The sequence below is a fragment of the Chaetodon auriga genome, chromosome 20 (assembly GCF_051107435.1).
Source record: "Chaetodon auriga isolate fChaAug3 chromosome 20, fChaAug3.hap1, whole genome shotgun sequence".
In the NCBI taxonomy this organism is placed as follows: domain Eukaryota; kingdom Metazoa; phylum Chordata; class Actinopteri; order Chaetodontiformes; family Chaetodontidae; genus Chaetodon; species Chaetodon auriga.
This window is the reverse complement of record NC_135093.1, coordinates 15486087-15774444: the sequence shown is the minus strand read 5'-3', so window position 1 is coordinate 15774444 and position 288358 is coordinate 15486087. Positions and strand designations below refer to the sequence as shown.

Here is a 288358-nt window from a genome sequence, read left to right as displayed (position 1 = left end):
AAACAACTCTGTACATATTTCGCACACTGGGGTATGAAGTATCTTTGCTTCCGAGAGCTGCAAAACAGATGTTATTTCTGTGAACACTCCCTACAACTCTGATAACAGTTGAGTTGAAAGACAAGTGAGCCAGCAGTCAACCAAATCTGTCCAGGCAATGCAGGAATGATGACATTTCTCAGGGCAACCACAGTCACTAACTTTGAAATTATACTCTGCGTCCATTGAATAAAGCTATTTTTCAATCTGGCTTCACACTCAAGGGTATCCTTGTCTTGTACCTGCCATTAAAAAGCAGCAAAATGATAAGACAATTAGCAGGCTAATTTCAATTAGTGAGCCTTAATAAGCCATTACGAGCTGTCTGTTCCTAATGATCACTCGAGGCAAGCAAACTAACCGATGTAAAATGCCACTATAGAGTGCTATAATTTAAACGCAGGTATTACACACTCTCCCTTATAATTAATGACAGCTGAGGTGATTATATAACATGACATGAAATTGCAATGCTGAAGCGACCCAAAATGATTTGTTAATAGGGTACGGCCCCTGAATATGGTGTTTTTCTTCCTGCCTGGGAGTCCATTTCTTTAATGTTCTGCCAATGGTAATCTGGTAATCATCTATCTCTGCTGCAACTCCTTTAGCTCCTCTGTGGAATCCACAAATTCAACATTGACTTTAATTGAATATCGATTTGTTTGTCTCACTTTTTCTTTCTTACTCTACCTTCTCAAAAATGTAATTAGACATGTATGTTCAATTCAAGGCCAAATACCTCAGAGGCTTCATCAGATTCTGAAGCCCTTGAGGGCTGATTTGATTCTGAGGTGAGGGTGGGCTTCATAAACACAGCACATGCACATAAATCACACTTTACCTTATGTACTGGAGCATAACACCAAACATTTACTGGGCCCTGTTCACACTAATGCCATTTCTTTTCATATGCCAGTGAGTAATTGACAGAGGGAGAGTGTGGGAACAATTTAATAAAATGGTACTGTAATTAACTTGTGTTTTTTAACTGTTTGTCGTATGTTGATTAATGCCAAAATAATAAGGTAGCTGTAAAGAGTGCTACAGAAACACTTAACTTTAAGAAAATTAGATTGTGTGCAGTGGAAATGGAAATCCAGTGGAAGTTATTTCAGTCTAGCTTGATGTCAGAACGATATTTTTTGATTATGGTTGCTGTGGCACTGCCAAAAACCACAAAAATTCACAATATTTGCAATTAAAGCTACAATATTTCAATGTCATTTAACGTCTAATTGAAACTGTACCATATAGTAAACCTAATCAAAATGTTGCCAGGCAGCGCGGTCCAACTCAGGCGTGGGGTAATGATCTTTAGCCACAATCTAGAGTGCTATAGTGGCTCTATAGATGGCACTGTTAATCTGTTCATCACTTGGTCCAGATTGGACTGTCAAAGGAGTCTGATAATGCTTTTAGTTGATGCTGATGGTTTTAGTCTCCTGTTAGTATCCATGTCCACATTATGCTTTTTAATTTACCGCAACGCTACATGATACAAATGGAAGCGAGCTGATAGCATCCAAAAACAGAACTTTTCATGATGATGGAAATAATTGCTCACCACAAGTTTTAAATGGCTTTACGTGTAATGGAGCCAAATAGAATGCAGGGTGGATTGCTGCTGCGCTAACGTTGCCAAAGCCAGAGAGATTTATCGAACATGATTATCTGCACCGGGGCCTCAACCAAATGCTTTAAATCCACTCACTCACTTTTTTGCCCCCTTTGTAGTCATAACAAGTGGAAATATGAATTAGTCTTCATATTTTCTGCAACAAGAACTATAATGGGGTTAAGTGACAAACAGATATTGTAGAGACACAAAAACTGTTGCTTATAGGATGAGTCAGGTTTATTACTGATATCTGAGAACATGGAGACCCTGGTTAGTCAATGTATTAGGATGAGAAAATATGAGGTAAAATTATTAGAAGCTGTCTGTTATAAACATCCTCAGCAGTTTACAGACTGAGTCCCTGGTCTAACTTTGGCCTAACTTACTTGCCACACAGATGTCCTGTGCATTGCTATTACCAGCACTTTCAGTTTGACCTCCAAAGACATTTGTAAAATAATGTGCCTAAACCCAGCCAGAGGAGGTGTCTAATTTACATGCTGTCAATGGCATCGGCTGGAGAAGGACTTTAGCACTTGTGCTCTGTGGGCCTCAAAACACAGACGTTGCCAGTGGGCAGCTTTCATCAGAAAGAATGGGGCACCATCTTAGAATGTGGGGTCCAGTTTTGCTTAATATATCCATGCCTGGCACCAAGCTGTAGTCAGAGCACTTAAGTTTTTGCCTCAATGGACTTTACTGGAATGGTGTTGCTCTGTTTTAAGGTGCAATGTTATGTTAAAAGGAAAAGTGTTGGCTGAAGCTGACCTGGTAGTAAACCTGAATTATCCTTCAAGCCTGCATCAAGCCTGCCAGCAGAACAAGCTGGGAACATAACATCCAACATATCACCTTTTTAATCACTATATCGTGTTTGTATTGACTTGCCTATTCACACATTCGGGAGACACAGAAACATTAGCAATGATTTTGAGTGGTGTTTTGGGCCACCTGGCATATTTTAGCCTGGTATTCACCCTTCTTTGGCTGTGGTTGGTTCCCCAATCTCATGAGTTAGGTTCATCACTACGACCGACCAGTTATATTACAATAGTAATCTGATCTGTTGTTACACAAAAGTATTGATTAGTGCAGCTTTGAACTTATCAGGGCTTGGTAAGTAAATTTAGCTGCTGTATTTTGCACAGTGCACTGTGTTTGAACATATGCAAATTGAATTATCTGTGATGTGAGACTTTCCTATGACGAAAAGAAATCCATTCAGTGTGTCACAATCTAAATGCAAAGAATAAAATACATCTCGCGCCATCTTAAAAGAGTTATTCTAATTCACCTCAGAGCCTGCAGCTCCCTTGGGCGATGGCTGCGGCTGTCACACAATACATCTCAATTGTTCACCGTAACAAAAACTCACATACAGTAGATTGAATCATGCATGCAAAAAGTAAATACAGTTAGAGACTTGGCTTGAGAAGTGGCCTGGCGATGTTGCACTTGTCATTTACACTGATGTTTGAAGAAAAAGTATGGACGACAACAGAACTCCCTGTTTGAAGCAGTCACACCATACATGATTCAATAGTCTTATTTTGCATAAAGAAAATAAGAGCGCAACACAGTGTGTGTGTTCAATAAACTTTGTGAATAGAGAAGCTTTGTGAGAGGCCTTTTTTTATACTGTGACAAGTCAGACAAATGTAATATCCACAGCAGGAAATCAGACATCATAGGGGCAATCTGACCGCTGGAGGACTATAATCAACTAATAATGCCAATTGCAGGACACAATTAGATAGAAAATAATAATAACAAGAAAATAGAAAATACGTTCAGCTCTTATAAATGCTCCCAGCAAAAAATTACTGCTGTTGGTAAAAATTAGTTGTCTTCTTGTTAATTCCTTGCAAGGGAACATGGGTGAGAAATTGTCTTGACAGGGCAAATAGGGAAAAAAGCAATTACGGCAGATAGGTTGCTGAAAGGGTAAAGACGGCAGGTGGTTGTGCAAAAAGCAGGGCATCCACGTGTCTACAAAAGGCAACCAGGAGAACAGTGAGCTGACTTTGTCGTCTGGATAAATTTAGATGTGTTTTGGAGGCAGCAGGGCTTTGCGGAACATGCGAGCCGGTGTGACAGGCGCAAAATCTTTTCTGCCTTAATCTCCAAGCTGACACTACTGATATCTGCATGAAAGAAGCTGTTATACAAGCCTCGAAAGCTTCAGCCATACAAGCCGAGCACCGTGTTCTTTCCAGTAGTCTGTAAGTATTTGTGTAAGTGTATAATTTTGACCAAGTGCAAAGAAAATAGAAAAGCAAGAAGGGAATTTTGCTGAATATAACCACAGCAATCAGCATCATCCCTTAAAGGTTGACCACATTTTGAGCTGAAATATCTTGCTGAAAGAAAAAAGTCAGTGCTTAACTCAAAGTATGTTTGGCCCGCCAAAAATCCCCCTTTCTGCAAAGCAGCTCATTTCGTCTGGTTTCCTTCCAGGAAGTTAGTGTTGCACAAAATGTCTCTTGGCATTTTGGTTGAATTAGATTTCCTGATATCTGACTTGATTTAATTAATAAAAAGATTATTCTTTTTATAAAATCCTGAACAATTTGTAATCATTTTCTAGCACGACCATACTAGCAGCTCTGTGAAGCTGTACTTTGGTATAGTAGTGCTTTGAGCTAACGCCTGCTAATGCTAATGTCTAATATGGTCACCATCTTAGCTTAGCATCTTACCTTCCTTCCTCTTTTTTTTTTTAGCATCTTAAAAAATGTGCGATCACTTAGATGTTATCTTTTAAAGAAAATGTAAAAATGCAACAAAATCTGCATTTTACACATTTTCATACATTTTTCATTCATTGCTTCTCACTGGGAAGGGTTAGGCTAATTTAGATTTCTGTAGCAGTGAGGAACAACTACACATGGAATCAGTCACTAGCTTGTACCACTTACTGAATAACCCATGCCAAGCGCACACACAACTGAGATTTGTTCCCCGACACTCACAGTACAGTCATCAACGTATCTCATAAATTCATTACAAATTTTACCCTTCCAGTCACTAAATTGTAAAGTATTCATCTGAACATGGAGCATGTCAGAATGTTAACACGCGTGAAAGAAATGTAACATAACATGAATGCGCTCCCACATCCGTGCCCAGCCTAGAGCGGCAGACTGGGCTCAGGTTTCGGCCAATTAACACCAGCAGACAAAGTCCCGAGCAGTGAAGAGTTTCATGTTGTGATCGGGGCCATGAATTGTTAAACAGCCCCGGTGCTTTCACAATCTGAGAGAGCTGACAAATGCAACTACTGCATCTGCTAGACATGCACTAATTTGACCGTCTACAATCAGGGGAGCTCATATTATTGCCATATCGATCGGGGTGAGGAGAGAAATGAGCACTCGTGCCCTGCTCAGTTAGGCTTCTTTGGAGGAAGCATCATGGCAGCGGAGAAAATTGAGGAGGACACTGATGGGACTCATTTAGATGTTCATTCCCCATAACAGGTTAGTTTTGACTGTGGACTATAGGGGACAGATGTCAGCTAAATATGTTACCTTTTACAGATTTCAGATGTGGTATGTCGTAATTAATGTATTTTCAAGTCACACACGGTCCGCTGTGAAAGGATTTTAATGTCCACAATATCAAATGTCCACAGCAATTTCTTTACACGTGCGATCAAAGCAGTGTCAAAACACAATGGTGGTGGGCACAGCTGAGCATGCACACCCATGCAGGAAGTCCACACTTGTCTTTCCTTGTATTATTCTTATAAATACATAAACAAATGCACTTTACTGTTTACAATCAGAAACACTTTATTTTTTTTTACTTTGGTGTGGTAATATTTATTCACATCGCAAAGTACCTTTAATGTTCAAGAAAGTTTGCCTTGAAACCTGTTTTTCAGCTCAGGTATTTGATCAGTGCCAAACCTCTCAGTGCTGGAATGTTCATGAAAGAATCAGCAGCTGCAGTTAAGGCACAAATCAAACAGAAGTGCTACTTTGCCGAGAGAGTGTTTTTGTGTGACTACATAAGAAGAGACTGACACATCTCTTCACATGTAACAGACTGGTGCTCAGAATACAAGGTTGAATTATTTATGTCAAACAAATTGTGTGTGTTCCCTCAGTGGGCCTGTTTTACATGTTGGATCTCAAATCTTAGGATCGACTCCACTGAAGAGACAAACCAAGTTCTTATGGGTAATATCATTGTGAACTTTTGACCTGTAGGCTTAATACTTTTCTTTGCACATTGGGTGTAATTTAAATTAGCAGAAAATATTAAATAAAAACGGCAATTACGATAACGTGCAGAACGTTTGGCCTTGAAAAACCCTTCACTGCTACCATCAAATCGTGCTGTCCAGCCATAAGTATTCTAAAATCACATGCGCCATCGACCAGTTATTTGATGAAGAGCCAGACTGTGTAATAAGAGTTGCAGAGTCCGTCCAGTGAGGCTAGTGCTGGATTTTAAAAGGGGAACCTGAGCACTTTGCTGGTGGCTTGACATCAAATATTTTTTTAATCTTTTGTCCTTGTCCCTTATCAGTGTCAGAGCCAAAATAACCGCAGCTTCCCAAAAGACAAATTCTTAATCTAATGCTTAAAAAGCCATTTTATACACACAGTATACAATATCAAGAGGTGATAGCAGGCACTAAGTACATTGTAGAATAAACTATTGACTACTTCAAAAATACAATGACTTGTGTGTCAGTTACACATAATGCTTAACCATTTAACTACTGAAACACTAAAACGAAAGGCTGAATAGAGAAGTTCTCAGGATCTGTGGCTCCCTTCTTTTTTTGTCCAATCGTGTCTGGTATTTCCCCTCTTATATATACTCTAGAGCTGTTGTGCAACCATCCACATTTGTTTGTTTGACTATAGCTCCTCCATTCCCTTTGTGCATTGCATTGTGGGACAACAGTGTCCATCATCAGCACACTCAAAAATCTAACATGTTTTATAGGTTGTGGACTGACTTTTAGCATGTCAATAGAAACTCAAACTCTAACACAATGATAACACCGGCTAAGGTATCACAAGCAGTGGCAAAACTACCGTATCTGCAGCTAACGCAGCTCCATTTGTCACATTTCATAAATCTCAAGCATGAGTCTGCAGTACACGCGCAACTACTCAGCTTTAATTGTAAGCATAAAATATTCATAACACTCAAAGAGGCGAGTCATCTGCTCGATGATGCCTCATACTTGATGTAACTCACCTAATAAATAACAACACAATAACATCAAATAGTTTTACATATCCTATACAAGCATATAGATTCGTGACTTATAACTGCTACATTTCTAAATTCAGTTTAAATACGGATTAATGGGTAAGACATTGATTGGTGTGAGGAGAGCCGTGGACACATTCAAACATTCAGCCTCAAACACTGTGCACTCTAGCAGATGATGGACTTTTTCAGCAGGCGAGCAAATTTTAGCATATTTCCAAAGATGGAATAACCTCAACATTCCCAACGTCAGTCTGTTTTTGATCAACAGAAATTATGTCAAAAGTATAACGATCCAAGAGCGAGCCAAGATGTCGACTGCAGACCCTAACTGCATCACTGAAAACTTTGGGAAAGTCTGGACCACTTTACTGCTTTTCTTAACATTGCAGCGACTGTAGCATCTGCTCAACGATCCTTTTCCAGACTGGAGCTTTGTGTCAATGTGTTTTTGCGCCATCACCCATAATATTGTCACATGTGCCATCACCAATAGGCTAATGGTTTCATTTGTCAAGGTGCGCTGTCACCAATAATGTTTTCATCCGTCATTAACACTGCCATGTGTTTTGGTTTTCTAACATCGGGCTTTGTCGTGCTATAGAGGATGAGCAGTCATAAGCTAGCCAACCTGTCTGTTTTCCAAGTAATAAATTCAGTCATCAGCAGTGCATCGACTGGTCAGCGCAGTGCATTTAGCTGTTGTTGGTCATTTTAAAGCTGAGTGCTTTCACTTCTTCCATTCACTGCAGACATGTGATGGACTGGCACGCTTTGACCGTCTTGCCCAATGCTGCCAATTTATGCATTCATTACAAAGTTAAGGGAACGGAACATAAATGAGCTGTTACAAAACATGTCCTATCAATTATTAATCAATAGACATGTTGTTTAGATTGTGTGCATTATTGATAAACCTATGAAGCACTGGGTTAGTTCAGGCAGATCAATCAAGTTGCACTTATGTTGGCGGATTGGCATCAGCTGTTTAATGTGTTCTTCACAATGACTGGCTCATCCACAGCTGCATGGCTAGAAAAGTCCAATCATATTAATTATATTTGATTATAATCTGACACTACTGGCTGTTCCATCATGTGCACATCTTGCTCTGCTATTTTGGCAGGCTGTTTTTGTTGATGCCGTCCTGGAAACATGCAGCGCGGGACTGAATGGAACTTCAAAAACAACATGGAGGAAAGATTACACCAATTATCATGAGCAAAATGCACAGCTTGGTTTGCCTAGTTTCTCATAGATGGTGTGGTTGATGGTGGTCCAACAATAGCAAGTGTAAAGTATTTCTGTGATCATTTGCAGCAAACCCAGATTGAAAATTTCTTTATTTTCACATTTCCATCCTGGTCATGTGCATACCCCTCACCTAAAGCACTGCTGTACAAAGCTGGTACAGTATTTTGTAGAATATGCCAGATATGTTATCATCATAGCTCGAAACTCAAGACCAGCCTGGGATGTTTCTCCACATTGCCCTGAGCAAATGAACCATAATAATCCATAAAGTACAGCAGTAACTCACCTGCTCTAAATGCTCTTGGCCTGCTCTTCTCCACCAGCAGCAAGAATCATACTCCACCTGGCTTCTTGCCTGGTAATGAGAATCCAATACAACCAGTCAATACAGTGATAATGGTACTCACCGGCTCTCTAATTCTGCACGAACTGTACAGTATACAGAGGAGGCAGATTTGCTATTAAACAATTAGGAAGCAATGATAACGAGTGCGTGGGTGTGTGCGGGGAGGTATCCTTGTGCACATTGTTTTGTGTGAAATCCCTTTAGGGAATTAGAATTCTAAGAGCTTTATAAGCTGCACAGTGCTCATGTTTCATCCAGAGAGAGCAGCTCAGTTCTTTCTCACCCAGCTTTGTTAGAAAAAAAACAAAACAAAACAAATAAAAACTCTTTTAAACAGATAACATGCTCACTCCATTGACTTCACATCTCTAAGAGGCAGAGGAGCATCAATCTCCGAGCCCTCATTGATGATCTTTTAATTTGCTCCAGCCTTTGCTACCCACACCTAGTGCTTTGCCTCTCAGCACACAGAAATTAAACACTGGGCTTCTGCCATATGAATTCATTATCATGTCAAATCCCATCGTCTCCATGTTATTTCACTGTTTTTGAGCCGTGGAGCTGTCAAGTTGAGCCCTCATTGTGTAGGGCTTGAGAAAGAAGGCTTGCATAGTAAGAGTGAAACCACATGAGATCTGTGTTGCTTAGCATTATGCCAAAACACTGCCAAAACATTTCAACATCTTTTGTGTCACCCTAAAAAAGTAGAAAAAGAATCTTAGAGCTGCAGTCTTTCAGTATTATTTGGTCGGAAAGGAGTCTGGAGGATAACTGGGGCTTATTTTAACACAGCATGAAAGAGTAATCCTGTTTTTCCTTTGTTTTGACTCTGTTTTGAAGGGGAGTGGGCAGCCTTTTGTTTTATGTCTGTACAAAGTCAAGGCAAGGAGAGGAGACATATGAGGGAAGGCCAAAACATATGCTTGGGTAGCCTGTCCTGTGGCCAGCCAAGAGTGGTTTAATTATAACATTTCTGTATCATCCACGTTGATATCAAGGCAAAACCAACACTGTGGCAGGCAGGGTGGTGAATGAGGACTTGTTTGTGGGTGGAGGGAATGTTTCCCTTTATAAAAGGTGTTGAAACAGTACTGGCACTAGAAACTGGGACTGAAGCACATGATCACGCTGCCACGTCTGATGAGTCAGGAGCCTGAAAATTGCGGCAGTGCATGCTGGTTGGATTGTCTCTGAAAGCTTTGTTAAACATTGATGGTGTACATTTTTAGCTTTAGTTTGGACATTTTTTGGTGCAGGATAAAAGACGAGGCAGAATCTGACATGTCTCCGCTGGTTAAGACTGAAGGCAACCATAGCACTTATTTTAAACTCAAGCAAAGAAGGATTATATACAAAAAAGGCTCTTTGAAGCTTGTAACAGATTGTGCAACACATCTAATACGCGATGATTTTGGACTCTCCAGCTCTCAAACGTCAACATTGTCAAGACGGTCAACAAGTGAGTTTACCTCTAAGGTGGGATTTCCACCAGGTGCATATTCGCGACATTGCGTATGCTAATTGTATTTACGCCGTTCTCCATGCGTCTCCAATCCCCATCAGTTGCGTTTCAGAAGGAGAGCAGAGAATACGCTTCTGGGACACTTCTGATACGGAAAATTACCTGGAAAATTAAACAAAATTTCAAAAAATGAATACTTATGTTTGTAAAGACCCGTGTGTGGACTTTTACGTTATTCCTGTAAGAGGATCCACTGAAATAAATGTATTTTACTTTAAAGTTTTGTAACTGTGTGTTCTGACAGGCTGCACGAACTAACGTGACGACGAACCCAGCAAAATGCTCCAACATGGGCAAAGATTCATGTGATTGCCAGTAATTTATGAATCTGCTCCATAAATGTACAAAGACTGGAGGAAGAGAGAGAGCGGAGGGAAATAATGTAAAGAACTGGAGTCTCTGGTGAGTCAGAGGCTAAACAGAACAACAGGAGGTAAGGTGCAGTTAGTGCATTGACTGTTTGGGGAAGATTAGCAACCCTGTGGGCAAATTTGAACCAATGAACATTTCCTATGGCCACATGCATCAGAAAATTACATATCTCAGCTAACTCCCAGCACAGCGCCACCCAGTTTCAACCTGAAAAGATGTCTAACTGGGACAGGTAATTGAAAACATCTGTGACAGTGCAGAGCCTTTAACACCTGGTTGTCACCCTGTCAGTCTGCATCGCTACAACGATGCAAATGTTGTTGTTTTTTGTTTGCTTGTTTGTTTTGAACCATCAACCAGCTGGCTAGTAACTGAATGACAAGGATAATTTTGTGTAGTTTTCCCTTGAATAGGGGGGAATGACAGGGCTGGGTCCTCATCCATTGACGAATAAATAAACAAATCTGAGTATACATAAACATCCTTCAGAGCATGTTGTGAGATAAGCAAATCACCATAATTACCACAGCGTCTCATTTGCCGTGCTGTATGATTTTCCAGCGATGGCAGAGTCAGACAGTTGGTTGGAGCGTCTCAACCACTATTAGATGGATTTTTTGGGAGAAAAATTAAAGGCCCTGCACATCCACACATGTATCCGGATAATTAGATTTCTGCTCAGGTTGAAGTTGGGTGAAGCTCTGCAAGGGATTGTACAAGATCACAGAACTTCATGAGCCACTGAAAATGATAAAAATTTGCCTTATGGCCTTTCATTTGTTAGTTATCCAGAGCAATATACATTTTCTGGATGGGTCTGCTATTTGTGGTTTTGACTGAAACGGCTCAACCATTCAAATGGTAAATGGATTGACTTTGGTGATCCCCTGACCTTTTTAGCGATCATTTTCCAGGACGTTTTTAATGATGATCTAGCTGGTATGACAGACAGGGATGGTGCCATACACTAATGCTGTATGTTCCTCTCTGTGGAACTCTGATTTTATACTGTAAGTGGTCCAATCATGGGCATAACCTTTAGATGTGTCACCACTGCTGCATAATGTCTCTCTTTCCTGTTTTTTTTTTTTTAAAGCCCTTTGTGCTCTATGATTGGCATTTGACATGTGACTAAAATGTATCATTGTCATTATTATTAATTTCAAATCTGAATCCCTCTTATGAATTATATGAAGCATTGCTGCCTGAACAACAATAACAAAAACAGCAGCCAACAATTTGCTTAACGACAACTCTAGACAGAACTTTATACACCTATGCATGATTCGGAGTTCGAGTTGAGTTTGCCTGCATTATTAACTGACTCTTACCACTTTATCACACCATACTTAAGCCCCTTAACTGGTAACATTAAGTAGATTCTTAACAAGGCTAATCACACTGGTGTGAAAGTTAAACATGTCATGTCATGGTGTGCTCCATTTTATCTTAGCAATGCAGCAGTGTGTTTCAGACACGATGCTAGCAAAGTAAAAATGTACTGTTAGCCAGTATTTACTGTAGCTAGTATTTGACTCATATACAGTTGGGCTCCCATTCATTGGTTTGACTGGCTTCCCATTCATTATCATCCAACTCTCTCAAAAATGCCCAGCACACACTGGAAACCATTGTTCCTAGTTAGAGTTGAATCACACACCTTAAACCTCTGCTGTCCAATCATGCCAGCAATTATCTCAACCATATAAATCAAGCTTAATCTATAACCCTAATTAAAACTACCACAGTTACCAGCCAAGTGGTAGCTAATGTTAAGGATAATGTAACGGCATTATTCAGAGTTTCGACCACTGAAGTTGTTGCCTTATCCAATCTGCATGTGCTACCATGTGACATAACTTGGGTGTGTGTTCACAGCTGTTTTCCAGGTGTTCAAGGATGTGTGGGAACCCTGCACGAGAATTCAGCTCGTGCCATCACCAGGTCAAAATTCCCATCTTAGCTCAAAGCTGTACAGTTGTGCTTGTACCTTAATACAGCTTTTTGTCAAAACAGTTGTCAGCTCAATCTACATATCCTTTTTTGGAAGCTGTAAAACCACATCCCGTTATGTTGAACATACAGCACATATATTCAGAGTGTTAGGAGTCAGATGGCACATAAGTTTGCAAATTATTTTTGATGATGCATAAATACAAACAGATTCGGATCTCTCTCGAGGTTCCCTTCTAGTTAAGACAGTAGACATTGCTTTACAAGGTTTTTCAGTGTAGCAGAGTGCATAATTGTGTTCCTGAATTTCTGAAGCCATATCAGGTCAGGTATTCAGACAGCAGGTATAGCATTTCTTTTTATCTTCGAAGCTTCTTTCTGGAGTGCTTGAATGCCGCATTTTTCAAGTAAGTTATGCTATCATGACCATTAAAAGAACACAAATGGAGACCAACAATCTCCCCAATGCTTTTGAGAGAGCAGTGTAAAAGACATGATTGAATGCTGCTGGGGAAAAGTGCTGCGGAAAATTTCTTTATTCAGTTTGCTGATATCAAAGAAGGGAGTGTATATAGTTCCAAATTACAACACAAAAAAAGGACAAAATTTACAGCATTCTTCAGGCAGGAATACAGACGGATTTATAAAGGTAAACAGCAAATCCCTTGCTTTGTCACACTAATCCACCAGGAGTGATTTGGGACTATTCCCTTCCCTCGATGCTGAATGTTAAGGCTACCTTCTCTTTTTTATCTCAACCTCTCTGTCTCTGTAATTTCCCAAACATAATCATCATGTATTCTCCATGGTGCTAATGAGTGATGATCAAAGTGTTGTAATCATAGGCCACAGAGCTTGGGCGGGTGGGGCGAACAACAGGATTAATATGTACCAATTACACTGTCATGCAGGCCAACAGTCCATCCCTGTGTTAATTCATCATGTTCTGTAACAAGATGAGGGTCATGTGATGGAATTAGCATGGCGGGTGCAGGGCTGTGTTTTCATGTTTACTACAGTTCTCAGCAAGATGTGTAGTTTAGGGGCTTGCTTCAGGGAGGGTAGTCTGCCTTTACTGAAGAGCAAAATATGGAGATTTTAATTTATTCTTCCTTTCCTTTATTATATAAAAAAGTCCATATACTTACACAACACAACAAACCAAAAAGATGGGTTTTGTGTATGCTGCCTAAAGTTGTAGGGCTTCATTTTCAAGTCAGTTTGACGCAGTAACTCCTTAGTAGCCTGTACTATGATGATCAGCATTACATGTTGTTTATTCTGAAGTGCAAAACGTTGACTGTGGCTGTTAATTTGACAAGTTACTAATATCACCGCTTCTACATGCATGTTTTCTTCAGTCCACAGTGATCCAGAAACACACACTCTATCACCTATCTTTCCGCAATTAGCCGTCCTATAACCGAGACATTTAGAGCTTTGTTTACACACTTTGCAGGGCTGGTGCCTGTGCTCAGTTAACTCATTCAGTGGCTGCAGTAATAAGCATCCTTTGTTTGCCATAAACTTGGCAATTGCTAATTTCACAAGTATAATGTGAGTCTTGGTGGCGCACACAATGACTGTTAAGATATTGAGGGCCCTATTTGGAGGTGCATTAAAAGAATTGCTGCTCTGAACAGGCAAACTGGTATTTTCTGGAGTGCACTGAGCTTCTTTCCTCACCTAAACAGGTTTGGAATCTTTGTGACTTGCCACATGCTCTAGTGCAGGGGTCTTTGTGATCTTTGTGACCGTCTGACAGTAACTATGAATTACAGACTGTTTGGCTCATTTGTAGCAGGCGCCAAGCGAATTGGCGATCACTCTTGGGTCACGCTGGGCCTCCTCCAATGGTGAGTGATGTTACATGCAAGCATTTTCTGAATTCATTAATATTCTGCAGGCTGGATAAGAAGCTTTGCCATGCTGGATGTGATCACCACTCTAATGGGTGGAGAGGTGTGGTAGTGGATCTGCCATTGCCAATTAAGTAATATATTCACAACCTCAGAAATAACTTAGTGTGAAATATTACCAAAAGTGCAAAACAACCCAAAGTGTGTTCGCACACCTCTGAGACACTGGGCGTGACACACAAATGTGTGTAGTAGTTCACAAAAATGGAACCCTAAGTGTTTGGTGCATCACCTTAAACTCTGTAACTAGCAGTAGTAGCGGTGCCAGTTCAATACTGTTATTTTATTTTGAGATTTTGGGGGGGAGGCATTTTTTTTTAAAGTCAAGGGGAGATTTCAGAAAAACAATAATAATGCTGGAGTGTTGTTTGTTTAGACTCTAGGAGTGCAAAGAACTATTGCCATGGATCGGCTGAAATTTGGTACAGACATCATGGCTCTCAGAAGGTGAATCTGAGAAGAAGAATGAGTTTGTTGATTCCCTGACTTGAGGAGGACAAAATTTGGAGTGGAATAAGTGAAATATCTCAACATCTATTGGATGATAATTGTCAAATTAGACAGAGGCATGTTGCCCTTAGAATGAACTGTAATTCAATATATTTGAACATACATTTCCTCTGATGTCATCATCTTCAATTTGTCCAACACTTTGATTGATGACCAAAAAACCGCAAAACTAATGACATTCCCAGTGTCATTATAAACATTATACCTACTACACAACCCATGTTAGCATTGTAATTCTGAGCTAAGCATCATGTTTCCTGATTTTAGCCTGAGAGCCACTAGCATGGACTTACAACTCTTAGTCTTCTTCAAAAGAGGAACATATGGGCTCAGCCCCCTTCCCTACCCCATTTATTTTACAGTCCCTATTACCCTGCTACTCTAAGCATAATTCACATGTTTTCTCACAGCTAAGCTCTTGATTTGACATTATTATTGTACTTACAGCAACACTGTCAAGCTTTTCATGTTCTCCTCCTACTGGGATTTGGATGCACCCACAGAGAGATGTGCAGCAGCATTTTCATTAATCATGGCAGAGCACCAATGAAAATTCGAAACACCTTTCAGGGCAAAGTTGGTATAGTGAGAGTTGCGCTACCTTAATAGGCTTCTTAGACAGTCAAATGAAGAGCAGAGAAACTCTCTCTGAGTGGAGCTGATTTATGTGCATTACACAGTGGCCAAATTGTCTCGTGGTCTGAAAATAATGGCATGCAAGGTCTTACTGTAGATTTTAATGTAGTGTTTGTGCGACATTCCAGCTGCCAGTCATGTTTATTAATGGTGTTGTGTTCTCAAATAGTCATAAAGTGTTTCAGTGACAGCTGACTAAGGTCACTTCATTTCTGTGGAACAACTGTTGCCTACATTTCCACAGCATGGCAGGACCGACAACCAAAGCACCATCAACTCCTCTCCACAGCAGATGACCTTTCCTATCATCCAACCTGCTCTGAATTAGCAGTAAGTGGTCCAATCAGTGCTCGGCTGTCAGTTAATTGGAAGCATTTCCAAACTGATCTTCAACTGAAAACTATTTAGTGGTCTTTAAAGGCCAATTACCTGCTCAGATGCTTTGTTCAGAATGCAGGCAAAGCAGATTTATTTCTCAAATCAGTTCTTTAAGACACACTGTCTGCAGTGTTTTTTTGCAAGCGATTAGATCCCATTTTTGTGTGTCTAGTTATCACCAAGCTATCTGCACGGGCTGCTGTTGCATAAATGTTAAATGGAAGTCCATCATCTCGCCCTCCCAACAATCATGCTGTGAATGGAGAAGACTGTTGTTCTCTGTGCTGTCCTCAACACCACTCTGCTAGTAGCAGCATGGATTATGCTCAGCTGGTGAATGCACTCTGGATTTGACAGCGTTGTTGTGTCTCATGTGACAAAAGATACTTTGAAATCTGATTTGAGCTGCCAAAGCATTCTAAGATGTATCTGTAGAAATCTGACTGGAATCAGATTTCAGAGCACTGGTTCATGTACTGACTGGGGCACCTCCAACAAGCATAACCAGTTCAGGTGTCTGATTTGGACTATAGAGAGCGATTGCTGGAGATTGAGTTGAGATACTGAATGCAATGTTAGTATGAGTCAGCTTAACAGTTAATACTGGAACAGGAAAAGGAATAGGAATCGTTTTTTTGCCCTCTGTCTGGAAGGACAGAGTGAATCATGTCATGGTAGATTCGGAAAGGAACTCTGCAGTGACAGTCCCATTAACCGGCGATCTGCATATGACTAACATTTGGCGTTTCCGTGCGGGTGATCTTTTTGTCACACATGAGGGAATGATGAGGCTCATTTTTTAATCGCGCCAAGGAAGATTATTTAACATGACAAATGAATAATGCTGTTTCCCATCTGAGAGGCTGAGGTGTGGAAGCCAGAGTCTGATTAGCAACTTGGATGTAAACACTACTGAACATGAGGCAGGCTGCCACGAGGCATGGCAGCGATGAGGGACGCTGATGATATGGCAAGAGCAGAAGCATTTTCCAGGGACTGAAGGCATGCGTGGATGTCTTGGAGACTGTAGGGCGCTAATCAGTGTGTTGACTGCAGCGGACTGTCCAGGAATTGCCACAGGACTGAGTGAGAGCAGGAGAATGAGGGGAGAATAAACTTTGCTCCTCTTAGCCTCAGAAGTTGTACATCGGCTTGCGACTGACCAAGAATTAAAAGAAAAGGTCATATGAATGCTTGACGTTTGGACCGATTCACACTGAAATGACCGCAACATGAATGTTCACATAATGGCAATATGAAAGAACTGAGGCAGAGAGAGAGACAGAGAGACAGCAGACAGTCTTCCTGACTGAACTTTCGCGAGAGATTCATCTCATGTGGTTTCTTTGTAAAATCAACCTGGATACAATCTGAATACGCACACAAATGAAATTGTGCCGGCAATCTGAACAAGGCCAAAGTGACAGTGGAGCCCAGCAGAACGACAGGAAACTGTTTCAGCAGCAGAGGAGCACATGTTGTTTTAGCCTCAGTGGTATCTATGAGAGTGTGTGTTGAATTGCAATGCCCTGATAACATGACCAGGCAGAGTACCTCTTCCACATGACATGGGTAAAAGACACTCAGATCCTTGAGAGGATTTGTGGGAGTGGGATTCAGGAAATGAAAATATGATGTTCATTTGATACCAGCTCACACCTAATTAATGCCTAATACCTAATTATCTCAACAATATTGGAAGGATTACCATGAAATATGGCATATCCCCTGATTTCTCCAAGTGCCACCATGAGGCTGACATTTGTAGTTTTAAGTGAAATACCTCAACAGCTATTGCCCCTGGAATTTTGTGAAGATACTCATGTTTCAAACAGGATGAATTATCACTTTGGTGATCCCTTAACATTTCGCCCAGGTGCCATCATCAGGTCACCATCAGGTCAAAACATTTATTTGCCCAACACTGTTTTGACCAAACACCTGCAAAGGTTTTGAAGTGCTAATTAGCATATCCAGCATGCTAACATTCTAAATTATGTTATGCCATGGTGAACACTGAAACATACTTCTTCAACATCAGCATGGAAGCATTGTTAATTGTGAATATGTTACCATGCTAATGTTAGCTTTAAACACCACTATCCCTAAGCACAGCCCATTTTGTAGACTGTTTCGCAGTGTCTACACAGGAAGTGTAACATGAATAGCATGTTAGCAGGGCAGCAGCAGCCTCTGTGCTCCTTGTGTCTACATGTGATGCATTCAGGCACAGTACTGAGTGCAGGTCAGTAAATGTTACCAGGAATGCTTCTGCCCAATTTCAAGTTCACATTTGTGAAGTGCATGGACATGGGGTAATCAAAGAGCAGCATGACTGCTGTAGTGGACTGCAGTTGAGTAGAATGTCAATTTGTCTTCCTTAGATAAGATATTCCAACACACTCTATTAGGTAAAGAGGACTCCTTGTGTTAATCTGGCACATCTTTTATCTTGCAGTAGAGTAGCTGAGAAGTGATTCTCATGTCATTATTCCTTCTTCTTTCTTGCTCACTATTATGTCTTCTGTTTGGATCCTTTCAATTTACCAGCTCTGCATAAAAGCCAAGTGAAAAGCAATGCAGGCTAAGACACCAATCATATCAGGTTCGGGAGGTGGATGGGTGTTTGATATGTCTGGGTTTTATGCTGTAGACCAGAGATTGTGTCCTGTCACACATACTTAAACCTAGTTTATTTTCCTAACCAGTTTGTGCTATTGTGTGACTTTGGTGTTTTAAAGGGTCAGTTTAGATCCAAACAAAGATGTTAAAACACTAAATTCACAAAATAACACAAACAAACCAACTGATGGAGGCTGCAGTGAGCCACCAACTTCCATGTTCTATGAGGTAAAATTACTGTTTTTATAAGGAGTCTGGTGGCTTTGAACAGTGATATAATGGCTGTTCCAGGTTAAACAAAGCAAATTATTCTTTGACAAAAAGGTCTAACTCTACAGGGATCATTTCCATAATGCTGTCAGACACTTAGAATAACAACCTGAACGTGTCAGTAGCAAAAACACTTTCAGTGGACACACCTTGACAGGCGCATTTGCCCACAAGGATTACATTACAACCTGGCTGCAGTCTGAGGCCATCTACTGAACCAATTCCAAAAGTTTGTGTACCTCTTCATCATGTAGACAACAAAATATGTTTAAATAAATAAACAAATTAACAAACTAATTAATTAATTAATTAACAAACTAATTAATTAATTAATTAAAAAATGAAACAAAAGGGCTCAGGTTTAAAATACCAGAATAACCCTTTTGTTTATACTGTAGTTGCAATTAGGACCGTTTTGGACTATCTCATACACTGTGTGGGAAGTCCCAGGTGGTATCGATAGGAAACCATTAAGGAAGCAGCCATTTCCAGTATTTTTTGGTTTTACAAGAGAAATGACTTGAAGGACTAACACCTTGATTCCACAGGGCACGGGTCTATGATGTTCCGTCTCAGAGATAGTTTTATTCAAACCTCTACATGGCTTCATGCGCCATCAGGAGCTCTTCAGAAGCAGAACTATGAAACTTTGTCAGCCCGATTTTGTTGACTTACTCAGATTTTGTTGATTTGTTCATTCTTCCTTTGTACTTCTACCATAGATACATAGGCTACATAGTTAAACAGTTTCTTTGTTAAGTCTGTTTTTACAATGGGAAGTCTGCATTAGATGTTTTATTTTGAAAATTGACCATATTCTCTATCCTGTGTGTGACTTTCTGACCGACTCTTTGTGCACCTTGATGTGGCTTCCCTCAAAAATAGACAAGGCCAGTATTGTAAACTGTGCCCAGTGGAATCAAGCTTTAACTGGTTTGGTAGGCACATCCAGGTAAATGCATGTCTGGTTAACAAAAGAGTCAAACACTTTTACTTCCCTCATTTTTTCTATGGGAACGATGCAGCTGTCCACGTCCTTTATTTTGCTTGTGTATATGACATGCAGCTTACTTGATTGGAAAAACCCATGTGCACAATTAAAATACTCCTCTGGATAATAATTATGAGACAGAGAGCTGGTGTGAAAAGAGAACAGAGTGATTATTGTCCTCTTACTTGAGCTTGAGCTAAAAACTTAATTTCTGGCATTTGTTGGATATAAACACTGGCGGGAAATCTGTTCTGTCAACATGAAATAATCAATCAAGTCTGAAGAGCGGAAAACAAACAAAACTCATCAGGTTATTTGTCTTGTGCTTGATGAAAAAAATATTATTTGCAGAAATCCTTTACAAAATAGGAGCATAGAGTGTAAAGGACATGGACATTTAGTGGGTCTAACACAAGATGAAACTGAGTTGCATTATAGGAAATGAAGGATCCAGTGTCCAGAGTTTCACTTATACTTTAGAATAAAAGAGAGGTTCTGCAGCTTAGATTTTATGAATTAATGAGCAACAAAGCTTGCATATGACGGAAGGTGGTGTGGACGGATAGCCTTGTTGTACTGGCCTGTCACTGGTACTCTCCAATGGTGATATACTGTGAGTCGTTTTGGGGGTCATTGGCAGATCTCTTCAGTCCATTATGTATGACGATGTGTTCAACTGCCACACTGAACCTCGGTCATTGGATTTGGACCTCGTTTGCGTCTCGTTGGTAATCCACCTTGCAAAGTGGGACCAACATTTTCTTTTTTGCCTCTCATGCTGTTGGCATAAAGCACACACCAAACTCCTTCAATTAAAGACACCATTCAGTGTTTACTTCTGACTGCCATTTGGAATCAACAGTGTGTGAAGCTGCCAGGTGCAGCTTTAAAACCTGACTGTTGTTGCGGTGACTCAACTTCCTAAAGTGCTTCCCACACAGACAGGACACCAGAGGTTGGTTGGGATAACGTGGGAGTTTCCATGAATTAGCTTCCATAGCAGTGATTCCATGTAGCTTTTTCTTTACCATTTAATGAGATTAAGGAGGGTTTAATCACCTTTTAATCTGCCTGCTTTTTTTTTTTTTTCTCCAGCTGCTGGGTGGCACCACCACTCATCTCAGTATGATTCTAGTTCAAGTTTAACCAAAGCCCCCAACCTTAAAGGGCTTTCGTGATATGCCATGGGAAATCAGCTGCAGTGCACAATGTGTTTATCCAGTCAACTTGCATTCATCACAGAGCCCTTTAGCATGAGTCGTCGCTGTGCTGTTGGCTGGAATGAGATATGAGCATATTCAGATCTTGCACGGTTTGTGTCACATGTTAAATGACTGCAGCAGCAAGCAGTGAGAAATCAAGAGATCAAAGAAGTTGCACAGTCACCCTCTTAATAGACCTGTGTTTGTTATGTCTGAATAACTCCAGACATAAATAAAGCCATGTAGGCGGCACTGCCTGAAGAATTCCATCCTTTGGGCAAGGCATCCATACCCTGTGGCTAGGATTGAGTAACACAACCTAATTTCGCTTGAAGTGACTCTTGACGCAGAGTAAGTGTGTCCAAATAAAGGGCCGTATCTAACATTTTTTGACACTCACTGAATGATACATGCATTTTGAGCTGAATACATTTTCTTTTGCTGAAATGAATGTAATTAAAGACTGGTCATTTGTGAAATGATAATATTTGATTCTCTCAGCTTGTGCCGTTTTCATTAAAAGGAAATGGTGCAGCAGGTGTAATAAGTAGCAGAAGGTAAACGTGAAGTCATTAGGACCCCTTTTACGTGGCATGCATCTTGTGTGAACTAGATGTCAGGTATCACAAAAGTAAATGCATCCAAGAAATTCGAGACGCATTCCAATTGGTGGCTGACAAGGTGTGAATGCATCCATCTCTCCAATGCGCATATATAATCTTAACTCCCCCTCAAGTGCGTCAGTAAGCTGTCACTGGAAATAGCCACTCAGAGAGTCTGAACACTCTATCGTGGAGCTGATGTTACATTAGCCATCTCATTGCCGTCTCATTAAAACGAGAGGAAAGGAAATGCCTTCAATGATTTCAATACATGCGATTGTACAGAGAGCATAACGAGCCACTTGTAGCAAATATCTGACCCATGATCAGTGCACCCGCTGAGGGAGTGGTGTGAATGAAATCCCATGAAGATAATAAAACCTTTGTTTCACTCATAGTTCAGAAGTCCAATTCATCCATCTGTTTGTGCTTGTTTAAGGATATTTGGTAGCTCAGCTGTCATTGTTGTAACTCCTCTGGTGTTTGTGTCAGTTACCAAAAAGCTTCAGGTGCATTACCACCACCTTGTGTACTACAGCAGGGCCAACCCTGAATTAGTAGCCCTGGAAAAAAAAAAGAGGAAAAAAAACGCCAGTAGATCTGTGACCTGGCCAGTGGAGCCACATATAATGTAAATTTTTAAATAGTGCCCAGGGCCTTTAAACAGGACCTCATGTCTGGACGGTGGGGGCCCTAAGCAGCACCTTCAGCAGCAGACTGCTAAATCCACTCTGTCAGAAGGAACGCTCCCCCAGGTCCTTCATTCCAGCTGCGATCAGCCTGTTCAACACTAGCAATGTTTAATGTAGCACTGTGTTTACATATTTACGGTTTCACACGACTGTGATTTTTATGTTTCATCATTTTGCTATTACATCCATGCAATATCTGGTGCAATATTACATATTGTCTTCAATATTACATATTTATCTTTTTTGTATCAAGTCTATGCATATTTGTCTTTTTAAAAAACACTGTACTTAAAACATCACTTAAACCATTTTCAAGCCTATTTTTCAAAGCCCCCCCCCCCCCTTTTTTTTATAGAATGTAGTTAATTTTTCACTTTGTAATTTGTATTTTATTCCCTGCTATGTCTCCTTTTATATATTCCTGATACTATTGTTGCTGCCTGTAACACCCCAACTTTCCCTACGGGGGATTAGTTATCTTATCTTATCTTATCTGATCGTCTAATCCCCCCGTTCTCATACTCAAAACTTCCTTATTCATTTCCACAGCAATAATTCCATCAGTCCAGCAAGGGTCTAGTCATATCTGATGCGGCTTCAGGCGGTATTTTTCAATTTTACAAGCGTAAAGACTTCAAGGTTGGTTTGACAAATGTACATCTGCTTAAATTCCTTAACTCTGATGAAAAGCAATGAACAGCCACTACCTTATAGTTTTTTTTCTGGAAACTATCGGGGGCTGCTTCCCACGCAGTGGACGAGATGGGTTACAAGCATTTTGAAAATCAAAGTTTTGTATATACTCAAAGGTTTTCAGACTTTTATTCGTTTCGTTTTTTCCTCCTCTTCTTGGCAAACCCTGGGTGCATAAATTGACAGTCTGTCCTATCCAAGAAAGTTGACTTTGAGTTGTAATGAAGCAGATAGTGGAAAGTCTGAAGGTGAATTGTAAAACATATACAAACAAGAGTTCTGGCTGAACTAAAAGCTGCAGCTAATAAATAATACAGAAGGAATGAAGATGATTTCCAGCCGACCCTGCTACTGTTCTAGCACAGAAACAAAAAAAGATGATGCTGTTCCCGAAACAGAATAAAGATATGAGGTGGAGGGACTGCTGTTCTCTAACAACTGATGAAGAGTATGGATGAGGAGGGGAATGTGTGGCAACCAGTCTGGGTGACCAAAAAAATGCTCTTCCATTTATCCATCATGTTCAGAAAGCCAATCTGTCTCACTGAAAAAGCAATAAGTAGTTACAATTATCTCGATGTTGATTGTCTGACTGTATGAGAAATGTATCTTAAATGCTACATTTAAGTGTTTTCTGCAGTTTATATAGGGGTCATGATTCAGGCACAAACATAAAGGTATGACAATTAACTCACCTATGCTTCTAATACTCCTCAGTGAGTGAGCCAAGAGACTCACCTAATGTTCACAGAGCTTTAGCCAATTAGACTGTGAATGTCAATTTTCTGACTACAGACCCAGTATGGGGTGCTACCGTAAAATGCTTTAATCTGAGGTGTTCACTGGCTTTCCTCTGAGAGGGTCTGCTCTAACTGGAGCATAGTATTGATTATATTATTATAGTTTTAAGTATGTCTGGAGAGTCAGTTGTCTTTTTGTGTCAGACACTACATTGATATGAATACATCTTGCATTTGGACTGTGGTTGGTGCTGTGACTATATGGCTAAGGCTAGATGGTTATTATGTTTCTATAGCTATGCATATGTCTACAGCTGTAGCTGTTACTGTGGCTAGTCTTTAGTGCTCCCTATGCACAACCTTTGCTGATAAAGTATCATAAATCCAGACACACTCCTCTGTGGGCTTTTATCAGACATGGCAGATACAACATATGTTGCACCAAATGAGTTTAAAAACAGCGTCACCACAATGCTCAGCCGGCCCGAGCATCTCAGTTCAGTTCATACACAAATCCCCTGCATGTAGTTAGCATAACAGCCATTAAAATCTGAAGTTATAAAAGCCATAATTCTAACAACCAAAGCACAGGCAGCTGCACAGAGCACACTGTAGAGAAGTTATTGAGTGGTGTGAAAGAACTCTAAATTTAGTGCAATTCAACGCAGTAGTAGATAAGAAAAAACAATCCCACCATGACCTTTTGGGGGCTTAGTTCAAACAATGTTCCCATCACTTACATGCTGTTTGGGTCGAATTTGACCCCTTTTGACATTTGACAGCAGTGAAAACACCCTAAATATCATTCTTTTAGCCTGAAAGTTGACTTTTCCGACTCTAACCCAAAATTTTTGTACATTGAAGCTGTTCCGGGTCATATTTCACTCACACTCTGAAAAATCTATCATCTTGTCATCTTCAGCCGATTTTAATATGGAGGCATGAGAATGAAAGGCAACACAAAGTGTGTCACTTGCAAAGTACTGTTACACTTAAAGCTGCACAGCCACTTTCCTTCTTCATGTTGACACTGTAAGTTATGAATAAATGAAGCAAACATGCCTCAAAAATAAAATATTAAGTCTGGAGGAGGCTCTGCCTGCACCCTGAAGACAGCTGCTGGTGTCCCATCTCCCGAAGGGACGGACCAACATGCTTGGCACTACCGAATGTTGAGACAGGCTGGTGGATCACCATCTTATAATGAAATAACCAAGAGATACAAAGCACTCTTCTACAATAATACTAAACGCTGATGTAATAAATGTGGCCACACAAACTAGCCAGTATGATGCAGTCCCACGAATAGGACTGACACACCCACTTCGGTTCCCAGCATGGCCAACAAACTGACTTCCGGTTGTTTAATTATTTTCAACCCTGCAGCTGGAATCAGGTGCATTTGGCTTCAGAGCTCACTACAGAGGCAGAGGATTTACTGGGTGTGATGGGACCTGAGGTGTGATATAATACTACGACCATGTAACACTTTCCTTTTCCTGGAGAGAGATGTGTTTCATTTGCTCTGATTCATCCTCGCTAAAGATACTCTCATGGCTCATAACCATGGACGGATTATCATGACCATGGGCCCCGGGCTCAAACTCGCCACAGGGCCCCACCTACACACTCGCACAAGAGTTCGCCGTGCATGTGCTCTCCAAGCACACACAGATTGCTGGCACAATAGCACAGGGCCAAGACACCCCCACACGGCTCGTATTTCTTTGAAATGATATTTATTTTGATAGGTTACCTTTATTGGTCCATTTTGTTTTACACATGACCTGTACAGCACAGCATAAATCATTCTTCATTTTTAAGAGCCGAAACCAAACACACACCTGAATAATATTCAGAAAATAACCTACAACTAACAGTGAAAGAACACATACAGTACATGACAATCAAATGAAATATACAGCCACACGAGTGATACGTTAAAATCTGTGTGGCATATGTTACAAAAGGCATGATTTTGAGCAATATATGAGGAAACCTCCTCCCTTCAGGTGAGATACAGGCACAGACTTTTAGCTTTTTGGCAGGTTTTCCTTCCCTTGCATTGTCAATGTTTCTGTTCTCGTTCTTTTTACTGGTGGGTGCCATTTGATTGAATGTCTTTTAGCCAATAGATGTTACAGCTAATGTTCTACATACCGCCACCTGCTGTACCAGAGGGGGATGTCGTTAACCCATCAAACACACCGGTCCAGGGTTTTTCCTGCCTATGTAACTCAAAAGCGGGTTTCCTTTGTGTTACTGGCTGCACACCGTTTGTTTTAAATTCCCCCCAAAACCGCAAAGGTTTTTTAAATGCCCAAACTGTTGTGCCTTGTACCAGCAGCTGCTTTGATGCACTTATAAAGATAAAGATAAATCTTTGTTAATCCCACGCTGGGGAAATTAAATTGTTATAGACAGCAAAGAATAAAATAAAGACATAGAAAAATCAAAAAGACAATGAATGGGACAAGAATAAAGATAACGTAAGAATAGTTTGTCACAGATGCACCACAGTGAAATTATTTTTTGACAGTATATATTGCAGAAAAAAAAATATCGCAATGTCACTTTTTTCCAATATCGTGCCGTCCCAGTTTACACATTTTGCATCATCTTTTGCAGGACTCCCAATTATGTATTTCAGCCAAGTTCTGCAGCAGTATATTACTGCAATAATACAGGAACATTGCTCAACAGAATCAATTAAATACACAGCCTCTGTGCCTTGTTGTGACCATGGCTTTTCATATTTGACTACATATAATGTGTACGGTCTTATAGCACACTATAAATCTCATTTTGATGGAAACCTGAGAATCGAAGCAACGGTTTCTTGTTTTCACTCTTGCCTTCAGCTAAGCTAACTTTGAATTCTTAATGAGGCAGAACAGCTCACAGAATGAAACCTCCTGAAAAAAGTATTCATTTACTGACAGCCAGGGAACCTTGGAACCTTCTTTTATCATCACAGCAACTGATTTGGCCCTACAGGTCTGCAGGTAACAAGGCCGCTCTGTGTCAGCCTCTGATCGAGAGGTCACCGTTTATACAGCCAGGCCTGCCAGGCAAGTCGACCGACAGACACACAGCACGCTGTTTTGGTCTCAATAATTTAGATGGATTTTGCCCCAGAGTACATCTGCACTCCACACACACACACACACACACACACACACGCTAACACACACACGCTAACACCACCAGCCTCTCTCAAGGTTCCACTATATTTCCCTATGCTTTTCACCTCACATGCGATGCGGAATGATTCCAGCGGCTTTCTATATTCTATGAAATTGTGGTTTTGCATCGCAAGTACGAGTAAGATCTCATGTGACAAGTGTCTGTGCTCGGAGTGGCAGAGACTGAGCAATATATTTTCATCATGCTGAAGAGGGGGTTCAATTCACCCAGCTGAAAATCGCAAACCAGTTCCAAAACAATCCTGCTGAACTTTCTTTGGATTTTGTTGGAGCCTGCAAAACAAATGCAGGTGTTCCAATACATCTCACTATGGTTTGGATTAGAATTCTCACCTGTCCCCCTTTTTCAATTTACTACTGACATTTGATTATTAGTATTAAGGATGATATGAGGAGAGTGTCACTCCCCACTCTTTGCTGCGGTAAGTCTGGTGTTTCCTTCAGACGTTAAACATCAAGCTGTTCACGTTCATAAATATTCTCCCTCATAACCCATTCCACATCGGCTGATTGACTGAAATAAATATTTTGGAAGGACATTAACGGATAAATTGCTTCAGCTCGACTGAATTCTGGTACAGCCTGCTAATGTGCCTTGATTGCGTGCGGCCTAAAAATGGCAAAACCAACATAATTTGTCTAACATTCTAAAATGTTGCTAATAATCCTTCATTACAAAGGAAAACTGTGTGCACACAACTATGGTAAATGCAGTAGGTCAAAGTTGGCACAAGTTGGTCTGTAAACCATAAGGTATTTTTATAATGGACAGTCTGGATAATACTTTTATTGTTATCTGTTTTTGCTCCCAGTAAATTTGGTTTTCATCATTAGTGATAGGAAGGATGGCCGACAAAAACAAGACCCAAGTTGTCATAAAATGGAATTATCCTTCAACCAACACAGACCCACTTCCCTGAGATAATTCCTAAAACTCTACAAAACATAATAAACACATTTCCCTTCAGAGGGTCAATAAAACAGGCTTCCTTGAAAGCGGAGTGCAGGTCTGACTTTGGCATGTTCAATATTCATCATGTATTTGCAACAGAGACTCTGTTAGAAGTGGGTATGCCCTGAAGTAAAGCTGTAATGAGACACATATCTGATCTGTTGTCAGCATGAGAACCTCTGGGATGGAGCTCTGCAACGCACAACAGCCGACTTTTTTTTTTGCATCTCTTTAGTGTGTTTGTACTGTATGTATCGTGTTGTGAGTATGCTGAGTGGGTGCACATACAGTACTGTATTTACTCAATCCCATATAGGTCAGGTGTTGAATAAATCAGCTGAAGTCAGTACTGCAGATCAGAGGTTTCTGCGTGGGCTACTGCTTCCAAACTAAACACAATATAGATAACCTGATCAGGTAAACATACAGTGGACTCTAAAAGGAGATGAGCTCAGCTCTATTTTAGGTTTAGTGGCAGATGCTAAAGATACAGGAAACACACTGCCTGTGGCATTCGCTGAGACACTTGCAGCTTGGAGGTGTCTAGGAGACAACGACACGGTGGTTTTCACTGTTTCTCACCATCATTTCTTCATAGTCAAATGTTTTTTGGAGGTCTTGACAGCATGATGCTTATCTGTCAGTCATTCACACAGTTCACACATGGGGAAAGTATTTACCACCATTGTAGATGCATGTGAAGAAGGTGAGGGAGATTTAAAACCTTGAACTCCCACTTTCCCTTTCTTGTTTCCCAAGCAGCCAACAGTCACGCACAGCTGACTGACAACTGGGAGTAAAAAAAATCTCCAGCTCTACAAGTGACCTCAATTGGTCAGAAGCCAGAGCCAGAACATTTACACAGAGAGTAAACAGCAGAGCAAAGGCACAGTCAGCACTGTTGAGCCTGGAGAAGTTCTTACATTTTTATGTTCTACAAACACGGGGGTCACTTTTGCTGAATCCAACGAAATGTTAACTGATGACCTCAGCCTACAGGAGCTTGAGGCAGAGGGTCAGTGGGTTATCATGTGTCATACAGTCATTAGTGGGCTATAGATACATAGACTGCTCAGATAGTATGGTTCAGGTTAGGGAGAGATTGCGGTCATGGCTAGTAAGAAAGGCATCCATCCACCACCCCGACCTCCACATTTTCCACATTGATACACTGTAGGCGCACTTTGTTGATTGAAACTGATCATTTGCATTGGACATAAAGTGTGATGTGCAGAATTTTCCAATATCAATGTACTTCCAAGGAACACCAGGGTAAACCAATTTTTATTCTACATATTAAGTGAAATTTGCTGCTTTTTTCCTCTTCAGGTTGGTTCATTTGGGCTGGTGGAACTGTCAATCAAACTCCATTTTGGAACCTGAGAAATTGTCCAATACTAGGGACATACACAAGAGTGTCAGTGCCTGTTCACGAAAAGGGGATATCTGGCAATGATTTTATATAAATTACGACAAGGTTTTGGGATACCCTGCAACAGTTTTCATAGCAAGTATTTCATAGGGAGTACTTTTATCTAGAATGTAGTTTAAAGTAGTATTAAGATTATTATCAAATGGCCTGTGGTATTATCAAGTTTATCTGGAGACTAAGCAGTTGTGTTGGAGTTGTAGCTGAGATCTCAGACACCAATTTACTGTTTGTCCAAAAGAATGTGGGCGGCTTGTACCGTTCGGACTAAGCTTCTTAGTTCCAGTAAAGGGAAATCTTAATGCTTCACAATCTTAGACAGTGTTCTTCCAACTCTGTGGCAACACTGCTCAACATATCAATGTCCCTGTGCACAAGTCCAGCTCCATAAAGAAATGGTTCCCCCAGTTTGCTGTGGAGGAACACAACTGAACTGCAAAGAACCCATCCAGCACATTTGGCAGGAATTGCGAAGCTGACTGTGAGCCAGGCCTTATCATCCAGCATCAGTGTTGGACGTCACGAACGCTCTTGAGGCTGAATGGGAGCAAATCCCTGCAGCCAGGTTCAACATCTGCTGGAAGGACTGAAACTGAAAGAGTGGAGGCTGTTAGAGCACCAGATGATCACATGTGGATGTAGCTTTGTCTCTGTGTATCTGGGAATTTGTAATTTGAGTGAGTAGACCCTTTAAGGGCAGTAGCAAATATGCTTATATTTACTGCCTAAGTATAATACCTGAACTGAACATTACAGCGTTGTGCTATGTTCAAATGGTTTGAATGGTTATCACTCTGAGACCTTGCATAGGAGCCTCTGCCACCAGCATAGGAATGTGCACGCGAATGGATGAATATGTTGTGAAGCATGTTAAGTGGTCGGCAAGACTAGAAAATGCAATCCATTTAGCATTTACCATAATAATCCCACTGTGGACTTGTTCTCTCAGCCAATCAAATGACAGCGAACTTAAATGAAAAGAAGAAATCAAGAACATTCATATTCGAAGAGTAAACAGTACATACAGGATTATGGATGTGTGCAATTATATTTGTAGGGACAGGCAGGTATGTAATGTGTTCATGCAGTCTTTCAGCCATTCTCGTTTAAGCCTTTGGATTTATTTGCTCCACACAACTCTGGCACTATTCTGGTCATCTTGACGGAGAATATGCATTACACTGACAAAGGGACTTCCTGCTATTAATTCATCAGCTGCTCTTGATGCTGAAAATCCCATTAGTTTCCCAGATGCAAATGTCAACTCAATTTCTTCGACCGTAAATTCTCATAATAAAAATCCATGTTGTTTGTTTTTGTAATTCATAAATGCTAACACTTTCAAGGCGAAATCTCTGCTTGGCTGCATTATTTCAAACCAAAAAACATCTGCGCATTAAATAAATGTCATAACATATCCCTTTTCATTTCGCTGAATTTTATTAAATTGTTTTCCCAGATTTGCTTGCTTTTATCTGTCATTCTGAAAGCTGATTTGAATTTTAGCTCAGCCTTGCAGCGCATCCAGGCACTCACTGAAAAAAAGAGAGATTCAGCTCGTTTTGATACACAGGTCAAGGGCTTTTTAATTCCAACTTTATGAATAAATAATGAGCCCTGCAGTAATATCAAATTTGTCACTCTGCCATAGTGGGGCAAACACATTAAGTACTGGTCATGAATGATGGCCCACACACAAGTTTTCACTTGGCAATTATTTCTAAAAAAAAAAAAAAAAAGAAAAAGAAAAAGAAAAAGAAAGAAACAGTAACAGTGTGAACCTCAATCACTGGGCCCCGTGTTTCATCATGCTTTGGAATAAACAAATAGAGAGTGTAACATAGAAACGTGATAAATCTTAACTTAACAGGTTTGTCACAAAGCTATTATAGATGTCTTTGGCATTTAAGAAGGTCCCTCATTCTTTATTCTGTGCTTATTAGCAGAAGTTTGCATGCTAACAAGTTAGACTAGGATGCTGGAGATGGTAAACATTGCACCTGCTTCACATCTGCATGTCGGCATTGTCAGAGTGAGAGTGTTAGCATGCTGACATCAGCATTTAGGGCTGCAAAGTGTAAACTAACATTTTTTTTATATTTATTTATTTTTTGGTGGTGGTGGGTCTCAGACACTGTTTCTTCAGTAGAACATAGTCCTGTGAAAACTGATGACAGTCAATGGTGGTTATCTCTTCAGCTCCTCTATATTAGGCATCACAAATGAAATTCCATTCATCTCCAAACCTCTAAAGCTTGGACTGGAGTCCCAAACTGTCTAACGGATACCAGAAGAGGTTATTGAGAAAATAGAAATTTTAGGAGTAATTTGGGTGAGCTGACCTTTTAAATAGAGCGGCAGGAGAGAGGCCGCTTTGTATCTGAGGAGAAAAAAAAGTTCATCTTTGTGAAGCATGAAGTCGACAAACATAATAATAGCCCAATTAATTCATCAAAAATGTGCTGTGTGTGTTGTCGACAAACTCTTTTAATTGGTTTATTTTTTGATTATCTGAACACTGACAATGGTTTATCAAACTCCAGTTACATTTTCTTAAATGATTGGTGAGGCCTCGTCCTGTATAAGAGAATGCATCCGTGCACACAATAATGGCAGTACGACAGAAACCACGAGCCTCGAATCGAAGCAGCAACACCGAAAAATCTCCATAATGATAAACTTGACAGGACAGAAAAAATGTTTTGGACTTTCCCGAGCAGACAGATCAGACTTTTACTCGGAGTAAATTAAAATGTCCTGACAGTGCTGATGGAGCTCAGGACTCAACCTGAGGACAGCCGCCGTGTGACAAATGATTGGACTGTAGCCGGTAAAATTAGAATCTGTGCGTGACAGTTTACCTGTCTGAGGTGTAGCAAAGCACAGGAGCTCATTTGCGGCGAGATCCTGACCTCTCCTCTGTGCAGGATAGAGATAATTAATAATAAGCAATGATGACGTTACCATTGTTAACCACATGTTAGAAAGGCTGAACTTTAATCACATTTAAAATGTGATGTAAGCGTGGTTTTGTGAGTTATCTTGATGTACTACCTCGCTTTGTTTTAATCCTGAGATGTATTTATACATGGGCAAAATAATAGCAACACCGTACAATATAATACAGCCCTCTACTACCCATGAACAAATGACCAGAGTTCAGTGGTGTGACCGCAGAGCTGAGTCAGCACCTGTGTCAGAGTGGCCATGGGACATGTTTCTTTGATCTGATCAGCAGAGATTATCTGTGGAAGCTGCTGTAATTTATTTTCTGGGAGAGTTTGCCTTCAACGCTTCCCTTCCAGTGACGGCCCGTGCTAATCAGAATTATGTGAATTCAATAGCACCAGCAATGTCTGAGTAATGAAGCAATGACAAATTGAATTAGTACTACGTAGTGGAGTTTCACCAGTGTCCGCTTAATTCATTTTCATGGGGATGCTGAGCTTGCAGTATGATTTTAGATCAAAATTAGCTACTACAAATATTCAGTCTAGTTGGTCAAGTTGTAACAATTTCGCAGTTGCTAAGATAATGACGACCACAGGGATTGTGCTGAGAAATATCGAATGGAGCGTAGTGATAGGTCAGGGAGAACACTGAGGTAACACCTGCTGTAGCTTATTAGCATCAGCTGCTTCATACTTGCTTCTTATTTTATGTCTCACTGATCACTCACTACCTACCAGCTGACAAGTTTCATGCTCGTGTGCAGGTGTTGAGGTCATTTCATGTCTCTTTGTGGTCATTTTGTGTCCGACTGTAGTCGTTTGCGACCCCCTGGACCCCTGGTCATGCTCCCAGTAGCCCCCCTCTGTAATCCATTCATGAATGTGTGTTAAAGTCAGGGTGGTGGTGGATGGGTATGGGTCCAGTTTGCATTCCATCAAAGACCTTCACGATTTCATCTTGATTAAGTGAGGAATCGTCTGTGGTCACGATGCAAAGAAAATGTTGAACGTTAGTAGGAAACGAGATGCAAATTGCAGTCCTTGCTTTTGGGAGACATCAGCTGTTATTTTGCACTGCCAGAAGACACCACATATCAGGAAAACCTGAACTTAGCCTACATTGCTTGAAATGTTTAACCACAGTTCATGTCTGCAAAACCTCCACTAAGAGCTGAAACCAGCAGATACTCATGTAGGTCTTCATGAATACAGACTTCATGCTGATGCTAGGGTGAGCATCAGTCATCTGCTGTACAGCTTAAATGAAGTGAAGTCTGTCTTGATTGCAGTGTTGCAACAACAGAAGTGAAGTTCTATACAGCTGACACATAAACAGTGATTAAGTTGTGATATAATTACCGACCAATGTCATGCAATCTCACTGTGTGACAGAGTCTGTACAGTCTTCCATTCATTATCATGATACTAAATTAAAACATTGCAGTGCATGAGTCTCTACATAGCCACGAGGCTCAGTGGGTTGATGCTGCACACTCCATCCCCCCAGGCTCCAAAACAATCCCTGTTCTTTCTGGAGATCTGCCAACCTCTAATTAACACAGAAACTTTTTTCCCTCTGATTTTAACAAAGCAGCATGTGCAGCTCTTGTGCCCTCATGCAGAACCAATCAGCCAAACACAGCTTAATCAGTGAGAAAAATGGGCTAATATTACTGTACCTGTAGTGTTCTGCACAGAGCAGTGAGGTGGCCCCATCTGATTACTGCGCGCCCCGGTAGCTAATTTGGGATGGTTGGTTGAGGCAGGATCAAAACAGCCCAGAGCAGAGAAACGACACCGAGGTAGCTACGATCAAAGTGATCAGCAGTGTGGATCAAAACGTTTAATCCAACGATGCTTTCTTGATAAATTGTGCAAAAATCTTTTGTTCCTCCAGTCATGCTACAGTTGTTTGGCACCTGCGAACTGAAAAAGCCTATCAGAAAGAAAAAAAAAAAAACTACATGAAATATGATGTCAGATGCAAAAAAAAAAAGATTTAGAGTTCTTTTTTCTTTATCTCCATCGTTAACCAAGCAGTTTTTTTTTTTCCTCAGCACCATGGCAACAAGATTATGTCTTCAAGATGGAGCAGCAACTTTCAAGGACATGGCATCTTTCTGTTTGGCAAGCCCTGGGATATACCTTGGATTGAATTAAAGCAACTCCAAAGCATTGTTGATGCCAAGACGCCATGAGTCAGCGGACATCTAAAAGAAATTAATTTCATATTATTCTGATCTCAGAGTGGATTGAGAATGAACACGCAGACTCATTTTTACTCGCACTTTCACGTACATTCGGTGTACCCCACAGTGAGCCGTGCCAAGTGGTTTGCAGCTGTAGTCGTTGGCTCTGCTGTGCTGGAGGTAGGTGGGCAAGCTGTGACCTATAAACCTGCTTTAACAAGCAATTACTAATTCACGACTGTCAGCTCATTTTGCATTAAAAACAGTCATTTATGGCTCGATCCTTACGAACACTCTTGATATGTCTTCCAAGGTAAACTGTCTACTGTAACACTTTTTGAGGCTTTGATGGACTTGTAATTAGAGGGCTCTTTTGTCTTCAGTGACAGAAAGCCATTGTTTATCAAGTTTTTGCCCACCAATACATCATTGTGTTCAAGCCTGTGCTCCAGTATGAATAATTGGTGACTCAGCTAAGGTGGGCTTACCCTCTGCCGAATTCCTGCTTTGAAGCAATGAGAGCAAAGTACTTCATCTTAATAATTAAAGCCTCTCTGTGTGGCTCTGAAAGTTCCTCACTTTAGCAATTTGCAGGACGACTCCGCTGAACGCAGCCTGAGAGGAAGACCTGCAGACGCTAGTCAGGGTTCAAGGAACAGGTTTCACCATTTCTACCTGTTTTTCAGCAAAGATAATGACAAAGACACTCAGTCATCGATTAGGAAAATAAGGCAGTGAAAGATGATGTTCTCGGTGGTAAAGGTACAAATACATTATCCATCATAAAGTGTCAGGTCTCTATCAAGAAAGTAAATGTAATTTTAATTAGTATTTCAAAGGGTTTTCTTCATTAAGATAAGTAAAAATGCAGAGGTTTACACAGAATTTCTGTTTTTGCTCCTGCCCTTATCAGCTCATTGACCAATTTCATCCTAATTTGTGTGATTTTATTGTGCTGCCACTTCACTGGAATCCACCTGACACCTGTGCCCCCACTTGTCTGACACAGACATGTCTGACAGGGTCTCTCTTCGTAATATCCCTCCATATTTCTGTCCATTTCCCATGACTGCCAGTTTCTGACACCTCCTGTGATTTCAGATCAATTACAGTCCGTCCATCACCAGTGGTCAGTTTGTTCCCACCAGGTTCCAGTTGCCTGATCCTGACACCTGCCTCTGCTCCTCATTTATTCATTAGTTTTAGTGCTCTTTGACCATTTATTTCAACAGGTTGTCAGTGTAACCTGTCCTGCCACTCTATCCTTGCCATGATGAGGTCCACCTCCCTTTGACTGTTACCCTGGTGGCTCGCTTTTGGAAGATTGTGGGACAGTTCCTGTCAGCACAATCTATTCTTTTTTTCTAGCAGATGTATAGCACAATTAGTTCCCGGGCTTTTAAATGTGTTAAATGGCCTAAAGCTTGTCATGGAGCTGCAAATGGTTTGCTATAAATGCCATGTTAATGTTACAGACTATTAACAGTCCAATAAAAGTCTCCGGAAATGATTCTGCAGTTAAAGATAATTTTATGAATCAGTGCCACATTAGATAAATTAGAAACCATATTTTACATCACTGACACATTTTTTTTGTCCACATCAAAATGATTACACTGCATAAGTGAACAGTGTCATGATGACTGAAGAAATAATCATCTTATATCTAGAAGTATGATGCTAGCTGTTTCTGTTAATTAACAGCACACACTGAGGACATTTAAATGAACTATTTCAACTCACTAACCAAGCATCATTTATTTATTTAATGGCCTTTAAATAAGGAGCAGCGGCAACTCATATTGCTATCTTACTCTCTTAAACTCTCTCTGCTGGTCGTACTGTCTTCCCTACACGCACATAACCTCAATGGAAGAGCTCCCAGCAGGCTTCCTTCAAGTGATAATAGGCGGCGGGGAGGGCTGGCAGCGGGCTTTGAGTTGGATGACGTGGGAGGGCTACATGCGTCAGAAAAAGGATGAGGGAGTGAGTGAGGGAGAGGTAGTCGGATCCACACTATCTAACAGTGTCGATTCGACAATGTTCTCCTACGAGCTCCCTCTGATCAGGCAGCGATGGGTGACAGGCTCAGTGTGAGGCAGAGCCGCAAGCTGAGGAAGCTCAGCATTAAAACTCCACCGCTACACAAAGGAGCATGGGTGTAAGCTACTGTTCTCTGCAAACATCCCAGTGCACACACTCTCGCTGAGACAAAAGACGAGTCGGCGGGTTAGTGTGAAAGCCGGTTGGAAGAGTGAACTCATGCATCCATCGCTTAATCAGTTTCTGTGCTATGTTTTGCATTTGGTCATATCATACTCACATTAAATCAGCTTCTCTTTTATTAGCTTTTCCTTAGCTACTCCTTTACACTGTGTGATTTTGGAGCATCTGAGACTAAGGGTGGGTCATCAGTTGTAGATCTCCCTGTGAGACACATTCACCAATAGTAATTTGGAGCAGTGGCGACCAAAGACAGCCTGCAGGAAAATTATGACAGGATCAGAAACTTACAAAAAAAAAAAAAAGACAAGAAAGAAATGCAGAGATTTCTAAACAATAAATAAAGTGTCTCTGCTCTCATATTCTTTGTTTTATTTACATCACAGCACTATAATGCATCATACAATCTGACATGCCTCATATTGATATCACACAATCTGATGAAGATTGCAACTAAGACTTTGCCCTAAAGGTGCACGGTTGTTGTTGTCCTCAGGAAGTCCCCGAGGAAGCTTCGTCACTGCTTCCAAAACTGCAGGCTGTTCTTTGTCGCCCCTGGCTTACAACTACAAACGGCACATCATGAGCCAACACAATCAGTTCTGACCCCTCATATGCTGCCTGTGAGCCGCTGCTGTTGCTCCCTTCTGGGAAATGTTACCAATCCCTGACCGGCAAAGCCACCTAATGAAGTACACATCTGTAAGAACTAACACTACTCCAACACATCCTATGTATACATGTTATGTACATGTCAAATTAATATAGAAATCTGTCATTGTGTGCTGGTATGCTGCTTATATGGGAGAAAGATGATTGTTTTAGTCAGTTTTCTCACATTTAGTTTTAAAAGCCCTGCACACCCATCGTCTCCCAACGCAGGTTATTTCACCGGTTTGACCTCTCAGAGCTTTAGGGTGTCTGCAGACTGTGCTAAACTGACATCCCCTCCACTCTCCAATGGACAAAGTAAAACTGTGTGGAATAATTCACAGAGATGAAGGAGAATCTCGTGTGGCAACTCAGTGATAGCAAGTGTCTGTGTGATTTGACCTTTATGGTGGGCATTGCCACGTACCTCTCAGAGCTGAATCTCACCTGCTGCGACAGGTGCAACTGGAAAAAGGTAACACGGCGTATTGTCCTACTCTGCAAGAACCAAAGCCTGCTATGACATCAGAATATGTTGGTCAGTGTGAAAACCCCTTCAGGTATTTGGTGAGAGGCTTCAGGACATGAAAAATAAACAAAAGGAACTGAACATATTTGCTGTTTAATGTGGAACCAGCTGATGTGCCTGACCAAATCACTGAGCCGCAAAGCAACAACCTGCTACAGTGAGGAGCTCTTTTCAAAACTGACTCTTGGACCCAGACCTGAAAAACCAGCTGTGAATAGCATCATCATCATCACTATCATCTGACGTCAGATGCCTCACCAATGAGAAGCAGCTCCAGCCATTACAGAGGTTAGTGTGATAAATGCTGTCAATAATTTAGTATGGCCAGGGGCCTCCCTAAGTGAGCCCCCCCCCCCCCATCACATATGCATAATAAGCTTTGCAGGTGCTGCCTCCCCTGCTGTAAGACATTCATTTGTGGTCCTGAAGCATAAGTGAAAAGTTCACACATCAACAATATATTACGTAAACATCTTCTCTCATTTTCTTTTCAACTCTGCATCCCCCCCCCATGTTTCTCAGTGTTCCTTGTCACACTTTCCTTCAGATCATACTGTACCCTCATTTGCCAAAATCTGCATGCAGCTTCAGTGAAATTTGTTCCTCTCAGGGGCACTGCACCAGGGACTTGTGACTGTAATTTAATTTCAGCCACTGAGGGCCATTGCCTCAGTTAATCCCAGTGTACAGAAAGATCATTAGTGTTTGGAGGAAAGACAGGCAGAGGATGACTAAAAGCCAGAGCTGTAATTGTGAGGAGAGGGAAAAGGGGGGACAGACTGCTAATGAGACATGCTGAAAACAGAGCACTGGCTGATGTAACTTCTTATGGATTCCACACTTTGGGGGTTAAGGGTTTTAGGTAACGTGCTACAAAGGAGATGAGGTTGTACAGAGTTACCTGCATTAGAGAATCCTAAAGTTCACCCTGTTCCTTGAGGAACCATTTTGCGATGGAGCAAACTGCATTCCCGTTTAAGCACTTTAAGGCAGCAGGATGTACAATGATGTCTGTGGATGTAATTTCAGATCATTGCTGGTTTGAGCCGTGTGAAAACATTCAGTTTGTTGTATTTTTGTTTTGGTAACTGGGCCAGTTTTTTTTTTTTTTTTTTTTTTTTTTTATGAAACAGCTAAACGGGAAATTAAAAATAAAAGTCCAATCCTTTACCTGCCTTTCAGGTAAAAGCAGTATTTCACTATCATCCATTATTAGCTGCTCTCTGTCTCCTGGCAATTTCCCTTTCAATCTCTGTTCACCCTCCCATTAATGTCCACAGTAGAATATTAGAATTTCCTTCATAACCCTTAAAGAACAAGCTGATCTAAAGCACAAACCCACTGAAATTTCTCAAATCAAAGGTTTTCTTAACCCCCTTTCTTTAGCTCTTAGTCACAAGGGGTAACTATAATTTGATTTTACATGAAAACACCTCTAACAGGTCAGGAATACCAGATCTTCACATTTTTTGATGCACTCATAATCGGGACTCTTGCAATAAAGATTCAAAAAGGAAGATCTGCTGCTTTTTCTTGGTCCAGTATTGACCTTGTGCAGATCTGAGATATGTTATATTGTATTCCAGTGAGAGTTTCAATGGATACACTGCCAAGAAGACTGTCCTTTCATAGGAATAAGAAGTTGCTCTGGTCACATGGGAAAACAGTTCTGTTTCTGGCAAAACCATAAACCATAAATATGGTTCTCACTCCCTCACTTACCATTTCTGAGCCTCTGTTCCACACAGATTCCTCCCTCTGTCTCTTGGGAATATCTGTCTTGTACCTTTTCATTCTTTGACCTTTGTCAGTTGTAGCTCCAGGTTGTTGAAAATCAATCACCTCCGGCTGGAGGAAGTAATCAGATATTTTACTTGAGTAAAAGCAGCAATATCACAGAGTAAAAATGCTCAAGTAAAGGTCCTGCATCCAGAATCTTGAGTAATAGTATAAACAGTAAATCCTAAAATCTCCGATAAGGAACCACTTGCTTTAAAATATCCGAGCAGCAAAGATTGGGTTAACCAGTTTCTACATTAAGTGACTACACTAAGGCATCTGCCATTTTTATCCAAGAATTTAGAAAAAATTCTTCCATTCAATTGATTTCTTGCATGAACAGCAATTAAATTTCTGGAAAAATGGTGTTTCTTTTCTCTACACAGAACTAAGACTGCTCTGTTCAACGTCAGAAAGGGCTTACTGCTTGCTGCAGTTCCAGGCCTGGACTCTGTTTTAATTTCCCTTGACCTCAGCTCAGCCTTTGACACAGCGGACCAGAATGTCTTAATTAGAAAAACTGTTGCATCAGCATCTGAGATGACATGCAGCTGTATATCACTGTATAGCCTGGCACCACCAATGTATCCTGTATTTTGTCCTGCCATGATGAAATTTAGAATTGGAAGTTTAAAAAATGTCTTGCAGTTGAATGACTGCAAATTAGGATAAGACATAATTACTGCTTCTGGCCCCAGCATTAACAATCATTGATTTGGTCTGGATGGCTTATTGAATAGGTTTAATAAAGAGCCCTGTAAGTGTTATATTTGACTTTGTCGCTCAGGAGACTGCAGGGGTGAAGTCCAGCTTTGCTAAAATGAGACTTTTGACCAATATCAGGTCTTTACTTTTCTCTGCGGACCCTAAAAACTTCATCCATGCTCATATTTCCTCCAGACTTGACTATTGGTATGCACTTTATTCTGGTATCAGCATAAAACATCAAACATCAACAGACTGCAACTTAAATACAACATTGCTGCCAGGCTTTCAACACGTTGTAAGAGAAGTAACCGCATCACATCAGTCCTCGTAGCCCTTCAAAAGGCAGACAAAATGCATGGCAGGGCAGAGCTAGTAGGCTAAGTGATGTGAGGCCAATCTTACACCCCATACCGGTCCAGTAATCATTTGTCTAAAACACCTCTGCAAGCCATACCCAAAGTCAATTGAACTCTGTCCTTGAACCATTTGGAGTACATGCATGGTTTGGTCTCTTTTGAATGGTAACCCTTTTATCCCCATCAGTCAGAATTACTGTAAGTACTACTGGCACTGAAGTTTGAACACACTGAAATAAGTTTTTTTTTCCCCCATGAAATTTTTTTTTTTTTCAAATAGATGCTTGCAGATGATTAGATCTGGGACTCATTAGCTCAAAAACACAATGGGACCACAGCATAAAGCCTTACTCCAGTCCAAGTTCAATAAAAACTGATACGAATACAACAGAAACTGAACTTTTTCATGGTTTCTCTCTTATATTCTGGCATTATTTAGGCCAAAAAAAGGCAATTTACTTTAATTCTTATCTACAGAAATGTATATATCATCTACATCTATATTCATATTTAGGGCATCTATACCTAAATTTTGCCTATATGTCTTTATCTTGAGGCCATTACTATGTTTATCACTTCAAACTGTCTTTAATATCCCCATCAGCACTGAATTTTTTGAATTGAAGTGTTTGGAAAGTAAGCCACTGAAGTGGCATAATGACATTCTCAGAATTTCATTGGCTATTCAAAGCGTCAATCATCTGCAAACTCGGCTGAGATTGGTTTGGTCTTCCCACTGACAGAGCGAGGAGGCCCTTCCGTTTAACTCAGACTGTTATTGGCTTCTCTGGTTGCTGGTCTTCATATGGCAGATCGTGATTGGTCAAGGTGTAATTTCAAACCTGAGAGTCCACAGTAGCTGCAGATGTGGAAGTTGGAACAGGGAAAGCAAAGAAGACGAGCGAAAGACGAGCACATCAGCTGCTATTTTGAAAGGAGAAAAGCGTCTCTCTGTGGATTATTATCATGTTTCGCGTGTCATCAATCTGCAGATCACTGAGGGCCAAATCGGTGAGTTGCCTCAATTTGAAAAATGTTTGTCTGCTGTTGGTGTTTGTCATGCCTCCTGTTGTGATTGTATCTTGAAATGGTTTGCATTAATCGATTCATGAGAATCATAGCTTTTATAATTTTGTTCAATATGAGCATTGCCACGAAAGTAATGTTTGTGTCAATAGACGGGAAGAAAAATAAATAGCAGTAAATGTCCTGTGGGCCGAGGATTGCCTGTTTAGACTACACACCAGGGTTGTCATGAGTGTACTGTGGTCGCTGTGACACGGACTCAGAGTGAAGTGGAAACTGTCCCATGTGCACTCTGTCTGATAATGGTAGTATGAAGTGCTAGCTCTCAGATGATCAAAGTGTTTATTGTCACAGTGCTTTCGGCCTCTTACCTGCTGCCATTTTCTTGCCATCTGCTCACCTGCTCAGCCAGTACTTTTCCACTCTCACTCCCCTTTCTAGCCACACCCACCTGCCCACTCACCTGATTCTCATTACCAATCAGCTCAGTATTTAAGCCGCTCTCCCACACTCACTTGGACCCAGACTGTTCTTTGCTCTCATGCAAGACTCTCCAGCATTTACGTTTGGACTGATCTGTTGTTGCTGAACCTGCCTTTGACCACGTCTGTTCTGCTGTTCCCCGGTAAATACATCGGTCTTCTGTCCCTGACTAAGAGTTTTGCCCTGCACTTCCAGTTTTTGCCTGCCTGTTACTGTTTGGTGTTTGGTCGGTTTTTGTGGTCCTCCTTTAGACACATTTAGTCATGAAATCTGTACGTAAGCCGATGGAGTTTGCTCAGTTATCACGGTGATGGCTCAATTGTCAATATTATCACTTAAGCATGGAAATTCAGTGACCCCATACTTCAGTATCATTACATTATCCATATTATCAATTGTATTAAGGAAACATTATACTGAGTTGCCAGCTTTTTAGCTAAAGATACAGTTTGTTATATTTACACCCAGTGCAAACCAATCTACTAGCCCTGCAGTAAACATATACACTCTGTTGTATTCAGTTTTCGCTGACAGTGTGTGAGAGAAGTATTGATTCAACTCACTTTTGTACGGAAAAGTGTTTCCTCTATTGTATCCACCCCTATTGAAATACTGCAAATGGGTTATAAGTAATGAAAACTAATGACTGTGCGAACTACAAATGCAATAGAAGTTTCTGCTGAGGAGGTCAACCGACTACAAAGGCCTCATGAGGATATTGTTGCTCTCAGAGGAAATGCATTTGCATCAAATGCTTCAGATGTTCATAAACAACGGTGCAGATGACAAATCACGCACATCCCTTCTCTATTGTTGCAGTTTTTTTTTTTTGGCCAAACCGGCATACATAATACAGCTGATTTAAGACCAATCTGAGTCTGCATATCATTTTAAACCTCACAGTTGGTACATAATACAATAATCATACAGGTGTGCCTACATCTGGAGGCTTCTACAACGTAGCATGCATAGTTGTAAATGCCGTGTCATTGACCAAAAGCTCTGTAGCTGTCAAATATTATTGAACTAACTTGATAATTGTAATAGTGACATCATCCAAAGTGATTATTAATTCTCTTCCATTACTGATCCGCTGTTTTCATGAATCTAATGTGTCTTCAGCTGAACGTTTTAATGTAAATCCGCGGCAGTGGCAAATTGTTAGATTTGCATAAGCAGTAACTCAGTGCAGCTCTCGTCTAATGCGAATGCAGCTTCATCAATGAGATAAAATTGTGCTGCTTTACATGCTGCATCGTTTTCCCGTGACTCCCCCGTGCTTTGGGAGACAATCAGAATCCTGTGCAGGAACTGCAGACTCTGCCACCACCAATGAAAACAACTACATAGAAGTATCATTGTTGCTTACAGAATGTAAATGATGCATTAAACGGCTCTTGCAGAGTGTTGCCTTTAATACTTAATATACTGTATTTGCAAATGCAAATAAGTTAATAATTTAGAATTTTCCTCCATCACAGCACGTAAAGCCCCTTGAGATTCTCGGCTATATAAATAAAGCTGACTTGACTTGACTTGGACACAGAACAGGTGAATGGGACGGTCTTCAAACACTCATTGAGCGTGTGTCATTTATCAGATTGACAGGTATCTCGACCAACACTGATGTCTTTCTAAGCGCTGGAATTGCACTGATTTCGCAACCTGCAGAAAGCAAAATACACGCAATGTATGCAGACGAGTGCACCAAATGAAGCTGTCACAGTGAGACAGGCGCTCAGACTGTCCGTTCTAATGAACAATTAGACAGACTTTAACAAGATATCTCAGCCCTCAGTCAGGTCATCTTTAATGGGGTGGAACAGATGCCTCGCAGGTAAATGGATTCCTCTGGCCTTTCACATAATATGAATAGCTCTGATTGAGACGGACTTGTTTTTTTTTTTTTGTTTTTTTTTTGTCAGAATTACACCATGAAGTGTGTTCACTAAACTACTGAATGAAAAAAGAAACCACTTTTATTTTAAGGCTTCTCTGGCATGAACATGTTTGTGTATGTTTATCCAGTGTGGCTCTAAAGAACCCCTGACCTTGAAGCATACGGTACATTTAAAGCTTCTACTGTACTGTTCTTTCATAGATGACATGGATTAGAGTTTTTGGTCACGCTGGATTTGCTGTGGAGCCTTTTTGTATTGAGCCAAGGTGAGAACACAGCCACTCAAACTCGGGTTGCAACAAAACACTTGAACATGTATCAACACTTGAGGAACACTTCTGTGGTTCTTGCTTTATGAAGATGTAAATGTAACAGATTTATACATTTAATCTTCGCACCAATCCGTGACCATATCAGTTCACCATGAAAGGTTCCCTGCAATATTTAGACAAGCTTCTCTCTGCAATATTACAGCAGCATGTCAAAATGCTGGTCTGATTTGACATGGAATTGTCCTGATCAGGGTCAGTCCCATCAAGCATGTGCAGCGTCCACATTACTGTTTGCATTATCGCTTGAACAGGTCATGAAGTTTCATGATGAGGATGACCATAATGAGGAATTGTTGACATTTTGAATACATCCATGGGCATTGTCCTGGTATGGAATGTGGAAGCTGCACTTGCCTGGAAGTGTGGAATAATCTTTCCCATCTCTTCATCTCTATCAAACTGTTCATAAGTTTTATGTATTGCAGAAGAAGCGCTCTCTATTTGGGATAACTACAAGCCCACCTTGTACTTAAAGTACTCTTAGTAAGACTGGCGTTCATATGACGTGGGAGCGCTCCTGGGTTAAACCATCTTAAATGCATGTTGCAGGCAGGGATCGATATATCAAATACAATGCTGTTAAATGGGCAAACTAAAGAGGTTTTCACTGGTGAATTGAGTGTAAATTTTTTTAGGTCATTATTTTTGCTTGGTGTTTTTTCATTTGCGTTGTCATTTTGTAGATTCTTCCTTGTTGGTATTCTGCTTTACATATTTTTTTTTCTACTTTCGTTTTACCTAATTCTCTGTGATTTTTGATTATATGCGAGTGACACTTTTCACGTGATATATACAGTCATTTGATCTGCTATTAATATATAAAAATATAGATAATAGCCTAAGTATGGACTTTGTTGTTGAAGACAGTGATTATACCGAAACAATCAATGAAAAGTGTGAAGTTTGTTAAAGATCTCATCTCTGCACTTTTTATCCAGCTCAGTGTCGGGGTGCAATTACTTGACTGTCCCTGACCTGTTCAGTGACAATAAAGGATAGTCGGATATTGATGTCAGCTTTGACCACCTTTTTTTATCTGCCTGTATGTTTTTTTTTCCCATGATGCTTCAGCTTATACCTTCGATTCACACTATGGCAAGCCATAATCAGAGGTTTGAGTGGCAGCTGTGGGACTTCTCCTCGGCTCTAAGCTTGAAAAAAAAGAGAAAATAGAGTTTTTGATTGAGCCGTCCACTTAAATAACCATAAAATTTACTGACTTCATGTCTTAATTGACTTATATTAGCGTGTTTGTAAATAATTATGTTGCTTTTCAGTCTGTGTAAAGTCTGCAGTTGTCATACAGACACACAATAATGCAGCTATTATACAGTAATAGCCTCAGGTGGCCATACTGCAAACTGTCAATGATGGGCTTTCTAGATTGTTAATGTTTCCTGTTGTACACTCAGTTTTTCCATGAGGTACCCTCATGATGATAATGTCCAAGCAGCAGCTAAATGACAAACGTGCACGGTGAGCTAAACTGTGCATTTTAGGGATGACGTAACACTTCTGAATCCCATTAACACGTTAGGGAGAATCATTTGACTGCACCACTCCACCAATTTAGGTTTGCTCTTCCATAAAATCGGGGCACTCAGAAGACACATTAAAGAAAAAAACAGTCAAAGCAGCAGACGTTGAGATATCTTGATCCCGAGACCAATGTGTTGTTGTGATTGTGGCTTTTGTTAAATATTAATAAATGTGGCCTTTTTAAAACCAGACTATGATCTTTTCCTAACTTTAGTCACGTTCTGTGAGTGCTGAAACATTACCATGATGAGTGTGTTAATGCTGTAGTCAGTACAAGTAGATGTTATACAGCAACACCTGACGTTCTGGTAGAAAACCAAGGAAATGTTCCATTTTAGTCACATGTGTCAGGGCCCTGGCTGTATTTTGCGTCTACTTTTTTCCTGTGCTTTGTGTGGCCTGTTCCTGTGCGTATCAACCTGTATGTGCCTATTTCTGACTGGCTGGATTCGTGGGTTTGGTCAGGGGAGTGTCCTCTGCTCATTCATCCATCCGCGACACCCTGCCTTTTTAAAATGTTAAAAGGTTTTGCAGCAGTATGAGGACAGCAGCTTGGCAACGGCATCTCAGTTCTCTCTGTGTGATAAATCTGAGCTTTTGTTACTGCTCTAGTTAATTCTGTAAATTTCTGTCTAACTAGTGTTAATACAACAGCCCACTTTTGTTGTAAATAGCACTGAAGCTGTGGGAGTGAGGGACTCCCCAAAAGCTTGTCGCTCCTTCTGAAAAAAGTCAAAGAATTACGACGTTTTCGAAGAATTTCCATTTACAGACCAGATCCTTCACATAGCATCTCAGCCCCCTCAGGGAGCTCCTAAGGTGAAAAACTGTTTGGAGTAGGGAGGAGGACTTTTTAGAGACTTAACAGTTTCTTAAGCAGAGGAGAAAATTTCTGGGAGACAAAGAGGTTGGGGAAATATTCTCCAAGCACTGGATGACAGTGACTGAAGATTAGACGGTGCAGGGATAATGTTTGTGGTTGATCTCATTAAAGATGTGCTTACATCTCCCACCCAATGCAATAACTCTATAACACCAGTAATCACAGAAACTGATGAAAGCTAAGCCAGATTTCTCCCATTAACAGGCCTATCAAATAGATGGCACACTGAAATTACCACCATGGTAAACAAACATTAGCAAATAAATAGAACATCTATCAGCATGTGAACAGGTTGCTGCACAGGAAAGCCTGTGTTTCCAAGCATATTATAGGCTACTTTTAAAGTATTAAGCGCCAGTGAATATTTAAAGTATTTAAAGAACACCATTTCCCATAAGCCCTCCACCTTTGCAGGCTGAACAGCAGGTCCATGGAGGAGTATCTGTGGTTCAGACATGTCAGTAACAACAGCAGGACAGAAGGGACGGGAGAAGTTTTCAGACAGCAGAGATTAGAGCGAAATCAAATGGAAATGAGTGTTGGTGGGTTGTGTGTTTTGGGACAAAGCCAAGCTATGATGACCTAAATACACGCGGGTCTGCACCTGTACATTTTCATGGGAGCTGTAGTTTTTCTGCGCTCACTCAGTAAATGTTATTCGACTTTGTTAAAATCGTGAAGGCTAATAGCAACCGCCAGCGTCGGTGCACAGCGCCCCCCTCACTTCACTCACTGTGCCCCCTCACTTGAATGAGAGCATGTCAGGACCTTCTCATCAGTGGCGTCGAGCTCTGGTAAATAGAAATCTACTGTAAAGCTTCTAGAACGCACAGGACACAGTGAGACTGAACATTTTGTCTGCTTGTTGCATGTTAGCCTATGCTCGTTTTGAGCTGGGATGCTGGAAGTCGGGCACTTTTGCCAGTAATTTAGCCCCCCCCCCACTATAAGCCTTGCGCCCCATTTGGATATATGTATAACATGTGTTCACTGTATTGAACGTACATTCATCATGTGGCCAGAAACACTCCAAATGAATGCTAATACTGTGTTGTTGCTGTATGTGTAAATTGGCAACTATTACAATGTCATCAAGGCTTTTGCAGAAGACAAAGACATTATACAGTTCTTTCATGAGTGAGCTGAACTTAATTTGTAAAGTTGATGAAGTACCCCATTAAATGCCAAGAAGAAAGTACACGGCATTAAACTTCTGATGCAATTGCATGTGTTCAGCGGATTAAAATCCTTTAATTACATCTATAAACCATATGTCCCGTGTTTTTGAAACAATGGTTCCATACATTACCAACAACATATTTTACACAGTCTTTTAAATGGGGGAAAAAAATCATTATCTTAAAACATAAAACATATGTGAAAAACAACATTTCCAACATTGCCTACAGTACAGTTCACTATATTGCAGCCGTGCCACAAATCTATAAAATAAGAGCCTCAGTAATGCCCTTCCTGAACTCCCATTGTGGATTCAATTTCACTGTGAAGTATGGCAATACCATTAAAGAAGAAAAAGTCATGAAAATAAAACACACACTCCCACATCACACACACACACACACGTCACACACATGGGCATTGCATGGTGAACTCTCTTGGGAGGTGAGGCAGTTCCACCTCAGGGAGCTGTGAAGGCCAACGCTCGGCAGTGTCGACTGAAGCAGAGCCACAGAGGCTGGGTGCATACAGATGACTGGCTGCTTGTATAGGTGTGTGCTGGCGAGAGAGTGGGCTGCTGCATCCAGTATGTATGTTGGGGTAAAGGGCAGAACATGTTACTAGAGGGCCTCGGAAACAGATGGCGTGTTCAGTGGGGATTACGAGCAGGCGTGAGAAAAGGGACTGCGGGCTGCAGAGAAGGTTGTGAGATACAGAAAACAGCTGGGAGACTGATAAAACATGTTATCTCAAACCAGTGCACAATTTTAGCTCTGTTCAAGTTTTGGGATGGAGAGGTTAGGTTTTGATGCATGCTGTGCTGTTATGGATGTCCAGCAGCTGCATCCACTCAAACCTGTTTCTTTACCTGATGGAAAACTCCCTGACACTGCTGCTTTTTCACTACTCTCTGTCGTCGGGTGCAGCAATATGTTTATTTAAAATGTATGGTTTAAGCTCTATGCAGTATATAATGTATCAAAATGGTTGTATATTTATATACAATATAGTGACATACTATGTAAATACTCCAGTACTCTATACTTAGCTATAGTATAAGCATGAACCAAGCCAACATGCTAACTGAAAATATGTTGTTGTCAAATGATTTTCACAGGATGCAACCCTTTCTCCTAATATTCAAATAAACTGCGCTATCCAATGCTGTGCATGTATGAAATGGAAAGTCACCTGATCACATTTATATTCAGTCTATCTGCAAAATCATTATAGAAGCTATGGCCATAATTATTTGAATATTAAGTTTAAAGTTTTTGAAGTGTGGGTGCTTAAAGAGTCACAGCAGACTGAAAAGCAGTGTTTTAATGCCCTCTCTGGTTGAAGGTTGAAAGTCTGTTTCCTCTCTGGCCATGACCAGCATGACTGTTATGTGCCGTTGTTTGTGGTCAGAAGTGTGCGCTGTTGCACCTGTAAGCAGTGATTTCAGTATCCTGGAACACACCTGTACATCCCTGCAGCAAGGTGAGAGGATAAACCCCCTGCAGGTTAGCATAGAATATGTATCAAAATATACCGGAGGCTTTAGAAATTGCACAACTTGAAACTGACTAATTTCAGTTCAGACCGCGTGAATTCAGATGGTTTTTAAAGTCCAACATTTCAGTGCTATAAATTCAATGCTATTAAGCTTATTCCTAAATTAGTCTGTGTTCCATCAAATTGGCCTGTATACAATACAACAGATGCAATACTGAGACATCGTGTCCAACTCGGGTGGAGGGGGGGGGGGATCACAGAACTTCTCTTGCGAACGCTCAGTCATTCCCCTCTTAGCTTCATGCTCATTGCACTGATTTGGAAGGCAGTGCATGAGTCATCCTGGACCTTGCACTTAAGCACCCCACCAGTAGATGCTATTAGTCATATCACTGGCTGTCTGACACGTCATTTTCCTCTGTGGTGTTCAGCATTTTTTTTTTAAATTGACAAAAGATGTTTCATTTATCTCAGAACCTTTTTAACACTGAACTCACCTCAAGGCTTAACACATACATTTCCTGATAGCGGGGTTTGCAAACATTTGACAATGCCGCACTCTTAAAGTCAGCTTGGGAGTAAAGTTTCCCCCGCAGGGTGAACAATAGGTTTTAAATTGTAATTTGTTAATTGCTGTTGAGTTAGAAGAAACTAAATTATCCCCAGGGTTAATTTAATTAGTGCTTGGCCTGAGGAGAAGAAAGGAGAAGAGGCAGACACATTATCCTTTTAAAGTGCACTTAAGTGCTTTGGCATCATATGGTTGTCTTCAGTTCACCAGGTAGCACTCGCCAGCGCTATCTGTCAGCCTGTGAATGAATGTGAGGGCAATGGAGACTTTTTTCTCCCTCATACGTCACAGGGGGAAATTAGTATTAGGAAAAAAAAAACTACTCTGAGAATCACAATCAAAAATTGATTAAAAAAAATCAGATTCTGCTTTAAGATTTAATGATGAGTTATTTATTAATGAACACGCTTACAAAAGATTGGAAATTCATAAGAAAATTCTGAAGGGGAACCGCACTGCTCTGCATTTGCTTCTGTTCTATTCTGCACCAAACTCCTTTTGAAAATCTGTCTATTCTGTTGAAAATTAGTTTTCCTGCCCTATCTGTCATACATCTACACGCTAAAACGAAAGATGTGGATCAATACAATTATACTCTTCAGGTTCAGCAAGTCTAAACTTGCATAAAGCCTCAACTTTTACCACTGGACCATCGTGTTGCTGTCATTGTTATTAGGGGAAAAAGACAGAAAAGGATGGGAGAACCAGCTAAAAAGTGGTGCAGTGGTGGCACAATAATGCAGAGGACATTTCATACCTCAAACACGGAAAGTTTGGAAAATTTGCACTTGGTTCCTTCTGCTTTTCATCAGTGAAATTTGAGTCTAATTTTTCTTCTACATATTTTGAGGCTGCAGCTGTCGCCATCTTTGCTGTACACAGTTATATGGTTACATGTGTCCTTATTGTCTATAACGGGGTTCGTGGGAGAGGACACTGTGCTCTGCAGTAATACAAAAGGCAGACTCTCCTCAGGGAATCCATTTCTCATTACAAACTCTGAAGCGTTTCTGCTCACCCAGCATTAGCATTAGCAAAGCCACATTTCTCTGCACGGCAGAAAAGCGAGTCACTCACTCCACTAAAATACTGTTCAGTGAGAGGAGAAGCCGAAACGTCAGATAAAGTGGTGCTATTTCTTTGGCGAGCAGCTAGAAAGATTTAGATGGTCGACCGCTGACATTAATGCTGGAACATTTCGTCTGATCAGTGTTGGGCAACTTACTATCAAAATGAAATATGACATACTAATGGTTACTTTCTTTTTCTAGTTAATAAGTGACTTTACAATATTGTCAGTGCAGAAAAATGCATTACTGATTCATTACTTTTGCATTACTTTAACCAATATAACCACTAAGTATGACTAGCATTAAACTATGGTTTGTTATAACATTATTGCTACTATATCTTTGGCATTACCTGGTCTCTATGGCAACCTTGGCTTACCTTGTGATTAGTTTTGAAAGGAATTTTGCTGATAGGCTTCATCAGACACTTTTTTTTTTTTTTTTTTTTTTTTTACCATGCAGCAGATACACCCTCATTTTAATCTATGCAGCTGTCTGCAGCGGCTCTGTGCAGGCTCACGTTCCAGCTGTGTCTCATGAGCGTAACCGTGACCTGTCGTGTTTATTTCATGCTGAATAAAAGGGGACTGAATAAATAGATTCATCTATATTTTGTAACCTTTGTGGAGTAGACTGTGACACACACACAGACACACAGAGTGTCGTGCTTCCATCATCGTTGGAGATGTTACATAGACTTACAGTCATTTCCTGGAGACTTGCCCTAACCTTAAACCTAACCTTACCCGAACCTTAACCCCAGCCTTCACAATTAAAATGTAATGATTTACATTATGAGTAACACAATACATACACACACACACACACACACCTCTTTTGCACCAAGCTTACTGAAAAGTGGAGCCAACTTTTCCCATCATGCTGTGCTGTACTGGCTAATTTGTCAAGTTTGCTGTTTCATGTTCCAAAATGCAAATGTTCCTTTTCGATGGTGGTTGTAGAACGTGCTCTTTCATGTTGGTCTTTGTCATTTTTGTGCTGGTTTATAGTTTTTGCCGTTGGTGAGGTGGCTGTTACATTTCTTAAAGTTTGGAAAATTTTGATGGCACGAAGAGTTTTTGTGCTTTGTGCTGAGTACCTTTAAAGGGTTGACATTACTGAGAGTGGCTGAACACTGAAGTTCTTATTTTCAGGTAGTAACACATTACTTGATACTTGTTTAGATCGGGTAAAACTATTCTTGTTACTACCAGAAGTAATATCTTACTGTACGTGTTACTTTTGGTTACCCAAACACAAACAATAGTAATGTCAGTGCTGCATCCACATCCACAAACATCAGCCTGCTGCTGCATGTTTTTGGAGTTTGTCTCAGCTCATTTTCTGTTGCTTCTTGTGTAATTCTTAGTGGATTGTAGCAACAGATCTGTTACCGAATGACCGAACACATTATGACTATCCAGGTACAGTTTCTCTACAAACATGTTCCCAGATACCCATGCAGCACAGCACACCCACCGCTCTGACCTCAGAGTATATGTTACAGCCCGTGCTGCAGCTATAGAAAGTGTCGGTGTCAGTGTATTTGTAAACAGTAGTCTCCAAGTTAGCAGAGGTTAAGTGCACTCCACTGCCCATCCACTGCACAGCAGGGCCACTAAACACTCAATATGTGGACTGCACCGCAATAATGACCCCATGCTGGAGGATGAGAGAGAGGGTGTGAGCACGTGTTTGTGTGAGTGAGGAGCATGTCAATGGATGTTTGGAGATGGATGGATGTATAGCGGGTGACCGTGCGAGTCTTTTTGTTAGCTCCTGCATGCATTAAGCATTCCGCTCTGCTCGACACACTCTGGACCTCGCCATCAAAGGAGGGCCGGCTCCTGCCGTTGCATAAGTTCTTATTGATCCTGGGTTAAGAAGGATAAACACATTGATTCATGTCATGTACTGCGTGTAAGCTTGATTTGTGCTCAGCTTGTATTGCCTCTGACCTGAACATGCTGCATCATTTTGACTCATACAGATGAGGTTAGTCACTCCGGAGGACGACTGAAACTTATACATTGAGGTTGACATTTTCAAGATTGAACAGCCGTTATGAATTTTTCTCCTATCTACCTGTATGTTTTAAATGAAATGAATTTATTACAACTTGGATCCTACTACTGACTAGGAAAAGCAGCTGTCCAGGGACCCCAAACCCCCAGACGCCTGGTTTGTGCTTCATTAATTTGTTCTATAAACATGCCCCATTTTCACTACACTCGTGTCATTTTTTGGACAGTGATTGCGAACAGCCGAGTTACAAAAACTGCTCACATCATCCTCCGAGTTGTAATTCTAAGACGGAGATATTGGGGAATTCTGACAGACAATATTTAGTGAAAAGAACCACAAAAGTGTCACAAAACCTCTGGTAAGATAAGGTGAAAGGATGACACTGAATTCAGTTAAATGACGGTTAATACAGGCCCTCAGACTCCTTACTGGCAACGCTGTACTCCTCCTCCTCCTTGGTGGACTGGACAGTGACAGAAAACTCCCACGGGGTCTCATTCAGAGCATCGGCGGTTTAGTTTTCAGAGTTGGAGTCCATTCGCTTCTGTGCGAGGAAGTCTCTCAGTGTACTGACTGCCAGTTTCATTGTTTCTTTTGTGTGCGTGTTGATCTCATCTTTTTCGCCTCGTGTTGTAATTAGATGTTAGCTTGTTAACGTGTTGTAATAAATTGTAAATGGAGGCTTTGACTGCATCCCTGTTGCTATGGTTACTGGTTTTAGAGAGGCTTTTTAGATGGGCTGCGCATGGATTTAGAACATTGAACAGACAGTTTCACTGAATCTACTGAGTAGGTGTCCATTATCAAGTGTTAATGGACACCTGGCGCACATTCTTGCATTGAGCAGTTCTCAAATTTGTGTTTTCAGAGGTGAACATTGTCTTTGGTGAACGCTCCTTATCGCTCCATGTATTGTGTTCTGTGTTTTATTAAACATCCAACATGTAGCTGCTGGTTAAAGTGTTAATCCTAAAAATACAGACAGCTGCCGAGCGGCCTATGGGTCAGGTGTTGAAATATATATCCAAACATATATAATATAGTACGTACACACTGAAGATTTTGCCCTTTCACTGGCAGTTTTTGCTGTAACTAGGTCACTGTGTTCACAAAACTCCACAATTACTAGTGGGTACAGTGCTATTATAATTGGTATAAATACTGGACAAATCTAAGAAAAGAAGATCAGAACTGGAGTAAACAGGAAAGAACCTTTCAGATAAATACTCAGAAATAAACTGCAGCCTTTCATCTATCAGATCCCATCAGATTCATTCTCTCTGGCTCTCTCTGGCCCAGCTGCATATTAACTGCAAAGAAAAGGCCAAAGGACAACATGTGACAGTACGTGAAGTGTGAAAACTGCTCCTGTCACGCTGACATACAAACGCCTCTGACCCACGGTGACCTGCAGTAGCAGCTTGTCACAATTGTTACGCTCTTTTATCCCAGATTAGACCTTTAGTGTTGTGAGGTTATAAACAGGTAATCTGCTTGCACTCTTTAATCAGACAAAATGTGGGGTATTAGGCTAGATGTGACAGCTTTACCATTCAGGTCTGCACTGGTCAGTGTCAGTTTTTTCTGAGCGAAAGCTCTCTCTCAGCTTTGTCACACCAGTAAGAACAACTGAGAGCAAAATCGTGGCCATTCATGTACAGTCCACAGCTTGCCTTCGACTCCTAGCGTTCGAAGACTGTTCCACATAAACCTGTGAATGATCATTTTCAGCCACGAAGCGTGGTTTACAATCACCAAATGGTGAGTGGGTGGAGTTTTCAAATATGCGTTCACAGATATTCACCACCCCTGCAGAGCTGTCCTCAAGGAAAACACACGTCCTCCTCGGTCTCTGCAGAGCATCGCGACATGCAGCTCTTTCCGTGAGGCTGCAAGGTGCTTCTCTGATTCCCGTCTTTGTCAACCTTTATTTTCCCTGGTCTCACTCACCCACTTGATCTGTGAGTGCAACATCAGGAGAAGGCAATGTTTGGAAGATCTGGAGTTTAAATCATCCAAACAAATTTTAACATCTCTCTCCTTCAGCTTCAGGCTTAATTAATATTCCTTTGTTAAAAACACTCCTTCCTGCCATACGCATAGAGTGATATCAGAATCTGACAAAATGCTGCCTCTGCCATTAATAAATGGGAGCTACACTCATCCATCGCTCCTGATGCTGACACCTGGAGCTACAAAACATCTTCAAAAGCCAGCCTACGACTCATACGGTGTAACATACTCCACAAAGTTCACTTCAAAATTTGCTTAAAAGTGGACACAAATCTGTTCACATTGCACATACAATAGCCCAGCTAGCTGCACACCCACTAAACACTGTTGGAAAGAAATCACTGAGTCACTATCCCGATTCCTGGGCTGCCACATCCTATCATCTCCCTCCTTCTGACAGATCAACACTCAACCTGAACGAGAAAAACAGCAGATTACTCCTTGTGGCTCTAACTATGGCGCAGGAAACATTCCTCATGAGCTGTGATCAAGGACCACCACACACTACACACTGGAAAAGCTTACTTACAGATTGGACCACAATCTCCACGCAAAATGGATTCATCTCTTTGATTAATTTCCTGCAATCCCAACTATATTAGTCCTGTTGTTTTTATCGGCTGACTATCAATCTTTGAACACATGCATCTTTAGCGATATCCACGCCTGCATTTTCATCTGCACACACATAGAAAGGGAGGAAAAGGGAATGGAGAATGTGTGTGTGTGTGTGTGTGTGTGTGTGTGTGTGTATATCTATAGATAATATAGACACACACACACACATACACATGTACATGCAACATGACTATATAAGGTCTTATGGTCCCATTTTATTAGTAGTAGTAGTAATATCTCTATTCAATTTTCTGCCTTTACGCAGATAAAAGATGTGTGTAGATGAGTTATTGCACCATTACTGACTCCGTCATTGTCAGAATGCACCCACACACCGACGCCTACAGCACATCCATATATATCATTACCTACATCTACATGCATCCATCCACACACAAATACACATGCAAACACAGCTACAGCACAGTCACAGTTATTACTAATATCATTATTGATTCTTTATTTTTTGTGTGTGTCTCGTATCATTACGGGTTGGTCGCCACAGCCTGACCAGCCTGACAGCCTGACCCTGCTAACCTTTTCTGGAGCTCTCACATGGTGCCCCAATCCCTCTTCACTGCCAGGGGCCCAGGGACTGTGCTGCCACTTCCTCTGTGGGGGTCTCCAGGACTGCTTGGTCTGAAAATGCCCATATAAGCAAGTACATGTGAAAAATATGATGAGGTCAAGCAAATTAAGAATATTTAGGATGGATGTTTTTAATATTTGAGTGCTGTATATTCATATTTGGGGTGCTGTGTATTTCAGACACTTCATGTTTTCTGGCTCTTCTCCTCCTGGGACACAATCGTGATTCTCTTCCATGTACCCGCTTTTTCATTATAAATATGCCAGCATGCAATAGAGGAGAGTGCACTGCTTTTAAAGGGAATGAGAGGTGCTGATTTGTTTGGCTATGCCTGTTACCAGCCCTCCATACACCCTTTTCCACTTAATCCAGCCCATATGCGTAGGGGCTGGTGGGCATGGGTGGGCCTGTGCTGCCCAATTTTTTTGCAAGTGCCCCTCTATGCCAATTTATGAATAAAATAAAGTATTAACCCCCGAGGGAGGCAGTGGAGGGTGCACTCAACCAGAGGGTAAGCACAGGTTTCATCGAGTCAAACTTACAGAAGCTAACAAACTTGTATAAAAGCAACAGTCCACGAACTCCCCATGTGTACCCCCAATGTCCAAGCCTCTCCCCTGCCCCACTCACAGAGGGCTGAGGCCACCACCATCACTGCCTCTGAGGCTGGAGCTGGTCCAAGTGAAACACAGGTCAGCCAGCCTGTCAGCCAAAACTACAGTCACTCCATACGACACAATCAGTAATTAATTAGACAAAATTCCGACAAATTAATAAGCTATTGTACGTGAGTTAATGTAGCTGCCAGATGTTTGGTAAATGCAGTTTTGCAGTTTTCTGTTTTACTATGAAACTAGAATATTGTTTTAAATTCTAGCACTGAAAAATAAAATCTGGCATTTAAAAAAAAAAAACAGAAATGAAGGAAACTCTGGCATTGAAACAGTATTGGGGGGAAAGAGCACAGAAAAAAAAGTTTCACTGAAAAATAAAACACAGGCATTTTTTAATGCTGATGATTTAATTTTACTGATGTTTTTGGTAGTTTCTTGTTGTATTACGATGAAAATCCAAAACATTAATGTCTGTGTTTTATTCAGTGGAACTTGTATATTTATGAAGCACTTTGTGTTGAACTAATGTTACCTGCTACACTGTGTTGTAATATATACATCTCTTTTGCATTTGTGTAAATTAGACTCAGTGTAACAGGTATTCAGCATTTGCATAGAATACAACCATATGTTGTATCTTGCATATTGCGTTATTTTATGATTCAAAAGGACAAAAATGAGAGCTCTCCTCTTCCAATCTCATTTCAGACTTGTAGGTTTATGTTATCACTGTGTCCCACACCTATGAGCAAGGCCCAACCATCACACTATTTCTGGCTACGGTACTGATTCAGCCCACTTTCCAATAGCACCAATATGTTCAGCTCTGGTGCAAAGGCACCACTCGCAAAATTCACCAAAACTCAGTTGGTCACACATCGGGAAGCTTGAGCCATGTGCTTGCACCATCAAGTGTGTCTGTCCAATATTATTCCAGCTGCTAGAAGCAGAAGTCTATTTAGGACTCAGAATCTTTAATCTACCAGGACCAATTAGCAACCAGCACCACAGCCTCTTTTACCTGCAGCTCTTCCAGAGACAAACAGAATATTAACGTCGGTAGTTGGTGCCAAAGGAGCAACGCTGACAACTCAGCCTGAGTGTATTAACTCACTACTTGAGAATGAGGAGGGATGAGCTGAAGGGTGCTCAGTCTTTTGGCCCTCTGTCCTGTCCTCATCACCAGAATTCAGCCTGCTGTGATGCTCCAGGAGCTCCTCCATCCAAAACAGCCTGAAAAATCTGGGACTCAGTGTTCTCTTTGCTTTATCACAAGCTACTGTTTCTGAACTCAAATTTTTTTTTTAGTTGTTATTTTCTCCGCTTGCCACCCCTGAGACTCCCTAATAAACCAATGTTTATTGTTCGGCTGCTTGTCTTGGCCTCTTTGCTCATGAAAAGTAAAACATCAAAACATCATAAGAGACGAGATATGATTCAGCAGTGGAGTGGTAATCAGGAGGTTTATGGCTGAGTTCTGTGGGCTGGCTGATAAAACTGTTTGTCCTCATACAAACGTACAGGAAGTCCTCAACATCCAAATCAAGTCTAAAGTAGAGGGGTGGCTGATTGGTCCTTTCCACAACAGTACAGTCTTACTTTGACCTGAAATCACTTCTTCCAGAAATCACATTTATATACCACTCATTTGTTTAACCGGTCGATATCTTGGGGAAAACAAATTAAATGTGTTGCTCATGCTAATTGGTAGTATATAAACACAATTTATAAGAGCTGCTTGGGTTACATTTTCCATTATCACAGAGAGGAAATGTTAATTAATACATCTGGCAAGTCCCAGAATTGTTGATACACAGTACATCAAAAATATTCAATTACAAAGTATTTCATTTATTTCTCATTTAATAGAGGAAGAAGCCCACCATGACGTGAGCCACAAACGTGACTGTTAACATTGAACTAAAATCTTCCCTTTATGTATTTTGTTGCCAAAACTTGAGCAAACACAGGACTCAGGATGCAAACCCTGCTCTCTGGTGACACTGTCCTGCACCTTATAGGGTCGCTAGATAGATGCTGAATTTCAATCACTCAAAACAGTGTTGACTTTGAACCAACTACACACACCCATCCAACAATTTAGTACTATTTAAGTGTTATTTGTTGGAGGCAAGGTTGCAGATTGCAGCCCTAAGTTGCAATTTTATGTTGGGTGGCAAAGGCGGTTGCTGACCACCTTACATTACAGCCACGCCACTTCGTCTAACGCAGAGGGAAGCAAATCCCAGAATGAAGGATTTGTTCACTGATTACGTTGGGGAGGGGAGTGGGACTCACATGATGACAAAGTTATCATGGAAGAATGAAAAACCACTTCTAGTTGCTCAAGTTTGAATCCAAACATAACAACTTTGACTTGAAATAAAGGTTGAGACGAAGGGAGATTTTACTGATCTTTCAGCCGTCTTCTGGGAGAAATATGGAACCTGGTGAAGAATGATAATTCATCCAACCTCTGACCTCTTCTTCCACTGGAAATCTTAAACTGCAATCAAAAGCTTGAAATAATACAGACACAGTAAATGACTGCAGTGCATGTAGAAGCAGGGACCCTTCCTTAATATTAAAGTGGTAAAAACATGTCCCATTAAATACAGATTGGAAATTACAATTATATTTAATAGAAATGCACATTTCCATTTTAATTAGTGACAAGTGATAAAGTATTCACATCAAATGATGAAGCCATTTGCGTGCAGATGATGAAACAATTCCCATTAGTGGCACTAAGCTGATAAGTATTGCCGGCAAGGTGGTTATTTTTAAACTCCCATCATTTGCTGATGGATAGAGGTCAGAGGTCTTATGGTTATCAGGTAATCCCTTTCTAATGGACACTCTGATTTGCATGACTGAAGTTAGAGTGTGTTAACCATCACAAAGTGTTTAATTCAAGGGCTCAGTTTTAACTCGGTCAAAAGAATTGTTTTAATGAATAGCCAGCGGTCTGAGATTGTCTGTACTTGGGTTTGATGTTGTAGCCCATTCAAAATACCCACTTGGAAGTGGAATGCGACCTGATGACAGAGAGGGGAGCTGACGGAAAGCTCGATTTCTGTCTTTCTTCAATGTCATTTTCTTCTTTTGCAAGTAATTTATGAACAAATAAGTCTTCACAAAACACTTTTCAATCCAGTGAGCCACGTCTTCTAATTAGATATAATGATGAAACATTGAAAACTGAAAAGGAAATAAGAAAAATAAACGTTTATGCCATCAAATACTTGTCATTGGATTAGTCAGAGGATTCGGTCCATGAAGAGCTTTCATTTCATCATCCAGTGACTAGAGCTACCCACCATCCCTCAGAAGGTAGCATTTGTTTAAAGTTTGTGCTGTCAGTCAAATGGTAAGAATAGCTTTTTGGATTAAATTGAGACCTCATTATGAAACCAAAATGCAGATTTATGACAGCATACTGTGGCAGTGATTATTCCAGTCACATAAGAAACGATGCACTTTCTCATCGGGGATAGAAAACTGAATGAGAAGAATGAAACGAAGTAAAACGTGATTAAATAGCAATTGATGAAAGTAATTGGTGTAAATGCCGTGTTCATCTGCCACACAGGGGCGGCGCAGAGGGAAGAAATCTATTGGTTAGGTATTGCAGGTCTCCAGTGATTTGCTGGTCCACTGATTTTTTTTTTTTTTTTTTTTAATTTATTAATTTGTGTGTGTGTTTATCACAGAAATCAAAGAAAAGTAACCACAGGGGCCACAGTGGAGCAGCCAAACAAGCTGTGATCAATTCACAAAATGTTTATGGCGAATGCAAGCACACAATTACCACTTTAAACAGCACAAACAGAGCAGCATTAACATTCATTTCAGCCTGTGGGACATCAGGGGTGGTGAACCTTTAGCATCCGGGCTATGATCCACAGTGTCAGTTTATCTGGAATACTTCATAGAGACGAAGAAAACCTTACGTGGGAACTCAGCGATAGAGTCTGTGTGATTTGGCCTTCATGGTGGACATTACCAAGTGCCTCTCAGAGCTGAACAGAGCAGTCAAACACGGGCTTTGATTTGCCTTTCTGCCGTTCCTATGAGCAGCTCTCTGTGAAAGTTTTCTTGGTCTTCCAGAACTCGGCTTGACCTCCGCTGTTCCAGCTGACAGCTATTTCTGAATTACATTTCGAACTGAGGAAGCGGCTACCTGGAAATGCTCTGCTACGTTCCTCTCGTCTTTTCCTGCTACGTGGGCATCTATTATCTTAATTTTCAAGAGTGCGAGGCAGCTGCTTAGAGGAGTCCATGGCTGCTGACTGTTGGGACAAGGTTCGAGGAGTCAGGGTATTTATGAAGCTTTGAGATTTGCATCACCTGACCTTTTCCTGATGACGATCAGGCCAAAGTCCTGACAAGCTCATTTGGGGCTGCTTATCTGAGAGCTCAAGTCTCTTGAAATGTTCAGATGATCTTCCTTGGTTAACCCTTCACTACGACGTGTGCCACATGCAGACCATGAGGTCTTAATTCGGTGTGTGACGGACACTTTGAATCCTCCCGCGGCCAGTGAAAAGCCGTCTGTTTACAGCTGCAACATGACTGTCACCACGAGAGGAAAAACAAAACCCTGGCTGAATAATAATGAGACCTGGCCCTCTTTGAACAGATATATTCTGAATTAATCATAATTAGCCTAAATGAAATCCTTCAACATGTTGCGTTTTTTTTTTCCCCTCTCCCTTTCTCCATGCAGCTAATCTCTCTCTCTGCCTTCCATTCTCCATCTGTTTCTGAAAAGGCAAAGTCATTGAAGAAAAATAAAATCATTTGGCTGTCCTTAATGTGTTTTGATTTTCCCATTAGCAACCCAGTCATTCTTCCTCATGAGCATAATTAGTGTCTTTCATCTGCATAAATTTGGCCTCTGAACCACTAGAATATCGATCAGCCTTGCAAGCACAGTCTTACCTGCAAATTATGAAGCCTATGGTGGCGTCCTGCGTGCACAGCTCCCAGAATGCTTTTCCTTCCTTTTGTTCATCAGGAACATGCTAACAGTGTAAACTCTGAGCATTTGACTGTCACTATTTGCCCTCTGTCATTTCCACCACTTAATTCTATGATGCGTCTTCTTTGAGTGATACAATCAAACCGGTGATGTCACTTTACAGAAGCGCCACAATTAGCATTAAAAATTCAGTTTTCATTATCTTCCTCGTATTCGCGCTTCGCCGTGAGCCAGCATGGGATAATTGATCTCACCAAAAAATCTCTCTGCCATCTCCTCGCTCACTGAAGACATTTCAGATGCGAGGAAAAGAAACAACTCTTTCACAAAGCTGGTATCTGAACATTTGAGAGAGGGTTTAAAAAGGTTTAAACATCTGATATGCTGGATATCTAAGATAAGTCCTTCCACTGGAGGTGCGGTAAACACACAAATACACTGAGTGGCTGTATGGAAAAGGTTTCAAGCTGTTTAGAAGCTCCACTTAACTCAAACTAAGCCCACATGTATTTCAGGAAACCAATAATTCATTCATTATTGTTCAATTGTCGAATCATTAAGTGTCATATTGACTCTTTGCACATCCACAGCTCCTTTGTTTCTGAAGCTGTTTTAAATCTGGAACAATATGCTCACACCTCACAATCCTTGTTTGTTTCGAGATGCTTGTCATTCAAGATTTTTTTTTTACCTTTACACCTGTGTAAGTGTGATAGCTTGAAAGGCTGAAAAGATCATTTCAGCGTTTAAACATTGTTGAATTTTCAGAGGAGCTGAAGTTGGGAAGTGAAGCTGAAGCTCTGAAAGAGGCTGAATGGAAACACTGAGAGAAGGCTGACGTTGAAGCAAGTGAAGCAGTTTATATGCACTGAAAGGAGTTGAAGTGTAACAGTCATAGTTGTGGTTGAAGTGGAAGGGCTGGGCTATGATGGAACATTAGAGCACTGATTTCATATTGTGTGATGCATTTTCTTTTTTTTGCTATGGTACAAAATAAAACTAAAACAACATATAGAACAAGTGTTCCCACATCGATCATGAATGAGCCGCAAGCATGTTTTGAATATGCGAACAAAACCCAAAAGACATGCAACAGCTCCAAATAAAACTGGACATGTGTCTGAGGGACAGACTCCATAGTGGACACTGGAAAAACTGAAGCATCTGGCGGACATCAGGGGTAATACTCTGCAGAATCAATAGGATCTGAGTGCAATGTCTTAACCATAAGACAAACTGCATCTTAGGAACTCCTCTCCACGGCTCCAGTAGTTGCTGTAATGCTGTTTAACTGTGCAGCCTGGAAGGCATGACTACATGTTTCCAAGACTTTAAAGAGATCATAATATTAATTGCTTTATTTAGAGTGAGGATACACTCTTGATCATGTTGGAGTTGATCCTAACATCTGCCTGCCCCCTAGTATCTGGAATAAAGTCTACAAAAGGAATTAGGGAACTTCTCAAACTTTTAATTGCAAGTAGCAACGAGTGCCAACACATGTTTCACCGAATACTCAAATGATTCACTTACAATCTTTTCAAACATTATACATATCTGATATGTCTGCGTATATACATATATGTATATACATAAAGGGAGAGGGAGAGTTAGTTACTGCTAACACTTAGGGCCAATACCACTGGTAGCCTCAAAATAACCTTATGTTTATGCCACGTTTATTATATTACAGGCATTTTGGGCACCTCATAGACTGTATGAAGCAATGGATGTGGTCTCTTAGATGTCACCCATGACTTTCTGAAGCTCGGTCAAAGTGGCTCCTACCATCACTATCTTGGCAGTACCTGACTCCGCATGACTCCCAGCTAATCCAGACATGGACAAAGTGGTGGAATATGGATGGAGCTGAAAAGCCTGGTTGCTGGAGCAGTCACTCAAAGCTGCCATGCACATAATTCTGCACAACTTTAAGCCTTAATATGATTTAAATGAATGAGTTATATAAAAATGAATCTCTGTACATTTGTCAGAAACTGAGAAATTAGATAGAAAAATCAACCCTGTTTTTGTTTGTGAACATGTCGGGCATTTTAATATGGAGGTCTTTCGGAGCTTTTGGAGCCTGCCACATGTGGTTGTAGCAGGAAGTGTGAACTCTGACTCAACTTGGTAGTACAATGTTATTATTACAAGTAGGGGATCCAAAATTCTGGGTAAAGAACTGGGATCAGAATTTTCCAAGGTGGTGGTTGTGTTTTCTATTTTTTCATCATTATTAATACTCAACATTATTACCCAGGATTTTTCCTCAATACACCTTACCTATAATTATGGAAAACATATTATTCATTCCTCTGGTGACGGTAGAATCCAGCACACCTGCAGAGCAGCTGCCCCACGCTGAACTGTTATCATGTAGATATGAAATCCTTGCAGACCACGGAGCATCTCTCCTGCTGGGCCGCTGACAGAGCAGTCAGGCCGAAGCGTCCGTCACACCAGACAGCAGTAGAGCTGGTTGTGTCAGTGTCTGGTTAAGAAGTATTTTACCCCACGTCACGAACATTCAGCTGCAGATTTAACAGCGTCAGAGCAGAGAGCAAAAGCGAGCGGCGCTGTCTTCTGTTTCCATCGACCTTCTCCGCTTCCATAAGTTTTGCAGTTAGGTCATTTTGAAACAAGCCTGCCGTGCTGTTATCCTCTGCTGCTCCGTGTACGATGATGCAGCCGACAAAGAACGTGTAGCGATTCAACTGGCAACACGAGATACGACTCTGGGGGGCTTCTTGACTGATGATTCAAATCATTGATGTTTAGGGGCCAGTCCTCGCAAGAACATACATTGGCTTTTTTTGTCTTTCTTTTTCTTTTTTTTTTTTTAAAGCAGTAAGACATGAAAATAAAGCACGACTATCAAAAGACATGTCATCAGAGTGTCACATCCTTTCTTGTAAAGGCTTCCACAGAGGGAACCCCTTTCAAGAAGCATTGGTACTGGGCCGGAAATAGGAAGCTGTCTGTTCTAATGAATCCTCTTTCAAACTGCTATTTCATCCACAATAGGCTATTTTCTAGGCAGCACAGTACAACTGGGACCAAATTAGTTTAGCTAAACAAGGAATTTCTGAAGTTCTGAAAGTCTACAATTTAGGCCAATTTAAAGTTTGAAGGTAAGACATAATTGAACTGATATCTCCCTCCCTGGAAAACTTCCAAACTGCATTTGAATAACATGAGTCTGAATTGTCTGCTGTTCATTCACCAGATTCTCTCTTCACTTTTCTAAACATCATCCAGAACATTATTGTAATCCAGGGTCTTAATCCGACTGTATTTGAAAACACATCATCAAAACATCAATGAAAGAATGAATGAGAGTGAGTTGCTGGAGGAATCAGATTTGAAGTGAACCGACTTGTGAGAACAGCAATTTCCTTCCTCGCGCCCGCAGCACAGAGACCATTGTTAGCTGAATAACAATCATATCTGGAGTTGAAACAGAATGCCCTATTGTGTGCTTCCAGGGGAAAGCAACCTTTGAAAGTCCTCCTTAAAAGAAGCAGCTTTACACCATGCAGGCCCACATGGTGGGAAAGAGACACCGGGTGACACTTGACGGGTAAAAGCGTTTGGATCCAAAGGGACCGGGCAGTCTGCGAGGATGTACCTCTCTGATGTGGGAAAAGTGGCACTTGAGAAATCAGGCTGTGTATCGTATTGATTGCCCATCATTCTCTACCTCCTGCCCAGCCTTTGTTACTGGGAACATCACAGGGGCCACAAGCGAGAGGGGATAAATTGAGGAAAATCATAGCATTAAGTCCTCAGTGCCTTCAAACACCACAACACCTTCTGAAATTCAGGGTTTTTCCGAAACCTGTCGAAGAAAATACCTGCTGAAGTAAGCGGGTTGCTATTATCTTACGCAAAATGTGTTTTTTCCTGCTTGTGGCTGCAGAGCGTTTACAGTGAGCTGCAGCTGGATGCATATTATGCTTCACGGCTGCACTTGCCATTTAAATGCACAGAAAGGTCCTGCAGTAAGCTGTTATTGACAAGAAGGGATCAATGGTCAGCTGTATGTGATTGTAAGAATGTAAAATTACATATGTATGATCAGTAGGTGTATTCTCCAACACCAGATCTGTTGAGGGTGAGTCTTGATATCAGTGCCAGCATTTGTAATACTGAGCAAGGCTGGTGTTATTCTGTGTATTTCATATCGTCAACAAATCCCATAGAGAAGACTGTCTCTCAATATTTTCCGACTTCCCTAAAGCCACTTATGTCTATGGAAGACATAAATGTTTAAAAATGGGTCAAGGAGGTGCACTGTTGGCCTTGAGGTTAAGGACAGGTTTATTGTTTCTCAAGTCTATCTTAAAATAATATTCAAGTGCTCATATAAACCCTGAAAAAAGCTTTGCTTGCCGTCCATATCCTCGAATAAAAATGTGTTCAAAAGTTTATGAGTGCACTTATTTGTTCCCAAATTTGTGTTCCACACAAATATCAAGTTTCATTTCCAAAAAATGCTCAGTAGTTTCCTAAAATGGCTGATCACTGCAGTTTTTAAGGAGTTTTACTCATAGTGGAAACAGTGCATTTGCTTGGGGACTATTTTCAAAGGTGGATTAATCCACATTTGGTGCTTTAGTGTGTAATGGGGCAGTCGGAGTACCTGCGGTACAGCGTGTGTGTTCGTGGTAATGAAGGAACATGTCGGTCATTGCAGCAGTGTGACTCACTGATGCGTTCTTGATAGTTTTTGGACAACTGTGGAGCTCTTCATGGCACAGGGGGAGACTATATATCAGGTTTTGAAACATACAAGACTTGTTAATAGAATGCATTCATTTTTGATTTGGCTCAGCATTTGACCACAAGAGAAGGACTGAATATCAGCAGCCTTAACCTTCGACAGATAAGTGGTTCTGGTTACTGTATATTATGATAAAAAGCTTTAGCCTGAACTCAACTCATACCAGTTATCTGAGTGTTGTGTATGCTTCATTGTGGCATTACATTCACTGTAATTGGCTGCAGTATGCCTGGAAACACATTTTATTCAGTGCAGCCTATTTTCAGCTGCGGCCAGCAGCCCTATAGCTCACTCTGTTGGTTGGTTGGTCGGTCCACAAAAATATCTCCAACCTTTGGCAGCCACAGTTTTTGCCCTTAGATGGCAGGAATTTGGCATGGAGGTCACGTGTGTGTGTGTGTGTATGTGTGAAGGTGTGTGTTTGTGTTCGTGTCATTTGGCTGAAAGGGGGTGTGGCAGTGGTGGTGTAATTTAACAAAACTTTTAGATGCACACACACATATAGACATCAACACACACACACATACCATTTTACCACATCTCCGTTTATAATTCATGAACTAGTTGCCTCAGACACGTGTGTGAAGCATCATAGGATGAAGCAGAGTTCTTTTCTCATTGGTGATGGGCTGCCCCGCCTCCAAAATGTAACCACGCCCCCTCCATAGCTCATAAACTGTTTATCAACTAGCCTTCAGGAGGTTTCATTGGACCCAGGAGGTCCACAAAGATCTGTCTGTGCATTGGTCCACAAAATTGTGGACACTCAACAGCAACTGCTGCTTTCTATCTATGAAGCTGAAATTTGCCATTGAGGTCAAGTGTGAGTGAGGTTGAGTGTGTGAATGCATGGACGTGTAGAGTAATGCATGTACTCTCTGATACTATGGTGTGGTTTCAGCTGATGTTCTCTTCAGTCACGTGTCATTTTCATGGCATTACTGGGGCTTTTACCCGGTTTGTAGCAAATTCCTGCCGCGCCCGATCTGATCTCAGACCAGTGTTCCATTCAACACAAACAATGCTTCAACACCAAACATGACACATTTTTCTGCAGTGCGCGGTGTTCATCCACCTGTGCTCCCGCCTGCCTCTGCGCGCATTCGCCGCATGTGTCCGCGGCCGCGCGCATCGCTCCTAGTGAATCCTAATGGTGTGTGGAGCCGCAGAGCTGGGTGGCATCGCTGGGTGCCCGGTGCCAGATTGGAGCAGCAAATCCACTACGAGCCGTTTGAGAGGATACAACTGCCGCCTGCGTCGGGGTGCACCATTACTCGCGTTTGGACACGGAGTTTGACATTATTTGATCACTGTTGTTCATTATCATCAACGTTTCATTTGTTTGAGGATTCGGCCGATCAGTCCTGTTTGTTTTTGTTTTTGTTTTTTCTTTTTTTTGTCTTTTGCAGAGTTGGATTGCTTTGATATTTTCTTCTACTCTTTAGTTCGCAACACAGAGTTTCGTTTCAGGACAGATTTTCTCTGGTGCGTCAAAGCCGCGCGAATCGGAGTTTCCTAACGCTTTTTATTTGCAGGGAACTTGTCTCCAGGCGCTGTAAGTGTGTTTCATTTCCCTCTCATCAACACACTTCCCACACCCAGTCTTACATTTGCGCGGAATGCCTTTAAATTTTGCAGACTCCGTGTTTCGGTTGTGGCCAGGGTGTGTGGGATGGAGAGCGAGGTAACCCTGCGTCAAGCTCAACACAGTCAGCCAGAGCATGACCGGAAATTGTGTGTTTGTGTATGAAAATTAAAAGCACAGATTAAAGAACAGCTAACAGGACAGTTAAATCCAAATGAAAAAGTGCTCAGGGGGATAATGTTTATAATGGTGCCAAATAGGACAATATTGTACGATGTGACGCTCTAACTGGTAAAATAATGGAACTTAAGAAAATACTTGGCACCATTAACATCCATAACCATCAAATTAGCCCTTGGGTCTGGTAGGTCCTAATTTGACAAATTGATTCCCATTTAGCTGTCTCCTGTGTCGATTAAGTTTTATGTGCTCTGATTTGTATTTTCACTTTTTCGATATAAAAAAAATAATAGCAATTAAAAAAAAAATCTAAACTCTGCCAGCATGTACTTCTACATGCATACAGAAAAATACACCAGTCAACAAACCTAAGCTTTAATTTTGACAGCCGTAACAGGAAATGTTGCTTTTATTCTCTTGAGCTTGAGGCTGGTCCCTTGCAGTGACGGGGCGAAGTCTCGATCGGAGGCTCGCCACCTGGCGATGCGACTTTTTGAGTTGTGAGGCGTCTCCAGGTGTTAGTCTGATCCCACAGTTGTCCCACCGCAATAATCTACGCTTTCTGTTTCTCTCTTCCCTCACAGAGACTTTACCCAAACGATTATGTGTGACTTTGGTAAGAACGGGATGCCCGCTCAGTGAAACGGCGCTGGATGGATGGATGGATGGATGTGTACGTTCTAGGGCGCACTGGAATAACACAGTGAATTGACAGATGATCAGTGTTTTGCTCGGCTCTTTTCTCTGGAGTTCATCTTTTTTTTGCCATCCCTGGAATTGTTACATTTAGTGGTGGGAACGTGCAACATTTATTCCTCAAGCTTTGATCACCTGCTATGTTTCTGGTGTGGAAAATACCTGGTGGAAGGTGTACAGCGGGATCCGGTCTGGGAGGACAGGACATCTGCAACTGATACAGCTCCGTTCTTATATATATTTCCTTTTTTTTAACCTGTGCGTAATGTACGTGGAATGAAGACAGAGGATGGATATAATTTGGGAAATATTCATCATTCTTCAAGCTAATTTTATTGTCTGCATATCAGGTGAGTTATGGGCGTCATTGGTGTCTTTTGCATCAGAGAAATGTATGAGTGAATTATCTTTAACTTTTTCCTGACATTCTGAGCCAGAGGGTGGTTTTGGTTTGTGGGGGGGGGAAAATGATTCATTGACTATAAATGCTTTCCAGGGCGCACTGTGGCGGATTGTGAGAAAATTGCAAAATGTGCCTCAGTTTGTGAGCCTGGCATTAAATAATCATTTTATTTTAGTCCTCGACTACCTATAGATCTTTCAGCGTGTGTGTGTGTGACAGTGTGTGTGACTCAAGATAGTCACCGTATAGCCTCCAGGACTGGGTGCGAAGGCTTCTGACGCACGCATGACAAGGGTGGGCTTTTTTAATGCGAGCCACAGTGAACGTGGTGTATTATTTTTTGTGCGTTTTTGTGGCTCCACTGAGACGTCGCGTGTTAGCTAGAATCCCCCCTCCACTGTCCTCTCTGTCATTGTGAAGTCTCTGGGATCCAGAAGCAGTTCAGGCGGATTTGTTATCAAATAAAGCAGTTGTGCGCACCGGTGAGCGCACAGCACTCTGCGGTGCGGTGAGCGGATGCGGCGCTGTAGGTGATGCTGTCTAACTGCTCTGTGTGCGCTGTGCAGGCAGATGCATCCGAGCCACCAGCTATTATCGATGGAGGAACGCATTCCCTCACTTGACTGTGTTTCATCACCTACAAGACTTTGGAGCCGAATAGAGCGATTTTACGCTGTGCTCTTGTTAGAGTGTCTCAACTACTTATGAACCTAAAAACAGATATATTTTTAAGAATTTTTTTTGAAAACGTGCCAAAAAAAATCCCAATCTCATCTATTGGACTCTAAATTGTGCAAATGGGCTGAATGGTTTAAAATCAATGCAGATATTAGTGGATTAATCCTGTCTCCACTCGCGCATTTTGGATAAAAGTTGTAGATGGACTCTCTGAGTGTTTATCATTGATGTTGAATTAAATAAAAATGAATCAATGGATTTCAGTCAGTAAAAAATAAAAACAACTTTTTGCATCCGTGCTTGCAAGAGACATAAATCTGGGAATTCACTACAGTATAAAACTGGTGCGTCATCCACTGTGTTTACGCATTACGCATGCCAGGCTCTCCACTTTTCTCTGTGCCTCGGCCCTCAGGTTGTCAGCAAGGAGTAGAGGTGTATGTGACAGCCACGCTACGTCAGTTGCCTAGTCCCACCCTCCAGTTTTGATTGGTTTGTCCCTAAGAACGTGTTTTAATTGAGGTCAGCACGCCAACCAGTTAGAAAAGGGATTTACGTAAATTGGCTAACAATTGTGATGTTGCATTCACGTCTTCACAGGAAAGAGGGGGTACATTGTATGTTGTTTGTACTAATGATTTCAGTCGAAGGCAGCCCTACCTGCAGCTAGTACTGAGTTTACAGGTGGTAAATATAGCTTAAATATTTTTGATCATAATCTACAGTGATAATTAGACAATACTTTATAGTTTTCATGTCAGCTGCTGTTTCCCATAAACACCTTCAGACTCAGCATCTGTTGTAAGGGACATCAAATATTTATTGGTCTTAGCCAATAAAGCCCTTTTTTTTACTCTGACCTAGTAATTGCATAGATTTTGATTAACCAACAAATGTCAGGTCTAGACATCAATATTAAGGTGACAGAATGAGACGTGACACAAAACAAGTGGAGCAAGACGCTTTTCATTCTCATTTCATCTTCATTTATCACATTTACACACCAAGGTTAGAATGCCCATCATGTAGAGGACTACTCAGCCGGCTCAGTTATTACTTTAATGTCTCCTGTGCAGGGTTGGGAGTAATGCGTTACTGTAGTTCCACTGCTTTTGGCGGTAACTAGAAATGTAAGTAATTACGATTTCAAGTTAAATAACACAATTTCTGAAATTTAAATGGGCTCGTTCCTTGTTAGCTTTGTCTTACGTGAAACTAGTGCACAGCTGCAGAGGATAATGTTAGCAGACAAATGCAGTCTATCCCCTGCATTTTCCACTTTATGATCTAACATCACCCGAAATTACGAAGGCACAAAACGGATCAGGCAATGTGAGCTTGTGTTCCATCGTAGTGATTGTAATGTTTCTAATATCATCAACTATAATTATTTATTAATGACTGTAGCAAAGCTCAGTTAACATGTACATCCAGCATCATTTAGGTCTTCTTCTACCAAATCCTACTGGCTAACCAAGACACGTGTATGAACCCAAATCATTGTTGCCCTGTGGTGGTCAGGAGTATTAGTAACTACTATCACTATGGCGATAACAGGCACAATAACAGATCAGATTTAACCGTTGTCTTGTCCCACACTGTGTCACAGCAACACCAAAGTCATTTTCAGGAACTTGCACAACACTGCTCCCGTGGTTCTGGTGTGAATTATTCAAAGTCTGAGAAAACTATTTCAGTTTTTTCACACAAATTATACATTTCTGTGGCGCAGCAGTTTTAATATGGTCAAACAGCCATCAAGGAGTCAGATTCTGGTTTTAACTCAAGTTTGACCAAATATGTAGTTATTGCGTTTGTAGGGTATTGTAAATGTTGAAAAATTCATTTACTCTGAGCATTTTTTGAGGTCAAACGCCAACCCAGTTGTCAGAATAAATGTTAGCATTGTATGTTTCTACAAAATCATGAATATGTTAAAATTTTACTTCTCTTTACATTGAAAATCTCAATGTTATGTTGTGACAACACTGCAGCTAAAATCTTATTAGGTTTAGCAGTAAAAACCACTTTGTTAGGGTTGGGAAAAGATAAAATTTTGGCTTAAAATACCTAATTTTGTTGCTACAAACACAGCTTGAGCAGTGGTCTGCTGCCTGGCAGATGCCTCTCCATGCTGTCACTCCACCACCATCCCCTCCTCCTCCTGATGAACTCAGCTCATATGTAATGTTAATCTGAACTACATCACTTTGATAGCTATTGTAGAAATGTTGATATGGCACATATGAAACTTACAAACTTAAAGTAAACATGGTTTGCTGAAAATGTACAGGGCCAACATTTTATTGTGGTGCCGGGCTATGAAAGCTGGATGGTAGAATGCACCAGAATAAGTGGGTAAGTGCGCCTTGAGGGGATATTGTGCCTGAACTGCTGGTTCCAAAGCCAAGAATGGCTACCAACATTCAAAATCTTCCGGAGTTTCCTCTAAAACAGTTTAATTTATAACAAAACATACTTTGTAAACTCTTCATAACCAGTAACAGAGGCTGTCAAATAAATGTAGTGCAGTTAAAAGTACAGTATTTCCCTCTGAATTGTCGTGGAGTCCAAATAGAAAGTGGCACAAGAGGAAAATACTCAAGTAAGTACAAGTACCTCGAATACTGCACTTGAATCAATGTATTAAGTGACATTCCACCACTGGTCGATTCTTATCATGTAGCTTGTTGTCAGGTTACACTACATAAATCTACAGCAAGGATAATGCCGCTAAATCAGACTTCAAGGCAGGCTATTATCTTGCACGGTTGAGCCTGGATTGTGGACATGAAAGTCTTAGTGCCAAGGCTCTAATCTGTGATGTAATCAAGAGGCAAAGCTTGGCATCGCTCCAGTGAAAGTGAACAGGAGCCCGAGTCTGTGGGCACAGTTACAGCACCCTTAAGGGATTTTCTGAAGAGAGGGAGCTGCAGTCGTTATTCTAACGCTGGGGTTTTCAAAGGCTGACACCGAGGGCCTCCTGTCAGACGAAATCAAAACACCCGTGCCCACCATCACAGTTAGCATGATGCTGTGGGGGATGTAAGCAGAAATAGTATAATGTCACCCTGGATTCAGCGAGTTACACTGTGGGCTCACTGGATTAGTTTGATACTAAGAAAACTGAAAAACATGACTGTTCTCAGACGTGTGTAGTGATGGACAGCAGACATGATGACTTGTGCCTCGGAACGAGGTCAATGAGATCTGTGAGACTGAACCAAAGCAGTAAAGTTGCAGGCCATCAAACCAAAGCGACGAGCTAAGAGACGCTAAAGCGCTCTGTAGAGCTGAGGGGACCGTCGGAGTCAGGTGATTCTTTGAAGGATCTTTAGCACAAGCAGCCCATTTCACATCCACATCATCATTTGATCCGTTGTTAATATAGGTGTTGAATATAGCAGCTTTAATGAGCTGAAAAAGTGAAACAATGAGTGCGGATACATTGCTTGGGAATTTGCAGTTTTACAGCAAAATCACAACTTGAGAAAAAAAGGGGGGCCCAGTTGGAGCTGACTATGTGAATTACACACTCAGCATGCCCAAAACCTTCAGGGTCGTTAGCGACAAGAGAGCCTGCCTCTTTTTATCAGGGACTATTTCTTGTGTAATTTGTGGTTCTAATGAAAACTGCCCAGACTGAGATCTGTGGATTATCCAGAGTAATCAGGACATTATTTCAGGACAGATATGTTGCTGCAGAATTTAAAAGTGTCACTTTTCAATGCCAGCAGCCCCACAAACCAAATTCACCTCAATTGTAATGGGTTGGAGGCAGAAATCTGTACTCTCAGAGGGCCAGAGGCCATGCAGTGTGAGCTCGAGGTCTCATGGTCTCATGATTTTTCAGTCGGACCATTTCCTGTAACGCTGTGATCGTTTGCCCTGGCTGTAAATTAAAAACCTCTAGCAGTTTGGCCCCGCCAGACTGATGTTAATGTAAGGTCAATCTCATCTGGCGTCTCAAGTCCCAAGCCTCATGTTCAATTATGATTTGTCAACATCTTTTTTTTTTTCCTGCCAACCTTCTTTGGTTAAAAGTGAGTGGAGCAAAAACAGTCATCTGTTGTTTTCCCAAAAAGTGTTTGTCACTCATTTGAGTGAACAGTGGTTCCTCTGGTGACAGGAAGCACCCCCCCCCCCCCCCCCCCCCCCCCTTTTTTTTTATAGTAAATGTTTAAACAATGCTAACGGCAAGAGATAGAGGGAAGTAATCATCTTGACTATAGTGTCATTTCATTATGGATAGCCAATTATAAACCATGGTTTCATGGTTATCTGACAATGATCCTTTGATGTTACATGGGCTACATATAGAGCACTTGAAGTTGAACCTCCTCCTCACCCTCTATATTAAACCATAAAGTCTGTTTCATCTCGGTCATATTCATTTGATCATTGGACTGCGCTCAGCTGCATTACATGCATTATTCTACTGATAATTGCTACCTAAACATCAGCAAAGAATAGTAAATAAGAGCCACGGGCCTTCAGATTAAACACTCTGCCTTCTCTTTCACACAATCTTGAAATCCAATCTAATAATAGCCGTGATGGAAGAAGCCTTATATCTAACGCATGCTTTTGCTTTTCCATGTACGTATCTGTCTGCATGGTATTCCACAGAGGCAGAATGTAAAGCAGATGAAAAGCAGGGCCAGATTAACCCACTATGGACCCCGGGGCAAAAATAGGTTGTTGGGCCCCTATTACCTCCTCTGCTTTTTTTTTTTTTCTTCTCTTCTTCTTTCTACATATGGCTGGCTGATACCACGAAATCTGATTCTGATCAAGTGAGCTCTGATGAAGTAAAGCCCTGATTTATGAGCTAGATGCATCATTAACAGGCTCCCCCACAAATTTCTATTACCACTGATTGATTTTTTCAAACATTAGGCGTTTCTTGTTATTAGGTAATCACATCCATTTTCTTTACATGACAATTTTAACAGCAGATAACAAATCTTTATTGCTGTTATTGTTTATTATTCTCTGGTCTGGTGAGGTGATTGCTACATTCCTGTACACAGAAGCAGCAGAAGAGAACAGATTACATGCACTAAATAGAGTGTTATGTAGCATAGCTGTACACTGTGTATCCTGTATCCAGGGTTCATTGTATTGAAGTGCATTGGAGGCTTTTTAATGCATATGACAATATATTCTATGAACAGGAACTTGATGCAGTCAAAGGGCAAAGCCAAGTGAAAAGTCTGCTCTGTGTGACCACACAATGACAGTTATGTGATACACTACTTGAGCATGTTTCAAGAGTCTGGTGATTCATTCACACAAATGAATGGAAAACAACGGCTGCCTCGGACAGTAGAAAAAATGCGTAACTCTTCAACAGAGCGGCGTTAGTTGCGTTGCAAAGTATGTAAGATTTAAAGTAAATGGGCTAAAAGATGCAAAAATCACTGGTATGGTCCTTTATGGCCCAGAGCTTTTAATTATACCAAGTCATTTACAAGCCAGGCGACACACAATGGACCGAGGGCTGTTGGTGACCAGAGACTGGGGCCTGAGCAGTCGCTTGCTTTGTTCAGTTAGTAATTCAGCCATTATGTGAAGTAGTGCACCGAGTGTGTTTTTGTACGTCAAAGATCAATTGAGCACAATAATCAGCAACATTTACTGGCAGTGATTTAGTCTTACTTGCAGCTTCTTGATGATTAGAGCCGCGGTTCTTCAGGTTTGGAGTTTGTGGAGTTCACAGGAATTGACTTAGCTGTCTACCACCATAAAACTAATCTGGCTGCCTTTGAGCTGGATTGGTGCTCTAATGGCCAAATCAAAGATCAGAAATTCAGACTATCTAGATACACAGAAGAGTCTCGCTGTTTCAGATATTCCAGAGAAAAAAAGAGTATTGATTTTTTGTGGACTCCAGTTGTGACGAGATCTATAAAAGCTTGTTGTGTGTGCTTTCACACAGTTTATTTCTTTTATGGCAAAAGGCCAGAGCAGGAATATGTTGTCATAGTGCTGTGTTAGAGCACATATTCAGAGGTTTTTCACCTCTCCTCTATTACAGTATCTTTTCTCCTGCAGCATTTGTTTGCTTCCTCTGCCCGGAAGTGCTCAAAAAGCCAGTTCTAAACAAGATTTGACATTATGTGCGAGGTAAACAGTTTTGTCTGTTGTTCTCCATCTGTTCAGAAATGCCTATTTCACTCTTCAGCTTTGTCTTAACATGTTCTCAGCAGAAATCCTCCCATCCACACACTGTGACAGATTGGTATAAATGGTATAAAAGGACTGATCCTCTTTTTTTCTGTCCCTTGTTCCGTTAAATGCTTGTCTAAGAATAGGCGGAAAATACAGAGGTGGGAAAAGAAGATTTCTGTTTTGAAATGCATTTTTTTATGGAGTCTAAAATAAACACAATTTCAAGACTCTACACTAAATATGTGGAGACAGGCATGTCTTTGCAGTGCACGTCAGATTACTCTATAAAACTCATTCAAAGTTTTGACAAAACATTACTCATTCCAATATCAGATTCAGTTTTTCTCTTTTTCAAAGAAAATGGGATATTTAGAAGTAAATCATTGGTTTTAGACTTGACCGTCTGAAGGCTGGACTTCAGAATTGAAAGTAAAAGTTGTGTCATTCTAATGTTCAACATTTAGACAGAAAGATATTTGACCTGTGAAATACTGGACATTAACTTAGACTTCCAAAAGATTTTAAAGTAATGCTCCAACAACTGGTCGTTTGGCAACTATTTTGATAATCAGTTAATTCTTTAAGCCAAGCATGCAATGATGTGCTGGTTTTCTCTGCTTTGTATCATTGTAAACTGAGTGTCTTTCGGGCTGTTGATTGGACAAAATCAGACATTTGATGAAATCAGCAAGGACTCAAGGAAAATATGATGAGCACCAAATGATTAATCTGAACAAAGTCTGCACAGAAATCGATCATCATTAGTTGCACCCCTCTTTCTTTGTGTTGTTTAATATATTTTTTGCAGTGAAAAATCTCCAAGATCTGTCTCAGTGACATGTAAATACAACAAAATTGAGCCAAAAGCAACATCAAAATGCCCTCTATAAAGTCAGTTCTTTTGTCATCTGAAACTAAAGGTGATGGTACTCTGTATAACAGTGGCAGAGCTGTGGACCTGAGCCGTCAGCCATTGGCTCCAATTAGACTTGAGGGCCATAAATATGCAGACTAGAGAAACACTGCTGTTAGCCCGGAGCCTTGAAAGTAAAATATTCTGATGCTTTGTCATATGAACATTCTGAGAAACTGAAAAACATTTGCATGTTTCCACTGAAGACCTTTGACTTGACTTGGACTAGCCATTGTGAAACTAACACCTGACCTGTGACTTGTTTTGACTAAAATTAAGGTTTTGATTTTGTCATTATTGACTTGAAACCTGACTTGGAATTGCCCTCAGAGACTGAGGCTTGACTTGGACTTTGAATTGGATTAAACTTGAATGTCTAAAGCAGTAGAAACCAGTAGTTCTTAGTAGTTTTCGTCATGTGAAACTGAATGTGATGCAAGTCTAAAAACTGAGGACTCCAAGGTCTACTGACTCGCTTTCATAGTCTTCATTCAGTAGATGAAGAAGGCTCAGGTGACACATCACATTCCCAAAGTCACTAAATCAGGTCACGTGATAAGTCTCATACCAAGGGTTCCTCACATTGACCCCTACAGCTATCACGTGATGTCACACACCACTCCGATCTTCCTGTCTTTAAGATATATCACGAAAAATATTGGTTTGTGGTGCTCAATGGGCCTTCTGAAAATATGCTAATCAATAAACTGAGGTTCAAAATATCAACACATTACTTCAGACTTTTACTTCCTTTGCCCCCCTGACCCCAAATCTTTGAAGTAAGCCAAATTAACGCCTTTTATTATTTAAGAACTTAATTAGTAGATATTTATAAGTTATGAATGCAGTATGGCAAATGACTTCATTTTCTATGCAGTCCCGAGAGGAAAGCTTACTGCATACATTGCTCTTAAATAATGACTGTATGCCGAATGCTAATTTATGTGTCGTGCAGCTCTTAAACAGCATGCAGTTTTCTCCGTTAGCAGCCCTGGCATGCTAAATAGACTTTTGCGTTGTAAGATATAGTGCTCAGGGTTCATCAGTCATCTACCAGTGAGCCTTCTAACATGGTAACATCATGATTTATAAAAGAGGAGAGACAACAAGCTAATCATCGCACCTTTATATGAGTAGCCCACAAGACAGTTCCCCCCCGGCCCCACTGTGGACATCGTCATATGCTGATTTGTTCGACCTGTCTGTCTGTCTCCTGTGCCAATTTGACAACCTGTTGAGGTGCTGGGAGTGTTTTCAGTTCTTAAACTCGTCCTCTTTCTCCTTCCTCTTTTAACCAATCTGTGCATTTACTTTCAGCCCACTGGAGCCAAAGCTCAAATGGAATTTCAGCTTGCAGAACATGTTTGATGGAGTGCTGAAAGTGTATAAAATTCAATACTGAATTCTTCTGTAGAAGTAGCATTGAGATTGCGAGGCCAGTAATGAAGTCCCCACCTCACGTATTACTTGAAATTTTCAAAACAAGCTTCGCAGCCAAATATTGGCTCCAAGGCAAAGTAATATCAACACCTGATTGCTTCCAGGGACAGAGGCACATTAGCAGCTCTGCTTCCCCTGCTGAACCTCATTTTGTGAGAAACTGTGTCCACCACAGATAATCAAACGTTACCTTCAGAGAAAAATGTGGCCCCAGGGAGGCTTAGAAATTTAAATGGGATGATGAAATCACAGGGTAGGGGCTTTTTGTGTATTCGTGACAATAACATGTGTCTCCACCGGCCGGCCATATGCCACCAGGCAAACATCCGTGTTACTAAGGATGCCCTGCAATCACTCCCTCCTCTGCTCTGGATGTATCTCATGTTGCAAACCCCAGTGGCACATGGCGCCTGCAGTATGTTTCTGTTTGAATCTCTGCCCACCCACTTCTGCATGACTGTCTGGTCAGTGTCAGTGTGTGTGTGTGTGTGTGTGTGTATATGTATGAGTGTGCTGCCATTTTGCTACACTTGCGAGCACCAACGGTTTGAGTTATGAAAGTCATTTGGATTGGTCCTCAAGGTTACAATCGAAGAGAAAAAGAAGTTAAGAGTAATTGTATCTGCATCCGGTCTGGAGTACACAAGGCCTAGGACTTTTGTCCAACCATGTGTGAAGATAAAATTGTTGATGTCTGTTATTGATGGCCATAATTGTATGAGGCAAAAAGTGTGCCCTTGGCTGGCAAAGGTTCAAGAATTATTGCATGTGTGGAACACGGTTTCATACACTATTTCACGACACAATCACAGTATTGAAATTTGCATGTTTCGCCATGAGGAAAATGAAAAAGAATGTGTAATTACACAACCTGCAATAAATGTCTAAAGGGTGGAGAACCCCCCCCCCCCCCCCCCCCAGTCACTTTTTAGTCACGTTTGTTCTGTTCATTTGTGTCTGGTTGAACTCTTGAATAGGTTCTTGTTTCATCTCAACTTGTGTCTTTGCTGACATAAATACAATGTAGGTGGCTGCTGCTTGTGAAGATAGGTCTCAGCAATTTTCCCCACAAATGACAAACTGCTTGACATTTAGTCTGTGCACAGGAAATATGTCTGCAAGGCTGATATGTGACCTGCCCTTCACCTCCAGCGGTTTCGGCTTGTCTAATCGAAATAGACTGTCCTGACCAAAAAATTACAGCCCTGGCTGTTTGTTCAAATGCGTCGCTTTACCTATGTTTATATTTTCCTGACCTACCAACCTCTTCTGGTTGGGTTAATGACTGTTCCTGCTGAGAAGCACAGGTGGAGGTAATGCAGTGTTTTTATAGTGCAGCAGAGTGTCTAATAAGGCTTTTCCATTGGCACATTTGGCACCCAGTCAAACCATACCATGTTGGTGTGCGTTTCCATGACCATCTTAAACACATGAGTTGTGCCAAGTCACACCCCAGATGGACCATCTCCAGAGTCGGGTCAAAGCGCACCCGACCGCCTCCAGGCGGGTTGCAGCGACAGCAGATGGGCTTTGTCATCATTCAGGGATGATTCAACGACATGTTTAAATAGCCTCCGCTGCTATTGCCAGACATATCAGATCGACTTTCAGCTGCATCTCAGAAAAAGAAATAGAAAAAAGAATGGCAAGTGTTAAACAGCCTGAAAATCCATGATGAGAAGTAGCTGGATGCCAACAACCATTGCACAGTGCAATGGGAATGCGTGTTAAAGAGGGCGCTGCTTTCAAATGTCATCGACTCCAGACTAGTGCACATACCTTCATGTGAATAGCCCTGTTGTAACGGGGATGAAAGTCTCCATTTTGGCCATGTCAAACCCAATCAAGCCAAGCAAACACCTGTGTAAGGACAAGGCCTATTAGTGACGAAATTGACTTTGACACCTGAGGCAATGATATGCATCCTGGTTTATATATCTTTTAACCAAGACCTTGATCTCTCCCTAACCTTAGCCAAGTATTTGTAGTTGCTTAAACTGACTTTTGAGATGTTCAGTAGATCATTTGACTGTATGTACATGTTAAAGGTGTCAGTGGAGAGCCTAAACAGAGCTAAATGAGAGAGAGTGAAAATTGGATTTAAATTCAATGGTTGGCGGGAATCATGATTGCAATTGAAGAATAACTGGGGTTGTGTCTGCTCGATGTGGCACCTGTTTCCTAATATGTTCATCATGTAAACCTTTTAAGGAGATAATATGTTAATCGGTGGCTCTGCTGCTCCCAAGCACCACAGAAATCAACTCATACTGCTTTAACTAAATGTCAAACACAGAGGTGGCAGATCAGAAAATGTTCATATTATTTTTGGAAGTCATATTGACAAAGGACCTTTTTTGTAATTTAGCTGTCATATAAGGACTTACTTAGTAGAAAATATACAACCTGACTCTGAGATTAGGATTTGGATGTAGGGTTAATTTCTGGATTCCGGTTTGAATGATAGAAATAAGATGTCCTCACAGGTATATAAGTAGTGCAAATGTGTGTGTGTGGCCGTGTGTGTGTGTGTGTGTGTGTGAGAGAGAGAGTGACCACCTTGCCTGTCCCCCAAGCAGCCGTAGCTCATCACATCTGCTGCTCAGGAATCTGAAGTCTATCAGCAAGCTGGAGCGAGACGACCTCCACGCCAGCTGTAATTTACCACGGGGAGATGGGATGGGGAGTGTTTATACGTGTGCGTGTGGATGTGTGTATTGGAGTGTGTATTTGTGAAGGTCTGACGCAGCCAGAGAGCAAAATGAGTAAGTCGGTGGTGGGGACTGGCAGAGAAAGCGGGAACAGGAAGAGGGAAAGAAGAGAGTGGCTGTGGTGTCGGCAGTAGCATGGAAGCATCATGCTGCAGGTGGACGGGGAGCTTTCACGAGCACAAATCACAAAGCTGTCGTGCCTGCTCCATCCAACAGCACCATCCAAGTGCCCCAATTCACTCTCCACCACACACAGGCCCTGTCAGGGGAGCCAAATCACCAGCTGCTAATCTGATAATCCTGTGCAGATGTGTATCCTGCTGCAGGAATAGGAATGGTGTGCTTGTGCGAGGGAGATGGAGAGTAAGTGAGTGTGTTCTACAGTAAGTGGGTGGGTGACACAGAGACAGAGAGCTGGTGTTTATCCAGGCTTCATTTCCTCTTCTCTTATTGTGACAGTAGCACAGTAGCTGTTTGTTTTTCCATGTCACCAGTTCTCCCTGGAAAAATCTGCACCGGTGTTTACACAGTCTGCCGAGGTTTTAACACAGCGGGGATACTGTGTTTGGTCAGCTCTTAAATCTGAAGAAACTGGTAACACACATTTCTACTATATATGGTCCTGAGTGACAGTGAAGGTTTTTTTAACCCGAGTGGGTCAATTTGTGTCAATCTCAGATTTCTGTTGGGAATGATAATAACAATATGTATAATAATAATAATAACAATGATGATCATCTGCAAATTCTTCAACATCAAAATTAAGGCAGGTGAAAGGTGTCATTATTAACAGTATCAGCAGGGAGTGCTAAGAGCTAATGCAGCATGACTTTCCATTGTGCACATTCATTGAAATGTAATTGCTATTTGAAAAGAAAAGTAGGGAAAATGAGGCTAATGCTGCATTCATCTTCAATCTTGGCAGAAAGACAAAAAAAAGGAAAGCTCTTGTTATTCTGTCTTGCGATGGTTGAGGCATTGTTATAAAATGGTTACCCCATGCTAGCCATGTAGTGACACCAGATGAATAGCCTAAAACAGCCACTTTGATAGTGTTACATATCTGTAGCACTCATTACTACAGATTTATAGGCAGTTTAGCGGGAAAGTTTTCCCAGATGTAGATCCCATTGCAGTTTGCAACAGTGACCAATCTAAGGGGCTTATTTCTGTGGCTACTTTCGATCGGTCTTAGAGACAAGAGTTTGAAATCATATTGTGTATTTGGAAAGCTTTTCGAGGCTCATTCTTCTTGGCCTGATGTCCAGAGCTGGTATTTCCTGAATGTGACAATCTGTGCAAAGTTATCAATAGTCAGAGTGGCTCAAATTATAAGGACCCAGGCTGAAAAAGTTTTTTTTTTCCCAGTCAAACCAGATATAAACATTATGTGGCTCTTTTTTCTGCTGTTTGATTCCATTGTATTTGATTTAGATGTAAGTGCCAGCTATGGTGCTTTTGCAGGCATATTGCTATTGATTTGTCAACACTTCTATTTTTTTTGCCAAGTGAGAGATATTGCAACTGTCAGAAGTATAAGTACCCACATGAGCAGTTCACAGTTATGAACGTCATTAACGTGGCAATAAGTGTAGCCTACAGATAACTTACCCCTTAGACTAACTGAGTCCATGACAAAGTTACACTTTCTTTTTGAGAGTCCCAAAGGCTTGATAGAAACTCTATAGCCCAAACTAAAACTACACAATCAGTATTTCTTGATGTCATGTATGAAGTTAAGTCATTAGTTTTTATGTCTGGCCAGTCTCTCTTCTACACTGTGTCCTTTTCGTGTTAAATAATGCTTGAATATCTTCGTATGGTAAATAGTGAGGGCACTGCAGTAGACTTTATTCACCATAACTATTCTTGGCTCTCTGTACGTGTGCTGAGACAGAGCGGACTGTAGCCGAGCTGTTACACACTGTGGTAAGTACAGTGTCTAGTCACTGGTGCAGGTACACGGGGTTTTATGGCTTTCAGCTCAATAGGATCTGAGGCCACAGAGGACAAAGGTACTCACCTTCTTTAAACCCCCCTCAATTATTGATCACTCTCTGCTTCACCTCTCATTTCTCCAGCTCAACACAAACAAAATAATGCATTTCTTCTTTTTCCGGCACTCTGGAAGAAAAATACGGGCAAAGTTTTAGAGAGGAAGTGGGGCAGGGTGGAGGAAGTGTGCAAACGGAGAGTGTGTTCTTGGCTGAGGCAGATTCAGTGTGATCAGCCATCCATAAACACTTCTCTCTGGCTCTGCTGAATAAACGTCTGACACCTTCCTGTCCTGATATGTAAAATAACACCATTCTGTTGACCCAACTTTGCCTGATAGTGGTGATCTGCTGTGAGATTATGTGTTCGAAGAGTTCACTGACACAGTCTGGGCTGAGAAAGCCAATTTAATACAGTTATCGTGATATTAAAGCTGCAATATGCAACTTTTTAACAGTTAAATAATGATTCTCAGTCTACGTTCATGTCATAGGCTGTAGAAAACATGGACCTAGTCTCTGTGATGTCACCCGCAGGTTGAAGGGCCACTGTGAAGCTCAGTGACAGCGGCTCTGATTGTCACTACTTTGGCAGTGCCTGACTCCACCAAACTCCTGGCTATCCAAAAATGGGCAAAGAGGTGGAGTGTGGGTGCAGCTGAAGAGGGCCAAATGTACCCAGGTTGCTGAAACCTTGCAGCCAGCTGTCACTCAAAGCAGTCATGTCCATAATTATGCATAACTAAGCCTTATTGTAATTTAAATGAGTGAGTTAATGAAAAGTTCACCCTCTGTACAGTACATAAACAAGGAAATTAGCTCTTAGAGACGAAAACCGTGTTTTGTGTCAGGCTGAAAAAATGTTTATTCCTGCTAAGTTTGGGTATTTTAATATGGGGGTCTATGGGGATTGACTTGCTTTTGGAGCCAGCCTCAAGTGGCCATTTGAGAACTGTACTTTTTGGTACTTGTGCGTTGACTTCATTTTTCAGTCTGATGCACCCTCCCTGAGTTTTCATTGAGGTTAGGGCATGTGTGGGAAAGAAAAGGATGTGATGTCTGGAACATCATTTCCAGGTGTTTGAAGCGATGTGTTGAAGCCTGGATTTAGGTGTACACCTGCTGCCATCTTGTCAGTGTTTGTTTTGGAGCCAGGAATCTTGGGTAAAGAGAGACGGGAGCCCTCTCTTCATTTTAAAATCTGAGAGACCTGTCAATCAAAGCAAACACAAGCCCAAACATACCACTCTTTAAGGCCTCTTATCTGCAAAATATGTTTCAAATCTGTCTGCAAAATGCACATCAGAAGAAGTTAAATGAGCAGTTCAGACCCAACTTAAGGTGGAATAGAAAATGCATTGAGGTTGTCTTCCCAATCAAAGCGACAGGGAAGACAAAACAGCACAGATGGTATTATTTGAACTTCAATTTTAAGCACTAGATTTATCTCTCACTCATGATTTGCCACTTGAGATGTTTATAAGTAACCCATTCTTGTAAGCATATATGAGTGCAGTCAGGGGTCAGCTCTTTCAGTAAGGCTGAACTATATTAAAGCAAACAAAAGCAAAAAGGAAGTTTATTCTATACTCTGAACAATTGATTGCAAAAAAAGGCTAGATTGATAAAAAATAACTTTTAATTGCAGCCATAAACACAGTAAATCTCTCTCACGCCTTGCTTTTTAGCACAGTTTATTTTTGATGCTGCCAAAGGTGCCGAAGTCAGAAATGAAGAAGGTTATGATGTATGATGTAGCAGATCTTGTTCGTGACTCTGCCGAAGAGACGTACCATAAAATAATGACGACATCATGCCAGAGATAACACTTTCAGCTCCTTTGCAGCAATCAATGCAGTGTGCAAGCTGATACAAGCTGTTTACACTGATGTAATACACTGACAATCAATCAGGACTGTCCATCGCACACACAATTCATTTTCTGTTACTGTTACTGTGAGCTAACACCATCCATGTCAGTGAGATACACCAGCAACTACAGGTTACATCAAAGGGGAATAATGGTTGTGTCTGTGAGAGATCATAATGGTATCATTCACAAAGCAAAACATAAGTCCAAATCTACAGCACACAGCACCTACAGTAAGAAAAGTTACTACAAAACATAGCCAAAACGAGAGTACACACTGCACTCTGTCAAAAAGACGCAGATATGCAGTGAATGCTGACCTGGGAGATAGCCATGGGTAGCCTTGATCGAGCTCTCCCTGTTATAGATTTTATCTGTTATTGTCCAAAAGCAACAATCCTAAGAGGTAGTTATTCTACACGAACAAATCAGTGCCTAAATGCAGCGCTGATGGAGAATCAGTAGCTGACTAAGTAGCATAACAGAGTCATGTCACAGTAGCTGTGGCTGGAGTGGCTTTCATGCACTTCGGTATGGTGAAACTACCTGTAGCAGGTAGTTCAGCCGGGCCTTTATTAATAGCTTATGGACAAAAGAGTTAATTTGCAGATAATGCATTTAAGTATTTTGTTTTTTTAGGTTTGATTGAAGGTGGGTTTCCATCCACCTGTTTTTATCTGCACTTTCAATTTGCACATAAAAAGAAGTAGCACCACCAACTGTTAAGCTCAATGAACTACCTGATAATTGCGTAACAGCAGCGGATGGAAATGCATCATTTTGCATTTGTCTTGAAATTGGCTTCAATTTTGCGCTGCGCTTGGGTGGAAAGCTAGCCTGAGTGACTGGGGCGTCCTGAGCCATGAAGTCAGAGTAGCACTGGGGACAGCATAGTGCCTTCTACATTTTAGATAGGAAACCAATTGGTTTGGTTTGATTCAGTCTTCAGGGCCCAGATCTTTCACTTTGTGACACAGAGGCAAATATGCCCTGGCACACACACACACACACACACACACACACACACACACACACACACACACACACACACACACACACACACACAGCTGGGGCTATTAAAGAGAAGCACCAATAGGAGCTTGGTGAGAGATAATTGTCTCATAAGTCAGTAAGCACAGCTGTTGGCAAGGTCAACTTTCATTTATGAGCACACGTCGCCACTCAGTTTAGTTTCTGTGTCTTTTCCAATCTGTCTTTCTTCTTCTCTCGTTCTCCCCTTTTCTCTCTATCTGAGCCTGTCCTGTACCTGTCCTGCTCCCTGTCACTCCCCTCCGTCCCTCCATCCCTCTCTCTTTCTGCATGGTTGGGCTTCAGGATTGCTTGTGCCCTTCAATGAATATTAATGGAGGAGTTTGGATATTATATGAAAATGAACTGTTTATTTACAGAGTCACTCTCTTTTGGCTTTATGGGAGGTTAGCGGGGGCTGGCTGCCAGACTCCCAAGTATGAGGATGAAATAGGCTGGTTCTGTGCTAAATAGGATTCAGGTCAGTAAGAGGCTGTGGCCAACCAGATCCGTCATACGGCTTAAGAAGAGCCTTCTCGTTTCAAAACAACACAACGGCAAAGCGTTGCATTGTTTGGAACCGAGTGATGAGTGGAGGATGTCTGAAGTGGCTCTGGGTTTGACTCAGTGGTGCTTGTACTTTAAGTTTAGTTTGGCTGGTTCTGTGGAGTCATTTAACTGTCTATTTATTAGTCAGGAGGCAACAATATGGGAAATGTTGTGTTACAAGTATAAACCCTGCTTTAGTAAAAGGATTAGGAGTAAAACGTAATCCAAAGTTCCCAAAATAAAAGTGCTCGGAAGAGTAGAGTTTGGTGTCGCTGTCTGTTGAAAACCTGGAGTGTCTCTGACATTTAAGAGGTGTTCATGGTTTCAGGTCAGTTCAACGAGGAAAGTAAGGAAGAGAGTACAAAGGGGAGAAACAAAAGAAAGGCATAACGTAATAGGTGGAGTCAAGAAGGAGGAAATAAAACAGGACAAAGGTAAAAAAAAAAGAAGGAAGAAAATAATCAGGAAAGATGGAAGGAAGTAACTAAAGACAGATATAAGGAAACACAAAATGGCTGAAGAGGAAAAAGGAAGAAAGGAGAGAAGTAAAGGAAGTGATGGAAAAAATAATATTACTCATGTACTGCAACTAGGAAATAAAGAAAGATGTAATAAGGACGGACAGAGTGAAGGAAACCAATAAGGACATCTAAAGGAACGGTAAGACAGAAGGCAATAATGATGAAAGATACATCAAATGAAGCTCAAAAGGAAATAAGTTAGGGAAGTTAAAGGGAAAGAGTTAGGAGCATAAAGCAACCCTGTTTCCTAGAAATTACATTCATGTAGAAGAGGTTATATTCACACTAACATTGTGATGACAAATGTACTCTTTTGTGAAGGTTTGGGGAAGATCTTGATTGCTGCTGACTACCTCTGCATTAACATAGACCGTGGTCTTTCCTGACATTAACTAATGCCCTGTCAGGGCCTAAACATAACCATAAGAAAGTTGAATAATGCTGTAGTCAAAATGAGCAGAACTGTGCTTAACTATGATATCTGAGTCTCTACCTCTGCTCACTGTATGGCTGAAGGCATCACCACGAGTTGGACCCATTTGCAGTGCAAATCAGCTCATTCCCAGACTTTTCTTGAATTGACTGACGTTATCTTGTTACTGTTGTTCAAACTTTCGTTCATTTTCTGCCATTTTAATTAGGGTCAGCTGACAGTAGTGCTGACAGCAGGGACGGTATGAGTCTATATGAGGGCTGACATTGTGACAGGCTGACAGAAACACAAAGTACACATTTACATTGGGTCCAGTCACAGTCTTGAAATATGTCCTTTGGAAAGAATTGACAAGAAGAGCAGATTGTCATCTGCTGAGCCCGGCCTGCCTCAGTTTCTATACTTAGAGTCAAGACAGAGTTGACAGATGGCAATCTAAACCTGCAGTGGAGGCAGCTGCAGACCAATAACATCAGGTTTAACACTGGAATTTAAGTTTAGAATGGAGATAATTGATTTTTCCTCCTGACTCTCTGATTGATACTTGGCTGTTGTTCTGTGGGCAGTGAGCAATTGATCAGTTCACTTTACACTGCCTGCTGGGACGAGCTCACACAAATGTCTCATGGCATTAAGTGAGCATACCTGGTACCATTTCTACAGTTATAGACAGTGTGCTGTCATGGGCTCAGTGAGCACAGTTAGACCTCTGCAGGAGAAACTCGATTCCTTGCATACACTTAAATGGGTACACGGTATAACAGGGCTTTCAAGAATCCATATGCATGACAAAGACGTCTCAGGTATTTACTGTGGCAGCAGAGCAGTGGGATGCCATCACTCCAGCAGTGTATCCTACAAAAAGGATCCAAACTCAGATAACACAATAAGGTAAAGAATAGTAATAATAAAGTGAATAATAAAGTGTATTCTGCTTGTAACCTGACTTCTCCCAGCATCCTGGTTTCTTGTATGCGTGTAAGTGAAGTTATCCTTTATTGATCCCTGTGGAGAAATTCATTCTCTGCGTTTAACCCACCCGAAATATTAGGAGCACTGGGCGGCTCCCAGAAACCAGCGCCAGCTCAATAAGTCAGTGCCTTGGTCAACCCAACAAACAAGTTTTTGATGGCAGGGGTAACCGCAGCACCCGGAGGAAATGCAAACTCCACACACTCCACGAACCACTGGAACACCACCCAGTCAGAGTGACCAGCTCGCTTAACCCATACAAGCAATTTTTAGGTTCATTATTAACCTGTTTTTACTGAGACTGATGTCATTGTTGGTGTCAGTTGAGGCTGCTGATAGAAGCAAAACCTAAAGGCTACAAAGAAATTCCAAACTTAAAAAATGCTGGAGATTTAGGCTGGAAAAACATTCAGAAATAAGACAGAGCACTTCACAGTATCTGTATTATGTGGTTTCACTGCTGTCCTGTCCCTTAAGGAGAGTAGCAGCAGGTCTTGAGTCTGTGCAGCAGTACCTTAGTGTTAAAAATGCCCAAATGGGATGGGGGGGCACAGGCAACCACACCCACTTCAGAGACAGGAAGTGCATGCATTTCTTACCATTGGAGCAGTTTGTAATGCTGAGGGCATCTTTGATAAAAGGTGACCAACTGAGGGTGCACCAGATGATGACATGATTGATGAGAACAACAGAGAAGCCCTCAGCTCCATTTTGAAAATGGAACATTACATCCTGACAGTTCTGAGGTCTGTTCAGAGATGACTCAGAGCGAGGAACATCAGCACTTCTGTGTTTATACTGACTGAGTGCAGCTTTATGCACACAGCTCATCTTTTTTTTTTTTTTTTTTTTTTTTTTGAGAAGCGTTTTCCTGCACAAGGAGGAAAGCAGTGACTCGGCATTCTTGTTGTTGACGGTTGACTAAAGATTCTTTCATGCACTTTCAAAGTTTCCAAAATTGACAAGTTGCAGACTTGCATCCCTTTGACCTTGACAACTCAGTCTGTTTTCATCTGGTTTCTATTGCAAGAGGAAAGGTCATATTAACAAATATGGAAAATCATTAAAAAATACTTTGAGTCCCATATCAGTGGAAAGCATCCACTCACCTTTTACCTCACGTACTGCTTAATTGATGCTTTAAACATCATACTCTTGTTGTACTGTGCCTCTGCCGTCTATCCTAACAGCTCTGGGATCCAGTAAAATGGAAAATGGCGATCCATCAACCCCTCCTCCTGTTTACCACCTCCTGCAGTGTCTCGTCGGTATTTCCCTTTATAGATCAGAGGCATTTCCTTTCTGCTGATGTCAGGAAATGTGTTTTGGGGCCACAGCCAGACATTGTGAGAAATGGGACAGTGCTTGTTTTGCTGCTTCTTTCTCTCTTGTTCTCTTCTGATGAGCCACAGGAAGTGATGTGGCCTCATCTATCAGCTAACAGTTGCTATCACTTCCTATCCAGCAGTGACGAAAGCCTACACGATTATTTGGAATCACGATCGTGCCAGCGCAATTTGTCATGCTTAATGAAATTGATGTTGAATGCATAAAAACGTTTGAATGGAATAATCACATTGACATTTAAATGATGCATTCATGGACTCGGATCCCACACACGACTCCTTGCAAATACAAAACAATTAGCCAATCAGTGCTCCTGTTGCTGCCCTGTGGGTTGGACTTTATTTTTAGGTTGCACGTCGCCTACCCATCTTTAAATGACAGAAAGACTTGAAACATAGATTTTAAAGAAAATAAGTTGTGAAATAGAACATACATGTATGTTAAAAAAAAGAGAAAATTATGACTTTTATTGTGAATAGATCATTTAAAGACAGATTAAGGAAATGAATCACAGATTCTCCAAATCAAGGATCATTTTGTTGCCTTTTCATTCAAATATTTTTTAATAATCTTGATTTGGTATATACAGTTTTTTAATAATAGTTTATACAAACACACACACACACACACACACACACACACACATTTTTTTCTTATTTGCGACATTGTACATAAATGGTTAATTCATACATTTTCCCATTTTTCAATTTCATGTTCCTCATAATATATTTTGTTGCAATTAGCGCTCCTGTGCTGCTGCAGCACCAGCTCGGTTTTCCCCCGGGGATCACCAAAGGTTCAATTTACCTCACAGAATTTGTCATTGGAGTATCTCAGCAGCAATTTGTCTGAAACTGATGGTGATGAAATTGTTTCACCTTCCCTCTAATTAGACTGAAATAACGGGCAGAGTGGCCATGTCAATCCAAAATGGGTTTTTTATTCTGTTTTTTTTGTTGGTCACAGACAGAAGCTGGTGTTGTTATAGGCTGTACACAGTACACATGTGTGCGTAAGAGAGACAGCACTGTATCCGTATTGTTGTCAGTAGCTTGTAAGAGGATCATGTCCACAGGCCTCCAAATCTCCTTTATATTATTACTTACAGTAGCTAGAATCCCAAAGGCTCCCACTTACACACACTACCACCCAGCTACACACATACACAAACACCCAGTAACACTGCATACTGTTGGTCTCTCTGACCACTCTTTATATTTCTTACTGCGGAGCTTATATCTCATGAAACATGGTGAAAACACTCTGATAATAGTTAATAAACACAGTATATTTGCAATTCAGCATTAAGGTTAACTATATGTAAATAAACTGTACAGAATAGTAAAATGTCAGCCATAAAGTGTTTAGTTAGCTCCAACACTGTTTAATAAATTACCATGAAAAAGAACAGTGGCAGCCACTACCAGCCTGAAGTACCAAGTCTCCAGAAAAAAAAAGGGTCACAGCAGAATTAATGTGTGCATCCTGTAAGAAGCAGGTGGTGTTTGAAGCTTGGTGACTTAAAGACCAGCAGCAGCAGCAGCATTGAGCATTGTGGCGTTACTGTGTAGGTATCTGAGTCACGGTAACATGATGACGTTTATCTTTAAGTAGATGACAGTCTGAATCCAGTAATAACATGCTGTTACACAAGTGTGTAATGCTCTGTTGCTTCAACATTTTGGGTAGGGAGGCTTGTTCGCTGTCTCTCCAGGCGATGGATCGCAGGTTGATATTAATTTCAACTCTGTGCATAGTTGCAGTTTTGTGCTTTTCCCTTGTACACTGTAATGGATGAAATGCAAGTGTGCACTCCTGCCTCCAGCTCTTTTATATCTCTACCAGCCGCGACCAGCCAGTAGTACATGTACAACAGAATGATAGTAGGTCTCCCACAGCTAGCTTCAGTGGGAACAGCCTCCAAAAAAAAAAACAAAAAACAGAACAAAATTAAGAATTAAAGAATATTTAACTGCTGGATTATTCAGCAAGCTCTGCCAGACATTGTTTCCTGAGTCATGAAAATAATCAAGGTAGTGATAGTAGGTAGTGGTAGTGACAAATTTAAAGGAGCTCATCAAAGGTCAATCAACCATGGAAACAGGACACAGCAGACTGGTAAAAGTTATATAAACAGACTGCTCCCAGTGGGACAAGTAATATCATACATTTATACAGACAACAAGGGAAAAAAAGGAAAAATAACATGGTGGTAAAATACAGTACATAAATACAAAGTTCATCGACGGATGGAGGTTGGGGTCACACAGTTAGCGACGGTTTCCAATGTGAAACCACAGTTGATTGCTTTAAGGAAGCAGTTATTTTAAGAGGAACCATGACCTTTTCCAGACCTAACCAAACCTAACCAAACTGCATCCATCAACTGACGTGTTTCTGAGAAACCTTGGTTTTGAACTAGTAACCGGGCGTTGCATGTTTATTATTGTTTTCTTGACCACGGAATTTGAAGTTGTTGTTAGTACGCAAACCGGCGGATGAAATACAAATTGGCGCGATAACTAGGCTGCAATGGCTGGAGGTGTGAGGAGGTGGAGAGCGTCTACCAAGGAATATGCTTTCCAGTAAAGTAGATTTAGATTGTGTGTTAGCTGGCTAGCTAGCCACCCAGGGTTCGTTGAGAGTCAGAGGGTGTGTGAACCCTGCAGCTTGTCTGAGTTCTTCTTCTTGGAGTGCTGTGTGCAGTCTCTGGGGCTGAGCTAGCTGTTGATGTGAGGTGATTACCTTCAAACCGTAGACTGGCTGCTCATGAACGTCTCCTTTTCCATTCTAAACGTATTCAATACTCTGGAAGATGTTACGAAGGGATGTTGCAGCTTTGGAGTTGTTGAAAGGCACCTTTGATGGAGCTCATGAGTGACAGAAGGTGATGTAACGAGTAATGTGCCATGTTCATTTTTCCTGTTGAGTAATTAGTGAATTACTGTGCTTCCTGTTTTAAATTAGTACAGTTTTAATAGGTTATGAATAATTGATCCCATTTTTCATGAAACGTGCCAAACACTGTTCAGCAGACCAGAGTTAATATACAGCAGAAATGGATTTTGTTTGTTAAAAGGATGATTTGCTATTGGTCAACTGCACAAATCCATGTGTCAGAGCTCACCAAAGACCAACTCTTTGCCTCCTCGTGAATTCCCTGGTCGCAGCGAATCCATTTAAATGAACTGATTCTGGTCCAAATTTTTGCTGTGTGTGACTGAGCCATAACACTGCATTTCACAGCGTATTCCTCCAGGTTGGATTTAGTTAGAAATCCACTCCAGTGCTTTACAGAGCAAGAAAGATTTCTTTGTGACCCAAGAACAAGATGGAAGACGCTGCTTTCAGAGTACAGATGTAAAATAAAGGAGAAGTGTTTGGTCTGCACAGGAAGCAGAGTGGGTTTATGGGAGAAGTGTTTTTAATTTTGAGAAACGACTCCAATAATAATAATTCTACCAAGAGAGATAGAGATTCCAATCAACTCAGCCAGAGTCTTTTTTTACGATAATAACCACACCAAGGCATCACAATGAATTTTACAGTGCCATGGTGTCTAAATTTACACATAGCAATTACAACATGATATCAATCATATTCTGTTCGTTCAGTCGAAAGGAGGAAACAGATTGCTAGAAATGGAATGGTAATGGCAGAGAGTGATTTCAGATTTTGTTCGCTTTTCACTCTTTTGTGTAAAATTGACTTTGTGAATGATGTTGTGTGGAGTTTGTGAGAGTTTTGCAGGGGTCCAGCAGTGCCAGGCAGGGGGCCAGCTTCCCTCTAATGGTTTGGAAAGCCTGAGCAGTCAGTGCTGTTGCTTGTTTGGCCAATGTGCTGATTTAGGCGCACTCCAATCAAAGTTGGTGTTTACTTCCAGTTCATTTATCATCAAAAAGGGAAAAAACAATTTATCATTTTTTAAAAAAAATCAACAAACAGGATCCTTTTTTTTTTTTTTTTTCTTAGGATGCCAACTGCTGTTTTCCCCCCTTTTTCAGCATGTGGCAGCGGAGATTGCCCTCTGAGAAAATAACCTTTTCTGGACCGTGTCCAGTTGGCCCACCCCTCTGAAATTGAACCTGCTCTCCAGTGTTACTGCAGCAAGGCTGCTTGGAGGGGATAGCAGAGGGAGGAGAATTGTCTGGCCACCTCAACTTCCATTAAAGACAAGCAAGCAGGGCAACCTCTAGACCCTCAATTAAGCTCGCCTTTGCGCGTTCGGTGAATGAACGGGAAAGAAAACGTTGAGGTGTAAAAAGCAATATCCCAAAGGCTCGGTGGGTAATTCTCGGTCACAACTCTTTCTTTGTACTGAGACCTTTACTTAGTCACCTCAATTATACAGTACCACCCTGCTCTAATCTGGGGCTTTCTTCCACCGCTCACACAACATGACAGAATGCATTTCCATACTAACGCCTAGGGAGTCATCACCTCATGCTGGGGAGTTTGCTTATGTGTGTGCATGTGTGTGTATGCAGTTGGACCGAAACAAGAGGTTAGATTGGAAGCCTGTTTGCTCTGAGGCCATCTCCAGGGAGTCTATTTGCCAGGGCATCTTGCTGAGAAGGTTAGCGGGGCGTCTGGAAATGATGAGGGCGGTAAAAAAAAAAATTATATCGTTTCCGCTGGAGTGCATCTGAGACGTGGCCAGACCGTTGCTTTCTTGTTGGAATTTCAGATTGAAGTGATTGATGTCCCTGTTCCTGTGTTTCTTCTCCTTACCTCACAGCGCAGCCGAATCCACCGAAAATTCACGAAGGATGGTGGGCGTACAAGGAGGTGGTGCAGGGGAGCTTTGTTCCAGGTAAGCCTCAAAACTTTATGCAGCATTTTGATGCATGGAAGTTTCCCACAGAATACTGATTTTCCTGCATGCACTTTAACCACACAGCGTGCTTGATCCTGAACTCCGAGCTTATTACATATTTAAGATAACATCGGGCCACCTTGCCAGTGGCAATAGTTTTATTTTCTCATTCTAACAAGACCTCTTCGCCCTTCCTTTTTTCTCTAACTGATTGACGGCAGCTCACCGTTCCCTCCACCTTTTCCATCAAGTTGTGTATCTGCATGTCAGGCCAATTATTTTCCGTAGATTGTGTTTTTCTGCTGAGCTGAGGTGCTTTTGATAAAGCCTGCAGGTGGCTGTGTGTATGAGTGTGCTGACGCGAGGCAGTGTCTATGCTTGTGAGGACCAATTGTCTGTATACGAATGGAACAATTAGGAAAATTCAAAAAGAAGACATTTTGCTGGCGCTCGCTTCTGGAAGCATCAAGGTTAATTTTAAGGATAGAGGTGAGGAAGTGAATCTCCAGTTTCAAGTGATAATGAGAGGTAAAGATTAGGCTGAGAGTTGCCTTTTGAAGATTCAGACAATATTTGCAACTGTAAGGTCCACCATACCTTTAAAAGTGGAACTTAAACCCTGCTTTCACCCCAAATGAACGAGTTGCAAAATTACTCAAAGCAAACCGTTGCTTTCAATAAACTCTAGCTGCCTGAATCATAGCGGCACACACTGCCCTGATTTTGCACAAGGCTTTGAAGCTAGAGTGCCACTTTCACTACAGAGAAGAAAGGAGAAGTAAAATTGTGCATCTCTGAATTCCCTTGGTAATGCAACACCACACTCCCATCCTATCATGGGAAATGTATCAGCAAATATCACAGAAGGTGGAGCCAGGTTCAATTTGTTTAAATTCTGTTTTTTTCCAGTCCAATCTTATCACTGGCCAGTTTTCCATTCAAATGTGGCACATATTTTAACTGAATTTTCAAAAAGCCGGCAGAAGAAAATGAAAATTAATACCATCCACCACCAGTAATATTAGGAGTTGGTTTGAGATAAACAGGAGGTGGCTCTCAATTCTGCAGTCGTGTGCCTTTAAAGCACTGAGAGGGGTAACAAGAGGAGTACAACGAGATGACATCATCAAAAAAGCTCCAGAAACCTCAAAGGATGAAAAGAAATGTAGAAAACAGAATATCTGTCCCGTATTCATTTCAGCAAAGTCACAGTGTCCCTTCTATCATGATTTATTCAAGTCTGTTTTCATTGCACTTAGTTGCATTTCACTTTTATTGGTACACCTACTTTTCCACCGCGGCCAAGCATGCAATTTCTTTTAGCAATATTCGGAGTTTTGTTTGAATTGCCACCATTTTCAAATTGAAAATGTTTCTAAAAACCGGTGGATGTAAACTCACTTGACATTTTTGTTAGCTGTCTTTTGGGATTAGTAAACTTTAAGCAATGCTCTTCATCCAGTTTTATACTTTACTGCTTGCAAACCATGCATGCACTCGCATTTTGTGTGAAAGACCAGGTCTGCATCCCTTGGAATTACATCTGTATTGGACAAATCTGCACATTCAGTGCAAATGCAGGAAGCAGGGTGCACTTTAAGAAGTGAATCAGCAAGTAAGGACGTGCAGGTCAGGATGGTGGATGAACATGTGGCATGAGTTTGCACTCCGCCACAGCTGTTATTAACCGTAATGATGATCCTTCCCTAACGTTACAGTAGTTGTCCCATGCAGAGATTTCATTCAGCGATGGCATTGTGCTTAAAACAAACCCTTTGTCATTGCACGTTGTCCAGGGTTTTACAGAATTGTCAGATGACAGGCTTCAAAAGACAGAAGGCCATGAAAGGGTTCAGCCTTTACAGATAAATCAGGCTTTTTGTGCACAGAGTGCTCACCAACTGCTGTTTGGGAGTGCGTTGGATTTTGCTTTTAAGTTCTGATTTGACACTTGCTGACAGGGCCAAGGCAAACAAGGTGAATCTGCTTAGGACAGGATGCTTGCTTCTTTAGCTGCCATAAATCATGAAAAATGTGCATATAATGCCTTAGAAAAAAAAATGCCAACAGAGGCACACTTGTTCATGCTCAAATTTAAACAGGCACAAATATCTGGGCTAAAGCATTAGCTAAGGCACTGAATAAATGTATAACAAATGACAACTCTGTGAACTCATGAGTTCATAATGTGGGGTGAGAAATCAGAAGCCATCAGTGTGTTGACAGTGTTAACCTTTCAATTCAGGCCAATGCACCTCTCTTAAATCCTAATACCTTCTTAATGGAACTCTCATTTTCATAATCCCCACCAAGACACACATTAGAAGGATGAATTTAGCTGTTAGAGGTGTTAAACTTCTCTCAAAGACTAGTGTTTCCCCATTGACTTCAGTACAGCCTTTGTGGAGCCAGTCTTACGGTGCTTCCACGTTGTTTGGATATTCATCCACATGCAGTTTCGGCTGGGTTGTGTCCGGCTTTGTGAAGCAGGGCGGTGAAATTTGTTTTGACGTGAATGTTGAAATTTCCAATGAAGGCTGAGGATGAAACTTGGCATATTTTTTGTGAAGACTGAGTTAAGGGGAAGGGCTTCAGGGAATAAAAGCATAGATGCACTGTAGCACAGTGAGGTAGCGTGGTATTGTACACGGTGAATGCAGGCATCTGTTTCCCAAGGCAAACAGTAAGGCTTTCCCTGCATGTCCAGGCATACATAAATAAATGCCTGTTTGTCCTTCCCTCTGGCACCAACCACTTGGCGGTTTGCTGCCCCATTTATATCTCAACTATCTCTTCTAGCTGTTCTCCACGGCGCACTTGCTTTACTAACCGCCGTACAACAGCTGGAGCAGTTAAACACTATTCATGATCCTCCTGTGGCCGTGCAGAGAATCCTCAACCCTTGTTACCTTGTTCTGCAGCTGGCAGGATTTCATAGCAGGGACATAAAAGGCAAAGGAAGTCTTTTCACTGCAAATGAAGCCCACTTTAACGATGCACAGAGAAATAATGTTGATAGAACATAGTCTCATTGTACTCAGTGTACTCGGACAGTGAGAGAAGATTTCTTTGAAAATTGAACATTATATGATATGCACATAGGGGCACATCATTCACAAAAGTATTATAACTGTTGCTCATTTCGGAGCAATAATATACTCCCTTAGAGCAGTAATCCACTACAGTGAGTATTATACAACTTTTCCCCATCCACACTTCAGCTATTTCATATATTGCTTATTAGAAATGATCAGTGTAACAACTCAGGAGAGGGCTGCCGGGGCTAGTTTCTGAATATTTTATCATCTGCCAGTTATAGGGGTTCTTAACAAAAGTTGCAACTTGCGTATTTGACTGGCAGACAAAATAATATTGCAGAAATGGAAATGGAAACGATTCTTCTCCCTCTGTGGGAAAAGCAATAATCTCATTGGAAGGCTCCGCTCAGCCCTCGTATAGTCGTGCTATCAGAGCTCCGAGCCGTCTCCACTTCTTTTTTCCTGTTAATGGCCCATTTCTCTTCCCTGAAACATCTTGCGGCGGAGGTCAAACACTGCCGTCCAACATCTGAGAACATTTGCACCCCAAGGTTAGCAAATCAAATGTAATCATATTCTCAGGCCTGTGTCACCGTGGCTGACCTTTGGGATATTGCTTATCCTTTCTGAACTCTCTCATTCAGGTTTGAATTTGGTAAAGGTCAGATATAACTCGAAGTGCTGCGTCAGTTTCCCCTTTGCTCTCACCTCCTCTTCCTCAGCCGTGTCTTAACTTTCGCGGTCAGGGTTAAAAGGTATTCAATCTCTTCTCGGTTTCACTCACTGCAGGGCTTCTTTCTCCTGCACAAACACACTCATTCCAGCATTACGTCTTAGAATTGTGTATTTCTTCATTCATTTCACTGTAATTTATTGGGAGCACACAGCACGTGTGATTTATTTAATTTATGCACTCATTAGTTTGTGTCTGCTGTATGATTTTATAATTCGACTGAACTTTAATTAAGGTTGCAGTGCAAATACACAAAGAAATTATCTAATTTTCCCTAACTTACAACTGCCTGCTGTGTTGCAAAAGACTGTTTAAACCTATTAAAATGTCAAAGGATGGAAATGGAAAAGCAGAGCCTGCATTCAAGCTGGCAAGCAAGCTGCCACTGTGACGCCCCAAAGGTATTGGATGCAACAATATTACCAATACAGATAAAAGTATATATACTAAAGAAATTATTATCATTAATTGGTACAGTTAAGTCTGTATTTAATGACATCAGCCATGTGACATAAACAAGCCATCACAACTGTATCACAGAATGAATTAATATAAATACAAAATGAATCAACATACAGACAAAATAAGAAAAAGATGAATTATTATACTACACCCTTTGTGCAGAGCTAAACCTGTCTTCATTGCAAGTGCATGTTCTGCATGTTATACATTGAGACCCTGTGGACATTTCCAGGATCTGGATCAGTATGAGCCATATGAAGCCTCGTTCATTTACCGTCCCTCTGCATCTTTTTCAGCAGCGTTTTGCAGGTGTACTCTAAAATGCTACTGTTGTGGTTCAACACTGATTTGAATGTGCTGTTGATGTGCGTGCCAGGTTGAAGAGATGCTGTCAAAATGCTGTCCAAATCTCCCTGTCACAACTGATACATACCAACACTGTTTTAGTTAGGGTAATTATACAGAATATAGTTGAAAACTGTGATCAGAAAACATGAAAGAGAAGCCTCGATGAAGGTTGAGGGCTGATGAAGGTTGATGAAGCTTTGATTATATTCTTTTCACCCCTGCTTTGTGTTACTAACACTTGTTAAGAGGCAAACTTTTTTGAGTTGGTTTAACAGTGGAGTGAAAATTTAATGGCCTGCACATTGGCTCTGTTGGAACACCAAAGGTCTTCTTGCATAGAAGACCATGCAAGGTGATGCAGAATTGTCAAGAAGACTGTTCGTGGAACTTGTGATTTAATCGATTGATCGACCAGTGAAATACATCTAACAGAAATGTCCAAAGGCATAAATCAAACCACCTCTCTCATTAGCTGCTTCTGTCAGCCTCATAGGCTGATTAAGAGATTGTCAGAATATTGGCTGTTCGGCAGAAATCAGTCGGTAAAACTGACCTGGGTATTTATTTTCATGTCAATAGTATGTTATTTATAGCATTGAGCCACTTTGTGATTCATTGTTGTGTGAATGTGTTGCAGGGCAGGCATGTGAAAGAGACAGGCTGCGACCAGATAGAAGGATTGATTTATAGAAGGAGAGCCTCTGAGTGCCTCGGGCTGTGTGCATGTGTGCTTCTTAAAGAAATGATATTGTCACATTTATGAATGTTTGCCGACTGCAGATGGCATTATGTACAATGGGAGAAGTGAGTTGACTGTATTTAGATGAGGGTGTAGCAGGCAGGACTGCTGGTTGATATGATTTTATACTCATTCTTATACTCTGTCTTCTTTTGCTTTGTTTAGAAACAGCTAAGCAGCACGTCTCTTATCAATGAGATAAGATTGCAAAAAAAATAATAGCTAATTTCCTGAACTACTTTATGGAGAGATGATTACAGAATGTAAATACACAGAAGGGCCGATGTACCAGAAATAGTATCAAAAATGGGCTTTTGAAATCGCTTTAAATATTCAGCTTCACTATAATTTCTCTTTACATCCACACGCCTCTACAGGACCTTATTCACACTGCCAGGAATAAAATTCGGGTGGAAAAATACTGCATCATTTATTTCATTATTTATACTGTTGGCATAAAAGTAGACAGATCTAAATGTATTGAGTCCAGAAAATACTGGCACCAGTGCACAAATCATTGTAGGTGTTAGTCTTTGATTGTAGAAATCAGCTGTACTCTAAACTCCTGCTAGGTTGAGCCTGACAGCTGGAAACAGCAGCTGAGTGAACAGTTTTATGGTCCAGTTACTCACTTTTCGCAGCACTTTTGACCAGTTTTCATCAGCACAAGGAGTTTATTTAGTTTTCTTGGAACACTTTTAGGACCTCTTGTCCATGTTGTCCTGTGACAACTGAAAAAAAAAAAATCTGATAATGCAGACTGTATGAGACGGTTGAAAGCTCCGGAACAAAGAAGTAGAGCGTGAGTTAAGATTGTTCCTCCCAGGTTGTTACAGCCATACAGCCCTGCTATGTTCTTCTCGCTGCCAGTTTTCTCCTCCCATATGGGCCATCTGATGGACTCTGTGTGCCAACAAAACTTAGGGTTTGGGTACATTTGTCCCTCTGTGTGGTCATAATCCTGCTGCTAGTCTCCCATTTGGGGAGATGTAATGGGGCATCAGCACTGTGGCTGGAACAGCAGGGCTTTCCCCATGTTAGGTTCCACCCGGGGCTTATGACAGAGCTGTGGAGGATGATGACGGGGAGGGGGTTGGGGGGACGGCAGGGGAGAGGGAAAAGCTACAGAGAGGGTAACTGCAGGGCAGAGAGTGATGAGAGTGCTCAGAGAGACTGACACAAGGATGCTTTTATGGAGCTAATGGTGTAACAGTGAAATCGCTCTGGCTTTCTAACACATACACAGACATTATAGCCATTATAGCCACAGCCCTCCATTTGATAAGACTTGTCCCAGGGATCCATATTAGGAGACTTTGTTTGTGTTCATTTAGGATTAAAATGTTTAACTGCCCACTAATACTGTATGTGTGGAAATAATCAGTATGAGTGATGCTTATAATTCTATTAGTCATTGTTACACATCCAGTAATTAGGCTAATTTTGAGCAAATTAAAGCTCTTTTATAACTCAGAATAATTCAAATTTAGAACTGTTTTCATGGCAATTTACAAAATACACGCTGTTCAGTTAAATGGCTGAATCACCTAAATGACAAACCAGTTTTGACATTTACTTCAAGTTGCATGTTGGCATGCAGATCGTGGTTTTGGTTTTAAAAGATACTTGCCTCTGTGATTTCTGCCTCCGCCCCACTACAATGGAAGTGCTATAAGTGGAATTCAAAATTCAACAGCTACTTCTCTTTCCACAGTCGATGGGTCTCACACAAGAACCACTCGCATGACCTGATTTGTTCTTAAGCAGCGTGTGATTGATTTGAGATACCTGGTCGCATACACAGTCTTTCTTTGATTTAATTTACTCTTAGGAGCAAAATGCACAAGTGCTTCAGGCCTGTCATACGAGTCTACAGGGGAGCATTAAACAGTACAGACAGGCAGGACACATGGGAAGAGAGTGGGACAAAAGACTACCACCAGGATGCTTCACGTACTTGTTTGACTTAAATCTAACTTCGCAAAATAATCTGCAGTTAATATGTTGATGAAATCAAAGAATTTATATTTTAACAAGTATTTGTGCATGACAGCTTTTCAGTTCAGTAGTGGCTCGGAACGTTCTCCCACTCCAACAGCTGCCTCTTAGGGTTAGGATAATAATGTCATATGTAATAATAGCATCATATAATATAATGGAACATGTTCTCCATCCATGTGACTCTCACGTCCCCTTCACTGCCTCTGATAAGTCGTGGACAGCTTTTATTTTTTCAAGACGTTTTTAGGCGTCCAACATCAAGTCAAACCATTCCCTTTTTCCTTCTGCCACAGCACAGCTTTGATATGGCACAACGTTGGCAGCTTATTAATATTTTCAAATTGTTTCAGGTCCCTGATATGCCTGCCGACACAGCTACATTTGTTCTCCTTTTGTCAGTCTGAAGTTTCACTCTTGACATTTTTGTGAATGAAACATTTCCACAGAGTTGGGCATTGTCGGCTCGTATAGTAATTGGCAACACATCCTCGTTCCTAAACTACTGAATGGGTCGACTGCCAATGATTCCCAATATGTCATGTATCACTGTAGATCAGTACCAGTTTTAGGCCAGTATGACAAAGGCAGACCTTCATCATCACACCATTAACATCCTGGTACGGCCACTGTTTGCTCATGTTAAGGCAGCTCTTGGTTAGGTTTCGGAAAAGGTCATTGGTTAAAATAAATTAAAAAATTCAACGCTGACTGTTGGTTTCACACAGGACATGAACTGCAGTCTCTTTTCATGAACAGATGGCATCCATCATGTTGAAACGAGCAATTTATGACAAGGGTCTAGGGTAGAACCCTAACCCTAACTCCTGCCCAGTGAAGATAGTTTGGTGATCTGACTTGGAACTCTTGTAGGAACCAGTGTCACGTGAAAAGCAAAAGAGGATTAGGATAAAAACACAGAATGTTCATGTATGAGACCCAACGTATTTACCACTCTGGTCTATCCACAGAGCACATTATCAATGCTTTTTATACTACTTTGGTCGAAAGTAGTTCCAAAAAAGCTGTTGAGAATGTTGAGTGTGCAGACGGGACGCTCTTTATGTAAAGATACACAATGCTGTGTTCACCACAAATCACATTTAGTTCATCTCGATTTGGTTGAGAGGAAGCCGAGAGACAGAAAAGCTTTACAAATACCAGCTATTGTCATAGCCCTAGATGGAAGTTATGAAATTTGGGTTTTTGGTAATTTGGGTGAAATGACCCTTTAAAAGGTGCATTTACTGAATTTGGAGCCTGGCTGTTATGTCAGCCACTCTCCTGATTTAAATGGGATAAAACCTGTTGGCACAAGTGTTGAGTAATGTACTGCAGTGCTCTAGTTAGGATTACTGTGCTTTGCTGCTAACAAAGCGTGGAGGACAGCTCTTGATCTTGAATGTGCGAGCGTCCGATCTAATCATTGAACCTTATCATACATCTTCACATCTGATGCTTCATTTTCCAAGGCCCTCAACCCCCGTCAGAGCATTTTGTCACAGCTTCTCATCACCAGAATTTCATTTAATCCTGTGTTTTCCCCTCCTCACACTCTTGTTTGATAGACACTTTTGTTTCCAGCAATCAAACAAGCGGCTGCTGTTTTTCTTGCAGGCTTGTGAGCTTATTAACATTTTATTTTACATCCCAAAGAGACAAGAGCCAAGCACCAATTATAGAATTTTATCTACCAGTTGTAAAGTCCAAAAAGCAGCATTGTGAAAAATCCTCTTGAATGTTTTTTTTTTTTTTGAATACTCCAGCAAAGCACCTCTCTCAATCAATTGAGGAGGCTAATTGGCAGCTTCTTTGTACATGTCTGGCAGGTAGCAAGCTCTTCTTCAAGTGACAATCGCTGATCGAAAACCAATTAAAGGTACAGACACCACCGGCAGGGCCACACACGATTTACCACCAGCAGGTTTATGGGAAGAAAATAGATATTCAATAGCACATTGCCAGCTTGTTTTAAGTGTACCCAAGCCAGCTGCAGCACTGGAGCTGGAAATAAGACTGCGGAAGCTACTGTGGTGTGGGGACAGGCCTGATGAGAGGAGGTCTCCCAGTAGTGGGATCAGTGCCTACAGAGTGCAGGTGATGGTTTCTGACAGCCAGCACTACACACCAGAGGCTGTTTGATGGGCCTGGAGCATCTAACTAAACAGATTTGGACCCAGTGGAGATGACAGTTGCAGGAAAAATTTCTCTACCTATCACAGTGAAATATTACCTTCTGCACTGATATGCTGCTGCACTATTTTTCCACTTTGGTAGACAGCAGTACCATCCCAGTCTTTTTCCTCTTTGTAGTTTAGTGTTGAGGTATCCACAAATGGAATGGGTAACACTTGGGCTTGACACATTTTAAAAATGTGAAAAGAGAAAAGGATCTTCCTGGATATTATGAGTAGAGTCCTTTTTTTTATTTTTTTAAATGTGCTTCTTTTTTCAATACTCACAAATAAGCTGTACCATTGTGTCGCCGTGCTCCAAGTTTTCTTCAGCTCACGTACTTTAGTGCATGATGTTTTGTCATTTAAGTTCATTAAATCTGATGAACAGTGTCAGGGATGGCAAGGCTCATGGAAACCAGGAGTGTGAAGTCAAAATATTAAGGTAGGTTTACTTCTAAGGTTCAGTCATCAGCCGCCACCACCACCAGTATTTCAATGGGGGGTCTTATCTGGCTGCTGTTCAGGGAAGACGCGCCTCGTCTCCCCGCAGAGCCTAAGCACCAAAATCAAATTTCATATATCATCTGCATGATAAACAATTGCCTTTAGTTCTTCCAGTTTTTCCTCCTGATTTTAATGTATTTACTACATAATTTGGAAGAAAGCACAGTGAAAATGATTTGAGAAAGAAAAATAGAAAAAACAGTGTAACTGATTGGAACTTAAGTTGAGGTCAATGAAACAAACAATTTAACAAAACTGACCATACAACTCACACCAAGGGAGAGTGTATATAGACAGACTGATGTATTATGCATCTTGTATCCACCGTGGGGGCTGGAGCTCTTTTTATTTATTAGATTATTAGATTGTGTTAAATTTGTGCTTTTTTTTTTTTTATTAATTGAACTAAGCTACTGTCCTGAGGAAGGTAGTTGTACATTCATGAGTGAAAGGCTGTTGCCTGCAAAGGTTGCACAGTTCCTGCATACAGAAAGGAAATTTGGTTTGTACCTGTATGGCTGTGTAGATGTAGTCCTAAAAAATCTCCCTGGGAATTATGTTTGTATTGGACAATTGCATCGCTCAGATTTACATCCAATTCCACTGTCCTTTGCCTATATGTACATTGAAACATGATTTGCTTGCTGTCATCATCCCCCCTGATCATAACAGACATTAATGGATGCCTTCCTAATGCACTTTCAGCATCACTGATGGGCACAAAGCCAACTGTCCTTGTATAGTTTAAAAATCCATTCATGAGACCACAGCAGTCTGAATCAGACAAATCGGGCTGATATCTTGAGTTACAGTGTTTCCATCTAAAATTCCCTCTTTGTGTTTCCCTGTTGAGCTACAGTGGGGGGGATAGTAAAAACAAGAGGGGATTTTTTATTAAAAGTCTGTGTAGGATATTTTGGACGGCCTCATATTAGCCTCAGATTAACATGGGAATGCATTTTTGCTCATAACCGGGACTGTGGATTTTGTCCCACGTACACTGGAAATGCTGTAGGAAAGGATCTTTTAATGACCAGTGTGAACAGGAGGAATGATTAAACCTGGTTCAGTGTTCATATCACAGTCTCCCGCCAGAGGTGGGCTTACGGAGCTTAAGCTCTGAATGTTTTCAACAAAGCCCTGAATCTCTACTGTTCATCATGCGTGGCATTTTTTTGTACTAAACCCCGATCATAGCTGAGTAGGAACCCATGCGTTTTAAACGGGGGCAAAGCGCTGACGGAACAGAAAACAGATGAGAGGAGGACAGGAGGAAAGGAAGGCAGGAGAGGACAGGGAAGGGAATAAGAATAGATGAAAGGAAAGGAGAAAAATGCATGAATTTTACCCTCCAAAACTCCATGTGAGAAGAATTATTCAATATACTTCTGCTGAACCAGTATCATACTGCTGTACTCCATCACCTCCTGCATGTTCCAGTTGTTCTCGTGCATGGAGGACCCTCCTCTTGTCTCAAACAAAAGCCGTCCTGTCCCGGTGTCTCCTTGTGTTGTTGCTTTCTGTCTGACTGAATGTGTGCGAGATGGGGTTCACTTTCAGCGGAAGCAACAAAAAAGCCTGTGTGGTGCTACTGCTCACTGTCAGTGAGGGCTGGAGGAACTCTGGAGCTACTCAGCAGGCCTGCACACAACACACTCTCTCATCTGTTCACACACACACACACACACACACACACACACACACACACACAGCGGAAAATAATTCCAACAATTTTAGCAGGGAGGGGAAACATGTGGGGCTGCTGTTTCGTCAGTGTTCACAGTTTTTGGTAAGCGCCTGTCAATTTCCAGTGTGATCCTGTGCATACACACGGAAGCTGGATGAACAACATACACACGCACAAAGGCACACATTTGTGTACACACAGTGACAGCTGTGGGTATTAAATGGCAGTGTGATGGATGGGGTTCAGACAGGATGGCCCTCATAACCTCCCCTTTATTTACCCTCCACTGAGTGACAGCAGGGAGAGAGGGAGGAAGGAGGGGAGGGGAGGAGACAGATGAGGTGAGGAGAGGAGAGAAGGAAATGGGAGGAGATTGGAGAGGAGAAGGGAGGAGGAAGGAGAACAGATAAAAAGAGGAGAGGAGGACAGGACACAGATGAAAAGATGACAGGAGAGGACGAAAGAAATATAGGAGAGGAAAGAAAGAAAGGGAACATGAAGGAAAGCAAAGGAAAGGAAGGGAATCTGAGCAAAGAAGGAAACAGGACATGAGATAGAAGAGATGAATTAGGGGAAGAAAATAAAACAGATTAAAGGAGGACATAAGAGAGAGAGGAAAGACGGCAGAAAGAGGAAACAGATAAATGAGATGGTGAAGGACAAAAGAGGAAAGAAATTATAAGCAAAGTGAAGGAAAGAAAAGAGATAGGGGCATAACAGAAGACAATGTTAGTGGGAGGCACAGTCAAAACGAGAGAGAAGGAGAAATGACAGCAGAGAAGGAAAAGAGAAGAGGGGAGGAGGAGAGGAAAGATGAAAGAAAGGAGATGAGAGGACAGGGAAGATGGTAGATGGGCATGGAAGGGTTGAAGAGGGGTTTTATGAGGAGACAAGTCAGGTCTGAGTTAGACCAAGCAAGGAGATGAAAGCAGAGGCAGCCGAGTGGAGGTTAAGAGAAAGAGAGCGATGGGATGAATAGAGCTGAAGGTTGGATGGAGGGGTGGGGGATTTTCTTAAAGAGCCACACAAAGGAAAAAAAAAACCTAGAAATTGAAAAATATTCCTTGCCGTTGACAGTAACCCTGTGATGATGGGTGCAGACACTTTCCTCACCTCCTTTAAATCCTTCAATTCCACAGGTCAATGTGAATCTGTGGCTGCCTGTCAATCACCCAGTCACTGTAAGCACCGCTGGCCTCCAACTTACACTGACAAGAGGAAAACTTTCTTTTCACTCTCTCCTTCTTTTGATCTGTACTGATCACTTAAGATATGCTCAGCCCAAACTGGCTGTCTCTGTTAGTCTGTACCTTCGCTCAAACCTTATTTAAATCAAATCTGCCTTTTCTATGATTCTTTTGCTCTCTTTTTCGCTCGGTTCCTTGATGTTTTTTTTTTTCTCTCTCTCTCTTTCTGCTCTGTGATGATCCGTCGGTTTGGCTTTCAAATATCAGTTTTCTTTACTCTGCCAAAATGATGCAGCCTTGGTTGAGATATCCCGGCTTTTAAGCCATAGTATGGATCGCATAATTCAACCAACAGACTCTTCAAAATTGACCTGTATTGTGTAAAATTGGTGTATTTTCCCTTTATCTTCCCCTTTAACCCATGCAATGTAGGCTGTGTGCCAAATGGCATTAGCAGTGAAAAACGCAGCCAGCTCATTCACTTCAGTGAGGCCAGTGTGTTAACACAGCAGGAGTGCAGCATACAACAGAGACCGAGTAATGTTGGCGATAAAAACTGTCAAACACTCCTCAGTTTTTACCGCAGCGCAGTGGGATGTCATCCAGCTAAACGCTGTGAGAGTTGATCATATAACCTTGAATGCACAGTCATTGATGGATCACTTCACAATGCTAGCGTTCACTTCATAATCATCATCATTGCTGTCCCACGTTTTCAGAGTTGTAAAATCATGTCTCGTATTTCAAACCACTGTGTCGTGTGTTGGTGTCTGATCAGCCCTCAGCCTTATTATAATCTTGATTTGTATAGATCTATTACTGATTGATCTAATACTTAAACCACCCTCCCTGGATCGTAGTTTACTGGCTCAAAGCAGCACAGCCTCGCCAACACGGGTCCAATGCCTCCTAATATATTGGTCCCAGATCTCACCATTGAGCTTAATGTCTTGAAATCTGGTGACTGTGAATGCCAGTCAGCCATTCAGCGAGCCCTTGTAACCTATGGATGCATCTGCATTTGTTACATTTGTCTGTCCATTTATTCAAGGTTGTCACTTGGCTGTAGTGGTGCAAAAAACAAATCTCTTGAAGGCAGACTGTGCCGGTGAAGCCAGTGAAGTATTTCCACATTTCGCATGTGTAAATTGTTTCCCTCAAAGCCAGCGCAGTGCCTACTTAGAGCTAAACAAGGCTCGATTCTTTTGGTTTTATTTGCAGAGCCGCGATGAAGAAGAAAATCACCAATTTGACGTATTTTAGCTATTTATTTAGGCTGCCGTTGCCTGCTCGAAAAGCAAAAGAATGAAAGATTATCTCGTAAATGACACACACGCTTCATCTGTGGAGCCCTGACACACACACACCGTTTCACCTTCAGACACAGGGGTGTTCATGAATGCATTCTGAGGAGATGTGAAGTCTGTTTTGATTATCCGTTCATTATCAAATATTCATACGTGGTTGCAGCGCTGGTTAATATGTCTACCTTGTGCTTCAATGAAAACCTGCCCTTCACTGTAATGTGTGAGCCGTACCCGTGATTCAGCATTCAGTTCAGGGTCTAAGCAGCCATGTGGGTCAAAGTTGTGTTTATTCCACAGATATAAAAATCTCCTGAAGACAATATCATATCAGCGAGGATCCACTGATGGCCTGTTTTTATATCGCGGCATGCACATCTTTGCCAAATAGCATTTCCTTTTATTGATAGCGATACTGTGTACTGAGGGGATTACAAATTGTGATATAAGTCAAATAATCTGCCGTTGTCTGAGCCCGGTGCAGGACAAAGAAGATTACAGAGGAAAACACACGATTACATCTGGTTCCCCTCATCTGCCCGTCCAGTCTATTATAGGTTATATGCTCCTCTGTCTGTGGCTGTTGTTTGTTTAGCTTCTCAGAGTGGCATTTAGGAGAATTAGCATACAGTGTGTGTGTATGTGCGGTGCAGCTGCGAATCTTCAGTAGAGTAAGTTGCTGATGCTTGTACTCCAGTCTTTCCTTTGATTTACATCGCCTCTGTAAATCGTGTTGTGTTAAACTACTTACACACACCCCCAGAGGGAAACAAATTGCACGCAATGCTGTGGACAGATTGTTTGCAGATGCCACAAGGTGCTTTATGATTCACCTCTGCTCCTTCATATATCAGTTGTTTGGTAATGTGAGGAAAAACAAAACAGTGAAATACATGTCACGTTTTTTAGATTAGTATTGTTTTCCTGGCTTTTGGTTTGAGATTTTTTCAACAATAACCGAACCCGCAGCCAGAGGCAGGTGAATAAAACAATCACTGTGGAGTGACTCACTGTCGATAAAACTTCTTTTTGTCTTTGAGGATCAGCAGAGAAATGTCAGCAGAATGCAAAAGCTGAGTATTATATCACTGGTCGGTGTTGTGGTGCCTGCCGCGCTCGGAGAGATGTAAAGATTAAGCTGCATCCTCCGGCTCTGCGTTCTCCATTTTGCTTGTGAAAGCAGAATAGCGGCTTGCATAGTAAGTGTGAGGTGGCTGGCAAAGGGAGAGGGCATCTGAAGACATTATGCAGAGTGCACCGGCAGACACTGATGGCTTCAAACACAGACAGATCAATGATGGTCAAACACACAGCAAACTCCTATAGCTCCTATATGGTCTCAGTGAGGAGTTAGTTTGTGAACAGCAGAGTACAACAGCAAGCTGAATTCACTGTCAGTCCAACCCGATAGGCTTGAACATGATGATTAGCAGGTCAAAGGGTCGTTGTTTGAACTGGGTTTGAAGTAGCAGTTTAAGGTAGTTCATACGCTTTATAGATAGATTCATATGTTTCGGGTGTCACCCAGGAAAAAAAAAAAGTCCAATGTCTTCCAACTGCTGTAAATGAGTGTGTGTGTGTGTGTGTGTGTGTGTGTGTGTGTGTGTGTGTGTGTGAGTGTGACAACAGTTTCAAGTAAAGGTCCACTCACTAGCTTGTTCTGAGAGATTTCAGTCATATCACACAGTATTTATCAGCCAGCCTGTCCTAACAAGTGAGTCAGCTGTATAGGTTCTCTGTGTAATTATGACCAATATTGACAGTTATTGTTAGGCTGCGACCTCTAGTGGCCATAGTAATTATGATGGGAGCAAAGGGGGAAGTCCGCGAACTTGGTATAAAGCAAGAATGTCCGCATATGAAGGAGATGGGTTGGATGGATGAGTTAAACAAAGACAGGACTTTCATCCAGGAGGCTGGGTCCCATGTTAAAGCAAAAGTCAGCTTTGAGTGACGCCATAGCACCACAAGACCTCATAGGGAAGAGGTCGAGGTGGGTGGTTGGGTCAGTAAAGCATGTGGCTTTGACACAGTGGACTGCTGTTTGCATCCCACCTTCTGCCAGTGATCAAAGTGGGTTTCTTCCAATCATGAACCCAATGTTCTAACCTGAACCACATAGTTTTAGTTGCTTGAATCTTACCAAACTTTAACCATCGGCGTAGCATTTCAGAAAAGGCTCAAATGGTAGGAGATGGTGATCAGATGGACCTGGTGGGCTGGCAGTAAGTGGACTGACACCTGCATAAAATGCATCCCATCCTGTTTGACGAATACGTATTGTGAGCTCAGAAATGAATTCTTTTTCATCATGGTTTCATCCTTCTTTTCCTGCCATTTTCACTTTGGTGCCTTCCACCTTTACAATCCTGGGCAGAATGATAATATCATGCATAAATCATGGCCATAAAAGAATTCAAACTAATGATGTAATTAACATCTTCCCCTTTAAAACATCCCTCTGTGACTGATCCAAACCCATTTTCTGTACAAATCAGCATGTAAAAACCTTCAAAAACTGCAAACCATTGCTTTCATAATTATATTTACCCCTTCATTTTCACTGTTTGCTCGCTTTCTCACGGACCCACAAAATCAGCCTTTCTCATTCTAACACATCAGTCAACTGAGCTAACAACTAAGTAAATGGGATATGCTCTTCACCAACATTCAGAGGTCAGATTTTTCCATTTTGGAGTCCAACTGTCTCCTCCGACCCACTTCCACCTGGCCCAGTGTGCTGCCCTATGCCTGACATTGAGGAGCAGATAACCCCATGTAAATACATGAGGTGCTGAGGGTTGGGCTGGGATGGAGTCTCCATTAAGTTGGGTAATACAGCGCAACGCTGTTTAAACAAAGCTCCTCAGTGGGACTCTGCCGCAGTTCAACCTCAGTGCCTGTAGGATTCCTCACTGGGCTGTACTGTAATGAGGAAGGAGAGCCTCCAAGGCGGGTGACCCCCCTGCGATAACCAAATCGGCTCCATAGATCTGAGCAAGGACACAAAGATGAGTTAGCAATGTGGAATTCACAGCGGGGACTGAGTGAAATGGGCAGATAATGACATAACTATTCATTTGCCCTCATCTTTGGCTTTCCTTTCATCACTTGTGCCCAGCGGTGTTTTTTTTTTTTTTTTTAAATATGTTTTACCATATGTGGAATGACATTGTGTTAAATCTCCTAGGGATAGCAGTGAGATAATGATAAAAGAGAGGTGTAAAGTGTGTGTCAGAGCGAGAAAGGAGGGATGAGATGTGTACAGTTTACCATTGATGCTCTGTGGCAGCCTTTGACACCACCTGCTCTTTGAAATAACCTTCCACCCACTCTGTCTGATTCAGAAATTACATCAACTGCACAAGATACTCGACACCAAAGTCAAATCAAACCAGCAAATCATTTTCAATTTAAATACATTCACTCATCTGCAATCCTTAATCCACCAAACTTTCACTCCCTGCCATCAAATGATTCAGCTAAGTTGGTTTCAGCTCTTTCTCTCACAGGTCATAAATAAGCCACAGTCTGCGATTTGTAACCAAAACCTTGTTGACTCACCAGTTTTGTAAAGTTACACATTTATAAGATGTTGACTTGAACAGAATTAATGGTGTTTTTCATGCATGGCAAGACAGATGACTCCTTTTAGCTTCACTGCAGCCTTCACTGCAAAGTTTTCGCACCATCTTTCATACACTTTCCTCGCTATAAACTTCTAAAGTCAGGAAGCTGTCTGCATAGCAATGAGCGAGTGAATCAATGGCAATATGAGGCAGCTGAAATTATGATATTATCTACAAGCGGGCAATTGTACCGATCCAAATCAATCAATCACAGAGCGGCTTCCAAAGGAAACGACTCAATTACTGCACCTGTCAAACCCGCCGTGGTCAGACAGAAAACTAGTCGCTTTTTAAAGTATTGAATGCTGTGTTAGATTAGCAAGGCTTGTGATCAGACTGCAGCTTTGATTTTCAATCAGGAAGGGATGATGAGATGAAATAATCTGGGAAAAAGAGTTCAAATTTCATATCAGTGTGATCTTTCAGGTTTTACAACATTAAAAGTTTGAACCACAATGACCTGTAGTGATATCTATTAATACAGATCAGTTGCTTGAATTGAGTACTTAAGATTTTTGTCCATATCGGTGCACTGTCTGTTCTACAGTGTACCTACTGTAATCTATAACAACAGTTTATCACTGTAGAAAATGACGGTCCTGTGCCGTATTTAGCTTTACTGTCAGCTGGTCGGTTGCATGATTGTGTTATTTTAGTGTTCCTCCTGTAATGTCCACAGTTCAGAGTTTATGATTGTGAAATGTGTTGTAGAACTGTAGAATGTAGAATTGAAACCCTGAAAACTGCCAACACAGAAATGACTTGGACAAGTGAATGTCTGACAAAATGAGTCTAATTAAAGTCAGTGCGGTATCTAAGACATCCAATGACTGACACATTTAAAATCATTTCATTTTTATAGAATACATAAAACACCACTCCTCATGCTGAACAGGTTGAACATGTACCCTGAATTCACTTCATGTTTTTCTTGAACTATGACAAGAGATGCCTGTATCACATTACATTTATTCCATTCAGTAGCTAATGCACTTCAAATAATAAAATTAGTGTAAAATGCAATCCACAAGAACAATTAATCAAACAGGTTCTCAATAATTTGTATACAACTTACGTATCATACTTAATGTACCATGCCTTCAATATCCATCTTTCATAATTTATGATCATTTGCAATAGCAAGCGAGTGAAAGAACAAGCCTGGAGCTGCAGAAAAGAGACACCTGGAGTGAACTATACTGAGCTGACAGCCACATTTAGATCTGCAGGCGTCTCTTGGACACCACCGTCCCCTCGCTGGCGAATGTGTATTAACAGAGAAAACATATATTTGGTGCGGTAAGTGAAGATTGTCTGCGTGTAAAGCATTCACCAAATGAAAATTCAATGGCAGTTTCTCGTGATAATCACCTCTGTGTATCATCATTACGAAACAATTATCTCATTTTTATAAACTATTTTATCACTATGAGAAACAAAACAAGGATTAAAGTTTCCCCAGCCCAGATGGGGAGGAAAGCAACACAAATGGTAAAATAGAGGCTAGTCCTTTGTGTAGAGTTTCCAACAAATCAATGGAGGATCACATCTTACTGCGGACATTTGATTAGATTACAAATTAATTGCTTCCTTTGTCGTCTCTTGTTGTCTCTTTCAGTCTCGCTCCCTTGTAGGAGTGAGGGGGATTTTATATGTCTGTGTCAAGGGCCCATTTTCTCATGATCTGTCCCGGTGAAGCTGCCAGGTCCAATATAAACATGTCCTCATTGAACTGGATTCAGAAAGCCAAAAGAGACTGTCTCAGAGTAAACTGCATCACTTGATGAAAGATCCTTTTTCAACTGCCCTGTCACCAACTTCAGTTGCTAATTGCTGTGCAAAGCGAATCAAGGCCCCAGCGTCCTGCATGGGTCTGGATTTGCAAAACCATAGTGGACCCATTACCTGCAATTGTCTCTAAGTCAATTTCAGACCTTCTGACCTCTCAAAAATACTGCATACTTTACGCCCAGCTGGCACAGCATGGATGACCTCCTTCATTATTCAAATTGTCTGGCACGGCACAGGAATTCTATGATAATCAACCTTGCATGCACTGTTGAGCTGTTTCAGAAAGGTTCCAAGATTTACAGTGAGATCACTTGGAGTTTAGCAGCTGCTTATTTTACCTCAAGCAAACCTTCAAACCCCATTTAGATGCAGGGGCAACGCCAGTGTTGTGCAAGTTCAAACTTCATAAGAGCTAGCTCCAAGTTACGGTCACATATATTAAAATGTTCACACTGATTTCTTCCATTGTTTTTTGAATGAGCTGCAAAGGCTGCAGATCCTCTACTGCACAATGTAGTCTAGAAAGTTACAAGTCTGTGTCCAAAAAACAAAAAAAAACTGATTGGCTAGTACTTGCCTTTATTGGTCGGGTTGGTCAGGCCATCCAGCATGCTATATCCCCATAAAACAGTGCATGAGCATCATTAACTTCAGCATGAGTTAACAATATTCTAATTCAGTAAAAGCAATGCAGAGGTTCAGCTCACCGTTCACCAAATCATGTTCACTGAATGCACTCTGCACAACTCTGAGCCTCACAATGGTCAGTCACTAACTGTTAGGATTGATAACATTTCACTGGTAAGAATGAAAGCCACTGCAACACCAGACATTTCATTATTTTTATGCCTTCCTGTTTCTTTCTTTTCTCCTGCTTTTAACCTGCGGCCATTGTTCACCATCTAATTCATAGAACTTCTCTCCACTGAGGAAATAATCCCTAGTGTGTACGAAAAGTGTGAGATGTTGGTGGAGTGCTGAGGGTAACAGGGACATTGTTTCTGGAAAACATGTGGCTCTTTAATTTTTTCCATTGCTTTGAGCACCACAAACGTAACTCCATCCATCTCCGCTCCATAGGGGTGGAGGCAGATACCTGAGAGACTCAAAACCTGGACGAATAAAAACCTAAAAAACCTGTACGCTCATGATGAATCAATCCCTTAAGATGTCGGATTTGTGTCAAGACATAAATTTAACTTAATGTCTCAATCCCAGATGTCAGTGCACTGAATGTTTCTCATTTACCACAGTGTCAGTGTGTTCTGTAATCTAATTTTGACTCTGAACAAACCACAAACTGTGAAAAAAAAAAAAAAAACTTCAAGACAACGTATCTCCTGTTGTTCCCTTTGTTCCTGAGATTTACAGCAGTTATATAAAACAAGTGGCAGTTCCATAAATCAAAGCATAATCAGGCTCATTCTGGTTTGAGAAAAAGATTTATTTTAAGATGAAAAAAACATTTGATCAAGTGAAGTTGCCATAATGAACTTGCTACCCTTTTTTTTCTATTACCAAATTGCACTTAAAACATTGCTGTGGGCTATATATTTGTATTAGCCATCAAATTATTCCATTCTGATGCTCATAGCTCACCTTCTGCCCACGGATACGCATACAGATGACTTTAACCATTTCACATGGTCCACAGGAGGCCGCTGCAGGGTGCTGCTCCCCAGCTAAAGGTTAGCGGGAATAATATCAGTTTCATTATCGCCCTCGCTTCATTTGATTTCATCCATTTTTTCCTTCTGAGCGTTAAGGGGGCTGCGTGCTGGCCTGTCAGGCCTCAGACCTGGGAAGGAATTTACACCCCAGACGGCCTGATGGAAATTCAGCCGGCATTTTTATGAGCTGTGGAGAGGCGTACTGAGCTGTCCTGCGGCTGGGGGGGCAGAGAAATGGATGTAGTTGACCAGCATCTGCAAACAAATCACAATCAGGGAGGGCCCAGTGTGATTTGTTTGTTGGTGTGTGTGTGTTTGTGTGTGTGTGTGTATAGTCAGGGTGCAGGAGGATTGATGAATGTCTCATTCATTAGAACTAAAGCAGATTGAGAGGAGAGAGCTCACGGTGAGCCTCGTTCTCGGTTTGCCCTCCTGGCTCTTGAACCACAAGCAGTCGGTGGACAAATGTACTGTCAGATGTCTTTCAGTTCATCTTGGAATCAGCGTAGATCAGAAAGTCTGCAGCGATCTAAAATAAAATGAAGAAAAGAATTAAAAGCCATCACATTTCTTGCTATGACGAATATCCATCCAACACACAGTTCACTCGGGTTGCAGAGTGGCGTGACAGTGATGTTTCTCTTCTCTCGCAGCTGATCTTTATCCAAGAAAAGACACCAGCTTTGCAGAGAACATTTCAAGAAGCCAACAGCCACAACCATTAAGGAAACAACTTTCATTAGCAACAGATGATATAATCTACTGCCTGTGATCTTTACACCAAGATTGCAAAATTGCTATCTTAATGTTTTCTACAAATTAGGAGATATCAAAGCGAAGAGGAGTCTTAGAGCTTAACAAATGTGGGAATCTTTCCAGCTGGGTTAGGGTGATCCGGTTGCATGGGCGTTACAGCTGGCCAGTGATATACAGTATGTTAAAGTAAAGTCTAACGATAACACATGTAAAATGTATTGTATGGATACAATCTCAACAAGAACACACATTCACACACACTTGATAAACTGTATAGAACTGTTATGAGTGCGTAGATGCTGTCAGCAATGTAGAAAAAGAATCTAAATGTCTTTATGTGAGTTAAAAAGGTGACTTGATGATGTCGCACCACAGATTACGAGGTGGTCTGATTCCCCAGCAGTTCTTGTATTATTAATGCTTACACGTTCAGATGACAAGGACATTATTTCTATCTGTCGCAAATGAACACGCAGCTACACTTTACCTGCAGTTGACCCCATTTCCATTTTCCATATTCCAAAGTTGCTCGATACTTTGAAACCAGCTTCTCAAATCTTCTGCTTAGCTCTAATCTCTGTTGGGAAATATTGCAAGCGAGGTTTATAACATGATGAGGCGCTGGATGAGAAAGAGATGAAAGACTTGGCAGTGAAAAAAACAAAAAAAAAATTTCATTCTAAGTACTACTATCAGTAGGCCTCATTAGCTCTTTTGGCATTGTTGTTGTAAAGATTTGAAAGTGCATCATCTCCAGGTAGCACACTGCGGGCAGGATTTTATTCAAGAAGCATTCGTGTTCATCAGCAAAGTTTAATTCTATTTGTTAATGCAACAACTCATTATTCATTATTGTTATGCCATAAATTACAGCACATGAACAACTTCTCTTTTACCAAATTTAGAATATCAGCAATGCTCCAAAGCATCCGTTTAGTCACACAGTGAATAATATCAGTAGCAATAGCGTAAGATAACATTAAAGCATAGCATAACCTGTTTCCAGCTAGTATATGAAGCATTAAAAGATTAAGTGTGCGTTGTATCAAACACATGTGTGGGTGTAGTTCATCATATCCTGACATAAATACATATGATTCCCATAATCTCCTTTACTGCGACTGTTTACCAACATCTGTTGGATGACGGGCCCCCTGTGTATTGAGACCTGGATACACCGAACGCAAGTTTCTGTTGGCAGATGGGTTAATAACGTCGACATTTCATTTAGCAGCACTCGTGTCTGTTCATTGAGAGGTAACACTGATTGAATCGCCATGTACAACGTTCTGTACAACACTTCCTGTCAAACGCAGGTTCTTGTATCAGTGCAAGCCTATGGGGTTGGAGTGATATCTAGAACATGCCCAACAAGAACCTTCACAAGATGTCCCTCTCTGCTCATTACCATGAAAACATCATTAAAGTAACACCGCAGGCTGAAATGGATTCTCTGGTCCGCATGCATCTGTGTTGTTATACTTGTACACAAGTATATACGCATACAGATGAATGTATGAGCCCATCCTGTGTATGCCTGCACAACTTCACATGTGCTTGTGCATTGCTAATGAGAACATATGGCAGAGGAGAGCAACCATGAAGTAACTGTGTACTTTACGAGAACGTCATCAACAAACCTCCCCTGCTTCGCATCCTCGACATCTGTCGGGGCTCAGCGTGCACACGGTTCCCCTGCACTACTCCGCAGATCCAGCGGAAGCCTCCCTGTGATAGCTCCTCCACCGCTTGTTCCCACAACGCTATGTTTGGATAGATTTATTATGCCGTTGTTTGCCTTGGTTTCCCGTTGTGGACCTACTTATTTATTGTAGTTGATTTAGTTTCCACACGTCGCAGCGTTGTTTGTCTTTCTGCCATACGTCTTCTACCAAGTGCAATCAACTTTAAGTCCTTCACTTTGTCCTTCTGCTTCTGTGTCTTTTTCTGTCTTTTATTAGCTACAAGCAGCAAATCACTCAGCTGGTCCCGAAAATGTCAAAATGGGTTGTGCTTGTTTCAGTACAGAGATACTTTTAGTCTGCATCACTTTTAGTTTTTGACAGAGCATGACAGATATCCAGGGGTCTGAATGAAATGAGTTCATTTAGTGCTGAACTGGTTGTAGTTTGTGCTTTTCCTCCAGCTTGTCTCATCTAACCATTGCTGGTTGATTCCACTGAGATGATATGTGTGAAAATCATAGTTGGTCCTTTGTGAGCAAGCCTGCCTCCATTACGCTTATCTATAACTAAACTATATTATATAAAACTTTTTTTCCCAATTAGCTGTGGTAGCAAACTAAGCCTAGATTTAGTTTCAATTTTTTTTTTTCACATTTGTGTCCCGCACTAATAGTGTAAAAACACTGGCAAAGTTTATTTACTGTTGCATATTAGCTGTACATTAATGTCATTTCCAGGAGGTTGTCGTGAGATATGCTATGCCACTTAATGTGTTTAAAACATGACACTTGAAAAATCCTGAACAGAGCATGAACATCCAACATGATGATAAGAATAACACCTATTCTCGCCTCGCTGGAACCAGATGGAAATGTCACACAAGGATCTGAAGGTTAACGGCTTCCTACAGACAACCAAATCAGTATTGATCAATGACACCATAAATATATACTCAAACAAACTGCATCACATCCATACTGTCAGACAGCGGTGTGGCTGACCGGCCCAGGTGCCACTTTCAATAAAACTCCAATACTGACCCCATCGATCTAACCCCAGCTATCTGGGCAAGCAGCTTCTCACTGCGGGTCAGGAAAAATGACCCAGACAGAACAGGACTATTGGCATGCCAGAGTGATCATGTCTGGGCCATGCTGGAAATCAGAGGAGTATTATCTAATCAATTCAATCTGGGCTAGCAGCATGTCTGGAGGAGAGACAGAGGGAGACAGCGGGAGAAGCAGAATAATCAACAGAGATGAGGCTCCCTTCTCGGCCTCTATGAGCTTTCATTGAAGTGGTGCCCCAAAACATTGATCCCTTGTATCTGCCTCTGGCAAAACACCAAAAATTATGATAAATAAGCCCATTAACCAGCAGGCTGTGCAGAGATCTGAGGAGACTGTAGACCTCTAGCTCTGCTCTGTTTGTTCACTGAGGGTCCAACAGCATCTAAATGTGCAGACCTCCAGCCTCAGCAAAACAACACGCTGATAGATATCCCCTGCCACCGCTGCTGCTGTGATTGCTGTTGATTTGTATTCAAATCAGCCTGCCGAGGCATTAAGATGAGATTCATTGTATATTGTGTTGTTTCATTTTACAGCCAACAAATGGCGCTGGCCCGCTCGCTGGTCCTCTCTAGTCGGCCGCCGCATTAACCGCAGCTCAGAGGCTTTTAGTCGAATCCATTTGCTCAATTCCACCAAGTCAAACAGATAAACTGACAGCAATTTGAATCAGAAAGGCAGAGAAAGGAGGAAACTAAAGCAGGTGTCTCAAAAAGGAAATTCAAGGAAAAGGTTGTGGTTCGTGTCCATCTGCTTTTCTACGGGAGTGTGTGGCACATACAAAAGGCTGTGTGTGTTTGTCAGCTTGTGTGGGTAAACAGATGTAGCTAAAAGTGTGTGTTTCTGCATTTGGTATGTGCATATGCAAGAAGGTTTCTGTGTGTTTGTGTAGTTCTGGAAAGTGATGAATCACCTCAGGCCCTAGTGTGCAGTACCTGGGAGTAAAACCACAGAATTTGTTGCGGCTGTGCTTGTGTGTGTGTGTGTGTGTGTGTGTGTGTGTGTGTGTGTGTGTGTGTGTGTGTATGCCAGATCCTCACTATGTCTCAGTGTTTTAATAAGATGACCCGGGGAGCCACAGAGGCTGCCAAGGTGGAGCTCCTCTCCCCTGAGATGGTTGTCACAGATGGAAATACAGAAACACGGGAGGAATGCCAAAACCACAAGAGAGCCTCTGCTGTCTATATGTGTTGTGTGTGTGAGTGTGTGAGTGTGTGTGTGTGTGTTTTCGTGAGGATTTTTCCCTCACCAATTTTCTCCTCTGTCCTCTCTCCCCTTGAAGAGGCAGTTTTTAATCAGTGTTGTCGAGAGAGGCACTTCACTTCCCTACCTATCAAATTTCATCACAATGGGGAGAAATCATTTGTTCAAATGATGTCTGGTCTTTATTGAGCAGTATCTACGGCAATGAACAGAAGAATCAGTGAAAGTGCTGTTATTTTCCAAACTTTTGACTAGTGTTGAAGGGAAATTGGGACCAGTTTATTTAAATTGCAGCTTGGGAGTCAAGAAAATGTTACAGTGATGAAAATACATGAGTGCAGTGATACAATACCTTGATACGTGTTTTTAAGGCTGAAATCGAAGACACCATGCACAGGAAAGTTGTCTCACAAGCTGAAAATACATAAATTCAGTCCAGTTTGTCAATAATTTAATGTTATCTACCAGGATCATTTCCGAAGTTCCAATACAGCAATACAAACATACCCAATCATAAGAGAAAGTACATCGTTATCATGCAGAATGGGCCGTTTGCTGTTATATGACTATACTTAAGGGATAATACCTGACAAGTGGCACATTCAGCGATTGTGATAGATGACATGGGGCTAAGAACCCCAATGACATGAAACAGAGGGAGTTGTGCCTCCACCTTCCAGACTTGGGTATATATTCCCACCTGTACACGACCACTTGCCAACAAACATTTTAAAACATCATAAAATATAGGCTGTGTCCAAAAGGCTGAGCTCAGAGAATTATATTATCTCAACAAGTTACTTGAGAGTTGCTTGTGAATCCTACTTCCATTTTCCTGCTTTCACAAGACGAATCTTCACACTTGGACTCACCCATAGTCCATTCATTAAATGTGAATGAATTTACATGCAGCACTTGTACTTTTTGTTCTGTTGGGAAGCACAAGCAGCTGTGGTTCAGTACACTGGTGTATTTCAATATACAGTACATTGAGTTGCATTTTCTTTCGTGATAATTATATGAAAGGCAGTATGTTATTGCATCCCAGAACATGTAATACCGATGTGGATGTGGACGTAAAAGCCTCCACAACGCATTCTCCATCCACGTGTAAAAAGATGTAAAAGTGTCAAACATGCTCCAGGAAACCAGCATCCTGTTACTGAATCTGTACTTCAAAACCACTTTACACTTTTTGTGCTAATGTGAAGTGTTTTACAGTGCAGTAGTCTAAAATTATCATTTTCGTGATAAGGGTCAGCATGCTGAGGAAGTGTTTACCACTTGCATCAACAGGAACATTTATGCATTCACCTTTGGAAATGTGCACATTTGGAATTGAAGACCTTGGGCATTGACTCATGGAGCAACATACATGCCACGTGTAATGTTGTGCTATAATTCACAGTATGTTTGCCAATGGTTCAGTTGTCGCTGCAATGTGCATCAGACCATCCAGCTGCTTTAAAGGTGCAGTACGAATTGACCCCCTGTTGAAGGTCACACCAAAGAAATAGGGGCCAGCATATCACCAGGGTAACTGCTCACTGCTGCTCACCATACTCTTCGCTGTAGCTATGTATAGCTACCTACCACTAGCTAGTTCACCCAGTTAGCAGTGCAGCTAGTGGCCCTATAAGCGCACCAGGGAATTCTTCGTGTTTATACTGCAGGCAACGGAACCAGGCTCAGCAGCCTCTCAGTGAACACGGCTGGACGAAAGTGCTTATGTAAGCACTTTGAACTGCTTTTGTATGACATGGTGCTATACAAATAAAATTTGAATTGGACTGAACTGAATTAAAAAAGCAAACGTGACAAATTATTTTTACATTCACACACTCAAATCTCCACACATGTACATTTTTATATTGGTTGTCAATTTTTATTGAACTTGGACTTATGTATGGCTTCATGCTATTGTACCATTGTGTTTTCTAGCTAACAAAGCCCAGAAAGCCCACCTGCAGGCCTCTATTTGCACCAAAACATCTTCAGGCGGAAATTAAAAACTTCCCCTTAAGTGTGTATCTGACTGCTGGGGAGTATCATGCACATACTCCAAATGGTTCAAGAACAGTTTTTACTTTGGGTATGCCTTGGATAGGCTTTTTAGGCTGCCGAAGGAGACAAAACCCAGCAGAGTGCAATAAAGAGGGGATTGGCATTTTGATCGGGTTTATTGTAGCTGATACTGATCCATTAAAAATGCCTGATTGGCTCGGAACATCTCTTCACACCGTTGCTAATTTAAAAAAGACTATATGTTTTGTCATCGCACCACATTTTTCACATTTCCAACTGTGAGAAGCTCTTCATGTATGTTGTGCATTGCACTGTGGGACAAAAATGTCCAAGCACATCATGTCAGCTTGTTCATGCGGGCTTTATTTTGTCATTTTACCTATATATTTAAAATACATTTACAATTAGCTGATGCTATGCATTTAGTACACAGTATAGACAAATCCAGAAGAGCTAGTCATAGCTGATCAACCAGGAAGCCAAACGGGAGTCATTAATCATTAATTAACATGACAGTGTAAAATCTCAGACTTTTCCCAATCTGTACTTGTCTTTATTCAGGTGTCATCTGCCATGCTGATCCACAAAGGTGTTTGTATGAATGTCTTTATGAATGGTTTGTGTGTTCTTAAACCCCATCACACTGGGAATGATCAAAATAACATCGCGAAGTAATAATGCGCAGTTACATCTGCTTCAATATGTCAGTGAACATGCTCCTGTTTAAATCCTTTGCTATGTACTCTACAGTTGTTGTCTCTTATCTCTATCATTCTCGCTGTCACCTCAACAACCCACACATGGATCCTGCGAGTTTACATAACGTTATTTAACCTAATCTTACGACTGATATATTTGAAGATTATGTGGATGGATTTGAATATTGCAGCAGAGAATATTCTTGTAGCTCAGCCGACTGAGCCAGGCATATTTTGGTGGAATCTCTGAGGTGCCAGATGGCAATAACTCAGCTTCATCATACAGTAATTGGTTAGAAAGCACAAGAAAAGCAATGCACCCTAGATTGCTAAGACTTCAACAGGAATCTCAACAGGAGAATTGTTTTGCATAATTTTCATTCTATAAAGTGTTGGCTTACTTAAAACCAAAAACAATCACAATCAGAGAAACTATCAACTTTTTAACCACTCTGTTATCAGAGGCATTGTTTATTCTGATTAACAGTAAGTCATGTAACGTTGTTGTCTTATCCAAGTCAAATCTTTTACCTAAATCCTAATCTTAAATCATGAATCTGTGCCTTCTTTTGCTTAGTTTTCCTTACATTTTACTTGTCTCCCTTTAAACTGTAATTGGGTTGGGCATTTGCACTGCACTTTCCAGGAATCACTTTGTGACGCTATAGTCAGTGCTTTACATCTCTGGACTGACAGTAACTCCCACACCTCCAAACAAAGCAGTGTGTGCTGCTGTGCTCAGAACGCTGAAGCAGCCACAAAAACACAGAGTGACCATTTAATCCAGAGGAAGAGCCACCAGTCTACACAGATGGTTTTTATTTACACTTCATGACTACACGATATTCTCTTCTTAAAGCTGGACTAATCATTTTGTGTAATATTAGCAATGGATCAAGCGATTATGTGTAAAGTGAAAGGGGTCAGTTGTAGTGATAAGTAACAGAGAAATAATGCCTTACTCTGTAGTTCCCCTTCACTATACAAGACTTTTTAATCTTCTTTTAGCTCATTGTTTTGGTTTTCCTGCCTACATTCTCTGCTTGCTTCCAATAGAGCAAATGATTTCACAGGCAAAGCTCTGATAAACCCACTGAAGACTACCTTGCCGAACTAAACATCAGACAGACAAAGTTAGCCATTACCTACTGAAAAAGCCAAAACGAGCCAAAAATTTTTGGTAGAAGGTGGTGGAGACCAAAACAGAGCCAAAGCAAAAAGAGAGCAAATGTTGGACGGACACAAACATGACTCCGAATGAATGCTAGTGTTGCTTCTCTGTGTCTGCCAAATGTGTTAATAATAGCTGGACAGGTATTAACATTAGAAAAAAGCATATTATGGATATGGAAGAACCCAAGTTAACATGACATAGCACTCGCACTGCCATGCTGGTCATTTTTCATGGGAGCTGCACACTATTTGTTTTTTTGTTTCCTTAACCTTAAATTTCAAGTCCAGGTGTTGGTACTTAAGATAAATAAAGTTAGTTCCCATGTTCACTGTAGCATTCCCCCTTTAGCTAGTATCGCCTTCCAGACTACCCTTTAGCATGCTTGTCCTCCTCTGACTGATTAATCTGACTGTTTTGCTTTATATTCTATGTTCTTTGTCTATTCAAGCAAACTAGCTCTCACTGCTCACACAGTCTCACTCCATTCTTCAATTTAGTGCAAACAAACTTCTGTTGATGCAACTCCAACAAACACAGAAGTTTCTGTGTTTCTTTTATTCGTGGAAAAGCCAACAGTGGGAGCTTAGAAGAGCAAATGGAAAAAGGCTGACACTTCTGGGTATTGAAGTCTTTGGTTTTCCAATTTTGCTGCTATTTGGGTCTAGTGACACACTTTATGGCTGATTGCAGCTTTAAGTTTTTGGTCCCTCCTGATACAAACACTGCTGTACATTCAAACTTATAAATGAAGATAAAAGCTCAGCTAAGTCACCTGCTAATGCATATTTGGACATCGTACATAGCCAAATTTCTAGACTGCAGTCAAGAGTAAACATTTTTCATGTGCATAGAGAATTGCCTAAATTTTGGGTTATTGCGAGAGGTGAAATAGAAAACCACCAATGAGCAGTTGGGCAAAACTGAAATTATCCCCACTTTGTAAACCCCACCGCTGTCTCACAGCAGCTCCTCTGGTAAATCACAATCCTTTTCGGTTCCTCTGATCTTTGAAGCAACAAAATGAGTTAAGACTTGAAGAGGATTTTGAAAACAGCCAGAAACAAGAATAAAACCGAGCACTCAGAGGAAGTAACAAATGAGTTCTCACTGAGCTAAAACATCTCAGCCTTGATGTAAAGTTAAGATCGTGCTGGGGCGTTGCATCAGCTTTTTAATTATAGCGCTACAGTATGTTGGAGTAAACAAAGTAGACGAGATTAGGAGAAGAAAACATTTCCAAGTGAGTATAGCCTTCAAAAACATTCCATTTCAAATTAGCATGAAAGCTTGGCAAGTGCAGTCACACAGGGCAACAGCAGTGACTACGATGATTACAGGTACGTCTAAGACATGCTCATACGTTTGTTCACACACCTGCCAAGAGATGTCAATGAAAAGCTGCCCTTCAACTTACCAAGAAAGAACAGAAAAGTGACAGATAATCACACAATTTAGGGACAAAGTTACTTTAAAACTGAGTGAACACATGGCAAATTTGATGGAGCTGATCTAATGTTAAACCAGTTAAAACACTGCAGCTCTTTGGAGGAAATTTTCTCAGGCACATGCCATTAAATTCCGGATATTTTAACAATATTAGCATTTTCTGTGATGATCACGGCACTTGTAACACAATACTAAGGTTCAGAAAGGCCCAAAAAATGTTCTATGAAGACAAGAAGCCTCTACACATATACTGTACACAGTCCAATGCATTTAATGGTAAAGCAAGCGTGCAGGGTGATTTCAGACCGATAAGTTTGGTGTTGTGCCCACTAACAGCTGTTTCCCTGAGCCAATCAGACACTGGTAGGTGAGGAATGAGGAATGGAGTCATCATGTTCCTGTGACAGAAAAATTCCTGTGAAAATGGCGAGGATGAGATTGACGCAGCTGTACCAGTCCTTGTAAGCTGACTTAGAGAAAGAACTCCTTCCAAATCTGATGATTTCTTTTAGAAAGTTAAGTGCTAATAGCAACCATTCCATTGTACCATGTCAACTAAAGTGTAACACACACTACACCACATTGTGCCACATGCTGTCGAAACAGCTCACACCAAAATGCTCCATACAGACACAAGATGTAGTCATGGTTCAGTAGGCCGGATGTGCCAATCAGGGGAGCAAATCGGCTCTTCTGAAGAGCTGGCATGCATCTATGCTAGAAAATAGGAAAGTATTTGCTGACAAGTTAACATGTCAACTGTTGCGTCAACCTGCAATGATGTGTTTGAGGATGTTGCCATTTTGTTGGCTAACATAGAACACAATAGAGTGGACGCCACTGCTGTGTGTGGATACAGATATCACAAAGGATTGGTCACAATCCCTTCAGACTGAATAATGAAGTGAGATGAAATGTCTACTTTGACTCAATATTTACAATGTTATTCTGAGTGTGAGATCTATCCACAATGGTGGATATAGACCTCAAAATCCCCAACAAAACAGGTGTATAGATGAGAAAATTAAAGTTGTGCAACACTGCATCTGTCAGTTATGATGGAAAATGATGATCAGTAAGTGTTTGGAACATCAGTTTTCTTCTCACTACTGTGTGTGATATAGGAAGTGGAGAGTGAGCTGAGAGCTCAGAATATACAACAAAAAGGTAGAGACCTTTTTCATTGGCAGACATTTTGAATCATTACAACAAGTGTACAGATTTAATGAATGATTTTCATAATGTCTGTATTCCATTTAGTTATGAATGTACACAGTACCCTGAATGGAACTGTGCATGATGGCAGGCTGCGGTAACTGAATTTAGCCATCTTAATGTGATTATTTACACCTTTGCTTGTCCTGCAGTTGGCATTCAAAATGTCTGCTGTGAAAAATCCCAGAGCACGAAGTGACATCAAACACACCACAGCTATGATTTTCATGCAAGTACACCTGGGAAATGCAGTTTACAGTCATGGTTCCCGGAGTGCAAATGCATCTGTGCAACTCTTCAAACACAGCACAAAAAACCGAGGATGAGTCAATACAAAAAGTAATCAGGAAAAAGTATTTTTTTTTTTATGTCTGCCTCCTCGGTGCTCCCGTGCAGTCTCCTCCATTCCACACTCTCTTCTTATTTCTGGCTACTTTCAAAATCCTCTTTCAAGTCTTTTGGCTTTTCATTTGCTTGGAGCTCACACTGCGCTCGGCCTTGCTCGTGTGATTGTGAAGCCCAGCTAAAAGGCACGGCTCAGTCACTAGCGGGCAGATTCGCTCCTGTTTCTCTTGAACACCTCTGACATACCAAATAAATGTGCAGAGAATGAAAGAGAAAGGATTTCTGGTTCGTTTGACAGGTTGCTGTTTGTCAGATTTTTTTCCCTTGATTGAAGTTGTGTTGGTTTGTTATTGAAGCAAACTCTGACTGTAGTCAACGATAAACCCTCAGTTAACTGATTTTTAAGGCTGAAATAAATCCTCTGCACATACAAAGTCATAACATGGACCATAATGAGACTAATCTGTCTGAACATCTGAGATTGGTGGTTGTCTCAGGTGCGTTCTGGCATCTGACTGCATAATTATGTGTTTCTGTGTGCGCGGAATGCATTGTCTGTGTGTGACATTTAGCAGAACATTCTTTTATTGGTCTCACTAGCCTGAAAATTATGTTCATGGACAACTAATAAACTAAGAAAAAGCTTTAAACACAACATGCGACATCATCCATTGTGAATGGTGTTTCTGTCCGCATGATGAATGTAAATCTATATATTCACCATCTTATTAACTCTATTTTGGTCTCCACCAACTCAATTATATTGCAAAGATGCTCCACTAGGTTGCACTGTCTAACTTCTGGTGCTGGCTAATGAGAGTGACCTAAAACAATAAAGCTACAGGTCATAAAACCAGCACACTGAGCTAAAGGATGCTGCAGAGCTGAGCGAAAGTGGGAGATAATTCTCTGTGGTTTGAAGACTCGACACAAAATATTTGATTTGAGTCCCCCAATCTCTATAATTCTCTTTCCACACACTTGAAATTCTGCCTTACATACACTCACTCAACCCCAGCCAAGATTAAGTTACAAAGTAAGCCACTTACCCTTGTAATATTTCTTTCATATTCTATTAAATCTATATCATATTCTATTTGCCACATCTTCCAATTGCCTTGCCAATGTTTAAAGCCTATTTCAGACTCCATCATTCCTATGTTGTGCTATAAGTGGCTTTACACTGCATGCAGCACCCACCCTGAGATCAGCTAATGTCCATCCAACTACACTATATTCCTTCCACATTATGTTCTCGTGAGATTTTACTAAAGCACCAAGGCGCGTTCACAGAGCAGGATTGATGGAAATGATGCTGAGAGGGGTTTTTTTTAAAAAAAAAAAAAAACTAGCCTGGGAACAAATTATATCTAAAACAGCTTCCTCCAGTCAGCAGTCCCTCCTCCTCTTCCTCCACTACCCCCTCCTCCTCCTCCCTTCATCTCCCACTTGCCTCGCTCAGTCTCGGACTCGTAGCACAACTTCCACAACAATAAGGTAAATACGCCGTGAGTGATGGGAGAAAATGTGGGGCTAAGTGCAGCCCGGACCCTTTGCTCTCATACCTTTCCAGGTCACCGAGGCTCGGGGGATTACAAAAGCAATTGTACACCTATAGCCCAACATCAAGTGATACAGCCACGTTTGCTCCTCCAGGCCATTAGCCCCCAGTGTGTTAGTGGCTTTGCACTCCCAGTGTAATAATCGCTGAACTCACTCCACACCTCCACACACTCATATTGCTTCAACCTCTGAGCAAAGCAACTTAATGTTGGTCTCAGTTTTTAGATGTTTTGTCGAGCGCTCAAGTCGTGATGCCGCTCTTGATCAGTGGGAGTATTTGAAAGCAGAGCAGGGTGATGAAGAAAAATTTGCCAACATTAGGAGACCTACCAAATTTGGTTTGTCACGGTGTGTTTGGGAAAAGCAGGTGCTTTCGACAGCAACTAGAACACTCACACATGCTTTCTCAAAGTTGTTACTCAAAGGTCTGCATCTGGTTTTTATTCAAGGTCAGATTGGTGATAACAAAATTAATTTTAATCAAGTCATTAATGTCACATCTCTTCTGATCGGGCCAGCACGAGACGGACATATTTGTTTCTGACTCAGACACATTTTTACAACTACATTTACACTACTTGTCAAAACTGTGTGCTCGAGACACATTCTGTATCTGCGATTTTGAAGCTGATCGCAAATTTTCTTTAATTTTAGCACATCTTCATCAATGTGTGAACGCAGCAGCAATAACACACACCACTCTCTCCAGCAGTTAATGTTGCCATGACAACGATGTCAATCCAAGGGGAAATCAGCCACATTAAAACCTCATTCACGTGGCGACAGGATCGCTGTCAAAGACCTCCAGCTGCACCGTATATTCAACCACACGAACTACTTATTGATCAGTAGAAATTTATTGCTTTAACTACATTTGTCTAAGGGCAGGAATTTGAAAAAAAAAATAAATAAATAAAAAATTAATTAGCCTATTATTGTTGAATATTTTCAAAAATATTCAACAAAATTAATGTTATTTTTATGAGCCTTTGTTAGTGAGAACAGACTCATAATGATAAGGCAGTCAGTCTCAATCCAAAATCCACTGTTCAACTACCAATAAATGAATCCTTATCTCAATAATAATAATAATAATAATAATAATAATAATAATAATAATAATAAAAAAAAACTCAGGAAGCAAACAAAAATGAAAAATAAACTCAAGTGAAGCCATGTGCCTCTAATAGAAAAGCTTAGAAATTCTCCAGCGACTCTGGAGTCTCCTCCAGCAGTCCAGCCAGCGTGCTGCTCTCGACTTCAGAGCATAGCCTGCCGGTGGGCAGATCAGTTTGATGGTGGGGTCCAAGGACTAGAGAAGATGGAGCTGGAGAATAATCTCATTCTGCAGAATGGGTGAACCATGAATTATGAACTGTCTGGCTTGTTGTCAGTTGTTGTCATGTGGCATGCAAGCTAATCACAGGTTACTCTCAGGTCACACTGGGCCTTGTCCACTGGTGAGTAACGTTAGATGCGAGCATTTTCTCAATTCATTAATATTCTGAAGGCTGGATTGGAAACTTTAGCCTGCTGGATGTGGCCTGATCTGATCTGAAACCTGAGCCTTGTTCTTCATTCATGCCAAAATAGAACGAAGCAACTAAGCTCCTGCTCAAAACTTGTTGCTTATAGCAAGCAATGGTTTAGGGCCCCACCTCTGGGCCTTTTTCTTTATTTGTCTGTCATCTTGTTTCTCTCTCTCTCTCCCACAATTCCTCTCATCTTCCACCCATGCCAGGAGTGGTGGCTGCTCTCAACAGGACGTCCATTTTGTAAGTGCTGCAGGAGTTTGCGGAGTGGCAGTTCTGCCAGTGGAGCTGCAAAGCAAGAGGCAATGATGAAAAGAGTAGAGGGATCCAGTGCCAGGAGTGGGATAGGGAAAAGGCAAGAGTCCAGTGGTGAGGAAGGGAAGTGAAGCAGAGAATGATGCATCAAATCTGAGAAGATAGGGAGAGGGAGAGAATAGAGTGGAAGAGATCTGCTGTCACAACGCTGGCTGATCAAAGGCCCTGATGTCCCCATCAAAAGATCAACTTATGTACTACACCATTTTCAGAAATCTAAATTAGCCGTCGAGAGCAATTGTCACATTCAAGCCATGATTCACTGTATGCAAAAAGGCTGCTTTCAATTTCCTTTGATATACATATTTGAGGAATACAAATTCCCACATGTTTGATCAAATCTGTGTCTTAAAGTTTAAGGGGGTTGCAATAGGAGGGAAAAAAAAAGAACAGGCATGAAACTTATATCCCCTATTTGTTATTCATGCATAAGCTCCAGCTCCTCTTGCCTCATTCATATCATACTTCAAATGATTTGGCAATCAGGCCTCAGGGGGTGTACTGGAGAGGAGGGGAGCAGAGACAGGAGAAATATTGCTTGGCGTTTCAGCTGTTCAGTAATTATTTCTCAGGCTGTAGTGAAGACGCCCAGAAGCTGATGAAAGACCAGTAGATCTTTGGGGTCCTCCGAGAGCCTCAGTGCTCCATGAGAAGTGCTCCATTGATCTGAGGCATCATGGGAAATCTTGCAATCTGCGCTGGACAGTAGCCCACTTTGAATCCTCTGACAAACCAATATCTAAATATCTGTTTGTTTGTTTGTTTGTTTGTTTTTTTCAAAAATGGATTTCTGTCAGCACAGCAGTCTTTTAAGAGTTGTATTGGTTGATGCGAGTCATTTGTCCAGAAGCTCTCCATTTTCTCATTATTTGGTATCTTACAGTTGTCTTTTAGCCATGCTAGTGGAATGGAATGGACTTTATTGACACCCTTGGGGAAGTTGCAGTGTTGCAGCAGCAATTCACATATCACAAAACACACATCATTTACACTAAGCTGACCTGAGGTAGGTCATAAAAACACTGTTTAAAAACATTATTCACGTGTGCACAGAAACTACTGTACTGAATAACATAGAATTAAAATAGATTAGAATTAAGATAAAACAGTGCCCTGAAGTTACTCAGGAAAAGAAAGTTCAATGTGCAAGACAGTATGTCTCCTCCACTTGCAAAGACGGGAGTCATTGTACAGGATTACTGCAGTGGGTATGAGCGACTTTCTGTAGCGGTCTTTACTGCAGCGGTGTCGAAGAAGCCTCCAACTGAAAACGCTCTGCTGTCTGATTAGTAGGTCATGGCTCTAGAGATGCCAATCTAGATCTGTCAGTCAGTTTAAAGCTGGAATATTGCAACATCTGATCTCCGAAGAACCAATCCTGCTGATTTTTGGTGATCCACTGGCTTTTTCTGTAGCCACGAGGTTGACGTTTGTCGTTCTGCTTGAAATGTGTGTGCTGGATGGATCGCCATGAAATTTGGTAAACAGGCCCACGGCCTTCTTGGGATGAATTGTAGTAATTGCTGATCACGTAGCCTCTAGCACCACAATCACATCAATATTTAAATTTGTGTGGTTTCTTGCCAGATACCCACTGAACTAATGACATTCTCATCAGCCTCTGCAATCCATTAATGAATGCTTCTTGCCAATTAGCAGCATGCTAGCGTACTACTCTAAGATGTTGAACATGGTAAACATTATGCCTGCTAAACTCCATAATGGTAGCATTGTGAATGTGAGTAACAGTGTTAACATTAGCATTTAGCACCAAACACCACTGTGCCTAACTTACAGACCATCTAGCATGTATCCTGGCGACAGACATTGCTGGTAGACATTGCCTGCTTTTGTTATCTACTGTAAACTAGAGACCATCTTGTGATGGGATCACACCAGCCACAACACCACTCAACATGTTGACGTCCCGGCCTATGAGTACTCCGCAGTCATTACTACAGTATTACATAACTAGCCTCCTCGGTACTCGTGGGTCGGACCACACCTCTCTTAGAACTCTGCCTTGATTTTGATCTCAGCTACACACCTGTAAATAGCCCAAGCTGTGAAACAACTTGGCTTTGATCATTGCATCAAAGAAGCAACCACAGACAATGGAACTCTCATTGATCGCATCTATTACAATAGAGTGTGTCTCGAAATCCTCACAGATGTTGTCAACACCTACTACTCCGAACCATGATCTCACTGCAGCGATGGTTCATTAGAACAAGGATACAGTGATCACATTATGTTTTCACTTCCATTGTCCTGGTGTGGAGGCAGAAATCTCAGATACATTCCATATATCTAACATGATTAGATACCGCCGAGTGAGAAAATACGTTTTATTGTAATGTGGGTGAGCTGACCCTTAAAATCATCAGTTGCTTTAAATTCCTTCTGCTCGGTGTTACTTTCTTGTAAGAATCAAAGCTGATTTGCCATGCATGGAAGAGATATTTACTTCAAAAAGAGCCTCAATCTGCTTGGCCCACAGATATACACAACTTGCCAGAGCCATCCATTACGACATGGACTGTAAAGACACAAGCTATTATAAACCAGAGAGAAGAGCAGGATTGGTGTCATCTGATGAGAGTGTTTGATTAAGTGAATGCCAAACGATATCTGAGAGCTAATGATTTATCAGTCATCAAGACATTTCATTCAGTTCTCAATCTCTTTCGGTCTCTTTATTTATTACTCCTTCAATGTCTTCATTTTCAATCTTGGGCACCCTCTATTTTACCCTCATATCTGACCTTTCTTCACGATTTATGCAATTTCCAAAGCCTATCAGATGGTCAAAGGTAAGTAAATATGTAAGTAAAGCTTTATTTATACAGAGCATACTGTACTTCACTTATATGTTTTAAAACACATAGTTACAAAGTCCCTCACACACACACAAAAAGACAAAAATGAATAAATAAACAAGGTCCACACACATGACGACCAGAGCTGCGGATGCTTTGTGTCAGATTACAAGTCTTCATGAACCACACGCTCGTTTAATACTTTGGATTAGCGCATACATGATCAAACTTCACCAACATACTAATGAGTGAATTTGAACGGCGTATCTTTTGTTGTGGAAACATAAACGCAAACAGCAAAATAGCTTATCCTTGATTGTATGTGAACAGAGCATAAAATGATGCTGCGAAGATAAGGCATCCATGTAATTAGAAAGGGATCTAGAGCGGGGGATGTGTGAGATATGTGAGAGTGGTGTACAGTATGAGGGATTACTTTGGATTAAAGCAGTGGTAAAGGGCTCTGCTCTCTAACACTGCTCCCTCATTTACCACAAAGGACAGAACACAACATGTTCAGAGACACAGAAATTACACTATTTTTATCCTTCGGCAACCTGAATAAATTCGCCCCTGTTTTTCTCTTTACAAGCTACTGCAAATGTTTGCTTCGGTGAAAAGGCTCTCCCACACTGCCAACACGCACCACCAAGGCCTTTAAATAGAGTGAGAAGATGACAAGCATGTTATTGCAGGTTTAGTCTTTTTGTGCTACGCTGTGGTAGTTGAAGAATTTTCAGATTTTGCTACTGTCATGGCTGAGCTTCACTTCGGGCTACAGTGCTGATTTTGTACCTCGCCGCCTGTGACAACACAAAAGACAGAATGAGTTTGAAGCATTAGAGTGACCTGAATAGTAAAATCCAAAATGCAGCTTTGTGTAGGCCAATGTCGAATGTCTTTTAGGGGAAAAACAAGAAAAACTAGTTACAAATAAACCATGTAATGTGAAGCATGCATGCTGTTTGCAGTGCTCTGTGAGGGAATGAAGAAGGAAAATATACAGTAAATGTGATTAGAGTAGCTTATTGTCCATTTGTATTTTACCATTCAAGGGTCAGTTCAGCCAAATGACACAAAACATTAGTGGTATCTATCCATGCAGATAGTTTTTGGTTTCTTTTTCAGATATCTGTCTCCTGTCCTATTCATTGGAGGTGAATGAAATTTTATTTGTGGTGCTCACAACACTGAAAAGTTACTTCTATAAAATTCCACAGCAGCATATTTTTTCCAAAAAACAGCATCCTGTTAACACAACCACAGCAAAAAACAATTAGGTTTTGGAGCAAAATGGTTCATTTTAATGGAACCGCCACAGTCAGAGCATGTACCCACCTGAGGTAAATCCATGTCAGTCTTCTGCATTTTTTGCATTCAGCTTCGGTGAGTTTTGACAAGCACTGTCAATTTGTGCGTCTGACTAATACCAGGCCATCTTGGCAGCGCTGACCTTTGAATGAACAGAGAGCGAGCTGGAGAATCAGAAACAGAAAAGCTATCATAGCCTTTCATTGCACTTTATTTAACCTGCCAGACTATGAATTGTTTCAAAACAGAAGCAGGAAGAAGGTTAAAGACCGAGCTCGCTAGCATGTGAGCTGACATTTTGAAAGCTTAGCACTTTGGAGACCTGTTACGAGTAACCAGCGGCATGTTCCCGGCTGGGTAGCGGTTCGCTTGCTACATACAATAATTCAGTCACTCACCCTGCAAGTAGTCACCACATCATTAAGCCTCTAATGATGTAGTGACCACCTTTTTGACATGGGTGAAACATGGACACGTGGGAGCTGTGCCATCTTGTGGCGTGACCATAGGGCTATTCAGATTAAAACATAAAAACACACAGTTTTCATAGGAACTAATGAAGATAACCTTCAACACTGAACTGAAGGGAGATGTCAGTCAAGCACAGTCAGTCCAGGCCCACACACTCCTATTTATAGGTCTAATCAGTCAAATTAAGTGAAGATACCTGTGAAGGTGGACCAACAGTGTGTTGGGGCTAAATTTATATCATCCCTCTTGGCAACAAATCCCATGAAACTCATTACTGTCTGTGGCATTCAGCCCTGAGCCCACTGGTTAAATGTATAGCTTCACTCAGTAATTTCCTGAAACAGCTTGTCAATGTAATTTTGATCAAATGTCACTCAAATAGGAGGAAATAGTACATCGGCTGGGGACTATTTTCAGTAGCGGATTAGTGAGTATTTGAGGCAGCAGGATGGTGTGTGTGGGATTGAGTCAAAATAAACTGCAGTGTGTGTTTTCATGTTAATGAAGGAACATATCACAGCGCGACAGTGTGTCTCATTGAAGTATTTTTAATAGTTTTTGGACAACAATGGAGCTCTATGGCACAGAGGAAGAAGATATATTAGGCTCTGGGACACACCTAATACTGTATTTGTAAGTAGGATAAAAGCAGACCCGAATTAGCATGTCCAGCATACTGTTTGTGATTAAATGTGTTGTCATTCCACTGTAATTTGTCTCATGGTTCTGCATTGTGGAAGAAAATGTAATGGCACTGTCACAACAGAATGTGTGAATATAAGCTAGCTGCATTTGGAGAGGTGGTCAGCAGAAAACAGATCAGAGACCTCGACCCATCTCCATATTCTGAGTGTTTTGGGTGTGTTTGCAAAGCCCCAGTGTCGCTCCCTCTGGTTAACAATCACAGTAACAGACTTCACGTCGCTGTAAGTAGAGGGAAAAAAAAAAAAAAATCCCAAAGCAAATAGGACCTTACTTGACCTTTCCCAGAGACGAAAGCCGACAGAAGAGACGACATGTGACTTCAGCTGAGGCCTTTGTAGTGTCTGACATGAGCGCTTCACTTCACGTTCAGATGTGTAATACTTGCTGAGAAGAGCAGAAGGAATTTCTTCTATGTCTGCTCAGTATTCCCCACGAAGCCTCGCTGCCAGAACCAGCCTTAAGGCTCGCCCCCAGCCTCAGACACACGGTGCACTACTGAAGCTTCAAGTTCTGCTCAGGACATGGAAAGACTAGGAAAAACACATATACTTTCCCTGATGCCCTGCAACCTTGAGCCTATGACTCATCTACTTTACTTCATGATTGGAGTCATATGTCATGGATTTTTAAATACTCTTCAGTTTATGTTCTGGAGGATTCGTCAGTTGCTTAACTTTTGAAGTAAGAGAATAAGGGGAAACGGCAAAGCCCGATGCAGCTGCAAATGCTTTCTGGGTAGAGAAAATCAGATTAGGGTTTCATTGACGTGTCTGGCTGTTTGCAGCCCTGGGAACACATGACACTGCGGATAATCTGCTCAAATAGCTCACAATAATTAGAAATATTCTGACACGCATCAGCCCCTAGCCTTCATTTTCTTTAAGCATCCACGTCACCATGTGCCAGCATGGATGGAGCGCACACACACACACATCCAGACTCAGCCTGACAATTATACAATGTAGCATAAGGAGCTTTGCAGTGCATTTTAAGCTGAGTCAGTGGTAACATTTGTGTTCTTATTTTGATTATGACTAACTCGCGCTGCTCGCATGTATGGCAGATGCAGTTGTACACAAGCTCTGCGACGCTAAACAATTCTAATCCTCGGAGAAGGAGTTGATTTTTTTTTTTTTTTAAACTCACTTAAAAACAAATGTAGTACTGCTATTTTTGCAATGCAGGTGATTCTGTCTTTTTATCCTTGTAGCATTACACAGCTTAAACTGTCTCGCAGTCATAAATCACAGTGTGGCCTGCATGTGGGGTTTTTAAACACCAAACTCACACAGTAATCTGGTGAGGTGAGAAGGGTCATATTCATGTAGGCTTTCAGACAGGGCACATGCAAGGACAGCGCAGATGTATCGCCTGATCCTGCAGCAGAAGACAGAGAATTTTCTATCTTTGGTACAAGTCAGTTAGCTTGGTGAGTTCTGATTTGATCCCTCTCACCTGGACCACTTTTCGGGCCCTTTATAAAAGGTTTAGCGATGTAAATGTAAATAATTTACTTCATAGATCGATTAAAAACATTAAGAAGAACAACTTTTGGGTTGTCAGGTTGTGAATATATCTGTCTTTGCCTGGTGTTTATCTTCCTCCAGCATGACACCGATTGCTGTGTCTCAAACCCCCCCCCCTCGCTCGTTCATTCTCTTTGCCCTGTGTAATACACCCTCAGTCGTTTCATCAGCTGTAGTGTTGCTCAGCTGTAACACTCACACATTGCTTCGCTCTTTGCTTCATCAAGAAGACCATTCCAATTAACTTTGCTGTTGGCATATTAGAAAGTGAAAAAATAAGGACCCTTTATTAATGACTCGATTAACCTTTTAACAGCGTAACCGACGGCTTATTAGAAAATGATATACACCGGGCAGAAAGGTTTTTAACTATCTGGTAATGAACAGCTCTGTTCGTCGTACACACTGAACAAAATAGGGTTGCTCATTTAAAAATTCTCACTTACTGCGAATATAAAACTCTTTACTTAGATTTCTGGGATTTCCTTGTCCTGTGTTTTATTTATTTAATTATTGATTGATTTTTCTAATGTTATTCTTGATTTCTTATGTGGGAACATTTTCAGCAGATCAGTACTTCCCTGTATCTTAGAGATGGAAGAAAACACAACAACAACGATACAGAATATGTCAGACTCCAGAGTTTTCAGTTACAAATTTTGCACAGGGGTTTGTACATACATTCATTCATTCATCTTCTATACCCGCGTATCCCTTTTGGGGTTGCGGGGAGCTGGAGCCTATCCCAGCTGGCAATGGGCAAGAGGCGGGGTACACCCTGAACCGGTCGCCAGCCGATTGCAGGGCAACATAGACAGACATATAGACAAACAACCATTCACACTCACACCTATGGACAATTTAGAGTCACCAATTAACCTAATGCATGTTTTTGGTCTGTGGGAGGGAAGAACATGCAAACTTCACACAGAAAGGCCCTGCCCGGCCCGGGGATCGAACCAGCGACCTCCTTGCTGCGAGGCACGCACACTACCTGCTGTGCCATCGTGCCGCCTTTGTACATACATATTGTAGAAAATATTTTGCCACAGCTGAACTGGAAGCAGTAAGAAACCACTGCAGCTGCAAAGCTGGTTCAACCGGATTGCAGTAAATTTGGACTCAAGATACAACAGTTGTGTTATAGCATTAACAAGATTGGAGATTATGTCTTTGTTTCATTACATGTTATAGTTAAGACGCTTCAGTATGTGAACACACACAGAAAATATCTGGATCTCAATTCCTGGTGCTGTATAATACAAGATTGGCCTTCAGCTCTAACAGTTGCATGGTTGCTTTAATGAGGCTGGAGAAGGTGTCTTTGTGTGTACACAGTAGTCTAAACTTACATACAAGAACCTCAGTTTGTGATATTCAACCCTGTAGCTGAACACTTAAAGTAAACAGACATGCTTGTTGTGCACACATCCTGAGTGTGCCCTGAGCCTGGTGTCAGTCAGGCAGCTAAGTATTAAAGTCGCTCAGGATTGCACTCACAAGTCAAATCTGCACATCTGCTGTCGTCTCTCCTCTGTTCGCCAGCCGGCCCAGAATTGACTCCTCTCTTTGGAGCTGATTAGATTTTTTTTTTCCCTCCTTCCTTCTCTCTATATACTCTGTACATCTATCTGCCCCCTCAGTCTACTGTATATGCAGCTATTAGCTCTTTAGCCTGCATCCTCAGTCCGTAGGTATAATCCATACGCTTAGCTGGTAAGACCAGGAGGAGAGAGGGTGCGTGCACTCATGCATGCCCCCACATCCTGCTCATACACGTCACTGAGCATGTGACCCCGTCTCTGGGATGACCTTTACACATCAAAACCAGGCAAACACACATTAAAGAAGATCTATGCAGGCATTTGACTTTATCGTCAGTTTATCTTTTTGTGGCTGCTATGTGGACGTGACTCACAAGCGTGCGAAGAAGCAGCTATTTGTATGATAATGTAAAACAGACTCGGCGGACAGGCTGCTCTATGTGATGCCATGCAGGAGACAGCTGACATAAGCACTTATTGAATCTCGCCAAACAATTCGGTCGAAATGTAAGTAATGCAGAGGCATTGAAAGGGAGAGAATGAGACAAATAGCTGGTGCTGGTGGTTTGCCCTGTAAATGTCAGCTTCACAGGGCCCCTGTCTGCTTTCTTTCGGTCCTCTTAGCATTTAAAAGAGGAAGACTACAATTCCGTACATGATGTGAGTCTCTTGTGCGTGTTTCAATGCTGAGAGTCGACTGCGGTGACCAGATTAATGAGCAGCCAAGTCTCCATCCACCCACTCCCACTCCCACGCTGTCTTTAGAAGAGGCTTCCAACACATTGTGCATGATGTGACATGATATAACACACTCTCCCACCTCAATTCATATCTCTTTGTTGAGGTGCCTTTGAATAATGGGAATGTACATTAGTATACTCAGGGCTCCAAAAGCCTGTCTGGAGACATTACTGACAAAATGTTTCATCCAGAGATAAAACACAAATGCATGGTGAGGGCTGGGTGAGCGTGTGCCATCAGTGGGAAATATGAGGCATTGATTAGCTGTAAATCTATTGTAGCAGGAGAGAGCAGGGTACAGTAAAGAGGGATTCTACTCCAAGTCAGAGTCTAGACTCTTTATGGCTGGAACAAGTTTAAATTTAGGAATTGCCATGTATTCAACTAAAAACAGTGAAAAGACAAATGCATTTATTAACCTATAGGTATATCTTACATAAGCCCCCTACAGAAATCAACAGGCACTTGTCATGCTCATGTTTGAGTCTCAATAAAAGTCACAATAAATGAAACATGGTTAACTTTCCCGTAACTTGCAGCCTGACTCAAGTCCTAATTAAAAGCAGTGAAATGAACATTAAGATATGCAAATTCTAAATATAGAGACACATATGCATCAATGCTTCGCCTCCTAAAAGCACTGTAATAAAGTTGTCATTTAATTATCAGAGTATAAAATCAGTTTAATAAACCATCAAGTACTTTAATGAGCCCGTTTGAATTTATGATAAAATATTCTAGACTCGCGGTTCACTTTCTAGCTTTTGCCGAACCATGACTTCAGCGTGGCACGTTGCCACGTGATGACGCCCGAGCAAGTCTCATGCAGAAAGCCATGAGAAACGGTCAAAAGATTAAACAAACTCTGGAAAATAAGTTTTAAGTTTTGAATATTTTTGCACTAATTTGCGTTCGCAGTGTCAAGTGTCACTTTTGCCTCACAGGCTACACGCAGCATCGAGGCTGTGTGGAGACTGAAGGGAAGACCTGCATACACTCCCTAAGAAGACACTAGAATTGAAGATAAATAAAAAATAAATAAATAAAAGACAGGCAGTAAAACACTTTATTGGCACTATGGAAATGCAAGATTATCTATATAAGAAACCCACTGAATTGAATAAAAATCGATTGATTTTTGAAGGCTGACCACAAGGTCTCTGGTATTCCGAACTCTTTAATGTGTCTCTGTCAAACCTTGAATAGACTTGAATGTCTTTCAGTGAGAAAGAAACAGACTCAAGGCTGATTGCAGCAGACACACGTGATGCTTGATGATATGTCCTTTGGTGAGATTCTGAAGCCCTCTTAGTGCCAAGGCTCCCGTCCTATAACCACAGCTGATCTCTGACCTGTCTTTCAGAGAAGAACCTTGCAGGGACGTAGAGCAAATCATATTATTATTAGCTGTATGCAGTGCTCACCCACAATCCTGGAAGAGGCCGTGTGAGACTTTCACGTCACCAGTGGGAGAGAAGAGGTTTTTAATACCAGTGACAACAGCGAGCAGCCCGGGCTTTTAGCTCTAATACTCTCCATCACTTCATTAGCAGGCGCAGTGTGTATATATATATGTGTGTGTGTGTGTGCGTGTGTGTGGGAAAGAGAGCAAGGGAAGAGCAGCGTTGATGCTGTCACTCGGCTGCCATTATGCTTGAAACAACCCACGCAGTGGCAGACACAGTCAAAGAAGAGCCATTATTAATATTTCCCCTGTGAAATGAGCCTAAGAAGAAGAAGCATATGGACGCTCATTGTCTGCTGGCATTGAAGTCCCCTTTTTGAGGACATGAAAGCGGACACAATGATTTCTATTACCGGACCTTATCAGGCGCTTAGCCAAGAGATTAGCAGTGGTAATTCTCTCTTTTTTAGTGTAAAGGTCTTTTTTGAAATTCAGAGCTTATGAGTGAGAGGGAGGGAGCTAAGAGAGGGAAATGGATTCATTAGCCTGGAATGGGTCCTTCAGTCAACAGCCACATTTCGAAGACTTCTTTATTATTCAGGGTGTGTTTGCTCCATTGCCAAATGAGATTTAGTCAGTGACTTATCAGCGCCCTTTCAGAAACAGCAGCTTTGCCAAACCTTCAGAGGACACCGGGCCGCTGATTGTTCACCGGGTGAGACTCTCTGTGGTTTGAGAGACAATCCAGCCACTATCGAGTTGGGTTTCAATGGTCTGGATTTTGTCGTCACTGACAGCCACTCCAGGGATGGCATCATTCAGACTGAACAATGAAGCAAAGGCGTAAATATAGAGTGAGCGTAGAGTCACTGAGCTGTGAGTTTCTCTCCCCCTGCTTATTAATTCCGCTTCCATTCTTGTTTTTCTCATTTACTTTCTTCAAAAGACGTTACATCTTGACCCCAAAAGACTGGAGTCAGTGCCACTGCGTGTTTTCATCATGTTCCTCCTTCATCCATATGGACTAGGAGTCCAAGTGATGGCTAGACTGAGAGCAGACCTGAGAGAGGGGCAGAGATTACCCCTGCACATTCTCCCAGGGATTTGAAGCCACATGTAAGCCCACATCCACGCTTGGACATGCTCACCACGTAGTCTAGCGAACCACAATAAAATGTAATGACATGGACTGTCGAGGAGGCCTGAGCACCCTGCCGTGATTGAAATGGAGACACAAAGCTGTGGGAAATTGAAAGAAAAGCTAGCCCTCAGTCTCATTCTGCTGCATGCAGCAAGGTTGTTTTACTTATTTCTGCTGTGTAAACTGCCACCCTTGCAGTGTATTAAGCCAATATCACAAACTCCTTTTAAGAAGGACCATTAAACATTTAGTCAATTATTTTGCTTTCCCCACAAGACGTCCACCTGTTTTACTACAGACGACTTCACAGCGTAGCTATCTGTAAAAAGCAGATTATCCCCAGGACAGATTGGCAGAGCCGTGGATCTGTTACCTTTAGGTAATTACTACTGCAGTTGTTTTCTGATCGTACCTGTCTTAAGTCTCCACAGGGGCTGAGTTAGTGACGCAAACCTCCTGAGGATAAAAGTACATTCGCCATGAGTCGCAAGGTGTCTATCAGTTGGGGGTTGGGCTTTCAATTGGAGTCTGCAGTCTGCCCTCAAAAGATCTGCCAGTAATTAACACAGCAAATGACTGACACACTCTCTCTCCCTCTCTAGTTCTCTCTGTCTGTGAGGGATAAGACTATTTAGCTGTATTAGAACTCAGATAAGGACAAGTTGCTAATGTGTGTGAGAAGCCTGACTGCTGGGCTTCATTGCATTGATATTTTGTCACTGTTGTCGGTTTGTTTTATTGAGTTGTGTGTGTTTATTTTATACATGCTCAACATGTCCAGGGTAACAGGGAGCTGGAGCCTATCCCAGCATGCACTGGGGCACATCTGTCGTAGGGCTAAGCAGGTGTTCACACCAGCGTGCAGTAAAAGTTGAACCGGGTTCAACTGTTATGCTTGATGATGCCGAGTTTTTTTAGTTATCAAAGCTGAGACCTGGACCATTCTGATGTTTCAGTGTTGAAAGTTATAATACACACACACACACACACACACACACACACACACACACACACACACACACACACACACCGTCAGTGAAAGTGCTGTCTGATAATGGCCAGGTCTTTCTGAATTCACTTGAGTAATAAAAGTAATCTTAAAAAGACCAGAACCGGACCTGATTGACAATATGAAATGCAGATCTTAACCATGCAGGACCTGGGTGGGGTCCTGATTCCTGCCGTTCAGGTAGACCCATGAATACCTCTACTGGTTAGCTCAGTTGCTTACTGAACAAAAAGATTGAAAATTTTCATTAAACATGGTGCATCACCTATTTTGTAAGAATGTGCAAATTAACCACTTTGTGGCTTCATCTGGTTTGATGATCCACCTGGAATATGCACTTGTACAAGTTTGAATGGTCACTGCAGTGCTTTACTGGATAACTGCATTCAGCATTTCCCAGATGGCCTTGTGTTTTTTCTGGTTGGATTTTTTGGAGGTATCACTCCAGTTGCTTTCAACATGGACTAAAGGCCTCAGTAAGCTGCAGATAAAGTGCTCACCAGGTCACCGAACAGAGTCTGAAAGCCAGAGTGGACTTGCTTCTTGTTACTGCATTCTTGGATGTGTTGTCCAACATATACTAAACCAAGTTCATTTGAAGCATAATGACCCATTAACACAGAGAGAAACACATTAACATCTTTAATGTCTTAGGACTGCTTGAGAAACCCGGAGCACCGAAAAGAAACCAACACAAAAAGTGTTACAAGATGAAAGCTTTTGAAAGGCCCCAGCCAAAGGGTTGGTTTCAAACTCAGGCTGTTCTTCTAACCACTGGCACACTTTGGCACTCCTTTCTGCCCTTGGAGGACACATTTCCTCTCACTTGTTGGGAAATGTGTTAAGACACCCTCATGTGAAGCTCCAGGCCACTGATCCCATCCACTCCCGATACCCCATGATGTCTCTGCTTACAGAACACCTGAGTCAGAAGAAAAATCCCCTCCTATCTTCCCCCTCCGGAGCAGTGCTCCTCCCCCATCACTACCCCTCCACATCCACCACACCCCACCTCAAGGGATGTTGTATTTGTTATTCCACCCCTGAGAGCGAAGGCCTCTGCTGGCCGCCAGCTTGTATCTCCCACACCATTAACAACATGACAGGAGGAGTTAGCTTGATTGGCATGTTTATTGTTCTGTTGACTGGGCAGTGCTAATGAGGCCTCCGTGCTGTGCTGGGCCAGCAGGATTACCCCAGCATCAAAGGACAAGCACAAACAAGACCCACTGTCACTGACCATTTCCCTGAAAGCGCCGAAACACACACTCAACACAGGCACGACAAACACGAACACACACATTGGACTGCTCTTCCTTCAGGTGCTTGAACTGCACTCCTACTCCTAAGCTCAGGAGTTGCAAATCCAATTTCTTTATGCATTTGGTAATAACAAATGCAAGGTGGTGCAAAGTAATTTTCTAGAGGCTTTTCTATCACAGGTCAAGCAGCTCTACTGTGTACTGCAGCTAGAAAATGAAGAAGAGAAAATTAGAATTATGCATATAATTGATGTTTTAAGAACTCATTAACTTGAAAAGACATGAGTACACATCAGTATTGCAAAGGCAGTGACTTCCCCACAGCAGGTCAGCAATGAGTAGGAAAAGGCACAACGTACTCCAGTCTCGGTATGTCTTGAAGTTTCAGTGAAATAGCAATTAGGGCATCCTTAGCTTCTGTAATGTGACCTATTTCCAGATGAATTGTAATATGTGTGCTGGGTGTCATGTTGATCAAGCTGTTTAAGAATTTGATCTTATTGCTCATAAATGTGCGTGTAGCAAGGAGTCCCCTGGAGGAACCACAGCAGCTTGAAGCTGTGGAGGAGTGTCTGGCTCCATCCACACCAACATTAAAGAGGAAACTGATTATCAAATTCCGCTCCGGCCCTCACTTCCAGCATATTCCAAAATATAACTAGATGAAAGATGGCGGCAGATTAAGACATCAGGCTTTAACCTCTCTCAGATTAATACATGAAACAAACATAAATGCCGTATTTCCATCATGTTTTTGACATTTTTTCCCCACCATGTGAGATTTGACTCGGGCTCTTCTACGTCACCTCATTGTGTCATCTTCTTCTGCAGCAGTTTGATGGCATCTGACTGGAGTTAGAGCCACCTTCTGCTCAATAAACTAACAGCTAATGCTCACATAACAGAAGTGGATGGATTTATGCATTTATTTGCATTTTCTTTTGCTGATTATCTGGAATTTGGCAAGAATTTGCACTACATATGAATGGAAACCTGGCTACAGACTCTGTAGTCCTCAATTAAAACGGACACTTCCTCCACCTCTCTGCCTCTCTCTCACACGCACGCACACACACACACACACGCACACACATAGACAGTCTTGTGCATTCACTCTACATTGCACAATACATGTGCATCTTGAAAGACAGTTCGGGCAGCAGCACCCTGCCCCTAATAGCAGCCTGGTGATTTACGGTTTGTTCTGCTCATCGTCAGCAGCGCCAGTGTTAGCCCCATTAGGGCTAATACCTCAGCTGATAAAAAGGGCCTATTGATGAACTGTGGTAATGAGACTACTGTGGACCAGGTGATAAAAGTCTCCACTACGACCTGATAGTGCCTCATGTGCAGCACCAACTGTTAGTGCAAATGTTTGTGGGTGGGGTTTCTTTCTTTCTTTCTTTTTTTCAGACGCTTATTAGAAGCAAATGTCCTTTTTCAAGGTACTTGTTCATTCAGTCTGTAATCCACAGAGAGAGAACTGAAAAGTCAACAGGTTGTGGGTTCGGGTGAGGTTGCTTAAGTTTACGCATCGCATGACTGTTGTCAGAATTACTACCCATGACCCGAACAAGTGGACATTCGGCACGTTATAGTGCTTACATATTACACTTGGAAAATGAAGGTATTCAAATAAAACAGTAGAAAGTAGACACAGGTAGCAGAGTTTGTATGCCAGACACAGCCTGTCTCTCCCACTCGTACAGCTGTCCTAAGTCCTGATCTCTGTGTTCATCTCTTCAAGAGAGTGAAACTGCTCTGATTTCCGCATAGGAATGCTGTGTTGCCCTGTCAGTCACTGTTAAACACTAATTACAGAGGCATTGCTTGTGCCTGTAAGCTTGTCTAATGGCTACAGTCATTATTATGAACTTAAATGTATGTGGCACTTTCACAGATACAGCTGAAAGTGCTTCGCCTTGAACTAGCTTTCGTCAAAGTCACTGTCTGCCCTCCTTCACTTGTTGAGTAGCTCTTTTTATCTAACCTAAGTCGTGCATAGCTGCTGCTGTTTTTGTGTGACGGCTCTGGAAGTTAAACTGTGAGTTAGTGTGTCGTGTTTGCTGTTGGCCTCCTCGTTACGTCTGAGTTGTGTTTATCTTGACACCATTAAATCTCTGCCTCTTCTCCTGAATGTCTCTGCGCTGTTGTCCTGCTCACAGAGCCCCTGTTACAAAAATATACCTTCTAAACACCTTCCGCACAAGCCGAAAACTGCATGTAGAGCTATGCAAAAAGTGTGTTATATACTATCCCCCGCACACTTTATTTTTACCCAGAAGCCTCTCGGTTTTACAGTCTCCAAGTTCCCTCAGCCTAAAAAAACAATGACTTTTTCATAAATGTGCAGCACCTGGTCCCTGTCCAGAGCTTTTACATAAAGCATATCTCCTTCTGTTCACAGACGCACCAAAATGTCTCTTAGAAAGCCCCCCTAGTGAGTAAACAAGATGGAACCTGCAGTGCTGGAGCCGTGTTTCAAATTGAGAGCTAGCACAATATGACAGCTCCTTTAATGCTGCTCTTAGACATTCATTATCATTAAGATGTTGGTTTCCATACCTGCTTAAGTAAGCATTTATCCCCAAGCTGTTAGGTCGCCTTCAGCGCTCTCTCTCTCTCTCTCTGACTCTCTCTCCCATTGCGGGCGAATTTGCAACCCAGCTTTGCATCAGCAGTTACAAAAGGAAGGCACTTTTTATACTTTTCTTGATGCTCATCCAAGAAATTGATGTACGGGATGCATCTGGGTCTCTGGGAGAGGGAGAGAAAGGCTGCGTGTGCCTTTGTATGCGTGCCTGAACCTGTGTTTGTGTGCATGTGCGTGCGCGTGTGTGCGTGTGTTTGCATTTCTTCAATTCCATCCTGCTTCCCAAAGACTATTACTCTAACTTTTCATCCATATCCAGTTGACAGAATAAAGACATTTCATTAAGGCTATCTCTGCGCCTGGGCCTGTTTAATGAAATGCATACCTCTACAGCCAGCAACATTGGTCTTTGTATATGTGTGTGTGTGTGTGCGCATGCATATGTGTTCTTAGATGTCTATGCATATCTCACTTGGTGGAGTTTGGTTGCCTTTCTTTTTATACCTGTGGTATTGTGTGGGATAAATTTTCCTGGCTTGGGTGCGGCTTTAACCTCTTTGAGTGCGTCTGCATATGTCCGTAATATACGTTTTGATGCTAGCATTCTCCGCGCTGCTCTCTATAATGAAAAACTATGTCTCTCCAGGCTTTAAATTTCTAACTACATGACTAACTATGAGATACTGGGCCGTGGAAGTAATTAATGTAGGGCTTAATTGTCCAGCGAGCGTCTCCTCAGACCTCGGATCCCACCTTCACCACAACCCTGAACTGTAATAAGCCCACAGGGACGACCCAGCGTGCACCTCTCACCCGGCCAAGGCAGCTGCATAATTAGTCTGCAAACACGGCCTCACACACCCACGCAGAAGACAGAGCTTGTGGCTGCAGTAAGGCAAGATTTTTTTTTATGTGGAAAACATTCATTCTATCAGACCGAATAATGACATGTGACTGGAGTGGACAGCAGCGTCCCATTCTGCCTCTTCATGGATGTACATTCTTACTATTTAACCAACTGCAGTTCAGATGGAAGGTGCAGTTATTGACAGGGAAAATAGAGATTATGACTAACTTACACACAGTATCAACTAGATTCCAAAAAAGTATGGACACTGTGTGTCATTTGATTGGTTCATCACATGCCTGTGTTTTAGGCCAATGAATATCCACATGTAGTCACCTGACAAACGCCGATCACTTTGGATATAAGGAGGAAGTTCACTCATGAATCATGATGTCATCCACAGCAACAGGGACCACCCCGCCCCTTCTCTTGGCTCATGAATTCTGTTTCATGCTTACTTAAAGTTGATCTCAGCAGCTTTTAAGGAGGACGACTCGTGGGAAGATCACATCCTTGATATAAATGAAGCACAAGACAATACAAAAAGAAAAATATAGATAATAATCATAATAATAATGATAAATAAGCCATTGGTATTGGTACTATCTCAGGTTATTGAGATTGAGAACATCATCATTTAGTAATATCATGATATATAATTACATATAGAATATTAGAAAACATGAATGTAGAGCATTCACAATGAATTCACAAAGACACTGTAATGGGCCGTTAACTGTATTCTCCTGTGCATACACTCGGTACTGTTTGAGAGAGATGACAAATCGATGCAGTGAACTGGAAGAAGCTGGAAAGAATGTAATTGTTTAAGTTGGCCACTCAACTGCTGTGAATACTATCCACTGTCTTTTTGTGCTAAATTAGCCCAAACCATGTGAAATCCTATTTGATGAGGCCCTTTGATAAAAGAAAAAAAAATGTGTGATGAAGACCAGCCATGAAACAGAGGCCTCCCACCCTCAGTTGCCCTTTTCACTTGCACATTACACATCTACTCTGTCCGACATCTGCAAAAGGCCACACCATATATCCCTGTCCACTTTTACAGCTTGCCAATAAGACATGAAAGAGGCTCTAACGCTCGCCAGCAGCCTAAGTGAAATATAGGAGTATCACTGCTATAGGAGGGTGTGTGTAGATTATTGACAGAGCTGCTTGTGCCTCTGTCAGCAGTGAGTGATGTCCCTTGCCGCTGTAGCTGCGTTCAGGAATCTATCAACGGCTAATAATTATGTGTACATTTACGACAAGGGGCCCGGGTTTAATGGATCGATTCGCTCACACTCCAATTCCCATTCTGCACATGGATTTCCTGTCATTTTCATGAAGGATTTTGCATCAGAAGAGCTCTCTCTCTCTCTCTCTCTCTTTCTCTCTCTCCCCTTAAACCTTCTTCCCAAACTGCTCCCTAATGCTACCTTAAAAAAACCACTGAGCCCATCTTTCATGCTTTTCTGTTCTGTCTTGCTGTTTTTCCTCCTATAGACAGATTGTGATAGGAGTGCTGTAATTTCTAGAAGCAGATATCTGCATATGAGTGCAGAATCTGTAGGCGAGGGACAATGTTTTGGTATCGGAAGATTTATGGTTTCCACTTGTAGTCTGTGCGTAGTCCGAGTAATGTTGACATCTGAGTGGGTTTTAGTTGCATGCGGGTAAAGAGTACGTGTGGAGCACAAAACTCATTGGCCAAAATGCACTGTTGGAAGTTTGACAGTCAAATTACTAATCAGACGGCGAGTAATGACTGGAGCATGGACAAGCAAGTATTGTCCTGTATATCAGTTATCTGGATGTGTGTGCTGGCTCCTCCAGAGGCCCACAGAACTGTGCCTAGGTTCTTGTCAGACGATAGCTGATGGGTTACGAGATAGGGAATCCTGGGATTGAACTGAATGGCACTTCTTGGCTTTAGTATTATGTGCTTACACAGGAGCTACAGTAAAAGGAGTAGGAAGTAAGGATTGTATGTACCCTTGTACAAAATGGTTTGTGGATCATTACCAATACCAAATTTAAAGCTATTCTGCCTCTACATGCTGGTTCCTCACTGCCCCTCCGATGCCCAGCCCCCCTCTCACTCCTCTCCTCTCCTCCTCACTCAATGAATTAAGTTTTTTTTTTTTTTTTTTTTTTTAAAAAAACCAAAGTTGGTGATCATTGGAACAGTGGAAAGACTAATCAAGATGACTTTGGTGAGTTTTGTTTTGTTTTCTGTCCAGTCTGAAGTGTGTTTTATGCTGATCTGTCAGTGGCTTTGAGTAGAGTGATATAATGGCTCCTTCTGGTTAAATAAAAAGGATCTTATTCTTTAACAAAAAGGTCGACCTCTGTTTGGATGCTTTCCATAATGTTGTCGGAGAGTTAGAATAACAATCTGAGCCTGTCAGTGGCAAAAACAAGCATTTTAGTGGACATACACTGCTGGTGGGCAATTCCCCCAAAAGATAAGATTGCAGTCTGTTTCCTGACTGCCGGCTGCATCGCTCATGCTCAGTACTGGACCAATTTCAAAAATTGTTGTGCCCATTAGTCACTTAGACACAAAAACATGAAAAAACGGGTTCCAGGTTGAAAAATACAGAAGTTTCCCTTTAAGAAATTGGCCTTTTCACACTATTATATAGTGTGTCAGCTGTATCTGCCACTGGTATGTTACACAGACTTCACCAGAACCTCCAGGGACCGCTTCTGCATCTCGGTCAAATATTGCAGTTGACTGGTCAGGGCTTTTGTGAGCATCAGAGCTGGAGAGGCCAGCCTGCCACAGTTCATCAATCTCCTTTACAAACGGCAGAAACAGAGAAAGACTCTTGTTAGTGACCAGCGACCACGCATCTAGTCCCATGCTGCCACAACTGCCGCTACTGCTGCTGCTGCCGGACTGGCAGACAAAGCTGCCATCACACTCTGCTGACATAAATAAAGGAAACAACTTGCCTCCTGTTGTGTGAGGACTCAAAGTCAGCATAATGTCTAACATTGCACTTGAGGTCGGGTTTAGAGGCATATAAAGCTGCAGTATTTACTGTTTTACTCTAGTGTAGTGCAGGTCAACATATTTCTTTTCTAATTTGTGATAAAGTCAAAGTATTGACAGTTCACAGAAAGCAAGGCTTTTTATTGCAGTGCGACTCAGTGTTGTGTGACTAAGGTCTTACAGTATGCCATAACTTATGTCTGTAGCACAGTCACCACTCTGAGTCTATAGTGGACAGTGAAGGAGTGAGATCTGGATGGATAGTTCAAAGTATTTTGGAAAATACCTGTAGCTGCAGTTACCATAAAGTGGCATTATTTTGATTGTAATGTTGTATCAAGGTACTGCCTTCATCCTGCTGGACATGTTTGGATAAAAAAAACAGAGAAGTTACAGGTTAGTCTTAATAAGAAATGAAAGGCCTCAGCTGTTACTCTAGCTGCTTACTTACTGTACTGGAGTATGTTGAGCCCAGCGTTGTGACCTTATTACAAGGTCAAGGATTAAGGATTAGCTGGAGCATAGCTCCAAGCATTATGTTTTCCATCCATCCATTCCATTTCACTGTCATGAACATGATATCTCAGGGACACCTTCAGGGAATTTTATTCAAATTTGGCATTTGACTTACCGGTGAACATCAAAGGTCAAGGTCACTTAAACCTAACAAAACACATTTTTGGCCATCAGGAATTTGTACCGTAATTATGACACAGTTTCATATGATGAAAGGTCAAAGGTCAACTTGACTGTGACATCATAATGCTCTGCAGAAACTCTTTCTTGGCCATTATTCAGCAGCATAACAGAAGAGCAGATTGTCACTACATTTCACATTTGGTCACATGCTGAATTAGTGACACTAATCTTATCTTCATTGCTTTAAGTCACTTCAGTGTTCATTCTGATTTGTTACAACTTAGGTTGTATTTTTGTATCATTCCCTTTAAGAGCTGTGGTTTAACCCTGCTCGTCTGTGCAGTGCTGAATATTTTCTTTTGTGCCACTGCACACTGTACAGATGTCTCTCTAAGATCCTCATGTACAGTATATAACACAGTCAGGACCTGAACTCTGCTCCCAAAAGCCAGTATTTTCTTTGGGTAATGCCGATGGAGCAGGAGGACTAAATCTTAAAGGGCTATACGTACACTCATAGAATGTGGAGTTACAGTGTGTAACTAGCATTCTATTTCCTTTAGGCAAGTGGATTAACATACACAGTTCAAAATCCTGTTAACATGAACCATAAGAAGACAGGGGGACACCTGCTGTGCCACAGATGACACCATGTCAGCCCTGTGTGAAAAAAAGTGGGCAGAGTGATATTACACCCCATCTATACAGTACTGCCACCACAGAAGGGTGCAACATTGATTACGTACCGTTATAGTCCATATGCAGCCCACTGATCTGAGATGACGGGATTAGAAGCACACCTTTTGGCATGTGCGTAAAAGTGCCCAATAGCACATGACAGCACATCATCTGCCGTCTAGTATGTGGGAGGACCCTGACATATTGTGCAGATAGAAACAGAGAAGGACACAGAGAAGTCCAAGATGCACTTGGACTCTGCAGAGGCTCTACTCCAGCTGCACTGTAGGCCCGTGTGATGGTGTCACATGCCTTATGCGTGCCGTCTGTAATGAATGAACAGCTGCTGTGTCTGCCTGATGTTTGCTGTGCATAAAACATACTGAGACAAAGTGCGCACTGGGCAGAGTCGGTGACACGCTTCTTCAGCCTCATTTCTCTGTGAGGCACAGAGAAGAAACACCTCGAGGGAAATCATTCTGGACCAAAAGGAGTTTGTTACACTTTAATCATAGATGGAGCCTAACTGTTATCAACGAACATCTGAAAATTGGTTAACATGAGAGACAGAGGAAGTGGGATCTGAGCTGCTCCCCACATACTAGCGCCGAAAGTCAGACCATCTACCCCCGTAACACACTGTAGTGGAAGGGGCTCTCGGGCTGTTCAGAGGCCAGGCCCACAGCCGTTGGCCTATCACCAGAAGGTGGAGGATCAATCTGTCCAGCTGTGACAGTGCGTTTCTGCGCCATGGGAGCTGCCACAGTTTCCCTGCCAGCAGCTGCACCATGGCTGGGAACCAAGATGCGCCTGTGTGTTCTGGTGCCACCAAAATGACAGCTAGACTCTCCTCCTGGGTAAAGGAATCAATGGAACTGAGGGAAACACGTAAAGGGAAGCTCTGTGCTGTGGCTGGTGAGAGAAGGCATCCACTCCCAGTGGAGAGCTGTCTCGTGCATTAATGGAGAACCACAGTGCGCATTGTGCATTATTTTGTGAGGCGAACAGATCCACCTTCACCTTCCCAAAGCTGTCCTTACCATCCGAATGAGTCTGGGACTCAGTTTCTACTCATTGTGGGAAGGACCTCCATGCAATATCAAGTCCGCAGTGCAGTTGTGTACCTCCAGAATGTATGTTGCTGTGGAGGATGTGTGTGACCACAGCAGGAGGCCTCTGTAGCCGCACTGAGTGCACGCTGCCCCGCCGGTTGATATATGCCACCACTGTCATGCTGTCTGTCCTTACTACAACATGCCTGTTTGTCAGCTGTAAATCAAAGTGTTTTAACACTTTCAGTACCATGGACAGCTCCTGACAGTTAATGTGTCGGGACAGAGGCTCCATCATGAACACCATGTTTTATCTGAACAGCAATGTACTGCTTTGTAGAGCCTATCTATAAGCACCACACGCATACTCTATGGCTGCAAGTCATATAGGACTTGTTGACTTGCTGAGGCTCTGAATTCACACTGTATCATGTCTATTTCCCTCTGATTCATCGTGAATTTGCATATTTTCAAATTATCTTGGCTTTTGTTGAAAATCTCAGTGGAATTTGCATAGCACAATTCCAATGACTCATCTCTGTGTAATACTGTGTCCCTAAATGGAAAATGCTGCTTTAGGCTCCAGCAGATATTGTAGCAAAAAACGGCCTCTTTCCAGAGTTGACGCTTGATAAGCCACTGCTTCCCACCCTGTTGAAGGAATTGAAATCTTGGTCCCGGTGGCCAAGTCTTACATAATAAAATGACTAGCTAGATGCCTATCACGCCCACAGTGCTGACATTCTCTCACTGTGCCATCCTGTCCTCTCAGTCTTATAGTACATGTGTTAACTGATTATAAGCTGATTCCACTTCTCTCCCTTCTGTAATATCTCCTCTATTCCGACTGAGAGTTTGACCAAATTGCTAAGAGTCACTGCAGATTGGACATCAAGCCACCAAGCTTCATGATTCTCACCTTGGCCTGCTGCAGTATGAGACCAGAAATCCATGCTGGTCTACCCTCAAAGTGGGTGGTATGGGGGGATGGGAGCCTATAATGTTCTAAATGAAAGAACTTGTAGTGTGATCTTCCTAAAAATTAACAAGGGTTTGATCATTCTTCACATCTGTCGCTTGTGAGTATCTCAACTTCATGGAAGAACAGTACTAAATTTCTGGAATACCCCTTTAACTTAAACCCATTGGAATATGTCAGCTTGATCTGATTGTACGTCAACATTTATGAAAAACATACATGAGGTAGTGATGTAAAGTAACTAAGTATATTAACTTAAGTTCTGTCCTTACGTACAGTTATGTTATACATATTCTTCGTTACATGTCTGAGGCATGTCTCAGAAGTCAAATCAATGCACTTCTTTTCAAAGCTCACTTGTTTTCATATACCTTTTCTTTATTTTACAGTTTAATAAGATGAGATCAGTGTTCTTCATCACATCTCTGTATATCTGGATCCTTTATTCCCTCTTTCTTACTCGTTAAAAAAAGAAGAACTTGTAAGTTTTATTTTGAAAGTTTGCTTTCTTTTACTGCATTAATGTGACCCTGCTCATCAAAAACAAAACTGTGTATGTTTACAAGGCAGTTAAAATTTGCTCCACCTCAACAAACTACAGGAGTAAAAACTGTCCCATCGATTCATCAATCATAACACTCCAGTAATATATATCTTAAAGGTGTAATTCCTCATAATGACTACTTTCACTTTTACTTTCAAGTATATTTTACTGGCAAATCATTTTGACTTCTGTGACGACTGCTATGGTATTTACTTACTTTCATGCATTCCAATATATTTTACTTCCTGCCATGGTTCAGTTTTTCCCATCAGTTTTACTCGTCACCTGTTCTCCATCATCCTCCTAGCTGTTCACTTGTTTGACTTTCCATTTTTTTATGACCTTGAGTTAAGTTGACTTTGGATTTTTGATCTGAGTCTTGTTGGGTTCTGGCCTTCACAACAGCATTAATCTGGGTGTATTGGTAATCAGGTCATATCTGTTTTCCATTTGAAAATATGCCTTGACGTATGATTTTTTGCCTTTGCTTTTACTGTCTTGTGTACAAAGGGTTCCCACACAAATCAGAGTGAACTGCTCTTGTTGGAACAGGTTGAGTGAAGGCTGAAGAATGGGGAAATGGTGATGGGAGTTGGGGTAGGGTTGGTTATCAACTAGAGTTTTCCTTTTTCTATTTATGTATTTTGTACAGTGCACACGTGTCTGCATGTATTGATTTATATTCATGCTACTCCCTTACAGAAGCATATAAAGAATAAGGAACCAAATCCTGTGAGAAATTCCTGTAAATTTTAGAATGTTAAAAAGATCCCAGCATTAAAAGAAATATAATTTAGGAGCTATCTGCAGGTTCAGTCCCAAAGTTTTGCTCCAAGCTATCAAAAGCCTGCATCAATTGAACCCTGTTAATTACATTTCTCCCACTGTGAGTCTGACAGGTCTGAATCCAAAAAAAATGCTCAGGCACAAACTGTGTGACCTCTTGGTGGAACGCGCTCCTATCTCGCCGGTGCAGACGCTCGCCCTTTTGAACACCCGCTCTATCTTTTGTGTTGCAGTGCCGTCGTTCTGGGGGTTGGTAAACTCGGCCTGGAACCTGTGCTCGGTGGGGAAGAGGCAGTCGCCAGTCAACATCGAGACCAGCCACATGATCTTTGACCCTTTCCTCACGCCCATAAAGCTGAACACAGGTGGACGCAAGGTAACGACACACAAATGCAAACACGCTCTTCTCCGCTGTTGGCTTGATGGATGCTTTGTTGACTCTGCTTTTGCTGCTAGTTGCATCTCTAAGACGCTGCACCACACTGCTCTAGTGTGAGTCACTACTACTGTTGGTTGTTGTTTCAGTGCTATTGTAGTTTGATAAGGTGTGTATCACTGATCGATGCTCCTCACTGCCATCTGTGTTGGCGGACAATGCAAGCTATTTGTCCAAGGAACACTCTCCTGGAGATAAAATACAGAACAATTCACCTATTCAGAGATGCACAATGCTTGTGTTCTGGTTCAAGAAAAGCCTAAGCATTATTTTAAGGGCTTTACAGATGAAATCCTGCAGCCTGACAGCGGATTACTCAAGCATATTGTTTATTATTTTCTCCTGTACAGTGGTGTACCAAGGACAGTGTGTATCAGAAATCTGTTCCATCCTTTGCCATATGACAGCAGCTAATTGGGAAGCCTTCACAGATGGGCTGCTTTGAAAAGTGCACAGTTGCATGGTGAGATTAATGTTATGATTAGTTTATGTTTACATGCCAGCACTGAGTACAGGGTTAGCCTTGGGCAATGATAGAGCATATAGGACGCATTGCAGTTTACCACCTATGGTACACTGTTACAGTAGATGTCTTCATCTAACAGATCCTAAAATAGACTCGCATTCTGTCCTTGGACCCATTTCTGATCTCATCTGGTCCTTGGGCCTTTTCTGATGAATCTTTAGTCATTTAGAATAAAATTGCAGATCTGTCTACACATAGATTTGTTAAGGCAACCCGTGATTAGAACAAGCACTCAGACATTTTCTCACTGGTATAATTTCTACTTGAAATGCAAAATTAAATTTAACAATTCCTCTTTTTGCAAGGGCTCCCCTGCTGCTCGATCAAGGACTCCACTTTGAGTGCAGCTACCCTGCAGTGTGTCCGGAGTAAGGGCATCACTCACAGCGGCACGATTTTATTGCTATTAGAATGAATCAGAGGGGAGCTGAGAGAGAAGCAGACAGTTGACTGTGTTATGTCGGCCTGCATCCCAAAAATGAAGGCATAATGCTCAATTTCAATGCTCTAGAAAGAAAAACAAAATGCAGATCCATGTATCTCCACACACTGATTTCTATACAGATGTGCACGGACCAAAGCACACATTGTAGCCTACACATGTAGTCACACATCTTCGTATTTACAGTGTTAGACCTAACTGAATGGTATGTAAAAAAAAAAAAAAGAAGATGCATCATGTTGTGATTATTATGTCAGATATTGCCATTGTGATATGAGTCACAATTTTAATGAAAATGGATTTTTGCATTTCATTTTCAAAAATACCAAAATGATGATTTTTGCTGTGGACTGACCCAAACAAGCATGTCCGCTTCCATCTGGAGGATACGGTTTGTATGGACGGGCATCTCTGTGGCCCCACAAAGCTTCTTTTACAGTGGGTGTGACACATTTTACCTTTATCAATAAATGCAGCTCCTGTGATTCAGATATTACACTTGGCCACATCACAGTTTCAATCATATTTTGATGAATTCTTCAGCCTGGCAATTACAATACAAGATAATACATTGCCTAATATTACCAAAACATCTACTCAAGTATGGGCATGTGAGCGTGTAGATTTGAAGACTTTGGAAAAAGGGGGAGCCAATCAGTTATTTTGAAAATGATGTAGGTTCAGTTGAATAAAAATAGACCAGGAACACATCCATAATGTCTCCATATGCCTTGGATTCAATCGTTTCATTCATTTATTTAGCTTTTTTCTTCAGCATCACCTTTTTGGCAAGCTTTAAGGACCACCAAGCACTCACAACACCCCTTATCACCCCCACAAACCAGTCCAACTTTCTCATTTATCTCAGAGAAAAGTTTCACAGTCCAAAAGCCATTTTGGACTCTTTCTTTCTCTCTTATCTCCCCCTCTCTTCCCTCCTCTTTCTCTGCAGTGGCCTAAATGTAATCTGTTGTGTCTCCATCTCTCTGAGCACCTGAGCTGTCAGCCGGCGAACACGAAGCTGGCTTCACCTTGTCAGTGCTGATTCATCCCCGCTCTGTCTCTGGCTGTTTGGCAGCCAGTCAGCCTTGGCCAAACACGCTACAGAGACCGGTAAAGAGCTTCTGCTTCGGCTCGCCACGGCTCAGCTCGCCACCTCGACACAGAGAGAGCTTAAGCCCACTTTCTGCCCAGGAGGAAAGCAAAGGGAAAGATTAACCCTCCCCCCCCCCCCCCCACTCTTACAGCACACACACACATGCACACACACACACACATGAAAACTGCACAGGGAAAATGAACTCCTCTTTTAATAGATTTTTGTGCAGCCCAGCATTGTGGCTAATGAATAGTTAAGGGAAATTTAATTGACCTCCAAAGAGAAATTTTAATTAATGACGAGCAGACATGCAAAGCTACAGTATGTGAGATGGATTGAGGGAATCATAGTTATCAAAAAGGCGCTATTAATTCAATATTTACCCTGCCATAGATGAGCTGCAATTACTTGAAGAGATTTTAATGAATTTAATCACTTTGGAGCCGGGGAGGTGAAAAAAGAAAACGATTTCCGAGTCCTCACTCTCCTCGTGAAGTGTTTCCTACACATTTATGAATAGTGCTTATGAAACAGGATTAGATGTCTTTTGTCTTTTTCTCCTGCTTTATTTTTCAAACTAGATGCAGAGGGAATCTATTAGCGCTGCGAAATCGACGGTGCTCCTCACATTCGGGGACACAGGGCTTCCTCCTGCTTTTGTTCTAGCGCTTTGAAGTCAGGTGTGTGCAAAGAAGCATTGTGAAGTACCGTTTGGTGTATTCCATAACAAGGGATATTTAGTAATGACATCTTGTTAAATGGAATTCTGACTTTGGCAAAAAGTTGTGCTTTTAAAGCTTTTAATCACCTTTTGGTTGCTAAATAAGCTCCAAAAGATTTGTGCTGATCTGTGACCCTTCTGAACACCAGGGGGGATTTCCTACCTCAGCTCCTGTCTCATTTCTTCTTCTACTGTTCGTGAAAAGCATCTTCCTGTAATCCTGATCAACCAGATGAGGAAATCTGACAAGCATGCAGGTTGGCGTGTGTGTTTGTGTGTGTGTGATGTAGCGTGTGTGTATGCTACTGACAGCCCTGAATCTGCCTAATTACAGGGAGTGTTAGGTAGAACAACAAACAGCAGGCTCTTGGATGGCAGCTGTACTTTCACTCTGGAGAGAATAACCACATTCTCAGGTTTGCCCAGCTGGCCAGCCGACCAATCAGATATCAGCCAGAGTGCCAGCCAACCAGTCACTAAAGCTCTTTCTGCACATGGCTTTAATGTCCTGTGTTTGAAAGCAGGTGTGTGTACCTGTGTGCGAAGCTGTCTGCAGGCCAGTGTAGGTCCTGATGCTAGCGTTGGGCCTTTTCCAGGTCAGCTTGCTGCAGATGTGTGCAGGTAGCTGACGGGATCCATACAGGTGTTCCAAGACCGTTAATATTTTTGGGCTGTAATTCACTGAAGTTTATGTGCACTGTAGCCTGTGTGCACTGGGGTTTTCACCAGTCGTAAGGTTTTGCAAAGTGGTGGCTAAAAATACCAGATACAACAGATACATTTAAGCACAGTTTAGCTTGTGGGATTACTGCTACTGTGAACAAGTACTTTAAACTTTGGGCTTGTGAGAGAAATCCGACAGGTTAGAGCAGCATGACTATTCCTTCAAAGAAACAATCTTAGAAGGAATAATCACTTTTAGGTTTAATTGGTCACAATCTGTAGATACAAATTGGTACAGCTATCGTCCCATAGTTTTTGCTTTTATGATGCCTAGAATGTTCATTTTATTGACGCTGCCACAGAGATGAAAGTTAAATTAGAGGTTTTGGCATTGAGGTCATAGTTAGTGATGGTGTTTTTCTGGACTGCATTATATTGAGGTGTTTCTGTTGTTCTGCCTCCCTCATGTATGCACATGGGAAGGACGAAACAAATAATTCAGTCCATTGCAACAACACCTCAATAATAACTCACATTACACATTTCCAACAGTGTCACCAAAAACTGCGTATCTCATGAGCTCCATCCACTTTTAACAGCAGAGTTACTGTATTGAGCTGCATTATTGCACTGGCATGCCCAATACAGTGGATACTGAGTGTACCTTTGTTTCAAGGTGTTAATTAATCAGAAAAGTCAGGAAACACTGCTAAATACCTCACAGACAGTGCTGAGCTGTCTGTACTGCAGATGGTGCTCTCCACAGGACAGGTGCAGGACATGGACAGGAGGTGCCGCTTGTCCTCATTACGTCCTTTTCTTCCTATTGTGCACAACTAAATTGCTCACTTTTCTTGCTTTTTAACTCATGGGTGTGGTAAGAAATGTGCTCTGTTGAACCTGTAACCATGATGTCCCAGTGTACTGACATACTGGAGTATACTTTGACATCACCGCAACAAGTTAAACCACTGGAGGTCAAGAATTTGTTCGTGTTGATGAGATTTCCTGTGGTTGTTTCACACTAAAGGCCAATCTCTGCCTTCATATCAGGACACTAGACATATGCTGGATATGTTATGTTCAGAAGTGCAAAAGCTCATATTAGGCAACTACAGTGAAAAACAATCTCACGCCTCACCCATAAGAAACTACATCAGTGCAGGATTGAGCATTTTTGGCATTTTGGCAAGTGCTATTGGAAGCCCACAGAGGATGATGAAAAGAGACTCTGCACACCTGCTGGTGATTTCATTTTTCTCTGAAAAGAATTAAGTGTAATAACATGATGCATTTTCACATCCAGAGCCATCAGCCTGCAGCTCTATCAGCTGTCACAGAGTCACAACTGATCACCTGTTGAACAGAGCACCTGACCTCTCTGGCAATATGACACACAAATAGCCAGAACTGATCTTCTAACTGGCTGTTCCTCCTGCAGCTTCAGTGCAAAACCATGGACCACCTTTCTAAAATCCTCAGGCTGACTAGAATGCAAGATAATGACAGTTAATTCTACACTCTGAGCTAACAAAGAGGTTTCCTTCAAGGATACTGAACATTTTCTACACATTATTTTTGCGGTTTATGCAGTTTGTGGCAGATAAGCAACTTGGGTTGATTTCCTCTTAAATTCTCACTGACTACCCATGCGTGCACACACACCTCACTGATGGCATTGCTCAGTCTCCTGTGCTGGCTGTGGCACCACACCTGAAATAATGCAGCTGAAATTTTAGTAGTATCCAAACAGTAATGTCTTAACTAGTGTAAGTCTGGTTAACTTCGGCCAGCTCGTAGTTTTAACTGGCGAAACCATTACTGTTTCACACTGTCTGTCAATGCTATTATTATACTGCATGAAATATCTTCATATATCATCTTTGTATATACCACATTTATCATGAAACTTCTTGCAAACTTGACTCTTCGATCTTGAGTGCCTTTGGGCTGCGAGCGGGACAGGGTCACATTTAGACTCCTGTCATGTACGAATGTTTGCTGCTGTACACATCAGAGTCAATGGCCTGACAAGTATGAGTCTGCGAACACAAGCTGATGTCAGTTGCGAAAGGTGGAGAACGCATTACAATAACTTAAATATTCAATTATGCAAATGGCGGATTCAAATTAATTAGACACAAGTTTGGGTTGGCTGAATCTGCGAGGTTGTCGCAGCATTACAAAAGGGAGCGGGCCCGGTGCATGAAAACTGCAATTACCATCATTTGACTGAGGCCGGTTCTCACTTCTCAAAGCGGGAGATTGCTCTAATTGCCTCAACGATGCAGGAGCCTTGTAGCTGAGGGATTCTTCTCATGTCTCCGGCTCCACAAATAGCTGGACGTGTAACAGCGATGTCGGAGCCAGCATCCATGGCATATCCATCTGTGGGCCTGAATCTCAATTACAAACTGCTCAACAGAGGGACATAAGAAAGAGGAGAGAAGGGGGAAGAGAAGGGAGATGGGGCCAGGGGGACAGAAGAGGCAGGATCAGGCTATGGTGGCCCAGATGGCTTCAAGAAATTGCTGTCCTGATGCTGAATATGAGTCAAGACTGTGAATGCAAAATTCTCAAATCCTGTAAAAAAAAAAAAAAAAAAATCTTGAATTCACTACACACTCTCACCACTGTCATCGTGTTGCTCAGCAGCAAACAGCAGACAGACAAAGTTAACGACTAGCTGGAGGATTATTTAGCAGTTAAAGGGATTTTTTTCCCTGAATTGGGTTCAGACCAAAACAGAGCTAAAAGAGAGGGAATATTGAGCTTTCCATAAACAGGACTAGCATTGCTCCATAAGTGCTGGATATGTAAATAAACAACTACTAACAAGTTCGCCATGATGTTTACACCATCTCATAGTAGTAATTGAACCATTATTATCTAGCTGGGACACATCCTTCAGTCCATGCCCTCCTTACACCACTCTAACTGGGTCACCAGCTCCGTGATAACTCCTCCAAATGTTACCTGTGTGAGTCACATTGGCAAATCTAACCAAATCAGGCTGGTATAATTGATGAAGTCACCCAGCGCCACTGGGACTCTCTGTGAGTCTTTGTTGCTGATGAAGACGGATTATTTAACCTAACAAGGTTACTATACTTCCTGGAACTTAAACATGCAAGTCAGTAATTAGAGTGCAGTTACTGGCAGGCCTGTCACACCAATAGTTGCTCACCGACACACACACAGATGTGCACAGTGGGTGCGGCGTGAACATTATTTTAAGGAGTGGGGGGGGAGCGTTGCTGGCGGCTGGGAAAGAGCAGGCAGCTTCCTGACAGACTGGCAGATGAGACGAAAGAAGAAACAGGCATTTATTCCCACACTGTAGATTTCAGTCCATCTACTCAGCTCTGCAGGTTTACAGCACTAATGCGCAGGGAGAACAGACAGAGCAGGAGAGGGGTGTGATAGAAACATGCGCCACTGTGGCTGCAGATTGAAAACATTTCAACCTACTACTGCTACTGCTGATAATACCACATATTATACTGACAAGTACAATCTTTCACTGCAGGCGGAGCATTGTGTACCCTGTGAATTGGATGATCTAATGGTAGGAAATCAAGTTGTCCAACATTTGGGAGCATCCCCTTGACACTCTTTGGCGTATCAGAGTGACTTTTGATTAATGTGTGGACGCAACAATTCAGAGTGTACTGAGGAGCTTCACCAAGTCGTAGGCTACCTGAAAATTATTTAGATTTAATTGTAAAAGTACTTGCTTGTTCTGTTCAAGGTGCCAAAGAACTGGAGCCAGCGGAGCACTGGGTATGAGGGAGGGTAGTCTACACCTGGAATAGGTCACTTTTCTATTACAGGTCTAATACATGCAAAAAAAAAAAAAAAAATCACTCTCACACATTAGGTTAATTTAGCATTTCTAGCTCATCTGACGTGCATGCTGGAAGTGTAGAGGGAGGAAACCAAAACACCTGGAGAAAATCAACAAAGACCCAGAGGAACTGAGTCTAAACCTTCAACCTGCTGCAACATTAAAGTGCTAAGCACTGATCCATCATATCGCCCTTTAGAGAGTTTAATTTTTTTTTAAATTGTAATTCTTAGTGCTACTCAACCTGTGAAAATGCTCGTACAATGGCTCATGTGGCCCTGGAGGAGCTTTGTTAATCGAGTACTACACCTATTTAGTATTGCGCGCACATCGAACTCACAGTAAACAGCCTTAAAAAAATGAATTGATGCAGCAGTACCAGAGGTATCATCACTCTATTCCACACATTCTTCTTCCATGTCAAACGAGACACTTAAGTAGCTCACAACGCATCTCAATAGTCAGCAGTTCGGTTGGAAATTTGGGTGTGTTGTGCTAGTAGCACCTAATTTTGAGCCGCTAGACTCAAGCAGACATGAAAAGCAGGCACCATAGGTATCCTCACCTCTCTCTAACACCACATCTCCAGATTTTTTCATGAGGTGACTCCGGTGAGGTGAATTTAATTCATCAAATTCAACTGATCAGATTTTGCACATCTTCCTCTGTAGCTTCAAAAGGCTTTATGTAACTTTCTTCACGTATGTAATAGCGCCCCTTAAAAATTGCACATCTTCATGCTTGACAATGTAAATCCTGATGATGTAAAGGTGATGTGATCAGGGCTATCTCAGCAACAGGAATTCGGCTTTACAAGCTCAGACTGTGTACTTTCAAAGATGCTGGCATTTACCAGGCATGAAGGATCTAATGAAAATATGCTAATGCTTGCATTATGGGAAATGTTTGATCCAGTGTCTTTGGAGCTCGACCCATACAGGGGCTTAAAAGTCAATATATCTTAGCCTCTGTTGCAAAATCTTTCTCTCAAGTCTCCCATCTTTATGAAAGCACGGGACTAAATCCCTGGATTGCCCCTTTAAACCAAATGTCCCATCTGCATATGTTTGAGTTGATCTATAGCTTGCCTTTCAGCTTGTAAGTTCAAGAGATGATAAAACGGTGCCTTCAGGAACTTCAGAAGCTGCTTTTGTTCTGCTTTCTGATTGTTTTGGTGTGAGGGGTGTCACGAAAGCACAGGGACGATTTTTGTGTCTCATCATGCAACACGCAAGTGAATCATTTTACCTCTGAATGTTTTTTAATTGTATGTTTTACTGGATATGACCTAAATGTAACGGAGTCATTCAACATCGGGGCTTTTCTAAGCTGTGTCCACTCATACTTTGCCTGCAGCTTGCATGGCTGTCATCTGAATCTACATGTTTTTCACTACTTATCTCTCATCCATCACAGCAGCTGACGGCGAGCCCGAGGCCCCCACTCATATATCTGTCAGCGGGGACAAGATGGATGAGAGTCCACCTGCTCCGTCACTCCTCTCTTCCACTCTCACACGCTCACACTTTTTTTTTTTTTCATCCTCTCCCTTGTTCCCCCATAATCTCATATTCTCATCAGTCATTTCACTCAGGTCTGTAGAGCCTTCTCAGACCCTGATGGTGGAGTAATAATAGTCCTGTTTGTACGGGTTTGGTGTTTCAATATGGGATACATAATTGGGAGTCATTTTTCACAATTGCACCTGATTTTGACTGAATCCTGCTCTCTGTATTTTTAAGATAGTGAGCATTACAAAACACATGTAAGCCAGCACTTAGTAAAGCAAAAGGGGAGTGAGACTGTCTTGTAGGGAAGGTGAAATGCTTTAAAGAAAGAGTGAAAGCTCTACTACCTTCTGGCAGCGCTTCTTTCTGGGTAACCTGCCTTTTCTTCTTCCCACAGCTGCAAACAAGCAACATGTTAATCTTCTGCGCAAATCCACATATTTGATACACTGAATTAATTAAATTCCTGTTTGCCCAAACCAGTATGTCATTGCACTAACACCAGCTCTGCAGTGGAACATGTGTATGAGGAATCAGAAACGACTGTGCTGTGTGTGTGGTCGGTGTTATTACAAAATCGGAATAATTCTTCTGGAGCTCCTCGTCGATCCTGCCAGGTGTTATCAAATAAAGTATATGGCAGCGATGCTTCAAGCCAATCTGCTGCATCAGTACCAGGGCCAATTTTAAAATTGATCAGCTAAATAAATCCATACTGTAGCTATTTCTGACCCTCTTTGTACTATGACTCCTTCAGCTGACATTTGCCAAAAATATACCCAGCTGACTGGAACCTGGAAGCACTGGAACCTTCCCAGAGCACAATGCTGCAAGTAAGTGAGCAGCAGAGTGGTACAAACAAATGAACAACAAATAACAGTCTTAATGAATGATATTGACAGTGAGCAAATGGCAGCGAGCGGGCAATTGTTTCTAAAGTTTTGCTGTTGGTTGAAAACGACAGTTGAACGTCAACACTTTGTTCATGCAAGGACGTGCTGTCCACCTTAGATCTGGACTCACAATCCGCAGAATTGGATTGGGATCAGGGATCGGGACAACAGCTGTTACCACTGCTCAAGTAGCACACTGTGACATGTAGAGGTCTTCACAGTTCCAAAGTTTTGGGCCCTGCTGTAATTGTAATATTGAGTAATCTGAATCAGTTTGCTTTGGTCCACTTGTACATCTGACTCATTGATGCACAAACCCAAGACTTGTGGTAATAAAATGGGACCCTGCATGGACCTGGTAAGAGTGTATGTAATCAGGACATGCTCAACTTGAGTACTGGGATTCAGTCTCAAGGACTCAAGGAGTGCAGATCTCTAGTGGGATGGACTGTCTTTGCTAAGAAGGCACAGAGTGTACTGTACCTGTCTGAGGGTCCATACATTCAGCTGCTGTAATGGCTATAAAAATATTTCCTGGCTTATTCTCGCCCCTTTTGTTGCTCCAGTGCGTGTTCCCTGTGAACATTTGCCGTATTTATTATTGAACAAAGGTCAAAACGGCCTTCACAGGGCCTGCGCAACCACATGAAAACAGCCATTTCTGAGTGTTTCACATTCGCAAAAGATCTCAAGCAAGGTCACCTTCTTCATGCCCACAATCCTTCCAAACTCATCCTGTCCTACAGAGTTGCATTTAGCAATACTGATGACATAATGATGCATTTGGCAACGCTATCAGAGTTGTAGGGATGCACTTAAGGGACTGACACAGTGCCGGAAGGGTATTAAATATGAACACTGCTGTATTGCTAAAAATAATGACATTCCATTTACAATGTAAAATATCGACGTGGGTTCAGTTCTGGGGTCGCAGACAGCTCTTACAGGCATTAGCAGTATTGTAAATACTGTAAGTGTTGTGTTCAAGTCACTTCATAGATTTCAAGGAATATTTAAGTAAGCATTTCTTTCAGGAAGTCAAAGCTTAAGCCTAACGGACTTGTACTGTGGATGAATATATAGACTTGGTAAAGAGAAATGAAGGTTGTTTGCTTTTGCTTATATGATTCACTCAGAGTCTCCTGAATACCTCCACGTCTACCTTTTTTTCACACTCTATTCCTCTTTGTCACTCTCTATTTCAAAATTTTCAGAATAATTATTAAATCTCGACAGGCTTCCTGCACTTCTCTATCAGTCTCAGCTGCTGCGCTGTCTTGGTGGATGGGTGTTTTTTTTTTTTTCCAGCCTCTCTATCAGTTCAATAGTTTTCCATTTTATAAGGTTAGGGCTGACGTAGATTGAAATACATTGCAGCAGCTCTCCAAATCCAATTGCGTGTGTCCATCTTTTTCAAACCTTATGCACAGGCAGAAAGGGATTCATAATGCCTGATGCTTTTATCTCTGCCAGAGTTTTACCATAACTGAAATGCTACGTGTTACGCCTCTCTAAATGCACATCCACTCCGGTGTTATCTACCTTCCCTTTCTCTTTATCCAATGTACCTGACTTACTTCGTCTGCTCCCTCGAGGCGCTCTCAACTTGGTGAGAAGCAAAATATGTAAAAAATTGGAGACCCATTTTTCCGGTTCTGGTTTTTGACATTTTGTACTGGCCCTAACAAGCTCTTTCGTTATCAAAATGACTTCACTTTGCACGTCAACTTTAATATTTATTCAGCAAGACGTCACAGACAATAAACTCCAGCTGCAGCTCCAGCAGACTTTTTCTAGTGGATAGACTGTTATGCTAAATGGTGCAGTGTTTTGTCATTGTGTGGCCTTTTCAGGGCAAGAGAGCAATACTCGGCTTGATCAAGATGTAGATAACTGCTGCACTAATCAGCACTCTTTCCTACCCTCCCTCCGTCTCTCTTCCTCCTATTCTCCCGCTCCATCTTCGTTCATTCTAATGATGCCCAACCTGAACCTCTCCTCTTCCCTCCCCTTTCATTTGAGCCCAGGCCATTATGGCAGACAGTGAGTTAATGAACAGCAAATGGGAGAGGAGAATGGTATTAATCATCTCTGGGCCCACCGTGTGCTCTATTATCATTCAGCTTCCTTCATCTAGGAGTAACCTTTCTGCTCCCACCACCTCGTCTCCTGCTCATTGCCTGATGCCTGTGAGTGCTTTAAGGTTCTCACCGGTCATAGAATATTTCAGGAACATTAAGAAACGTTTAACGGGAAAGTCAGGGAATCTGATATGTTGTCTTGGCAAGTCTGGAAATGTTGAGGAATGTTACAAATTGTTTCTTTACAGGAATACACCAGAATGTACAATAATTTTAGCCTAGTTGTAGATGAAACCAGGCTTTAGATTAAAGCTGCATTATGGATGGTACCTATATAAAAAATACACCCATCATGGAGCCAAAAGAACAAGCAGACTGCAACAGAGAATGTCTCGTTTTTTTTCTACATTCAATTCTGCTGTTGGTTTTTTTTACTATCTATTATTACAATTACTATTTCCACATGCAGGATGTGACAAATTGAAAGTGGCAGCTGAAATATAGACTGTTTCCTATTTTCACACCCTTCATAATTTCATCCAAAATTAAGACTTGAAATTCCACACAGCTGCTGTTGGCTGTATTTGGACCTGACAGCATGTCTAATGCAGTTTTAACAATCAAGGAATTCATGCAATTCCATTTTTAGGATAATTGACCCATCCCAAGTCCCCCGCACTTAGTTACTAGATCAGTCAACTTTCTGCTGCTTTGAATCAGCTTTTGTGAAACACAAGTCATCCAGCAGCCAAAAGGAAGGGCTTCAGTCCATCATTAAAGGTACAATGTGTAAGATATGGCCGAGTTTCAGTTTAAAATGTTCAAAAAATGAACGAACATTATCAAGAGCACAGTTCTGACAGTATGTCAAAGACATATCTGTATTGCGTTGCAGAAGTTAGCATGCTAACCAGTTAGCTGTGGCCTTGTAGTTTTCTAGTACTTCTTCGCACCTCAAGAGGTGATAGTCCGATAGTATACTCCCCTGTAGTGTCAGCTGGGATGTATGCGAGTTTGCTATATCACTGGAAGGCTGCTGGGCCCAGTTATGTTGCCCACGGTGCAAACACCAGCGATCCCCCCAAGCTTTGAGCTCTTGGTGGGGGCAGGCTCCTGTCAGCTAATAGGGCCACTAGCTGCATGGCTAACTGAGCTAACACGCTAATGGCAGGCGCAACTACAGCCAAAAATAGCAAAGATAGCAGGTAGTGGACAGCGTAAAATACCAAAACAATGAGCTAAAAGAAGCTGAAAAAGAAATGGGTGATGGGTGAAAAGCGGAGGATAAATTTCACCTCATGTGCAGTGCAGTGTGCATGTGTGTGACGAATAAAGGGGAATGTCTCCCCCCGATTCTTCTTCTTCTTCTTGCGGTTTCCTCTTGCTTCATATTTTAATAAACATGCTTTCATATGTGCTTCATTCATAGGTGTTAAAGAATTTCCGTAAAGTTAAAGCAGTTTAATCAAATGGTGATTAAATTGATCATCATCACAAAATGATAGCTCAGTGCGGGAGATGTGAGTTTTTTATTCCACACTTCGCATCTGAGAGTAGAGCAGACTTACAATCGATAGCCAAGGATCTTGCTTGTCTAGGAGGACCGCTCTCGCTCCTATCACCAAGGTCCTTCAAAGCTGAATTTAATACTCACTCCTCAGTGTGTGTCTGCATGTACGTGTGTGGGAATGAGACCTGCACACCCTTATGTGTGTCTGAATGTAGCCCGCCAGCTCTCCATCTCCAGGCTGGGGAGGTGAAGGACGGGGTCGGGGAAAGAGCGAGGGGCCTCGGGATGGACGTGATCCCGCTGCTAATGACAGCCGGGTAGACTCATACCAGTCTGATATCTATAGTCCTGTCCTGATCCAGCTCCTGTCCTTGGTTGGCCTACACCCCGACGTCCCACAACTCCATTTCTTTGGCATAATGATATCCTCTGTGTCTCTCCATCATATGCCTGTAACTCTCTTGTCTTTCTGCATCTGGCAAACAGTGCTTTTCTTGAACATGAAGGAGCCATATATGCCAACACATGACTACATACTGTATACTGTATGTCTTTAACTCAGTAAAGACTTCATAACTTATATTGCTCCTCAGTTTGATGGTTATCTGTCCTGTCACTTTATATCAGTTACTGTTCAGTAATCCATCAAGCTTGGCAAAGGGTAGGTTTAGGTAAAAGCGTCGGTAGGGTTAGGGTTAGGGTTAGGGTTATATATTCCTGACAGGGAGGGGCTCAAGAAGCACTGTGGGAAACGTACAATCCAGTGTTTTTGGAGCTTATGAAGTCAGGCTATCAGCTTCTGCTGCACCAATTTTGACCGTTCTTCTTTTACTGTGTCCCCAAACTTTAACAAAGCACAATACTAAAGTGCCGGATTACCCATTTAATATCCTTAGCTTTGAGCAGGGTTCCAAACGATGGCAGAAATGCAGTGGCTTCCCTGCAATCCTTCCTGCATCGATGTTAAACGACTTTTTTTTCTGTCTATTTAGTGACTTTTATGTCATATGGTTTTGTTTACATGCAATTTCATTCTGTTGAGCATTGGATAGTAATAGTAATCATCTTACTTTATTTAGAGTGAACAATTGTTGATTATGCTGTATATTTTGAATATACAGGTAATATACTGCGGTAAAATGGGGAGATAATGGAGATCGAGAGAAACAATAATCAGTCATTTAGTGGGTGCTTTTAGTGGCTTTCTCATACACTGGAGCTGCCAGTGTACAATATGCAGAGAACTGGCACATAAACCCAGCAAACACATGTTGAAATCAAATCTGAAACATGTGTTACCTTGAGTCTGAGATTTATTCTGTTTCATCAGAAACTCTCCGGGATTGTTGTGCTGTCATCTCCTCCCGTCGACACACTCACAGAAGCGAATATCATTGTGTAGACATGTATCACTAATGACAAATGAAGGACAGGAAGCTCGTCACTCCTCCTGTTCTTCCCCTTCATCATACCTTGTTTTCACCTGCAACAAAATAGAGGGTTTTTCTTCCTTCCAGTTTCCACTGTCACTGTTAGATTTCTCCCTCGTTTCTGTCTTCTGCGTTTTCAGCACAGCAATACAAAGTGGATAACTAGTCTTTTGAGGGGTAAACAGCGAGAAGAAGCATCCATTATATTCTCGGAAGGGGAATTCATTTCACCTGTGACAAAAATCTGGCTAAAAGCAAAGCTACAATGGGCAACATGCCGACATTAGCCAAGAGTGAGCGCTCCCTCGCTCTGTTTTGCTTCCTGTGCCGCATTTCATGTGCAGGGAGCTTCTCTCTATGCAGTATACAGTGCATGTGAGGTGTCAGCAGTTTGCAGAATATACAGTCCCCCTCTATAAAGGAAGGCTTGAAGATCACAGGGATGTTCCCTGCTCCTTGATGTTTGCTTAGTTCTCCCTTTTTTTTCTGTTTTTCCCCAGTAATAAAGTCCGCTCTGCGTCGCGCAGTTCACCACAGTCTTATCCCTCTTCAGTAGTTTAGCATACTTAGCTCTGAAGCTCCGCTATGACTAGGTTGCAGTTCTGTCATAAAATGGAGCTTTTAATATGTGAACAAAAATTATAGGCCTTCACTGGCTGCAATTATTCTCAAATTACATAAAGTGCATGATTTTTTTTCTCTCTCCCATCAGTATTGTTTATTATAGAAGATCATTAATAGGCTTATGGTGCGTGATGATGTAAGTTATATGATCTGGTTTGAGTAATGCTACTGAGACTTGATTTACTGTATTGTTCGCAGTATGCTGCTGTACACAGCGCGTGGTGTCTGTAGTCTATCCAAGAATAACACAGCCTGGATGTCAAATGGGAAAGCCATATGTGCGCTATCCCAGAGCAGTGCATCAACCCACACTCTTTATTTGAGCTATGTTTAGCTATGGAAAACACAATATCCATATGTGCCCTGATACATTAAGCAGGATGTTAGAAAAGGCGAAATGGGGGCGCTGCAGCTACAAAGAGAAAATAAAAAGAGAAGGCAGCAGTCAGTTCTGCTGTTACCTGCAGTGTTTTAATTTACCCAGATACTCAACACTCATTCATTCATGATGATCATTTATTCACCAGGAAGTTATTCTTCCAGGAATTGACTTGTGCAATTTGATTAAAATTCTCACTGTCAACAGGGGGGACATGTACCCCTCATTTCTCAAAATCCCATATTTGCCCCCCCTCACGTTGCAGCATTGTCCTCTTCAAATGAGGAGTTTCCTTCACTGCATGTCCTCACAACAATGATTTTATGAGCAGCCCCATGTGCATAATTTTTACAGCAATCCATCTGATATTTCACTCACAACTATCAACCTCATGGTACTGAGATATTTCATTGTGGACCAAAGTGGTGGAGCAACTGAGTGACAGAGCGACACTGCCGTCCCCAAAGCCATGCTGCGAGGGTGGCTCCATCATGATAGATCATGGCTCTATCGTGCTATAACTGTTTCTCCACAGAGTCTGGCTGCGTTAAGCCACAGCACTGCTGTGTGCATAGGCGCTGTTTGACAGTGCCTGTGGTCAGTGCAGTCATGTGGGTATTCTGAATAACACTGGCTTGGAGCCTACAAAGACACTTTAAGCTGCCGTTTTGCTCTCGTGAGCTGTTACGACTTTATGTCTTAAAGCAGTGTGTACCTCAGCGGTTATATTTTGTGGTATTTTGTTCATTTTTATGTGGACTTTATATATAGCATCCCTGTTACCTGTTTTGCCTATCACTGAATTCTGTGTCTTTATATGCATTCATTTATTACACAAGCAAGAACCCCCATAAATACCTTGTTGTAGTAATATTTGCAGAGCTCAGCAATTGCTTTGGTGAGTACAATGACCAAGACATGATAGCTAAAACTGCAAAAAAAGAACTAAAGCCAGTAATAAACAGGATTTTTCCTTTTATCATCACACTACTTCCAGCGCTGGCACAGAACGCTGACATTCCATGTATACAGGGCCGAAATGTGGGCAGAAATGTGCCTTTGATGTTACAGCAATGAGAGTGAGATCAGCCATATCATTGAGGTTGTCAGGTGTGAACACATCATAACAAATTTTTGCTTACATTAGCTCACAGCAGCACCAATAGGAAGATCTGGCCACTCGGCAGTCGACATCACTCAGTGTGAATTTAATACAACGCGTACAAAAAATTGACAAAAGGAGGGAAAAGAGCATGACATGCAGGCTGCCATCCCATTTAGCCGTTTAGCCGGATTATCAGCAGTGAGGCAGGTTGATAAGAAATGGTGTCTGTCCATACTGTAGAGCCCCGTGGCTTACATTGAAGCCGGTGTCAGCTGTGAAGCATTCTGCTCCATCCCTAATTAGATCAAACTGAAGGCATGAAGTGCATAAGTGTGCGTATGTGTGTGTGTGTGTGTGTGTGTGTGTGAGAGAGAGTGGGCATCTGTAGCATAGCTTTGACCAACACCTGGTGGTTTGAACAGTAAATATCTTCTCTTTTACTGTATTCAACTGAAAATAAGTCAAAAAGGATTTGCAAATCATTGCGTTCTGTTTTTATTTATGATTCACAGAGTGTCCCAACTTTTTTGAAACCAGGGATGAACAACAGCATGTTACACCGGATTCATCTTTATTGGCCCCTGCTGGGACTTTCAGACTGTCAAACACATTACACTCCTCAGCTTTTACATAGATTTTGTGTTTGACCAGGTGTTTCCTCAGGTTAGATGTTTAGCCCTAACCACCATTACAATCACTGCAGTGTGTGTTGTTTGCCCCAAGTTTTGACACCATAAACCTGCTTTACAAATGTAAAGCGTTTGAAAGACCCAGCATCCATGACTAAACATCACTTGAGTGGCCCTTTCACATCCTTAATCTCGACCAGATTCTAAATGAGGGCATAAATGCTTCAATCTCACTTTTGTTTTTTCTGGCTTCAAAAGAAACAGCGTTCAAACCAAACTCCACACAAGTCATACTAATGGCTGCACTGGCTCCGCCCGTGACAGTGATGAGTAGAAACCCCCCATCGCAAACTGGAATCATTGCAATTATAATGATAAAAAAAAAGACTGATATTATCACAATGTGCAGTATCCAAAAACTGATACATTAATCATACATCAGCTTTTGATGCCGCAGTCATTTGGCCTACTCTGCTGTTGTTGCAGATTTCCTGCAGCACCGATGCAGCAGAGTGTACCCATCTTCAAAATTCACAAGATTTTGCTAATTTAGCATGTAAACAACATATGCTGCTCTGTCAGACTGAAGCGAGGCATAAAGAGCCTCTGTCGGCTTGTTTGGTTAGAGGCTCAGTGTATTCTTTAAGGCAAGTTGTTTACCTTTCCCTCCCTCTGCTCTGCAGAGTGCATTACTAATGAGGAAGACAGGGGGGTTGAAGACACAGCAGGGAGGAAGGGAAATGCGACCTTTACCAGCATCCCACCTTCTCGCTATCTCACTCACTTTTCATGTTTGGCTCTATCCATCTCTATGTCTCTGTAACCTCCCTTTGCAGGCTGCGCTCTATGGGGGGTTGGGCTCTACAGGTTGGGTGTTAAAGATGTGGGTGGGAAGAGGTGTAGGAAGATGGTGCACAAAAAGTCATAGACACCTCCACAGTCAGCTGCATAGACAGGAGAGTTACATAAACGGTGCATTTAGTGCATATTATCAAGCGATAAGAGAAAATGTAGTTTGGATTTAGCTCCAGTGAGTGAAAGCTCAGAAAAATCTGGGTGTTTTTTTTTTTTTTTTTTTTTTTACGAGTGAGTTTCAGCCCAAACTGAGTATCCCATTAGTGCTCTGGCTTCCCAGGTTCCGCCCCAGCTTTTGACCTCCCACCCCTCTCTGACCGCTCCTCATTCTCCAGTTAACCCTTAGCTGCTGACCCCAGTGCTAACAAGCTCACACTGGCGGTAATGACAGTCCTGACACGTGCTCTTCAGCAGAGGGCAGATACAGTAGTAGCCATGGGCAACTCCGAGCCAAGCACTTCACTTTTTAATTACTTCAACTGTACTGAGCAGCCGAGTGCTGTCCTGTCAAGTACAGTCTGACAAGGTTGAAATCTTTGTTTTTCTACTGTGGAATTTAAGATGTCATGGACTCTTTTCATGGCAAAATAATCAGTCGAACCACAAAGATTCCTTCAGATCTTCATTCTTGTCAGGGAGTTAAAGCTTCTTAAGATTCACTTAGACTATCCATCACTGAAGCTCTTGGCTGAATTCTAAATGTTTTTATTGGGTGAGCAGCTCCTTCAGGCAGGCTGAGACAGGTTTCGTTGTTGGTTTTACAGATCGGCCCCCCTGCAGCTGTGGAGTAAACACACCACACTGGAATGATTTATTGGAATCAATGATGAACTCTTTGACAGGCAGATTTTATTTTGTATTAAAAGGCTGAGGTTCATATACGCGGCTGCCGTTCGTATCGAATTCACCAAGAGTGAGAAGCCGGACTGAATACCCAAACCCATCAACACACTGTACATTAGCACTGGATGATTCTGCATATTCTCCACCTTAAAAAGAATGTATTTGCAATGAGGAGTTGCTGCCCTACAAACAATATCACCACAAATTCATGACGGATTCTGTGTTTAAAATCAAGCGAAAGGAAAGTGAAAGGAAAAGAGGAAGTGATGATTTTGAAAGCGCAGAAAAACATTCAGCCCCTGCTACTTACCATTTGCCCATTTGTAGTCACTCGTATCACAAGTACCTGTACAGCATCAGCTTGCAAGGTGGTGTGTGCAGCCCTGTCCCACTCTTCATTTGTCACACTTAAGAGTAAAACCTTGAGAGTGCAGCGTGCTTTAGGAGCCCCGAAGAAACCACCCTGACTGCACTTTACCACAGATTAAAAGATTGATGACTGGAGTCAGGAGAAAATGAGCAAAACATAAGATTTCCATTTGACTCCATAAGACTCTATTTGACTTTGGCACAGGGCCTGGACGATTACACCCACAGTAGGTGTCTGGCTGATTCCTGCCTCCAGTAGTGTTTTTTTTTTTTTTTTTGGGGGGGGGGGGGGTCGCTGCATAAAAGGAAGCAAGGAGTGAAAACCACAACTCCGTTTGGGTGATGACAGAATCCCCCTGAGGTCTGGAGAATAATCTAGTGAGTAATTAATTTGGAATTTAGGGCTTAATTCTCAGTTTGACCAGAGGCTACATGTCTTGGTAAGCCCTCCGCCAGACCAATGTGGCTCTTTTAGGGTATGAGTAAACAAGGTCACTTTCCCCTAACAGAACAAAATAGCACTAATCCTCTTTCCAACAGCTTTCAACACTTACCATAATTTCAATACCATCAAATACTCTGTGTGCATCCAACCTTAAATCAAAGCCCAGAGAATAAAAAAAAACTCCAAATCTGATCTAGAAAGCCTTTTTTTTTTTCATATGTTGATGAAAGCTGAAATAACGAAGAACTTCCCCCCCCCCCCTTCTCTACCTCTTCCTCCCTCCTCTTCCCACTGTCACTGTTAATTGCTTCCCCTCCACCTGCCCATACTTGATTTCCACCTGTCTTATTGTGTGATGTGATTAAAATGTAAAACGCTGCGGTGGATGGGGCTGCTTGTACGCTCGGCTCCTCCATCATTCCTTATTGCGCTGGGCCTTGGCTGTTTGCAGGCAGCACTCGGGGAGCGAGCGGGGAAGATTGAATGATTCTGTGGCTTAGCGCGCTATTTCCTCTAATGCACGGCAGGCATGAAGGCTATCGGGGAGATTAATACTAGTTTGGGCTGTTTGTAACACTGGCATTTATTCTCTCCAAAGTCCCAGCCACCGGAGGGCACTTCTTCATTCCAGCCTGTGCCAAGCCTGTTTACCCATCAGCTATCTGCTGTTTGCTCGCCGCTTTATTCCATCCTTTTCTCTTCTTCCTGTGTCTCTCTCGCTCTTTCACTCCATATGTCCATGCTTGCAGCCCTCCGATTTGATCCCCCCCTCTCTTTTATCTTCAACTCTCTCTTTTGAAATCTTGTTATTTGTCTTTGCCTTCAGTACCCTGTGCGGCCTCATCTTCGGGAGAATGCATAAAATAGCGAGAATAAGTTCAGGAAATCCAATAAGGATTAGACGATGCAGGCTGGCCATCCTTTGTGGATCTAGCAAGGCCCAGATAAACACCAGTAAACTAAAAACGCCTATTTTTATGATTGGGAATTATAGGGTAAGTGAGAAAGAACTGAGAATGGAGCACACCTCTCTGTCAGCCCCCTGAGTCATGAGAGGTGGAATACACCTCCAATCCAAAAAAGCCTCCTTCATCTGCACACTGCATTGCCCATGTTAAGAATGGCAGCCTCCCCTGAATAGGTAAACAGCACAGAGAGGCCCAGCTGAGTTTTAATTCAGACTGCTGAGCTAAATAAACTTGTCTGTAGAGGTGTCAGCCACATCACAGCGTGCCGGTGGGGCCAGAAGCTGTGGAATCAGTTCCACACACAAACCCCCAGACTCCAAATCGTTCCGTTCATTTTCATTTCTCACCCCCTACCAAGACCTATTTCTTTCTGCAGCGCAAGCATCCTGCAAATTGTATTTCCCCCGAAAATGAATTTGGGGAGAGATCAAGGGTACCATATATATTTTGTTTCCCCCATGGTTTCAATTTCTGGTCATATTTTCCCGGGTGCTGACATGCGGGGTAGTTTTGGCATCAGGGCGCAGTAGAAGAGGCATTAAATCCCCTGCCGTTTTCTCATCAATCAAGTGTTTGGGCCCTGCCAAGGAGGCACATGTTAACGGATTTCACAGTAAACCTCACTCAATATTGCCTCACGCCCAGGGGGGTGCACTCACACTCGCTACAGCACTTTGAAAGGCATCATTTTACATTTTGGAAATGCGGATTAAAAAGGAAAAGAAAAAAAAAAAAAAAAAGAACATACACAAATACCAAAAAATCCAACACTGTACATTTGCTGTCATTGGTGCTGCTGTACAGTGGGTGGTCATAATCCGTGCCACTTCAGGGACTGAAGGATTCAAGATTGGCTTGGTAGACCACGAATTTAAAGGAAAAACAGGTTTATTACAACTTGTCACTTAATTCCATAGTGTGGGCCGTCATTTCCATCACTTTTGAAAACACTGGACTTGCCAAAACAACATCTTATCATACGTGAGTCAGACAGGTTAAAAAGCCAAGTGTGGACCAAATCATTGCACAAACAGTTGTGTGTGTGTACAATTATTCTGTTTGGGTAATAAATTAGCAGTTTGCTCTCGATTTCTCCTCCAAATATATTTTACTAGCAGTAGTTTCAATCTAACTAACTCATCTGACCACTTCTGACTTCCTGACTTCTTTTTTCATAGTGTTATGACATTCTCAGATCTCAGCAGTGACTCGGTTTGTACAGTCCTACCTACGAGAATGACGACCCAAATCTCAACTTCATTCATTCCATTCTTCACAAGACTACTCCCACCATTTTTCACCTGTACCACCGTGTGCTACAGCATGAATGCCTTTCAGAGTCTTGTCCCTTTCTATGGCAGCAGGCTTTTCAACATGCCCTCCAGTGTGCTACTTTGGAACGTTTGCCTTTAGACATGTCCATACAGCACTTTGTACAACCCAGTTTATTTGAAGTATAATGAAACCTTTATGGTTCACGCCGCTATTGAGTAATTCCCCCTCCTCCGATGAGAGTAGCGGAGAGAGAGGTCCCCAGCTTCCACATTGATCTTGAATTCTCAGACCCAAAATGTCAGTGGACTGACATGATTAGAGCTGAATTCCTCCGACGGACTGACTTAGAAATTAGACACAGAGGAATCCAGTGTAGGAGATGGGGTGATTAGCAATGAAAAGAGGCTTATGAAAAGAAGCGAAAAAGATACTTCCTCCGCACGAAGGTTAACAGTCGCAGCATACAGAAATCCTCAACATCCGTCCAATTGTGCCCCGTCTGGCGCTCTGTCTTCCTCTTACGTATTCCTCCCACTTCTGCAATGGAGTTAATTGTGTGGAGGTTTGCATGAGAAGAATGTAGTGCTAGAAGGATTTCTTCCATTCTCTCCCATAGAGTGGACCGTCTGAGTCATGTCTCTCCAGTTTAGCCCTAACAGAACCCCTGTGGTTGTAGCATCTGAGTCTCATTGTGTTTCTTTCCCCCAGCACAAGGCCACACTGCTTCTGTCTGGGCATCCTCTTCTTCCATTTATGCACTCTGCGTTCAGTTAATGTCTTCTTCTCGTTTATGTTTATGTAACAAAAGTCAAGTTTTTCACATGAAGACAAAGTTAACATACATAGAAATAATAATCTATGCCATAGTTCAGGTTTCATTTTTTTATTTCTTTTAACTATGAATGAAACTAAGAATTATCTAAGAGGAGAAAAGGTGTGCTGAAGTGTGCTGGTGTACTTTCAGCTAGAAAACTCTTCTAGAAACATGGCCACCACCAAACAGCAGACAAAGTTAGTGAGTAACTGGTGGAAAAAACAAAATTGGAGCTCAAAGACAGGTTTAAAGCTGTCTTGTTATCATTACTATTTAATTTTGTTGGCCACCAGGGGGCAGGAGAACTTCATAATTAATGCACATCCTGACAAAATCACTTTAGAAAGTTGCTTATGTGCCTTATTTCTTTTATCTGGAAGCCAAAACTGTGGAAAAATATTTGCTCTTAAGCCGCAAAGAAGATTTTTTTTCACCAGCTCCTCACTAAACTTTATCAGCTGTTTGGTGTTGTCCAGCTGAAAACTGCTTCCCGCTGCCACTAGAAGTGAGGTTGATGAGAGCAGTGAGACCGAAATCGAACATGTGAAAACCAAAACAGCGAGCTAGAAGCAGCTGGATGTCAGAGGAGATGTCTTTGGGTTTACTGGTTGAGTGACCTTGTTTGACTCATTTTTGATATAAAGACTTTTGATTACTGGACTTTTAATCATCTTGCATTATCTTGAGATATGAAACTGTTATCTCAGGATCTCAGGTAATTATAACACTCGTTAGTTAGCTTTTGGAGAGGACGACTTGTCCCACTATAGAGCATCGCAGAAATGCATGGCCATAAAGTGAGTGGGTCTGCGGTACGTATGATCTCCATTATGATCGCCACGAGCCATTATAAGACGATCATGAGGTAAACATATTTGTCAAGATAATGAAGTAATGGTACATCTAAAAGATTATTAGCAACCACAGGTGGCCTCTGCATGTGTAGAAAAGCTAATGAGAAAAGCACTAAGGAGGGTAAATTTCCTTCCCATTTTAAAAAGCAGCCTGCTGTCTCTCTTTCTCTAAAGTTTATTCTGTATAAAAAGGGAGGAAGGGAGCGTTTTGCATTTGCATGGTTGAAATATGTTGTCATTACACATTTAAGAAGCTAAATGATGCTTTCCGACTTTTACTCGCACTCGCTAGGAATTTAGCCGCTTTATCGGACTGTGAAAAAGAAAATGAATGTTTGGAGAAAATGGTAACCTTCAACTCGTGCCGCGTGTCGACACTCCTTGTCAAAGGCAGTGACTGTGGCAAATATATCGATACGCATACGGCGATCAGAGTGGCATCACAGATCAGCGTACGACCTCATACGGCCGCCAGCAGCTGCAGAGGCAGACAGCGGCGAAGAGAAAGGGCAGGAAGAGGTGGATGGAAAACACGTCTGTGGTTAAAGTAAGCGTAAGCGACTGTGACAAGAGAAATTAGGACATGAAGTTTGCAGTCTGCTTCAAAGCACAAGGTGAACAAAACCCAGGTTGGGTTGAACGTAAGCAATAGGAGGAGAAAGGAGGAGGAGGAGGGAGCTCAGAGAGACTTTGTCCTTCACCTCCTCGGCAGGGTGAGTCTCCACCGCCAGAGGCCATCGCTCCGCTTGCCTTTGATCTTCCCTCTCTCTTCAAACTTGCTGCTCAGTGACAGTGACAATGATGTTCAGTAAAAATCTGTTTTTTTTTTCTTTTCCAAATACCGTCTCTTTCATGTGTTCAGGCTGCAGCCCAAAGTGCAACACACAGCGTTACAAAGACGGCAGTGCGGAATAAACTGGATCATCTCCCCCTCCTGTAATAGAAAAAGGATGACGCACGTGTGGCGTGTTTGGTGTGTGTTTGGTGTGTGTGAGAGGCCACATGTCTTCTCTGGGTCATTATTGTTTTTACCGGCATTGTTGAAAGACCCGTGCAGCCACTTTTGTCTGTGTGCGTCTACATCGCCGACTGAATTTGTTTGCCGTCTCCGAGAACAGGCCGGCGGCCGTTAGTCAGGTGTGAGTGATGACAGTGTGCAGCGTGCGTTTCCTCCCCGGCCGCAGTGATGTGTCGAGGTGGGACAGGCCCAAGGTAAGGCAGCACTTAACGCCACAGTGAAAATGGAAATGTCAGGCTCCTTTATGGAACGGCGTGCCGCTTGCTATTCAGCGCATTGTCGCCAGACATGCACACATGCATACTGCAGAGGAGCTAACTTCTCATGTATTAATGGTTTGTAATGTATGCATGTGTGAGGCGACGGAGCAGTCATAATGAAGCATTCATAGCAGTAAACATCAAACTTCTATGAACTTCTGTAAAAAGGAGGTCAAATTGAAGCTTTTCCCCGAACTAGGACTGGTTTTCATAATTCTCCTTGCAACAACAACGGCTCCAAACTTGCTTCCTAATTAAATAGATTAGGTTGAAAATTTGTGCGTAATTGATGTGCTGTTCAAAATTCTATTTTTAAAAATGTAGATTCGATCTGGCAAAAAATACATGAAAGCAATGCAGAAGAAAGTGACAAATTCCTGCTCACTGTCAGCACTTTATGAGCAAGTTTACTGAAAGTGCAACATTTCCATCAGACTGAACGGCAGCCGCGCGACTAACAGGTGTTCATCAGGTATCACCTGCTGTGACATTTTAACAGAAACAAAAGCTAATGAGTTCAGTTACGTTTTAAGGTAACAGCAAGTTGAAATGCTGTTGCAGCAACAGTCTTGGTGGCTGACCACGACCTCAGGTATATGTGGTTTGGAAGGCCGTGTCTTGTGGTAAAAGAACCAGCGTGCTTGTGTCTCACCTCAACCACTTCTGTGACCTTGCTGCTTAGAAAGACACAAGACAAAAATACCCCCGCTCTCCACCATGCATCAAATCACACACCATAAGACAGCACTTGCAGCCACCCTGATATGAGTAACAGATCGAATGTAACAGATATTTTATGGACCCACTACAATCCACTTCCCCTCCCCGACGTTCAAACAAACCTTTGAAATGTGAGAGCAGCCCGTCGTTGGTCCTCAGCGCCGCTCTCTCTTTGTGTATCCATTGTGTTTGCTATTTATCGTTCCTTGTAAAGTGGCTTTGTTCGGCAGCAGTAACACAAGCTCGGGCAGTTCTCTCATGCAGCACGCAACCATCAGAGGATGATAGATTGGCGTAATACGAGCTGGCAAATGCCTCCTTGGTCCTCCTTTTAAAGCTTTTACCCCAGATTTGGCATGAGTATGCGCTCAATAATCAAGTGGACCATGAAAACATGTTTTTCATCAGATGCATGACTGATACCGGCTCGACAGCTCACTGAGCAACAGGGCGAGTCAATTTATGGACCTCTTGGGAATGTGTATAAAAGATACCTTCAAATCAAATGCAGTCAAATTGAGGTTTTGTTATCAGGCCAGTTTAATTGGATGATGGTTTTCTGCCAGCCAATTTTGAAATAGCGTTTCTTGCCTTGAAAGAGCAAAGGAAAAATATCGCCCTCACCTTGGTTCTGGCTTCTTTTCAGGTTGTATAACTTAGGGTGGGGGGCAGGAAGAAAGGTTGAGAGTTGTGTTCGTGTTCGTGTGTGTGTGTGTGTGGGGGGGGGGGGGGGGGGGGGGGTGGCAGACAGATAAATGGATGGTCTTTCTGGCGGTCAGCCTGGGCAGGGAAGGCTCAGGCTATGGATGACATTTTGAGCTCTGATTGCCTGGCAGGTCGTTGACACTTGGATAGGCTGCAGTCCCACAGGGAATGTGACAAAGATGGAGTGAGCTCACCATGTCACATGCACACGCACACACACACACACAGCTCTGCTACTATCACCTGTGTGTGAGAGAGAGAGAGAGGGTGTGTGTGTGTGTGACCTAGGTGCTGTGGGCATCCATTACCAATCTTGGGTGTGATTGAGGGGAGATCCAGCCAGTGAGCATGTCTAGGCTGTTTTATCCCCGCTGCCTTACCACCCGCCTAACCTCCCGCCTAACCTCCTGAACCTACAATCCTCCCACAGCTTTGAGGGAATTGCAACTCTCCACCACACAAATCTAAGTAATACAATATACTGCAGCCAGGGTCAAGAAAGCACTGAAATCAGCTTTGAAAGAAACTCGACTAGATTTAATTAGAGGTAAAAATCACAGCTGTAAACCACAAAACTGTACTAATGACACAGAGTTATAATCCATGTACCCTCTTAGCAAAGTATTAGAGACATTGCATTCGAGCTAATGCTTTTTACTTTGACAGAAACTTTAAAAAATGGAGTGCATAAATGAAGGAGGCATGAATAAACAATTTTAGCGAGGTGTTAGTGGCAGTTTCTGAGCCGCAAATCCAAAGCGGCCAAGGCCAAAGGCTGATTTGGCTTTGATGACTTTTTCATTGACTTTCCATCCCTCTGCTTCCTTCTTTCATTGCTCGTAAATTGGTCTGTGTTTGGCGACACGCTAATGGAGAGGCTGCAAAATTTGCACTCGGATATAAAATGCAGAAAACAAACAATATGTCAATCAAAGCATACTGAAAGCTGCAAGATGGAATTTGTTAGGTGACCTTGTGAACTGCATACAAAATATTTGTGTTCTCCAAGCCGGCTGCCCTGAGTCTTTTTACACCACGCTGCTTTGAACATGACGGAGACTTCAATCTTTCTTGATTCAGAAGCTTTTCTGCTAAAGAGGTTTTACCACTAAACCATAGTTTGGATGTAGAAAGTGTACAGCCTTTGCTTTGCTTTTTACTATTAATACTTATTCATAAAGCTGTTATTGTGTACCTTCAGTTTCATTGTGAAGTTTGGGCCCTTATTTTGAAAGTAATATATGATTACAAGGCATAGGTGTGCAGATTATTAAGCACAGCACAGTGTGTCTTCGTTGAGGCTTAAGGTTTGTCAAGTTTTTTTTTTTTTCGTGCTGTTTTGTGATTTATATTCATAGACAACAAAACTCCTCTGTGTAGCTTTAATAGGTTTGAAAATTAAGTTTCAAACAAGCAAGGCTGCCAGCTTTACTTACTGCCCTGAGACAACCAATAAACCTTCTTTGTTTAAAGGATGAGGCTGGCATGCCATCAACAAACTATGAAAAGGCCAAAACCAACATTCCACTCGTCCACCTCGAACCTCTGTCCGGCTTCCTCGCTTAACCCAGCCTCAGCATGGGGCCACAGGCTCCCACTGCAGACATTTAACAGGTCACAGACATACGGTGTTGTTTAGTATTCTAAAACAGCTTGTCACTGTCGTTTTTAGCAAGCATTACTCAAACAAGAGGAAACAGCGCATTTGCTGAGGACTATTTTCAGCCGGGGATTAATACTTGGTAGCTGGGGCAGCAGGATGGTGTGTGTGAGCCAAAATAAACTGCAGTGTGTGTGTGTGTGTGTGTGTGTGCCTTCCTGGTCACCCAGTGTGGCTCATTGATGTGTTTTTAATAGTTTTTGGACAACCATGGAGCGCTTTTAGATTTTCCTTCTAGAAGTCACTTAAACATAAATTGAGTAATCAATCACAGATGTTATTGGTGTTCTGGCTGTTTCAGGACCTTTTTGCTTGTGTATTTATTTAGTTTTTGGTGCCCTGTGTTTTTGACAGATTTTTTTATGGGTTACTGTTGTTTGGTGATATGTGTGTAGAGTTATTTCTAGTGTTTTCTAATCTTTATGCTTGGCTTGCATTTTTTTTTTTTTTTTGCTTTTATTGATGCAGTGCAATTTGAATTCATATGTTTTGTTGTTTTGTCAATGAGGACCCCAGGAAGATTAGCGATCACCTTGCGGTCGCTCATGGGGATTCAGTAAAGAATACAGAATAAGGCACAGAGGAGTAAGATCTGCCAGGCTGCGACACACACACACACACACACACACAATACTTGTTAATAGAAATCATTCATTTTTAGCTTTGGGATTTGGTGGATTTGTTGACAAGCAGAAACTTGCACTATCAACAACCTTGTCTTTTAAATCTGCATTTCATGAATGATTTACAATAGCTAGCTTGTACACAGTCTTTTGGGACATTACGGGATGGTCATGCTTTCCTCTTATGATATAAAGCTGCAACACAGTATATTCCATGCAAATACTAAAGCATCTGGAAGAAGTTAGACATCCACATTATTATTTGGGTCAGTAAGATCTGCTTTTACACTGAAATCTTAGTCGCTGCACCATGTAAGGCTAGAGTGGATAGTGTAGCCCAATTACTGACTTCAGAAGTACTCAAAATTACATCTACACAAAAAACTGCTTATGTAACTGTAAGTCCTCACTTCCGTATGTCCTCAAGAGTCTCATGTACTGCTAATTATCATACACGACCCTGTGGAACACTGCTACATGCAGTGAAATGTATTGTTTCACCCTAAGCTACAGCTCCCTTCTCCTGCTGGATTTCACATGCAGCAGCGTGAAGCTCAGCATGTCGACTATATGCAGACGCTGTACATTTCCAGTTCATCATCACTCCTCCCTCTCCTCGGAGAAGGCGTGAAGTAAGAACAAAACTGTCTACAAGAGGCGATGTGTTTACACACAGCTATAAAACCGCTTACACGAAAGAATGAAACTTTTATTGACTAGCAGGTGTTGAGCAATGATGCCTCGCTTTATTTCAAGGGTGGGTTTTAATGCCAGGTCTACGCCTGAGAGGGGATATACAGTCACAGTTGGAGGGAGTGAAGTGGCAGATAAAAAGCCATTGTTAATAATTTACATTCATTCTCATTGACGGAAAGGATCAGCTGTACCTGAGCCAACAGATTTTTGGATCGACCTCAGAACCTTATAGTCCAACACACATCTTAGAAGAGCAGCATCCCATAAGAGGATGTAGATGCATCTGCAATATCTGTGTATGCAGCTCTCTGTAAATCATTCATACATGGCTCTCCCTTTTCCCCCCGTTCGGATGTCCTATTTTCTTTCAGAGCACATGTGGCTTTCCATCATAGAGCTCATTAAAGACCAACATGTTTATCACCCTTTTCCCAACTGGCCTTTAAATTAAAGCCTACATTATGCATTCTGGCTGCTTTTGTCACGTTCTGCCTGGAATAAAATCTTACACTTTCCTTTCTCTCACTCTGCTTCGCTTCCTCTCGGTTGGGATGTTTATAGACCTGTTTAGTCCCACTTCCTGGGTTTTATGGGCCCAATGGGGAATCTCAGCAGCAGACTGTGATCAGGTTAAACCATTAAACAGACGACGGTTAGAGTCGCTTGAAAAGGTTAGGAATGTCGCCGAGAACAAAACATCTAAAATTGCTTTCCTTTTTATTTTTTATTTTTTCTTAAAGAAATACTGCATTTCTTGAAGTCTGAGCGCCTTTCATAAAATGGATCAATTATTTTAGTTTTTCAGGGCAGTTTTAAAATATGTAGCTATTTCGTGTGCTTTTCATTTGGTTGTTTGCTCTAGTTTATCAAGAGGTTGTCGAGGACACCGCTCATACCATGGTCTGGGTGAATACTCCATTCTGATTGGCTGCAGGGTGTCAATTAATTCATCATAATGGACACCTACTAAGTCATTGCAGTGAAACTGTCTGGTCTGTTCAATTTTTGGCGTTTAAAGGACCCAAAATTTCACAGTCTGACAGAGAAGACAGACGACCAGTAAAAGTCAATAGTTTAATGAATATTCAATGACGAATCCTGAAGACTCACAGAACTCGGAGATGACTGTGGAGGAACAGGCCAGACAAGTGTTGAATCCAATCCTTTCATAAGATGCAGACAGACAGGGCAGGGATGGAGACAGGTGAAGGTTAAGCACCTGAGCACAAACAACATGAGCCAGGGAGCAGACAGGAACAGCTTATATGCAAAGCTTACATACTATGGCAGCAAGTGAGTCTTGATTGGTTGACCGAGAGCAGCTGTGCTCAGGAGGAGAGGAGGCGGGACTCAACCTGTCAGCCACGACCTGCAGTGATACGGACTGAGACATGACAGACAGGAGAGAGACAGACAGGAAACAGAGAGGGAAACACAAGACACAATGGGGAAAATGGAGGGAAAATGCAGATCCCCACGTTTTAAATTCGTGTGCAGCCTCTATCTAAAATGAGTAACCATTCCAACAGTGACGCAGTCGGAGTCTCAGTTTAGAATTTATTGCAGCAGGTTAACAAGATAATCTCTAATTGCAACAATGCATGACTTCAAAATGTCTTTTAACGAATTCAGAGAGCAACTTTGATGACTGGCATGAAGCTGAAGAAAGACATTTTGAAAAGGGAGAAACACCAGGAGTTGACACTGGGAGAGTTAAATCTAATAAAAGATGAAAAAGTTGAGAACAGCACACACACACAAAAGAAAAAATGGCAGTCAATACACTGAGAGACTTCCTCACACAGAAATGAATGGACTCCAACTTTGACAACTAAACCGCCGATGCTCTGAATGAGACCCTGTGGGAGTTTTCTGTCACTGTCCACCAAGGCAAAGGAGGAGTACAGCGTCGCCAGTAAGGAGTCTGAGGGCCGGTATTAACTGTCATTTAACTGAATTCAATGTCATGACTGAAAACCAGAGTCAAGACCAGCAATGCAGTGTTTAAAGCTGTGCTTATCAGGAAAAGCCATAAACATTCCAGCTTCCACTATTTCCATTGCATGAGAATCTTATGGGATGATAATGATAGTTACAGGTATTAGCCAAACCCTCGGGTGTTACTAAGGAAACTGAGTTGCGGCTTGAGCAGAATTTTAAATTTTGATTTCAAAAATGTGGTATTAGTGTCCTTCGAGGTGTCCACAGTCCAGACCTCCATGCAGGCAACTGGCATCCGGGGCTTCTGGCCTCCCCAGTGTCCATTAACTCCTGATACACATTAGACTTCTTCTCAGGGCTGTGTGGGCCTGTACAGCACCTGTTAGTGGGATTAAGGTGGATAACCTTGATGGGTATGCAGGAAGTCCAGTCTGACTGTGTTAAAAGGCTTATCAGGCCAAAATACTTCACAAATGTTTGTCATATTCACAGACAGAATTGCGTGTATGTATGTATGTATATATGTATATATATATATATATAAAACGACTGCTGAATGCTGTCTCCTTTTTATTTGCATCTCTGTACATCCATGTCATGAAGTCATGAAGACACATGTATGTCCACTTGTCAGTCTTTTGATATTTTCTTTGCATGCACTGATTTGATCTCCAATTTTCACCTCACTTTCAGTGTGATCAAGGCTGGAGCAAAATGGTGCATGAAAGGATAGCTTCTAATCTTTTCAAATCTATCCCCCCATCTCCTTCTTCTTCCCCTCGGCCAAATTTTGTAGAAAACAAGATATTTAAATTGGGGAAAAAAAATCCATATATATAAGAAGAGATTACAGCGACCAGTAACTTGTAATTTAAACATGGGGAAATGTATAAAGATAGACTTGAAAAAACCCAATTCTCCATGTTTGCAGTCTATATATAGTCATTTGTCGCCTTCTGCTATTCACTAGCTGAAGGGTACAGTTTCCCTCCCTTTGAATATAGCACATCCCTGATTACTAGCCCACTGTATGTCATTGTATTCATTTCATCATCATCATGAAAATGCAATAGGTTGTGCAATTCTAACAAGAGACCTGCCATACTGTAACAAGCATGAATACAGATTCTTCTCTGCCTTGCAAAAGAACCATTTAAAGAAAAATCTCCATGCACACACACTCAAGGCTCAAGGCTCACATCAATACGGACATTATTATTAAATTATTGCAGAGGAAGCTGGAGAGGATGCGTGTTCAGTGGCTATGCAATTCAGTGCAACTCTGTTGTTCTGTAACTCTGAAAGGAGCCTCATGCCATTAGGTATAAATGCGAAAGTAATTAGCAGAGCATATGCACTTGGACCTGCAAGAGGACAAGGCCTTTGTGCTACCGTTTGCACACCCACGTGGATCCTCCTGTGTGTCTGTGTGTGTGTGTGTGTGGATGCCCGTATGTGTATGCTTGCTGTACAAGGCCACCCACAACAGAAGAGCCTGATTGACAGCCAAAGAATCCAGGGAGAAGCAAATACTCGGGCAAACAAATGCCCACTTGTACAATCAGAACTCCATGTGTTGACACAGCTCTGCCAGCAGCTTTGCTCCGAGAGACGACTCCCTCTTGGCTTGCAGACTATCAACGAACAATCATGCTGGAAAGTAAACAAAAATATTGCTGTTTATTAGCATTTGTTTCTGCTTTTTGACTTCATCCACATTTTTCTTCAAACGTGACCTAATGAACCTATATCCATAGAGAATTAACTTTGCCTACAAACCCGGAGAAAGTGTTCTGTCTCCTCACATCCTGCCTGCCTGTTCTCACCAAACAGGCCCGCCACCTCCCTCCTTGGCAAACTCCCTATGCATTCAAGACAGCACACATTGCAGCATGATGCAATGCTGCAGCCTGCATCAGCAAGGCAAAAGGTTACGCAGCGAGTAGAGCTGGGTCAAACACTGTTGGCAAATAATTCACGCTGGAGGCCTTGTTTTAACCCTTTGAACCCTAAATAATCTGACATTTTCAGGATAAGCAGGGGCACTCAGAAATGCTATTAAGTTGCTTGTATGTTTTGAACATACAATAATAACAGTTGTAAATGTGTTTGTAACCTTTAAATTGAATCTTGTAAGTAAATAATTACAGCTGGTGATGAATTATGGGCAAATTTTTCAATAGATATTTAGGCAGCCTATGCCTGCCCCATTAAGATCAGCCGTTATAATTTACCACATCAAAACAAGCATTTGTCACAGATTAAGAAATATTTTTGTCTTTTTAAAGACATAGCAGACTATCGGATCCAGAAAGACGCGCCATAGACTCACCTTACTCTTCCAAATGATTGCATATGTAATCAGGGTTTTAAGAATGCAAGTGAAGCTTGAACCTTTCATTATTACTGGAATTAAAGACGGCCATTTGTCTTTTCCTTCCCAGTTGGTAGAGAGAGGATGAGTGTGTGGGTGAGAAGCATATGTGTGTGTGCAGAGGTTGACATTGCACCCACAGGTGAGATTAATGTGGTGTAATGCTCCTGACCTGAGTCTGATGCCGTAGTTGACTGAAATTAAATCAGTGCCCCAGGGGGATGTACTTGACAGATGCAGCCGGAGTCTCACAACTGGACATCATCATGTTCCATTTGCTTGCTTGCTTCTTTCGGTTGCTCCTGGCTTGTTCCAAGCGTAGAAATACTATTGTTTTTCTATAACATGTTTGCCTCCATTTAGCTATATCCCTGCCCTTTGACCTGAAGTGATGACAGTGTGCAGTCATGTCAGGCTACTGTGGGTTGAGGTACTCTGCTTGTGCTCATTTAAAGCGTTTGCGCTCACCTGACAGACAAGCTAACATGACTTCAGATTCGTTGTCATGCTAATGTTACTGGAAGGCAGTTGCAATTTTGAAAATGACGTCTTACATTTATCCATGATGTTCTATCCACAATAGCCTCATTTGCTAAAGACAAACAGAGCATATGATAGATCAGAATGACTGAATTTGACAAAAGATCATAACACGTTCAATAGTTTTTCCATATCGTCAGTAATCATGGAAAAATGTAAAACATATGAGATCAACAGAGAGCAGAAATTAAATGAATAAATACAATCTAAATAAATACTCTACAATATTTTCAATAGAAACATAATTCATAAGTAAGTTTTTCTAGTGTACAATGTGTGTGGTGTTCTTCGATCTCCAGTTCATGAGGATGGTTTTCTTGGCGATAGTTAGGGTTGTTGACTGTTTTATTTGTTCAGGTTGAGTGAAGTTGAGCCTGAACAATTCTGACAGCATACATTAATCCCTAAATGTGTCATGTGACATGTGCACAGATGGATAGGTGGTGTGTGAACTGCCATATCCCAGCTGTTACTATGTAATGGAATAATGGAAGATTTATTTCAGTTTTTGGAGTGGTCAGAAACATTGAATTAAGCCTCAGTAGGTTTAATTGACTCTTGTAGCTATAAGTGAGAGTTTTGTAGGAATATTGATATATCATCTGCATAGAAAGTGATCTTATGATGCGCATTGGGTGTTTCAGTTCCTTTCGTGTGGGTGTTCTGATGAATGGCTGTAGCTTAAGGTGTATAAGGAAGGACAGAGCGGACAACCTTGCCTCGTCCTCCTGTGCAGTGAAGCTCTGTGACATTTGTCAGTTGCTGATAACAGTGGCTGAATGTGAGGTGTGTAGAATCTTGACCCAATTAATAAATGATTCCCCAAAGCCAAATCTTTGTAATGTGGTTAGGAGGAATGAAAAGTCATCTTGGGTTGCTGTGATGGCTCCCGCTTGTTGAATGATGAATAATCCATTAAAATAAAAAGTGTTACAGGGATGTGTTACTGGATGAGTGTCTGCCTGTGATGAAGCCAGTTTGATCTGGGTGAATTATGGAAGAAATGACTTTTTCTCTTCTGTGAGCTAGTGCTTTGGTAATGAAAGGGAAATGGGATAGTGCCTAGATGGTAATGTTGGGTCTATGTTAGGTTTAAGGAGGAGTGAAATTGTTGCTGTGTTCATGTTTGCTGGAAGTCTTGAATATTGTTTCATTTCAGTTCATTTTCAGTCGGTTGAAGAGCGGCGCTAGAACTGACCAGAGTGTTTATAGAACTCAGCAGGGAAGCCAGGGAGGGCAGTGGAGAGTTCATCCTGTGTTGTTGGTGAATCAAGTATGCTGTTTTATTCTTTACTAAGCTGCAGTAAATCAATGCTGTCAAGAAATAAATCGATGTCCTCTTGACTTGGTCCTTTCTGATGAGTATAGATTGCCCTGAAAATGATTTTATTTATCTCTTCCGGTGAATGTGTGGACATCCCTACTGCAGCCTCTTAATGGTGGAGTCAAGTATTTACCAGATTTAAAATTATAGTCAAAGTCTATGTAAGTTCTAAGTTTTCTTTTTCATAATTTCATGTTTTTTGGAATGTATCCTTTCTTAGTTTAATCTGGGTTTCCTCTGTTGGTTTACTTGCATTAATCTTGTTCTTGTCTTTTTCTGTCTTTTTTTTAAAAAAAAAACAGGAAAATGAAATTATTACACTTATTCAAAAAACTTTCCTTGTTTCCCACACAAGAGTTGGTGATGACTTTGGGGAATCATTTATTTCTTGGAAGCATGCCCACTCATTTTTAAAGAGACTGTCAGGGTCTCAGGCAAGAGATGTGTTTAAGTGCCATCTGGTGTTTGGGTTATGGTAACTGGTTCTGTTCCATGTAAATGTTATCGGGGCATGGTCGCTAACGATGAACGGGTGAATCTTTGAGCCTAAAATATCAGATATAATTGAGTTGCTGATGAGGAAGGAGTCAATGTGTGAATAGGAGTGTTGAACCAGTGAGACAAATGAGCATCCTCTTGCGGCTGGGTGCTGCAATCATCAGCTATCGCCAAGACCAGAATCGCTCATGAACTGATTGATTGTTTCTACGGACTGCCAGATATGCTTCTTTGAAATGTTATTTCTGCCTGCTCAAGGGTCAATAACTGTGTTCAATTCGACTCCTATTATGACGAGGCAATTGGAAAAAACATACAAAAAACAGTGTGTACAGTGAGTAGTAATGTTTGAATAGTAATTCTTATTGAGCATAGTAATTAATGCTTGATTCTAGGGTTTAATAGGACAAGCAGATTCATTTAACGCTCCCTCAATAAATAACCTCATATTAAAAAAAAAAAAAAAAAAGGGAAAAAAAAAGACAGGAAAAGGCAGAAAACAAACAGAGTTGAAGGATGTTTTGTTTTCTTCATTTTTCGAGTGCCACTCTCTCAATGTCGCCATCACTCACTGTGTAGCCCTAATACTGTATATTGTCTGAAGTGCTGAGCACTGGCACAATGTTATTGCATGCCACTGGGGCCTCTCACCACTGATTGATGGGTAAATACTACTCGTACATCTTAACTTCCATCTTGTACAGGATGGTACAGGGCAGCTGACTTCTAGTGTCACTTTATAATAATGGTGAGTGCCAAAGAGGAGGCTGGGATGTGAGAACAGATCAAAGTGAGAGGAATTGAAGGGTATCAGACTGGACTGATGGCTGGATGGATTGATGACAGGATAGCTCTCCAGGTCTGAAACAGTGACAGCAGGTCAATCTTTCACTTTTTCTTTCTTTGAGACATTGCTTGACGTGTTTTCTCCGGCTCTGGAGGTATCTCAAGGACTGCTAATTGTGCCGTTGCTTCTCTTCCCTGCTTATGGGCGCCTTTCTTTTTTTTTTTTTTTTTTTTTTTCCTTTCCCATTCCTTCCTCCACTGTCTCCCTTTCTTTTATCTCTCCTCCTTTTCGATTTTTTACGCTGCACTTAATCCCGCAGAGCCTTTCCACCCAGCCCACGTCTGATAATGAGGTCATTTATCACCACTATGTAGAAAAGGCCTCTTTTTAATGCACGTGTTTTCACCTTCCTGGAAAAGAGACACTAGACAGAGACGTTTTCAAACAAAATTGCTTTTTTTGAGTCCTGATAGTGTTAATCCCCCAGAACAGTCATTTTAAAGCACCAGATGCCTCTCCATCCCCTTTCGCAGAGTGCAAAAGCCATTAAAAGTTGTGAGTTTCCTCGTAATGGCATTATGAGTGAATTGTGTGGCCTGTGTCAGTCTCCCTCAGGCCATCTCCCACTCTCTCATGTTTTCTGTGGCGTACGCACTCTCTCACCATGTCGCCCCCACACATGCACAAACACATACTGAACATAAATGTTAGTCCACTCTGCCCGTACTCTAAGGATTACTAATTAAAAAAAAAAAAAAAAAAAAAAAAAATACATCACCTTGAAAAGTAATTTGCTTAACCAGCATTACCATATTTCTCCTTTTCTCCACAAAATTGAAAATTTCCTTGTTTTCAAATAAAGAGTACCTCAAGAGACAGGCCAGTCAAATGTGCCTGAAAAATAAATAAGATGTGGCTAAATGCTCCACTAAGTAGACCATGAGTGAAAATTTGTAGTTTTTTTCTTTAGTAAATGATTGTCTGGTGACACCCACGGGCCCCTGACCTCAGCTTTGGTGCACTTACACTGCCACTTCCAAAAAATACTCTAAGACCATGACAGAACAGTCAGTACCTCCCAAAATGAAACAGCATTTAAGCCTTGTGATTATGCTGAAAGAAGGGTGTTTATTCCACTCAGACCAGCTTTATTTAAATGTAGTACGAAACACATATGAATGACAAGATAATAACAATTTCAATTCCGTTTGCGCAGTTTTGAAACCTCTCGCACATGGGCTGGAACAGTTTTGATTCCCTCTCACCTAAAAGAAATAAGCAGCACCTGCCAGGCTGTGAATGCACTTCATCATGAAGACATATGGAGGGACTAATTTCTCTAATCTTTTTGATGTTGATGTCAGGTGCTCTTCAAGTGCATTCAAGCCATTGCAGTTATTTGCAGAAGGACTTAGGGAGTATTATTCTAATTTACTTTGTGTGCTTTATTTCGCAGATGAGCCTTATTTTGCGAATCATTCTCGCTTTTGAGAAAATCCCATTCTGGCGTCTTGAGAGAGGTGAAGGAGATTCATGAGGAGCCGAAATGATTTGATTAATATGTGATGAAAACTGATCATTATCCAAATCAGAATCCGTCACTCCTCCCACTGCAGTGTCAACACTGCTGCAGGGGACATTTGGACATTTAAAAAATTCAGGGTAAGAAGCTGTGACAAGTCGTGTCTCATAATACAGTTAGGGACTTTCCACCTCCACCTTATCACAGGGACATTTTCACAGATGGATGACAGCGGGGCTACATTTGTTGTCCTTAATTGAATAAGGTTTACCTGACGCCTGTTTTATGAGGATTGTTGCATTGGGCACAAGGGCCACAAGGATAGTTATCAAAAGCTCAAAGGTGCCAAGAGAGTCTGAACGTCAGCCATCTGTACGCTGACTGTCATCAGCCTATAACAAATGAAGTCCACACGCAGTTTAAAGCAGAGGATCAGTGAGCATAAAAGACCTGTCAGGATAGTGACTGTAATTATCCTGTTGCTAATCACCTGTTTCTACACTGTATTTACTGTAGCAGTTTCAGGGAGAGGAAGCCTCTCTTTTGCAGGAACACGCTGATTGTCAGTCGTGCCTGGAAGCTGCCCAGTGCAAACCACAGCCTCATCTGCTGGCCGCTGAGCAGCTCCACTGGAGCGGTTGGGGTGAGAGTCTTGCTCAAGGGCACCTCAGTGGTGGTAATGAGGGAGGAGGAAGTACCGCTTTTTCCATTTCCTTAAGACAGTCGAGAGGACGGCTGCATTTTTGGATGAATTTCCTGATGCTTGTTAAGTGTTTGCTACTTCTATTACCTCTGATAGGTGTTTGTAATGTTATCTGGATTTCCTGGTTGCTGTCTGTATTGATTTATTCTCAGTTTCTCAGGTCGCTAAAATCTGGCATAGTGTAATTTGGGGTTGAGATGTCAAATTCTGCACAGGACACCTGCATTACAAACGTGGGCATGTAGTTTGAAGGGGGGTCTTACGAAAGAAACGACTGGGTTGTTGCGTTCTTGGAAATCCAGTGAGATCCAGTGTATATCTTGGCCCGTACTGCAGCGATTCTGACCATGTTTTATCTGCAAATTAGGGGATTTGAAAGAGTCAAATTAAGACTAAGATTAATATTATGGCATAGCAGAACTAAACTGCAGGAAGACTCCGTTAAATACCTCCAAGTCTTCAAGAATACAACTCCATGTGGCGAACAATAAAATCAGATCCTTTGAATGGTATCGTTTGATTGAAAACACACACACACACACACACACACACACACACACACACACACCCATGCCCCTTAATGCTCTCTGTAACACTATCCAAATACACACACACACACACACACAAGTGCTCTCCGACTGACCGGAGATCAACAAAGAGGGGCGAGACCCAAAGAGTTTCACAACTCACTTACAGCCGGGCTGAGTGATGGCCAGCAGGGAGGAAATCAATAACAGGAGGGGAGACACCATCAAAGCTGTCCATGGACCAACATCCCGTTACTGTCGACAGGTTTTAATCCATAAAGCTTGTGTCTCCCCCGAACAAAGAGAGAGGCAGGAGGCGCTTCTCTTATCTCTATCAGGGCTTTGAATTACAAAGGCCTATCACTGCAGAGTTAGAGGGGAACTTCGCGGAATTAGACTGAGGCTCAGTCTCTTGTGGGAAAAGCAGAAGTTTCGTGTTGTCTGGCTGTTGGGTAATAGATGAGGTTGTTTGTTGTAAACATCATACACATTTATAATACAAAGACATTCAGCCAATAGATTTCATCAAAGTTCAACTGATATTCAGTTCATGAAAGCGTTTACATTAACATTCTCAGCATCTGCTGTCTGGTGAAGTGATGCATTTTACACGTCTGTTATGTCTGGAAAAAGTGCACAATAACAGCATCCACGAAATAAAGAAAACAGCACCATATATATAGAATCTCGCTAACAGCCTCAACTTCAAGAACCTCACCGTTCCACCCACGCTGTTTGATTGACAGGCGCTCTCTTATGGGAAAGTTGGAGAGCCTTTTTTCAATAATACAGTAGATTTATGATTAGATAGAGTTCAAAGAGGATTTTAAATGGTCACTTCACACAATCTACAAAAGCATCTTTCTCACTTACTTTACCTCTAATAGCTTCTAGACAGTTTTGGCTTGTTTTGCTTTATACGCTACAAAATACACTTCAAAAGATCAGCAGCAGCAAGCGTTTCATGACGCGATGCCCCTGTTAATGTGGATAATGTGCAGTTTTCATTCATTCACTTTGGATTGAATAAACTGACACTGAAACCTGCTGTGTTCTGTGCTGAGAGTAACAAATCTAGAGAAGGCCAGATCCAGCACTTGGTCCTGGTGGAGACAGGATGTTGGTGTCTGACAAATTGAGGCTGTAGGAAGGTGCCCCAGAGGGGTGGAGGGTGGAGGGAGAGACGTGAGGCAAAGATACTGTGTGAGGTGGAAAAACAGAAAACAATAGGAAGTTTTTGTAGTTAGACAGCAGCAGCAGCAGCAGCAGCAGTGAAACACAGCTCATACAGGCAATTAAGGTGCTTTTAAATCCTTACTGTCCGATTGCTGCGTCAAAAATGGCGCCTCCTCTGTCACAACTCACATATTTTCAGATCCAATGTCACTTACATTTCACGAGTATATCATTATCCCTCATGTCAAATGCAAAAGAACATCCATACATCTAGTCCTTATAACTCCAAAACTTGGCTGAGAATCTTCTTCTTTTCAGGTTTTCCCAAGAATGAAAGTAATCCAGTGGCTGTTGTCTGGACATCATGGGTGCGTTGCAAACAGTAACTAATTCTGCATTCTTTTAATGGTGACAGTTTACCAGAATGTATGCATAATGATTCAGGTCAGCTGAATGTCTGCAGTCCTGCATACAGGCTAATAATAAATAATAATAATAGTATAATAATAATAATAATAATAATAATAATAATAATAATAATAATAATAATAATAATAACAGAATAACAGCATCAGAACACTGTCTGTTTTCTATTTCCTTAGTTCTAAATGACCTACATGTTGACCACATTGGTCACATATGAGCATGTATTTAGAATGAATATTCAGTGTCCGTCAGCTAAGAGCCAAGTGCATTGATCCAGTTCAAGATCCAAGCTGACATTTGCAAGCACTCTCCCACCTCCCTGAGTCTGATCCTTCTGTCTCCTTCTGAGGGATTTAGGTCCCTCTAGATCCACTGGCCTCATTGGCTTCATCCACCCACTCCCACCCACCTCACAATGTGTGTGAATGTCTGCATGTTCATCTTGAGACGTGTGTGTGTGTGTGTGTGTGTGTGTGTGTGTGTGTGTGTGTGTGTTCATAGACAGGCTCATGTAATATTCAGAAGACCCTGGAGCCCCTGTGTGCCACTGGTCTGACCTGTGCTGGAATAGAGGTGTCTGCCCCCATCTCACCTGGTGACTGCCAAAGGAAAGACCAGCACCATAACCGCTTTACTGCCTCCTACCTCCTCCTCCTCCTCCTCCTCCTCTTCTTCCTCTGTCTATCCCCCGCCTCCTGATTTCCCCCCAGGCCCTCTCTATCATCCTGTCCTGTCCTCTCTCCTCTCCCTTCCCTCATCTACTCTGTCATCTCTCCTATGTTTGTATCCCTCTGCCACTTGGCTGTCACCCCACCGTCATGCCCTCCTTTCTTTCCTCTGTCTCTTCTCTCCTTCTCTGTGGCTCAGTCCCCACCTTTCCCACATCTCCTCCGTCTTCCTCCTCACCTGCAACCTTTCTCGGCCTTGCATCTGCCTGTTTGTTCTCAGAGTGGCAGAATTAGCTCGTCCTCCTCAATTCCTTCGCTTGATCCTGCGGGAAATGACAATGTTGCAGTCTGCTGCCATTATTTCACAGATCAAAGCATTGAAATTGAACCCGGCTTGGCTGAAAAATAACCGGGGCTCCTATCGCGTCATTCACCTTTGCATCAGTCTCACTGCTCGCTGCCAAAAGCGGTGTGGGACTCTGTACTCTGTGTATGTGTGTGTGAAGGTGTCTGTGTGTTCCTCCATGCCTGCTTGCATCCACAAATCGCCGGAGCACGTCGTCTGACTTTTTCAGTCTCAACACTCCCTCTTGTGGCAGAGACTGAAAGAGTAGAATAAAAGCATCTGCAGCAGCTACAGCAGGAAGCAACAAGTGTCTTACAGACTACAAGAAAGGCTCTCTTTGGCATGCTTTAATGTGATGATGTGAACATTTGTTCAGACGAAAATCGTCATGATTCTGGAAAATCTGTCTCTTTTAAAGTAATATTAATTATTGCATGGGATAATTATATTAATGTGGTGGTTAGGCATAATCCAGTATTAGCATATCATGCAGTGAAATTAAAAATGCATAATTTCTGTATTTAGATCGAGGAAAGAAACATGTTCCTCTTTTACATCCAACACCCACAACCATACTTTAGCCGGCAGTAAATAAATATGTAATGCATAAGATTTGACTTTATCGTCATTCCCAGCCTTAGTTGCAACAAATGAGCATCTGCCAGTAACAAGGGGTGTATAAACATGAATGATTAATAAACTAATGTGAAGTATGTGCATTATGATCATGTGAGCCGGCATAGTATGTACAGTATGTAACAATGATACTGTATGAACAGTGTAAACCAGTGGTTCCCAGCTGGTGGGCTGCAATCTAAAGGTGGGCAACAGGTTCAGTCTTAGGGCTCTGTTGTGGCGTCTGCTCAGGGCACAAAACGCAGCAGCAAACTGGTATTTTCCAGGGGCTTGCTTGATTGTGATTGGCCAGTGAGCCCAATCCCCAAACACACATGCAGCACGCTCTCATGCCCACCACGAATGGCACAGAGGGGTCCAGTAAAGAGACAGAGTGGGCTGGACGGCTGGTAAAAACTTTATTAATTTTTTTGACGGCCCACTGGCCCACCGATCCGGCAGTCCACCAGGATTTGTGCTGGTATGCCAGATGGCCAGTTTACCACTGCTTGGTGCCAAGAATGAGTGCATCTTGCACAGTCTGCCACCTGCCTGCTCAGAGCAGGTCGACAGCTCAGCGCACTTTTGTTCCGTAATATTTTTGGTCACTTTATTTGCTGAAGGCACACCCACATAAACCCCTTGAAAAACTCCTTTATTCAGTTTTTCTTTTTTTTCTTTTTTTTAATCTTTCCACTTTTATTCTATGCCAGTAGTCTACACTGATGTTGTTTCCTTTACTCTGGTGACTCTCTTTCGAGCCATGGTATGGCAGCAGGCATGTAAGGGGAGTGATGTTGCACACACACTTATGCATGGCAGAACCACTGCTTAAACTTTGTGCAACCAGCACTGCACTGTTGCAAAAGAAACCTCTGCGTGTATACTGCAAATCAACAAGCATGTTGCTTTGAAAACAATTCACAGAGCTCCATGAGACATGGTAGATCAATTGAAGCTCCTCTCTTCACTAATAACTCCCACAGGACCATCTTTTCCTGCCAGTACTCCCCTAGCATTTCCATCCAAAACACTGGGGAACTCCAGCAGCAGCTGCACATATCCTTTTTAACAAGTCTGGCCAGTATCAACTGGAGTAGTAGAGAGTAATAGAGAATCTAGTTTTGCAGGCTTTTTTGTGCATGGTGCATATTACAAAAAATTACAAGCTGCAGGCAGGTAGTATTATTAGCACTGGTCGGTTCCTCTGTGTTGGGGAAAATAATAAAGCTGCTATCTATACTGCTGAATGTACTCTATGAGGGGCGTCCAAAAGGGGCCCAACAGCAAAGTTTTGCCCTCATGGCCTTACCAGCCATGTGTAGACTAAGGAAGCCACTGTTTGAAACAGCTGCACGTTTAAGTGAAATTAAGGAGAAGAAGATGCTCTATAATTGTACATACTGTTCAATTCCAACACAAGAAGCTTTACGAGGAGATCTGCATTTTTTCCCTATGATTATGCAGATTCTTAAGAGCAGAGGAGCTGATGATACCACCATTTTAATGATACCACCATTATGGTCCAATCAACTGGCCATCTGGATGCCCGTTAAACAGCAAATTATGGCCACCCACAGTGTAGCATGTCGACATGGTCTCTTTGCTGCAGCTCGATGCCTCCGGCTTTGCAAAGGTAGTTGCAATAGAGACTCAGGCTTACTACAACAAAAATCTGACTTTTTTTTCCACAAGACAACAAGGAAAAAAGGAGCAAATTATGTGTGATCTCGCAACAGCTGCAGTTGCCGGTGTAATATGGAAGCAGACAAGGATGGGCGGGATGTGTCAAGTGCAATGGGAGTTTCAAGTCAAGTGGGTAATGTTCTCACCAGCCGTTTGTCTGTTTATGTGTGTGTGTGTGTGTGTGTTTGTGTGTGTGTGTGTTGAGGTGTTGGGGCTGGGTTTGGTGGTAGATGATGAGTGTGTATGCAATGGTGTTGAACATCTGGGCGTCTTTTTGAAGTACCCAGGTGGATAGTGTAGCAACAGCTGCGCCGCTTCCCTTCTTGCCTCTCGGAGAGACGGAGGGAGCTTGACGAGCTGAAAATCCCCCTTGATCTACAACACCTCCCCCTCCATACCTCACCCCCAAAACTTGTCTTCTCTTCCTCTCATTCTTGCGTTATATGCCGCCGCCGCCACCACCACCACCACCACGCCTCAATCCTGGCAGATCTGGGCAGATGGTATAGCTCCACAGGTAGATAAATACCGACATGGTTCCCGAAGGAGCTCTTCCCATCAACAATGGTCAGATCGAGGGAGAAGAAACAAGCTGTTGCTGTAGCCTGGTCGAACATGTCAGTGAAAGGGAGTGTGTGTCGTCCAAAGGTTAGGTAAAGAGGAATGAAAAAGACAAGTAGGCAAACACTAACATGGCAGAGAGACCCTGCACCTGATATTTGCCACCAAAAACTCAGAGGATCAACAGAAAACGACTCACGGGATATAATTGTTCAAAATAATGGATTAGTGGACATAGCGTGTGAATTAGAGTCACCAGTCTTCGAGGGAGGACTGATCCAGACTGCCTCTCTGAAGTAAACATTTTAGCTGCCCAGTCAGTTTCTACGGGTTTTTCTTGATCTTTGCTCTCAATTATAATGATAAAAACCCTTTTCTCCAATGTGATGAAACTTCTGGTAGTGTTTGCTGCAGATAAAAAGACTGCTGCAAAGTTTTCTCAGCAAGTTACAAACTCAGAAGTAATTGCTTATTCATTTAACTTACTTCTTATGTAAGTTTTTCTTAACTTTCTCTGCAGATTAGAGGTACATAATGTAACTTCTGCAAGTTCTGTAGGCTTCTTTTCATTGCAATTTTATTTTTTATTGCTATAATGTATTTCAAAGATACTTTAAATGTAATATACTAACTGGTTTGAGATGTACTGAACCAGCAATATGCTGCTAGTACTCTCACCTGGGTGTACTCATTTTAAGCTTGTGCAAAAGAGCCAAATATGTAGAATATGAATGCCTCTGCGTGGGTGTGTGTCCCCAAGAAATGTGGAGCGTACTACCTCCTGAAGTGTGGTCCACAGAGTCCCAAAGTGTTTCATTCCATCTCCTACACAGCATGCACCTCTATACTCTAATCTAATTTACCAATCAGCCGGCGTAATTACACCCTAAGATGTGCTCCGCTGGGCAAAATGGCTTCTGTCTTCTGCTCGAGTGGCGCAAATAAAACCGCTGCCCCGTCGCTCCTGACGAGCAGAGAGAGAGAGACAAACCTGAAGGAGGGCAGCAGTGTTACAAATGAAAGTCTTTACAGATTAATCAGGAAAGCCTCAGTTGTGTGCCTCTGGTAATTAAGGCTAAGATTAATGACAATGTTAATATGGTCTTGTTTCAGCTTTCGAAATGCTATAAATGGTGATTAGAAACCTGCTATAAGTTTTATAAGTAGAATAAAGTAGGTGAAAACTTCAGTGTCCCCCATAGACAGCTTGCTTTATAGACACAAATACATACATCATACACAAACAAACAGTAGAACTGGAACTCAACATGTAAAGGATGTTGAGCAGATGTATTCATGCCCCACAACATTTTTCATATCTGGATTTTTTGGAGTCAAACACACCCTTTCTTTATGGTATTGGATACCAAAAGTTGCAGTATGAAATCAGCTCACATCAGCATGTTAGCACACACACGGCACTTAATGGTGTGTTGTTGAAGTGGTTATGTGAGCATCAATCAATTCTTCAAACGTGTGAAAATAAATCCACTTAGTTATACACACTTCAGTGTATTTGAGAAACAAGGGCATAGTTTGCTTTGCAGGAGAATTGGCTACACCATCTATGCCATCCCTCAATCCAGCTGTTTGGCCTTCTGTCTCACTAGCTAGTTGTGACCAAATGTTAAGGTTGGATTGAAATACTACACTTGGTTCCTCCCGGTTCTGTCAGTGTGTTCTATCAGTGTGTGTAGATATGATTACAGGTTATACTTCGACTAGTGGTGATGATGGATCTCTCAAGGGGGCTGAGCAATTTGGAAAATACTACTGCTCAGTCTGAGCTTTTATTGGCAGCTGAGCAGACGCTACGATGTGATGTCAGCACAGGCTCATCTGTATTGTGTTTGCATGCTTGCATTGTGTTTGAAAATGCAGCTATTATCGTGTTGGCAGGTTCTTTTCATCTGTGGCTTTATTATCTGTGTTCTCTAAATGAATTTGTATTGTGGAAATTATCTTTTTATGTGAATTCATGCCTCATAAAATTTTTGGGTGAAGCAGACAAGATTTTGATCTTTTTTTCAGAAAAAGTGGCAGCAGTGTTGAAGCCAGTGTAGAAGTGAGCCAATAATGATAATAACAGCCATAACAGCACAAATAATTGACATGGAAATCTCCATATAAATATACAGTATTTAACCTAATGTTAAATTGGATATTACTGAGATACAAAAGCTGATTTGAACTTGAAGTTTTAAATAATCCCCCCATAATGATCTGTCAAATTGCAGGAAATTACATCATTTTCTTTTTTTCTTTTCTTTTTTTTTTCTCTGGAAGGACCCCCATGACCCCTGCACTTACCTGTGCTCCCCCTCCAGAATCTTTGCCACTGATGGTGATGGTTCAAAACATCAGTCTGTGCCACTGAAATGACCCTCACTTCATACTGATGCTGAAGGTCATTAGCACCAGTAATCTCACAGCACAGCTTGACAGTTTTTATCAGTTTGTTCCTATTTTGAAGACCCAGACTGCCGAACCATCAAATCACAGAGGGACAAGAAGAATAACAGTCATGTCCACCTTAAAACTTAGCAACTTCCTTAAAAAAAAAAACAAGAACAAATAGCATCTGTATTTGCATGAAAATGAATCTTCTTGGTTAGGACATTGCCCATACACTTTTTATTTTTTTTATTGCTCCACTGCTGCCATAGTCTCACTCTTAATCAGAAATGGTGCCGGGCCATAGGGAAGGTGCTTCCTCTGAAAATCAATAAACATTTCTTTTGTCTTTTTGGTCAAATTCACCAAGGACTGGGCCATGCTCCCCACCCTGCAGGAGACTCACAATTAGCAAAGAGCAAAGCAGAACTTTATTGATATAGCACATTTCATTCCAGGTGGAAGCACAATGTGCAGTCATACGCTCTTAAGGATAAATCTTGATACATGATTGCTCTGGCAGTCATTTGTATATAAAACGAATAAAAGTGGTGAAAGCACACAGCCCTGAGGGGATCCAGTGGAAGAAGAGCGCTTACTGGACAGGGTTAGGAAGCCAGTGAGCCAACATATTGTATTAAAATCCATATTAAGAAAAGTCAATGAAAAGCAAACGTGCATGATTGTTATTTCCCTTCAGGTGCCGCAGCACAAGATTTAATAGAGTAGCTGTAGCATCTTCCACTTCCCTCATGGCCCTGTAGGCAAACTGTAAGTGATCCAACATGTCGTGCACTGTGTGTAAAATTTCAGGTTTGACAATATGTTCAAAGAACAGGAAAATAATCATTCACTGTCTCAGGAGACTTAACCTTTGCCACTAGCGCCACAATAGATTCCTTACACAAGCTAGGAACTTCCTGTTGTTCCAAGGATGACTGGAAAATATATGAAAAAATACCACACAGGCACAAGCTTCGAATAGTTTTCCCTGGATGCCATCAGGACCAGTCTTTCCCTCTCTTTAATACGACCAAGAGATTTACACACAATCACCTCATTAATTTTAATCTTACAGCCTGCAAGCCCATGTCTAAAATTAGCAAGCTCATAATTGAAATAAAGATATCAAACCTAGACTAGAATTTGTTTAACTCTTCTCCCAATTCAACATCAGGTACGCTGCATTGATCTCATCCTCTGCTTTTCCTTTCAAACTTGATTTTCGCTAGCTCTAGCTCTCTTTTTGTGCCTCTGTCATTGCTATCTCACTAATGATAAGACAGCCTCTGATTAAGAGCAGGTTTAAGTGGCATGCCAATCCAGGACTTATTCTTGAGGAAAACCGTTTGTTTTGCGAGGAATTACCATATTTTCTTAAAAAGAGATGCAGCTCAAGACCAAGTTGGTGAGATCATCCAAGTCAAAACATGATTCTTTAAATAGATCCCAGTCAGTACATTTAAAGCAGTCCTTCAGCTCCGATATGGAGTCTTCAGAACAACAGTCCTCAATTTTCCCTGTCTTCAGGACCAATTGATAAGTGGGGACCAAATGAACTGTGCTGTGGTCTGACAAACCCTGAGGAGCCATCACATAAGATTTATAAACTCCACTAATGGTGCCATAATACCTCATCCCATCTTGTTTGACAGGTGGCGTACAGCAAAAAGTGATTCAGGGGCTCAGTCATAAAGCCATGATTAAAATCACCCATGATAAAATTGGGTGCATCGGGATATATATTCTGTAGACACTGCACAATTCCTCCCGTCCTGCTTCCTCAGTTGAACAGTCCTCTGCCTATTAGAGCTGGCATTTGTCTCCAAACTCTTTTTGGGGCTGGTGGAATTACAATTTCAGGCTCCAGTGCTGTTATGTTGCTGTTGTTGCACCAAAGAGGAAACTCGTGGCCGCACTTCAGTCCATGAGGTTGGTCGAACGTAAGGTGAACACAGCGACAAAAGGTTTCAAAAAGCCTACGACGCAATGTGCGACGGCCATAATCGACAGATGACAGTGAGGTCCATACAAATCATTCATTCACTGAAAAGAATTCAAAATTAACAGTACATAAACTGACAAACAACAAATGCAACAACTTCTGCTGGTCGGTCTTGTGCAGTGTCCCACTTTGCATCCTCTGTCAGGATGCAAAGGTTGCATCCTTCACATAGAATCTGTTCCACCACCATTTTCAAGCAAGAGCATACACCTAAACCTTTGTAGTGAGCCCTGCAGCAGACTGGACTGAACTGGAAGACACTCAGGTTGGGCATGGTTGTCTTGTTTACATTTGCAGCAGGCTATACAGCCCTTGTGCTCACTGATTTGGTATTTAATTAACCAGTTATCTCTGATTGTGACTGTCCTCAGCGCCACCAGCCTCCCTCTTGTCTGTCTTTTACCTTCTGATCAAAAATGCAGAGGGTGTTCGCACTGAACAAATGTTGCAATAAACATTTCAGTAAGTTACAAGCAGGTAGAGGTTTGGCGTTTTGCTCTTGGACAGACTTTTGTTTTGGTTCAGAAATAATAAATCATGCACCAAGGGGCTGTTCCAGAGATCTAAGGAGTGACCAGGGGGATCTCACAAACTGCTGCTGCACAGCTAGTAGTCAGTCGTGACTCTGTGCTCAGCTCAGACAAATCCACAAGGCATTGTTACAGCCCTGAAAATGGATAATCTGATGTCTGTGTGTTGAACTGTACAGAGTCACAGGTCAGCTGTTATCCGACCTTGAGTCGAGCAGACTGCGCCTGGTGTGTGCCCTTCACGTAACCTCGGAGGGTTGAACACACAAGAGATTAGGATGGAGCACATAAGCCTTTGCCAAAGGTCAGGATTCAACAAAGATGCGATTATAGAACTGAGGTTAGAGAATCTCACTGAGACTTTGATTTTTGATCTTGATCTTTTGGCTCTATTGATAATTTAATCTCGTCATGCCGTCTTCTCCTGCAATGGTTTAATGTCACCAGGCTGGAGAATTAGTGTGACCTACATTCAGTCGTATTTTGGGGGGGGATTTTCTGGAAAATTTACCACAATTTGCATTACATTAGGATGGAAACTTAACTTTTAAAGGGGATCTTGCTGGTGAACTTTCAAATGAAAGAAGAAGAAAAGAAAGTTCCATTCACTAAAACCCTGGACAAATGGAGCCAATGCTATGTGGTTAGGCATGGCAAGATACTAATAGAAGTAAGTGAGCAGATATTTCATTGATTATTTTTTGGTAATTTGATTGACTGGACCCTTTAATGCAATTGGAAGTAACAGTTGGAAGAATAGATGCGTGGGCCTGTTGTCAGACATGGCTAATCTAAAAGAACTTTTTCTCTCCTTCTCCGATCTGAACACTTTCCACTACATTGATTAAACAAGAGGCAATTTCTTTTGACTCTCACTTAACACTCACTCATTTTAACTCACTTAAAAGTGGGAGGGATTGACAATTTCTCCAGTCTTACGAAGTGCCATCACCAAAAAGAGGATTTCAAGCCCAAAGGTCACCCAGAGAGTCATCTTTCAGATCGAACAGGCCATGAAAATCAGCAACATTTTCCATTTTAAGTTTGTATATTTTAGCTAATTGAATTCTGAAACCGGTGACGGAGGCAGGCTCTCTGTTTGCTGTATGTTTCTACCTTTTCGCTGTCCTCATCTCTGACACCCCAGGCCATCATCCTGTCGCCTCCTCTTCCTCCTTGTCTTTTCTCTCTCTTCCTTCCTCACTGTCTGTCTCTTATCTCCCACAGCTGTCCTGTCGTCCGTCACATCAGCTTTGCTCTGTCATCTCCTGTGCCGTGCAGATGTTTCATCCTCACTCCTCCATCTGCCTGCCGCCCCTCCTTTTTTCTCCCTCCTACTCCTCTTCTTCCTCCTCTTCCACTCGACCTCCTTGCCCTCCACTAACTCATCTCTTGGTTTTTTTTTAGCCCATGCTGAGGGTTTGACTGACGTGTAACACTGCTGGGTGGAAAGCTCTCCACCACAGAGCTCTCGAACATGCACACAAAGAGCAAAGTGATCCAGTAGTGAGTTAACAACCTCTGGTTTTTACTGACACATGCTGCTAACATCAGTAGCAACAAAGAAAATTAAGAATTGTCAGTGTTTTAATGTGTTGTTAAGAGACTTATCTAAAATATGCCAACAACATTTCAAGCCAAAATTTTGCTCAATAAAAAGAATTATGCACTTTCTTTAATGAGAAAAAGAAAGGTACCAAAGCCTCACCCCTTCACATTTGGTATCATTGAAAAGCCCTAAATGTCCTCTGTAGATAGCAAAAGGAATTAATTCGGCAGTATGTAGTGGATGGGAGATATTCAGGTTTACAAATGTCCTCCACAGAGGACAAAATTTGAACTACTGGTAGTCAGGAGGATATGATTAAAAGAATCACAGGGACTGGCAGGGACCAGTCCTAAAGGATGCATTCGGCACCACAAAAGCGTGGTGCCGAAGCTGGTCTGATGCCACTCCCTCACTCACTGCGCTATCCTGTTAATCTCCTAAAGCAGGTGGGACCAATCACGCACATATACTCTTTAACTCATTAAACGATGATGACATTTTGTAGTCATAACCCAACTCAAAAGACAGAGAGAGAGTGCGCGTGCAGATAGAACGAGAGAAGTTAAACTGAAACTTAATTTGTTTGGTAATTCTGTGCCATTCATTTGTCATGGAAGCGTGCAGAATTCTCTGCAGACTAGAGTGTCTCACAATCAGATGTTTCTTGATATGAAAAAGTACCTTGCTGAAGTGCTGAAGTTCGCACACATGTGGTGTCCACACAGACAGTGCTGCTGCTACCGCCAGCCCTGTCTGCAGCGAGTTTGCCTTTAATAATGGCCATCAACAAAAGAATGTTTCATTTCATTTCATTATGAATTTCATTTATATAACCCTTGAAACACATACACGAACTGCTGAGTTTTTTTCAAGTCTGTGATATACGGTATTCTACAGATACAGACGTTGAAACTATAAAGAAAGGTGTAATGTTGTGTTTTGTTAGTTGTAGTATAGCTTGCTGCATTCAACAAAAGTGTAGTGTTGTTGTTTTAACTAGCGACTGTGTCAAAGCAGCCTCACAACACGGCCCTGAGTTTCTTTTTTTATAGAAATGTATTCCATTCATTAATTCCAACTGGTTCTACTTTGCCGTTTTAATGTTCAGTGTTAAGCTGCTGTCACTAAAAGTCACCACTCATCATTCACACACACAGGTGTTTCAGGTACCAGCCACTCAGAGGTAATAACCCAACCCTTTCCAGTGTGCGGGGGTTTATCTGAAAAAAACTGGGCCTCTGCACATACACAGTCTCATGTAAGTGTGCAAATGACTGAATCAACAACTAAACACATGCTCCTGTTGTGGTTATGAGTAGTCAGTAATAAGCTGTTAAGGTTGCTGTTATCCACACGTCGATTTTCTGAGCTTCCTGTTGGGGGCCCTGGTCAGCTAATTCCACTACTGCCCTCACAACAAGGCTCCTGCTGATAGGTTTTTAATATGAAATGTCTCCAGGAAGTGTTGACTTTCAATGACAGTGGCCTAACAGGGATCAACAACAAGGCAAAGTAGAAATGTAATTAATTAACGTGTCAGAACGGTGTTCAAGTTAAACAAAGAGAAAGAGCAGCGGAGTGGTGAATTTGACGTGACAAATAGTGCTATGGAAATGTACATTATGCTGAATTTACCATGAAAGCTACTGCAGAGCTTCCTTACACAGCAATTATTTATACCTGTTTTCTACTTGTATGTGCTGGATACTATTATCTGAGAGCTGCACCACCCTTTGTCTTCTAAACTTTAATCTTATCATTATGACTGTATTGCTAGTCCATCAATGTGCGTCTTTAGCCTACTTGTCGTATATTAGCCGCGTGCTGTGCCATCAAATGGATCTTGTTTATCCATCAAATTTTTTTTATTGCCACTCTCTCATGAGGCGGGAAGTTCACACCCATCAGACACGACGGACGGAGTGACACCAGACAAGCTATCTTGACATGCTCTCGCTTTGACTGTGAAAACCAATATCCTCTGTATTTGCCCAATACAGTTTCTCATTTCGAGGTCAAAATCACATTATGAAATCACGATGTGTGACAGCGGGGCATTTTGCAGGGCCCAAGAAATGAGCGAAATACACGTATATCATTGGCTTCCCCCAGGTGAAGCTGTCAGTCATGGAGGCTCATGTACAGACATGGGAGGCGCTTTTTCTTAATGTATCTGTCTATCAACATCCCTGGTGAGTTACCCGTGCGCTACATGAGACGTAGCAGTGGGACAGACGACCAAAATCAACCCCCATGTCCCAAAACACAGATGCTACTTGTATCATTACATGGAGTCTCTGAGTCTCCCTCTGTGTTCCTCCCTCTGGCAGACATGATGGTTCTCTAATGGAATGACAGGGAGCTGCTGTAGCGCCTATGCTCGTGTGGGGAGACATTTGGGATGTTGTAACGCCCTTGAACAGATCAGATTAACACTGCTGCCTTGGGGAGATTTTCTCAGAAACACATGACGACACGTAACATAAAGATTTGGAAATAATGAAAGGAAAATCCATGTCATCTCAATATGAGCTCCATCGCTAGATTCATCTGAACCCACCACCGCTATGAACACATTTCAAACTGTGCGAGGCAATTTTCATGGCACCCATGTGGATGCAAGATTATACTTTTCACAGTGAAGAGTGAGGAGAATGTGGGTTTCCTGCAGGTTTGATGAACTGAAGTCTGGTGCTCTTTTGAGATCTGGCAAACCTTGCTAGTTTTTCCTTATCTAATAATGATACAGGGTGTTGGATGTTCCACAGGTTGTTATGGTCTCTGGAAAAAGTGAGTTTGAGCTCTAAGAGTAAAACCACAGATACGTATAAGATGTAATACAATACGACATCATCAGGGTTATTGGCTTGACTTGCTGAAGCTCCTCCAGAGCCACGGAAAGCACAATACAGCTGTTTTCACAGGCTGAATGGTACTTCTCATGATGAGTAAGCTGATCCTCATCTATAATGTCAGTGGAGTTCCCCTTTATAAATTGTATAAAAGTTAATTTAATCTGAATTATATCCAAGGTAAACCCTTCAAAATAGGTTCAGGTGACACACAAGGAACTTTTCACTATTATGAAAAGGGTCATTTTACCTTGAATGAAACACAACAAACAAATGAAACACATCCAATTATTCATTGTGCAAGTATTTCTTTTGTTGAAAGTAGTTCCTCTGAAAACAACCTTGTAGAACTACACAAGACACAGAATGTATTAAGGTATGTAGCTTCTATTATTCAGGCAGTTTCCTGTCTCATTCATTCAAGATGTGTGTACAAGAAACATTCAGAGTCAACAATCACATGATCAACATGCAAGAACAACATGTCTAAAGCCAAAAAAACAACAATCAAGTGACAAAATGAATAAAATCAGTTGACAGTTCACTCTTATAGATGCCTAAGACCTTATACCTGAATCATGTTCTGGTGTCACACAGTTGTAATAACAGTTGTAACTTCACTAAGATGTCTGAATTCTGTATAATCACACTGCAGCAACCAATAGCATCCAACCAGAAGTTTCATCAAGCAATCAACTCACAGTCTCGTTCAGAAGTCCAGAATCTTTAAGTGGTCGTAATGCTTAATTAAGACATACATCAGACGTAATGCACTCATATATTAGAAAGAAATATCAGCATTATATGTATTATGATCAAGCAAATGTGACACTTTATTATAATATACACTAAAGGTCATATCTCCAACCCTGCAACCTTAGACTTGACCTCCGTGGAAAATGTTTTTTGGATATACACACTGCTGCTTCTTTTCAAAATGTTCGTTTTTTCAGTGCTGTGAGTACTACAGACAAAATTCCATTAACCTCCAGCCCACTGGGGTGAAAGCAGAAATCTCAGACATCTCAAAAGCATCGTTAGAAGTTCGGAAATGTGTTTTTTGTGATTTGGCCAAACGTAAACCTTCATTTACGTCAATTGATTCCATATACCGATTGAAAAATGTGTTCAGAATGTTTGTTTTCCCTTTTTGCTGGCTGTGCTTGATCATAAACATCGGAAAAGTCAAGCCCAGTTGCTATTTGATATATTTTCTATGAAAATGTCTGAGCTTAACAGATGTCTCTGACCACCGTCTGTGCATACCTGAGTTGATAAATTTTCAAAACCAATAAAATATTGAAACGTGGTTTGTATCCATTGCCCTTCCGCTGCCAGCCTTTTGACCCTTTGTTAGACTGCAAATCTGTCGGCCTCTCTGGAGCTAACACGCAGCTACATTCATCATCTGCTTATGTAAGAGGCAGGCCAACAGGGAGCAAACCAGAAAGAGTGAGAAAGCAAGAGATTATGAGTGTGCGAGTGAGCGATGGTTTGTGTTTGTGAGTGTAATTGGATGCGGCTGTGTTTGTGTACACGTCCGCATGTACATAAATTCATGGTCTGTGTCTCCCTCCCTCAGCCTATCAGTCTCTGCTTTTTTCTGCCTCCGTCTCCTTGAGGGATAAGATAAGCAGCTGAAACTTTTTGGATCCAAAGCAGGGAAGAGAGAGGAGGACGAGAAATCACCCTCCAAATCCTCCCGTAATCCCCTGCTGGCTCATTCTTTAGCTGTAATTATGTATCAGATACAGAGACAACAGGCAGACCACATCCAGGACCACAAAATATTCCAAATTGTTGCTTTTCATAGACATTTTGCAAACACTTTTCTGCTCTCTTGATGAGTGGAGCATCTCTGTAGATTTGCTCAGCACCTGTTTGGGTGACCTGTTCAGCCGTGCTTGTTGAAAGCTATTTGCCACCACTGAGTGGTTTTGAACCTGTGCCTTTGTGAGAATGGTTGAGTTTATAGATGATTATGATTGTGTTTGTGCAGTCGGAAACATCAGGCCAATGGGGGGTGTTTTCAGTGCCATATGCTCACATGCTTGCATTATTGCTGTAGAACATGCTGCAGCTTGTTTTTTGGGGGGAACCTTATCTCCTACAAAACAGGTTTGTATACTAGAACTACTAATTTACTTCAACAGTTTCATTGAGGAAACTTAATGCCTGGACGTTCACTTGCAACACTGTACCAATTCCTTGAAGTTTGTTCATTTATACCACGAAGAAGCCACCGGCAGGAGTTTGGGGTCAAGACCTGGGCATACAGGACACCTGAGACTGGGGTTTGTATCCTGCATCCCATGTGGTGTTAGGATTAGGTTCAAACTCAAACATGGCTCTGGTTAAAGGAAAACTGTTGTATTGGTTATTAAAACTTGGGTTCTCCCAGTCACAATGATTTTGTACACCCAAAGTATTTGCCAGGATGAAAAATAGGTCCAATGGGGCAACAAACAGGAGTGTCAGACAGTCATACAGCTTGTGGACAACACCACCTTATTCAGACTTTAACAACAACTACTGTAACTATGACAAGTACACTAGGTCACAGTTGAACTAGGAAGTGATGCTGATGTGCAGTGGTTCCCAACTTTTTTTCCTTGAAGCCCCCCTTGCCTGTGTCCAAGACAAGCTCAGTGCAGACAAATTTGTGCACACCCCCTGTGACCTCTGGACCCAGGATGGGAACCACTGCTGTAGTGGATGTTTCCTTTGGACAGTTTGCATTGTAACCATACAGGTCGTATGGCCACAAGAGGTCACCTGTCAGCGCAACCTGTTTTGCTGATTCCAAAGTCGCTTATTTTCACTATTTACTCTTTATGTTCATAAAAACACTATCTCATTAGCTTTCCGTTGCCTGCAAAGTTTATTAGCTAATGCAAATGAGTTGCATACAAACATCATTCTTAGTAGACGGGGTTGGTGTGTGTGGTCACTGCCGTAGTGTAATCTGAGCAATTCTACTTCTTCAATCAGTCCGGCCACTGCTGCAAGGTCTCTAAATGTCATGAGCACTCACTGTGAAATTGCAATTAAGAACGTAATAAATAAGTGATCGAGAAACACTCTCTCACAGGCCTGGACGGACAGAGGGACATCCAGCTAATTAAGATTTTATGATCAGTTAGGAGCATTCATGGTGAGGGGGGCGAATCATTTGGCACAAAGCACTGATGGAAGCTAAAGAGTCATTCATTTGGTTTTTCTTGTTGGGCTTTTCTATACATTGTGGGAGTGTAACTGTGTGTGTGCGTGCATTTTTCCCAAGGAGATACTGCCCCCTCCTCCACACACACACTCCCCATGGTGTGCACCTCCGACTAGGCCGGTGTGGGAAAGGGCTGCAAAGTTCATTGAGCAGATTTAAAGTGGCTAAAAAAGTTCCCCGCAGTGCCTTTTCTATGCCTTTCACGTGAACACAGGATAGCCAAGCTGGAATTATTTTCCCGTTCACAGAGAGCTAGAACAGGAGGTGAAAAAGGAAAGGATGGAGGGGGCGAAGGGAGTGGTCCTCAGAGGCTCCACACTGTAATGCATTACAGGTTGAAACCAGATCATGGACAATTAGAGGAGAAATGGCTGACTTAGTTGGTAAACAGTAGTCCTCCACGGACCCATCTCAGATGGAGACTAATTCCGCTCTCTGCGTCTGAGAGGAAGTGTTTGTCTCTTGCTGTCATTAGTGACAGCAGTTTGCATCGCCCCAAATTCCTCCTTCACCGTTTTAAATCACACAAAACGGACAAATTAGATTCCTCTACCTTTCTTTCTTTCTCCCTTTTGTCCTCTACTTCCCTGCCTCATTTCTGAGTCCAACACCCTCTAAGTGTCTTTCAGTATTTCAGCCTGCTGTTTCCTCCTCTGTCACATAGTCCAGATATATATGCAAAATGCCCCCTCCTGTCCTCCACCCTCCATATCTTGAAGCACTAGAATTAGTCACAAAAGCACAGCAGAGGTAGAAAGGCTGAGACGAACGGCGAGATAAAAGAGAGAGGAAAGGAAAGTATTCAGGGGGATGCAGTTCACTGTAATGAGCGTGACAGATTGGCCTCTAAACAGACTAATTGTAATAAGGCATATTCCCTTTTAAAAATAGATGAGGAGTAATGAGGCAGGGACACAGAGGACAATACAGAGTGTAATGGCGTGTGTGAGGCCTGGATGAGCGTCTCTGGAAGGCACGCTGCAATATGCGAACATGTTGTCTTTTGGCACAAAACAATCTGTGGCCTTGGGCAGGGTATTGGAGCGTCTCGGGTGGATTAAAGTCATAGCGGGGCGTCAAACACAGTCAGCTCGTTTATTTACACACCGCATGAGTCTGTGTACTCCATTTGTGATCTGTTGTGTATATCTACAGGTTCTGGTTGATGGGCACATAACTGTTTCTTGCTTTTTTAATCAGTGTTTTCACAGACTGTATTTCAGGAGTGGTGGTCGTGTTGCATGCTCAGCAACAAAAAAGTATACTTCAAACATTCACTTTTTCTAACACAATGCAAAGTACAAAGGACATGGAGGACCTGCTCGTAGTTGACAAAAAAGGAAACAGCTGAAACAGCTTATGAACACACACAAAAAAAAAATTACATTTCAGGAAAAACAATTAACCCGTTGTCTCTTGTTTTTGACAATGACACACTAAAGTTGCATGTTGATTGACACCTAATGGCACACATATTATAACATTTCGTGTAGAATATACGGTTGAATACATGCTGAATTCTTATATACTAACCACAAAAACTGTGTACTTCAAAGATCAGTACATATATATAAACTGTTTATTCTAAGTGTGCGATAAGGGCTTGGGACACAACCTCAATTTTACAGTCATGCTAACATGCTAACATTGGCATTCTCATGTCGGCATGCTAATGTCAGCATGCTAACATACTCGTAATGGAAAAGGGAGATGAGACGATAAAGGTTAGCAGGAATATTTACTTTTTGTTAAAGTGTCTTAGCATGCTAGCATTTGCTAATTAGCATTAGCACAAAGATTCCAGCTCAGGCTGGGACGGGCATTGGTGATCACCAAAGTCTGTGCTATGCATCCTATGGGCACCATGGAAACCAATAATTGTTGAGACATTTCACTCAAAGCCACAAATGTCAAGCTCATGGTGAGCGCGACACAAAGGGGTTTACTAAAGCCAGTCGGAGTCATCATCCAATTGTTGTCAAGATATTTCACTCATTCACTGGTGGATGGACAGACTTCCCTCTCTAGAGGCATGCTAAACAATCATGGCATGAAATTAATATAGAATTTGTATGCATACAGCAAAAAGCAAAACTCATATTTTCCTTTTCCTGATTCTGACATTCATGGATTGAAATAACCCAGAGGAGCCACAAAGTTTCCCTTAAGTTGAAACATTTTTACACTTGACTACACATGAGTGTGCCTCAGCTTGCAAATGAACAAACAATCCTTTATATTGACTTTGTGTTGTAAAATGCAACTGAACAACATCATTTTCCACATTAACACTGTCAACTGGACTTCATGGCAAGGTGAGACCAGAGAATTAACTCCTTATCTTAACGAGGACATTCCTGTGTATCTAAGCAAATATTCATTGTACTTGTATGGAGATAAGGACCTAAATGTAAAACAAGCTGATATTTACTTACTTATTTACAGTGAGCCACATGTAACCTTTGCTAAAATGTACAGTATATTAGCGTGAACCTCAGTATGCTCTTGTGGAACAAGTGTAGAAGAATTATGAGCTGTCTGTCAATGATATCTATTTTAAGTTTGCTAACATTAGCCACCATTAGCTACCATTATCTACTGGTCATACCAGTCTTAAGTAAAGCTGATTGAGCAAAACCCCTGAGTGTATTGACTTGAGCACCAGTGCCTTTTATTGCTTATGGTTTCAACTTTTCATTTCTAAGAGGGACGGTGTATTATAGCTGCCTTCAAAAGTTTCACTTTCAAAAAGTATATTGACTGTTTTCACTGAAATCTGTAAGGAACAGTTTCACAAACTATGGCTAGTGAAACTGAAAACTTTTTCCAGCTCATTTTATGCCTCATGAATAGTAAGGATTTTTAATCCACTGTGGTTTATTTTGATAAAAGTATATCAAAAAGCATATCAAACTCTGAGACTGTATTGTTAGGCCGTGTATCGTGCATCAAACTAAGTTGACTTTATCGTTAAATCTCTAATGTGCAAGCATTTTTATTTAATTTCTCTACCTACTTTTCAGTGGGTAAAATCAAAGTTGTGCAAAGACTTCAACCCTCAGAGAGTCAACTTTAAAACCATATCCAATAAAGCCTCACTCTTTCTTTTGATATTTTTATCATGATAAATCAGGCGAGTGTGGAATCTACAGTAGATTTAGGGTAAGTAATTAACTTCACAATGACAAGGCTGATAGCAAAACAGCTTCTTTTTGAATGCTGTAATGTATATGTAGTTTGCACAGTTTTCTTTATCCCACACCAATTTCTGCTCTCCTGCAGTAGCCCGTAGAGACTGGATTATCTCCTCTGTAAAGAGCACTATATGCGTGAAAAATAGGCTTAATGAGGTGTCAGCCTGGAGGAGGTGGGTGTCACAATTTATGTCACACTGCATCATCAGGAGACCCAGATGTTTCATGACAGCGGTCATGAGGAAGCCGTTTTATAGAGCCGGGATCATGTGCAGTGATGGCAGCATCAGTGCGCGACTGATGTCGTGTAACACACTGAAACACATGCTGTCACACCTGGAATTGTTTGCACTGATTTACAGTGTTTACATGACTCGTGATACACGTTCATTTATGATTTCATAAGTTTTAACCCCACAATTTCAGTCTGATGTTTATTAAAAGTATATTTGTATTTATTTGTTATATGTTGTTGAACACAATTTTAGCACACCGTAACTTCTCTAATTGAGGTGCCTGTATTTAATATAGCTTCACAGAGAAACAGCCCTTTATTTGAGATAGGCTTTTATCACATAATTTGTCCTAGACTCCTGCTGCACTGTGACTTTACAAGTGACACCTGACTTGATCAATTAGGATCTTCCATGTCATGTACCCAGCCTACAATAGCCAAGTCTGTTGAACGGAAGTGCCTTCGTCTCTTCTTTTGTGCAAAGATTGAGCCACTTGCAACTAATTGTGCAGATAACTGGTGCTTCATATAGGCAGTGAAATTCCAGAAGTGAGGATGTGCTGCTTCAGTGGCTAATTTACAGCCAAATCAAGGAATTCAGTGCAAACAGGAATTTGAAATGATAAAATACACTCACTGGCCTCAATATAAAAATGTAAATATAAAATCATGCTGTGGTCTCATGGTGTTTTCCAGCTAATAAGGTCCAGATATAGTCATCTGCAGGCATCTATATATTTGCAAAAGAATAAAGAGGTGGAAATAAAAACCTTCTACTTCAGTGTATTACTCAATGCAAGCAGCACTTAAAGTGTGTTCTGACTGTTGGGGATACAATGTCAGTGTGTTACATTTCAAAAGAAACCAAAGCCATGCATGTGCTCAAGAACAGCTTTCCATTGGCTTTGGGTAGGCCTGGGAAAGGTGTTTTAGGCTCATTTTACAGTAATTATAAATTAATAGTGATTACAAAAGAAGTCAGTGCTATTTAAACATACATTATATTGAATTTGTGAGTCATAATAGCACAGGTAATTTCATCCATCCCAGTGTATATTAGGTTATATTTGAGAGTCCACATTACTTTAAGACTTTGTTTTACTTGAAAATTAGCATTAACTGAAAAATCATTTCCCAGTGACTGTTAGAAATCTGCATAGACATGAGCCACATTTTGTAATCTGAACTGAATCCGAAAAGTAAAAATCATCTTACTCAAAACGAGTGACGTGAAAACACCAGAATCAAAGATAACACACACTCAGTGCACGTAGACCTAATCTGAGAGCAATTTCTGGTGGGTTGTAGTTTTTCCTGTGAGGATACAATGCAGCTGCAGAAAACAGACAAACACACACAGGACACGTACACAGGGACCTTTTAGTCTTTTAAGCATCCATCAAAGAGAGACTGACCTTGAAACTGAAGCAAAGCCTGTGATTACGATCAGAGGATAATAAAACAACACAAGACATTGTGCTTGCCACCGTGCCAATGGGATAACACACTGTCACTGTGAACTTGTAGCCAATGAATGTAAATCCAAGCTGAAACTTTTTGCCAAGGCCAATTACCCGGCCTCGCATCCAACTGCCTAATTATCCCAAATTAGCTGACTCAGTGGATTATGAGATGAATTAGTTGTTATCAAAATCATGCACCACTGCTGAATATTAACAGTGTAATTTAAAGCAAGTAATTTTCAAGCTAAATTCAATGTACAGGGGAGGACGGAGCAGAAACACTTGCCTACCCTTCCCCAGTATAATGCAGCCTAATACACTGCAAATTATATCCACATTAATAAGCAATTAATCAACAATCTCAAGAAAAATGCAGATTAGTTTTTAGAAGACTTAATACTTTATGACATATTGGTAGAATCCTCTGACTGTATACAAAGATGGACGACAAGACAGCTCCCCAAAAGTGAAGCCATAGCATCTCGATCTCGCCCTGGTGGCTGGCTGCAATGTAGGTTATAATCCACCACCCCCATGTTAGCAGATGGGACATGGGCCAAGCTGAAAAATCATGTTAAATAATGTATTCATCAAAGATGGTTTCTGCCATTTTAAGTATTTCTTATGACACTTATGTATGTTCAAGTGTTCATTTTTCTCATAAGTTTAGTTTTAATTAGGTATTTGATGCTATAAAAATGGAGTTCTGACAGCAGAGAGTTGCTCTCAATCAAGTCAGGCGGGTGTAATGGGCACCACCTCAAAGTGGAAATGCATCATCCATTTTTATATACAGCCAATGGCCAGTTGTGCTGTTTTAATGTATATTATAAAATGTTCCAAGTGTGTGCAGTGCAACAACAAAAAACAGTTTTCCCAAATTCAGTGTTTGCACGCAGGATTTTGAGCTTTAGCAACTTGAACGGACAAAATAACGACCATGGGATCAGCTAATAGGGAAGTGACATATAATAGCGTGCTGCCATCAAGGGCTTTATAAATCAATAGACATGAATGCCTGTCACGTATTACTGTTAGAAATGCCCACCCAACCTTTTCATGCGAGATGCCGGGATGAGTAGAATAATTGTGAGCGGTAATGAGTCTTAGGGCACAGTGATAAACAGAATCCAGGGATTTAAGAGTGGAGGCAGAGGCATGTGTGTAGATAACATCACCATAATCCGAAACAGACAAGACAGCCTCAATTGTCGGCTTCCGACTGAACACAGGAAAATTAGCTCTGTTTCTTTACAAATACCCAGCGTTTTGTTGAAGCCTGCTGACGAGTGTGAAATTCATTTTTGATCCAGCCACATACCAAGATTTCTATACCCTCTCAATAGTATGTCCATTCAGGGGGGCAGTCAGGCTCTGCCTCTAGCCAATAGCATGTATTAAATCTTGTATTCAGGACTAATTTCAAATATGTGCTTCCTGCAATTTATCAAAGGCTTCCAGGATTCCAGTGGCTGAGTGTGCAGTATTAGCAAAACAATACACAATTGTATCCTTTGCATAAGGATGAGTGTTACAATTTGTTATAGAGGATGCAATATTTTGAATATACATTGTGAACAACACAACACAGTATTGAACCCCCTTAAACGGAAGAACAATCATTTCCCCAAATCACACATTGCTGTCTATGAGACAGGTAGTTCTGAAACCATTAACAGGAGTTAGAATCGAACCAAATATCTCAAAGCTTCTGCAGAAACATTGCTTGATCAATAGCACCAAATGCTTTGTTAAATCTACAAAGATGGCAGCGCAGTGATTCCCTTTGTCAACAGCAGATACAATTTAATTTGTAACTAAAGTAACATCAGCGACAGCACTATGTTTAGCTCTGAAACCAGACTGCTGTGTACTTAACACTGAATTTCTTGAGAGGAAAGATTTGAGCTCATTATTAACTAATGACTCCAGGACTTAATCAAAGACGTGACAGTTTGGAAATTGGCCGAGAATTGTTCAGATCGTTTCTGTTGCCACCCTTATGCAATGCGCTGATTTCCAGACCTCAGGGACAACCCCAGTAGAAATGGAGAGATTAAATAGTTATGTAATTTGTTCAGGAATGAATGAGGCACAGAGTTTTTAAAAAATAAGGGTCTAATTTATCCTCCCCAGTTGCTTTCCTGCAGTTGATAGCTTGCAGTGCCTTCCTAACAGCACAGGAAGCGAAGGCCTGTGGGGTTAACTGTAAGTTTAAGTAGGGCACATGGGCCAGTGGCTGACTATTAAGAGCAGATCCAGGGTCGACCATATCACACTGATTCCCAGCAGGAGCGAAATGTGTGTTAAAAGCATGGAAAACCTCTGATGACTTATTTATTATGCAGTCATTAACTGTAACATAAGAAGGAGCTTGTTTCATAACTGAATATTGGCAAAAAAAAAACAAAAAAAAAAACCCAAGGACGGATTAACAGAACTAGATTTTACATCATGCATTTGATTTATTTGTTTTGCTTGTAAGGAACCATGTGCAATATTAAGAATACATGTTACCGCCTCACGGTGACCAGTAGCTTCACATCACTCAGAGAGATCGGGGCAACTTAGCTGTCAGTTAGTGCCCATTCAAATGAAAGGTCAGCAAGGCAGTTGGCTTTATCAGAGTTGTTCATCTAAGCAGGCAACTTTCTCCTTGGAAATAAGAGGAATGAAATGGTTGAGAGCAAGTAAAAAAAGAAAAAAATCATCTGCGAATGCTAATGCAGCTTCACACACACATACACACACACAGAAGACTGGCAGATTAAGGAGGGAAACCGCACTAAGGGACATGCTGATTTTAGTCACTGATCATTTATTTATTTGTGGGTCACCCTTTTTTTTTTCTTTTTTCTTTTTTCGAAGATTCTGATGCTTTGCAATGAATCAGATGTGATCAGGTTCCAGTGAATCACACATTTGACAGGTGGAGACCTACAGAGCGCCGTGTGTGGAGGAAAACGCTGCTATGATTATTACTATTCTGCATCAGACAGTTGGCACGAGGGAGAGAAAGAGGAAGCAAGAGGCCACATCTCCCCATGCTAAAATCAATCTTCTGGAGGACTGTGAGACCAGCATACTTATGAGCCTTCATTCATATGTATCCCCCTTTGTTGCTCTCTTGGCTTACCCCCCTTGCAAAAAGTGAAATTAATATCAGAGTTATAGAAACCTTTAATATCGCGTTATGCATCTAAATCAGGTTCACAGCGCTGTAGGCGTTAATGTACAGAATCTCTCTCAGTCTGAAACATACATACAGTAGATGGGTTCAGCAGTGGAAATGCATTCGTTTTCATTGATACACCGACTTTTCTTCCTCAGCCAATATTTGCGATATTTCAAGCATTTCTACTCAGGCTTTTTATGCACACATTGAAAATGTGCATAAAAAAATAATATATATACAAATAATATTAATAACAATAATTATGATTCTTATTAATAATGTGCAGCAGATATTAGCTTTCTCTTGCATGTATTTCAGTGCATATAAAGGAACTAAAAGTAGCTCCAACACGAGCAGCTGCAACAGTATAAATATGTTTCAATGCACACAGTAGTTGTCATTGTATTTAAATGGAAAACACATCCATATATTAAAAAATGGTTCACAAGTGTATTTCTGATGCACACGCTAATATTTCTTGTTTTCAATAAACAGATAGATAGAAATACACAAATATATGCATTCGAAGGTATTTGCTATTATCAAAAAGTATTTGCATTTTCATCCACATTTGGATGTTGTTATATTTATGTACAGAACCTGCATTTACAAACTGCCTGCTCTGTGTGTGAACTTCACTGCATTCACTGCGTCACTCCCAAACACAATCCATGAGTCCTGTGTGCATTCATTGATATCGAGACTGCTCTGACTCCAGAGAGTCATACCTTGACTTCAGTGAGTACTTTTCCCACCTCTGCATGGTATATAGTACAACAGGTTTGCATGTATGTGTTTCCATGTGGTCGGACAGTCTCAATGAGCATGACAAAGTGTGATCATATCATTTATTCTTCCTCTGGCCAGGCTTAGCGTAATCGTCTTTTACCCAAATTAGCATGATTCCTACAACAGTAGCTGCAGCATTACTGTACAAACATTACCAGCTCTGTCCTAGAATGACTTGGTAATAAACTATATATATACATAGTTTAATCCATTATCAAGACCTTAAAACCTTATTCCTTATTTTGTTGAAAAAAAAAAAAATGGCTGCCAGTGCAGTGAGATAACACCATTCAAGTCAGCTTGAATTTCCCGGATACATGGCATGTTTTGATGGTGTTGCTAGTAGTGGCTGCGAGCAATGATGGGCCCCGGTTCAAGGATTGTAAATGGGCCCCCGCTCAATGTGAGACATGCAAACAAACATACACATCAGAGCCTGCTGCTGGCAGAGGCAGTGTAGCGAAATGCAGGGGGAGTGCACAGGGAGAGAGAGGGAGGGAAAACCGTGATGCATGCAGATAGCTGAAGCCAATGCGGCCTCCATGTTGCCAATAGATTATATTTGCTGGTATGTCCGTCTGCAGCCCTTTTGTGTTAAACTACTTCTTCCAAGGTTAGAATATCAAGGTAGGCAGATCAGAAAACATCAGTCTTTTTGTAACCTGATAGTGATTTATAGCAGTAGTATGGGTTATTCTGGCCAAGTGTATTTGTTGCTGTAATTTTGGAATTCACAACATGGGCCCCCTTTACACCTTGCATTAAAATCTTTAGATTGCAATCGGGTAGCGCTTGAGCACATGAAAATACAGGACTAAATGCTCCCAAGACACATTGAGGATGGATTGTGGTCCTGCTGGCCAGCAGTGGTCAGATGTGACCACACTGAACTCAAGCGTAAATGCAGTTGCCTTTGCAAAAGTTTGCCTGCCCATATAATGGTTTGACACCCAGTCTTCATCCATAAAAGATGACTTTTTTTACAAGTCAAGGCTGGTGAGAGATCCGTAAGGTCATCGGTCTTGACCGCGGTTCCGCCTCTAGATGGTCCTCTGGACAGTGGTGCCTCGGACCGCAGCTGAACTAAAAGCAGCTGTGCAGCGGATGAGATGAAATATTTTTGATAAACTAAGATGTTAAGCATGAAACAGATTTTACATCTCGCTAATCTTTCTAATCATCTTGCTCTGGGATTGTTTGGAGAGTGAGCGTTCAACAGCCACAGTCACTGTTACAGCTGTTATTGTGACACAACAAAGGAAATAAGATGCTATCAGAAAAACTCATCTCGAACCCAAAAAACTCCCAAGATTCCAGCCAGGACTTGATTTAAGAATGAAAGAATAGAAAGTGAGAGGCGCTGGTGAGTAGAGTACTGAAAATACTGCAAAACAATAAGCACAATTAGTGCTATAATTAATCAACCGTTGTAGGAAAGACGACATAAAACACACAACTGACTGCTGCTAATAGTGTTAATCTGGTTTAGAGGGCGCAAAAACAATGACAAACCATTTTCATGAGGATCTGCATTTGTTACTTGCCCTGATTTACACTCGCAGAGCCAGTGGCAGTCAACAACACAAACAGGCGAGAGCTGGCATTGAAATATATCCTGTCTCTGTGTTCTCTCCACATCTCACACATTCTGCCATGCTCGCTCTCCCTTTCTCACCATTTGTCCCCCAAAGGCAGAATATTGGAGGAGTCTTTAATCATCTTTACTGCCCACTCTATAATCCCTGCTAAGAGACTAATCCATGATCTGTCACAATGGAGACCAACCCCACCGAGTCAAGGGGAGGAAGAAGCAAAACCGAGAGAGAAAGTGAGCCTCGGTGCAAAAAATATATATCCTCAGTGATAACTTTTATGATTCTGAATTTGCGTGTGGGATGAGATTCATATTCTTTTGTCAAAGAGGAAGGAAACTTGCTGTAATGATATTTATATGACAGAGGATTTACACGATCCCGTATCCTCGTAACTCAAGGAAATACAGCTTTTACTGCTCAAATGCTTTGTCTTTAGACATTATGTTGATGACTCGTCGGGTTAAACGTTCACCTAAATATCTGAATCATTCAAAAAAGGATGTCGTTTGAAGTTCACAGGCAGAGAACATCAAATCCTGAAAAGAGCTGCAGCTAAGAGGCTATTAGCCCAGCTAACAGACAGAGACAGATAGCTAAACCTGTGCTTACTGATCATATATAGGCATACGGCCCTACGCTGCGCAGAAGCTGCTGGGCAGATGGATAAACTATTGTTCATCAAGAAACAGCTTATAGCTGCACAGCATTTGTTGGAAATTGCTGTTTTTACTTTTATTTTCAGGGTTGTGACTTGCCTTTTCATTTCCTCTCTGTTTTTTTTTTTTTTCAGAGAATTTCATCAGAAAATCAGACACAGTTCGTCAGCTTTACAAATAGCTTACTTCACAGGACTAAGCCCTAATTAATTGTCACAAGTCCAACTGAATGAACAGAATAGATAATAATAAGAGACATAGGGTCATGTGCATTTGTAGATAATAATTTTAAGCATTTTTAGATCCACAGTGGGCAGAGATGCTTTTCCCCACTGCAAAGCTCACTTTTGATTATAACCTCAGTAGTTGTCAGCGCATGAAATACCCGTATATCACCTATATAATTTCACAGAATTGTTAACATTGCCTTCGAATTATTTCTGGGAAATCGCCCTTTTTTCCATCGGCTAGGTTTGTCAAATGGCACTAAATACTACACCACCCTTGAGACACATTAACCGTTAAAGTGATACATGCTCGAGTGATGAAATCATACTCTGAGTGCTTCGTTATCCTAATTAGAAACACAACACCACACTGTAGTCATAGAATTGATTCAAAAATGATCCAAGATACAAAGGAGAGTGTCTGCTTTTCTTTTCCCTCTCTGGGCAATCAGTTATGACTTAATGAGCCTGCGTTATGTTCACTGACGAGGTGTGTTTCCACTCCAGGAAGTGCTGTGTTCTTGTGCTGCACAAATCGAGGTGGTCAGAGCTGGTGCTGAGACTTTAGATTTGCTCAGAAGGCTGGCAAATCGGATTTGTTCCTCAAATCAGATCCTAAACACCAAGTGTCCAAGGTGTTATTTACAAGTAATCAGATCACATGACATCACCAACCTACTGACCTCTGCATAGGTTGCTGCAGTAACATTGTAGGTGTCAGTAAGTGCGCAGGCTGGCTACACAGCTTTCCAACATGGAAGCATGAGGAGGAGAGAGATCCATCATCGCTCCACACATAACATTGTGGTGCAGAGGTCTGTTATTCTCTGTGTTGTCCTCCGTAGCGCTCTGCCAGTAGCAGCATGGATTTTTCTCAGTCGATCAGATACACTTCCATCACTCCGGATTTGACGTTGTTGTTGTTGTTGTTGTGTGTCACATTGCGAGTAATAAAAGACTCTATAGTATTGCATTATGTGGATCTGCACAGACAATCCTATGGTTACGGTTTAGGAAGTGCTTTGCAGTAAGTATTTTGTTAAGGTAAGGTTCATTGTCATTCCAGTAATAACCATGTATGTAAGGAATGACTGTGGTCAGGAAAGACGAACCAAACAGTGGTCTTCCACATTGTTGAAAAAGGTCCTCTCAGGACCTCTGATGCCTAAACCCTGATATAAGACTTACAGGATAGTTGGGATATGAACCTCAGTCTTCTGCTGTGTTGAAATCGCAGACTAATGTACTGCCTGCCACACACTCAATCAATATGTACTGCATACTGCCTACTCAAAGAACGATTAGGTATGAAATTACCAGCAGAATGTTCACACTGAAGTATATTCAAGCAGTACGGTGTAATCGTAAGAAGCATCAGTTAGACAAAAAGAACAATAAGATACAAGCCTGGTCTCAAATACTGACGCTGTGTCACACCCCTCTGCGTATCGGGTGTAAGAGGGGTCCGTGAGCACGACGGGCTGGCTGGCTAGCTGACTACCACTGCAGGTACTTATGGGGTTTCTCCACTCTGAAAACATCGGAGGTGGTGATAGAATCATCTACCTCACAGTTCAGCAATGCATGTTAGGGCAGTTGAGTCGTCCAGCCGTCTCATGCTGCATACTCAGAATTTCTTGGTAGTCTAGTATCAGAGCATTTCTCGCATTCACAAAATCCCCTTAATATGCAGTCAAAACTCACTACATACTCAATTTCTTGTCATATTTAGTATGAATAGTATCTTAGTGTGCAACTCAGAACACAGTTGATCAAAAATACACTGCTGCCAGAGTACCACAGCTCAGTCCATGCATATCATCTGGGCTGCCCGAGAGAGCAGTGTAGCACACATCTGGTAGGTGAGGGGGTCAACGTATGCTTCTACTACATGTGCTATATGTGTGTGTGTGTGTGTATGTGTGTGTGTGTGTGTGTGTGTGTGTGTGTGTGTGTGTGTGTGTGTGTGTGTGAGACAGTGGCAGCTGGCAGGTGGTTGGCACAGAGGCCAAGCGATGCAGCGATAGGTTTCCTCGGCAATAAACCGAGTGTCTCTCTCTCACACGCACACACACACACACACATAAAAGCAGAGCTTCTATAATGCAAGCTGCTGCGCGGTGCTACAAAGCCGCAGAGACAGAGGTGATAATGTGGCTGGGAATGGTGTGAAAATATGCATCCGCATACATGCTCTATTTAAAATCCGGAGCACACACAGATGTAGGCACACAGTCACTGCAGTAAAGAGGGAAGGAAAACACACTGATACTGTACATGGGTGAGCATCAAGACGACCTGTCAAACTCGAATGTCTCCTGATTCCTCTGGGTACAAATGTGTACATATTTCAAGATGTGATGGCACTTGTGGAAAGGTGGTAAAAGGCTGTGCTGCTAGTGGTACATGACAGTGCATGTGTGTATGCATGTGTGTATGCATGGGCGATCACGAGTCAAACTTTTGAACTCCCTTGGTCCCACTAGTGCTCATGAGAGTCTACCTTAGAGTGGGTGTGGGTGTGTGTGTGTGTGTGTGTGTGTGTGTGTGTTTGTGTGTGTCAGCAAGAGAGGGAAAGAAAGAAAGAAGGTAATGATCAAAATCTGCAGGAGCAGAACCAGATTTCCCTCAGGCTTCAGCGTGTGACTTGCTTCTCCCTCTTTCATTTCCTTTTCTTTTTCTTTTCATCTTTCTTTCTTTCCTCCTTTTATTTCAAAAACAGTGTGTCTTTCAGTGATTGTCAGTTGGCTGATACATTTTAGAGGGATGGCTCACATCATTCATCAGTCACTACTATGTATGATAACAGCTTTAAGACATACTTGAAAACTCTTTATTGTGAATCACAAAGCGATGGAACTGTAGTAAAGAAGAGTTTGGCTATAAAGTGCAAATATGTGCAAGTGCTAGAGTACTAATTCCTTCATAGCTTGTTAATGGCAGAGGGTTTTAATAATGTAGACGTGATGGGAGGAGTCGGACTGAGATATGGAGAGGGTGTGAAAGGTCCTGTGTGATGAGGGCGGCTTCAACTGCCCGGATGTAGAGAGCTGATAGTGAGGACTGGGTGATGCCTGTTATTTTACTTGCACAGTTGATCATCTGACAAGGTTTTGATAACAGAGAGACAGCTCTTAAAGCATCTTTCCCAACATTAAAACTCTGAGCTTTCCTCAGCCAAAAGAGGTGGTGCTGGGCCTTCTTGTACACAGAGTCACTGTGCTCAGAAAAGGGCAGGATCATGTCTATTTCAGTGCTTAAGGCAAGGTGTGTAGGCTATGAAAGCTCATATTTCTATTCATCTGAAGGTTCAATATGCGAATTACAAAGCTTTACGCTGCACTCAGAAAACAACATAAGCTTCATTTTCAGTGAAAAAGACATGAAAGTTGAAAATGTACTCGGTCCAAAGCTTTGCATGTGTGCCAGGGTTTTATGCATCTATGTCAGAAACATACAGAGACCAGAGGAGACTGGACTGGAGGAAACACAGAACAGGAGTTCAGAGGCTGAGCCATCATGCAAACATACACACAGACTCCCCTCATCTCTACAGTGAGTACATGGACTGTTTGAGACAAATAAAGAGATTGTTAAAACAGCCTAGTGCTCATACTTGCTTGAATAATGCACAGCAGGAATTCATTTTTCCTTCTACCAAAGCTTTCTGTTTCCAGTCTTTTGCTAAGCTAGGCTAACCATGACCTAACAGACTCTAATTGCTTCACTAGCCTCACTCTGCTTGTTCTCTTTCTGTGTTTCTTTCTTTTGTCAAAGGAGAAATGGCTACACTGGCCCCACAAACTGGAGGTGTGCCTTTGCGTGTCTGTGCAGGCTGAGTGTGTGGTAATGATTTTGCTTTATCCCTCTGCGGTGAGCATCTCTCAGCAGGTTTAGCATCCTAGTAAGCTGAAGGATCCCAGGGCGATGGCAACGTCTGTGTGTGTGTGCATTTGTGTATGCATGTGGCTGAGCAAGTGTGTGTATATTTGTGTGTGTGTGTGTGTTTATATGAGTGCGTGCATTCGGTTTTTTGGAGGAAATGGATCTCAGTGTTTTTCACAGGAAGGTTTTAAAGGTTCAAAGCTTGCTCTGGCACTCACTCTGTGCTCTCCCCAAAGACAAGACATTGATGTTTCACTTTCCAATGAGTTGTTTAGGAATAAAGGCGAAAAAGGAAAGAGGTAGAGGTGTGCTAAAAAGAATGCTTCCCATCAGAATGCCAATACACTGCAGGAGTGGAGGGAGTTTTACCCTAATGGATTTGAGAGGATAGACAGAGATATAGCTCAATACTCTGAAGCGCACTTCTTTCTACTTTGAATGAATGAATATTGAAGCATGAAGTTGAGGCAAATCAGTTCTTCACAGTCTCTGAGTTGACAGCGACGTCCTGCATAATGATGTCACTTCTATCTAACGAAGTTAGGCACACACAGCAGCAGATGCAGCAGGATGAAGAATGTGCTGTCAGATGTGTCCGAGTTATCTTATCTGTTTGGACAACCCGGTTCTTTCCTTCCTCTACCAGGATCATTGAAATGCAAGGCGGGGCTACGCTACAGCTACTCATCGGTGGTGGTAGGTATTGGCAGTATCCATCAGCAGCTGATCAGACGTGCCTCGTGACAGTCATCACTTCCACATTACAGATATGCAGAAGTGATTACCGGGATACAGCTGCCATCCAGTTATCCACATTGACTGAAATTAGCCCTGCTAGTCAACTCGGCTTGATCGCTGCGATCGATTAGCGCTGGCTCTCAAGGAAGCTAGGGATGCCACTGGGTATCGATCCAGCATTAGCACAACTGTTAAGAGATATTGACCCTGACCATCTCACTGTGTCCCGTGGATCAGTGGTCAGTGGCCCTGGGCTGCTGGAAATGCAGTATGAATGGCATATTGATGTCTTAGTCACCCTGCTGCAGCCTCACAGTGTGAGACTCCATGAGAGCAAATATGTTTCTGTCTGTACAGTTAATTGTAATTGCTCTATGTCTGTAACATTAACACACTCTGACTTTTTATGCTGTGCCATATATGAGTCTATACTGCATCATGATACCTTATATTCCTTCATCAATACAGAGGTATCTGTACAGACGTATGTGTATGTAAATTTCATGTATAGTTAATTTAATTACTGATCCACACAAATAAAAAGTGGCATTGATTAACTTTGTTGTCCACCTGAGGGCAGCAGAATAATCTGTAACCACAACATTGACTTTTACTTACTTCATAAAGTTGTAGTATTTTCTTAAATTATAAGTATTGTAAATATTATCTTATATTTTCTTCTGTTATAAGAAAAATACTGATTAGTGCTAACGTGTGCTAACGAGCCAGTTGCTAATTTGATCTTTCAGGTAGATAACAAACAGTGGGGGTGGGGTTTTGCCAAAAACAACTGCCTGCTCCAGAGTTTTGCATGTTGCCAGGTACCTTAACACCGTTTCATTTTGTGATTTATGTTCAGAACTTGGTTGCTGCAACAACAACCAATGGGGTTAATAATTCTACTCATTTTGTCCGCACAGAAATAAGTGGAAATTAGCAGAAAATGACCAGGTTCATAAGTTGCACACATCTAAAATGCTTCCTGAAAGCAGCGTGATTTTTCATTGCAAGAAACATCCCAATCTGAACCGCTACATTTTTCAAGCTTTTTCCGAATATGATGGTTTTGTGGAAGACTTTCATTTCTGCAGGTGTTACTACAACAGTCAGAGGTTTTGTTTTTTTGCACTATATTAGTGCTGCAAACATAAGCCTCCGACCTATTTCTAACAGAGCTGCACTAGATTACTGCACTGGCAGTATTTGCAGTTTTTTAAGGTACACCTACACAGCTCTATAAATCCAAGTTGTTATTATATCCTGGTGCGACTGCAGGATTTTTCATGTATTAACCAGAAATATAAGCCTGCTGTCTACGTGGAAATCCTGGAATTCATTTGGGTGATTATTCCTATCTTCCTTTCAGTTTTTTTGTGCAGCCCAGATTCTGGCGCCTTATTACTCACATTGTTCTTGGCTGCAGCACAAAATCCCAGGTAGCTGGGGATGCTAGTCCACGAGAGGATGTGTTGAAAAGGAATTACTAATCAGGGACTGGCAAGGAGGTAGACTGAGGTGGTGAGGTAGTACTAATGCAGTGGCTAATGTGTTGTTCTTCACAGGACTGTCACTGTTAATAAACCTCCATGGGGTATAATTATAGACTGTATCTACTGCATGTTTGGGCATCAGATCACATATGCATTAACATGTGAATATGTTGAGTGGCTGCAAAAAAAAAACCACAGAGACAGTTTTTTTTCCTCTGTGTCACTTAGCGAAATGGCATCTTTACTTTCTTGCCTAATTTTATGTCATTTGTGTTGACAGTTTCTTGGGATGGGACACATCAGTGAGGGAGGACTTTGAAAAGAAAAGCCTTTTGTTCTGATTGGATAGGCAGAAGCTGTGGACTCAGATCACATGACTTGGACTCAATTCAGACTCAAGTCACAAATCTTTAGACTTAGGACTGGCCTTGGGAAAATCAAAAAAGACTTACAACTTGACCTAAATGTAGTGTCAATGCTTGGAGTATTGACTTGGAGTGACTTGATGTTCAGAATCTCAAATATTGAAATTTATGGTATGTAGTGATCCACACTTCATTTTCCTGACAGTATACTTTGAATCAGTCAGACAGACATTGTTGGGACTTGGTGGTCTTGACTCAGGTTTAATTTAAGACTTGTTGGTCTTGACACATATTTGACTAGGGCTTGACTTGGCACACAAAAATGTTTTTTTTAGTGTGATCTCTGCAGAAATGTGCATAGAATATTTACAGACAGAATCAGTATTCAAGCAGGACAGCAGCATAGCATCTACAGAATCAACTTTGAAACAGCCGAAGAAAAAAAAAAAAAAAAAAAACACCTGGCCCTTTGCCACTGTTACTTGTTTCAAGTGTTAATGAGTCGAGGACTCTGCAACAAGCCCTTCAGCTTCAGTGTCCTGACTTCAATCGCCAACAGATAAAGTGAAAAAGCTTTAAAACGATAGAAGGCCTCTGCTTTCCTGCCTTCCTCGCTTTCTTCCTCCCTTTGTTCCACTGATTCAGATCAAGTCTTTGATTCCACCGTGCATCCAGCGAGTTGAGCAGTATCCCTGAACCTGATCTTTCATCTCTCCCCCACTTAGTACACACTCATTTCAGAGGCTATCTGACTTCTTTTTCTCTTGTTTCTGTACGTCGATGATCCTAACCTTGACAGCTTGCTCGTCTTTGTCTGTTGTAGCCCCAAGATGTTGAACACTAACCGTGAATCTGATACAAATCACGCTGGAACTTATTGTCCACAGTCTTTACTCCATCGCAGTGCGGTCCCACAGGCCTCCACTGTCCAGGCTCTTTACACAACTCAAATCGCAAAGGTTCCTCTTGTGATGCCGAGCTTTGAAATACACTCCAGCCACTTGGAAACCAACTCTGTAGCTGATCTCAGTTCGCACTCCCAGAAAAAAGGCAGAGTAATAATGATGTGAAAAACTGAGGGTTTAAATTTATAAATAGCGTTACTGCTGCCTTAGCTGCATAAAGTGAGCCTGAGGGCCAGGCATAGGGCTTTCCCCTTATACCATGCCCAGTGGATCGTTCCTTACCACAAACAAAATAAATAAATCAGAGCCAAGTACCCAGGAGCAAAGTGTCTGTGTGGGCGACCTACCCTATTTTAAGACACATTAAGAGGACAAGTTTTCCAGTTCTCCATCTCTTTGATTCGCTTTCTCCATCCCCACCCTCGCTATTTTCATCAGTGCCCCTTTTCTACTTTAGCTCTCCGTCTTCGCACCAAATTGCGACGGAGCAAAATGACAATGTTATTTCTTCCCTTTATGTAATTTTTGATTATGCGTAAAGCTCTCCAGCTGAGGTACTTTGTGTATCGACCCTAAATCCCAGAAAGCATGACAGTACAGAATGTCAGTGCCATAATCTGTTTGGGTTTAATGTCCCTCATCTTGAAATGTGTTTGTTAAGTTGCTAAAGTGATTTTTAAATTAAAGTTACTCTCTTAGGCTTTGTTCTGCTTAAGTGCTTTCTAAACCACTCAGAGCGCCGAAGCGCCGAACAAAACACAAATATGGGGCTTTCCACTTGAAAAATGGCCTCAGCATTTTCCTGCAGGAGAGCAGCTGGAGCTGTGCTATGAATCCAGATCTTCACACAGAGATAAGATACAGTACTTCATGCAGGCTGACGCATACATATGGCTCTGCTTTTTAACCACCCCACAATGATAAGTAGGCCGACAGTAGCTTTGCAGTCCCGCACTCCGTCTGATTGCTAATGAGGATGCCAGTACAGTCTGAGCAGAGATCCAGCAGTGAGCAGGGAGTGAATGAGGACTCTGAAGCTAATTTAATTTAATTTAATCCTGACCCCCTTTCCTCCTCTGAGCAGTGAGGTATGTTTGAAGGTTCAAGACCCCTGTGTGAATGTCACACAGGTGCATACAGGATATTCAAGCCATAACTCATTCCTGCATCCATTCATGGTAATGGAAGGACTTTCAGAGCCACCTCAAAATGGCTTACTTTAAGGATGATCACATCACAGTGTTCCTGATGCTCAGACAACTTCCTGCAGATTACGAACTTAAAAAGGTTTCCATATGAAAGAATCTGATGATTCGTATTTGTATTGAAGGTTAAGGAACAATCAACGACCAATTTTCTTGGGCAGGATGAACATAAATCTCTACATTGGGAAGCAATTAGCAAACCTATGATTATAAATGGACAAGGCTCTATTTTGTCCCATCCTGATAGCCAAGTGCAAGTAGCATTCAGGTTCATTACTTTTAGCGATACTATGTACTACTTTCAAGAAATGTTCTATAATAAAAGTACAGCTATATTATGCTATGCTGTATACATCATATTATTGGATTATTATTGTTGATGCTTTAGTAAATGAGCAACATTTTAATGTTTGCACTTCTTAAAGGTAGAATCTTAATTTAGATTTAATTCAAATTCAATTCAGAATTATAAAATAGCATAAAATGGAAATTCTCAAGTAGAAATTGTACTATTAATCGATTATTTTTGGGACACTGTGGAGGGAAAATGTGAGTGTTGTTGCAAAACACCCAGCAGACAGAGCAACATTAGCATTCATCTGGAGTCCTGTATGTTTAAGTCCAAAGTTCACTCTCCTTTCAGCTCTGTTCTGGACTCTTAAGGGAGGTATCTGGCTCTTAAACTGATGAACAAAGTGCAGCTATTCTATCTGCTTTTCGGTGCCGAACAGGTAGTGTACAGTGGGTTTATCAGAGCCGTGTCACTGCAAAAACAGCTGCCTGATGCAGCTGGAAAGGAGGTCCATGAAAGCACCGTGACTGTGACCGAAACAGTAAAGTTATGGTTTGTAAAACCAAGACAGTGAGCCGAAAGATTCTAAAACGCTCCGTAGGGCTGAGGGGACCTTCAGAGTCAGGAGGAAATTCTCTGTGGGTTTATCACTATGAGCAAACCTTTTCACAAAGTCAGTTGATCCGTTGTTAATATAAGAATATTGGTAGGCGCAGCTTCAAGTAGAGGATTTTAGTGTAGTCACTTCCCACCACTGCAATCACCCATATTGAAACAGTGGAGCAAACTTTGTCTTTCTAACACTCTTATAATCTGAGTACAGAAATGTGTCACTGTAACTGTAGAACGTAAGTGATTGTACATTACAGTCATGGTGCAAACCCCTGGGCTTATAGAGTGCCTGCACATTCTGCTGTTTGTATGCATATAAGCACAGGTTTCTTCTTCCATCGGTGGCGTGAACCTTGCTACCACTCACCCTCCTTCTACCCTCCGTGACGTGGCTCATGAGAAAACAGATGGCATTGTGGGACGGGTTCCAGAGCGTCACTTCCTATCGGTTCTGTCCTGCGCTGTCATCTCGCTGGCATGGCCTCGGTCTTAATCAGGGGCTCGATGGATGCCACTTTACACCTGCCCACTGTCAGTCAGCCAGGAAGTACTGATGCTGATGAAGTTGATGCTGGGAGCAGGCGGCTAGGAATGCTTCATCTTTCTCATCTCCTCTTCTGTTTTGTGCAGCGAGACTTGATCAGAGGGAAACAGCATCTATAAGTCTGTGGGAAGAGAATTCAAGTAGAGAAAAACAGCCAGATGGTCCTATTTTTATTCCCATATTTGTTAAACATGAAGGTTAAATAAGCATTCTTGAGTTCTGTTTTATCCTTGTTCCATTTATTTTAAAGGCTGGTTACATTTTTTTTTATGCAAATAATGTGCATTTCAAAGCTCAAAGTAGATTTCATTTCATTCTTCAAAATTCTCTGCAGCATCTGTCAAAACCTTTTTCCCTGATATAAACAGCTAATTGCATTTAAAAGGCTCTTCTTATTACTTGACTCAGCAGGTTTCCAAAGTATTTCTGGATCAAAGTATCGAGCCAATATCAGCTTTTGGACCTGATACCACCTCTTCCAATGATTACTTTACACACAGATGCAGAGTCAGTTTGCTGGCAAGAGAGTACCTTTTATTATGTTAGGGTGTACTAGTTCCATAACTCTCATTCTGAGCACAACAACCCGTCAATAGCATCAAATATTTATCGTCGTACCTGTCTTCCATCAAAGCTATTGGCTGCCTTTGCCTGTCTTTGCCCTGAGGTAAGCACTACAATGTCAGAAAAGTGGGAGTGAAGAAAAAGTCTATTATTTTTATTCACCCTCTCGATACTTGTACACTATATTCGTGTATATGACTTTGCCAGAACTGAGAGAACTTTTAAATTTGAGAGCTCGCTGAACTCTCTTGTATCCTTATTGAATTCCAAAACCGAGCCCTTGTCCAGTATTTTGATAGCAATCAACTTTCAGATAGCAAAGCTATGACATTATGCCCAGTTTTTTTTTTCATCTTCCCCCTTTCTGCCTTATCAGCTGCTATTTGATTTCCAGTGGTGGTTGCAGACAGCTAATCTGGCCAGGCGGCTCTGGAGTGAAAGCTTGCGCCATGGCAAGAATGACAAAGAGAGTGACAAGATCAGGAGGAGAGTCACACCCAGCAGAGGGCTAGTGGCCACTCATCATCAAGCAGGTTAGGTTTGTTAAGAAGAGGGAACCTCTGCCCAGGAATCAAGCGTTCAGTTGAGGCGGCTCACTGGAGCAATCATCAAAATGAGACGCAGAGGACAGAACTGATCTGCTCAGAGCGATATTCAAAGTATGTTTGTTTAGTTCAAATCAGTGGACATGCCACTTGGGTGCACATAGGCTTCAAAGAGCAATCATGTTTATCGTGTTTGCCATCTTAGTGTGGCACTTTAGCAAGCTGATGTTTGCTTATTAGCATTTAAGACAAAGTGTAGCTGAGGCCATAAACCAGAGTGCTGGGAAAGGGTTTTTAACTGATCACAATGCGAAAGGAAAAGTCTGTAAACCAAATTTTATGCCAATCAATGTTTTGATTTTGCTGAAAAGGTAAAAACTGATATGCTGGTGGAATTCTATGAAAAGTCGGAGCATCACCAAAGTAACTAGGACTCATCCTCTGAGGACCATGAATAACTGCAAAGTTTGATTGAAATACAATAATTTTGAAGTATTATTGTGAGATATATGAGATATTATGAAAATTAAAACAACCAATAATTCATCACCAATTCCATATGAGAGCCATCAAATTTATTAGCGACATATTTTGGTGCAGCAGAAGATATTCTGGGCAACACTAGTAAAATAATTGAGGCTGCTAGCAATATTTAATTTTACCTAGAATTTTACATTTTTTCAAGAAGTTTTGAGAAAGTCTGGTTGAGGTTAGAGTTAAAGCTGCCGATGCAGTGGAGACGATTCAGACAGCGTTCCCATTACTCTGGATGATTCCACAGACCACAATATCAACAGTACTAATGGGGACTATTTCTTGGGTGCTGACTAGTTCCAATGATGGTGTTTTTTGTAATGAATGGTTGGTGTAAGATAATGAGCTTTAGATGTGTTATATAGGCATATATTTGAACTTTGGACAGACCCTCGCTTGGCATGATCCCCTTATTCCAGCTTAATATTTAACACACACACACAAGGTTGATTTGATCAAACGTTTATTTCCTAAAATCTTGATCTATTATTTTCATATTGCTGTTACCTTTTTATTTGGCTATAAATAATGTTTGGATTGTCAGTACTTCTGGACATGGTTGATAGAAACTTGAAAAACTTCTTGGTATCAACTGGGATGTGAACCTGAGCTATCAAAGTCGTGCAAACTCATCCACCCTCTGACCTTCACACCCTCCGGCAAACTGTCAGTTTTACTCGTGTCTTCTTCAGGAGCATAAGGGGTTTGCATATTTCATACACTGGGCATATCATTTTTATTTTAAGAGGGAATCCAAAATTCACAATTTGTGTGAGACCAAGAATGGTGGTATCACATTCAAATCATGTTTTCCATCCAAACGAAGCTCCCAGCCTGCTTTGGAAAGGTACCACCAAACCTCCTCGTCGAAAATAACTCGATCCAGTTGATTTTGGTCTGAACCGGGCTGTGATTGCTGTGTTCTCACAGGTCCAAACAAAGCCTACAAAGGGACAGTGTCCTCCAGGGTTCAAAGTAACTGCCCCAACAAACCTAGGTGTAGGATTGAGGAAAAGTTGAAACACAATAGGAGGAAAAAGAGGAGCTGCAGAAAAAGCCTTTTCTCAGTCTTTCAGTATGGACTTGGTTTACACAGACATTCGTTAAATGTGCCATAGTCTGGTGTACTGAATCAAAAGCCTCCTTCAACAGTGGTCCCAGTGCTTTTTATTTTTCTGTTTTATTTTGATGACACGAGAAGTTATCTTAAAATGCCATTATCTCGATGGCCAGATCCGGGACACGGTCCAGCGGCTCTTTTGAAATTCACCATTCTGGCACGTCAGATGTCTCCAGATAATCGAGAACACGAAAACAAACATGCTACCAGCTTGGGAATAGAAGGAATCTGGTTGCGGCTTTAAAGGCTCAGAGAGGCATTCAGAAGTAAAAATGTAACATAATCATTTTCTTTAACTACGCGTCCCCCTGACCACTTTCTTCTAATGTGATGAAAGGGGGAAGGAGTGTCCCCTGTTTTCAAGGAGGCTGTTAGGCTGTCGCGTTAAAGAAACCTCCACAGCAGTATTCACAAGCCTTCTTTTCTCAACAGCCAACAATTTAGAGAATTACTGAAAGGAGAAATGTATTATCTGGATTTGGTGCTTTTTGTGCTTTCACAGCGGTTTGATTCAAAGTGTTTGTGTGCGTTTAGTTTTGCCACTGCCCATTATACTCCGGAGGATTCCTGCTATCAAATGTGATTATGCAAAAGTGAATACAGAGAGACAGTCGAGGAATCTTCATCTTTTCTGCCCAGGCTAGACATTTCTCAACGTGGAACACAGAAATATCTGGCAGGCACAAAAGCTGTGGTTTTCTTTTTAGTCTATTCACTATATAAGATACGGTAAGATAAGATAAACTGTATGCTGATGGAAAATGTGTAGTTGTAGTTATTGAGCATACACATGCATTCACACCTTGAATTCACTCGTTTGATTGTAGTGATATACTTCCGTACGCTGCCTCCATCCAGATTGGTTTCATGATTGGTTTATGTGATAGCATAATATAAGGCAATATTGTGCAATATGATGCAAACGTGACAAACTGAGCAATGCACATTGTTTAGAAGCAGCTCTGTTCTTACTACTCTGGGTTGCTCCATCTCCGTTTCCTGTTGGATTGTTTCTACATTTGTGAGTGCTGATGTTAAACCTGCCACCTGCTCTGATTTCTCACTCGTAGTAGTGCGCAGTTGCCCATTCTTGTAATTTCCTATGATGATCTTAACCTAGTAGCCATTTAAGGAAATTGCAGCTACTGTTTTGCAGTGAGCATTTTCAGATCAGCCACCCCTACAGTCAGTGCTTGTTTAAGGCAGCTCCACCTATTTTGGGAAAGATTGGGGCTTTTGTGTCAAAGTCTAAAAATTTCTTCGCCCAGCCATCCTTCCTCACATTGTCCCGACAAGGTGTTCTGCTGCTGTAGGCCTTAAACAAAGGGTTTTTAAAGCATTTGAACCAGGCCAACATCCCTTGGAACTGTGTTTGTGTTTTATTGGTTGACTCCACATTTCACAGTTTATGTCCAGTGCCAATGTTCAGTGCTAATGCAAGAAGTAGTGTTTCCCTCATGTAGCAAGGTGAAAAGTAAGGGTGTGAATGTCATAGTGCTGGATGGGTCTGTAATGTGTCTACTGTCTCTTTATCCATAACCATGCGTTTGATGTGCTTGACACATCACGAGGCATGTAAATGTCCTCAGTTTTTTTGAACTTTTCATGCCCACTTCACGCAACAGTTGTGTGAAAGTAGGCAGAATTTGAACTTCTCTCTCTAGTGCTTGTGTTTTTTTTTCTTCACACAACTGCTTTTGTCACTTTTCATGTGTGAAACACCATGAACGCCTTCGAAGAGAGACCGTCCAAAAGCATTAGCTATTGTCCCCATTTCCATGATTCATGCTGTCTTGTCCCTTGTTTTATGATGACAGCTTTTTTTTTTTTGGATGCCCCCTCTTTAAATAAGTAATCCATAAAAGGTGGAAGTACTTGTGCTTTTAGATGTAGTCAGAGGTTTGTTTCAAACATATCCTGGCTTTGACTGGACTGGACTGGCAGCAAGAGAGAATTTCAGAAATATAAGCACTGAACATTAAAACGCACTGTCAATGAATCTAATTGAGGGATTTTCAGAATTGCCCAGTGCCAGCCTTCGTGTCTGGTGAACAGTTTGATTTGAACAAACTACTGATGCTGTTGTTTTTCTGGTGAGGACAGAACAGTCTCTCGAAATCTCTTTCCAAATGCCTCAGATCTGTGTTGAATCTCTCTCATCATGTAGCATTACTGGAACTGCAGTCCTGAAATGTGTGTCCATAACTTCACTGAGCTGCAACCCACACAGCCCTGCTTCTATTTAATTCATCACGGCGAGTCTTTTTAAACCCCTTTTCTCCTCTCTCTTTATTTCTGTCCCTCCTGCCCTCCTGTGTTCTATAGATGCGTCCCCTCTACCTCTATCCATTCCATTTACTCTCCACATTTGCACACCTTAATGAAAGAGCACCAGTCATCTTGTATTTTAATCAAACACATTACATTTTTGCCATGATTCAGTGCTTGGAGCTGCAGGCCTTTAGAGAATACATTAAAACCCATCTGATGGTTGCTAAAGCATGTGTGCATTTCACAGTTACTGTCTGATGTATTCATGTAGCTTATCACCATTTTTACTGCTTAACTATCTTAGCCTGTGCGGTGGCACGTACAGTACTCAGACATATTAGAACTTTTTTTTTTTTTTTTTTTTTTCTTTTTTTCGATTTTCTTTCAGCTAAAAGCCTTTTTCATTAGGTGATGGTGGCTTTTGTATTTAAAACGTTCCATCTAAACGTGGCAATACTGCAGTCTAATAGCTGAACATATACAGTAGTTAGTGAAGACTTCGTCTTGTAACAAGGGGTAATTTACTCTATTGATCCGTGTGCTCAGATAATTATGATGTTCTTTGTGTTTTCTCATTACCAGCATGCTCCTGATGTTTTCTATTACTCTACCTGCCCGCTACTACCAAGTCTGCCCCAGACAGTCAACAATATCCTTTATGACTTGTTTACATCCGCCAAGCTATTACCTCTAATGTGGTAGTACGTTGTGATCGTCACTATCTGTTAAGGGAGAACCGGCGCACAGTGCAATTGTCCTTTTCAGCTCCATCGCTCCTGGAATCTTCTCAGAACAAATTAAAAGCACGCTTAGGCTGCTTGAACAAAATGAGGTGTATTAAGGGTTTCAGGAGACACACAGCAGTGACATATGACATGATGTACTATGGTAAAGAGTGGCACTTTGTAATTTACGCTAATCAACAGAAAAATCCTCAATATACTTTATACACATGCATGCACAGGCGAGCGGTGCGTTAGAATATATTGCTGATGATTGTGATCTCTTTCCATTACTGTGCATCAGTTAATTGGAGCTGTGCTGTCACAATGTCTTTGTGTGTAATGTTGTGTCAGCTGTCAGGCTCAGCACTGACGCCATTTGCTTGATTTCAGTTTCTATCTAAATCAAGACTGTTGACAGCTCTGTCTTTTTGATTTTTTTTGGTACGCTTGTTGTGATGAGCTGCCAGCGCAGACTCAACTGTGTGTATTTTTGAATATGAGTATGCTACAGTCGCCTGAAGAAGGAAAAACCTCCAGAGTGGGGACATTTTTCTTGGTCCTCATCTTCAATAGCTTGGCTTTAAGGCTTGGTCTTTGTTATAGAGCTGTGTGTAGACCACATGCCAGCCATTGTCCTCTGAGGTCACGCTCAGGGTGGGAAGCTCAAATGCTGTTATCAAAGGGATAATGTCATAGTGCTGTGCTCCAGGTTGCAAGTCATAAATAAGTGCAGGGAATCTGACAAATTGTTATCATTTCACCACTTCCTGACTGATCGGCAGCTGAAAAGACAACAAATAGTGAAAAGCATTCTCAGTCGATACGTTTTGTGTTTTTGTTTGTTTACATTTTGCACAGCTGGTACCATTAAACATGTGCTGAATTTGCTACAAGTAGTCCCTGTTTACGATATACCCATGGATGAACAGACAGCTACCACTGGATCATTGTGACAGTGAAGAAAACTTGAAAAGATGCTCAGGTCTTGAGTGTCTTTTTTCTGTGATTTCTAAGCAGATTTCTGGACATTTACTCGGAGATAATGATATCCTCAGCAAATATAAATCACACTTAATCTAAAATTGCATCAATGAGCTGTGTCACACATTAACCAACTTCCTATTGTTTGTAGAACACCTGCCTGTATCTGTGCCTTTCTCCTCACCATCATTGCCTGATGTCTTTCCCTCCACCCGGTGTGTCGGGGTTTTGATGGCAGGAACACACACTATGGTCTTTTTCACTGAGGACATTTTGACATGTCACAGTGGGAAAAGCACAGGTGTAAATAACAGAATGAATGATGTCTGAATTTCATTTATCTGCTTCAGTTTCAGGGTTCAGGTACTGTTCATTCTGGCTCACTGTCACACTGACACACACTAATAAGTAACACCTGTGCTTTTCCTATATCACAAGACAAGGTGCAAGTTGACCCGCACACTAAAAAAAAACTCAGTACTTTCTGACTTGCCAGTCATTTCTGTGGCATTTAGACATAAGTCTTTAAAAACAGCTCATAAATGCAGTTTGAAAAAGGTTTCCTGAAACAGCTGGTTTACCAAAAACAGATGGAAACAGTACATTTGTTGTGGGACTATTTTCCGCTGTGGATTAATCCACATTTGGCGCTCTAGTGAGCAGGAGGACAGGAGCAGGACAGTGTTTGTGGGTCTCAGTCAAAATAAACTGTAGTGTGTGTTCATGGTAATGAAGGAACATGTGACCCGGTGTAACGGTCTGGCCGATGTCTGTTTAGCTTCAAAGACCACAAAGCCTCAGTTTCAGGCCACGTGAATGATTATGTGGATCATAGCATGAAGAACTAAGCTGCACAATTTGTAGACTGTTGACAGCAAAACTCTTAACAAAAGACTGGAGTGCAGAAAAGCATTTCCTGATGTGATTTGGAAGCCATTAGTATAAAAGCGGAGACAGTATAATCAGTATAATAGTATAATGTTGAGACATGAGATGAGTTGGACAACTGCAAGTGTTTTTGTTGATTGTCTTGCAGCCGTGTTTATCACGGCCCAATACACAAGTAACACATAGTCCTCTGCTTTTCTGACAGGCTGGGTTTATTTTTATGAATAGAGCACAAAAGCCAGTGATTTTCCGAAATACATTCAACACCGAGAATGAAAATATGAAATCCACAGCCCGCTTGTAATAATTACTTCACTTCTCGCAGAAATGTTGAGACTCCAAAGAATAATGAGAAAGCAGATTGGAATATAGTGCCTTTGCTTTGTTTGCAACCTTTCCACCACATTGACTGGCTAGTAATTGTTGCAGCAGAAACATGACAAATGAAGTAAGCAAGTTTTATTCAAGTGTGTATTCATTTATTCTTCCAGTCTGGCTCCCACCAGCTGGCTAAATGTACTTAAATGTGATCTCTTTCAACCCCATCTGAGAAGATTCACTATTTCACTTTAAAAAATAGGATGGATTTTTTTTTTTTTTTTTATTCTCCTTCCAGAAAGTGCTTTTGTGCTCCAGCAGAGTTTTGTTTTTCCTTTCAAAATCACCATTTTTAAAGCTGATCATTTGCATATCTAAGATTGCATCACGAACGGCCTCTTCGTCTTTTTTTTCCCTCTCAGCATCTGAGTTTCTACCATGATGTTTTGCTGTTGTGAGCATTGCACTTCAGTAGCCGGGGATTATCGATCCCAGGAGATGAAAGAATTACCAATTAGAACAGAAGTTGCTTTTTACTGTACAAGCTCTCTTAGCGGCCGCTCCATATCTCAGTCTCACTGTAAGACAAACATGATTACTCTCCTCGCCTTTGTCATTCCAACCACACTTCACTACCCGCGCCTCCCAGCCAGCCTCTAGCCATTTACCCTGACATGAGCGATCAGCCTGAACAACAGATATTGGCTGGGAAAAAAAAAAAGGCATCCTGTGCAGGGAGCGTACACTGTTCGAAACAATGGTGTGAGGCTACAAGGCAGAGGAAACTCAATATTCCAGCTGTATTTTCCCTTTTTGTGCATCATAATTCTGCTATGTGTCACAAGTGCCCACATACTTCTGTGCAAGGCCCCTTTGGAACTATGCACAATATTGTGAGAGTTTGAGGAAGGTCTCTTCCTTATCGCACCACATCAGTGTTGGACCTCACTAACGCTCATGGCAGCGGATCCCTACGGCCACATGGCGGAAAGCCTGACACCAGAGGAGTGGAGGCTGTTACAGCACAGTCTCTGTTGTCCCATCTGTCCACCTCGACCTCTTCCACAAAGGGAGTTTGACCTGGGGCTTAGCTGCTTGTGAACCACAATCATTTCCTACCTTAAATTGATTAAATAAGATTAAAGTTTTTCTAAAAGTCACTCAGATCTGATTATCATGGCCTTGTGGAATAGTTTCATCAATCATGTGAGCAAACTGCTGTCTGTTTAAACATCCAGCAACACTCATTTATCCAAGTCGTGTTTTCTGTTCGCCTGTTTAACGGAAATCCAATATCCACCAACTTTTAGCTGTTTTGATCCACCAGCTCTTGAGAAGAATATCTGGCTCCTTTGCTGCTAAATGCTCCACTGTGTTCGTCAGCTAGCAGCTAATGTAGTATACCTGAGGTACCTAATCCTGTGTCTTTGCGTGGCTGCATATTTTCAGCCCATTATCTCACAGTGGACGTTCCTCATTTCTGATGTTTTAGGAGAGTCCACAGGCCTTGCACCACTCTTGCGTCATGAATAATAGCCACAGGAGATCCTGAGGGAGATAAGATTTTTCTGGCCTTTTCAGGGGTCCCACCTCACTTTCGTTGCCTTGCCAGTAAACCTAAAACACCTCCCTTCTCTCGCGACCTTATCCTCTTTGGGCACTAAATCCAACACACCTCTCTCGTTCTGCTCCTCGTACTTATCTCCTCTTTGCATCGCTCCCTCTTCCTCTCTCTTTCCCCTTTCAATTCATTGATTTTTCTGAGCTTCTATAAAATATTTACAGTGTGTGGGCTGACTTCTTTCTCTGGGATTTTGAGTAGGGGGGGTGGGGTGATCATTTTGAAAGCAAGTGGTAAAGGGAATGAGGGAGAAGAGGGGAAGCCAAGGGAGTGGAAAGAGGAGAGAAGAGAAAGAGGCAGATAAGAGAGATGGAAGTCCACCCAAAGTCATGACGTGAATATCAATGCTTCACTTTGAAACAACTCTCCATTATGAATAAATAAGAGGGGCTACCAATAAGGATTGTTATTCATGGCTTTTGCAAAACCGTGTTTCCCCTTAAACCTCGAATCAATCGCGAGCGTTTTCTGATGATATCAACCTTTTTTTTTTTTTATCTTTACCTCTCCCTTCTGTTCACTCGAGGCTCCACTCTCTCCCCTGTCCGCTGAAGTGTTGTTGTATTTTACCACATCTCCTCTCCCTCCTGCTCAGATTGCTGCTTAATTAAAGAAAGCCCTCAGGACTGTTCCTGCGTAAGCTCCGTTGATGATACACGCTACAACCAAACCTTAATTCTAAGCTGTCAAAATGCAAGACAACAGCATTAAGTGAGAACTGAAACCAAAGCTCATATAGCTGAAAAAGACGTCAGGAGAGCCTCATTTTCCTTGTGTTTTAAAGCTGTTACTAGACAAATGATTCATGACTCTGTCAAGTCAATCAGGAGCCAGAGACTGAGGTAAACCCTCTTTTAAAATGTACCAATAGCCTCCAGTAAAAACTGTTCCACAACTACAGATTTAAGAAGATCAGTTTTAATCAACATGATAAGTATTTCATTTTTTTTCCCTATTCAGTCAGCAAGTAAAGCCTAATTTAACTTTTTAGGTTCTGTTAAAGCCACATCTGTACAGCTTCTTTTTGGTACAAGAATGTACCAAGCGAGGTATCAAGTATATTCCCTCCACATCTTCCGTGGCAAAACTATTTAATGGAAGGGTTTGGAGACATGGTTGGATCTCATCCATATGCAACACCTTGTTAATAGCTTGAAATCTAAATAAAACTGCACTGGTTTAGCTGGAGTGAAGGAGGCAGTCACCCTTTGGTGGAGTGATCCACAGCTGGAAGATCTGCACTTCACTTATTTTACTACTGTGTTGCATTCATGTGCTTGAGGGAAAGTCCAACATCCAGCCTCAAATTCATCATTAACCTGGAGGAAATCTGCTTTGTGGGTACTCATTTTGCTGATCTAATGACTCTTCTCTGCCTGTACTACTATGTGTTCATTTGTGTGCACAGTGACAGCTACTCAGCAAAAGTTATGGCTCACTTTTAAACTAGCGGTCACAGGTTTCACTGCTCAGGGTGCTTTCACAACGACTCTGCTTCTTTAGTGGTGTGAAAGCAAAGCAGCTGCTGATGGAAAGAAGTGTCCAAAAAGCAATTTCCCAATTTGCTTTAATGGTGTATATATTTATGCATGATAATTTAGTAACCATGGTAACACTTATGTGGGTCAGCACTTGAAAGCAGGAGTTGTTTCCTGATACAGAAGAAAATAACAAGAAATTAAAACAGGAGGTGTGTTGTATATTTTAGGAATTTCCTGTCGTTCTAAATGTCATATGAGGCTCAGTCTGGAGTCACAGTGCTCATCAATGCTTTCCTCTTGAGTTCTTTGTGACACGACATATGTAAGTTGCATCATGACTTGCGGTGAATGTGCTGTCAAATGAGTGAGTCTCCAGTCAGTTCACACGACCTCGTGTTTACTCCTTTCGGATCATTTGTAATAAGGTTTGCTGGTATGACAATGTGCTACGTGTCTCCTCTCGGGAATATGATCGCGTTCTTGTGTAATCAATTGCGCCTCATCTGTTCTTCTCCAGGTGGGAGGGACGATGTACAACACTGGCCGCCACGTCTCTCTGCGATTGGACAAGGAGCACCTGGTTAACATTTCTGGGGGCCCAATGACGTACAGCCATCGTTTGGAGGAGATCCGGCTACATTTCGGCAGCGAGGACGGCCAAGGCTCCGAACACCTGCTGAACGGACAGGCCTTCTCTGGAGAGGTGTGTACACATTGTGCGACTTAGAGTATAACTGGCTAAGAGAGCTGCGGTAAACACTCCAAAGTCACCAACTAAAGATCAAGACAGACAAGCAGGAATTCACCTCACTTCAGCAGAAGCAGTAGCTCTGCCATAATGAGTTTGCTTGTCAGACCAGGTTTTTGAAAAACATCAAGGTGAAAATGGAAGTGCTTTTGGCAGTGGTTTTGATTGTATTCATTCAGTGTTACACCGCAAAGCTTTTGCTCAGAAAAACCTCTGAAGAGACAAGGAATTAAAGTGACTGTACCATCCCTTTCTATAGCATTACAGCAAATGGGAAGCTCCACAATATGGCCCATTGACAAGTTTCCTTTACCCCATTTGGACCTTATTGATGTTGCAGGGGCTGCTGTGTAATAAAATATATGCTCTGTTCTTTGGTAATTACATTAAACTGCTGTCTGGATGGCATTTTAGTCATTTATAAATGACAGGAGCTGCTTCTTAATACAAAGATATTCTGCCAGAAAATGTGACCCTTATCATCAGCAGGCTTGTCAAAAAGTAGCAATAAATGTTTTTTTTTTTAACCAACTGAGGTCAAAGTGGGACAAGCCAAGAAGCATAACATCACCTCATAAAATTGATCTTGATAACGTTTTAGCAGACGGTTGCTGACTTACACATCCTGCAGACACAGAGCGACATTAGTATTCATTCAAAGTTATGTTCCTGGCCAGCTGACAAGTGTAGGGCAGGCAGTGTAAAGGTAATGTACAGTGGGTTTATCAAAACACATTTGTTTGAAACAAGGCCGATGAGAGCGGCGAGGCTGAACCAGAACATTAAAGCTGCAGATTGTGAAACCAAAACAATGAGCTGAAACTGCCTAAAATGCTCTGTAGAGCTGAGGGGAACTGCAGAGCTGGTGATATTTCTCTGAGGGTTCGTCACCACAAACGATTGTCAAATGTAAAAATATTTAGTATTTTCAGTGTTTTGCTTGCCATTTAATTGTTTGAACAGTAAACTGCTCAAACAGTTCTTTCTGAATGCAGAGACATGCTTTAACGGTCTTCTGAACCTCATTAAGAGACTACTGTTCGTGTCCCACCACAGACCATAACCACAACAATAACCATGACTGCTTCCTAACCTAATCAAGTCTTGACCGTAGTTCTTCTGCAATGACCACAACCTCTTCCTGACCTTAACCACCCTGTTTCTGCCATGTACAGTTATTGTAGAAGAAAAGAACAGGGCTTGACAGAATAGTACTTACTCTAATTTTACAGCTCCTGTAAGGCGATAGGGTTGTCTGTGACTGTACACAAATCAAACTGCACACTGAGTTTATGGAACTGAAGCGTAGGAAATGCAGATCTATGAGCAACAGGCAGAGATGCACTTCTAAAGTGAACAATGTTCCTCCAGTCGGGGCTTAAATTATAGGAGGACCAGCCAATGCCCCAAAGAGAAGCAGGAGGGAATTATGGTGGAAAACCACACACATTTTTTCTTAGACTGGATTGAAAACACTGACCTGCACGTGTAATATTAGAATCATCCCACCAGAGATCCTGTCTGAGTGAGGCTCTTGTCTGTTTGAAAGCAGGATTTAATAGCATGAACTGAGCAGGTTTAAATGTTTGGTTTTTAAAGGCAGTAGCATAAATTGGTCCTTGAATCTCCATTTCAAGTACTTTTGATTTCAGCTTCTCCATCATGCTTTTTTTTTTTTTTTTCTCCAGTTAATTTTGGAAAGGTTTTCACACACCTAAATGAGTTCAAATTCCTCTCCGTCTGCAGAGAATCCTGCGCCATTGGAAATGAGTTTTTCACACGGCGGCTGCATTGATTTGCATCAGTTCTTTCAGCAAGAACAAACTTGTCTCGGAGATGACAGTTAAGCATTTAACACACACACACATTCTCCGTCTCTGCGCACACTCGCGCGTGAACGCACACTGTCGCACTCGGCTATTTTAAAATTTTGACAAGTGAAACAATTAGCTTCCCTGACTTTGATTGTTCAACAAAATCATGAGTCACTCACGCCGCTGCATTCCACCACCGCCATTATATGAATAACCAATTTGTGTGCAACAAAACAATTGCAGTCTTGACAGGCAAATTTATTATAATTAATGATAATCATTTATCCTCCCTCAGAGTCTGAGAGCTGATATTCAAATCGTAATAAAACAAGTGTTTACTGCATTCTTTCGGGGTGGAGAGAGCTGTAACCCAATCCTGAAAGAACACCCCCCTGCACACACACATATTACTGTATCTCGAGGCCCCATGTAGGTCTTTATGTCAAGCCTTCCTCCAGTCACTGATTTGCCCTTTATGGCTTAACACTTTGTTTGAGGAGTTCTTCAGAGCCATGTGGAGAAGCTCTGAAGAGATTTGCCACTGATATCTGAATCATGATGTCACACTCTTACCATGTTGCGCACAGCCACCCTGAGGAAGGCGTCAGAGGGGAAAAGGGTGCACATATGGGCAGTAATTGTTCGTGGGAATAGGGGACAGACTTGCCTTTAAAATACCTGTCATGTGTATGTCTTTTAATTGTAGAATATAAACTCCCCAAGGTTGCTAGAGTCCCAAATTCCCAGAAAATATAGAAAGGGCATCACAGTGGTGTCTTCATTGGCAGCTATGCTCTTGTGAGTAGCAGCAAGAATGTAGTTGAATTGATTGCACCTTGGATTTCAGTTCTCAGGTTATTATACGGGCTGCCCTGGCCAGCTGATTAGTGGAGCTCTTTAATTGTGGCTGTGACAGAAATCTTTTCAAACCCAGCTAATTAAATATGAATAAATGTTTGCTTTCCTCCGTGGGCTTATTGGGGAAAAAAATCATTAAATTCATATTTTGATTGTCAGATGATGATGTGTAATTGTATTATTTCAGTAAAACAACACCGGAACTGAGCATGAGTCAAAGCTAAGACTGCAAAAGACAGTGAACTATAGAAGTAAATGGCTGTAATTAAAATGAAATCACGTAATCAAATTCCATTTGGAAATAACATTTTTCATAATGCTACACCTCATACTTTAATTAGAAGTGACCTAAAGGCTGGGCATGTGTTTGAGGAAAAAATAAATTATATATATATATATATATAGTCACATACACTCACACAAACAGTACGAGGACCATGTGGACAGCCGCTGCCTGGCACCTGGGGACCAATTCCAGCTCTATCCCAGTGCCTTGGTCAAAGGCACTGACAAGACGCTTAACCTAATATACATGTATTTGATGGCGGGGGAAATCGGAGCCCCTACAGGAAACCCACAGCACAGGGAGAACATGCAAACCCCACACAGAAAAAAGTTACGTTTAAATACAACAGACGACTGTGCAATTTCATTCTCAAGTTCAGATTTGCCAACTTGTGCCATACATTTATCTATTTATTTTCCAGGAACTATGTACATTAATCAGATTATCCATTCAAACGACAATCAAACTAACAGCAAATCTAACAGAGGAACACAGGCACAACATGATGCAGCTGATCAGAGGAGAAAAAACTAAAAGGAGTAAAACGACGTGCAACGCAGGACATGTGCAATTACTACGCAAGAACATTAAGCAGATAATCAGGCATTTAACATAGCAACATACAATTGTATTACCCTACACAAGACAGGTACTTCAAAACCAGAGACACAATCTCACAAACACAGACAGAAACGAACGTAAAGTGGCCTGTTTGAACATGAAAAGTCCACTTTACATTCAACTTCAATGTCATTATTGCAGCATTATCCTCAGTCCACTGAGAAAAACATTTTTCTGATTCCGTGGCGCTTTCATCTTCATTTTCATTTAGGCACCGTAATGGATTTTTGACATTAAAATGAGCCTGTTTCACTTTGTAAATCCAATTTTGTCACACACCATAGGCACAGCAATTGAAAATTAAATTTTAATTTGTTTAAATGATTTCATTTGAATATTAGCATGCACAGACTTCCATAGGTTCTTTGAAATGGACTGATTTGGGGTGATGGAAACTATTTTGCAGTTTTAAAAGTTTGCCTGCAGTCGTAAAGATTCTGTGTTTTTGTTTAAAGATCTCAGTTCTCTATCAATTACCCAAAAAGTAATTTTCAAGGTTAGTGCAGTAATGAGACAGAAACACTAATTCTTTTGTCAGATTTCTGGAAATAACAATCATTCACTTTATTCGAATTTGGGGGGTTTGTTGTAGTTTCTTTCTTCATAGTTTTCTCCCCCACTTATCAAACCAAATCCGCATACTTGATTTGCAGCATATGTTCCAGACTCTGTATCTGATTCCAGCCCACTCCCTGCACAAGGAGTCAACAAATACATATTGGTTTCAGTAGGATAAGTGGCAGCGCTGATAGACAGATAGTTGCAGCTATGCCAAACCACAGGGAAAACAAGGCCAGTAAAGGCTGCAAACAAATAGTTTCTTACTAACCCATTCCCTTTTGCCATGTTCTCCCGACTCAAACAACTGTTACTGAGTGAAATGGCAACTTGAAAACATCCTCCTCATCCTCTGCCACCTCCCCCGATAGCCCACCCCATTCTTTCTGTGAGCCAAAGCCGTGACTTCAAGGTCCAATAAGATGTTTCATAATCGAAAATGCAGAAAAATTCTCTCTCTTTTTCTCGGTCTCTCCCTCTCTCTGGCTCCCTCTCGCCCCCATCTGCAGATGAGTGGTGGCTGTGCATGTCCTTGAAACGTGAACAAAAAGAGAAATATTAAAACTTTTTAAAGCAAAGCATCCTTCTGAAATGGCAGCCTGTGGGAGGATGGGGGTGGGGTGGATACGGCGGTGTGTGTGTGTGTGTGTGTGCTTGTGCATGCATGTGGGTGCATTAACACTCCAAAGCTTTCGTCTTGAAATGACCCCTTTACACTTTATATCTCCTAACTCATCGTGCCTTTTTTTCTGCTTTCCATTTTGCTTGACAGTGCGTGTGTGTGTGCTCTCGTGTGCGTGTGTGACCATAGTCCATGATAATAAAGCATCAAAATTCACTAAAAAACAGCCATACAATGCCGATACAGCTTCCATACAGTATAAACACACATGCATATACTGTACATATCACATGAAAGTGAAAATATTCAAATATTTAACTATACACAGGCTTTGTTCGGATTAACCAGTGCATTAATGATGTTATCCAATCAGCACATGCATTTGTATTCAAAGGATTTATTATCAGTACCTCACATTTACATTGATGAACCTATGCTTATGTAAAATCCTAGCTCGCATGCAAACAGTGTGCCCTGAACACACAGGTCTTTGCATCAGTTCAGTGCATATTAAATTTGCCTATAAGCACGCTGCTCTCAGTTTGTGCTTGTAAATCAAGCATGTTTGATTAGTGGGGGGAGGGCCCAAAGAAGAAAACAGAGGACAGAAGAAACAACAAAGCCCCAGTGTGTGATTTGTGTCAATATGTATTTCTGTTATCCATCAACGGATGGTTCAAAGTGTTTTTCATTGTAATTGAGCTTGTTTTCCTTCCTCAAACAAAGCAGAACTGTGGCAATTACTGTCGATATTACTAATATGTAAAGTTTTATTTTTACCTTCTGTCATTTCTTTTTAAAACCTTTAAAAACATAAGACCCAAGTTGTATGAAACCAGAATCATCTTTTCCAAAGGGAGCATGCAAGCATTGGAATCTGACACGCATAGGTCAGACTATGGGCCCGATCGTACACATGCAAATGCAATGATAACTGCAAAGCATTAGGTCTTGGTTGCATGGGCTCTAAGGGCGTCTCCACGTGCACCTGCAATGCAAATTTATGCCATTGGTGGGTGTTAATTTGTGGTAAAAGAAGATGCATTTGTGTTTAGTATCATTTTGGAATCAACAAAATACTCATTTACATTAAACTCTTTGGCATCAAATCCAATGTCAAAATCACCATATAACATACCATAATAATAATACAGTACAATATAGAGCTCGTACTAATACAGCTTTTGAAGACCAACACTGCAGAAAGAAAAGATCATCTGGATCCAATAAAATATGAGATTATGAAAAACACTGTTTGTGTGTTTTTTATAGACACAGCCTCTTTATTTAAGTCTACAGGTGAGTCTGTGTGTGTGTGTGTGTGTGTGTGTGTGTGTGTGTGCGTGCGCGCGCGTGTGTGTGTCATGTGTCGTGTTCAGCTCTGCTCTCCCGGAGCTGCTTCACACTCTAATCTGAAAATGAAACACCTTGGTCTTTTAATAAGTGCTAAAATATTCCAAATATTATTCCTCCACCAGGTTGGCTCATGTTTTTATGCACTCAGAGAACATTCAGCCATCCCATTATCCTCTAATAAAAACACACAGACTTCAGATTTAGAATCAATCAGGTCAAAATTGCTTTTTTTTTAAAAAAATTCATTTGATCCACAGAAATGCTGATAAACTTCAAACACTAACATTTTTCTTTGAAATACTGCTAGTCATTTTCTAAAGGACACCATATGTGTCGATTCATATGGTTCTTTCCAGGCAGCTGCTTCTTTGTGTTTCTTTCAGTCTTCCACTGTACAGATTGGGAATGTAGGAGGTCCGTCACAGGGGGACGTCAACTCCTTTATTTTTTGTCAAAATTATGTTGAAGTAAGGTCACAGAGAAACATTTCTGGGGATATTCAACGATCAGCTTTAAAACAAAGGACAACTAGGTTGATGTTCATTCCATTGTTTTCCAGCTTTGTTTCTGGATTTATTCTAATTTGATTACATTTTAAATTGAATAGGAACAAGTGCACAGCAGTTATAGCCTATTGTAATGTGCAATGCTTACCCTTAGATGGGTCCTTGAAATGCTTCTCAGAAAATTATAGAGCATTTGTGCTTTTTTACCAAATTAAACTCTAAATTGTCCCTGAATGCACAAGCAAGGTAAGTTTTTAGTGGTGGTGATCTTTGTATTTAGTAAAATGGGCAAAAAAAACTGTGGTTGTCTGGAGTGGTTTGTACTGTGAGCTAAATGCTAACATCAGCATGCTAACACGCTCAAAATGCCAATGCTAACTTGCTGGCGTTCAACAGATAATGGCAACTTTCAGTGAATCACCGCAGTCTTTAGGATTTTTTGTCTCAGGATCATAAAATTTTGTGGCAACCCATCTCACGTTGAGCTATTTCACTCTGGAGCAGAGTGGTCGACTGACATGACCATCCTTAGACCATCCATTGGAAAATGGTTGGCCATAATATAATGTGTACTTTATATTTTTGTAGTCAATTGGCTAAACTTTCAAAACATTTGCTGTAGGGTCTTTTTATGTACAAAGAAAGTCATTTGGCTCAGTTTTTTCAGCCAAGCTTCCAAACAGCTTTATGTCCATCACACTGGTGTTGGACTGGACAGTGTTTGATTATTAATAGAAAGAAAAATAAATACATAAGCAAATTAAAACAGAAATGTCAATTTATGTCGCATTTTATAAATAATCTAATGCCTACTTTGAATTTTTATGTCATTTTGACGCATTTCTTGGCATATTGATTTAGGTATTGGGCCATTCATTTATTTAATTATTTAGCTATTTATTGTTGATTTGGGCAGTTTTGATCCTCCATAAACAACATGAGGATAGACAAAAAAAAAATAAAAATTCAAATGATGCTTTCAAATAACATTAGTGTGTAGAGATTAAATTAGGATTACGCCTAATAAATTCAACAGAGCAGTAGCCCCCATAAATTGAAGAAGACGCTGCTCATTGCTAAAGAGAGGATCCAACTATATTTATACAAATCTTGTTAAGTGTTTGAGAAGGATTCGCCATAGGCAGCTTAAACCTCCATCAATGACAGATACACACCTCAAATGTCCTCTTTCAAACATAGTCACACACATGGAAAATCACATTGAGCTAATATCACTGCGGCAGATTATTGGTCACAGAGCTATTCACGGGAAAGCTTGTTCTGTTTTATTTTCTCTTCCCCTAATTATCATTAATCACTATTAAACAGCACATTTCGCCCACATCTGCACTGCGGCGCCCTAATTGTGGTGCATCTCGGATTAAAATCACATCGGCACATCACTGCACTGCTTGTTCGGAGGAAAACAAACATGCAGAAATACATAGAAGAAAGGAAACAAAATCTGGGATTATGTTCAATTACCAGTGTAACACGATGAGCATTAACACAAATGATGGAATGAGAGTTGTTGATTTCTGCTGCTCTGGTAGTGTTTTATCGTGCCGGTGAAGCAACTGGATAAAAAAATGTATCTGTTTAGGTCCATGTGCATAATCAGAGTGTGATTGCGGTAGAGAGCCTTATCCGTTTGTTAGTTTTATGGATCCACGCTCCAGTGAATCTGAGGGAGGGCGGATGGATGGATGGAAGTTGAGATGAAGAGCGTCATTTCCAGCCCAGCGCTTTTAAACCCCCTCTCACTGTTAGCACTGAACACCTCTCTTCCGTTATCGACTTGCTGTCTTCATATTTCCCTACCCCCGGGGCCAGGCCAGCCATCATGCCATAAAGAGGCTGTCATGACCCCCAGACACACACGCAAATACACACACATGCATACGCGCACACCACAGAGAACTGGCCAGTCAAGCAAAGGTGACCCTTCACACCCAATTCAAGTGTTGTCTCAAACCCCTTCCACTCAGTGCAGCTTTCCATGCAGGTTTCATTGCAGGTTTAACCAACTGAAACCCCTGAAGCCTGAAAACAAGTGTCACTGCCAGAAGAGATTCTAACACACTGAAGAGCCAGCAGTATTACTTTCAAAGGAAAGTTTAGGCGTGCAGATACTGATCTTTTCCTGTGTTGGAGGCTGAGAAGCAAACATAAAATTCCTGTTGACACATAAAACCCTTTTGATACTGACATTAACACGTTGGCATGCTCACCTTTGGTAATACGCATTGATAGATAGTACAGCTAAGGCTAGTGAGAATATCATAAACTAAACTGGACAAATATATTGGAGGAGTAGTCAGAGGATCATCAGACTTGTTATCGTTCATCCTCACGGTACCTGAATTTCATAAAGGTCCCAAATTTCACAGCAATCCAATTAATAGTTAAGATATACAGTACAAGTCCAGACCATAAATGTTGTCCTCATGGTGGCAACATAGGAGAAGTCAGTGGATCACCACAGTCAACAGGATACATCTTGTGGGGACCTTGAAAGTTTCTGGATCAAAGTGGTGGACTGACCAATCAGCAATGCCATCTTTACAGCTACGCTAGTAATGTGGCTAAAAAGTTTTAGCATGGATGCTCACTGTGGATCAACAGGTAGAGCAGGCTGCCCACTAATCTATTATTGGCAGTTTGATCCTTAGCACCTTTTGTCCAAATGTCAACATGTCCTTGACCAAGTCACTGAATTCCAAGTTGCTCCCAATGGTTAGGCTAGCACATGCATGCCAGCTTGCTGCTCTGTGTGACTGTGAGTGCGTGGGAATGGGTGAATGAAGAACTCTCACCACAGCTGTCAACCCCATTTAAGCCTTCCTCCACTAATGCAGCTGTCTCAGGTGCCGTCACATGCCTTAAGTGTGGAACTTTTATCACATGGAGATCGAGGAGGACATCAAAAACAGGTGTTACTATCTCTCCTCCATATACGACTACTTATTATCACGTCACCAAGATTCTGGGTGAACAAAAATCTGCACAGAAAACATAACTGAATCTTGGAGTTGTAGTTACTTCTAACTCTAGATACTTATCTACAAATATCCAAAGCCAGTGATGGACTCGAACCGGAACTTAACCCAAAAGTGGCCTCTTGGATGCCCTGATGGTACATTAGATAAAACAAGTGCTGTGTATGGTGACCCAATGTGCAAGACAATGTGATAAAGTGACCTCTTGGTGCTCCTCCTCTGGAGAAAACGTGATGCAGTGCCATATATAGGCTGTCCTACATACTGAAAAATGAGATGGCCTTTACATTCCTCTAAACGGTTCAGTGTAGCTCCGTGTGTCTGGATTACAAAGGTATAGAAGTTATACATTAAATCACATGATCACATAATAAAACAAGTTTAGTCTTAAGCAGCTGGTGCCCTTTTCATTTTTGTCGGCCCTGTCCCTCAGACCGCCTGAGTCTGCCACTGCTGAAAGGTGAACCTAAATAGATTTGATAAGGCATTTCAATTTGATAAGCAGATTCAATTCTGGGTTCCAATTAGATGAAGTGCTGTTGAACCCCAACCCTAATTTGTACTAACTCTGTAATATCTATCACACCCGTCATATAATCTGTCCGTATCTCATCATCACAGTCTGCTCGGTAGACACCAGGAACAGAGTGTTATGGTCGAATCTTAATAGACTGTACCTGTGAGATGGGTGGAGGTGTGACTGCATTCAGTAGTTAGTGTGAGTGTGTGTTTGAATAGAGGGACACTGTGACAAATGATGCGGCGCTGCAGGCTCACAGGCCTGGCCAACATGCAGCGGCTCTCCTCCTTTGCTCTGTCTTCAGCTGTTTCTGTGTCTAATTACGACCTCTATTTTCTTCCTCTTTTGCGCAGCATGGTCCTCTTTTTTTTTTCTTCTCAATTTGGCAGACAGTCTCACTTTATTATGGCCCACACTGGCCTTTTATTGCCCACCAGCAGCAAACTTTGTGCAATTTGTCATTGAGGGAGTATGGATGAGTTCTTTTGGCTGCCTCTGCCGCTCTCACCTAAAAATCTAATCAGATCAACGTAGGGCCCTAATCACTTCCTCTCTCGCCTTGATTGCATTTATAGACGTTCTGTCGCTCTGTGCTCCCCCAATTGAGCATTTCATAATTACTCTCCTCTTACATTTGTTTATTTATACCCTCCAGTACAGTACTTGCCAAGCCCTTCGCCAATGAGTGAGGATGAGAAGTTTATGGAGGTGGGGAGAGAAAGAGTAAGAGCCTTTGGGAAAAATGTGAAAATCATTACCACCCCTTTGTGCTTGAAATAAGTGCTTCACTGCTTTTATATTCTTAGCAGTTCATTGTGTATATTACGATCAACCCCCTGGAGTCTGAGGGTATTTTCAGACAGTCTGATCATTTCGGCGTGCTCTGATGTTGTTGTCAGTTTGAACTGATAAAAGCAGTATTTCAATAGTCACGTGTTCAGCACGTTCAGCTACAATAATATCTCAGTCATGTGTATTTCATGAGAGGATATATATACATATTTTTTTAAGGAAGTAAGTGGTAAATGAACTTGTTGGAACAAGAACTGTGCGGGAATGTGTGGAAAACATGACCTTAACCAGTATCACACACCATTTTAGTCAGTTGAGGTGATACTCTTTTGTCTGCTCCATTGATTTGGACAATTAGATAGCCATCTAAGCATGTATGTCCATTGTTTAGGGAGCAATTCCCTTTCACATTGAATGTGTAAAGAAGCTGTTTACAGGTAAATACACCCCCACACTCCTCTACATGAGACTTATTTCTCTGATGTTTCAAGATATTGCCTATAAATGCGTTTGATGTTGGTTAGCTTTGTAGTAGTTTTACTAGTTTTACTACTATTACAGTGTTTATTTGCCAACACACAACACACAAATCTCCCAGTGTGATAGTGAGAAATGCTCACACTTACTCATCCGGTTCATCTTCGTCTGGGTCGTAGCTCACAATGACAGTGTTTCTCATCAGGGTCAATGTCTGGATCTGAGGAGCTGCCATCATTGCTCGAAATGCCCTCCAATGCACTTCCAGTGTTCTACGGTGTCTTTACATCCTCTTGGCCATCTTCCAAAATGCAAAGCATGTCTCCAAATGAATTATGCTTGAACCTGCATGGCATTTTATCTTGTTCATCATGAGCATTCTCCAGGGTGACTTAGGTTCTGCCTCATTACCAAAGTTAGCTGTGCAGAGATGTATATTTCACTTACTTTAGATACTCGTCAAAAATAATTAGTTTTTTCTGGAGTGTTATTTAAAAGAAAACACTTTGAGGTTTCTGTCAAAGCTTATGTGATGTTTAAACACCAATGGTGCATGAAGCATTTCATTTAATTTATGTTCCAGACGAAACTGGTGAGGGAGGATTCTACACTGCTGGCAATGCAGTGGACTTCAGGGGGTTAAAATATATAAGTAGTACAGACTAAAGCCTAAATTAGAAAATATAGGTTATAGCATTATGACTTTTAGTTTTGCTGATTTAGGTAATAGGCTGTTTGCAGTTTGATCAATCTGAGCAACCGTAAACGATGCAGGAAGTCACCTCTGGCCCTTCATCTGCAGTTCGCGCCACAACAGAAGAGTGATGTGACATCATGTGCAAACAACCAATGAAGAGTGGTTAGTTCATCATTAAAGTAACAACTATTCAAAAGCAACAGTAGAACATTCAGGAATATAGAACTGCACAGACCCACCAAAACAAGATGGAGGAAAGTCCTAGCTATTGGGTGACAGTGGCAAGCATCAAGCATTTACGGGAGCAGGAGCTGCAAAGCCGCCCGATAATGAAACATTTTGGGAGGAAAACTTTTTTTTGTTTTCTTTTTTCAATAAAGCAACATTATTTTGTTTGCAACAAGGCCGTCCATAGTTGCACTGTTGGCCTGGCTGCAATGGAATATGGACTTATGGATATGGAAAAATCCAAGAAAAGTGTGGCACGATCGAATGGCACTCATCCATTACTGTCCATTAGATTGGTGGGTTTGAAGTCTTACCACAACACATTGCACAGAGGTTTATAATTCTATGAGAAAAAGAAGCACCCTGGTGGACCAGAGGTTAAGACATTGACCAAGAACTACAACGTCCCAGTTCATGTCACTTCACATCTTCACTTCTGATCATTTCCTCTCATCTCTCTACTGCTGACTTACTAATAAAGGTAGAACAGCCACAAAAATATACTTCAAAAATACACACATACAAATGGATTCATTTCGACTGATTTTGAACTTCCTGCTCTTTTTCTCTTAGTCAGAATAGGTTTAAAAACTTGCAGCGATTTCCACTTTTATGGTGTGGACGTTGAACGGCACCGGCTGCCCGTGTCCAAACATCATTAAAAGGCAGGGATATTGAACAGCTGGAGTGGATGACGCATCTGCGCCAGTGAAACATTAACCTCACGCTGGGAGATGGTTTAGCCGCGCTCACCTCAGCCTGAATGTGCAGGCTGGCCTTGGATCAAATGATGACAGAATCCTCATCTCTTTATGTCGTTCTTATTACTTCTATCCACAACTATGCCGAGTACAAAAATGTTCCGATCATGAGCTCCTTACATTACATTGAGTGTCTCTGCAAATCCACCCGAGAGATTTCATCCGTATTGATTTTCCCTTTTAACTCATCTGACATTTTGTAGCAGGGAGGAAGGTTTAAATGTGAAGGAGGGACTCTGCAACAGAAATATAGATTCTCTGGAAGAGTTTTTAACTCCAAGGCCTCCGCTATTTTGTACTCACTGTGGAGATCAACCTTGTGTCTCACTATCATAATGTTTGTGAAGTTGACTTGCCAAAAATATATGATTTTCTATCAGTAACTCTCATTATGTTCTGTCTGTATGTTCCAGGTTCAACTGATCCACTACAATCATGAGCTGTACACAAATTATACAGAAGCTGCTAAAAGCCCCAATGGACTGGTCATAGTGTCCATATTCATGAAGGTAAGTCTCATACATATGTTTAATGACTGCCAATGTGTTTTTTACATGTCATGACCCAGCAGCTGCTATTTTTATTGGGTTAAACCTTGGATATCCAGCACAGTACTCATCATTGCATTAGATACTGATTCAGCTTCACCGGACGTACAATGGCTGTACAAGCAACTTTACTTGGTTTAATCAATGTTTCAGCATTACAGGACAGCTTCAGTACACAGATGGAATACATAGAGCAAAATGGAATGGGACCTAACATTGTTTTCAGTGCAGATGAGACTCAATTAAAGGTGGACCAGGTGTTTATTCATGTGTTTCCGTGCAGCAGCACTGATATGCAGGGTTTTCCCTCTTGTTGTCATTATTTTTTAGGGTGGGAAAACATCCAAAAAACTTTAAAGGTGCTTCTGTGTGCCTTTCACAGATTTCTCGGTGGATGTCCATATTCAGCTTAATTGCATCGAGGTTGAATCTGCTTTGTTTCTGATCTCATGTACCTTTAAGACACTAAAGAGGCTGATTTTCCGTGTTTGTGTCTAGTAGCCACAATATTGGTTTAAAAGAAATCTGTCAGGAGCTGAATTATCCTTCAGCGCGGTGGTCTCAGAGCCCTCACCCCTCCACTCTCCTGCTCCCCCCTGTGTCTTTGCCTGAAATCTTCTAAATGTTCAATGCAAGAACTCACAAACACTTAGGAATCCAATTATCCTACAGAGCAAAACCTTGTGTGTCTTGGCTTTGTGTCAGCGGTGGCAGAGCTCCCCTGCCTCTGTTGTGTATGAGAGGTCTCCATCTTGAATGAGAGGCTCAAAGATCAAAGAGACAGCCGTCGTCCTCAGCGCTGTGTGCACTAGCCTGAAAAGTTCAGCGGCTAACTGCTAATTAGCTCCCCAATGTCAATGGGACCATCATTCAGTCTTGAAGAGACAGAGGAGAAGCTGACCTAGGTCAACCCTCCTCGACTCCCCCCTCGAAACAGCAGGAGAGTGTGTCGGAGGACATGGAGGAGCTGGGCTTTGAAAGTGGAGTGCAGCAGGTGTTGCTGCTGTGTACGACAGCCAGAGGAAATGACCCTGTAACAGCAGCATACAGCTCTGCACGGCCAAAAAAATTAAAAAGAGACTGTTCATGTGTTATTATTTACAAATGTACTTATTACATCTTAAAGGTGCCATGCATATTTTATGCACAACAGTAGGCAAATTTTCTGACATTCATCAATTCAGAAATTAAAGAAAATGGGAGCCTGTGTTACAAAAAGAAATCTGGTTATTTAATATAAAGCAAAAGGTGCAAGACTTTGTTTGTAGCCTCTTCTCTGTAGCTACAGCAGCTAAGGATAATTTGAACTGGGTTAATACTCAAACCATAACATAAAATAAACATACATGATTTCTCAGAGGCAAAGTTGATAAATGATTCAAAGTAATGGCTAAAAAGCAAACATATGGAGACTCTGTTTCTCTGTTGAGGAGCATCCCTAACAGAAAACGATGAAATAGGGATTTCCAGTGGTAAAAAAAAATACTGTAGGAACCAGAAGCATCTTCTGCTGCCCAAATTGAAGTGGGGGGACAGTTTCCCCAGTATAAATTCATTATTGTCATCATTCCAGCTTACATCAGTTTGGCATGGCAGATAGCCCTAAATACGAAGAAGCCAGTCAGAGTCATGAATGAGATGTCGTGAATTCAAAACCCCTCATCAATAGTGCAATCTCAAGCTCCTACTCATTGTTAGTGGTGCACTAACAGAATTTTATGCTCAGTGGTTTAATGTTTCTTAATAAAATGCACATCAGAAGTCATAGTTCACTTCTTTACTTTTGTTTCTGTGCGCACAGGCTTGTATCATGTTTTCTAACACAGTATTATGTTCTGTTAATTAAATTAGTAGGGTTGTACGTCTAGCCGAGCCTTGGAGGAGCTCCAACTGTCACCTGACATTTTCTATGCAGAAAATGAAAGAGAGTTTTACTTCCACACACAGAGGCACACACAACAGCTCCCACTTTTCACTTTGTTTTGGGAGGGATTAGGGATCAGACTCTTTGTTTAGAGCAGGGGCTCTATACACTGTATTCATAATATAGTACTTCCAAGAAGTCCTTTTTTAAAGCTGCACTTCAGACACTTTCCAATCAGTCTCAGCCAGTCAGACGGCAGCATGCTTCCACTCACAGCAAAATGAGACCATACCTTTGCTCCACTCTCCCAAATATAAGGTATTACATTTATCCCTTTTCATTAAGCTTTGGATGAATACTCCAGCTCGACCTTCATTAAAAGACATTGCAGCAGTGCTAATTCAGAAGTAGTGAAGTCCAGGGGAAGGCAATTTTGTTAATGCCCACATGTCCGAAAGTTTTGGTAATATCCGAAGAGATTACATGATCAGGCACACACTTACCTGCCACCCACTCACGCACCCACCCTACTGCACTCCAGCTGGTTATCTGCTAACGTCTCTCTGCTCCCACTATCTTAAGCATGTTTCACCAGGTCAGGCTCCTCAGTAGTACCACTGAGCAGACAGGTGCTAATTAGCCACATCTCTCTCACAGCAGAAGCTCGATTTTCTCGCTTTTCGGTGACTCACGCTTTCCAAGGCCTTGTTAGATTTCCGATCCCATCGCTGTGACTCATAGTTCCAGGAAGGGCCCCCATTCTAGGCATGGAGTCGTGAGCCACCATTAAGGGCAGCAGTGGGTGACTGCAGCTATGCGGGGACCTTCGTGAAAACCAGACCCACAATAGACACTGGCACAGGCTTTTATAGCAAATGCAAGGCCATTTCACTCGTTTGATTGTCGATGGATGTAACAGCAAGAAATATGTGAATCTGCGTCGTGTGGTTGTCTTACATCTGATCGACATTCAGCCATATGGTGCTAAGTATGTACTTTTCTCACACCTAATGTGCAGACATTTCTGGAAGCGAGGAGACAGATTGACTGAATCCCCTCAGGTGCGTTTCCAGGAAAAGATTAAATGAGAGAGACAGAAAGTGGGAAAACTAGCGAGCAGCATGAGTGGCTGGTAAACGCATAATTCCTGCCTGAAGAGCGCAGGGAACAGGTCAAAGACTAAGTAATTTAGGTTGCAGTGAAGGGAGGGGGAGGACAAGCACATCTCTTTTTAATCACTTTGCCCAAAGACATCTTGACAATTAAAGTTGTGAAGTCCAACTAGCATGAGTGAGGGATGGATGGAGTGGGGAGGAAGGCAGAGTGGACTCAAAGAAGGGCGCGGGGGTGGACGTGAAGTGTGAGGTGCTTCCCTCAGCTATTAGCGAGTGTGTCTCAGAGTTGGGAACAGCTCTACACTTCTCAGACTTCACCAAACAATGGAGTCGGTCAAGCAGAGCAGCACAGGCAGGAATTAAAAGTGGCTCTTCAGCTTTTGGTGGCAGTTAATGTGGTGCGGTTAAGTGACTAGTTTCAGTTGAAGTCTCTGTGGTCACCAAGTCATCATGGTGGCCAGATTGGACAAAAAGAATAATGTGTTTTACCTCACAGTATCCTAAGACTTGTTAACATAATGTTAATGATGCTCTCATTCAGCTAATCCAGAGTTGATTTCACCAGACCAGCTTCATTGTGTGATTGAATATAATGAGTGAAACAAGGCTGCAATGTGGCTTCCATATGACAGTGAATGCTTTTGTTGTTGGTCTGTAGCAGCATGTGTTTCCTGGACAGCTAATGGAAAATCCACACAATAAACAGCTCCAACCAATTACAGCCCAGAGCGCCACGCGTGCTATTGTCCTGTTAGGCTCCTTCCATTGTCATCAAGCCCGTTTCACCAATTATCTGCATGCCTACTATAACTGTGTGCTCTGTAACAGCCTTTGTGTCCTAATACCCTGCACAGCTGTTGAAAAGAAATGTCATCTTAATGCTTATCAGCTGTTCTTTCAAGCATCCACTGTTGGGGAAACTGTAAAATGTTGTACAACTGGTTACAAGCAGGCAGAAAACCATTTGTACATCAGTGAGCCAGATGGCTGAGTCTAAGAGTCACCGTGGTGTAACATAAATTCAGTTTAGTTCTGTACGCTTCTTTATAACACTTTCTCATCAATTAACACCAACACTTATGTGTAGGATGTGTACTTAACCATATGGTTAGAATCAGTTTCACAATACATGTTTGTGTGTGTGATGTATGAATGCATATATGTATGCAAAAATCATATGATGTTAATTGTTAATCTGGTGGTTCAGAGGGTTGGAAATTGGAAACTGGTTTGCAGTTGAGCAAGGTGACGGGAGTCCAAATCGTAGGGGTTTGGCAGGAGGCAGGTCATAGACAGGTAACAGGTTTTCTGAACAGGTAGCTGGCAGGCAGGCACAGAGTCCAGAGAACAGGCAGGAACGGGGAAGCGGAACAGCTGGACGACAATAGCAGAACAGCAACACTGACAATCTGGCAGAGAGATGAGAGAATGTAGCTGGTCTCTATAAGCTGAACGGGGAGACATAGGACAGATGTGGCTCAGTGACAGAATCAGAGATGCAGGAAAGTGTAATTGGAATAGTTTCTTATAGAAACAACGCAAGCTGTTTGGTCTAGTTTACGAGCCACGAGTAGCACTGCTACATGTGTAGTAGAAATTTAAGATGTAATTTCAGAGGCTTGAAAACAACAGCGACAGTAACTGGTTCATACAGTCACAATATTTAGTCAACAGTAGATGACAAAGTGAATTATCCGCCAGTCCTCTTTACGTAACAGTGTGCAAATTACAGTTTCCATTGCCTATGAGCTACAGATTGAATGACTATTGTATTGAAATTGTTCTTTATTTACAGGAAAATGCCAATGTAGCAGCTGTCATACATCAAGCTTATCATACTGCTGTCCTTCTTGTTATTAATTTTTCTTTCGAGCATCATTTATGTGTTTTAAGTATGAAGCTATAGACTGGACTGACTCTAGCTCCAAAATATGCCTGTAACATGACTTTAACGCGCAGCTAGTTGTTCACTTTTTACATTTCTGTTACGTCTTTGTAAAATCTTTGCTTTTCCAATGATCTTTGCGCACTCAGCTCTGAAAGTATAAAACTTGTTTTGATCCATTACGAAGTCATGTTAGGACAAGAATACAATGTATTGGCTATTTAAAAAGATGGATTGTGTTTTGTCATGGCAGCAGTGTGTGTCTGTGAGCTGTTTTTAATGGTTTCCCGAAAACAGTGGGAACCTTTGTTTTCCAGAAGGCAAAGCAGCGGTACAAGAGAGTGCAGGAGCTTCTGACTGTGCAAAATACATCAGTGGGTTTTGACATTACATGCGCATTAAAGGTGATAGATTAACTTGCATTATCCTTTAAAGTACCGAACTGAGTAGATTCTTCTTTTTCTTTTTTTTTTTTTTTAATTTTAGATGGGCTCTCAATTCATTGCATGATCAGTCCTTTTTTTAAAAACCTCAACCTCACCCTTCTTCACTCTCTCTTTCTCTTTTAATCCAGATTGCTGAGACGTCAAATTCATTCCTGAATCGAATGCTGAACAGAGACACCATCACAAGAATAACATATAAAAGTAAGTGGCTATGAAGTAATATAAATGTGTAACCATCTGCGCTAATTAGGTCTCCACTTGTCTTTTTAATGTTTCAAACTGACTCATTTTGAAACCAGAAACCTGCAAAGTGGTCTTAAACATGCAATTAATGGCTACATACATGAACTCAAGTCAACAGCTGATGATTAATACAGAAGACAGAGACAAAAGAGAAAACAGCACTGTTCTTGTATTGCATTGCAGAGCGAGTTAACTGGTCCAAGTATGAACATTATGATCGGAAAATCATACACAGGCCTGTTTTACTGCTTAGCTTACACACTTGGACAAGCAACACAGAGGTTAGATTCAAGCTTTATTGCTCTATTGTATTGTGTAGTTTTATGATGAGGACTGATTAATGTGTCTGGCGAATGTCACTCTATCTGAGATAACTGAGTTTGGCTGTGGTCACTGGAGTGTAAACTTCCCAAATGCAACAGAGCAGGACAGAGCCGCTAACGTTGGCCTAAATTTATGATGCACTGACATACAGGCCGGGCTCAGACATTGTGAGGAAATACTACGCACTGGACTTTTAAAGGATCATTGTTTCATTTCAAATTGGTAAGTTAAGGGATGCTGCAGGACGGGGATGGTGAGATGCCTCCATGGCAACTCTTGATAGCTGGAGGAGGCTGTTGGTGAGGTAGCATGTTAGGCAGCAGTCGACAGCCGCTCTCCAGAGGTTTCCCTCTGCCAGACTGCCATACTGGAAAGGCAGTATCGGCACTGAGATTGCCCGAGGCTATCTTGAAAAAAGAGACAAATAATTGGATTAATGGGGGGAGCAGATAAATGCACTGACCCCTTGTGGCTTGGAGGAGTGTCAGAGGCAGGAGGCTGCAGGCTAAAAGGGCAGTCGAGGGGGTTCCTCCGCGCCCAGCTGGAGCTGCTGGAGAGGAGCATGGATTCTGACAGCTGTCAAAACTCTCTCAGATACACCGTGTCACACATGCTGTCTCACACACACACAGACACACAGACTCACAGTCACACACCGCCCTCATGCTTATGAATCCTTATGCACATACCTCTCACCGCCAGGAATTCTGCTGGCCCGTTGCTTTTTTTAAAAGCATGTATGCACAAACACCCAAGCACAAAATACACGCATACACACCATCCAAAGAGAATTATTTATTTCAGCCGCACGATCAAAGATGAGCAACAGAGCTACTCCTCGCATGCACATGTTGTAGGTGGAATGGTGATAGCATATAGAGAGGATCAGAGAAGCTTTTTATGGGGATTTTCTCAAATTAAGCCTATCATGTTTATTATTTTTTATTAATATTTTCCCCTTATTGCTTGCGAGACGCTGTCATCCACCACAGTGACCTCATCACAATAGGTAGTCAATTTGTCAAAAGAGGCCCAACAGATGACAAGTTACTGAGATTATGCTACTGGAGTGTGAAGAGGAAGAAAGAGAGAGACGCAGTCTGTCTAATTAGAGTCCTGACAGTGGAGACAGTTTAGATAAAAGAGGTTTTGCCTGCCATTCAAGGAACAGTAAATGATATGTGAAATAAGAAGTGAGAAAAATGTGTTATGACAGATGAACTCAGTGCTTGATGAGTAGTAGAGGGGTTGAGTTTACAGGCTGCACATTAAGAGGAGGATGTGTCTGGTAACTCACAGCTTCCAAGGAAAACGTCGTTTTTGGGGACAGCGATTATGTACATATCAAGGGAAATCATAACTCAGCATCCAGTTTAAACAGCAGTAATTGATATTTTATGCATGTAATTCCAATTTATCTAATGACAGCGTGAAAGGTGTCGCTAATAGTGATGAACCTACAGAGAGCTGTCACCTCAATCTGCAGCTCTGCTCCTCTTTAATGAGCATTATAGTAACTTTCAGCTCATTTTTTAGGTGTCAGGTTCACAGCTTTACCGATTTGGTTCACTCTCACTGGTCTCATGGTGCAGTTTCCAGCAGCAGCAGCAGCAGCAGCAACAGCATCAGCAGCAGGCAGCTGTTTTCAGAGAAAGCTGTAAAAAGGCTGTACACTCCCTGCTCAACACTAAATCGCAAACAAATACAGTTAGTGAGCAGCTAAAGAGACAGATGTTTCCCTCAGGAGTTGGAAAAAGAGTGAATATTGGATTTACATTCATTAGGTGGGCTCAAAGACAACTCCAAATGATTCAACGTTGCTTTGTAACTGCATGACGATGCAAAGAGGCAACGGTTTGCCAACAATTTTGCCATATCAACCTAGTTCCTGAAGTTTCTGATTTGCATGTTTGGAGGTTTTCATGTGACATTGTGTCATTACGTTCAGCAGGAATTTGGTTTTTCACCTGGTTGAGGTGAAGCCAGCTCTTTCTGTGATTAAATCCAACGAGTCATGTTTTAGAAGCAAATATTTTTTTTGTGTAAAATCTTTATCTGAAAAGAAACTTGAGTTGCCATTGGAGTATAAAGAAGTTAATAAGTATTTTATTTAAAGTAATCAATTATTAAATAGCTGTTAATTATAAAGTAGCATAGAAAAGAAATACTCCAGGTACCTCACATTTGTACTTTAGTACTGGAGTAAATGTGCTTAGTTATGTTCCACCACAGTTTTTCAAAACTCTTCTATAACAAACTGATTGAAGATATGAGTGATTTAAAACTTTCCTGGGGCGTGATATGTAAAATGATGTCCTAGATCAGGGCTAGCTGATGCTTTAATGCACTGGTTCTCAACGTGGGGATCAGGGTTTCAAAGGCTGCCGCAAGACAATTAGAGAAAGAACAAACAAAAAAATAAAATAATTTTTGTTTTTTGAAACTGTGCTTTGCTTTCTACAGATGATGCGTATCTACTGACCGGCCTGAACATAGAGGAGATTTACCCGGAAACAAGTAGTTTTATCACATATGATGGATCAATGACCATACCTCCATGCTTTGAGACAGCTACATGGATCCTGATGAACAAGCCTGTGTACCTCACACGCATGCAGGTGAGCCTAAGTCACTAATCCAAAAACTCCCAGAATTCACTGGAAACTTTCTGTCTCAGCTGAGGATTTTCTCTTTAACTATTGCTCTGCCAGTGAAACATGTCAGCCCAGCACCGAGGCCTTTATTCCAAAACTTTCTCAGCTCTTCTTTTGTCTAATCGTCCATGCAGTTCTGCCTGGAAAGTAAAATGATGCAGTGGATCAAAATGCCTGGCTCACATTTCCATTATGCTTTGGCCAGCTTTTTCTCAATGGCTTCTTTTCTCTCTCCCCGTCTCTGGCGTCATCTCAAGATGCACTCCTTGAGGCTGCTGAGCCAGAATCAGCCATCTCAGATCTTCTTGAGCATGAGCGACAACGTCCGCCCAGTCCAGCCGCTGAACAACCGCTGCATCCGCACCAATATTAACTTCAGCATGCAGGGCAAAGACTGCCCCAACAACAGGGCTCAGAAGCTCCAATACCGAGGTAGAAACTCACTCACCCAACTACCATGTTATCTCTGCCTTCTCCATCTTATTTCTATTTTCATATTCATTTCTATTTCATATAAGAATTATGTCTAATCATCCATCTGTATTTCCATCAGGCAACACTATTTTGCAAATAATATTAACAAGTTTTCTCAACATTTTACTAAAAGGGGAATTTCAGGTTTGCTACAACTTGGGTCTTATGTTCATAGTTGGCCATCATTTTGTTTATTTGTTTGTGCTCAACAAAGTATTTTCAGAGACGTGGGAGCACAGCAACGCCGCTGCTAATGACTCCATGCTTGACTGCGATATGTAATATGCACTCAAGCATAGAGGTTGATCAGCTAGGCTGTAAAGAAGCCATCAGTTTAGGAAGATTATCTAAACCACTTTAGTTCGAGTAGCTGGGGTAATACCATGGTGATTACATGGGTAAAAACATATTGATTTTTGGTGTAAATCCTGTTGTATTCCCATTGTATTACCCCTTATTATCATGCCACTTCTGAGATGCTTCTTCTGAGATGCTATATATATATATATATATATATATATATATATATACACACACACACACACACACACACACACACACACACACACACTGTATATATACTGTATATATATGCTACAACGACGGACAAAGTGCTAATAGTTTTTGACGTGACGCTGTACTCTGGCTAGATGGAGCCCCAAAACTGATGAAAAGGCGATAAATCACATAAGTCCAAATTATATAATATCATTAGTAAATAATATATTTGGATAAATGATTAAAATGTAGTGTAAAAAGAAGCATAGAGCTTTATACTTTTAGGTTAATGTGAACAAGTCAAAAAAGGGAAAATTATGGTGTGAGAGATAGTAAAAGATAAATACAAGAATAAAATGCATTAACATAAAGTTTTAGCTTATTTTATCTACTGACTAGATGGAAAAAAAATAATATTCATCTACTGGTTTCTTAAATTTCTTTTCGTAAAATTCTTATAAAATATATTTTTACATACAACTGCACAAGCTATTTTGTTTATTTGGTTAGATTTTTGACTCATCTGGACCACACTGACGTGGCAGCTATTTTACTTTGACATCAAGCTGAGGGTGGGAAGCTCCAATGTTATCGAAAGGATAACGTCGCATTGACGGGGTCCAGGTTGCAAGTCACTTAAATGTCGGGATTCTGACAAATCGTTCTCATTTCACTGATGCCTGATTGATCATCAACTGAAAAGACAATGGAAAGTGAAAATCCATGGGAACATTGGGGTACAACCATAAGACGGTGAATATGGTCTATAACATTTTACTGCCTTTTGCTCTGTATGACCAACCTGGGGGTTTGTTTAAAGCCAATCTGATCGTCTGCTTGTGTTTCTTACCCCATCAGACTTCTTTTAATGGTGTCACTCTGTGTAATGGTTAGAAGTTCCTACACGGTAATGGTGCCTTGAAGGCATCAACATATGCCACAAGACTTCAAGGTACGAGAAGTTAGGAGGATGTGTTTTTTTGTGTGTCCATAGTGTCGACACTATAATGGCCAGGGAGTATGTTCATTAAATGCTGACTGTTCCAGACATTGTCAAGCAGACATTACATGGTTTCAGAAGAGGAATTGATCAACATATCAAAATATAATCCTAAATTTAAGTTTGCCAGCCTGAGAGAATGGCTGAAACAAAAGCAAAGATTCTCATGCTTCAACGACCACTACCAAGCTAAACAGAGAGGACAGGCAAGTCAAGGTCTGCTCGTTCATCAATGCCATTGGCAGCAAAGCTGCAAAGAAGAGGAGGAACACAGGAAAGACTGCAACACCATTTTGAAGAAATTCGACAACTACTTCATTCCAAGATGGAATCTACTACATGAAAAGGTGTCCTTTAATCAGCGGAACAAGCTACCCAGAGAGAAAGCAGAAGCATACATAAGGGCTCTATGTGAGCTAGCTGTGAGTTTGACAACACAAGAGATGTTAACATCCCTGATAAACTGGTAGTGTGCATCAAAAATAAGTATTTGTCTCAGACATTTCACCTCACTGCTTGATACTAGCACAAGTTATCCAGCAAGTGCACCAGTCTGAGGAGGTTGCTGAAAAAAGACTGAGCCTGTTATAATCATTCTCATGGAGGAGGCTCAGCCATACACAGTGCACACTGCTAGATGTGCACTACTGCCTCCAGTAAAGGAAGTGCACCGATTGTAAAAGAAGGAAATCATTCAGAAGGTGGCACAACCAACAGAGTGGTGTGCCGCTATGGTCCCAGGTCCAGGAAATCATGTCACGCCTGGTAAAATATTTCCCACAACCCCAGAACATATTGGTTCCCAAGTAGTTTCTTTGAATGTCAACTACATGACCAGATTCATCCAAGAGCTCCCTACAGCAGAATAACCACTCTACAAACCTCTGAAGGCGAAAGTGGAATGGTCCTAGGGACCTGCACAGCAGACCACCTTCCAGAGGGTCAAGTTTGCCTTAGCATCTGCAACTGTACTCTCCTTCTATGATGTTACTAGGCCCACTGTGGTGTTGACTGATGCTAGGCTCAAACAGCCTGCTGCAGCAGCACAGTAAGAAATGGAAAACTGTGAGCTACTGCTAACTGTAACTGTGTTACCTTCCAGACTATGGTAAAAAGTAGGTGTAGATCTGTGTGAGTAAGCAAGGCAGTCCTACCTGGTGGTATCAGATTCCAGGTACATAGGTAGATCTTACAGCTACAAGTGGCAACCAGTAGCTAGATCATAGAAAATGTTTGCACTGTATGGTATTCCAGAAGAGCTAGTAAGTGATAAGTGACCTCCACTAGTTCAGTGAGAAGTATGATTTTTTTTAACATGTAGTCCACATTATTCCAAGAGTAATGGACAGGCCAAGAGGGCTGTACCTGTGGCAAGAGGGATTCTTAGGAAGATCTCCTCCTGGCTGTGATGACAGACAATATCACGCCTTCTTCTTCTACTGAAGTCAGTCCTGCGGAGCTGCTGATGGGTCAGAAAATCTGGACAACATTATCCACACTGTCTGAGAACTTAGACCCATACTGGCCAGACAAGAAGAAATCAGGCAAGCAGATGCAGCTGCCAAGCAGAGACTAACATACCTCCACAACCGCAGGAACAAGCTGAGAAATCTACCTTTGCTGAACCCAGGAGACAGTGTTCTCATGAAACAGGACAGCACCAGGTATTGTCCAAGGAGTCAGTTCCTTTTGTAAATGTTAAGCGGTGGACAGGTGGACAGTACAGACAAAACCAACGTCATCTGTTGAATGCACCTACGGTACCAACACACACAGATAGCAGATTGCTGTAGAGGTGGCTGGCTGGAGCAGCTGTCACTAGCAGGACAGCTACTGTCACTCACTGTGGTCGAATGAGAAAACCACCCCTTCAGCTAGACTCCCGATAAGGAAGAAGGACAGAAAAAAAGTGTTAAAGTTGTGCGAATTCATCTTTGAGGTGGAGATGTCATGAATGGAAGTTCTGTACAGTAATGGTGCCTTGAAAGCATCGGCATATCTCACACAACTTCAAGTTACAAGGGGTAAGTGAGTTAGGGGCATGTTTCTTTTCTATGTTTGTTGAGTTTACAATGTAATGGGTGGGCAGTTCATTAATTAAATGCCACTGACTGCTTCAGAGTGTCCTCCCACTTTGTTAGATGTCAAGCAGACACCCTGTGTCTGAGAAATAATTATTACCGGTACCCATAGAATGGTGGCCAAAAACTACACAAATAAAACCCAAGTTGTAATAAATCAGAATAGAACTTTAAAATACATTGCAGGGGAAGGTCTCACCTCAATTCTCTATAGAGGCATTAATTTACTAAACTCAAAGCTGTAGCAGTCCCTGCAGCTAATATCATTTTGAATTCAAAACTATTTTCATCCAGTAAACTTCTGACAAGCAACTGAAAAGATATAATTTTTGGTCAGTGAGCGTGATAAATTATTACTCACCAAACTCTCAGCTTCAGGAGGTAATATTGCTGCCGAATGCCCCTGAAGTAATTTGTTTTAGATACGACATCCACATAAATTCCAAGGGATTATTTCTTGATCTACGCTCGCCATTATAATTAATAAACTTAATATCAAATTTGAGTGCTGAGCTGGGACTCAGCTGAAGGTTGATAAAATGTGGAGTGCCGACTGATGTGCTAAAGAGAAGGAGGGGAAAAAAGAGGTAGTAGAAAGTCAGCTGGCTGGACAGTCAGAACACCTGTTTGGCACTGACTGACAGATCTGGCTTTTGGGAGGCTGAAAACTGGCATGTCACAGCTCACTGCAACCTAGGAGGTGTTGCTGCAGTCTGTCATCTCTGCTCCTCTGTTTCAGCCAACATATCATGGGCTACTGTGGCATAGAATGTTGAGTTTCACTCCTGAAGCATAAATATGTTAATAGGAGAGGTAGCCCCAGTCCCTGCTATTCTTTTTTTTTTTGCTCAGGATTTACTGCCCTGTGGCCAACACATGCCATGATTGTCTTTCTGTCTGCATCTCTCTCTCTCTCTCATTCCTTCTCTGTTCTGCTCTACTCCACCCCCTCCCCCTTCAAAGATGAAATTCTTATTCCGTGCAGCAGTTGTGGGGAGATTTCATCCCTCTCCACCCACCTCAGACCCTCCTGATCGCCAAATAAACGCATTCACCGGAGACCCTCTGAGAGCAAACACAAACACAGTGAAGCAGACTTGTTTATTTAATTGTTCAGATATTTAAAGACCTTGAAGATAAAGTGGAGAGATGAGGTGTGTGTGTGTGGGGGGGGGGGGGGGTCTCATTAAAAGGGAAACTACATCTGCTTGGTGATTTGTGTAAGGTCAACCTTTTGAGTGGGAGCAGCAAGACACTCTCTTCCCCTCCCCAGAGAGGTGATCATCAGGGTAGCTGAATGGGAAATCAGGAAGGCTGGGGAGCCCATCATGCTGTGCAAATGTGTGTGTGTGTTTACTTTTTTTATTTTCAGCACCTGATTAAAGAAATATGATTATGATAACACACTCCAATAAATTCCCTCTCACATAACAGCGAGGCACTTTTTTAAAATCGAATTACAATGTTTACTCGTGTTCTTGGCACCTCCTTGCCTTGCGTATAATTTTCTGTCAAGGCTGCCACTCAAAACATAATGCTGCCAATTCACCCCCCCCCCCCACCACCACCACCACCACCACCACCCCACTCCCACCCACCTACCACCACACACCCAGGCACATTCACTCAAGTGCCATTACTTTAAAGTTGTATTTTATGGCTAAAGAAGAAATATGGTGTAGGGTAGGGTGGAGGTGAATAATGCCAGAGACCAGTTGAACTGTGGAGAGTGCTGCATATATAAATCAGAATTCTCACTCCTGTCCTTCTCCTCTCTTCCAGTGAACGAGTGGTTGCTAAAGTAGCCTCCCTTGGATGAGCATGGAGATGAGTGTCAGAGATGGAGAGTGGGAGCGGGAGCGGGACGAGGCGAGGGGCAGGAGGGGAGGATGGAGGATGGAGGATGGAGGGAGCAGAGATGTGAAACCGGGCTTAAGGCTGCATCTCATCAATTACTTCATGGCATTGTATAAAGACAAACAACACTGGACATTATACGAATTAAGGAACTTTGCACTGAGAGCAAAGAGATTCTTTTCATACATTGAGAACAGTTTGAACCCTTGATTTAACACATGCTAACAAGCCCTCTCCCCCACTGTACAACTATATCTATATGGACATTTTGATACCAATACTTTTTTGGGAGAAAACCAAAAAAAAAAAAAAAAAAAAAAAAAAAAGAGACACGTGGAAAGAAACTTAAAAAAAAATAACGTGGAAGCATTTATTTGATAGCCTCCCAACCAATAGGACAACGTTGGGACTTTAAAGCCTTTGTACATAAAATTGTTGCTATCAGTGGGAAAATCCAAGGACTAAGTCACTGCCCCCATCCTGCCAGTCAAGACGAAGTGGTCAACAGCACTCACACGGACGTTTCATTACAGTCACCAAACAGGCATGCAATCAGCAAAACCAACAGAGAGGGAGCACAGCCTTACCGTGTCATTTTCCAAAACTAGAGTCATGTCATGGGAGACAAGCAAATATTTACAGGCTTTCTTACGGCCTCAGAGCAACCAGTGTCTTGGCCTCGTTTGTACATATTATAATTATCAATATTGCAGAAAAATGAATATGTAAAGAAAAGTAATGAATTAACATTCAAAAGATATATAAAGAGGATTTTAAAAAAAAAAAAGACAAAAAGTTGAGAATTTTAAAAGCTTGGCGAATTTTGAAGTCTGGAGCAGTTCTCAGTCTGAGCTGATGCCTTTTTTTCTGTTTTATTGTTTACAATGGTCATACACTGTGTTTGAGTAATGTTATCAGCCCAATAAATGTGTCTGGAAGTTAACTTTGCAAAATGCTTCACTATATGAGGATCTGACTTATTGTACCTGTTTTGTACTGTTCCACATTAAATGTGTTGATATGTCAATACTCCTCCTCAGAGGCATGCTCAATAACACTGGCATCACAGCGAAAAGCATTGCTCAGAGATTCCAATCACATAAAGCAGATATCAGGGCAGTGTTTGCTTGACAGAGCCTCTAAATGAATGGCGTGGGATTGCCTCCTGCTGAAACAGACGCAGTGTTACAAGCTGGCTTTCTTTCCATTGTTTGCGTGACACAGCTGAAGCTTATCAGCCATGAACAGAGGAAGCTCTGTCGGGCTTGCTTGCCCGTGACCTGTCATAGTCTTTCAGATCACATCAGCGGTCATGAGGGGACTAGGACGAGAGGATCCTCATCCACAGGGAGCAGAAGGAAAAATTAGACCCCACGACTTTATGGGTAACTGCATTCAGATTTTATGTTATTATGTTGTTGGTTTTCCATAAAACAACAGAGGTCAGTAATAAGAGCTGCTACTTTGCTACCTATGGCGTCTAGTGTGCAACTCACTGAGGCTGCACATTTATGTTCTGTTACTCCTTACAATATTTAAAACTGATTCACTCTCAAAAACTACCATATCTTGTTTAGTTAATGCATTTTTGAAGACAGATCAGTGCTTACCTTGGTGACAAATACTGTACACTACATTTACTGTTATAAAAGCCGCCCTATGTTTTGATGGTGGAATGCTTTTAATGTGAACTAGCATTCACAACCTAGCTTTGAATCCTGCGGTGGAATTGCGAGCCCCGCCACTAACAATAGAAAATACTATATAGAAAGGTAATTATGGAATGTACATACATATAATGGCTAATACCGAAAAAAAGGAAGCATAAGTAGTGTCAAAAGTGTGTTTGATTTCATGAAAATGTTATGATTTATAAGTTTAAGGCCTCACTATATGTCAGAGAAACTATGTCGAATGACATGTTTAAAGACAATAGCGTTCAAATGGGGATAACAGAGGACTCCCTTTGATTTATGGTGTTGCACTTAGTTGTCACTCACAAAAGTGATGGAAATAGCAGCTCCAGACTTCTGCGCCTCTGCACACCTGGCCAATCACTGCATAAAGTGAGCATGAATTCCAGGCTGTTTGAGAAAATTAGAAAAATTGATGGATGCACCTCCCCAGATGCCCCCGTTGGAAAATGGGGTTCAGACACTTCGCTATAACCACACTGAGGATTTTATCACTCAATGTCACTGGCCAACCTCACTAATGCTGTTATCTTTAAATGGGAGCAAATCCCTGCAGGGAAGTCCCAAAACCTTTTGAAAAGCCTTCCAGAAGAAATGAAGATGTGAGAGCAGCAGATTGTTCATGATTTGTGTCCATGTACTTTATTCAAATGTTCACAGTCTTTTGTGTATACAGGTATAAACAGCGCTCCCTGTCTTCATCATAAAGAGGATCCCAAAATGATTATTTCATTTTATGGTTGGAGACCAGGCACACCAACCGAACACCAAAACTATTACCATCTATAAGAACTTAATAGTGCAAATTTGGACGCAGTGTCAGGGTGATTTTACTATCTTTTGCATGCATAGGTCCTGACTTTCATTTTTACGATATTCCTAACAGGGATATTAGTTTTATTTCATATAGCTGGGAGCCTGTAAAACTGCAAAAACAGCCTCCTTAGCATGCCGTAAGGGGCTACTAAATCTTATTTAAGACCTTCATTGGTCTGTTTTTCATTGCAGAGGTTTAGCGTTCCAAGATGGTGTACAGTAAATGCCTTTTCAGAGAGAGAAAAATCCTGTGGTTGTCATTGGATTCTTGACATTCTGGGGCTGTTTTCTGCTATCAAAATGCTCAAATTTGAAGAGATTCACCACAGCGGGAAATATTTATCAAAAACAATCAAAATGATCAGTAGGTATTCATTTAAACTTCACATACGAACATAAACCGTGCCCAGATCGTGAGAGATTTTGCATCCAGCATGGCCTTGTGTGTAAGTGATTCACCCAGCCCTGCATTGTCTGTCAACAGGGTCCTGCTGCATCGATCCCTCTCTCCCTGCCCTCCTTCATTATCTCCCAATCAATTCAGGATGCCTCTTCTTGTAGCCCTGATGTGGAGAGAAATACTGCCTTAGAGCATGTGGGAGTGCGCGCACACATGTGCATTTTCCGTTCACAATCTGATCTGTGCTTTTTTTCCAACAGATCTGTAATGAAAAGATAGCAAAGAGAGGAGGCTGAGGAGAGAGTGCTCAGGGGCCACCAACGCCCAAGGTTATGGAGGCCATTATTCTACCTGATGTAGGAGATGCAGGATTGAGCCAAAGCTAGAGGATGGATAATAAATACACCAAATGATTCAATGCTCCAACCCCCCAACCACCTACTCCAGCTCACCCTTGCTCCACCACATCCCAACAAATAATCAGTTCAACCCTCGTGACTCTGCAGTAGATCTCTCCAGACTCGGCCGCTATCTGGCCCTGCCAAAAGGGATGAACGTTACGAGGTGCGTATAAATTGCTGCACTCAGATGTTCAGGGGGACATTTAATGATATTACATTAATAAGAGCGTAATAAGGCAATGGCACGCGGGGAGCTACAGTGGAGCGGAACAGCTGCTGAGTCAAATCGAAAATGTGCAAATCTCCGTATGTGTGTCGACTCTGGAGACACACCTGTCCAGATGTGTTTGCAGCAGTGGGGCTTTCAATCAGCCCTGCTGCAGTCGAGTCAAACTTTTCTCCTTGATTCAATTAGGGGAATACTTGAGTCAATGCATCTGGAAGTGAGGGAGTTTGATATCAATTACACCAAGTTCATTTTTTTTAAAGCATCATTTATCGAGAAAGATTGATCTGGCATTTGTCCTCTTTTTCCCCACCAACAACTGTCTGTTACATGCATTTATATCAAGGAGCTGCCCAGTACAACCACAGTTGGTCATTAGTGCAACTGACAGTTAAGTGTCTTGCCCAAAGGCGTCTTGATTACAGTGGCTGAGAGAAGAGCTCCCAACCATTTCCAAGACCAGTGCTTGAACCTCAAGAACCTCTGATGATTCTATACAAGACATATTTCTTGTGTTTTTTTTCCCATTCTTTCTTTGGCTTTATGGAAGCACAATAGGAGTACTTCAATAAACAAAGCCATTTACCATCCAGCTGTTATACTTGTCAGGTTTAATCTGTCGTCAGTAAGTTTTGTGATGGGTGCCGAACCCAGGTTACACAAATCATTGAACTTTGCTGACGTTCCCGATGCTACATCCATTTTTTTCTACAGTCTGCAGAGATGTTTGTTTGTTTCTGAGAACACCTTTCTTTGGGGAAGGGAGAAACAGGATTTATACAGTCTTATTTTTGAAAATTACAAGCATTAAGGGCTGAGTTATGCTTCAGAAGAATAAGATAAAAGCCGTGTTGCCTGAGCACGCTGCAAATCAAAGGTGTTTATAGTTGTTCCGAAAGGCTACACTGTGGAAGGCAAAGTGACTCTCTAAGACGGAGTCTGGCATCATGGAGAGATGGGAAACGTGATATCATTTAAATATGGGGATTATGGCACCACAGTCTCCCCTGGAAGACACTCATGTTGCACTTGGTAGCTCACATGAAATGTGACAGAAACTGTTGTCAAGAATGAAACAGAGAGAGAAGTTCAAACCCTCCATCCGGTCGCCCACACCAGTCACACCGTGAAGCGGGAGCAAATGTCAGATGTCAGTTGTTCTCTGAAAGGAAGTGTCAGATACAGCCCTGACAGTCGGAAATGTGTCTTAAGAATACTACTGGCAGACAGATGCTTACTTATAAAAGAACATTGTACGTTATAAATTGCACACTATCAAGGTATTCCAATGTGTGACTTGTCTTCTTCAATAAATGGTGATGAACCTCCAATAACTGAACAAGATTGACAGATAAAGAAAGGGATGGATGAATTGACGGATGTGTGTTAGTGTCACATTCAGTAGCAAATGTTTCAGTGCTTATCCATAATGCATAAGTGCAACTTGAAAAACAGCATTTAACAAGATAAATATGCTATATTTAGAAGTGTTGGGTACACTGCTGTGTACTACTTCCACTGCAATGCTTCCTTGTATAATTACATATTCATCAGGCTTGTTGAGATGACTTGCTAGTGAACTCCACCACTGTTTAGAAACAATTAACAAGAAGATGATATTTCAATTTTGATTGTATGAATTTTCCCCCACTCAAAGATTTCACATGGATTGACGAGTGCGGATGAGCTGCATAATCTACTTATTCTGTAATCACCAGCCTCTTCTCAGGCCTCTGAGAAACCTCTGAGAGCCACAGAACTCCGCCTGGACGAACATCACACTGTCTCACAGGATGCTAATTAATTTTACCATTCATGTATTCTCACTCCCTTTGCAGCTGGGTGCTATTCAGACTTCTCTTTATCCTCTAAGACAGCCTTATTACATATATGGTTTCTTTAATTTGTGCATAGTGAACTGGGTTTCCATGGTGCAGCTGCCTGATGGTGTTGTGGCATCACATATTCAATTAGCTGGGACCCAAATTTTAGAAAGCAGAGAATCTCTATTGCAATGGAAATACATTAAAACAGCCATGGGCATAGATTTCAAAATATGAATATGAATTATGAGCTCATACAACCACTGAATCTTTTGTGACAAATGTAATTACCCACGACACACACACACACACGCACGCACACACACACACACACACACACACACACACACGTGTTGTGATCTCAGTCAGCAGCTCCTCTAATGTGGTGTGTCCAAAGAATGGCAGCATGTGATGTGTTGACAGTGTGGGACATTTGAATTTGAGTTCCATCAATTGGAGTTTATTTACATATTATAAATTCATACGATGGGGTTAAATAAAAGATGTCTTCAGCAGGGACCAGAGGCACTGTGGTGCAATCCAAGGTTAGAAAACATTTAGGATATCAAGCCTGGAATAATGTTATTTTTAGGGCAACAATGATGAATACAAATTTATTGGAGCGTCACAGCCACAACCAATGGTGCAATAACAACAAATGATAATTCCATATTATGACTATAAAACAGCATCCAATCATCAACCAGGACTCAGTGTATAGAAAAGCAATATTGAGTCTATCAAAACTGTATCCTGAATGTTTGACTTTTCCACAAAATGCTGCCTACTTGATTTTTTTTAAATGTGAACTCACTGTATTCATTGTTATTGTTATATTTTAATGATAAACTAGTCTATACATGGGCTAATAGTGATCAAGACTAAACAACTCTTATAAAAGGGCAATGAGAATGCCGAGCTTTCAAGTTTCATCAGGAGTCACTGATAACACCATCAAGCTCATCATGTTGAGGAAGGTAGTTTTAAAACACGCACACAAAGGGCAACCGCTTAGTGCATGCTGCCGTCAGCCACCATCAGTAATCAATACCAACACGTTTTGTTAGACTGTAAACCATTAAGCAAACTAATAACTAACCACAGTCAAGGAATGTCTGACAACCATATCCTATTTTAGCAGTAAGCGAGTGTTTCTGTGGTGGTGCTTCCATTGGTTAGCTGCACTGTTTTAGTGAGGGACAACCGTGGAAATGAGAGGCGAACCTTTCCAAAATTAAGATGTCTCACTAAAACATAGGCTGGTTGGTGGGTCAGACACACACTGAATTAAACACTGACTCTTGACACTATTAATTCACACTAGCGTCAGGAGAAATGATTGGGTACATCCCCTGAACACGTCGATAGTGAGTTTATTGTGTCCTTTAGGATTTTAACGCAGGGTGCATACCCATCAAAATCACTGTAAACTGAATAAGTGGCGACTCAGATCTCACTCTTTATATGTGTCTAGCTAACACTACGCAGCAATATGCTTGTTATCTTTAAAACGCTGTATTAATACTTACAACGAACAGTGTTTATATGCTTGTGCATATCACATGAGGATGGTAAAGTTAATTTTTAGCTAGCAAGTTAGCTGTTAATGTTTACAGAATTGGAGAAATCATGCACCATTGTTGACTTGATGATGGACACGGTGGGAAACGTGAGTTTATTTACTTGCTGTGTCACGTGTTGTTTTGAATGGCAAACTGCGCAACTTTATTTTAACAGCACAACCAGTTCAAGATGGGGCATGCCAGACTGATGTGTATGTGATGTGAGGCATCACGGCCACACCCGAGGGATCCACAGCACTGGCTGTTTAGATGTGGTATACCGCCTGCCCTGGCCTATTAAGGAAGGTTTGTGCGTTAGGTCACCTATGACAATGCATTCATTCCATTCAGTCTGACCAAAAGCAGTGATGAAATGGTGAAAAAGAGTTCATATGCTATATTGAGGATTCCCATGGTCATCGAAACAGCCTGACAAAAGGGCATACATGTCTGTAGTGGGTCGCCAAAGAATTGTTGTTGCTTCGCCTGTCAAGACCTTGGATCCGTTGGGTAGGAAAGATCTATTTCCTTATTTGAGATCTGTTTCTCCTCCACTGAAGTCTGCAAGTGATTTTGGTGGTCAAAGCAATCTCATTACAGCAAACCCTTCTCTGCTTAGTACGGTACACCGTCAGCTCGGTTTCCCTGTTGCCTGTCATCTTCGGTAAGTATCCAGTACTGTGCTTGGGTCCTTTTCTAGCCTGTGATACAACTTCTGGCTTTGTACATACACTCTGGGGCAGTTTGTGTAAACTTGGCATCTGAGACTGCCTGCTAGTCATCGGCTCTGGTTTCCGACTCCTCGCAGTGTGTCTATGAACTGGGGAATCTTTTTAACCTGTCAGGGAAATTCAAGACCGTATTTAAAAATATGGCAAAATCACCACACAATACAAGCCAGTAAGGCACGATGCCATCGCCTCAGTCATTGACCAATATGCATCTGTGCTGGACAGTCTAGTAGATAGCTTTAGGTACAACAGATATATCAACTAAGGCCAATGCTGGTTCTTGGCCCTCTATATACTGGCTTAAACTACTTCATTCAACAATTGCTTGTTTAATTGCCGCAGTAATTCTTTTTTTTTTTTTTTTTTTTTTTTGACTCTACTCTTGACCAAAGGCTTTTTGACTTGGCTTGGACTCGTGCCCCAGAGATTTAAGACTTGTTGAGATCTCTCGCCTACACACACTAAACAATACTAGAACACAAAGTAACTTTGAGTACAACTATTTTGATTCATTTCTTACAGGCTATTTCTAGACTTTTACTTCAAAAGGTTTGTTAAATAGTGATGTTTACTTTTCCTTGAGTAAAGAGTTTCAGGACTCTACCTAACACTGTCAGTGTCTACTGACTTTTTCCAAATGTTAACACCACCGTTTTAAGCCTGGTATAGTGGACAAAATCAGAGTGACACTGACTCATTACAGACTTTTACTTTGAAGAAGTTAAATTATATTTTCAAAGGAGGCTACACACAAAAAAAATTCTGCTAAAAACTTGTATGTGTCTGCTTCATTTTGAAGATTCAGTGAAGCCGAATTCTGTGGCCCCTCCCTAACCATGATGTAATAGGTAAGACTCTGAGGTTTGTTACGTATGGTGACCCCCTGACAGTGGTAACAGCTGCTGCACCAACTGTAAAAGCAGAATGCTGGCTAACTGCTTTCACACATAGCTGCTGGTGGCATTAGCATTAGCAAGACTGATCAGCGCTGGCGGAAAGACAGCGGCGTCCATGAGTGAGATTTATTCCTCGTCAGTGGCGATAAACACAACACATGGGTCCACTGATAACTGATCTACATTGAGAGCTGAAGATATTTAAGGCTGTCAAACAGTAACGCTAACGATGATAAACAGCAGGGTGACGGAGATTTACTGATACTCTCCTCCAGACACACACAGCGGAGAGCCTCTCGTAGTACAGACACTGTCCCTCCTCCAACAGCAGGTGCCCCCACAGAGAGTCTCTCAGAGGGCCACACTGGAAATGTGCTGAGTGACTGTCAAAGCTCCACCACACTCACTGTCTTTCCAGCAGTCTGACAGAAGCTTCTCATGGCTGGTTATCTGTGGCTACCAGCTCAACGTCTCTGGCCAAGCTACACTCAGAGGCGGTCAGTCAGTCTCCTCGTGTCCCCTTACCCCCCCCCCCCCCCCCCCCCCCAGCTAAGATGCTGATTGATTACACCTTCACTTTTGCCACTGTTAAAACAAAAGACTGCAATTCTGTCTTCCCTTCACATTAATAACAGTGACACAAACTCTGACATCTCCCTTTAAACCTACAGTAGATATCAGTATATCCATACTTTACCAAAATCAGTTGAGGAGTTGCCATGAAGGATTCATAGGCTGCCATAACTGTACATTAGACATACATTATAGCCACAGAGAGCACTGCAAGGCTCAGACAAGCCATTAAAATCCACCGGGATATTTGACCTTATGAAGTTATTCTAATGCCTTATGTGTATTTTATTACAACACCAGGCTTACAGGAACTCTCATAACAACATAATGCTTTATGTATGTGTTATATTGCATCATTCAGGCATAGATATGGGCTTCGGGGAAAGAGATACTGTGCGTATCAGATTCAGACCTCATCTTTTCTATGCATCTGCCTCCACAGATGGTACTCGATATTTCCAGTGTCACGCCACATCCAGGGGGACAACCAGACCCGCCTGTAATGAAAACACTGGATCATCCCAATGGACTTGTGGAGTAACTACAGCCCAAAGTAATGACACATGTGTGGTCTGTCCTTCAAAACGACGCGTAAAACACACGTAATGGGTTATTTCACACACTCGCTCCTCACACACACAGTCTCACACACACACACATGTGCACAGACAGATAACAGCCTTTGGGTCTTTACAACAAGCCTGTTGTAGCATGGCGTGCCGTAAATTTCCTCCGATGTGTGTGGCTGTTTTAACAGCTCAGCGAGTGTCGCTGGCCTGCTAGTAACCAAAGGTATAAAGGCTGCAGTGGGGCAATGAAGCATGAAGGACTGCTGCCTATATTATGACCTTTCCCTCTCTCTCTCTCTGCCTCTCCTGCTCGCTTTAACCTGGTTTTATTAGCCACCAGATGGGCTGCCCTCTCTTTGCTGTTTAAATGGCTGTGGCCTGCAGCTACACAGAAAATGCACATCTCCTGTGTGTCGTTCAGCTTTGACACCTCTGCTGAGGATGGACGGAAGCGCGGAGTTCATTGAGCCGCTACACCTGAAGGTGTGTTTTTCGCTTTGCACAGGCATTTCTCGGAAATCTAGCAGCACTGAAATAATCTTATTGTCACTGACACAAAATACTTTTATGTGACAGGTGTGATTATCAGGGTCCTCAGGCACCTGCTCAGCCAGCAGTGTTCACATACACTGTAAATCCATATGTTTGAAGTATTATTTGATCGTCATCTAATCTCCCTGTTTTCTGATGGGCTGCCTTTTTAATGCTTGTTCATGCAAAACATAATCTCCTCCATGTTCATTCGCTGTCTCGATAAATCAAGCATAATGTAAGTTTCCACAGCACTAATTACACCAATGCAACAACATAGCATGACATACTCTACACTATCATTAACTAATTGTTTTCAATTTGCATTTTTTTTTTTTTTTACATTGAAGATTATACATTTATTCATTTAATCCAAGCCTCAGTTGAAAGAAGAGTATTGAATAAGAGCCCCAACATTCAGCTTCACTTTGCACCTGACACACGTGCCACAAGCCTGCAGGTGTAGGAAGCATATAGCAAATGAGTGAAGGATGGAGAAATAGATGGTTGAAGTCATTTCATTGCTTATTTTTGCCTGCTATTGAACTCATTGTTACAATATTTGACTCATGGCTGCAGAGACCACCTCTGGAACTCCTCTCTAGCCACTGTGATCTAAATACAGCGCTGCAGATTTGGCTCATAATGCTGAAATCACAGTGGATTCCTTGGAGAAGCTCAGAAGCTATGTCAGTTTTACAGGAAGATGCATTTAAGGACAGAAAAATGGCATGAAATGTGGAGATTTAGAACATTTTAAACTTCAGTATATCTTTCGAGAAACAATATTGTCGTACTCTCCAGTAGTTAATATTTCTTGTTTATCTTGTGTCTTGTTTAACTCACCAGGGAACTGCTCAGTGCGATGAGTCACAGACATCTAGGATTTAATTATTAGATACCACTTCATCAGTGCTCTACCCAGCAGTCTGTTTCCTGATCTTATGACAATACACCCCAATCCTGTACCTCTTTCTAATAAGACACATGGCTTTATTAATGTTTAATAAATCACTGTTTGCCATTAATAAGAACAACAACTTGGCTGCAGGGTTGCAAGAAAGCTGAGGCTGATGTTTATCTTAAAGCTACAAATAGAACCTTCTGCTTTTGGCTTATTACGTGAGGAGCATGTAAAAAACCATACTAATTTCTACTAATATTATCATATGTAACGACAGAATTGGTGGTTAATTATTACCCTGTAAGAATGACTTACTAACATTTGCAACTGTACCAATGATGGTTGTTAAGAAAGTGAGACGCCTGTGTGTATTTCTCAGGGTTTGCCAGCATTTATAGCCGCCTACTGTTCCTCATACTGGGGACTGATAAAACATATCTTGTGTCTCCAGGTTTATAGCTGTCACAATAGCTTAGGTTACAAACAAAACATATATATTAGAAAACAAGAAGTTTTGTTCCTTAGACAACAATGGGCGAGTTTTTGTTTCTAAACGAGCAGCAACCACAAGGGTACAAGGCTGAGACCTGACGATTCAAAATATTACTTCCATTGGATAGAAGAGGCCTCAGAACATGACAGACACCATCCAGTAATATAAGGTTTACTGAGAGATCCACACTACAGCACAGCTCCACAGCTTGAGGTCAGCCAGTGGACAGCGTGTCTTTAAAAGGATGAATAATTAAGGCCTTACCGACCTTACTGTTGCATCGCTGCATTGCCAGCAGCATGAAAATAGTCTCTTGATTTCTTATTTTATTACCTGTTTCTCTGTTCTTTTTTTTTTCTTGAAATCCAATTAACAGAAAGAAGGAGCTCTGTGGCACCACACGCATCAATTATTCATTGTGGGTTTTTTGCAGCGGATTCCTGGGAGTTCCTGTGAATATTAAAGACCCGGGAGCAGCCGACAGGCCAGATGTGTTAGATCGCTCTCATCTGACAGACCTCTCCGGGATTGAACCAGGTCCTCCTCCTCTCCTCACTTTCATTCTCTGACTCGCCACCTCTTCCAGGCAGCTGTGAACTCAGAAAGTTTCCTCAGGCCTTGTTGATTAGTGATATACACTGCTAAGGCTGAGAGACAGCTGGATCTCAAAATGAATGCGTACACTCCATTGTTATTTAAAAAATGAAGAAAAAGGCTTTTTGAGTTTAATTGCTCTTCTGGCTCTTGCAGCACTGTGTTACAAATCGGTTTCTGAGCTAGAGGCTAAGTAACTGCCAAGTATGTTGCATGTCTGCATGCAGTGATGTTTTAAAACGTGCCCTGTTCTGCAGTGAATTCCAAATGGACATGGAGTGCCACTAGTTCATTATTTAAAGGGACAGTTCAG

General features: G+C 41.6%; 1 protein-coding gene across 2 annotated transcripts; it reads left to right on the top strand.

The window, feature by feature from the left end:
• The first annotated feature begins 67778 nt into the window (after positions 1–67778).
• Positions 67779–276625, top strand: ca10a (carbonic anhydrase Xa). Of its 2 annotated transcripts, XM_076760557.1 has the most exons (10): positions 67779–68234; positions 69029–69490; positions 94913–94987; positions 156571–156713; positions 247518–247703; positions 261257–261352; positions 266830–266902; positions 269732–269886; positions 270180–270354; positions 275758–276625. In XM_076760557.1, the coding sequence occupies exons 2-10, from the start codon at positions 69430–69432 to the stop codon at positions 275778–275780; spliced, it is 987 nt and encodes a 328-aa protein (XP_076616672.1). In that variant the 5' UTR covers positions 67779–68234; positions 69029–69429; the 3' UTR covers positions 275781–276625. The 2 variants fall into 2 exon arrangements, with proteins under 2 accessions (XP_076616672.1, XP_076616673.1); XM_076760558.1 differs by lacking the exon at positions 67779–68234 and having other exon boundaries at positions 68881–69490.
• The last annotated feature ends 11733 nt before the right edge of the window (positions 276626–288358 follow it).

Coding starts and splice junctions, on each gene's coding strand:
- ca10a (XM_076760557.1), top strand. CDS start 69,430: ATGGATATAATTTGGGAAATATTCATCATTCTTCAAGCTAATTTTATT. Junction 261,353..266,829: donor TAGTGTCCATATTCATGAAG/GTAAGTCTCATA, acceptor CTTTTAATCCAG/ATTGCTGAGACGTCAAATTC. Junction 269,887..270,179: donor TGTACCTCACACGCATGCAG/GTGAGCCTAAGT, acceptor CGTCATCTCAAG/ATGCACTCCTTGAGGCTGCT.